The sequence below is a fragment of the Hippopotamus amphibius genome, chromosome 13 (assembly GCF_030028045.1).
Source record: "Hippopotamus amphibius kiboko isolate mHipAmp2 chromosome 13, mHipAmp2.hap2, whole genome shotgun sequence".
Lineage (NCBI taxonomy): Eukaryota > Metazoa > Chordata > Mammalia > Artiodactyla > Hippopotamidae > Hippopotamus > Hippopotamus amphibius.
This window is the reverse complement of record NC_080198.1, coordinates 4,524,521-4,738,025: the sequence shown is the minus strand read 5'-3', so window position 1 is coordinate 4,738,025 and position 213,505 is coordinate 4,524,521. Positions and strand designations below refer to the sequence as shown.

The 213,505-nt window shown below is 44.7% G+C and overlaps 4 protein-coding genes and 1 non-coding gene across 23 annotated transcripts; 3 read left to right on the top strand and 2 right to left on the bottom strand.

Annotated features, from left to right (window-relative positions):
• The first annotated feature begins 31,042 nt into the window (after positions 1–31,042).
• On the top strand, positions 31,043–77,750 carry TSEN2 (tRNA splicing endonuclease subunit 2). Of its 14 annotated transcripts, XM_057705293.1 has the most exons (14): positions 41,476–41,592; positions 41,790–41,942; positions 42,092–42,194; positions 47,473–47,679; positions 49,133–49,214; positions 53,500–53,536; positions 59,182–59,707; positions 60,898–60,975; positions 65,266–65,316; positions 67,621–67,759; positions 73,967–74,003; positions 74,784–74,895; positions 75,978–76,067; positions 76,988–77,750. In XM_057705293.1, exons 4-14 carry the CDS (start codon positions 47,491–47,493, stop codon positions 77,045–77,047), a joined length of 1,401 nt encoding a protein of 466 aa, XP_057561276.1. In that variant the 5' UTR covers positions 41,476–41,592; positions 41,790–41,942; positions 42,092–42,194; positions 47,473–47,490; the 3' UTR covers positions 77,048–77,750. The 14 variants fall into 14 exon arrangements, 13 of the variants coding, with proteins under 13 accessions (XP_057561269.1, XP_057561276.1, XP_057561265.1 ...); XM_057705281.1 differs by lacking the exon at positions 41,476–41,592 and having other exon boundaries at positions 41,599–41,942; positions 47,478–47,679; XM_057705286.1 differs by lacking the exons at positions 41,476–41,592; positions 41,790–41,942; positions 42,092–42,194 and adding an exon at positions 31,043–31,135 and having other exon boundaries at positions 47,478–47,679.
• A 6,725-nt stretch (positions 77,751–84,475) lies between these two features.
• Positions 84,476–91,328, bottom strand: MKRN2OS (MKRN2 opposite strand). Of its 2 annotated transcripts, XM_057706416.1 has the most exons (4): positions 91,030–91,328; positions 86,976–87,025; positions 85,846–86,008; positions 84,476–85,038 (listed from the first exon to the last, which is right to left on the bottom strand). In XM_057706416.1, exons 1-4 carry the CDS (start codon positions 91,326–91,328, stop codon positions 84,810–84,812), a joined length of 741 nt encoding a protein of 246 aa, XP_057562399.1. In that variant the 3' UTR covers positions 84,476–84,809. The 2 variants fall into 2 exon arrangements, with proteins under 2 accessions (XP_057562399.1, XP_057562400.1); XM_057706417.1 differs by lacking the exon at positions 86,976–87,025 and having other exon boundaries at positions 91,030–91,087.
• Positions 91,329–99,605: 8,277 nt separating this feature from the next.
• MKRN2 (makorin ring finger protein 2) lies at positions 99,606–129,986 on the top strand. The gene is made up of 8 exons (XM_057704473.1): positions 99,606–99,969; positions 113,885–114,013; positions 114,933–115,114; positions 117,698–118,002; positions 118,551–118,765; positions 120,728–120,838; positions 128,338–128,482; positions 128,662–129,986. Exons 1-8 carry the CDS (start codon positions 99,944–99,946, stop codon positions 128,797–128,799), a joined length of 1,251 nt encoding a protein of 416 aa, XP_057560456.1. The 5' UTR covers positions 99,606–99,943; the 3' UTR covers positions 128,800–129,986.
• On the bottom strand, positions 129,977–203,310 carry RAF1 (Raf-1 proto-oncogene, serine/threonine kinase). Of its 5 annotated transcripts, none has more exons than XM_057704470.1 (18): positions 202,963–203,310; positions 202,553–202,678; positions 157,709–157,941; positions 151,212–151,324; positions 149,170–149,272; positions 148,721–148,878; positions 146,903–147,001; positions 145,157–145,310; positions 142,064–142,091; positions 141,828–141,955; positions 141,387–141,504; positions 135,480–135,564; positions 134,529–134,705; positions 133,294–133,340; positions 132,001–132,119; positions 131,497–131,628; positions 131,229–131,363; positions 129,977–130,999 (listed from the first exon to the last, which is right to left on the bottom strand). In XM_057704470.1, exons 3-18 carry the CDS (start codon positions 157,913–157,915, stop codon positions 130,856–130,858), a joined length of 1,947 nt encoding a protein of 648 aa, XP_057560453.1. In that variant the 5' UTR covers positions 157,916–157,941; positions 202,553–202,678; positions 202,963–203,310; the 3' UTR covers positions 129,977–130,855. The 5 variants fall into 5 exon arrangements, with proteins under 5 accessions (XP_057560453.1, XP_057560452.1, XP_057560450.1 ...); XM_057704469.1 differs by lacking the exon at positions 202,553–202,678 and adding an exon at positions 163,717–163,860; XM_057704467.1 differs by lacking the exon at positions 202,553–202,678.
• A 5,444-nt stretch (positions 203,311–208,754) lies between these two features.
• Positions 208,755–208,861, top strand: LOC130835420 (U6 spliceosomal RNA). The gene has a single exon (XR_009048904.1). It is a non-coding gene; the product is annotated as a U6 spliceosomal RNA (small nuclear RNA).
• The last annotated feature ends 4,644 nt before the right edge of the window (positions 208,862–213,505 follow it).

The following is a 213,505-nucleotide window of genomic DNA, read 5'->3' as shown; positions in this document are numbered from 1 at the left end:
GTGTTGGACTTGGGATAGGTAGAGAGTGGAAGAGAAGACATTCTAGGAAAGGAAAATCGCAGGAGTAACAACAACAAAAGGAAACAAAACCAAAATAAAACACGAATGAGGGAGAAGGGCCATGTTCTGGTCCTGACGTATGTAGAGCACTTTGGCTATACATACGTATTCCTGCTGGCCTCCTTGAGACCACCTTGCCCAGGGAGCTCTGACTTCTGTGACCTCCAAGGCTAATTATCTGTTTAGGTAATGCATGCCTCCCCTGCAAAATAGGTGATATGTTCCCTAAAAGCAGGGACCTTCTTGGCACAAAGAACAGATTAGTTCATTGAGGTCACCAAGTTCATTGGCATTGCTTAGCCATGAACACGTATGATGACTTTGAAGAACGCCTCTCGGCAAACTACGCTGAGGTCTCTCTTCTCCAGGATGATTGTTTCCAGTGACCTAAAGCATCCCCCTGCACTTCTCCCTTAGTTTATCTTTCCTCGTGGTGTTGATACTGAGGAAGATATAACTGTACATTTGAGGCTTTCAAGCCAAAATATCAGGAAAGACCTTTTCATCCTTTACCCCAAAATAAACAGATGTGCAAAGATGTTTGAAAAGTGAGTCCTCACCCCAGCCCTAAACATGCAAGATCCCTAACACTTTAGAAGAGACAGCTTCTGAGCTCAGACCTTCAGAACCAAAGACACAACCACGTCATTTGGGGACCAGCGGACTGAGCTCGTTGTCTAAGTGACATCAGAACATTGGAAAGGAAAGTGACAACTTCAGTGCATCGTGGGGCTGTTTTTCCCTTCCTTGATGCCAAGCAGCTAGCGGCTTCCCTGCTGTCCTTGTGGGGAGTTATCATCGGGATCCTGAGAAAGAGAGAGTGTGTGGGCAGTGGACAAGGTGAGGATTCCACCTCAGAGGAGATCCCTTGTTTACAGAAGAGCTTGAACAAAGAGTCTTTCAGCGCTGCCACGGCTGGTCCAAGTCCTCTCCATGTTCTCGGGGCTGTCGTTGCCAATGCAGGGAGGAGGGGAGCCGCCCTCAGCTCTTTGGCACTGATGGTTAGCATTAAATAGCTTTTATATCCTGGCAGCTTTCAAATTCCCATCTCTCTGGGTTTTTCCCTGTGGTTTGGACAATCATTTGCTAAATATTTTACGACACATCCTATGCAGCCTCCAGAGCTCCTGCTCCGCTCTCTGGACTCCCTTTCCCTGAGGATGATTCACAAGTTCATCAACAAATGTATCATCAGTTATTCATAGCACTTTCTCTGGACACAAACACACTTAGGGATTTGTGTTAACAAAAATAGGAAGAGAAGTAACTGTGGTCAAGAGCCAAAAAAAAAAGGGAAGAAAGAAATAAAAAGCTTTTCGAGGCTCCCACGAGGGCCCTCCTCCCCCCCTTGCCCCGCACCCGCCTTGGATAGGGCCTGGCTCCTCCCCCATCTCCCTGCTGTCCGTGGAGCACAGGAGCCACAGGGCACCCAGCGCAGAAACCATATCTGCGCATCCTGTTTCTCTAGACACGATCAGAAACGGGGATGGCCCAAGGGCTTCTTTTTTAAATTGTGTGTGAGGAGCAAGAGGACTGGGGCTCTTCAATAAGCACCTGAGCTGGGAAGCATGGCTGGTGCCACCCTGCAAATGCTCCATCGTCAGCTCCGGGGGCAGAAACCAGAGGGTCGGCTGCATCAGCTCGGCTGAGGGCAGCAGGGGTGGCGGATCAGACTGCTGTGTAGGTCTACTTACTTGCTCCTGGATTCCAGGGCCTTTTTCTTGGCCCCTCGAGGCTACCAGGAGAATCTTCCTTTGGGGCAGGCCCCAACTTGCTTGATATCTCCTGTGGTGTGGTGCTGATAAAGCAGGGCAGGGGTGACAAGGGTTGGAAATTGGCCCCCAGATACCTGTTCCCTTGGAAAGAGTCAGGTTACAGAAGTGAGTCCCTAAAAATGTAGGATCTCTGAGCCTTTAGGAGAGACAGCTTCTGAGCTAAAACCTCTAGAACCACAGACACCATCATATCAACTTGCTGGGGACCTTGGTGGGGGGCGCGGGGGCGGTGACTCCTCAAGGAAGTTAATTTCAGTTCTAAATCCCAAGACAAGGAACCAGAGTTCCTTTCCAGGAGGATCATGCTGTTGCATTCTCTTTCCTCCTCTCTTCCGACAAATTTGCTGAAACAGTTTGGGGTTATGAGACAAAGAGACCAAGGGGCCTGTCTTCACTAGGTGGCCACCCCCCTGTTTTCCTCTTCCTTCACTCCATCCTGGTCCTTGGCCCCTGGCTGCCCCCATTTACATAATTATCACTGTTACTCTCTGTATATCCCCAGCCTTCACTCTGTGCTTATATGCGGTGGGCCCTCCATTTAATGCTTATTGGATTGAAGTATGATAGCAGGATTGTAGGCGTTTGAAAGACAGTCGGATGCCATCTAATCCTACCTCATTCATCATGTGCACGTGCGGTTTGTACGCAGGTGGAGTCTGCCACCACGTGAAGATGGCCCCGACGAGGCCCTGCCCTCGAGGGGGCTACAGCGTGCTGATGAGGTCAGATGCGTTGGGATGAACTGCATAGAGACCGGGAAAGGGGGCCACGGGGGATGTGACCATACGGAACGAGTTCAGAAAACAGCAAGAAGTTAGAGGTGGCTGCCCTAGCGCAGGGGATGAGATGGGAGTGTGGCCGGCCAGCGTGGGGTCTGGACAGCCTCAGGCTCCGTGCGGAGGAGCCTCCTGGGACTGTATTTGTAGGCAGTAGGGACACAGTGGGTGTTGTGAGGCAGAAGAGCAACATCATCAAATTTGCATTTGGGAAAATCTCTCTAAAAGTCAGATCCCCTCCACTGTGCTTCCAGTGGCTGTCCGACCGCTGAACAGTTACCTGAAGGGACGGGAAGCTCTCTCCCTTCCAGACCCCTCGGTGATTTCCATCTTGTAGGCCCAGCTCTGCCCCTGGGTCACGCATACCACACGCTTCTTCTTGCGCCCTAGAGGTTCTGACTCACTGCGTTCCCTGGGGTCGGGTTACAACCTTTCAGCTAAAGGACCCTGCCACTTCCCCTGTCACAGGTCCTCACATCCCCCTCACACAGAGTTCCTCCACCTGATGGCAAGGTCATTTCTACCCCAAGTGCACATCCTGCACCCATTTCCTGACAGGCTCTGTGTTTGTCCTGGAATTCTAGAAAATTAGAGCTAAAGGAACCAACCAACTCAAACAACAGATGAAACCCCGAGGGTCAAAGAAGTGAAGCAACATGCCCTAGGATTAATTTACTCAAAGGTGTTGAATTACACAGTTTAACAAGAGAATCTCAAAGGGACAGATATGAAGCTAGTAGGAGTATCTGCGCTGGGGAGCAAGGGAAAAGGATGGAACCAAGTCCCGAGAGGGGTGACTGTGGCGACCCAGAGACTCTTGTGCACGTTTTGTGTAACTTAGGACTATGTCTGGCACGTGGAAAACACAGGTCTTAGGGGAAACAATATCTTCATGTGGCTTTTTTTTTCTTTTGGCCATGCTGTGCGATGTGCGGGATGGTTCCGCGACCAAGGACTGAACCCAGGCCTCTGCAGTGAAAGCGCTGAATCCTAACCACTAGGCTAGCAGGGAACTCCCCCTCGTGTGGACTTTACTGTTAGGCTGATTTGGATTAAAACTCCACTGATTACTCGCTCTATACCCACATGGCTTTTGGCCAATCTCTTAACCTCTTTAGGCCTTAATTACCCTCATATGTAAAATGGGATAATAATACCCATTTTATAGGGTTATCGTGATGATTAAATGTAATAATAGTTGTAAAACACGTCACATGGTTTCTTGGCACATCTTAACCAGTCAGTCTGTGTTGGCTACAGATAACATTATTGCCCTTGTTATTATTAAAATGCCCTTCATTTAAGAAAGCCAACTGTGCCCACATGACACTACTGTGCCTTCCTGTTCAAGTATCTGGGCCTTATCTGAATATCCTATAGATTCAAAGCCAGGCAAAGAGATTGGATTTCTGCATTTGGCAATACAATAAACATAGGTTCTCTCAAAAGCATTCTGCCCCCAATTCATAAGTACTAAGAGAAAATAATGATCTGAAACACAACTGCTGTGTTCTGATTTAGAACAAATGCTGGGATGAGGCTAGGAAAACATTTTCTCCAAAAGTAGTGGGACTTTTCTCTTGTGACTTATGCTCCTAATTTTAGCCTAATATTACATAGTTTGCATTTCCAGAGGGGTTATAAAGAATAAGAAAATTGCTAATCTGGGTCTGCAGGGAGTGGGCTGGGATAGTTCCATCCTCTCTGGAGTTTTGTAAATATGTTCCAGGCCAAACGTTCCCAGGAGACGGTCATTCCTGGGATCTATTTTGTGCCATGGGCTGGGCTCAAGGAGGATCCAAGTGGCTTTCTGCTAGAGTTGGAAAACTGTGATCCTCTGGCTACTTGTCCACAATCCTGGAGGCCCGGAAGTGTGTCTATTAGAGTATCCACTGTCAGTTTGAGGCTCAGCTCTGCCACGTTCTAGGTGTGTAGCCTTGGGCAAGTCACTTTCCTCTCTGGGGACATAGCACCTGGCCTATAGAAGCCCCTCAGCATATTATATCTAATTCACTCGTCATATTACATCTAAATCACTCATGAATAAAGGAACAGGTCTCCGTTGCCCCATCTGTAAAGTGGGAATAGTAGTACCTAGGCTGCACGTCTTACAGAATATCGCAGGAAGGAAGCAGGGCAGGCCTGATCACCATGACTCACAGGTAAGACAGTGAGACCCAGTGAGGTGTAGGAGTTAGCCCAAGGTTACAGGAAAGAAATGGAGGGGCAGAGCTAGGCTAGCCCTTCAGCTTCCTGAGGCCCGCCCCGTCTAGGCTTCTCACATAGGACGGACTGCCATCTCAGGGAGAACCAAAGGCAGTGCTGCCTGGTTGTCAGAGCACAAGCCTACAGCATCAAAGACCAACGTCTGAGTGTTGGCTCTGCCGTTTACTAGCTGTGCAGCTAAGGCAGGTTGCTTCCTGTCTTTGGGCTTCAGCTTCAACATCTAACTTTGAAGATCCCAGTTCCTATATGTTTTGTGAGGATTAGAGGTCGTGTGTGGAGGACTCGGCTAGAGTTTCTAAGCAGTTAGAATCTCCTAAAGACCGTTACCTCCAACCTCGCGCAGCTTGCTGGACGCTGGTCCCCACCGGGGCACATTGGTGACCAGACCGTTTCTTCTCAAGCAGAGGAGAAATCCTGACCCCAGCCTGGGAGGCATATGCAGTGTTGGCCTGGGTCCTGACAGCCGTTTGCCCAGGCCTTTGGGAGGGCGCTTTCCCCGAGCCTCGGTGTCCCCATCTACACAGTCAGAGGCTCTGTTCTGTGCCCTTTCCGGCTCTGCCGCCCCAGGACCTCGGGCCGAGGGAGGGGAGGCGGCCTGGCTGACCCCCGGAGCCCGTCTGTGTTCCCTGCGGCCGGGCGCCTGGACCGCGAGGCAGCCAGCGCTCCTCCTCGGGGGCTGGGGCCGCTCCAGCGGAGGGGGCGCCGGCGAGGGCCGGGGGCCGGGGGGCCGCGGAGGCGCCGGTTCCCACCCGGGGCTGCGTTGTGCTGAGTCAGCGGCTGGCGGCCCCGCGCTGGGCTCCCCTGGCCGCCGGGCCTGCCAGCTGAGCCCCGGCCAGGAGCCCCCGGGAGCCCCGCTGCGATCGATGACGCTGCCGCGCTGCCACGGCGGCGGGAACCGGGCCCCGAAAAGGCGTCTTCCCAGCCAGGCCTCCCGGGGTCCGGGGGACCGGCCCTCGTGCAGGAGCTGCCTCCTTCGGGCAGCGTCCTGGCCAGGCCGGCCTCTGCCCGCCCCGCCTCGTCGCTCCGTGCCCTAATGATGGTCATTATTCCTCTCAAACACACATACAGGCTTCACTTATAAACGGCTTTGCAGCCATTGCATCCTTCCAGAAACCCAGTGAGGTAGTGTATGAGTCAGGGCCCCACAGCAAACAAACGGCTCCCTCAAAAGGGACCCCTGGGAGAACTGAGCGCAGGGCTGTGTACAGAGTTGGGGGGGTGGTTTGAAGGAAACCAGCAAAGGCTGTTGAGACACCCGAAGGCTAGCCGGGGCCGAGGGGGCGGGGGACAGTCACTAGGACCGGAGAGACGCAGCCGAGGGGGGCCTCCCTGCAGGAGCGCAGCCCCAGGGAACCAAGGGGCCCCCTCCCTGTGTCTCCCCATGGCAGAGAGCGGCTGGGGGATAAATACCCCATCCGCTTTCCCCTCCCATCCTCCCCTCTCAGTCTCCCATCGGCCACATCCCACCCGAAGCCAGAGAGCAAAAGAGCCGGCTGATGGGACCCATGATCCCTGATCCCACAAGCTGGGTAGAGAAGGGTGGGGGGTGGGGGTGAATCTGAAGGGCAGGTGGAATCCAACACAGGTAGGAGGTGTCGCTAAGTCCATGATTCTTGAAAAGGAAGCAGAGACTCTTAAATCTGAGGTCACAGAACGGTAACTGTCCATTCTGGGATTCACACTCTGGTGTGTCCAGCTCCAAAGCCCTATTTCTTTCCACTGTATTCGACCAGCTGTAGGAACAGACTGAGGGGACCAGGGCAAGAAGATGGGAGGGCTGATTCACTCAGCACCTCCTAGCCAGGGTGTTCTGGTAGCTGGAAACCCACCCCATCTCACTGGGTCCTTCCTATCCCTTTCCATCATATTCCCTGGGTCCTTCCTATCCCTTTCCATCATATTCCCTGGGTCCTTCCTATCCCTTTCCATCATATTCCCTGGGTCCTTCCTATCCCTTTCCATCATATTCCCTGGGTCCTTCCTATCCCTTTCCATCATATTCCCTGGGTCCTTCCTATCCCTTTCCATCATATTCCCTGGAGACCTGAGGAGTGACGCTTAAAGCAGCCCATGCGTGTTTTATCTTTAAAGTTAACGTAAGCTTTATAGTTTACTCCACCAAATATATATGTTATGTTTTAATCGTTTAATATATCACTTAAAAGTTGCTTTATTTCTACCTACCCCAAAAGTTCAAGGAGAAAGAGACCCTCCAGGGAGGGGTGCTACACTATGTCTATGGCTGCAGGTGCCCCTAAAATAAAGCTGTGTAGGGACTTCCCTGGTGGCGCAGTGGTTAAGAATCCCCCTGCCAATGTAGGGGACATGGGTTCGAGCCCTGGTTGGGGAAGATCCCAAATGCCGAGGAGCAACTAAGCCTGTGTGCCACAACTACTGAGCCTGGACACCACAACTACTAAGCCCACGCACACCTAGAGCCCATGCTCTGTAACAAGCGAAGCCACCGCAATGAGAAGCCCTTGCACTGCAACGAAGAGTAGCCCCCACTCGCCACAACTAGAGAAAGCCCATGCACACAACAAAGATCCAACACAGCCAAAAAAAATTTAATTTAAATTTTAAAATAAATAATAATTAATTTTAAAAATTAATTAATTAAAAAAAAAATAAGGCTGTGTACCCCACTGGGAGAAGCACAAGGAAGTCCTTTAGAGAAAGAAGTTCCTTGGTCAAATTACACAGCTAATAATCCTACTTGGAATCCCACGACCCTGCTCCCTGCATGATTGAGATGAAGGAAATCTGGCCAAAGGGAGCCCAGGAGAGAGTCGCAAAAGGGGAGGTAGTCACCAGTGGTGGGCCTGAGAGGGCAGAGGAGGAAGAGATTTGAGCTGAGTGTCGGCACATGTCCACTGGGTTCTCTGTCCCCAGCTCTGGGGACACTCAGAGAAGCCTGGCGAGGCTGGTGTCCTCAAGGAGCTCACACCTCCCGAGGAGATGGGTGTAGAAGCTGGCAGTGCTGGTCCCACCTGGCAAGTGGCAGGAAGTAGAAGGGCTGGGAGGCAGGCAGGTGGGTTCAGAGTCCCAGCCCTGCCTCTCTTGGCTCTATGCCCTTGGGCAAGTCGTATAGCCTTCCTAGGTTTCTGAGTCCTCTTTTATAACTGGGCAGGCTCCTGCCTACCTCATAAAGCTACTGGGAGGAAGCTGCGGTGCCGCGTGGCAGCACTTGCACTGATAGCACGTGTGAATTGGTCATCTTTTTACGATGATGAACGCTGGGCTGGAGGGCCGTGTGGCCGCGGCTGGATGGGACAGCCACACACTTCCAACCAAAAGTTGCATTTTTGATCTGACGTCAAAAGAAGTTCTCTTGGGACTTCCCTCGTGGCGCAGTGGTTAAGAATCCACCTGCCAGTGCAGGGGACACGGGTTCAAGCCCTGGTCTGGGAATATTCCCACATGCCGCGGAGCAGCTAAGCCCATGTGCCACAACTACTGAGCCTGTGCTCTAGAGCCCATGCCCTGCAACAAGAGAAGCCACTGCAGTGAGAAGCCCGTGCACCTCAATAAAAGAGTAGCCCCCGCTCGCCGCAACTAGAGAAAGACCATGCGCAACAATGAAGCCCCAATGCAGCCAAAAATAAAAATAAATGAATAAATAAATAATAAATTAATTTCTTAAAAAAAGAAAAATGCACCTCCTTTAAAAAAAAAAAGAGGTTCTCTTAAATCTCCTGGATGATCTGAGCTCTGTGGTCTGTTGCTGTGGAACTGCAGGAGAGCTTTAACTCTGCCCAGGGTAGGGGTAGGAAAGGCTTCACAGAGGAGGTGCCGTTTGAGATGAATTGAGAGGATTTATGAGGGTCGTCCGGGCAGGCGGGAGGGTTGTCCAGGCAAAGGTACGTGGTATGTTGGGGAGGGTGAGTGTTTTGGTGTGGCTGGAGCAGAGCAGGGAAGGAGAAATGGCTGGAATCATATTAGGGCAGGGCCTCTACTAACAGATGAAGGGGTTTGGACTTCATCCCAGGGGGAGCGCAGAGCCATGGACCTTTTGAGCAGGGAGGTGGCAGATGGTATATTGACTCTTAACGACCCCTCTGTCCGCCATCGAGGAGATGGAACATGATGGGAAGGTGGGGAGACCTCTGGAGGCTATGACAGACATGCGACAAGAGGGGATGGTGGCCCAAGGTGAGGGGCGCGTGCGTTAGCCACGAGGACAGAAGGAGAGGACAGATCCGGGAGCCAGTCCAGGCTCGGCTTCATGTAAGGGTGATGTAGGGTGATTCTCAGGGTTTCACGTGGGTGACACAGAGAGACGTGCTCTTTATGGGGGTGGGGGCTTGTCTGAGGGAAGGAGCACGGGTTCTGTTTTAGAAATACTCCGGCGGGGGGAACCTGTTAGTCATCCAGGCGAGGAGGGCTCGTTAGCCGTCAGATGGGTCTGCAGCTGAGTGGGGAGGTGGCTGGGGGGGCCACGTGGGCGCGCTGGAGGAGGCTGAGGACAGTCACAGGACATCGACAGGAAAGCAGACCGGCTAATATTCCAAAAGTCCATTTGACTCTCTCAGCCCCGTTTCCCTACCAAGGTCAATAGGAGGTCTGACTTTCTCCATTTTCTTTTTATCTGCTGGCTCCATAATATTTATTGGGTGCCTTCTGTGTGCTCTGGGCTGTTGGAGAAATAGGATTCCGTTCAATGGCCGGTTCTTCAGAGCCTCCCGTGGGCAAAGCCACACGCCATTTCATTTCTCCTAACAGGGACCATCGGGGATGGACAGTACCCCCTCCGTTTCACTCTCGCCTCCAGCAATGGGGGTAGAGGCTGCATGTGTGGGTCCTCATGGGTGTTCCACGGGGCCTCTGCACACAGACAGGCCAGTTAATAGGTGCCTTTCTCGGGCTCCCATGACTCAACAGAAACCTCCCCTGAGCTCCTAGCTCTCCTTCTAGAGAGAGTTTTATTATCAGGGAGCAGTGGCCCAGACAGATGGCGGAGCCTGGGGCCAGACTCCTTTCACTCTTAGATTCCTCGGCCTCCACTTCCCAGCCTGGGAGATCCCCCTGCCCTCCAGCCTCCCCCCAGCCTGTGTCCCTGGACCTCAGCGGGAGCCCCAAACTAGACTTGCCGTGGTTGAGATTCAGCCCCTGCTCTGACTCCCTGGGTATTCTTTCCACCCCATTTTTTTCTAGGCCTGAAACCTTGGGGCCTCAGTTTTCTCATCAATAAAATGGAGGTGATTGCCACTTTATAGACAGAGCAAGGCTGTTTGGAGGATCAAATGAGATAATGGAAGAAGAAAGTGCTTTGCAAACAGTATAAAGTAGAAATCATGGGGCCACCCAGCTACTGTTACTCTTTTTAGAGCCGTGTCCCCACCTGCCTCCCTGAGTCTGGCCTCAGGGCAGGTGCTGTCAAGACTCAAGGCAGACTTGGTCTGAGGTAAGGAAGATAAGCCCAGGGGCTACGGTTCCACCCCAGGGAATCAGCTTTTGTCCGCAGAGCTGTGGGAGCCAAGCCTCTGCCCAGGTTTTATGAGCTCAGAGAGGGTTTACACTATGACTAATATCCCATCTCACTCCCTGGGTCGCCACTACCTGCTGGGCAGGAAGTCTGCGGGACTCGGCCCCCCTAATCACGGCCACCTCCCCGTGACCCGCCTCAATCACGTCTCTTTACAGTCGGGCAGAGCCGGCTGGGCCTCCTCAAACTTCCGTATCTGCGCCGGGAGATCACTGATACGGCTGATGGCGTTTGCACGCCTCCACGCCCTGGGCCCAGCATTCCGGGAGTCACGCAACCCCACAGGCCCCGGGCGGAAGCAGCCGGGCCAGCCCAGAGCCTCCCCGCCCAGCAAAGTACATGAACCTTTCTTCACGGCTACCTGGTCGGCCAGCCTCAAAGTCACCGGGCCGTCTTCCTCCTTCCCAAGGACTGCCCCCCTCCATCCCTCCTGCCCCCCCCCCCCCAACTACCTTCTCTCTGGGCTCCAGGGGTCTCCAGACCCCGCGTTTTTCCTGCCAGGGAGGGAGAAAGTCACTAACCTGATAACCACGCCAGCCATCCGTCATTCACTCACCCACCCATTCATCTTTCAGGGCTCAGAGAGCATCCTCGAGGGCCTGGCCTTGAACGCTGGGGACGGAGATGAATGAGCCCGTCGCTGCCCTCAGAGAGTGCGTAGTCGGGATTGAAAGGGGGCTGGGGAGACCACCTGGGGGCTGTTGAGGAGCAAGTAGAGGAGTCCCACTTCATCCCTCGCCCTCACCCCTGGCCTGCCCCCCGCCGGCTTGGCCTGATGGGATTGGCTGGGGTCTTCACGCTCCCTGGGAGCCGCCTGCAGTCAAGGGCTGGTGGCAGTTGGGGGCAAGCACCCAGCTCCCTGACCCCTCCGGTACTGACTCCCAGAGGTTCCCAGTGGGATTAAGATGACGTCTCTTCCACCTGCTCCTCACGGGTGGTGTTCTCTTCATCTTCCAATAACACACGTCCACACAGCCCTGCTCATGGTCTGCTTGTGGGGAGCCCAGGCTTAGACACCCAGTTAGCAGTAACAGTGGCCGGAGTGAGGACAGTGGCATTCACGCATCCGTCCAGACAGTGAGAACACCTGAGTGCCTACTGAATACCTGACTCTGGGTGCGGGGGACACTGGAGGAATCCAGTCATGGGCCCTGCCTTCAAGAAGCACACTGTCTAGTGAGGGAAGCAGACAAGTAAACCAACGGTTACCAGTCAGAGTGATGCTGGCAGTGATGGAGTGTGGTCCAGGTTGCTGTGGGAACACAGGGGAGAGCCCCTAACTCAGCCTAGGGGTGGGAGAGGCAGCCACTAAGCTGGGTCTTAAAAGTCCCGTAGGAGAAAGCACGGAAGGGCCTTCCAAGTCAGGAAAGGTAGGGGAGAAGGCAGAGGCAAGCATGGCCTGGCTCCTGAAACACTGAGGAGTCCACTGGTGGTGGGACACGGCTCATAAGAAAGAGCAGTGGGAAGAAAAGCCGAATCCAGATCCTAAAAGGCCTCTTATTTTTCCAACATTTGCATTTTTAAAAGGGAATCTGAACAGGGCAATGTTTAAACTCAGGAAATGAAGCTGTGATGGGGGTGTATTTCAGACACCAGAGGAGTAGTTGTGCAAAACAAGGACCTTCACTCCTCCTTGTCCTGCTTCATTACTATCCAGGCCTGGCTGTGAGCAGATGGCCATTTGCAGAGGGACTCAAGGCTTTGGAGGACAGTGTAAAGCAGAAGAAAGCAAGCAGGACGGCGCCTCTCTGGCCAGCCCCCGCCAGCCCTGAAAGCCCCTCCCTCTCAGGCCCAGCTCCCACTCTTCTCAGAGATCCCGTCTACTGGAAATATGAGAAATTCAGATGTTGATGCTAGAATATGTGGGTATTGGAGAGGGGTGATTCAGACATTCCTGGGCCCACCAGGTGAGCCGATGTATGGGAGCCACAGCAAGTCTGTTCTGGGAGCAGGAGCGACAGAGAAGCCTGTGCATGGGGGTCAGGAGCCTGGATGGGTAGCAGAGCCTTCAGTCGGGGGAGGTGCGGTTCTGAGCCCCACAGGGGACAGTCCCTGAAATCGCTCCCTGGCCCAGCTCCACAGACTTACCTCTGGGCCCTAGGAAAGAAGAGGCCTCTGGGTAAAGCCTAAAAGGGTTTCTTTAATAAATCTCTGTTCCCAGTTCTTTTCATGGGTTCTCTGGTTTAGTTTTAAAAGCATCCAATGAAGCTTTTGTAAAATTCCTCTGCCCCGTTTTTTAGAAGAGGTAAATGAAGCTTAATCAAATTGCTGAGTGCTTTGCCCAAGGGCATGTTTTTAAGTTGACAGAGAAGGGGGTGAGCCAATTTCCCACTGCACCTCAGCTCCAGATGAAGCTCTCCGAGAAGCTGACACCCCCCAAGAAGCCCAGCACAGTCAGGCAGCCCCCAGAGCAGAAACAGCCAGTCTTTTCAGGTAGCGCCTGCCAGCTCCTAGAACCGCAACCTGATTGGTCCACCAGAGTCCCATGACACACCACCTACCCAATCCCTGCATCCAGGAAGATGGGCTTATCCCTGTGTCTCATGCCCACCACTGAAGCAGGAGATGGAGCCCCCTTCCAGCACTTTGCAAAGATGAGAACATCTCCAAACAAAACTCGGGGGCTGTTGCTAAAGGAAAAGGAAGTGGATTCTGGAGGAGCAGATACCTGGCAGCAGCCACAGTCATGTGAGGGAAACGTGATAAAGTCCAACCACAGCAAGGCGTGGAGCACACACAGAATTGTGTCAGGGTCCCACCAGGAAACAGCAGGCACACTCAGGTTGGGTAGTTGGAAGACAGGTTAACAAAGGGGTTATTTCCAAAGGGGTGGGCAGCATGTAGAGAGACCACAAGGGGCAGTGCAGACCTTGGGTGAGGCCCAGTGACAGACAGGGGTCACCAGAATCTGGAGGGAGAGTGAGCTGTGGGGAAAGGACAGCCTGGCAGGAGAGTGACTTTAGCCTAGGGAGGTGGCCAGTTCATGAGGCCTGCACAAAACCATCCCCACAGCTGTGGCTGATCAGCAGTGGGCCTGGGATGTTGCATGGGCACCAGGTGCATGTGCATCTGCCAGAGAGCTCTTGTGTGGAGCCCCAAAGCTGTACTGTAGGTGCACATCCCAGGTGCTGAAAGAGATGGTCAGTAAACCACAGTTGGGCAAACTTCCAAGCAGGATAAAACACTGTTTTAGATACTGGGGGCTGTGAGTGAGTGGTTGATTGTGCTGATATATCATTTTGTACCTTGAGTGTATCAGTTATCTACTGCTGCATAACAAATTACCCCAAATATCTGGTGGCCTAAAACAATGATAATCATTTGTTATCTCACACAGTATCTGTGGGTCAGATTTTAAGGCAGCTTAGCTGGGAGGTTTTGACTTGGAGTGTCTCAAGGTTGCATCCAGGTGTCAGCTGGGGCCACATCCTCTGAAGGCTTGACTGTGGCTATGGGATCTTCTTCCAGGTGGCGCACTCACATGGCAATAGGCAGGAGGCCTCAGCTTCTTGCCATGTAGACCTCCCTGCTTGAGTGTCCTCACAGCTTGGCAGCTGGCCTCCCCCAGTGTGAGGGATCCCAAAGAGCAAGGCAGAACCCACAATGCCTTTTATCACCCAGCCTTGGAAGTCACATTCCATCATTTCTGAAAGGTCCTGTTGGTCACACAGGCTAGCCCTATTCACCATGGGAGAGGACTGCACAAGGCATGAACACCAGGAGGCTCAGGTCGCTGGGGGTCACCTTGGAGGCTGGCTACCACCCCAGTGTTTGCCCAGAGCCTGGCATGTGCAGCTACTCAATTAGTGTTGGGCGAGTGTTAACTGAGTCCCAGCATCATGCAAGGCTTGATGGCAGCCGCTACCCGCGAGAGCTTGTATTATTCTTGGAGATTTAAGATAGAGATTGAATAAGGAGAGGCCAGTACAAGCTAGCGCTCAAGAGAACCATAAATGAATAGGCTCAGGGAGCTGAACGTGGCCCAGGAGGTAGTCCAGACACTTCCGTGGCAGGCAGAGAGCCAGCTGAACCCCCATTCTGACCTCAAGGGGAAGTTCCTTACTGCTTGGAAGTTGGGCACAGGAGGCCCTGGGCCTCCAGCCGAGTGGCCGGGTGACGTTGAGCTGTTTCTGCCCCCTGTTTCTGGCCCAGTGGCTGACACCACCCGAAGCAGTTGCTCCAGTTTGGGACAAGCCTGGAGGCTAAGAGCTGGACAGGTCCCAAGAGGCCATCAGTTCTCACGTCCGATGTGAAGAAAGTGAGTCCGGAGAGAAGAAGGGGTTATCTAAGGTCCCTGAGAAACTGACACACACTCGGCACCCACTTTGAGCCTGGCCTTGAGCTGGGACCTTCACCCCTATCATGCCGTTTAGTCTTTACCGCAACCCTGAACTGTAGGAATGATAAACCTTGTTTTACAGAAGAGAATTGAGCTGTCCGGGGTCATAGCTAAGAAGTGGTGGGGCCTACATTTGAACCCTGGTCTCTCTGACCCTGAAGGCCTTGCAGGATAGAAGGTGGACAAACAGAAGGTGGTAGAGTCGGACATCTGAGCTGCGACCAATGGTGGGCTCTGGGGACCGTGTTTACCGCCAGCCCCCTCCAGCCCTGGCATGAGCTCCCTGGATGGTGCCTGGGACATGGGGCGTGTTTGGCAATCCCTGGGTAGAGCCGGCGGCTCTGGGACAGAACACGCGGTGGTGACACCACGGAGCTCTTGGCCGCCTCCACCGGCCCCGTTGCAAGAAGGGCGGCTGCCATGTGAGACAGTTATTGCCACACGCGTGAGGCTCAGCATCTTAGGATAAGGCCAGGGGACTCAGGGGACCTGCGCTCTGGTGCAAAGGCTCATATGATCAGGACCAATGTTGTGCAACGGTTTGGGTCAAGGGTTTGCCAGTCAGAGGCCCCGATAAACAGTGCTGGGCTCCTTAGATACAAACACAACAAGCTTCTATTGGGTAGCCGTTGAGTGGCAGCCACAGGCCAGGACACCGAATATACATTATCTCATGTTTTCACAGCATTCCTGGGATGGGGGAGGTGTCGTCATCTCTCTGATAGATGAGGAAACTGAGGCTGAGGGGGAAATGGCATCCAAAGTCACATTTATTTAGGGCCTGAGTCAGAACTGGACCACGAGGCTCCGTGACTCTCAGACCCCCTTCCCAGGCTGCCTCTTCTGTTCTAAGGATGGGGCTCTCTGCGCTGAGGATGCGTGGTCAGAGGGGAGGCCCTTTCTTTGTATTTACAACAGGATCCCTTATACAGTAACCGTCCAGATTTGCAGTTTCGCCCAGGGGTTAAGTATGGGGCATTAGGTGTCTGACAGACAGGCATTCACATCCTGCCACTTGCAAGTTTTATGGCTTCAGGCAAGCCTCTCGGCCTGTGTGAGTCTCAGTTTCCTCCCACATGGAACAGGCTAAGAGTCTGTGCTGCGGGCTGTCCTGACAGGCAGTTAGGGGGTCAGAAACGCCGTAGCCGGGATCTTGACTTCCACAAGAGCCTGGGCACCCCTTAGCGGGACAGTCACCATCTTCTTAACCTTCGCATCTGCCAAACATGGAGCCTGGCACACTCCAACCCACGGCTCAAAGCCCCACGTAACTGTCACCGCCTCTGAGAAGCCGCTCTTGGTTCCACCGGCCCCTTCCCCATGTTCTCAGTTCTGTGTTCCTTTAATGCCCTGGACAGACCTCTGTGTTGGCATTGATCAGTTTGGAGAAGAATGTAGTTTCATAGCAAAGAGCAGGACAGATCTGGAGTCCACGAGTCCAGTCTGCCTCTGCCTTTCTAGCTGCGCGGCCCTGGGCAGGTGACTCTACCTCTCTGATCTTCAACATCCTCTTCTGAACATTGGAACGGTAACCCTGTCCTCTCCAGGTGATGATGAGAACGCAGTGCTGTTCACGCTCTTAACACAGGGATTGACACAAACTAAACGGGTAGTAAAAGGTATCATCGTTGTCATTGTTGCCGTCATTGTTACTGTTGTTGTGCAAATATTCTTTAGTCCGTCCGTCTCTCGCCTCGGGCGCTGAAGTTGCAGGAAGCCCAGGAGGACAGAGGAGACTGACCTCTGCTGACTGTCTGTTATGTGCCAGTCTCCACGCTGGGGGCTTCGCATATGCTGTGATCCCGTTTGACCCTGCTGGCAGGTGGCATTCTCCTCATTCTTATGGAGAAATGCGCTGAAGCCCAGAGAGGTGAAGTAACTTGCTCGAGGCTGCACACCGGAGAGGGAGAACCGGTCGTCCCTCTAAGCCCAGCTCCTTCCACCAAACCTATCGCGTTCATCTCCGCATCCCAGGGCCCAGCAGGACAGGGACCCGAGAGATGCCTGTTGACGAGACATGCCTGTTGATGAATGATCAGCATCCCGGCTCAGGCCGTGACACATGATGTTTAGGAGGGGTCTGCTTAGGCCTCGGGGTGTGTACCTTGCAGGGGCAGATAAGGGCGCTCTCTCCCAAGTGTGATGCAGACGCTCCTGCCGGGATGGAAGACGGTTGTTGGACACACAGCCTCTGGAATGCGGTCCGTCCCCTCCCAGCCCAACCTTGTCGCCCCACACAGGCTCCCGTGGGGACCGTCCGCCTTAGCCCCGGCCGGGCTCCGCATCACCTGCGGACTTGGACTTCGAGCACCTCCACCCCCGTGTCCTTCTTCTGGGGCTGGAGGGGAAACCCTTCCACTTATTTTTCTTTACTATGCAATTCATTTTATTTTAGAAAAAAATGTAGTTATTAGAGAATGAAATTCTCTATTTATTTCACATATTCATCTCAAAATGAAAACTGAGAAGTTAAGAATCGACCACAACAGGACACGGAGAGACAGGCGCCACTCACACCTCCCAAACTCCTGCTCTAAGGGGACACATGCGTACCTTTACATAAATTTTGGTTTTTTACCAACCTGCTGTTTGGAAACCTGCTTCTTCATCTTAAAAAAATGTTATGACAAAAATAATTCCTGTTCGTGATAGACAAAGCGCAAACTGTGGATGACAGAGGACAGAAGCAGACATCGCCACCGCTGCTGACGTTTGGTGGGGGTCTCCTCTCCATCGACGTTTCTCTGCTGTAGATGATGCGGGCAAGCTGTGCCCTGGTGCTTGAGGAGGAGAGTCAATATGTTTGTTTCTAAATCAGATGAGGATGTTTTCAGGGTGGGCGAACATGGGACGTTGAAGCAGGGCGTCTGGTCTTCAGTCTCTGTGGACGCAGCCCCTTTCTTTCCACCCTGCCCCCTCTATCAGAACCCTCCAGCACCATTACTTCTGGGAGAAGAGGCTTTAGGGGGAGAGAAGGCTGGTAATTTCTTCTCTGGGAGAAGCTGGTGTGGAGTGACGGAGATGTGACCTCTCTTTCTTCCTTGAGTCTCTTACAAGAGCAAGAACAAGTTAGGAGTTAATATGCCCACATGGTATCCTGCCCGAAGCAAATACCCACATCAAACAAATACATAACCACTCTTTTGTAACCTCTTTCCATTCCCTCTCTTCTTAATGTTTTCTTCCTATTCAAGCTCTTCTCCTTCTCATCCCCTTTCCTGGCCACTCCAGCCCTTGGTGGCCTCGCCCTCTTTTGAACTTATAAGGCTGCGGGATCCAGGACCGTAGGGCACCGGGACAGGTGACTTGGTACATTGCTGTGTGCACTGGGCTTGGTGGGTCTTTTTTTTTTTTATAAATGTATGTATGTATTTATTTAATTGGCTGTGCTGGGTCTTTTTTTTGCCATGCACGGGCTTTCTTTTAGTTGTGGTGAGTGGGGGCTACTCTTCGTTGTGGTGCACGGGCTCCTCATTGCTGTGACTTCTCTTGTTGCAGAGCACGGGCTCTAGGCGCATAGGCTTCAGTAGTTGCAGCACATGGGCTCAATAGTTGTGGCACATGGGCTTAGTTGCTCTGCGGCATGTAGGATCTTCCTGGAGCAGAGATCCAACCCACGTCCCCTGCATTGGCAGGCGGATTCTTAACCACTGCGCCACCTAGGAAGCCCCGGCTTGGGGGGTCTTCAAGCGCCGTGGGCTCGGGGGCTGCGTCTGCCCTTGGCAGATCCCAGCAGGCAGCAGCCAGGGGCTTAGCAGGGGCCCCTCTTGACTGAGAGGTATGAAGTTGGACGGAAGACATCTGTCCCCAAACTTTATCTCCATTGGTGCAACATAGAGGTTCCTTCTAGGGTGCATCGGTGGGGCCAGAGCAGCAAGTGTCAGCCTGAGCTTAAGGGCCTACCTGGTGTCTGTGACGGCCATGGAGCTGTGGGGAAAACCTGGAGAAGTTCAGCAGCATCTGGAGCGCGGGCAAGCCCAAGGCCGGCAGCCAGCGGCCAGCCTCCTAGTTAGTGGCAACAACACCTGGGCAAGGTGGCCCAAGACCAGGCGGGACAGAGATGGGAAGTCTTGGAGCGTCTGGAGGACGTGAAGGTGGACAATGGGTGAATGATGGCTAACTCAGGGACCCCAGTGGCAAAAGAGGGGCCTTCTCAGTGCGCCAGCCCCTCCTGTGGCTTCACCCAGTTGATCTGGTTTAGCTGCAGCCTAACTCAGGCGACAGCAGGTCGTCAAGAGGGAGGACCCAGAGGAAGGAACCGCTTCTATCAGCTTTCTTTTCACATGCTCATTGCATATTGATTCACGGTAGCGGTAAAATGAGTGATACCTGCCTTGGCAAACACAGTGTGCAGACCATCGGTGACTTTTCCTCACTGCCAGTGTCGCCAGGATGAAGCCCAATAGAACGGCTACCGCAGAGCTATCTGCGCCTAAACCAAACAGCCCGAGAGTGAACTTTGCCATTCCCCTGACTGTCCTCTGATACTTCTGCTTCTTTCTTTGCCAGAGGCTCTACCTCTCACGAGTGTCGGGTTTCAGCAGTGCTCCCGCTCCCCCAGTTATCATCTGCTCCCTGATACCTGAGTCATCACCTTGTTAAAGCCCTCCGTGTGTTGCAGTCATTTCTAAATCCAGCAGGTGCCCAGCACATCGCAGGTTCTCAGCTTTCATGGAGTCAGGGAGTCCAGGGAAGGGGCCTAAAGGAGACCCATTTTCCTTGTCGACTTCTGGGGAGCTGCCAGCAGATCAAGGCCCTCTGGTCATTCCCTTGCTCACACACTTTCAGTGTCTCCCTGTGACCTACAGGGCAAGATTACAAATCTTAACCATCACGGAAGACCCTCACAGTCCGACGTCAGCTGCCTTTCCTGCCTTACCTCCCGCCCCAGCCACGCGAGGCCACGGAGCTGTCCATCTGTCCCCGGTCCACTCGGCATTCAAGGCCCGACCTCCCAGGGTCTCTGCTTAGCTCTCCCACAGCACTTTTACTCTAATCCTCAGTCAGAATGGAACCTAGATTCCCACAGGGTTTCGTCCATCCACCTGTCACAGAGGCTGGAACTTCCTGGGGTTAGAGGTGTGTCTTAGCTGAGAATACTCCATGCCCTGCACTCAGAGGAGCTCGATAAACACCCAGTCACCACGCCAGATGCTTTTTACAAACAGGAACTCTAATCACCGTGGCAACCTTGCAACCTGGGCAGCGCTTTCCCCAAAATGAAGTCTCAGGTTAAGCAACTCGCCCCAAAGTCGCATCCACTTAGCTTCAAAGGCAGAACTCTTTCCCATGTGTCCAAAATACAAACATCAAATCACTCCGCTTCACAGGAGCCGCGTTACCTGGACCTGACCCCACCTCTCTTGGGACTGTGTGGTTTTCTTTTTTTGGAGCTCCCTACCTGGGCAAACACCCCACTCCTCTGAATTTCAATGTCCTCAACTGTTAAGGGGCATAATATTAATAGCTTCCTTCTCGGGCTGACAGAGATAACGCACACAAGGCATGGGGCCTGGTGATAAGTCCTCTTCCTTCCTGGGTGCCCTGCCCCGTCTCCCCGCGGCGCGGAGGCCTCCGCGATGGCTGAGCCGCGCTGGCCGGGGCAGGGCAGGAGGCGGGGCCTGGTACTTCCTGAGGTCCCCTAGAATCCCACATCTGGACCCTCGGGGGCGGGGGCGGGGGTGGGTGGGAGGGGAGCCAGGCTCCCTGGTCGCTGATGAAATGCGTCTGTTGTGGGCCTGTTGGGAAACGCTGAGACCGGAGAGGAAGGCACAGCAGCCGTTGCGTCTCCCCGCCCGGTCCAGGCGGCTTGAGCAACCCCCCTGGCAGTTGCTCCATCTGCAAAGAGGGCGATGATGCCCCAGGGTGGGTGTTGCACCACGTTCTTAGAAAGCTGCCTCTGTACACGCATTTCCATCTGGGGCCTGGGCTGGTTTTGTTTAATCACTGCCTTTTTCACTTCCAAATTTCTGAGGGCAAATTGGGAGATAGCGAGATGGTGAAATAATCGTCGTTAGCCAAGGTTCTCTGGGTGCTCACCCTGTGCCTGCACTGTGCTGAGGCCTTATGTGCAAGATCTCAGGGGATCCACACTCCAGCCCTCGTGCTAGGTACCATTCTTCCCCTCAGTGGCCAAGGAAGACACTGAGGTCCAGAGGCTTTAGCGTCTTGCCTGTGGTCACACAGCTCGCGGCTGCTGGAGGCAGGGTTTGAGCTCACCCTGCGGGATTCCCGGGCTCTTCCCCGCTGCTCGGTGCTGCCCCCTGCGAGGGCCGAGAACCTGGGCTTTGAGAGTGGGCTGTTCTGGGGTTGAATCTCAGCGATGCTCCTGCCTCATTCCGTGTCCTCAGCAGGCCCTGCCGCTTCTCTGGGCCTCAGTTTCCCCACCTGGAGAATCAGTGGGTGAGAACAGATCACTGGTTCTCAAATGTTCCTTTAGCTTTTTTTTAAAAAATAGAATGCTTCAAGCAGATGTGGACTGCAAACAGGCAGGAGGAAGCTTTGGAGGGTGAGGGAAACATTCTACAAGTGGATTGTGGTGATGTCTTTTCTAAAAGGCCTTGAATTGTACACTTACAATGGGTGAATTTTATGGTATGTAAATTATCCCTCAATCAAGCTGTAAAGAACTAGAATGTTTCATGAAACAGCGACATTCAACCCCCAAGGACCCCACAGGATTGTTTGAAAACCATCGGGCAATGTGGACTCTGGATGGCCTTCAGACTCTGACCTTGTGGAGCTCTGAGATCATTTTAGTTCACTTTGTGCAGCCGGCTGTGGGTTCTGTAGGGACAGTGATGCCGTCTTTTCTGCTGCCGCCCAGCCCCAGCACAGCACATGGCCCACATCCGGTGCCCCGGGCATCGTGAGATGAGCGGGTGCATGGCAGGAGGGACACCTCATACATTCTCACAGTGTTCACCCAACTTGGGACTGCTTGGAGGAGGGAATTATGTTTTCATTTCTTCTTTTTTTTTTTTTTTGCTGTGTTGTGTGGCTTGCAGGATCTTAGTTCCCTGATGATGGATGGAACCTGTGCTCCCTGAAGTGAAAGCACAGAGTCTTAACCACTGGGCCACCAGGGAAGCCCTGTGTTTTTATTTCTGAACCCCAGCTCCCAGCACGGATGTGCAGAGTAGGTACCTGGTAACGGTTGGTTGAGTAAATTAAAAAAGTGAATGAATAAATGGCTCAGTCGCCACTCGTGGGACAAGTTGAGGAGGCAAGACATCAGTGTATACATGCACACTGCGTATGACTTAGGCTGTAACTTCAGGGCAAACAAAATTTACTGGGAAGGCACGGGGCAGGCTCACAACTCATGCCACCGGAAGGATGGGTCAAAAGCAGCTCCCGGGTCTATGCAGCAGACCCGGCTTCTCTCTTTAGGAAGCCTCTATGGCGTGAGGCTGCTGTAACCGCTTTCGTTCCTTGTGTGACTCCCCTCAAGATGCAGACCCCAGGAGAAGGGCACCTGGTTGGCATGGCTGGGGCCAGAAGCCCTCGCTTGGGTACTCCCGTTGACAGACTGCCTTTAGTGAAGGGCGAGGGGGCTCAAAACCCACACTGGGTTCTGATTCTAGACAAAAGGGAGATACATGCTGGGCAGATCAAAACAACCGAAGTCCACTGGAACGTTCCCCTGATTGCAAAAGCTGGAAATGAGAGTTGAAAGAATTAACAGAGAGGCCACCAAGGCAGGCAGGGAAGCTCAGCACCGTGAATGCAGGGCCATCCCTGAGTGCTGGGGGGGAGGCGGGGTGCAGAGGGGAGAGAAGGAAGTGGGAGGTGGGCTAGGGAGTTGAGAACCGGGGCAGCTTACAGCTGCTGCTTCTTTAAAACTCTTGGCCAAGCTACTGACTAATCCTGATAGGCATCTCCCAGCACTCGGGCCATTTCCTCTCTGTTCTGGAAACCTCAGGAGTCCACTGGCTTCGATGAAATGGTCCCAGAAGGACCGTTCTGGTGGGCCAGGTGCACGGATGCCTCTGTGGTCATCGGGCCTCCACCCGAGGCGTTTGCTGTGTAGAGCAGACGTGCTGCCGCTCCAGCTCCGACCTGTATTTCAGAGAAAGTGGGGGAAAGAAAGAATACCTTCCAGACTCCTTCTGTGGCCCCTGCTGGGTATCTGTTTTCTGACTTAATGCTCACCACTGGTCTGCAGGGCGAGTACGAACCCCATGTGGCCGTCCGAGCTGTCGAGAGTGACACAGTGACTTGCCCAGTGACAAGTAGCAAAGTCAGGATTTGAACCCAGGACCAGTGAGCTCCCTGCTGTACCACGTGCCTTCCTGCTCGTTTCAGACAAGTCGTGCGACTTCTCCGGGTTTCCCCATCTGCAGATCAAGGAGCTAAAAGAGAGGGCCGTCTCCAGCCCTAGTGAGACTATTCAGACAGAGAGCCTGGGACAGGTGCAGCCAGTCTGGCCTGAGCCCACGGTGAGGCCGCAGCTGGAGATGACTGATTTAAGTGGCTTTCGCCAAGAGGACACAGGCTGGAGGCGAGACCCAAGCCTGTGAGTCACGCCACCTCTCCCTGCCACCAGAGGCAACTGGGACAACCCGCGTCTCGTCTCTCTGCGCCCCTGCCTCCCACCCCCAGAGGTGTCCTGCCACCGGGGCACAGATGCACAGACTCTGTGGCGATTAGAAGTACGTGCTCAGACACACACACAGACTTCGCAAACAATGCAGGGAAATAAAGTTCTCACAGGAAACATTATCATATTGACTCACGACAGACCCATCCATAAAACAAAATGCGGGTACCTGGGGCCGGCTCGGAGAGCAGCGGCCTGGAAGATAGCAACCAGGCTGCTCTCTCCTGGGCCTGGGAGGAAGTGGGTGCTGCCAGGGGGAAGGGCAACTTCCCCTGGCTGCTCCGATGCTGGCCCGGGATCGGAGTTATTTGTCAAAAAGAGAAAAAATGATGATTTTTCAAAAGAAACACAAGTCCCAGAGTGTTATGGCCTCTTTGCCTTGTCACAAGAGCTCTGTTGCAAAAACCCCTCTCAGTACCATGGTATTTTGCAAGGGATTCGCCACGTTGACGCGGAAAATATTACCGTCTCCAGAGGCCTGTGTCTCCATCAGTCCTTGCTCAGCAAAGCAGGCTTGACCGTTGCCAGTGTGGAAGAGGTTTTGATCCAGTCTGTTTTCAGATCTGGGAAGGCAGCTTGGTACATGGGTGAGGCCTCAGGTGGACAGAGCTCTGGCTATATGTAACATACTTCTTTGGAGCCTCAGTTTCCTCATCTGCAAAATGGAAGCAATCTTGAGACTTCAAGTAGGAAACTGTAGCTTTAACACATATCACAGCATTTGTTTTCCTGACCCTTTGTGAGAGGCACCTTAGAAAAGTGACTTGGGAATCTGAAGACCTTCATCCTAGTCCTGACTCTACCCTTTCTTAATCCTGGGAGTGTGGGCAAGCCCCAGCCCCTCTCTGTCTCTTGATTTCCTCCTCTGGAAAAGCAAGGGTCTAACCAGCCCTGACCTGCCTGCCTCCCAGGGTGTGATGTAGCTGTTAGGGGAGCTGCGTTGTCAACCAGGCTTAGAACACTGGGTCGTGAGGGGTTCAAGTACCAAGGAGGTGGTGCCTGGAGCGCTTAGGTTGCTGCAGTCTCAGCTGAGCTTTGGACATGGTTTCATATCTTGGTGCCACATGTATGCTCTTCTAACTGGTAGGTTGTTTCTTCTCTTATCTTCCAACAAACTCCTATTCATCCTTCAAAGCCCAACTTCAGTGTCTCCTTTTCTGTCTGGCAGCCCTAAACCTCCTCCAAGCAGTTGCTTTCTCCTCTGTGCTTCCACAGTGCCCTGCCTTTCTCTCTGTCATAACAGCTATCATGCTGTCTTATCATTTACTTCTTTATTTATTTGGTTGTACCAGGTCTTAGTTGCGGCTCGCCAGCTCCTTAGTTGTGGCATGTGAACTCTTAGTTGCAGCATGCATGTGGGATCTAGTTCCCTGACCAGGGATCAAACCTGTGCCCCCTGCATTGGGAGCACAGAGTGTTAACCACTGCACCACCAGGAAAGTCCCTGTCATTTACTTCTTTGTAAATTTGTCTCCTGCCTGGGAATACAAGCTTAGCCCATTAGGAACTGATTTCTGAGTATTTTGCTCCAAACTCTTAAAATTTCCTCACCACATTTAGGAAATTTCCTTCCCTAAAATGGTGACTGTGTGGATTGTTGTTCTTTAAGGAATCTCTGAGAGTGCCCGGATTTACAACAAAGTGTCCTTCAAGGAAGCCAACTTTGCCTTCAAGCTTTAGAAGTTTGTTTTTCTACCAAATAGACACCAAACAAGCCTGCACTAAAGGCAACTGGTGTGTGCCTGCATTTTTAAGAGGTTTTAATGTGTAACTGTTTAATTATTCCCCGGAAGATATTTTCTAGGTGATAGATGTATTTTGTAAATAATACACTTCTTTTGTGTTGGAGGTAAAGTTTCAATGGAAAGTCAGAGCACCAAAGTACAAGTGTTTTGCCAGCCTCTCAAGTCAGCTCCAAGGATGAGACAGAGGATGTGTTCCAGCTCTGAGGAATGCACTCCTTGGGATGGATGTCTGTCAGGCAGAGTCGTCTAGAGCACTTCCTAGCAATCTTGACCTGTCGCTGTCAGTGGGGAAGGCTAATTAAAGGAAATAAAAGACTAGTAGCCAGGAGATTCCAATGTGCTGAAAAAACAAAAGCAGCCAACCTGGAAACTGAGAGCTGAGTCAGCTCTCTGCTTCGTTCCGTCCGGCTCCCCCACCCACCCAGACACTCTTTTCTTTGCCTGATTTTTCCACCACCAACACCTACTCCTACTCGCCTCTGTTTACCCCAAGGGATCAGTGGAGACAGCCTTTGGAGCTAAGGCTAATGCAGTCACCCAGGCCCTGACACCAACTGTGGACCCCTCGAGGGCTGGCGCTGCCTCGTCCTCACCCCATGTCCCACGCGGGGCCAGGCATGTGACCGTGTGATTCAGCATGGGGACAGGGAAGTGCAAGTTAAAACTACAGCTCCTGCTCCTCCTCCATCAGAATGACTAAAATTAAAAAGACGGACCATAACAAGTGCTGGTGAGGGTGTGCAGTAGCTGTATCATTCATACACTTCTGATGGAGATGCTGAATGGGACCTTGGGAAGCACTTTGGCTGTTTATTATGAAGTTAAATATACACTTCACCATATGACCCAAACATCCACTCCTGGATACTTTCAAAAGTCAAACGAAAACATGTATCTACACAGAAGCATGTACGTGAATGTTCAGAGCCATATTATTGACAGTAGCCAAGGGGTGGAAACAACCAAAAGGTCCATCAGCAGATGAACAGATCAACAGTGGAATATTTTTGGCCATAAAAAAGGGATGAAGTACTGATAGCTGTTTTGTAACATGGATGAACTTTGAAAACATTATGCCAAGTAAAAAGAAGGTAGTGGGGCTTCCTAGGTGGCGCAGTGGTTGAGAATCTGCCTGCCAATGCAGGGGACACAGGTTTGATCCCTGCTCCAGGAAGATCCCACATGCCATGGAGCGGCTGAGCCTGTGCGCCACAACTACCTGAGCCTGCGCTTTAGAGCCCGTGAGCCACAACTGTTGAGCCCCTGTGCTGCAACTACTGAAGCCCATGCACCTAGAGCCCGTGCTCTGCAACGAGAGGCCACGGCAATGAGGAGCCCGCGCACCAAAATGAAGAGTAGCCCCCACTCACTGCAACTAAAAGAAAAGCCTGCGCACAGCAAAAAAAGACCCAACACAGCCAATAAAATAAATAAATAAATTTATAAAAAAAAAAAAAGGTAGTGACAAAAGACCACATATTTTGTGGGATTCCATTATTATGAAATGTCCAGAATAGGCAAATCTATAAAGACAGAAAGTAAATTAGTGGTTGCCAGGAGTAGGAAGGAGGAAAGAATGAGGAATGATTTTACTAAAGGGTAAGAAGTTTCTCTGGAGGGTGCTGAAAATGTTCTACCATTGATTGTGGTGATGGTTGCATAATTCTGTGAATATATTTAGAAAACAATTGGGATTTCCCTGATGGCCCAGTGGTTAAGAATCCGGTTGCCAATGCAGGGGACATGGGTTCGAGCCCTGGTCCAGAAAGATACCACATGCCGTGGAGAAACTAAGCCCGCGAGCCACAACGATGGCACCCACACGCCCAGAGCCTGTGCTCCACAACAAGAGAAGCCACCGCAATGAGAAGCCCGCGCACCTCAATGAAGAGTAGCTCCTGCTTGCCACAGCTAAAGAAAGCCCACACGCAACAACAAAGAGCCAATGTAGCCAATGAATAAAATAAATAAATAAAATAAATTTTTTAAAAAAGAAAGCAATCACACACTTTGAAAGGGTGAGTTGCATGGTATGTGAATTACATCTCAATAACACAGGCATACACAGCGGCGAGGAGCACCATGACTCCAGCCCAACACAAGCACTCACCCAGGGAGAGGAGCCCCATAATTAGGCCTGCAGATTGGATCGGGCTGTGGAATCTTGTTTGTCTGGCAGCGTTTGAAAACCTTATTTGATCTCTTTGCCTGTAGGCTGGGCATGTGCTCTCCAGTCCCCTGTTAGGCACTCAGGATTGACTTGTTTACTCAACCTGCTTGGCTGGACGTGTCACCCCTGCACCAAGCCTGGGGGACCCCTGGACACCCAGGGTTGTGGGGACACGGCCCTGACCTGGACTGAGCGCCTCTGGAAGCCTCTGCACCTCATCCTTCCATGGGTGTTCAATCCTAAGATGCCCCAAGGCAGGCAAATAGGGGCACCGCGTCTGTGAATGAGCAGGGAGCAGACCCTGGGCCGTGCCCCAGCATCCGTGTGCGATGGCCCTGATGTGCCGGTGTGCCCTCTTTTGCACGATAGCAATAGTAGAGACCATTTGTGGGGCACTCAGTGTGCCGGCACCAGCATAAACCTTAGTCTGTAGCATCTCACTGAATCCCCACTATGCCCCTAAAGGGGACGACCCGGTAGGACCCTCGGGTACCCACTGGTGGTTGCGTACCTTGCTCAAGGCCACCAGCCCTACATGTAGAGTGGGGAAGGGACCCCAGTCGGTCGGACTCCAGACCCACAGGTGGCCCCGCCGGGGTCACAGTGGCAGAGCCGGAAGGGCCAGCGTGTCACCTGCTCCTACCGCACCTGCACCGGGAGAAAGCAGAGGGCGGGAAGGACACAGTGTTGCCCAAGGGCCAGAAAGCCAGAGCTCTTCACCCCGTGACCCTCAGGCCGGTCATGCTGGCTGCAGATCAGGAGCTCAGATGAGCAGGATTTTTGCCCTGTGACAGGCAAGAAGAAGGGGACAGAAACACCATGGGTATTTCTGACCTGAAGAGTTAGGTTTAGAAAGTTACCAGGCAGAAAATTACCACTCTGATAGAGAAGATGGGAGGGAGGGGAGGGGAGGGGAGAAGGAAGGAAGGGAGGGAGGGAGGGAGGGAGGGAGGGAGGGAGGAAGAAAGTCTTCTCAACTCAATGAATATTTGGTAGATGAGTGGTTTTATATCCTGGTTGGTTGGTTGATTTTGGAGACATCAGTCATGGTCCAAGCAGAGGTTCAGTTCTGCTCGAAGTAGTTCCAGAACCTTCATTTTTAGAAAATATTTATTTATTTATTTATTTCCCTGTATCAGGTTTTAGTTGCAGCACGTGGGATCTTTAGTTGTGGCATGTGGGATCTTAGTTCCCTGACCAGGCATCAGATCCGGGCCCCCGGGCATTGGGGGCACGGAGTCTTAGCCACTGGACCACCGGGGAAGTCCCCAGAACCTTCTTATTGAAGAAAACCCCAGCATCCAGGCATTTAGCTCCCCGAGATCCTGCCCTGCTCGATTCTTGGTTGACCCCCCCGCAATGGCATCTTGCACTCTACCTACCATTTAGTAGAGACTCAAAATCAGGGTTTATCCATTTAAGAGGGGTTGGGTTGTGCTTGCTCTTAGGGGTAGATTCAGGCCGCTGTTTTACGTACAAGTCAGTTTGAACTTTATGGAACAAGCCCAAGAAATAAGTTCGTGCGTCACTGCCAAGCAGTGAAGGGCAGAGTAGTGGGCATCTCTGAGCGCCCACTGCCTGCCAGGGGCTGCACGAGGGTCTGCATGTCGATGTCCTCGTGAGGGCAGCTCTGCCGCCCCCGTTTTACAGGTGAGCCACCCGTGGCTTAGGGGGGCAGGTCACACGAGGGCACACAGGTGCCAGCCCTAGGGCTCTCCAGACTTTCCGCGTGGATGCTTTTGCTTTTTAGCTGTTTTGGCCCTCGCTGACAGCGGGCAGTAGAGCTTTCCATATCTGGGCTTCCGGCCCGGCTCCTCAAGAGACATTCCAGGTGGACTTGTCATCTCGTGGGCTCTGTGGGAAGCTCTCATTCCTTTAATTTATATCACAACCTAAAAACCAGAGAAACAGGAAACTGCATTCACTTTGAAAACGAATTCACGTGTACCAATCTAAAGAAGTCTGTAGAAGTTTTGAAAACGTATTTACAGATTCCTGTCTCCTCTTTTCATTACTGCAAAGGACATACTCTTTTCTGGTATCAGGACACGGAGAGTTACCACCCAGCTGCCATTTCTGCCTCCTGACCGGTCCAGAAGTGTTCACCAAAGCCTCTCTGGGGAGGCTGGAGGCTGAGTGCTGGGCCCAGCAGGCACAGAGATGAGTAAGACCCAGGCCACTGGGGACGATAAGGCACAGTCTCTAAACAGCAGCGCATACAGGCTGATGAGGGCTGTGGGGAAGGCTTAGATAAGTGCCGTGAGAGTGGGGAGAAGGGAGAGGGCCCTCCATCCAGGGGAATCGGGCAGGGCTGAAAAATGGCAACAAACTGGATAGAGAGACTCAGTAAGGAAGGACATCCCGGCCCCGGGCCCCCCAGCTTCCTCGCCGGCACCACAGCTGCCACGGGTGGTCCTCTACCAGACCCCGTGCCCTGCACGTTATCCACGCATCGTTTAATCCTCAGAGCAACCCGCAGAGGCAGTTCTGCTCCTGCTCCATCCTTCCAGGTGAGCAAACCGAGAGCCCACGAGGTTAAGCCACCGCCCAGGGTCACCGGATTGTTGCAGAAGCAGGCTGTGAATCCCACTATGTTTGAAGCCAGAGCCCTTGCTCTTCAGTCGCTTTACCATTTTCAAAGCAGTGTCAAGCGCGTTATCCCATCCATCTTCCTGTACCTAAGTTTCTCTATGTCTCAGCAGCCCGCTGGCACAGATGAGTCACCCTGCCCGTAACAGCGTGGATTTTACGAGCTCAGCGCCTCCCCCTCCCCTTCCTCACCCTGGTCCTGGGGCCACCTGCCAAGCCTCACCACCGCTGGCTGGTGTCCCCAGGGGTGTCCACAGTGACCTTTTCCTCCACTACCCCCCCCCCCATTAAAATTCACCGCCCACGAAGGGGGTCTCACCCCCTGCCCAGGTGAGACCCCCTTGGAGAAGCCTCCCCCCCCCCCACAAGGCGAGCGTCCAGCACGTGACCTCAGCTCCCCTGCCATCATAAACCTTTGTAAACCTTCATCTTCTTCTCTGGGAAGGAAGAGGGGTCCATTCACTTCCCCCACGTGTTCCCTGAGCAGCGGCCAAATGTGATGGTGAACCCAGGAATCAAGGGAAACGTGTGAATCAGGCCCGGCCCTCAGTGAGACACACACATAAGCGGGTAGGCCCCGAGCCCCACGTGTGCGGAGGGAGCCACACTGCTGTGGGAAGGGCTGGTCCTGGCCGGGGAGAGGCCCACGGGGCCGCCGTCCACAGAGGCCCTCACGTGCACCGGATCCCGGGTTCAGAGCTGTACTGGCGTCACCCCCATTCATCCTCCCTCCAAGCCAGCTGGGGCAGGGGCCCGTTTTATCCCCATGTTAGAGGGGAACCTCTGAGGCTTGGAGAGGTGACATCGCCTGCCCGAGGTCACACAGCTCGTAAGAGGTGGGATGGCAGAGTTGGGTCTGAGGGCCGGTGCTCTGGGTTGCTGTCTTCACAGGAGTGGGGCCAGTAGATCTCGGCGCTGGAAAACCAGCTCCGTCCCTTCCTGCCTCAGGGCTCCTGGGCAAAGATCGCGTTGTTACTTCCCGAGCTGCACAGTCAGCTGGAGGAGGAATGCCGGGGCGCGAGTCAAAGCCATGGGGATTGTCTCCCAGTTCACAGAAAAAATATCAAGTGGCGGGTCAGACCTGTTTCAGTTTCAAGTCTTTTCTCCCGCACAGTTTTCGAAGCCGTGGGAGCCCGTGTCCCGCGTTCCCTCCAGACGGCAGCGTGCGATGGTATCTGGCCGACCAGGCGCCGTGACCGTGAGTCTAACACCCGGCCTGGCGAGCCCTCTCCACGTGCTGCCTCGTGTAATCCTCACCGCGACAACGTACTTGACAACTCTGTCTGACAGCGGAAGGAACCACGGCCCAGAGAGGGGACGCGTCCTGCCACAGTGACCCAGGCAGTGAGTGGCCGGCCCCGGACCCAGGTCAGAGCTCTGAACGGCGACTTGTATGAGTTCCTTATTTTCCGTTTTCTCAGTGGTTCTCAGCCCAGGCTGCGCATCTGCCATGCCTGGAACATTGCCTGGGCCCATCCCAGAGCAGTTAAATCCGTCTTCGGGAGTGGACGAGGTGGAAGGCTTCGGCTCCAGGAAATGCTCTGTGACCCACCAAGAGCCTGCAGCTGACCTGAAGGAGGGGAGGATTGAGTCGTGGGGTGGGGGGAGGTGGGGGGTAGCTGATTCTTCTGCCCCTCACCTTCCCTTCCATCTCCTCCTCCTCCAGCCCCCCAGGAGCTGGCCTCCGGCCTCCCTCTGGTCTGGGACCCTTTGGCATTTGGGGTAAGAGTTCTGTGTGGCCCCTCCCCCACACGTGTCTCATCAGCCCAGGGCATAATAGGTGCTCAGTAAACACTCGGTGAATGGATTCACAGAGGGGCCCCTCCAGCCACTCCTTCCATTGTGGGATTGATTGCACGGTTCTCTGCTGAAGGAGTTTAAAGAGCGTGACTGGCCCAGCCCAGCAGGTAGCATTACGCTCCTGTCAGCAGCACTTGGGGGAGCCTCTTGCATCACCCCTTTCCCAGCAATATGTATTCACTTAAAAAAAGAAATCCTTTCTCATTTAATAGGTAGAAAACAATCTCGGTTTTGGTTTGAATTTACATTTCTTTGAATACTACTGAAGATGAACATTTTTTTCATGTGCTTCTTACTCATTTGTATTGCTTGTTCTGTGAATTGTCTGTTCCCAATTTACTAATTTACAACAAGAAACATAACTGCCAAAGGGACCGGATACACGTGTCCTCCAGCCAACACCCCAGCTCCCTGTAGGCACACTGCATGGGAGGCCAAATTCTAATCAGAACGATGCTTGGTGAGCACAGAATGAGAGAAAGGAGGGGTTGGTTATGCAACTCCAGGGTTTCAGGGCATCAGAGCAAACTAGACCTGCCGCCGGGGTCCGCCAAATCCTTGGCCGGGACAGACTCCTTCTTTCTCTGTCCTCTGCCTCCCCGGCTGCAGAGCCCTTCTTCAGATGGACACGTCCTCGCTTTAGAAACATTACTACATTTGTTTTGGGCTCCCTCTGGCCTAGGGGCCCTCCTGGGTTGGTGCTTGAACTCTCATTGAGGTCTTCACTCCTAATTCCTTTGCCTCCTTGGACTACCTCCACATTCTTCAGGGATTTACAAAGAGTAGCTGATAACTTTTAAGGTCTCTGCCTCCCTCGTCTTGGAATTTCCCCCTCCTATAGATGAAAGCAGCTTCGGGGGGTCTGTGAGACTCCACACACATTCCACATTTGGGACGGTTCTGTCCTTGTACACTTTTTCAAGCCTTTCCTTAGGCTCTCCTAGAGCTCTCTGACCTCCACAAGGTTAAGGCCCATAGTTAGAGAGGACCCTGAGAGTGCAAAGCAGCTGTCCAAAGAATAAGGAGTCCAGGTACCAGTGAGAGAGGCTTCAGGCAGTCATGTGGTCTGGGAGGGGTGCCTGGAGCAGGAAAGACAGGCGGATTTCATTCGAAGGTGGGAGGAGATGGGGGATTACATGTGGGCAAGGCCTGGGGGTGTCTGGCCTGGCACATGCAGCAGCCTTCTTCCCAGGGGCTCACAGCCTCCAGAGTGGGCTTCCGAACCCGCCTTCAGCCCTTTCTGTGTCCCTGTGGACAGCACCGAAGGCCTATCACAGCCTGGCGCCCACTTCCCTTTCCAGGCCTGCTTCTCTTCCCCAGCAGACTGCTGGATGATTCCTGAATATTCCAGGTGTGTTCACACCTCCAGGCCTTTGCTCAGGCGGGGCCCTCTGCCTGAGATGCCCTTCCCGACTTAGCCAGTTCATCCTCATTCTTTAAGTCCCAGCTCAAACATCCACTCCTCCCTGACGTCTTTCCTGAGCCCCCTACCCCCCTTGAAACCCTTCCTTGTAGCATTTACCATATTTATGAGAGCAACTTTTCCAAGCGTCCTCTCCTGCTGGACCCTGAGAACTCTGACACCAGATACCATGTTTGATTTATCTGAGTGTCCTAACCTCCAGCTTAGGGCCACATGGAGCAGAGGCTAGATGAACGAGGAGGTGGCTGCTGCAGACGTGCTCGTGGGGAAGCACGGAGCGGAGAGAACAGGGAGCTGTGGACCTGGCTCTGGCCTCTGGGGCTGTGGGCAAATCCCTTCTTCTCTCAAGACCTCAGTTCCCTTCTCTGTAGAAGGAGAGCACGGGGACCCAGCTATCTGCAATGCCATTTACTAAGACTTACCCTGCATAAGGCACTATTCTAGAAATAAACGTATTATAATAATTATATAATATATGTAATAATATAATGTACGTAAATATTTCTGGTAGAATGAAAACACAGAAACAAAGTCCTTGAAGTTACTTGCAGTCGAATTATGGAACCAAGGAAGGCAGGACCAAGATCTCTTAGGGGGAGAGAGTTTTAACTTTCAGGGAGTGATGTATTTCATTACAAGAAACATTATGCTGCTCTTGGCCCCAAAGAGGAGGTGTGGTGAAGCAAAATAAATGTGGATGCGGAAGGCAGAGCACAGCTCAAATCCTAGCTCTTCAGCCCTCCAGCTGTGTGACCTTAAGCAAGTCACTTTTCCTCTCTGAGCCTTGAAGACTGGAAATCGTCTAGGTATCTCAGAAAGTTGCTGTGAGGACTCAGTTGGATGTAGGACTCCATGAATACTAGGGCTCCTTTCCTTCTCATCCCAAGGAATGTAAGCTACAAGAAAATAGAGCCTGGACACGAGACTTCACCCTTCTAAGCCTCCATTTCCTCATCTGCCAAGTGAGGGTTGATTTGAGGAGGGCTGACTTGAGGTGAAATGAGGTTGTGGGTGCAGAGAACTGTGCTGAGATGTTCAGTGAATGTTAGCGTCCCTCCCAGCCTGGCAGGGGGTCATCAAGCCCAGCCCCGTCTTCTTGGGCAGAAAGCTTGGAACAAGGGATTCAGAGCTCCGGAGACAGCTAAGAAGGAAGCACAGTCAAGAATAAGAGTCAGAAAAAGGCTCTGGAACACGTGATGCTTTGCCTTCTCCCATCAGAAAATGCCCTTAAACAAACATCAAGTTTCCTCCATTAATAAGGGCTGTGGAATGCAGATGAGATTTTTTTTCCTTCTCCTTTTTTGCTGATTAAGTTCCCCCAAAACCCCCTTAAGAATTTTAATAAGAAATGCAAAAATCAACTAAAGTGCAGCAAACCCTTTCCTGTTATTAAAATAAAGGGAAAGTAAATATTGCAAATTGGACATATTTCATAAGAGGATGTTTTGTTTGGGCGAAAAAAAATGAGAAAGAAAAGAAAAAAGCTATTTGCTTTCTGGCAGCAAATACATGTCTTTGCTGAATTTTGGTTTCAAATTTGATGACTGGGGCATTATTCCTGGTTTGCCTGGAATTCAGGCCTTTTGACATCGGGAGGCGGACGTACCCAGGAGAGCAAGAAAGCCAGCTGTGGGCCATATTGGGCCTCTTCTCCCATCTCTCCTATCAGCAGACCAAAGAGTTCTTCAGCCACCCGGGAAATCACAATCCTGAGTTCAGAGGTGGGACCTGCAGGGGGTCACATACAAGACAAAAGCAACTTGGAACAAAGGAAATTTGTATGAGAAAGAGAAAGAACAGAACAAAACAGCTCCTTTTTAGGGTAAGATATGAGACCGTCAAACATACTGTATCAGTACAGCAGAGTAGTCCTGCAGTCAAGGGGACGCAGGTTTATATCCTACCTCTGCCACTTCTTAGCTGGGTTACCTTGGGATAATTACATAACTTCTCTGACTCCGTTTCCTCATCTTCAAAATGGGGAGAATAAAAGTTTTCACTGATAGAGGTGTTAGGAGGAATAAGTGAGCAGGAAAATGAGCCCATACAAGGAAAACGCTGGGCTCGACCTGTATCTCTTATTATTTTGTGTATCATGACAAATGCAAAGGATGAGGAAAAGAAGGAAAAGTGAGAAGACTCTATTTCTTTGTAGCGATTGATAGTTAGCCCTCATGACCTCCCTTGCTGGTAACTGCAGCCCTGGGAGGTGGACAGAGTGAGAACTGCCTTTAGTTTCTGGTTGCAGCACGTGCTGCTGGAAAGCGGGTGTGACCCCTCCAGGCAACACATTAAATGGTCCATGTAACCGTGAGTTAGGAGAAAATGACCAAAGGAAAGGGAGGGAGGGAGAGAAGCCAGAGGGTGTAGCCACTTCCAGCCACAGAGGAGCCGCATCTTCCGGGGCCCCTGCACCCCCTCCTGGTCTTCTCTGTCCCCCTTCTGGAGTTCCCACAGCCTCATTTGCTGCCCGCTGCTCCCTGGCAGGGACAGCGGTCACAGGGTGGTGGGACCACTTGTGTGATGCCAGGATGGGCTCTTACTCTGGAAATTCTGGCAAACTGGACCCCACCAGCCACATCCCCACAACAGAGCCAGGCCTGTGCATTTCCGGCCGAACCTGTCCGCCACTTCCTCTCATCACCTTCTGCCAGGTTCGTCTCTGGCCCTCCCAGAGTACTGGCAATAGCCATCTTCAAGCTGTTGATCCTAAATGGGGAAATTATTTAGGTTTTGTAATTTTCTACCTTTGTATTTATTTGTTTACCTGAAGCATCTTTTCTATGCAAAAATTAACATAGAGAAGTGAATATAACCAATTAACAAATACCTGTATTCCCACCCCTATATTTGCTTCTAGTTTTATTTTTTTAAGAAATAAACTGTAAAGCTGAATACCCCTTATCTACTATGAAAGTCCCACAGGTAACTGATGACTTTGGTGCGTAACCTTCCTGTCATTTTAGAATAGTTTAGCATACCCATAGATACACTCAGGGCTTGACACTGTTTGGGGTGTGTTTTAATTTATACCAAAGGTATCACAGGATTCATGTTGTGCTGCTTCTGGCCTTCATCAGCAAGCATGTTTGTGAAATCTATCCATGTTGATAAGTGTAGAAGAGCTAGCTTTTCATTGCGGAATACTTTTCCACTTTATAGATCCTTTGTACTACATTTTGTATGTCCATTCTTCTAGGGATGGACATTTAGGTTGTTTCCCTTTTTTTATTATAAACCATCATGCTTTGATTTTAAAAAAAAAACTCTTTGTATGTCTCCCTCTGGGCGTCTCTGCCCAAGTTTCTCTAGATAATTTACCCAGAAGTCGAATGTGTTTGATTGATCACAGGGAGGAGTAGGCATATCTGGGATGCACGTCCCCCTCCAGTGCTTAACCCCAGCGTGACCTTGGGCAAGTCATCTCACCTCTCTGAATCTGTTTTCTTACCTGAGAAGTGGGTGTGTGATAGCTGCTAACTCACTGGGTGGTTGTCAGAGAATTAAGTGAGACTGTCTCTAAAAAGCAGCTGGAATTGAGCAAATGGTAGAAGTTTTAGCGGCTCCCACCATCCATGACATAGGTTTTCCTAGCAGCCAAAGTAGGCTCTAAAGGCAGTGCCCCGCCCTTTGCACTAGGGACCCTGGGCCCAGGAAAGCACTGCCTTGGGGGCTCACCCAGCCCACCCCTTACACCTGTTGCCAGCTCTATCTCCCTGCCTAGCCTGGTGTCAGCTCGGTAAATAATTGAGCACATGTAACCTTCAGGGTCTCAGTTTCCTCCTCTGTAAAATGGGATGATAACACCTACTCTGAAGGGCTGTTGTGAGGCTTAAATGCTAGAGAATGTCTGCAGGGCACTAGTTAACATGGAATGCCCTTTCCTGCACACCCTGGACCCCTTCTCCTTCACGGCAGAGAAATTATCTGAGGTTTCGTCTGGCCGGCAGGGGGAAGCTGAGCTATGTCCCTCGTTTGCTTTTCGTTTCCAGCCCTTGGGTTTTCTGTTGCGGGTGCTGCGGGTAAACGCGTGGAGACCCTGGCCGCGTCCCCGCGTTTGTTTTCCTCGCTGGAAATTGGAGGCGGCGTGGTTTAAATTTGCTAAAATATCGCCATCTAGTGGCCTCGCTGAAACACTGCGGGGCTCGTTCGGGAAAACAATGGAGCGACAGCTGGAGCCGCCCTGCCCAGCTTAGAAACGCCGGTGGCTCCCCATTGTCTGCGGGGTAAAGTCCAAACGCCAAGCCTGGAATTCAAGCGCCTGCACGAACGGGGCCCCGCCCTGCCTATCGGACCTTATCGGCGGCTGCGACCTCCTGCCCTGCCAGGCCCAGCTCCTCCCGCTCCAGAACCTCCAGGCCCACACCTCCTGGCACGTGGGCCTGCCCTGTGCCCCCGACCAATGTCTCCCTCCTCCTCCGCGCTCTCCCGAGGCTCCCCCTTCTCCCAGGCTCAGCGCAAAGGCCACCTCCTCCTGGAAGCCTCCCAGGTCCTTCAGCCCATGTGGGTGTTCCCTAACCTCCCACCAACACTTGCCGTGGGGCATTTTTGTTTTTCCATATTTAAAGCTGTGCTTCGTCCTGCACTCTCTCCGGTATCTACATGATGGATGAAAATGAATGCAAGCCGGGTGGCCCTGTTGATCTGGATCCTCCTCTGGCCTCCGCTGCTTCCTAGCTCTGAGAACTCGGTCAGGGAGGGAACCGCAACTGTGAAACACTGGTGAGAACATCTGTCTCACAGGACTGTGGGGGGAGTCGAGATTGGATGCAAAGTGGCTGGCACATATAAAGGCCCAATAAATTGTTAGGGTGGTCACATAAAATACAGGATACTCAACTGAGTTTGAATTCCCGATAAACGATTTTTTTTTTTTAGTGTAAGTATATGCCAAATAGTACATGCAGGTTCTGTGTTACCTTTTCACAGACACATGATGTTAAGGATTAGTGTTCATTTTGTTAGGTGTGCTAATGATATTGGGAATGTACATATACAGTCAGTCCTCATTACTGGCAGATTCTGCATTTGGACATTCACCTACTCGCTAAAATTCGTCTGTAATGCCAAAACCAATATTCACAGTACTGGGTCACTTACAGACACGCACATGCATAGAGGGGAGAAAAATTTGAGTCTCCCCATATGCATGTTCTCAGCTGAAGTCAACAGGTTTCACCTCTCAGATCATAAACAAGTGTGCTTTTCACCATCTCTTTAGCGCCACGTTTTTCATATTTTTGTGCTTTGTGTTGGTGATTTTAAAATGGACCCCGGGGCTTCCTAGGTGGCGCAGTGGTTAAGAATCCGCCTGCCAATGCAGAGGTCACAGGTTCGATCCCAGCTCCAGGAAGATCCCACATGCCGCGGAGCAACTAAGCCCGTGTGCCCAAAAAAAAATAAATAAATAAATAAAATAAAATAAAATGGACCCCAAGCAGAGTGCTGAAGTGCTGTCTAGTGTTCCTAAGCCAAGAAGGCTGTGATGTGCCTTACAGGGAAAATATACGTGTTAGATGAGTTTTATTCAGGTGTGAGTTATACTGCTGTGGGCCATGAGTTCAGTGTGAGTGAATCTACACTAGACATTGAAGTGTTTTTAAACCGAAGCACACATAAAACAAGGTTGTATATCGATTGGTTGATGAAAATGTTGTGACCAGAGGCTGGCAGGAACCTACCTGTATTTCCCCTAGAAGCAATGGGTCAGTACTCACTAATTCAGCGTTCATGGTGACTCTATAGAACTACTGTGAATAACAAGAATCAACTATACAGATACATCTGTAATAAAATTTAAATTCTTACCTGTTAGAGTTACATACTGAAATATTATGAGCGAAATTATATGATGTCTGGAATTGCTTTAAAATAACCCAGCAGTGGGAAAAAGGTGTGTTTATGGAGAGTGTAAAAGAAACAAGATGCCAAAGGTTGAAGATGCTGGAAGTGATGAGTAATTAGTCTACATTTCTTTTCAAGATTATTTGTTTCCTTGTTTATATAATTATTTTTGGGTGCATTTGGGTCTTCGTTGCTGCACGTGGGCTTTTCTCTGGTTGTGGCGAGCAGGTCTACTCTTAGTGCAGTGGCTTCTCTTGTTGTAGAGCATGGGCTCTAGGTGCACAGACTTCAACAGTTGTAGCACGAGGGCTCAGGAGTTGTGGCACACGAGTTTATTTGCTCCACAGCATGTGGGATCCTCCAGGCCCAGGGACCGAACCCGTGTCCCCTGCATTGGTAGGCGGATTCTTAACCACTGCGCCACCAGGGAAGTCCCTATTCTCTCTACTTCTGTGTATATTTGAAAAGGACCATAACAAAAGGTTTAAAATACACACTGTTGGGAGTTGTTGGGAGTTCCCTGGTGGCCTAATGGTTAGGATTCCATGCTTTCACTGCCACGGCCCGGGTTCAGTCCCTGGTCGGGGAACTGAGATCCCGAAAACTGCATGGCACGGGGGTGGGGGTGAGGGAGACACCAAGGAGAAAATCTTGGGGGAGGAAATCTTGTTAATTAGCTTTTGCTCTGTACCCTCTGTGGGGATAGGACTCCAGATGATGGCCCCTGAGATCCCATTATGTGCGCATCCCAAGCCCAGAGTGCAGAGCACCTGCTGAGGTTGCCGACACCTGGCTCTAGTCTTAGCCCCACCTCAGACTTGCTCTGTTACCTCTGGCAACTCACGGTGCCTTTGAGTCTTTTTTCCTATCAGTTAAATAAGGAAGTTGAACTGGACAACCTCTGAGTTCCCTTTCATTTTTTTTTTAATAAATTAATTTGTTTATTGGCTGCTTTGGGTCTTCGTTGCTGCACACGGGCTTTCTCTATTTGTGGCAAGCAGGGGCTACTCTTCATTGTGGTGCGTGGGTTCCTCATTGCAGTGGCTTCTCTTGTTGCGGAGCACGGACTCTAGGCACATGGACTTCAGTAGTTGTGGCACACGGGCTCCACAGTTGTGGCTCACCGGCTCTAGAGTGCAGGCTCAATAGTTGTGGCACATGGGCTTAGTTGCTCCACGGTATGTGAGATCTTCCTGGAGCAGGGCTTGAACCTGGGTCCCCTGCATTGGCAGGTGGATTCTTAACCACTGCGCCACCTAGGAAGTCCCCCTTTCATTTTTAAAACCCTCTCATTCCTAAATCCAGTATTTCATCCATTGGCATGTTCTGGTGCAGTATAACAGCCTCCCTCCAGCTCTCTCTTCCCAACCCAAACCATCTCGATACCACTATTCCAGTGAATCTTGCTGAAGTTCTCCCTTTCTTGCAACGTTCTAACCAGGAACCTATTCTGATTTTGATTTCTCTAAAGTCTGAACTCCTTAGCTAAGCAGTTAAGGCCCCTGCAGGCAGACCACCCACTGAATGCGAGGTCTTGAGCTCTTTCTACCAGGAGCTCACGGTCCAGTTAAGGGGGACCAGGAATCAGGGACAACACAGGGGGACCAGACTATTGCAGGAGCACAGAGGAGAGTCACCCAGGCCAGCCTCGGGGCAGGCAAGAGGAAGTCTCCTGAGGAAGAGACACCTGAGCTGAGACCTAAAGGGTGACCACGCATCACTGATGCAGACAGGGGAGAGGATGTCCAGATAGACAACAGTGTGCGCGAAGGCCTGGAGACAGGAGAAAGTTGGGAAAGGTCCAGATTTCAAAGCCCATCACACCGAGCCCCATAAATCTCTCTGGCATTACTGGCCACCCTTCCCTGTCACCCGCCTTCCCCACCTGCCCAGCACGTGCAGCATGTGTGCTGGGGACCCTGGGATTCATGTTTACGAAAGTGTTTATCGGACTCCCTCCCAGGCCTTCTTTAAAAAGCCAGGTGGGAGAAACTTTTACCATTCCCCAGGCACGTCTGTTTGGCTCAACCCTCATCCTCCTGACGACGCATTTTTCAATAGAGGAAACGGTGGCTCAGCAAGGCTAAGTCACTCACTGAAGACCACACAGCCAGTGAGGGGGGAGGTGGGGGTGCAAATGCAGGCCTGACTGCCGGCCTGGTGTCCTTGACGCTGCACAGGGCGGCCAGTGCCCCGTGCGAGGGGGCACTTCCTTACAGGGTCCCTGCGTGCTGCACTTACACAAAAGCATCGAGAAAGCTGAGGTCTGCGGGCAGAGCTCAGCGGACCCGCTTCCTCCGGGCTGTGGTCATATCCAGTCCGGTCGTTTCAAGCGTCCCATCTCCCCAGGGGCGAGGACCCCAAGTCCTTAGACCTAAGTTCGAGTCTCGTCCTAGTATTCTAACTCCAGTACCTCCCAACTGGGTGACATTGGATAAGGAACTTAGAGCTCATCTGTAAAATGGATCGCGGGCAATTGTTGTGGGGATTAAACGAGAACAGCATCTGTGCAGGCAGCTGTCAGTACGAGCGCCGGGGGAGGCAGGAAAGTGGACGCGAAGCCCCCGCCGCCGCCGCCGCACCCCCGCCGCCGCCGCACCCCCCGCACACGCGCGCTTCGCCAGCACCCGGCGGGCTCGCCCCCGGGCTCCGCGGCTGCGCAGTCGTCCGGCTTTGCGGCCGCGCTGCTTGACGGCGGCGGTGTCCGCCCTCCGGCCTGCGTTGCTGGGGTAACGGCGAGCGCGCGGGGAGGAGGAAGGTAAGGCTCCGCGGCCCGGGAGCAGGTGGTCTCCTGGAGCGCCGCGCACGGGGGAGGGCTGCGCCGCGGGAGGAGACGTGGCCTTTCCCGAAAGCCCTCCGGGGCGAGAGCGGGCACGGCCCAGAGACGTCCAGCGGGTCGCGGCGCCGGGCCTCCTGGTGCGCCCTTCTCCGTGCGCCCTTTTGTGCTCTTTCCAGGAACGTTAACGCCGCCGCCCGTGCTGGGGGCGGGGGACGTCAGGGTGCGTCTGACCCTAGCCCTGCCGAGAGGAGCCTTCGCGGCCGGTGGGGTGGCCGCGGGCGCCACCCTGGGGACCCAGCCGAGAGAGACGTCGTGAGCAGGCCTTGCGGGTGCGTCGCGCTCTCTGCGCGTCTGGCCGGCGCTTGGCGTGGCGGGCCCGGCACCAGGCGCCTTCGCGCGGTTGCCCGTCCGCGCCCCCCAGCAGCCTTCAAACGTTTGTCGTCCGTTGACGCGTCTAGTCTCTGGTTCTAACCTGCAGGCTCCCCAGAGGCGGGATTGTTCGCCTTCTCCCTTTAATCCTGGCCTCCCCCGGCCCAGGAGGTACGCAGGCGGAGCTTCAAGCGTTGTCTAATTGGGAGAAGGTGAGTTTTGCTGAGGGGGAGGTTTTAAGCAGACTGGTTTGGCAGGGTGGGCCCAGGGGCTTGGAAAATTAAATGAAGCTATTTCCCCACCTTTTTGTTTTACTTCGGTGTTCTTTTTCTTTTTTTGGAATAAACATTTACTGAATACCTAAAGGGTGTTAGCTTGTCTGCTCAAGGGGAGAATTAGGAACGAGCCCTGCTTTTAACGCTGTGGGTGCCTGGAGTCGGTGTGCCCAGGTTTGGAAAAGGAAAAGTAACAGCTCCTTACGGATGCACAGCACTCAATCCCTGAGTCCCTTTCCTGCCTGTACAGTGGGGATGGCTGTTGGCCTTGAGTTTGAATAGACCATCCCGTCACCAATGGTTGGCAGCTTTGGTTACATATTGGAATCACCTGGTTTCCACCCCAGACTTTCTGATGTAATTGTAGGTAAGGCCTGGGCATTGGAAGTTTCAAAATTTCCCCAGGTGATTCTAAGGGCAGCCATTGCTATATGTGACCCCAGGTTAATTTTCTTAATCTTTTCTTTTAAACTTTTTTTTTTTCTTTCCGGCCACTCCAGGTGGTTTGCGGGATCTTAGTTCCCTGACTAGGGATTGAACCAAGGCCCTCAGCGGTGAAAGCATGGAGTCCTAACCACTGGACGGCCAGGGAATTTCCTCTTAATCTTTTCTTTTGTCATTCCCTGCTTAAGAACCTGCACAGGCACCAAGCCTCATATTCCAAACCCCCGACCACTGGCCCAGTCCTTCCTGTATGTTCCTGTGTGCTCTAGGCAAGGGTCCTCTTTTAAGCCATTCTTCTTACTGTGCCCTGTCTCCCTGCCCTACTAGCCTCTCATCTTCCCTAGCAGTGGGGCTGTGGGCAAATGACCTGCCATCTCTAAGCCTCCGTTTCCTTGTCTGTGAAATAAGGGTAGTAGTACTGACAAGTGTAGCGTTGGCACAGTCAGTGCCTGGCATGTACCTTTTGGTGAGGTGATGGTTAGCTCTTGTCATTGCACTCACATGCCACATCTCGCGTCATGCTGGTCTGTCGGCGCTGAAGAAACATTTCTTAAATGCTCACTGCAGGTATGGAGAATAACAAGCTCAGTTTTTTCTCCCCCGCTTTGCCTTCCAAGTTCCACACAAGACAACTCTTCTACAAGACTATGAAACGAGAGATCTTCTGGTCTGTCCTGTTGAATTTCTTCAGCTTTATTGAGAGACGATTCATATACCATAAAATTCACCCTTGTGAAATGTACGATTCAGCGATTTTAGTATATTCAGAGTTATGCAGCCAGCACCATCACTGCAATCTAATTGTAAAGCTTTTTCATCCCTCAGGATAAACCCCATACTTATTGGCAGTCACTCCCCATAGCTCCCTTCCCCCAGCACCTGGCAATCACTAATCTATGGTGGTGTCTCTTTGGATTTGCCTATCCTGGATGTCTCGTGTTAATGGTCTTAGACAATGTGAGGTCTTTTGTGACTGGCTTCTTTCCCTCCACATAGTGCTCTCAAGGTTCACACACATTGTAGCCTGTATCAGTACTTCACTCCTCTGTTAATTGCTGATAATATTCCATCATACGGATACACACATTTTGTTGATCGGTTCATCTGTTGATGGACTTCTAGGTTGTTTCTACCTTTTGACCGTTAAGAACAGTACTGCTGTAAACATTCACGTACAGATGTTTGTATGAACATGTTTTCGATTTTATCTGTGCAGGGTTGGAGTTGCTGGATCATATGGTTACTCGGTGGTTAACATTTGAGTGGCTTCCAGACTTTTCTAGTTCTGCTCAATTTGAAAATGAAGAAACTGGGTTCAGGGAGCTTACGCGGGGTGTTGAAAGTCACGTGATCATAGTGGCAGCTTTGCACGTACAGGAGGCCTACATGTGTGTGCTGTCACGTGCAGAGGTGACACTAGACCTGGGATTTTGATGTTTTGTGAAAAACAGGAAATCTTTTGTGGCAGGGACCTTCTGTCGCACAAACTTGGGTTGGAGTACAGAGTTCTTGCCATCAAGGATCATAGCTCATTTTGCCTTTTTTTTTTTTTTTTTTTAACGACTATAACAGCAATCTGAAAGGGAAGATCCTAAACAAACCAGGCAAATTAAAACAGAACTTTTCCTTTTTCACTTGAGAGAATTTATTTATTTTTGCTGTTTTAAAGTTTTGAATGATTTTTATTTCACATCTTTATTGGAGTATAATTGCTTTACAATGTTGTATTAGTTTCTGCTGTACAACAAAGTGCATCAGCTGTATGTATACATATATCTCCAAATCCCTTCCCTCTTGAGCCTCCCTCCCACCCTCCCTATCCCACCCCTCTAGGTCGTCACAAAGCATTAATTGGAAGTTCTTGAAGTTAGCCATTAAACGTTTTCTCTTCTTTAAAAATTTCAGATGTAATATATGTAAATCAAATACTAACCAGAGGTTAAGTTATAAAAGTGAAATGTCCATAAAAGTCCAAATTATTCCTGGAAATCTCTAGAAAGTTCCTCAGTAGAGACCCGTATCCTGCCTCAAAAAAGCCAACACATCATTTTAATTTTAATTTTTTATTTTTATTTATATTTATTTGCTGTGTTGGGTCTTTGTTGCTGCGTGCGGGCTTTCTCTAGTTGCGGCAAGCGGGAGCTCCTCTTCCTTGCGGTGCGAGGGCTTCTTATTGCGGTGGCTTCTCTTGTTGCAGAGCATGGGCTCTAGGCTCGTGGGTTTCGGGAGTTGTGGCACGTGGGCTCAGTAGTTGTGGCGGTGGGCTTAGCTGCTTCGCAGCATCTGAGACATGGCTCAAACCCATGTCCCCTGCATTGGCAGGCAGATTCTTAACCACTGCGCCACCAGGAAAGTCCCCATTTTAATTTTTAGAATAAATTGCCATTTCTTCAGTTAAATGCTAAATGCAATACAGTTGACCCTTGAACAACACAGGGGGTTAGGGTGCTAACCTTCTCTGCTGTCAAAAATCAGAGTATAATTTGTACTCGGTCCTGCATACCTCTGGTTCCTTCATATCTGAGGTTCTGCATCAGCAGGTTCAACCAACCATGGATGGTATAGTATAGTAGCATTTACTGTTGAAAAAAATCTGGATATAAGTGAACCCATGCATTTAAATCTCATATTATTCAGTAGTCGGCTGTGGTTGGCTTGGGTTCAGTGATAAACTGGCAAGTGAAAACCTACTTAAGATACTCTTAGGAGGAAATCTCTCAGCTGCACATTAACCTGTGGTGTACATAGTCATATAGTTTTGTTATGAATGTTGTATAGCAATGTGTGTGTGTGTATATATACATATACAATCCTATATATGCATACACATATATAAAATGTATACAGTCATGCTCAGTATTTAATTCCATTGAGGGACTCTTATTTAGAAATTAAATTATTTTAGCATTTTGCTGCTTGCAGTATTTTGGCAGTTCTGTGAAGGTTCCAACTTGTTGATTCTTATTTTTTATAGTTACTTTTGTAGTTGATTTATCCGTGTCTCTAACTTCCTTGGTCTTTTTCTTTGTCTCATTTAATTTCTCAATCTCTTTGGGAGGGTGGATAAAGGAATCATTACACATTGGACAAGGCTTTTGATTTCTTTTTAATGGGAATAAACCCTTAAAGCCACTCAGCTTCCTGCCTCAGCTTTCACTGCCTTCATTGGCTGTTTCAACCTTGAAACATCCTTTGCCCAACAGGATGCTGGTATTGAATGCAGGAGGCACCTAAATAATCAGTCATACTTTTTTCCACGTGAGGGTTTGGAGCCGTGGAGGCTAAACACGTGTGTGATACAGCTCCACTGTGTCTTCAAGCACCAGATGTGTTGTCAGTGTAAATCAGGTCCAGACCTGGAACTAAGGGAGCAGCCGATTCAGGTCCCCATCTTATTCCACGGCACCTGCTCAGCGAGTGGAGCGCCTGACGTGATCTCTTGCACCCTCTGCATTTTCCCCTTGCACGTGGTTGAGTCTTCCTGAGTTAAATGCATCTTCTGCGGCCCTCTGTCTTTATCACACAATGCACTCAACTTGACTTCCTTCCTCCGGCCATTATTGAGTTGCAGCCTGTGTGCGTTTTCTCCTTGTTTTGTCTCCTCAGGTTCACGGCAAGGCCTGGAAGGGACAGGCACTGGTTTCACCTTCTTTTCCTCCCTTGCAGTGCTGGGTGTGCAGTAATTCCGTAGTTCCCCACAATTCTCTGCAACCCTTCAGCCCCTAACCTGGGGAAACAGCTTTCAAACAAGAGGGGGCAGCAGCTGCCTGTGCTTGCAGCAGAACCCGGAGGGAAGAGCGTGGGCTTTGGCCTTTAGCAGACCTGGGGTCATCCAGAGCCACCACCCTCTGGGCCTCTGGCAAGATCTCTCTAACCTGACTCTGTTTCCTCATCCGTCACACGGCGTTGGCAGTGCTCACCCCGTAATAATAATCAGAGTGAACACGCAGATTTCAGTGCTGCATGCCAGAACCTCTTCTAAGCACCTTATGGGTCTTAACTATAAGATGGAGTCTGTTTTTATCCTTCTTTTGAAGGTGAGGAAGCCACAGCACGGAGAGATCAAATACTTTTTGCCCCGGATCACACAGCTGGGCAGCAGTGAAGCCCATTCCAGTCCCTGCACTCTGGCTTGACGCTCCCAGCTCTTAGCCGCTCACACTTGGTGCTGAGGAATAGACCCTTAACTGATGGCCGCTGCTGCTGCTGTTGTTATTATTAATTTACCTGGAAAACTGGGAGATGATCGATCAAATGTTTGGGATGTAGTCTAAGGCCCTTTTTTGGAAAATGAAGTGCTTGCTAGATTTATTTCTTTGAGGACAGGGTCCTTTTGGTTTTCTCTTTATGTCCCCAGCACCTCTGAAGATTGGGAGCCCCTGGTGGGTCCTCGGGAAATGTTGGCCGCGTGAGAGGGTGGGAGGGATCCTCGCGGGCAGAAATCCTCTGGCACGCGCTATCAGGAGACCTTCGAATAGCACTGTGACCGTGGGCCCGTCGCTAGGCCTTCGTGTGGCCCGCTGTGACGAGAAGCAGTGCCGTGGACTCCTGGGGCATCGCTGTGGAAAGTAATCGAGATACCCTAGGTGGGTGGGGTTTGTGCTGCCCAAACAAAATCTGCTCTTTAGTCTTTTTGTTCACTGCTTTATGAATATTTTATCTTTCCCACAGACTACGAGGTCTTCTGAGCCTGGGTATAAACGTACCCACGTGTTTGATGAGTACAGTTGCTGACTGACTTGTTTTTCTCTCCTTATCACCATCGTTAAAGAACAGTTACCCTTGGAAAATGGCAGAGGCAGTTTTCCGTCCCCCAAAGAGGAAGAGGAGAGTGTATGAGAGCTATGAGTCTCCACTGCCCATCCCTTTCGGTCAGGACTGTGGTCCTAAGAAGGACTTCAGGATGTTCCGGGCCGAGATGATCAACAACAATGTGATTGTGAGGAACGCAGAAGATATGGAGCAGCTCTATGGGGAGGTATGTGCAGGTGGCCCCGGCTCGGCTGCTTCCTGACAGCCCTGAGCCAGCCCCTCTCTCCCGTCCCCTCCGCAGAAACACCACGCACCTTCTTTGCAGTCTGGTCCAGTGTAGGAACAGAATCAGGTGCCCTGAAGCCACAAGCCCAGAGGACAACCCCCACCCACAAACCCATACTTCAGCAGTGAAGTCGGGTCAGTGCATTGACCTTTCTTGTGTTTTGATTATAAAAGCATTTATAATGTTCATTATAAATAATAATTACAGAAATGTAATGGGTGAAAAGTAAAAGTTCCCTCTCACTCCCGTACCGCCTGCATAGGGAGCTGTAGAGGGGCAGGTTGTTCTGGTTCAGCACAAACCACATGAGCCTCCCGCATGTCCTCTGGCTCCTCAGCTGCTGGCTCTCCTGGGTGAGGACCTCTTCTTAGAGGAGGACAAGTTCCAGTTTTTGCTTTTTCCATCAGTGATAGGTTTGGGTTGAGATTGGAAGCTTGCTCATTTTTCCCCCATAGCCAGTTCAACACTGGGGGCATTTTTAAAACAGCTTTATAGAGGTATAATTTACAGCCATAAAAGTCACCCATTGTAAGTATGCGATGCAATGGTTGTAATAAATTCGTAGAGTTGTGCAGCCACCACCACAGTCCAGTTGTAGAGCATTCACCATGGCCAGGGAAAGTTCCCCGGTGCCCACAGTACTTAAACCCTGCCCCCACTCCCAGCCCAGGCACTCTAAGTCCACTTCCTGTCTCTGTGAATGTGCCTTCTCTAGTCATTTTATATAAAATACATGTTGTAGCCACCTTCCCAACGTGGGCTACAGTGGGTGGCATCGACCCCGGTGAGACGGGGGTCCAGGCCAAGGGCAATCTCCCCCATTCGCGGTATGTAACATTAAGCAGAGGCTTTGTGAAGCGCCGTACACATGATTTATTCTGATTGTTCAGTCTGGGTGGAGGGTATAGGGTGTTCATTTTGTTATTCTTTCAGTTCTCTGTGGGTTTAAATATTTTCTAATTTTAAGAAATGGGGGGAGGAAATCAGTGTTTTTGGAGTCAGCAGGGAAGAGAGGAATAGTACTTCAGTTCTGGGCACAAGAGAACCTGAGAAGCATTCTGTGCCTGGTGGACTCAGCTCCTGCTTTTAGGCTGCTGCTCCTGATCCACGTGTGCAGAGGAAGTCCTGCCTCCGCCTGCCCTTCACCTTCAGGTCGCCAGGCCAGGACTGAAACCACCACTCATGAGACAGCGAAGTGCACTGGAAACTTCCCAGCTCCCTTCAACAGTCAGAGAGGTGAAACACTAAGATCATCACTAGTAACCCTTAGATCAAAGGGAAGATAAGCTATGAAAAATGCAATGACTCTCTTGTTAACTCAGTTATTCTCCCGCAGCTAAAAAAAAATTGATAACTAAACATGAACTAACTCTGTTTTTTTTCTTCCTGGAAGGGTTATTTTGGAAAAGGTATCCTGTCCAGAAGCCGTCCAAACTTCACAGTTTCAGATCCTAAGCTGGTTGCGAAATGGAAAGGTAAACTCATGCAACATTCACTTCTTTTGGCAAATTATCTTTTTCTTCATTTTTAGCTCTAACACCAGATTATACAGTAAAATTCTAGAGGAGAAGTAACATGCTACTGGCAATTTTACTGCTAAAAATAGCAACTAGAATAATTCTAATCAAGGTGAAATGGTTCTTATGATTGGCGAATATCTATTTCATCTAATGTCTTGAATTATCAAAAGTGTTATTCAGGCTTTTCTGTTGTTAAGCATTGCCTAGCAGAGTCCTGTGCATGTCAAAGGTACTGGTAATTAAGTGCCTACTCACCTGTATGCAAGGTTTTATATTTATTTCTAAAATGGTAATTTACAGTAATAACCATGACATCGATGTATGTGTTAAAACATGCTAATGTGTGTAGTTCTCATTTGCTGTTCCTCTTTTTTTTTTTTTTTTTTTCTTTTTAAATTTATTTATTGGCTGACTTGGGTCTTCATTGCTGCACACAGGCTTTCTTTAGTTGCGGCTAGTGGGGGCTACTCTTCATTGTGGTGCTCAGGCTTCGCAGTGTGGGGGCTTCTCTTGTGGAGCACGGGCTGTAGGTGCACAGGCTTCAGTAGTTGTGGCACGAGGGCTCAGTAGTTCTGGCGCATGGGCTTAGTTGCTACGCAGTATGTGGGATCTTCCCAGACCAGGGATCGAACCCATGTCCCTGAATTGGCAGGCGGATCCTTAACTACTGTGCCACCAGGGAAGTCCCTCCTGTTCCTCTTTAATTTATAAAATTTTCATCTTGGTGTATTTTTTAAGGGAGTCTCATGGTAATTACAGAACCAGTACCAGCACGTTAAAACATACTTAGAAAGGATTTTAAAAAACATTTTATTGCAAGAAAAAATACAGATTAAACCTGCTCTGAGATGCTATCTCAGCTATCAGAATGACAGAAATCCAGAAGTTTGACAATGTACCCCATTGATGAGTTGCTGGTGGGAGTGCAGGTGGTATGGCCATTACGGAGGGGACTTTAATGTCTCGAAAAATCTTCCTCTCCCACTAACCCTTGGTAACCTTAATATGCTGTTTGTGCCTTTGATTTTGCCCATTCTAAATACTTCATAGAAGTGGAAACCTTTTGTGTCCTTCACCTAGGGTAATTTTCTTAAGGTCTGTCCATATGGTAGCATGTATCAGAACTTCCTCCTGAATACCAGTCCATTATATGATATACTTTGTTTTATCCATTTATCCAAAGATGGCTATTTGGGTTGTTTCTACTTTTTGGCTGTTACGAGTAGTGCTGCTCTGAGCATTCTCCGTGTGGACATACGTGTTCATTTCTCTTGTATGTATACCTAGGAGCAGACTTGCTGGATCACATGGTAATTCTGTTTTAATTTTTTGAGGAACCACAAACTGATTTCCATACCATGTGCATCATTTTACGTTCCTGCCAGCAACGCATAATAAGGTTTTCCATTTTTTCCACATCCTCACCCACACTTGTTATTTCTGTTCTTATTTTTGATGATAGCCATTTTAATGGGTGTGAAATGGTAAAAGGTTTTCATTTGGATGAAGTCTAATTTATTCTTTTTTTTTTTTTTTTTCTTTTCTTGCATGTAATTTATGTGTCATATTTAGAAAACCATTACCCAATCCAGGCTCCTGTAGATTTTCCCCATGTTTTCTCCTAAGAGGTTAATAGTTTCAGCTCTTAAGTTTAGGTCTTTAATCTATTTCGATTTAATTTTTTATTCATTTTTTTGCCTGTGGATATCTAGTTGTCCAATACATGCATTTACTTTTAACCCAGCAATTCCGCTTCTGGGAATTTATCTTAAAGATATGCTGGCAAAAATATGAAAAGAAAGAGCCCAAGGCTATTCATTGCAACACAGTTTCTAATGTTAAAAGACTGGAAACAATCAAAATGTCAGTGGGGGCTGGGGGTACCGACTGAGTAGAGCGTCCATGTACTGACTGCTGTGGAGCTGAGGTGGGAATAGGGGATCACTAGGGTATATTTCTAAGCAAAGAAAGCAGGTAAAGAAGAGTGTGCTATGGCTTAACTAGGCGAGGGGAATATACATTATTCTTGAAATGCAAGGGAGGATAAACCATAATTGTTTTCATGCCTGTGGGGAGGGATGGAACAGGAGGAGAGAGGGGTTAGGCTTTACAGAGTTGACCTGGGAACCTTGTAAATGTATCACATGAGAACAAAACAAAGTTAAATTTTAAAAAGTAAAGAATCTATATGTCAGGTTGGTGGTGTAGCCCCAGAGGAAGCTATTTTGAGTGACTGTAACACCTGGGAATTTGACTTCAATCCTAATGGGATAGACTTTGTATCTCCTGCCACAGTGCTGTTTAACAGACCACCCCAGCATTCAGTGGCTTTCAGCAGCAGCCAGACTGTGGGTGTGAGTCTCTGGGTTTGCTGGGCACGTCTGCTCATCTTGGCTGGATGTGCTCATCCGTCTGGTTAGTTGTGGGTCTGCTGGCTGCACTCACGGCCCCGTCCACCGATGGTTCTTGCTGGACTTACTGTCTGGTTGTCTATTGGATGGCTGTCAGCTGGTCTAGGACGACCTCAAGTGGGACAAGGGGTGGCGGGCACCATCCATGTCATCCTCCACAGGGCCAGCCCGGGCATGCTCTCACAGTTATTGTGGACTTACTGGACCATTTAGCGGTGAAGTGATGTGAGGGCCAGGGGAATGGGCAGAAGAACAGATGGAGCACGATTGGCCAGCAGTTAATTTAAAGCTGAGTGATGGGAACATGGGAATTTATTATGCTGTTCTCTCTACTTCTGTATATTTGAAATTTTTTTCATAGGGTTTTAAAAAGGAAGAAAAAAAGTAGAGCAGATAGCATAATGACCCTGCCTGTCCCCATCACTCAGCTTCAGCAGTTAAATATATGGCCAAAAAAATTAGAAAGTTTTCAAATAGTGTAATGACCTTACCCACTGAGAATCTTTTCCTGATGTATGTAGTAACTGAGTTTTAAGTAGTGATTGAAATTTGAAGGAAATGAATTTAGGCCCAGGAAACAGAGATTAAGGTTGTGGGCTGCTCTCAGGAAGTAGATCTCAAACGTCTGTTTTAGGGAGTGCTTGAACATTTTGGCTTCCGCCTCATCTTCCAACACGTCTCCATCCACCCTCTTCTGTTGTTGGCATCACGGCCACCTTGGGCTGCTGGCTGTCGTGTGAAACTGCCATGCATTTGCTAACCCCAGCCTTTGTGCCTGGTTTCCTCTGCCTTTCCCCTGGTCCACCTGGCAAACTCTTATTCATCCTTCAGAGCCCACTCGATTACTCCTCCTTCATGTTTTTTCCTAATCCTTCCGGGTAAGGTAAGCCAGTCCCTTTACAATACGTACTTTCCTTGCTCACATATCAACTTGTGTTAGAATCAGTCATGTCTGATCTGTCTCCCCAGCTAAAGTGTGAGTATCTCAAGGAGAGGGGATTTGCTTTAATACTTCTGTATATCTTGTACTTGGCACGTGGAAGGCTGTCAGTAAAACTTGCTAAATTATTGTTTGTTGTTAAATTACCAGAGGAGGGAGGTCTTGACTCTGAGAAAACTGTCAATTCCTAAGGGATAGTAGTCTGTGAACTCACTTCCCTAGAATTTTAAAGCTGAACATTATCAATTCCAGGCCTTTAGGGCACTGTAGAGGAGGCTGAGTCTGGAAAAGGAGAGGTGACTTACCCAAAGGCAGAGTCAAGGAGGACCAGGATGAAAACCCACACCGTTAGGTGACCTGGTCAACATTTTAGGCGAAAAGACCCTTGCAGCCAGTTGCCCAGAGCTGGAACTAGAACCCAGAACTCCCAAACCCACACCCAGAACTAATACCTCTTGAAATCTACTTCAACAACACTTTCCTTAGGCGCGTGTGTGGAGCTGTCACTGAAGATGCTTTACGGAGCATGGAGAACAGGGGTAAAGTGTGTAGCTTTAGGGCCTCGGTACTCCCACCTAGAAGCTGAGGGCCTGAGCATTTGGAAGCAGCAGTTTTCCCTTCCATGCCGCCAATGCTTATCTGGAGTGTTGAGGATTCCAAGATCACACCTGAGCCCAGCAAGAGGCCTGACAGGTCAGCAGTGCCTGCCAGGGGCATGGGTGCAGGGAGTGATGGGTGTATAAAGCACCTGCTTGGCTGTTTGGACAGGATTATTCAACCTTCTAGGTGTGAGATTTTGTGAATCTTGAAATTCTCTTTGCCTTTTCTAGGTTGTCAGTATTTCCCCCTTAAGGAAAATGTGTCTAATAGAACTTCTTTGTTGTTGCAGATATGAAGACAGACATGCCCATAATCACGTCGAAGAAGTAAGTCTTGGTGGACTTTGGCCTTGGGCAAAGTTATGGTTTAAATCAGATCTATTTTCAGGTAGCCTTTTCTGATGTGGTTGTCCACACGTTGTTTTTTTTTCTTGTAGTAGTAGTACGTGTGTCTTTGAAAATTATCTCTGAATTTAATGTGGATCAAATCATATTTGAATTGTACTAAGTAAGTTTATTTTTAAAAATAATCCTAAACCAAAACCTTTGCCAGTTAAATTCCTTCCAAAACATGAACATTAATCCTGTAACGTATATTGTCTATAAGCACTATGGCAGCAGTCCCCAACCTTTTTGGCACCAGGAACCATTTTCGTGGAAGACAACTTTTCCAAGGACCAGGGAAGAGATGGTTTCGGGGTGATTCAAGTGCATTACATTTATTGTGCAGTTTATTTCTATTATTATTACATCAGCTCCGCCTCAGATCATCAGGGATTAGATCCTGAGGGTTGGGGACCCCTGCGCTAAGGTACTTAGATTTGGAGCTGGCCTCCTGCACTGTGTGGGCGTAAACGGCCCTGTCCTCCTTCCTCACTCCACACTTGTGGGGTGAGAGAAAGCAGCTTTCCCAGAGGCTCGTCCTCGTCCACCCACACAGTCGTGATGCTGCCTTCCTCTGGGCTTTTGTTTATGCTGTTCCCGTTTCCCAAAACACTTCTCCCTGACCCACCAGGCACGCACGCTGCTAGCTATTCCTGCACATCCCACCATCCAGCTTATGTGCCACTTTCCTGGACATCTCTCTGCCGCCCTGCCCTCCGCTGCTCCCGCAGAGTCTGCCTCGGCACCCGTCACTGTGCTGTCCATCACACACTGGACTTAGACTGTTAGTTGTCAGAGGGCAGGGACCACGCCTGCTTCCCCTCTGCATCCCCACACCCAGTGTTCCCTTGGTAGGATTTTGTAGAGTAGCTGTTCATTCATCGGAATACACATCACCCCTGAGGGACAGGTAGGCTGCAGCCCTTGCACAAAGCCTTCTGAAACTGCTCAGGTCTTCATCTCGCCTCTGGCACGCACGGGCAGAAGCCGACAGCCCCTTTTCAAGCTCTGTAACCCCCTGGTCAGGGGGTGGCTGGGAGGCGGTAGCACCTGGGAGATCTCGGGCTGCTCTGGCTGTAGCCACAGGCTGGGGTTGGGGTGGGGCCTGAGAGAACCCGTCTGAGCCCCCATCCCAGTGGGGGCTACAGGGTAGACAGGCTGCTGCAACCAACACTGGGACACGGAAACAGCAGAAGCCCGCCCCTCAGAACCGCATCCCAACTGGGCTGGCAGGAAAGATGACATGATGGCAAGCCCGTTTGAATAGGTGAGTTCTGGGTGGGGGAGATTGCCCCCATCTAAAGGCTATCCTTTTAGATAGATAAGCTCTGTAGAATGTGCAGCATTCCAGGAATTTTATTGATCCTTGTATCAGTGTCCTAGGGCTGCCGTAATAAAGTACCACAAACTTGATGGTTTCAAAGAACAGAAATTTATTCTCGTGGTTCTGGAGGCCGGAAGTCCCAAATCAAGGCGTCAGTGGGCTGTGCTCCCTCGGGCGGCTCTGGGGGAGGATCCGTCCCGCCTGTCTCAGCCTCCGGTGGTGGCCAGCAGTCCTTCGCCCTCCTTCGCTTGTGGACACCTCACTCTGATCTCTCCCTCTGTCGTCCCATGGGGGTCTCCCTTGTGTGCCTCTGTGTCTGTGTCCAGATTTCTCTTTTCTTGTAAGGACAACAGTCAGTTTGAGCTTATCTTAACATGATTACATCTGAGAAGACCTGTTTCCAGATAAGGTCACATGTGCAGGTGCCAATAGTTAGGACTTCAGCACATCTGACAGTTCTCTGAAGGAAGCATGCCCTCCCCAGCCCCACCCCCCTCACGACGTGACTCATCATAGGTTCATAATACTTGCAATCACAATCTAAATTTTGTTAAATATTAGAAAAATGAACTCTTTTTTTCATGTTTTTAGGTTAATTTTCCAACTTAAGTGCTTGTTATAATTGTTTGTTTATTCCCTCTGAAATTTGGATCTCTCTTTCAAGTGGATTCACTCTGATCAGCCTTTTCCCAACAGTAGTTGTCCTCGGATGGTGAGAACCTTCCATGTGATCTTTTCTGGAAGTGAGCGTCCAGACCCTCGGGTGATGCTCTTGGGGGCTGAAGTTTGTAGGGTTGTGTCCTGGTTGCCCTCCTCATTTGTGGTCCTCTCTCCAGCCAGCACTTACTGCAGGTTCCCAGGTGTCAGGCACTAGGCAGCTGCTGGAGATACAAGAGGAGGAACGGTCGCGGTCCTCTTCTCTGGGGTTTATCGTTTAGTGGGAGAGGAAGAGGAGTAGACAGCTGAGCTCTCCTGTGATGGATGTTATGATGGGGTGTCACCATCATCGTCTCGTCATGGCCAGCCAGTACCGATTCCCCAACAGTGCCGTTACCAGTCCATGTGCTTTACCTGTATCATCTCAGTTCATCTTCTCGAAACCCTTGAGGTAGGTGTAGTTGTTTTCCATGCCATGCACTGGGAACCTGCAGAGGGCTGCCCAAGAGTACGTGAGCTTGAACTAGGCAGTGCGGCTCTGGAGCCTGGGAAATAATCATGTAGTTGTTCATACTGGCATTTCTTGGGTGTATTCCAAGTAATAGGCACTGTGCTCATAACAGCTTTAAGGGTTAGCTCCTTACATCCTCGCATCACCCCTAGGAGGTCAGTCCTGTTATTATCTCTCAGACAGGTGAGGAAACAGAACCAAAGGAGGTTAATTAACTTGCTCAAGGTTGGTACTTGGACCTAAGCAGACTGACTCAAAACCATTTTGCTGTGAACTTCCAATAATAAATAGGCCTTAATCAGAAAGAGGTGGAGAAGGGTGTTCTCTAGATGCAAGAGGTGTGTTCAAGGGTGGAGGCACCTGAGCAGCTGAGGTGTTCAGATGGCCCCACTCGGTATTCTTGGGGCCCGGGGATGGGTCTGCATCACCAGTCTCATTGCTGCTTCTCATCGCAGCTGCCGCCACCTCCTCCTGCCACTCTCCCCTTATGTTTTCGACTTTTTACTTTGCTCTTCCTGCTGCTTCTCCAGCAGTGTTCTGGCTTGATCACAGCAGGACTGCCCCATTGCCATGTGTCCATCTCAGTCTGACTCAGAGGCTTTCTTCCACACGCTTTAGCAGTCGCTGTTGCATTTTCCATAAACAAACATCTGAGGTCATTAGAGGCAGGAGTGCAGGTGTGATCCTGGCGTTTGGCAGAAGGTGTAGGGTGCTGAGTGGCTTAGCTCAGAATCACAGAAGAGCCAGCTCTGGAACCCAGATCCGGTGCAGTGCTCGACCCACACGGCTGCCCCTGCTCCCAAAGAGCGGTTCATTAAGGCATATGTTTCCATCCATTCAAATGTCGTTTGTGTTTTTAAATGTAGTATGTATTGAGTCAAAATGATTTTATTTTTCAAGTCTCCCTGAAAAATCCCACAGTCATAAAGTAACAAATATTTATTGAACACTTACTGTGTGCTGAGCACTTCACGTCTCGTCTCCTTTCATCTGCGCACAGCCCCCTGAGGCAATACGGTTATGCCTGAGCCTTAGAGGGGAGGGCGCGTAGCTGGTGCAAGACCCTTGTGCTCACAGTGTAGGCTTGGACCCACATCTTCCTTGAGCACTCTCTGTCCCTCTCTCTCGGTTCCAGATCTGCTAAAAGTGGGAACTGTTGATTCTTTTAATTTGGGTAATTTGATGAAAGTTGTGGATCCCTTCCCCAGGAAAATACACATGACGTGGAAAATTTGTGTTCTGACACAGGAGATTCATTGATCCATGAAGGCTTTAGCCAGTGTCACAGGTGACATGAAGGGCACTGATCCTTTTAGATCTCTCGTATGAAAGTCCTTCTCACTGCACAGGAGAGAGGCTGCACCTTTCGTACAGGAAACACCCTGCTGCTCTCTGGGCAGCTATGTTTTACCCTGATTATAGAAAGTAGCGCGTAACGTGATCCTTATGAGGTAATCGTACTATTGTTTCCATCTTAGGGTTGGGGGATATGAGGCACAGAGCAGTTAAGTCACTGGCTTTGTCACCCAGTTACGAGGGACAGAGTCAGGGCTGAACACGAAACGTGCAGAACCAGAGTCCATGTGTGTAACCACTGCACCATCCTGCCTCGTAGGTGCAGAGCAGCCCTGCCGGGTCTTAATCTTTACATCTGGGTACAGTTCACGGTATGTAGGACTGCACGGTCATCCCCGTGTGGGATGAGCAGGGTGTGGACAGCTTGGAGAGTCTTCTGATGAGTCAAGGTTAAGCAGCCACAGATCTCTTTTTTTAAAAACAGCAGAAGCCAGCTTCCTCGCTTCTCAGTGTGTGCAGAGCAGCTTACACACTGTGACACATCCCACCCTCCGCACATAGGCAGGGTACTCGAGGTGAAGAGAAAAATGACGTCTGCCTTCCTGTGAGCGTGTGTCTTCTTTGATACTTTCCAGACTGATTGCTGGAGGTGGAGGTGGAAAGTGCTTGAGTTTCACAGTGTCTTTTGCCGTCCACCAGATTCCGCACACGTGTGGCGTGTTATGTCACATGACACGTCCCAGCAGCCTAGTCAGGTGTTGATGCCACTTGCCTGTAATTTTTTGTAACTTGGGAAATGTTCAGGGCTTGCCTTCAAGTTTAAGAAACTAAGCATGTATTTTCTCATTAAAATGTACTTTGAAAATTATGGAAAAAAAGGACCATTTTTTATTAAGATGCTTGGGTGTATATAACTAATCATTTCTTCCCATATGTGGTGGAGACATTAGTAAGTGCTGTGCTGTGAAAAATGTTTATTAAAATTCTCATTTTGCTTTCCAGTACTAAAGACTTTTTATGAATGGGATGTGTATCTGAAGACGTGGTATCCAAAATTGAACATAATGCAAAACAAAGCCTGGCAAAGGGTGGCCATTTTCTCTCTATATTTACCGAAATCATTTGGTCCGCTGGTTTTAAATTACACAAATTTCCACACTTTGTTAAAATAGGCTCATTTTTTTTTTCAAATTAAGCAAATTAAATGAATCTCTGTAATAAAAATGAATAAAAGGTAATTATTTCAGAGCAGTTAGAAAATGCAGAAAAGTATAAAAACATATACCAATAGCCCATCATTGAGCAGAACTGTAGACATTTTGGCATACTGCCTTTCCATCTTCTTCACATGTTCCACTGTCTTTATATATATATATATATATATTTATTTATTTATTTATTTATTTATTTATTTTATTGGCTGTGTTGGGTCTTCGTTGGTGCAGACGGGCTTTCTCTAGTTGCTGTGAGTGGGGGCTACTCTTCATTGTGGTGCGTGGTCTTCTCAGTGCAGTGGCTTCTCTTGTTGCGGAGCACAGGCTCTAGGCGTGCAGGCTTCCGTAGTTGTGGCACGTGGGCTCAATAGTGGCTCAAGGGCTCTAGAGCACAGGCTCTATAGTTGTGGCAGTTGGGCTTAGTAGCTCCACGGCATGTGGGATCTTCCCAGACCAGGGCTCGAACCCATGTCCCGTGCATTGGCAGGCAGATTCTTAACCACTGCGCCTCCAAGAAAGCCCCAGGCAGGCAGATACTTAACCACTGCACCACCAGGGAAGTCCTGACAGAGTTTCTTCTTTGCAGGTATCAGCGTAGCGTGGAATGGGCCACGAAGCTCATGCGAAGACAAGGCCAGGATGAGAGCACAGTGCGTAGGCTCCTCGAGGATTACACAAGGCCCCTTGAGCATCCTTGTCTAAAACGGAACGAAGAGGTCCAATTGTGTGACGAGCTGAACTCTGAAATGGTTTCCAAAACAGAAGGCACAGCAGATAGAAAGAAACTTTCTGCCCTGAATGGGGTTGCAGGAATGTCGCATGACCTGGAGGATGCCAGCAGGCCATCAGACCACCTGCAGGAGGGCTCCGGGCCTGACGCCCTGACCGCCCACAGCACGGGTGAACACGTGGTGGAGGTCACTGCTCCTCTGCCCCACGTCCACTGCGGCAAACGAGATGCTCTCCTCCCGCCATCTGGCACTCAGCCTGGGGACAGCAGCCAACGGGCGGGTCTGGTCCCGGCCAGAGAGAGAGGGCCTGAGCATGAGTACCTGCTGGTGGAGGAAGTCGTGTGTGACGTGAGTGAGAGGGAAGACACCCCAGGTGGGCACGTAAGTAGAAGGAAGTAGATCACCTCCTCCACAGCCATCTGTTTCTGGCCCAGAGGAGATGCTGGCCAACCAGGATGTCCCTTTCTCAGAACTGGTGTCGGGCCTGTATTCAGCACCCAGAGCATGTGCGAGCTGGTGCAGGATACACACGGCAGACCCTCTCCGGACACCAGCCAGCCCTGGGTCCCAGCCCCTTGAGCTCAGTAGTCGTGAGGGCTGTTTCAACTAAAACCTCAAAGTCAGTGAATAACTTAACTTTAAAAACTATGTAAGTATATATATATATATTAAAGGACTCATATGAAACTTTAAAATAATATGTAACACATAAGATGTAATGTATAATACATAATATAAATTAAAGTCGGTCCAGTAATGTTCTCTCCCCTGCCGGGCAGAAGAAGAAGCACAGTGGTGGTTACGCAGTCTTGAGTGTAGTGGAGCGCAGAGGGCTCAGGTGTGGCGGGCAGCCGTCACAGGAGGACCGTGGGGTGCAGAACTAGAGCCACTTCATTAAAGGACATACAAGATAGTTGCCCCAGAACTACCTGTAGCAGCTAAAAGTGAGAAATAGTCTCACATTTTTAAACAGTATGTGAAACACGCCCACTTGAGGAAATACTATCTTGCATTTAGAATGGAGTTTATGAAGCCTCAGTAAGAACCAAGGCATATGCTTGTGAGGTGCAGTTGGGTGAAAAAAAGGAACACATAAAATTGACCCACAAAATGATCACAACTCCAGGAAGAATTCATGGGGGATGAAAGAAAGGAAATAAGTCAAAAATGTTAATACAGTTGACCCTTGAACAACATGGGTTTGAATGTGGGTCCACTTATAAGAGGATTTTTTTCGGTAGTAAACATGGCACTGCTGCACCATCCGTGGTTGGTTGACTCCGCAGGTACAGAGGAACCCTGGACATGGAGGGCCAGGGCCAGCTGTGAGTTACATGCAGATTTTTCAACTGCCTGGAGGGTCAGCACCCCAACCCCCATGTTCAAGGGTCAGCTGCGGTAGAAGAACAAACATGTATTTTTCTACATAAATAATAAAAAATTATTTTTTAACAGAATTCAACAAATGTGAATCTGGAAAATTTAGAAGAAAAATGTTCATTTTAAAATGCACCTTCTCCGTATAACATGTACTTCCATTTGTTCTTCATGTGTTTTATTTTTCTCTTCAGTTGTCACCCAAAAAGAGACTGATATGCAGAAGAAACCCATTTAGGATCTTTGAGTACCTGCAGCTCAGCCTGGAGGAGGTATGTTTCCAGCATGTTGTCTTTTCAGCTGTTGGTCTCTGGGCCTGGGCAACACCGTGTAGGTGAGTCCACCTCAACATGCCACTGTGTGTGCAGTTCAGTGTCGCAGTCACCACAGGCAGCGTCCACTGTCCGCCTGCCTGCATCCCACTCCTCGGCCTTCATTTCATCAATTCTCAGGTGTGTGTGTGGGGAGCTTCCCCATATCATCCCACAGAGGTTTCAGGGGAGTTGTCTGAAACTTCTTTTCAAACCTAGGTTTCAGGTTGTCCAGGTTGCACGTTACTAATTTTTACCAGCTTCTAAACAAAGTTCCAGGTTTATTGAGGCACAGAGCACATACCATACCATTCACTCATGTAAAGTGTGCAGTGGTCTTCAGCGTATTCGTGGGGTTTCACAGCATTTCATAAGCTGTGATGGGTGCCCCGAGTCATGTATTGACTGATAATTACGTAAGCAGAGTCTAGGTAGTTCCTTCTGCGGAATTACTAACACGTGTTCCCTTTACTGTATTCTCAAAAGTTGCTGCAAGTGGCTTTCTAAACCTGCCCCATATTTTCCCTCTGATTTGGGGTTCCTCTGTCCTGTGTTCATGCAGCCTTCAGTCCCCCCTTTTCTACTTAACGTCTATACCGTTCCCGGATTTGAAGACAATGCTCCTTCCTCCACCTTGTGTCCTTGGCTGTGCCGTTCTCTGGGGCTGCTCCTGCCTGTCTGGAGGCTCCTGCAGTGTCTCGCTCAGTTCTTGGCATATCTGTCAGTCTCAAGCAGTGCTTGTTGAAAGCATCCACACTGGTCATTTCACGGACGTGTTCACAGAGAAGTGATTGTGTCTCTGTATTCTCTTCACCTGCTAGTCTGTGCTTCCTTGCTCGCAGTGAGGCCAGCGGTGCAGAGAACAGGCTCTCAGAGCAGGAAAGGATGTTGGGGTTTATTTACTTCATCTACTCGTTTAACAAACGAGACAGCCTAGTCTACTGTCGAACGCAGTAGCCACTAGCCACATGTGACTATTTAATTAAAATTGCACAAAATTAAAAATTCTTTTCTGCATTATGCCAGCCACATTTCAGACACTCAGCAGGACACATGGCTACTCTATTGGACAACGCCAGGGACACCATCCTCTAGGTCCTTGACCTCTCTGAGCCTCACATTTCTGCTCTGTAAGATGAGGGTGATGTAACACCTTGTTCATAAGATGTTCTGCGTGTCATGGCTTTAGCACAGTGCCTGGTGAATTGTAGATGCTCTGGAAGCGTTGTGCCTGCTGTTCCTGTCATTACTATCATCAAGTCACTTGTAAAAGCTATTTAGTGGCCGGTTAGAACTCTTTATTTTGCAGTCGAAGTTTAGCAAAAATATTCACCGGGTACTTCCTAGGTGCCAGGCTCTGGGCTGAGTACCAGCAGTACGGAGATAAACAGAATGTGGCCCCGGTCCTCAGGTAGCCCAGAACTGCACTTCAGTGTGGCAGGCACAGTGTGGTGTGTGGGCTGTGCCAGTGCCGCTCCTCTTGTACTCAGTGCCTGGCATCTGTGAGGTGCTTGATGATTATTTGTTAAATGGATGTGTACGAGGTCTGGGGTTGGCACAGAATCTGCTGGGGCCCAAAGGGATGCGAGCCAGCTGGAAAGACTTTACAGGGTTGATGACACCTGGAGGTGTTAAAGGGTAAATAGGGGATTGCACGTGGACACAGGACGGCAGGCCCTTGCATGCAGTGCAGTCCTGGAAGTGGCCGCACAGGAGGCGAGATCACGGAGGGCGCGTCTACAAGTAGGAGTCTGACCCGGTGCTCGTGGCACCAGGGCCCTGCAGGCAGCTGTGCAGGGGGGTGGCAGGGACCAGAGCTGGCGTCAGTATGCGGGCGGGCTGGAGGGCTCAGCGGTCAGCAGGCAGCCAGCCTCTCAGCCGTGGTGGCAGCAGCAGTGGGTGGAGGGAGAGGATTTGGTGTCAGAAGCTGGGGGCTCGGCCTCTCTGCTCCAGGTGGGTGACCAGTTGATGCTTTTTTACCTATTTAAAAAAAATCCTTTCTGTCTTGCTCTCTTCCCAAACACCCGCTGAAGAAATGCTAGAGTAATGGGAGACATGAGATGAGGTTGTTCTCATTCTTGGAAGCCGCTTGATTCGTGAGAACATTCCAGAGACGTGTTGCAGAAGTTTCCAGGGAGTGTGCAGTTACACCCAGCTCGACTTCCCGGTTCTGTCCGGGCAGGTTTCCTTGGATGAATCACCCACGTTTGGCGGCACCCCCCGTACAGCTTAACATGTTTCCATAAACATCCATCAGGAACATGGGCAGCCTGCTGTGGAGGTTCAAGCAGTCCTTAGGTTTTGAGAATGGAAGCTGCCTTAGAGGTCTGTCTCTGAGAGCTGTTTTCATTTTAAAGCTTTAGTGATAAGTGGCCAGATGTAGTGATAAGACGTTACATCGTTACACTCACCTATCCATCTTATTCATACTATCAAAGTTCAAATTTACTGAGATTTCAAGAGACTAGTCTTCAGCCTACGCAGACCTCCCCATCTACTGGTGACTTAATTCGCAATAAAGCCAACTTGATTGGATTAAGATCCTTCCCATCTGCAATAAGTGCCTAAGAGCAGTTTGCATAAGTTCATAAGGGCCACTTTAGGCTTTGGTTTCATCAGTTCTTAGGGAAATGCATGTTTGCTGATAACGGGAAGTCTCTGAAGAACTTAGATTCTGACAGACAGGGTGTCTCTTCCTAGGCAACAACTGGATTGAACCTTTCCCAGCTACAGTATCTTTTTAGAAAGGCGGGGAAACTCAAATGAACTGAGCGGTTAGATGCTTTGCATGCCTTTTTTTTGGCCCCGCCGCCTGGCTTGTGGCATCTTAGTTCCCCGACCAGGGATTGAACCTGGGCCCCTGGCAATGAAAGCACGGAGTCACCACTGGACCTTCAGGGAATTCCCAGCATGCTTTTTAAATCTTGATGAAATTTAACCTCATTAAATCTTTAAGAAGGCTTAATTGTCCTCCTTTTCTAGAGGAGGTGAGAGGGTTCAAGTGATACAGGATCCCTAGACCCACCATACTTCAAGGACCCCTCACTGCTGTAAAGAGAAATGTCATCAGGTGGCCAGGAGAAGATGTCAGTGGGGTGGATCGGGGTCATATATGAGGATAGAGAAGGTGTTTCTTTAGCAGGACTGCATCGCTGCTTGAAAGCCCTGCCCGTTCACAGCCTGAGCGCTGAGTCCTGAGGGCTGGATGGGGAGGAGAAAAGCGGTCAGCACGGCATGGTGGAACGGAAGCCTGAGGGCCCAGGGAGGGGACCACCTTTCCACCTTTCCGCTGCCACCTGCACTAGACTGCCCTCCAGGATACCTGAAATCTCATCTTCCATCCTCATGTTTCAAAAGAAAGTAGCATTTAGAGCCACCATTTCATTACTGTCTACTGCAGACTAGTCTCACCAGAACCTGTTCAGGCATAAAAACAAATCCTAATCCCCTTCTACGGGCAGAGTGAACACCGGGGCCTGTTTGCTGGTGTCATTGCTTGGCATTGTCTTGTTTTTGTCAGAAAATTATTTTTATTTCCACGTCAGTGTGGAAGTAAAAATGGGCCCGACTTGCCATTCCCCCTGCCTCCCCGTGTGAGTGAAACATGGTGCTGTGTAATGAAGTTACTGGAAAGATGGGGTTTACTCGATGGGAAATCACTTTACAGCAAGAGGGACCAAGAAACTCATTTGGTTACACAAGCCAAGTGTGCGTTGCCCATCTTCCACAAATTTCTACTTATTTTTTTCTCTAAATTTTTTTCTCAGTTTATTACTGTTACTTTACAGAGGAAAATGCAGTGAACAGAGGTTTCTGTTATTGCTGTTTACATCATTTTTCAGTTTAGCTCTGTGGTTTTTTAAAGAAAAAATACATGGAAAATTTCATAGAAATGTTTTTTACTGATTCTAAACCATTTTGTGACATTCACATTTTAATCCTTGAAATTTGAATGAACCATTTGTGTTTAAAAATAGTGGTCCAGAGGTTAAGACTCCGCTCTCCCAGTGCAGGCGGTCTGGGTTCGATCCCTGGTTGGGGAACTAGATCCCGAGTGCCACAACTAAGAGCCCGTGCGCTGCAACTGAGACCCGGCGCAGCCTAAATAAATAAATAATTTTTTAAATGTGACCATTTAGATGATGATAAGGACATTAATTTGTACTTAAGGCGAAGAGAAAATCTGTAAAATAATTTCTCAAGAATGTGGAACAGTTTCTGATGAGCATTTTCTGCTTGCCTTGTTTGTAGGCCTTCTTCCTGGTCTATGCTCTGGGATGTCTAAATATTTACTATGAGAAGGTAAGGTGTTTCATGCAGACACAATCCACTTAAAATTCCCCTGATGTTAAAAGCAGGTTGTAGTAATTTCTTTATTGCTTTGATCCAAATGTGTCTACTTTCACTGGATAAGATTGGAATTGAATTCTGTCTCTAAGTTTAGGCTTTGGGTCCTGGATAGGGACTGTTCAGGCAGAAGACAGCTTTGACCCTTTCAGACTGAATTTCATTCCCAGAGACTAGGAGGAAAGCAGTATCATATATAATGATCAGGAAATCTGTACAAAAGGTGCTAAAAATTAACAGTAAAAATAAAAACTACCCGTGTTTAGCACCTGCTTTGATAAAGGCTGTGAGTTAGGTACTTTACATGCAATATTTCTAGCCCTTCCTGCTGCCTGTAAAGACTTTTATAGTTAAGGTAACTGAGGCTCAGGAAACAAGTAACTCACCCAGGGTCACACAGCTGGTCTGGTTAGAATTAGTATTTGAATGTATGTCAGGGCAGCTCCAAAGCCCCCATGATTTTGTGCTGTAGCCTGCTACCCTTAGAAGAACGTTAATCCCATTGTTCACCTTCTGGTAGAGGAATTGGGGGGGTAGAAGGCGAGACTTCACTGTACACTTTTGTACTTTTTGAATTTTTGCCCATGTGAATAAAATACCTATTCAGAGTAATTCAAATGAAATTAAAATTAAGGCGAGAAAGGTAAGGACTTCCCTGGTGGCTCAGTGGTTAAGAATCCACCTGCCAATGCAGGGGACATGAGTTCGAGCCCTGCTCCAGGAAGATCGCACATGCCGTGGAGCAGCTAAGCCTGTGCGCCACGACTACTGAGCCTGCACGCCTAGAGCACGTGCTTCACAAGAGAAGCCACTGCAACAAAGAGTAGCCCCCACTCGCTGCAACTAGAAAAAGCCTGCACAAAGCAACAAAGGCCCAAGGCAGCCAATAAATAAATAAAAATAACTTTATTTTTTAAAAGAAGAGAAAGGTAAGCAGAACAGAACAGAGAAAATATATTTTATTCTGTTCTTGGGAGTGCATATTTTATCATTCCTCAGATTCTGATTATATACATCTCTTTCACGAGTATTCCAGTGGTTTGGAAATGGGTGTCTGACTGGTGGGTGGTGGCCATTCTTGCCCACCAGCCTCCTCCTCTGGGCCTTTGCTGACCTTGTCAGAGCGTGCCTGCTGCTGCGTCACACCCTCAGCCTCGGAAGCTCGGGGGCTGGCCGGGTGGGAAGTTGAGCCTTTCCTACAAGACTGTGGCTTGTTTTGGAGGTGGGTGGATTTGAAGACCACACACGCACAGAGTTTCCACCTTAGGAACAATTGTTTGAAAAAGGGAGGGAAAAAAATGAATAAAAAACCAACTCTAGCTCATTATTTATGATGTTAAAATCTCAGGCTGAGACAAATTGAGCAGTTCTCATTGAGTGACCAAACCGTAAACCAGATGAAGAACTGATCATTTTACTCAGCACTGGAATGAAGCGGAAAACTTTCCAAACTTACCTGGTTTTTCCTGTTGTGTTTTTGTGTTGACACATCAGAATGTGTTCTGAACTGAACTGTTCTCTGTGTCTTCAAGTCCAACCTTAGAAACAAAATTCCCTCTTAAGCAGTTGGATTATCAATTTGTGCCTTGAGATAAATTCTCTAGTTTCAAAGATTGAATGAAGCACTCTGTTTAAAAAAACTTTTGCAGAATGACTTGGCTTTTCTGAACGTGGCGTGATGCACTGCAGCTACCCATTAGGGTCTGTGCATGCTGGACCATGTGCCTGCCCTGTTCCTCTGCCTGGACTGTTCTCCCACCCCCGCCCCCTCCAGTGCCCTCCTCCTCCTTCACTTGGCTGCTCCCCATCTCCAGGGTTGCTGTCTCGGGGGGCCTCTCCCAGGTCCTCTGCGGCAGTGAGCCTCAGATAGGAGCCACGTGCATAATTTTAAATTTTCTGGTAGCATTAAACATTAAAAAAGTTTTGGTTTTTCTTTTTTTTTTAAGTCCGCTGAAATTGATTTACATTATTTACATAGTTTATTTAACCCAACATATGTAAAACTGCTGAGATAGTTTACATTCTTTTTTTCATACTAAGTCTTTGAAATTCGGTGTGTTTTTTCCGCTGGCAACACGTCTCCGTTCTGATGAGTGGCTGGCAGCCACCACACTGGACACTGTGGCTGGATCTTGTGGTTAAGCCCTTCGTCATGGGCACCGTGTTTGTTTATCTTCAGCTCACACTTAGTATAGATGTTGTTGAGTCGCCAGCCGGATATATTCATCATAATGCCTTGTTTTCCCCCAACAACTGTAGGAGCCTTTAACGATTGTGAAGCTCTGGAGCGCTTTTGCTGTAGTCCAGCCGGCATTCAGGACCACATACATGGCATACCATCATTTCCGAAGCAAGGGCTGGGTACCCAAAGCAGGACTTAAGTATGGAACAGACTTGCGTAAGTGATTTTCGGCATGGCAGGTGTGAGAACCAGGGTTTGCATCAGATCTTGGGGTGAGAATTGAATCGCTTGTATGTGCTGTTGCTGTTTTTTTTCTGAGTTGCTGTCCTCCTGGCTTAGATAAGAATGTTTGGATTGGGGTGGACAGTTTGTTTTTTCTCTTTTCTGCTCTGAGCTCTTAGAAGAGAGTCCACAGCCCTCACCCCTACCTCTCATTAGTGTGTGATCATGTGATGGAGGGCAGTCCCTTATCTTCTGGGATATTCTCATGGGGCAAACTGTGTCCAGTACCGTTAATAATCATTGTATAACTGCTGTGATAATCGCAGCTGTCGTTTATTGAGCCTTTACGGAGCCAAGTATTGTAGGAAGCATTTGACATTCATGACCTCATTTAATCCTAACAGTACTTCTGTGAGATCAATGATCACAATCCTCCTTTTTCTGATAGGGAGACTGCAGTTTTGAGAGAAAGGTCATTTGCCCCTAAGTTTCCAGGGCCAGTAATTCATAGTGCTGGGCTTTGAAGGCTGGAGCCCAGGCTCTTGGAAACTTCTGCACAGCACTGCCTCCCTGATCTTTACTTAAAGGAGGAAGTCGGGACCCGGTGAGCACCACATTCAGCAGGTAATTGCTGAGGGTCTCGTGAGCCAGATCTTCTTAGGTGCCAGGAACACAGAGGTGAATAAGACAGACAGCTGCCTGGATGGAGCTGCTTGCATGGCAGGGGAGGGAGGCAAATAAGCAAACGCATATATATGCTAAAATATGCACTGTGATTTCAGGGTACTGAGAAAAATAAAGCAGAGCAAAGAGGCAGAGGTTAAAAAGGAAGTTAGGGTGGTTAGGAAAGGACTCTCTGAAAAGATGTGTCCTAAACAACCAACAACAGAAATGTGACCACAGTGAGGGAACAGGTCACTTGACAGTCTGGGAAAGAGCACCCGAGGCACAGAGGAGCAGCATGTGCAAAGGCCCCGAGGCAGGAACGCACCCAGCAGGTCTCAGGAGCAGCACAAAGTGCATCTAGAACTTGGAGGCCCCAGGGGGAGAGTGACATGAGTGATTCTGAGAGTTAGTCTGGAGAAGATCACGTGGGGATGGCACGTGGAGTGTTATTCTGATTATTGGAAGGCTTGGGAGATTTTGAGCAAAGGAGTGATTTATATTTAATGGCTTAATTTAACAGAACCTTTGTCTCCTTTCTTACTAATAGACTTCAGGGGGTGGAGAGGTAGAATGGAAGCAGGGACAGCAGTTAGGGAAGCTGACCTGACCAGCCCTGCGGATGGAATGGATGTAGGGTCTGCGGGTGAGAAGGGAATTCGGGATCACATCTAGGTATTTGGATTCATATTTTGGTCATAGTGAGTCAGTCTGGGGTGTGGGGGTAGATACTGCAAAGATAGACCAAGAGAGCCTTGAGGTGCACGCTTGGGGATGGGGGTCATGTGCGGGCCGGGGGCGAGGGGGCAGGCGTGTGCGGGCCTGGGAGGGTGAGCAAAGGTCCTTGGGATCCCTTCCAGCAGCAGTGCTGCTCCCTTGAGAAGTCCCTGAAACTTTTCCCACATCTGCCCAGTGAGGATGCTTCCTGGGTGCTCTTGAGAGTGGTTTTTGAGGTTCAAACAAAAATTTCAAGGTGTTCAAGAGGCCTTCTAAGAAGTCATGGTCCCCGAGGTCTTCTGAGCTTTGTCACATACTGTTCCATGTGTTTTTGAGCCTTTCTGTTTTAACATCCAAAGAAAGCCAGTTCCGTCTTTTAAATCCTCAAGTGCTCTAAAGTTGAGTGTGCTTAACCTAGAATCATAGGGTGGTCTTAAGGGGCCCCCGGTCCCCCTAAAATCTTATTCAAAGTATTTTGTTTGTAGATGGGTGCCTTTTTCTGTGTCAAAGAGTCTGTAGCTTGCATTAAATTCTTAAAACGGGTCAGCAGTTATAAATAAAGGTTAAGGAATACCCATCCCTCTAAGATATAGAAAGGGTTCCTATAGTTTCTTCCATGCCTGGGTTTCAGGTACAGATATCCTAACTCAGGGTCACCACATGAAGGATCAGAATTAGCTAGAGATTAGTTTGCTAGGTGTCCAGATAATTGTGTTGCCCACAGGTCACAGCATTTAAATAAGTGACGTGCCTGTTGCGTTGCTGTCACTGGCGCTCTGCCCTGTTCTCCTTTTCCTGCCCGTGTAAGAAGAGCTGTTCATTGCGAGCGCTTGGCAGGCCTGGCCGGTGTGCTCCCTGAATAGGTGAAATCTGAGCAGAATTTCCCAGTTGACAAGGCCACCGTGATGCACTAAGAGGCGGGGTGTGGAGGGTAACGGAAAGAGCTCTTTGGCCTCACAGCCGGCTCTACGTCTTACTACCTGTGTGACCTCAGGGAGGTTGCTTCATCTCTCTGAGTTTCCGTTCACTCACCATGTAACATAGATTACAACATGTTTATAAAACAACCTCTTCTTTATAAAATAAAAACAAAAAATTGCAGGGGGAAATTCACATCTTATCAGGGAAACGTCCATTGACTGAGTCTTGTCAGTCATATTTCATTCCAGAAGCAGCACTTGCAACAGGTGATAAGATGTCAAGTCAGCCACAGCTGCCAGGCCAGTTGACCTTGATTGCCCACTGCTGAAAACCAGGCCAGAAACCACTTGGGAGCCTTTCCTTACACACACACACCCACCCGTCCCCGAAAAGCTCCCGTGGCTGCTGGCTCCTGTGGTGACCAGGAGTCTTGCCTTGGTGCTTTTCTTCTCCCATCTTATTTCATCTTCATGCTCCGTGAGTCGTGTGGCACTCACCTCCTTCTATAGCTGAAGAAGTTGAGGTTTCAAAGGGTCAAGGGAGTTGCTGAGGGTCCCACAGCTGGTAAGTACAGAGATTAGGGCTGTTTGGGTCCCAGCTCCATGTACTTCCCACCACACCCAGCTAGCGTTGCCAGCCAGAAAGCCAAAAACCAACTCTGGGTGTATATTTTTGTTTTATGCGTGCAGATAGTGGTTGATTTAACTTGATTTAACCCAAAGTTCTAGTTACTCCTGAGCCTGCTTCCCACCCATTCCAACTTCTCCAAGTCACATTAACTAAGTTTGGTCATGTGATTTCACAGCTCCCTGCAAATTACAAGTTGCAAAACAGGTAGAAGGATGGGAGCCATTAGAAGCCAGTAGAGTTACAGGATGTCCAGAGCGTGAGAAGTCACCGGTCACGGCTTGTCTGGCCCAGAGCTGACGGCTGGCTCTGCCCCCCCGGGGAGAGGCATCGGGGTCCCCTGCTCCTCACCGAGCAGGGAGGTGTGCTCTGTCCCATCTCCATCTTCAGTTCTTCCTAAGTCACCCTCTGATCAGACTTTAAATATGTTTTTGTTAACATTTTCCGCATTTGCACACATAATCCGTACTAATTCATAAGGGGTTTTGCATGCAGCTCCTGGGAGTAGTCTCCTCCGTAATTATAACAGCATGTAATACCTAAGAGACATGAGAATTATCCATTAGTATCATCTGAATATCCAGTCCATATTTCAGTTTTCCCACTTGTCCCCACAGTGTCTTTTGAGGCTGTTTTTTTATTTTTTTGACAGGCTCCACTCAAGGTTCATTGATCACATGAGTGCATTCATGACTTTTAGTTTCCTAGGGAGGCCGTGGGAAATGACCCAAACTGGGGGGACATAAAACAGCCAGAAGGTCCAGAGGCCAGAAGTCTGAAACCTCGGTGTCGGCAAGGCCATACCCCCTCCGTCCCTTCCCTCTTCCAGGGCTGCATCACTCCAACCTCTGCAAAGATCCTTTTTCCAAATAAGGTCACATTCACAGGTTCCTCAGGGCGTGGGACCTGGACATATCTTTTGGGGGCCGCCATTCAACCACTGCAGTCTCAGTCTCTCAATCTAAGAGTCCCTCCACCTGTTTGTTTTCCATGACATGAGCTCTTTGTGAGGAGTCCTGTAGGGTGTCCCACGGTCTAGATATGTCGAGTCACTTCCTCATGGTTAGACTCAGGCTCACCGTTCTCCTGCAAGCACAGGTGATGTGCGTCCTTACTGGCCCACGTCCAGGAGTGTCTGATGTCAGGTTGTCCTGCTGCTGGTGATGCTGTTCGTTTGTCGTTCAGTGGCAGCCATTGCCAGACATCTGCATCTTTCCTTTTGTAGCTCACGAGTGATTTGTAGGGTGATGCTGTATCTGGTTTCCTGGTGGTTACAGTGTTTGCCTGAATTGATTCTTGCCCTGATCACCGTTTTCTGACTCTGTCATTGCTTCCACACGTCACGTCTGGTGTTAGTGTAAGAAAGCACTTTTCCTCTCTTCTCCCTGTTGGTTCAGACTTTGCTTTTAAATACCCACAATTTCTTAGACTTCTGAAGCTTTCATCTTTCTACTCGGGAGGCATTTTTGTAAAACTGTCACATTTTTCCCTCTGAATACACTGTTAGCATCGTAATCGCTATTGGTAACGTTTCAAGCACCTCCACCTGCATTATTACCCCTGCTTTCCACAAGGAGATTGAAACACGGGTGTCATCATGTGGTCTTGGCACTGCTGAGCCTTGAACTGGAATCTGACTGATGCTTTTGACCCTTAAGCTGCACCTCCATCGTAGTCAGGCATCTGAAGGGCCCAAGATGGGGATCGGAGCTGCTTTCAAGCTGTGTCATGTTCCAGATGCATCTTAGGTGAAGGATGTGTAACTGATCGGAGATAATGGCATTTTAATGTCCCCTCATGTCTGCATTTTGTGATTTTTGGAGACTGAGGCTCAGGGAAGTTAATAATGTGTTTAAAGCCACACAACTAGGAGTGGCAGAGATCAGACCAAAACAGGGCCCCGAATTCAGTCTCATCCCAGTATGGGCTCTCCTTCCACCACAGCACAGCCCCAGAAGTGGAGAAATGGGTGTTTAGATATTTACTTAAATTTGGGCCCTTACACAGTGAATTTGAGCTGACCTGCCAAATACTTTAAATGTAATTTGAATAGGAAAGACATTCATAAGAAGGAAAGATGACTGTGGAAAATGTAAGTGAAGAGTTACTGTATCATCCTTGGGGTCCTTCATCGGTTCTGACCTCGTGGTGCCTGAGCTAAAGGGAAACGTGATTAAATACCGGGTTGGTGCCCAAAAGGAGAAGTTCTACCAATTCCTCAAAGGGAACAAAGCTTTTCTGCCTTGGTTTTTGCACAAGCTTATGGATATAATTGTTTGTTAGTTAAGGTAATTCCTGCTACTGTAGTTACATGTAAACCCCAAATTTCAGGGCTTAATTAACACTGGAAGTTAATTCTGTTCATCCAAAGCCAATGTCTGAGTGGTGGACAGACCAACTCCCACAGGGGCTGTAGGAGCCAGACTTCTTCCCATGGCCCCGTGGGCTTCACCTGGCTTCACAAAGAAACAGGCACAGGCTCGGGGCCTGGGAGGGTTTTTTGGACCAGCCTGGAGGTGCCCCGTGACACACAGCTATGCCTGGCTGCGTGGGAGGCTGCGATGGGGTCTCTCACGTGCCCGCAGAGAAAGGGAGCGGGCTCGGTGGGCAGGTTGCCCCTCCCTGCCACAGGCTGTGCGCCCCCGAGGGCTCCCCTGCCCTTCACAGCCCGTGGTAGACCCTGGCCCGGGCTCCTCACGGGCAGGCCACTCTGACCTCCGCAGTCTGAATGAGATGGGCAGGCAGGTCTCCAAGTGGTGTGTGTGCTTCTGTGACTTTCCGCCCACTTGACTTTGAATTTTCTCAAAGTAAGCATGCGCCTCAGTCTGCAGCACCAGCCCTTATTCAGTACCGGCCAGAGGAGCTCACACCCTGAATGACGTCAATTTGAAAGATTTGAAGTGAAAAACTAAATGTTGGTCCACATTATACCAACTTCAAACGCTTGACATGATCTCAGACTCTCTCTCTCTCTGGAGAGTGCAGGATAAGAGACAGGCAAAAAATTGCTTATACTTGAATTTGGAGTTCATTTGTGGGGTGTGGGTGGGACAAGGATGTTAGAGTCTTGGCGACAGATGTGCTTTGCTAATTGCTTTTCATCCCAGGGGAAAACCCAGTTTGGGTTCTAAAAATAGACCGTAGGATGTGTGGCAGATCACCCACATACAGAGCACGGGGTGTTTGGTGCCTTTGGAGAAGAAAACGCTTTATAAGTATAAAATGAGGCTTTGATTTCGAGTGGTTATACGTTTTCTTTCTTTTGCTTTGCAGTGTTGTATCGAAAAGGCCCTCCATTTTACCATGCAAGGTTTGGAGTAATTTTTTTTTTAATTGGAGTATAGTTGGTTTAGAATGTTGTGTTAGTTTCAGGTGTACAGCAAAGTGACTCAGTTATACATATATTCATTCTTTAGTTTCTTTTCTCACATAGATTATCACAGAATGTTGAGTGGAGTTCCCTGTGCTCTACAGTAGGTCCTGGTTGGTTATCTGTCTTATACTTAGTAGTGTGTGTGTGTGTTCATCCCAAGCTCCTGATTTTTTGGCGTGATTTTTAAATAAGTTAATGCCTTAAAGGGACAGGAGGAAATTTCCGAGCTCCAGTTTAATTTTCAGAGGTACATAAATAATTAGAGTCAGATTCCTCCTGGCCTGATAGGGATAGATACTATATGTCTGTGCCTTATATGTTAACATTGTTACATTATCTATAAAATAAATAGGTCACGATAATGTGTTTCAGCATTAGACATTGAGTCTATCTATGTAATAACTACTACATGACAATTGTTCATCTTAATATCAGTGAGTTTTAGTATCTAGATGGTTGAGGGAATTCACAGCTTTCACACTGGGAGAAATATTTCTGTCCCTTTCCTGTAAGTGCTGAAATCAGGCTGACAGTTTGTGATGTAAAGTGTGAGTTTTTCATTAATAATTTTCTCAGTAGTAGTCTATGAGAATCCAGTATCAGATGACTTATGTTTTATTTTCTGTATTTTCATTCTTGGTAGGACAAACAATGTTCTTTTTAAATGGGTTAATGTCATGCTTTTGATTTGTGAAACGCCCTTGCCATGTTTTCCAGTTACTCCGTCATCGTCGAGCTGGTGGACGACCGTTTCGAGGGCTCTCCTCGCAGACCTCTCAGCTGGAGGTCCCTGGCTGCCTTGAGCAGAGTTTCAGTCAGTGTCTCCAAGGTAACACAGCATCAGCCTTGGCACTCATGTGTCAGTTAAATGGTTGGATTTTTCATCTTAATTGTGGTAGAAGCATTAAAGTCATCTGTAGGAACCACAGAGCGTTGCTGCCAGCGAAGGCCTGGAAGCTGGCCCTCCTCCTGTGTATGTTTCCCCCACCCCCCACGCCCATCGGCTGGGACACAGCTCCAGGGACTGAGCTCTGAGGTTTCCCGTGGTGCTGGGCATCGGTGGGCATCCCCTGCCCTCCCGGGGGAAGCCCAGCCAGCATGTGCTCAAAATCCACTCACACTCATTCACAGACGACTCAAAACATTGACAGGTTTCTTTTCTTAGGTAGCAGGGCTCTCGAAGAGAGAGAGGAAGGGAATTAATATTTATCAGTCAACACCTCGTGTCTTTTCTTGCCACCCTGTTGCTATCCTCATCCGAAGGGCGAAGAATCAGAGTCAGAGATGTCGGGTGACAGACCCAAGATCACACAGCTTGTGTGCAGAGCTGGGATTCAAACCCAGAGCCTTGCCACTTCCAGGCTTCTGTTCTCCGATATCCCACTCCCATCAAGATGGGAGGGACATTTCATCTTGTACCAGGACTACAAAGAATGAAAGTTGTATGTGTTCTCTGTTACTCAGTAATTCTCTGAGTTCTCTGTCCCATGGCTGCTGGAGGCATGGAGGGCAGTGAGGCCGGAAGGGCCAGCAGGGGCCAGATGGCAGTTGCTGGGTGCAGGCTAAAAGTTGCTTAGGCTTTAGCCTGTGAAAGTAGCTTTGTCCTAGAGAAGTAGGGGAACTATACTGTTTCCAGTATTGAATATGTTAAATGCTGTGCTTAATCAGCGGTGTGCATATAATCAGTATGTGTGGTCTATTTGCATTCTGCCGTGTCAACGATGACCGAATGGCAGGTCTTTGGTCTCAAACGGGGCCCAGTTACATTCCCAGGAGGAAACAGACGTGCTTTGTGAGTTCTGAGGAGCACACGTTGAGAGGGGGTGGAGACGGCCCACGTTTCCTGCACATACACCCATATTTATATTTCTGTTTTGTGGGATATGGAGGTTGTTTTTCATGTCTCAATAGGAACTTATGCTGTGCTATTTGATTAAACCCTCCACCATGACTGACAAAGAAATGGAGTCACCAGAATGTATGAAACAAATTAAAGTCCAGGTAGGTGAACTAGGAGACAGATTCATGTTGTCCCAAAGGCCCTGCCCAGCGTATTGCGTCCCTTGGAACATGTGGTCCCAAGACAGGATAGGAAAATCTCGCCTCAGCAGTGAGAGTCCTCTCAGGCCCTTCCCATCTGAACCCAGACTCTCTCCCCGTTAAGCCTGAGGCTCCTTGTCCGGCGATGTCCTCTGGTTTCTGTCCCCACCACTCAGCTGAAACCACCCTCACAGCCAGCCTAGGACCAGCCCGGACCTCTCCTGGGTCTCGTCCCCCGAGACAACAAGGGTTGCTGTCAGCTCACTGCCTCCTTGACTTCTTGTCTGGCTGCGGGGGCCTGGGTTGGGCTGTGGCTCCCCCATCTTCCTGGCGGGATTTTTCTCTGCCGGGACTGCCCATCTGTCTCCGGTGGCCCAGTGTTTGTTAATACTCCTGTCCTTCCTCCTTGTTCGCCCCGCCCCGTCCTGCTGCAGGCCAGCCATCGGTCTCCAGGACCCCGGCCTCATCCACCTGTTTGTCCTGCTCACACCCACTGGGTTGGCTTTTCATAAAATGCCAGTCTAGACCCACGTCTCCCTTCCCTATGCTGACCCAGACACACCAGCGCCGTCACGGACCCGGTTCTGTGTTAAACACTGGGTTCGCACCGACGCTTCTGTTCCTGAAGTGTGCTGGTAGAAAACCACAGCAAGGGTAGCTCTTAATATCCCGGGGAGATTACTGTAGGTGCTGTTTCCACGTACTGTTTGCTACATTCACATTTCTCCAAATGTTTACATACAAGGAACGGGGAGCAGGTATCACCCTTGTACAGACAGCTGTCTGCAGAATGTCTCTGCAGTGCTTTGTGCCTAGCATGTTCATGTTCGTTCATTTCTGGTTTTGAAATTCAGCCACCTTTGTATTTTGATTGGTTATAGGAGGTGATTCTAAGCCGTTGGGTTTCTTCACGGGAGAGAAGCGACCAAGACGAACTTTAACAGTTCAGCCTCAGGTTACCGATTTCACCAGCAAATATTACTGAGTCTCCTGTATAAGCCAAGTTCAGGGCGAGGTAAAGAGTCCTTTTATTGTAATTGCCCATTAATGTAAAAGTTTTAAAGAGCATGGCACTCCCAGCATCAGAAAGTGTTAGTGTTTTAAAAGTTAAAATTACACAGGGGAGAAGAGCCCTGTGCGGGGACGACAGATTCTGTCCATGGATCGGTCGCTCACTGACCCCGAGCCTCTCGCCTCGGGGCCTCATCGTTCTGCAAGAAGGCTGGAGTAGCCACGTCCCAAGAGGACTCTGCCGGCAACAGGGAACTTCTATTACTCTCTGATTTTACCCGAAATGATAGTTTCCCTCCAGGCCACCCTGCAGTTTCCGGGGCACCTCTGTGTACCTGCCTCTCTCATTACTCACATCCAGTCTGTCCTGGAAGAGGGTCCTCTGTCCACAGGTCTCAGCTCGCCAGGAACTTCAGCCAGTTACTCAAACGTGGGAAATTCCACTTACTGTCTACCAAGGACTTCTTCATCATGGAAGGCATTTTAAAACAAGTTACCTTGTTATTTAATTCTTAGTGAACTCATTGGTGGGCACATTGTGTAGAGTTCACAATATTGTACAGGATGAGATAAGAATTGTATCTTACTTCACTGAACTTGTCATAAAATAAAAATATGTGGTGAAAAAATGAACAGAGATATATAGTGAATGCAGTTAATACTTGGTAAACCACAGTAAACAAAATTGTTTTTAAATTGTTCCGATGCCAGTGAAGCGTTGCCTGAGGGGCGAGAGGAGGGAGGTGGTGGGGGCGGAGTGAGAGGGAGCCTGTGGGGCTGTGAGGGAAACAGTGTCTGAGGTATATCCAGGGCCCAGGTTCTCATCCCTGGCGGGCGGGCTTCTCCTTGGCACTAAACACCCCAGAAGCAGATGGCTCAGAACCATCTTTGGAAGCTGTGAGGTGAAAAAACCAAAATGGGCCTCTGTTTGCATTCCCTTGACCTTGGTCTTAGAGCTCCTGACAACCGAAGAGTCTGATGGGGTTGTGTGTTTAATGCGTTGCTTCTGTTCTCACGACCCTGCTCTGGCAGCCAGGTTGTTGAATGCGCGTGATCTCCATCTTAAGGATTTGGCTTCCAGATGATGGAGCTCCTCTTCCTCCCTTGCTTCAGACCAGCAGTGCCCATCTGTTTGAAAGAGGCTGTGGTCAGTGCTCTGCTCTTCATCGGTGATGGGAAGGGTTGGTCGGCGTTTTTACCATCCACCTTGCTTACACCAGGCTCCTTACACAGTAAAAGACTTGGCTTTCAATCATTACTTTCTCAAACCCTTGAAAGTCAGCAAAAAATTTCAAGAGCCGTTTCTTTCCTATTTTATTCATCGTTTGTGATGACATTTCTTTCCAAACCACAAAGTGCATCAAACTCTGCCATGAACCCTTCATCAGAGTACCATCCTATCAGCTCTCCAGATACTCTGTCATCAGCTAATACGCCTTGAAGGTTGTGGTGACTCCTTGGAATAAAGGCTACATTAAAGACGTAGAGAGTATGAGAACAGATGATTGAACTTGGTGTACCCCCCAAAAAATAATAAATAAATAAAAAAAAAAAAAAAAAAAAAAAAGACGTAGAGAGACTTCCCAGGTGGTGCAGTGGTTAAGAATCCACTTGCCAATGCAGGGGACATGGGTTCGATTCCTGGTTCAGGAAGATCCCACGTGCCACGGAGCAAATAAGCCTGTGCACCACAACTACTGAGCCTGTGCTCTAGAGCTCGTGAGCTACAACCACTGAGCCCATGTGTCACAACTACTGAAGCCTGCACACCTAGAGCCTGTGCTCCGCAACAAGAGAAGCCACTGCTATGAGAAGCCTGCGCATCGCGATGAAGAGTAGCCTCTGCTCACAGCTAGAGAAAAGTCCAGTGTAGCAACAAAGACCCAACACAGCCGTAAATAAATAAATAAATTTATTTAAAAAAAAAAAAAAGATGTAAAAGAGCAGAAAGACCACAGTTATTATTTGTAATTGAAAGCTTTAGAAGGGTGCCTAGAAGCATTGTCTTCAAAGAAGCCATGTGTGAAAGATTCTCGTGCGTCGTGTGTATGGTTTGAGCGCCAGATAGCAGGCTGGTGCTCAAACCAGCTCTGAGCATCTCGTGAGGGCCCAGGGAACTCCAGAATAGATACACCAGCAAAGGTTTTGGTTTACGTCACCCTCGCAGTTTCCAGCTAAAAGCAGGATTAGCTTATCTTTGGAAGCATTTTTACTTAACACTTTTTTCTTACCTTCTGAAATAAATGGACAACATGGCATTTGTTTTCCCAAAAAAGCTCAGTTTCATCAAAATTGGAAGTTTGCTCTGCAATACAGCCGCCTTCAGGAGTTTCTGGGGTTCACATGGGGAGCTGCAGTCAGGGTTACATGGTTCTTAAATCTCGCCGACCTTCCAGGCTTGCTCCCCAAATCCTCGCTCCCCATCCCTCTTCTAACGCTCCCTCTGTACCAGCACATGCTCAGTAGCATCACGCTGACCGGCCACACGTCCTCCACATGTGCATCTCACCAGTTTGATAAAAATAGCGTGCATGCCCCAGAAAACCACGAGGCTTTCTGGAACCAACACGTTTCACAAGTTTTATTTTGTCACCCAACACAAAAAACCATACACAGGAAAGGGGGGCACATGCTTGGCCAAGACTTTATCTTTTACATGGTCGCCTTTCGCAATGTATTGTCACTCCAGCTTTTTTTCCCTAACAGGGAATTTCTTCAGTCTCTGAAACTCACCTACTTTCTTCATGGACTTTTCCACTTCTAGAGGAGACAGTGTCACCAATAAAGTGGAGAAAATGAGGTGATAACACTACACATCTAAACAGCACAAGCTCCCAGCCATTGGTTGCTAAGATCGCAGCGAGTGCTGCATCCTCTGTTCAGTTCAGACACTCACAAGTTGAGTGATTTTGCTGCAGGCTCTTATATATTTGTTGTTTTTTACAAAGCCAATATGGTTTTTTGCAAACTATTACAGCCAGTACTTGGATAGTGAGAGATGAGACGGGGCAGATGCCTGTGTTCTTGTTATCTCACAGCAGCCTCAGAGTTCAGGTGGCGGGACCCCCCACAGGAGGAATATCGAGGCTCAGTGATAAAGCTGTCGTGTGCCCCCACCAGGATGTCCACGCAGGGGACTTGACTCAGGAGCCCTTGGTACCTTTGTGAGATCACCATAGCTGAAGTGACACCGGCCCAGAACCGTGCAGTCAGCAGAACAGCCCTGCTGGGGCTCGTCCAGTGGAGGTTAGAGGGGAAGGCCGCCCGCCCCTGCAGGCAGGGCCGGCGTGTGCTGGCGACACCAGGCGGTGGTCCCCACCTCAACGTTGGGGTACCGCTTGAGGCCCTGTCACCAGGAACATGCTTGTCCGTGTGCCTTGGCACACAGTGTCAGGTTCGCAGATTCCGTGAGGACCCTCTGTGGATCCAAGGTCGGGAACCTTGGTGCAGAGTGTGGTTCTTAGCTCGTAGTTTCCCCAGAGAGAATTTTATTGAAGTCATTGTAGTGGAATGAGCCTTCTGGAAAGGAACTTTTCAGATGTCAGCTCTGCCTCTTGTATTTTTGTGACCTTGGATGATTTACCTGCCCTTCTGAGCCTCAATTTTCTTATCCCTAAGGTGAGTTGATGATACTATTTATGAATCTCACCTCAATAAAAGAAAGTAAAGATAATAATATAATGTTACTGGGAATTCCCTGGCAGTCCAGTGATTAGGACTCGGCACTTCCACTGCTGTGGGTCCAGGTTCCATCCCTGATCAGGGAACTAAGATCCTGCAAGCTGCACTGCATGGCAAAATAATAATGTTACTCATCCCAGTGGGTTGCTAGAGGATGCGGTGGGTTGATCCTTACAAGGTGCTTTAGCACAGAATCTGGCTCGTAACACCCTTCAGCACTTTGCAGCTGTGAGGGTTCATTTTGGGGGAGAAGGGAGCACCATGTCCTTAGAGCCACACTGCACACTGCCTGTTACAGCTGTACTTACACGGGTGGTTATCATAGGCTGATTCTCTTAGCTTCAGGTTTAGAGGCTGACCTTTTCTGATCTCAGCCCGGCACTGTGAGGGGAAATGGTAATATCTGCCTTTACTATTCTAAAATTCCCTCACAGGTTCAGTTGTATAAAATAGTTTATATGTAACACTTCGCAGGGATTAAACCAATGTGAATGGGACAGTTTTAGGCGGGTTTACCAGGCTGAACCTGGTTAGGTTTCCCAGTATTTTTGAGCATAGTATATAAATCTGAAAGTTCATTTTTACTTACTGATAAAGTTTTTATTTTGTCTTAATTATTTTACCTTTATTGTTAAAGCATTTCCATTTTCTCTTTTTTTTAAAAAGTTGCCCTTTACTTGAATGTGGTTTTTAGTTTTCCCCTATGGGGGAAGTACTTAAGCTAAAAAGAAATTAAATGACTCTCCTTCCCATCACCCACCTTCCCTTTGTGATTTTTCCAACTGAGTTGAATTTTTAAAAACCTGATTACAGACGCAAATAATTATCCCATGAGTGTTAACTTCCTTAAGACTGTAGCTGAGGCCCATTTCTAAAATTGAGAGAGATTTAAGCCCATTAATCTATCTTAAGTCTGCTTTTTTTATATGAAAGCTGAAAATTTGCGGTCTTTTTACCATTTTGTGAAATACAGGGATGTCTCAGTTAAGACCACATGATGTGGAAAAGCAAATTTGTGAAATTGTTACACTAAGGTAGTTTTTACTTCAAAGTTATGATATCGATGTAATTTGCTATCATTTCTTTTAAGTGAAAGTTTTCTAGCATTTAAAAATTTTTAGAATCTTTATATTTTCAGAAGCAGTATTTCAAAGGTAGATAGTCTTCCTAACGTTTAGGTGGCATATTCTGGTAGAGTAGGAAGAGTGGAATCAGAAGAACTTGGGTGCAGCATCCAGGGGTACACCAGGGGAACAGCGGTGACCTTGGCAACACTGCTGAATCCTGAGCCTGCAGACTGAGGTGGTATATGGAAGGATCTGGCGCATTCTAGGGGTGCCTTTTTCCCTTTCAGATGAACCAAAAGTGTGAGCATTGCCATAATTATTTTCTGTAGGAAGTAAAAAGCCTATTTTATGCCCCCGTAGGTAACCCAGTGGAGAAGGAGGTGACAGAAAAAGAGTTTGAGATAAAATAGTGAAGTCAGGTCTGGAGATGGGGGAGGGGTGCTGTGGTAGGAACTTCCTGTACAGAGGGAGTGAGATACAGCCATTGTGGGTTGTTTTGTTTTTGTTTTTTTAAAATGTTTATTGGGATTTCCTGGTTGTAAGAGTAATCCATGCATGCTGTGGAGGCTTTGGAAAAAGAACCTCGTGTGGGTTAGTTTAGTCTTGGGAGTCGGGCACTCGGAGGCCAAGTCTGTGGCCTTGCTGTGAACAGGAGCCCAGCCGTCTGTCATCCCAGGAGCACTGACAGGGACAGGTGTGTGCCCAGGGCCACACTAACCGCTGACGAGGGGTGCACTTGGGGTGCTTGCTGGGACCAGACATCATCTGGGGGTAGAGTTGCTGCCTGTGCTGAATCTCCCCGTCCTTCAGGTAGCATTTAGCTGGTACAATAAAGGAGACCTCAAGACTCTCAGCTCACATTTCTGCAGAACGTTGCTTATCTGTTGGTGGTCTGATGATGCTTGATTTCCTTTACTGGGGTAAAGCCTGTAGGTGCTGTGATTTTGTGAGCAGGGCGTCTGTAGCCCGCTGAAGTGGAAGAAGAAACACAAGGCCGACTGCTGCCAAAGGCATCTCCAGGGTCCGCAGCAGCCCCCAAAATAAGAAGTGGGGGTCGTCAAAGTTTTGTTTGAAAATCAAGGTCATGCGGCAGCAAGAGAAAGTAGCATGAAATTATCATTTCTAATATTGACAATTCTTATTTTTATTGTTTTATGACATGTTTCTTGTCTCCTGTGCATATTTGAATGCTGATGAAAGCAAAATCCATATCTTCTTTATCTTCTCTAACGATGGCAAATTGCTGACCCAGTTGCCTTACCTCCTGCATTACCACTGGTCGCTTTCAGCTTGCTGGGTGCTGGAGGTAACTGCACAGGCTTTGCAGTCAAACCTGATCTGAACCCTGGTTTTGCCACTGGGTGCCTTCGGGCAAGTCAGTTTCCCTTCTCATCTATAAAATGGGCATGATGTCAGTACCTACCTCACAGGATGGTCTTAGGCATTAAAAGGGAGTCAGAAGTGTTTACTCTGGTGTGGAGTCTTTTATAAGTACTCATTACATGCAGCTGTTATGATTACTAATAATAGGGTAAAGAACTGGACCAGAGACGCAGCATCCTAAGACAGGGCGTGAAGAGAATGGGGCAAATTGGAATATCCTCCAAACTCAGTGTTCCTTTCATCTTTACCCGCTGAGGTCTTTATGATTCCTTGAACACACAGAACAGCAGGCACAGTCGTTTAAGGTGGTCTCATTTTCTAGGTAGGGAGTTTTGTGTTTCTTAAAGAACAGTCCTAAAACTTAACAAATGCAGATGTTGATCTGCCTGCCTTTTTTTCCCACTGAAGTCACTGGTGCTGGAGCACTGACCAATGCCTCTTTGGAAACAAGCGTGAAAGATCTGTAGCAAGTTTTATGAATATATTTATTACTAAGTAATTATTGGTACCTTGAAGATGGGTTTGGTTTTTGGAAATTAGACATCATTCGGTGCCCACGCTGGAGAATAAGAGTAGGTGGATAGTATATCACGTTTGATCAAAAACAGAGTTCTGCAAGCAGATTCCAAGGAGAAACTCTGAAATGTTTTGCTCACTGGCTATTTAAAGGCTGATTATTTGGGTATAAAAATTCGAATGTGCTTGGTAACAGTCCTTCTGGTTACTCATCCCAGTCATTCCCTTCCTCCTCTTGAAGATATTAGAGAAAGAAGACAGACTTTCATTGTGTCCTTGCTGAATTCTGCACTTAGAGTGGGCAGAGGAGGTGCTCTGCTGTGGTAACCCCAACGCCGCAGCTCCTCACGTCAGTCCAGGAGATGGGCGGGAAACGGACCGATTGAGGAATTGCCAATCCTGTTTGTGCGCGTAGGCACAGAAAGGCTGATTCAGGAGGAGTGCCCAGGTCCCAGCTCAGACTACTGTGTGCTTTCTATATAAAAACAATGGGGTGTGGGCTTCCTAGGTGGCGCAGTGGTTAAGAATCCGCCTGCCAATGCAGAGGTCACAGGTTCGATACCAGCTTCAGGAAGATCCCACATGCCGTGGAGCAACTAAGCCCGTGTGCCAAAAAAAAAAAAAAAAAAGGTCTACATAAAAAAAAAAAAAAAAAAAAAAAAAAAACAATGGGGTGAAGGCACTTATTACCTTATAAACTGTAAGGGTCTCTTCCTACAAATCCCCGCTTTCTGGATTCACATTGAAAGGTGAATTTGTTCAGCACTAATTAATTTATAGGAAGAGTTCTCATCGCTCTGTGAATGAAAGATGCTGCCACTTTATGCTGTAATGTGGACCCTGAACTACTATGGAAGTTGTATTCCCTACAATTTTGAAAACCCAGGGCAATTTTATTAATTTTGTAAATTCTTATGCTGCAGTAAGCTGAAATATGCATAAAGGAAAGCCGTAACTCTTTTTTATTAACCACAGTTTAAGGCATGTAGAGACCTAGTAGCTGTTCCGGGCAGGAACCCCGCTGGGCATCCCATCCTGGCTGCTCTCAGGCGCGATGCGGGCTCGTCTGGGGACCAGGGGTGTCGGTGATGTAGAAGCCGCACTCTTCTATCGCACGGTAGAGCGTGATGTACTTGGAGGCCTTCCTTGTCCTCGGGATCACAAACTTCTCTGTGAACTCATCCCTGTCCAGCTGCTCCTCGCCCTCTGTGGCCAGGACGCAGTTAATGAACTTGAGGGCGTAGCTGTAGCAGTTGTGGTGGTCCTCTTCATACCTTACAGGGTGAGGATGTCAAGAAGACAAGGCTTAGCCCTGAGCTGCCCAAGGGCTTTCATAATTCTAACCACACCTCGGGCTGGTCCCCCAGGTGTGCTGGCCCCCTTGATGACAGAGCATCCAGAGGTGCAGTTCTGAGGGACACTTGGCATCTGGAGCTATTTCTACTTGCAGCTTAAGTACAGGTAGGACTCACCCTAATATCCAGAATAGTGACTTAAGTTGCATATAAATCCCACTTTGGGGAACTTAATTTCACTGAAATTCTAGATTCTAGAAATGGAATTCCATGCCTGAGTTATGATATCCCACTGTGTCTAAACTTATTTCAAGGGAAGCATCAAAGCAGTTTAAGTCCGCCACTATGCTGTGTATCTTCTACAGTGATGAGGGAGCAAGGAATTGAGAAATTAATTTCAAAATTGCTAAAACTTTGAAAAGGGGGGAGCTTTAGATTGGTTTATATTTTGAACATCATCTAAATTTTTTTTGTTTTAAGGAAATATAAAACTGTGGGTTTTGCTGTACATATTATTGTGTCAAGTATGCAAAAAAAATGCCAAGTCAAATAAGTACAATAACTAGAGTACTAAGTTCTGGTCCTTTCAGCCCTTAGAGTGCTGTGCTTCCGTTGCGTAAGTGTGCACTGGCTCACCTCTGAAGAAACCCCAAGTAACTGAACCCTTCCTTACATTCTGTTATAGACGCTACTATCTCGGTACAGGCTCAGCGTGAAACTCGGTGCAGCCTAGTGTCCTCTGTGAGCCGGAATCACACCTGGTGGTGAATGAGGGCCCCATCCTACCTGTGAGGCAGCCAGGCCCCCGTGGTGGAGAAGTCTTCCAGGTACTTGTCCCACTGGTCCATCAGTCCAAACATGCCAGGCTGCACAAGCGGGATGCTCACACTCTGCTCCCAGCCCGCTTCATCCCGCTGGACACCGCGCACCGTGTAATTATACACGACCCCTGCGCCAAAACCAGAGTCACGCAGAGGCATCAGGGGAAATGCACCCTGGTGAACCTGACAGCAGCCACCCAGTAACTTCACACCACAGAAACCCAGATCGCACTTCCCGATTGCCATCCAAGAGCTCTCGAACCTCCCTCCTCCAGGGAGCCTCTGCCTCCCCAGCTCTCAGCACCTGAGGTCGCCCCAGAGAAACAAGGCAATAATAGGTGTTGGGGTGATCACCTCCAAATATTTTCACTGAAGTTCTGTATTTACAAAGGAGTCCATCTTGTTTCCTTAAGTAAGCAAAAATTTCTCCTGACAAAGACTGCTGTAGGTTTGACTTCTCATGCCAGCCTCTGAGTTCAAAACCCAGTCCTAGGTTTCTGTTCACAGTGTCCGTTGGGCTGTAATCAGACTTCACCTTTTGGGCCTGATCACAGCCACACCTGGCTGGCCTCGCTCACCGTTCCCAGGCCTGCACCTTCCTGCAGGTGGCGCTGCCCAGGCCTTTTCCTGCAGACTGCACCCTCCAGGCTAAATCTGGCCAAAGGAACCATTTTGTTTAAATGTGATGGGTTTTCTTATTTTTTAAAGCAAAACTTCACAAGCCCTACCACATGCTCAGGTGTTGTGTCCCCCCAGTTTATCTCTGGGGTCCCCGCCTGGCCCCTGGAGACCCTGGAGTGTGAGGGCTCAGTGACAATGGACTTGAGTGTAGCATTGGGAGCAGAGGGTCTGCTTCTAACACAAGATGAAGTCTTGGACAGCTCAACCTCTCTGGACATCTGTTTCTTTCTCAAAAACTAACAGCATACAGCTCTGCAATGTTTTTAATGTTTTCTCAGCTCTTGGCTGAAAAAACATTAAAGAGCTCTCAGATACTTAGTAAGGTTCGTAATGTTGCCACAAGACTTTTTCTCTAGAAATACTGTTCTCTTCTGACCGAGTACTGTGGGAACTCTAAGCTATGAAAGTGCTTACCGTTCGTGTTGGTTATTCCCACGTGAAGATCAGACCTTCCGTCATACTCCCTAGAAGAAACAAGAGCGTTTTCGTCCTCTCATGTGCACACATCTGATGTGTAGAGCTGGTATTGAAAGTGGAAGGAGAGTGATAGGCCTCCCCTCTTGGCTGGTGCCAGAGCCCCGCGCCAGTGGCCAGGTGGTTGGAAATGCCAGGAGTACAGGTGAGGTAGAAAATGCCGCCCCATGCCCTCTCTGGATTTTGTTGCCTCCCTTCCCCCCAGTCCTAAAGGCAAGGGTGCTGGAAGGCCAGCCCTGCTGGAGCGTGAGGCCAGCAGGACACCCGGCTCCGCAGCAGAGGGGTCCACCTGGCGGTCAGCTGTTGAGGAAGTTCCTTATTATTTCCTCCTTACATGTTGGGGGGCAGCCTGTTCCTTAGGCCAGTGTTGGTGAGAGGGTCCTGAATGCACCTCCGTGGACTTCTACCTCTGAAATGAATATGGTCTTGAAGCCTGTGGCCACACTCACTTTTCCTGCACAGCCCTTCTTTCCTAGAATTATTCTTTACCCGAGACTGCGTTAGATGTATAACTCCAGGTAATTTAACCTCCATGTATGATCCCAGGCCATTACTTACTTGTCCTGAGATTTTTCTCACCTCTAAGATGGAAATATCATAAGCCTCCTAGCAAGCTGGTTAGAATAAGATACCTACAGAGTGCTACCACATAGAAGTGTCAAGTAAGTCAGATAATTTTTTTTTTTGCATATGATTTTTTTTTTTTTTTTTTTTTTTTTTTTTTTGGCACACGGGCTTAGTTGCTCCGTGGCATGTGGGATCTTCCTGGAGCTGGGATCGAACCCGTGACCTCTGCATTGGCAGGCAGATTCGTAACCATTGCGCCACCTAGGAAGCCCTTTGCATATGATTTTTAAGTGACAAAGCTCCTTTGTCAGACCACAGGTCTGGGTGTTTGGTTCCTCGTTAAAGCAAGCAGTCCCAGGCTTTAAAATGGCCAAGAACGCACATGGCTGCCCCACCTTCTTCAGAGCATTCCCCCTAGGCTATCTTATTGCAGCCACTGTGAGTTTTCTGAGACCCTGCAGGTTCAGAGGTTAAGAATGAAGTTGAGAAAACAGTGAGTCTTGGGTGGCGCATTACGGTGTTGGACTGGAAGTGTGCCATCCCAAGGTCGCCCCCTGCGTGTACGGCCTCCCTGTTTCCTGCCGAAATCCCAGGTGTTCCCTCTCATTCCCTCTCACTCTCACCCTCCTCCCTTTCCTTCAGTTATTTCTCAATCATGTATGCCAACTCTGGGCCTGTCATTTGAAGTGAAGGGCTAGTGACACAACGGAGAATGAGGTCCCTGCCTCACAGAGTTTGCTTGCTTCCAGAGAAGACTTTTTTAGCTTTAGTTTGACAAGTTTTTAATAGATTGAGAAGTGTTACAGAAGCATGTGATAGGGCCAGGGCCAGGGTCATGTATCACATATGACACTTTTGTACAAATTAAGAAAACAGGCCCCCCTGAGGGGGGGGGAGAGGTTGCTTAAACTACATGATCAGAATTATAAAAAATGGTATTTTTTATAGCCTTGAAAGCCACTTTATGGTTACAACGATTGGACATGGAGACCTGACCTCTAAAATTTCCCATTCAGGCAAATTTCAGTATAATTAGATCCCCTCTGACCAGAAATCAGTATGCTTGAAACAATTTCCTTATGTTCATCTGAGATAAGTGCATTTAAATTCAACCCTTTTTTATGTTGGGGTGTATTATTCATATATTTCATTTTAAACAAAGTATTATAAATGCATTTTGGACGTTGGCATTTATAGTAAATATTCACCAAAATTTGGTTTTTAAAAAAAAACATGCCCCTTCTTCCTGCGGATGCAGCTCTGCCCAGGGTGCTGCCCAGGGTGAGTGGAACACAGGCAAGTTTCAGTAGCCACCACCACCTTGACCAGGTGCCTTTGTGCAGTCCACGACATGCACAACCGTATGTGGCAGCCCTGAGGGATCCTCACCAAGTTAGATCAGAGCCTCAGTGATTCCTTTGAGTCACTGCTGGTTCTGTTTTATGAAGTAGATGAAATTGTCTCAAGGTGAGTTGTGGGTGTCAGTCCTGAGGGTTTAGGAATAGGATGAGAGGGAAGGAAATATTCTGGAACTTGGGCTTAAAGGATCTGGTGGGCAGGGGGCTGGCTGCTAGGGTTCTGCAGATCCTGGCCTGAGAGTATGGAAAGATGCCTAAGCATAGCACGTGTTTCAACACAACCGCCTCCTTTCTGCCGCTGCCAAGGGAGGCCAGGCCTGTCACCACCACCGCCACATCATGGAAGGGATGAACGCTTTTTAGGCGCCAGCCTGAAAGCCTATTGTGTGTTGTGTCATTTCTGGAGAGCAGGGCTGTGGGTGGTTCACTGTGACATCCCTAGCATTTCCCACACAGAGCTGCTTAGTGAGGACCTATTGAATGAACCAACGTTATAGGAAGTGAATTTGAATTTTAACCTCTGTTCAAAAGCTTTTGGAATCCAACCAGTTACTGTCTCCAGGTTAGCATGAATGAGGGGCCTTATAAAACGGTTTGGGCTTCATGATTGTGGCTAAGGTGGAAATGAAGGTTCTGCCAGTCATGTTCCAAGCTGAGTATGGAAAGATTGGGATGGGAAGTAGCATGCTGGTTCAACATTGTGCCTGGCACCTAGGCCAGCTTTCCAGGCCTTACTGCTGACCCTCACAACTCTGCAAGGTCAGCACATCCTCAAATGAGGAACCAGAGACTGGGAGAGGGTCCTGGAGCTGGTCTAAATCAGAGTATGAATGGGGGGCTTCTTGGCATCAGAGCCTGCACAATCCCCTCTGTATCCTGCAGCCTCCCCAAGGAAGGGTCAGGGGTGTGGTCTGTTCTGCCCTTAATGTTTGACCAATGCCTTTTACACTCCTCGGTTCATTTCATCCCCAGAGGGGCTGGAAGGAAATTGATTAATGAAGTTACTGAGCAGAGAAGTAGTCAGCTCCAATTTTCTTATCCCAGACCAGCACTGGAGGGCATGAGGGACTTAGGAGGGCGTGTTTCAAGGAGGCAGGAAGGTCTGGGCATTAGACTGCGATGGCATGCATGACACACTTCCTAAAGCTCGCACCATTACCCAGTAGCATCCCTGTTTTCTTGAAACCTGGCTTGTGTAGGGCCAGTTCCAATTCGACCTGTAAACTCAGGACTCTAAGAAGGCACCATCCTTTCTTTTGATTTCTGAAATGTTTCTTAAAGTCAGGAGTGGCATCTACAATTGAAACAGACCAGCTCTAGTCTCAATTTCTTGCACTGCCATACAAAATGGTCTGTAAGTGGCATTCTTCAGGCTCTGTGCAGGGTACCTGTTTGTCACAAATGTTACAAACTAGCTCAAAGTAAAGGTATTACTTTGATGAGATTAGCTGCTGGGTAATTTTCCCAGTTAGCCTCTTAGCACAAAATCTATGGGTAAAAAAAAATCTCCAGGCTATCGATTCATCTCTCTTAAAATTGTATAAACAGGTTTGATCTTCCTATATTCTTGCACTTATCATTCCAGGAAAGTATGCACCCATCTATTTTTATGAAACAAATAAGCCTACATTTTAGGATTTAATACCAAAACACTGAAAAGATTATTCACCAAATCTCACACTGTATATAGCACGTGTCAGAAAAAGACAGCTTCGGGGGCGGGGGGTGAAGGGGAAACTGAGACGAAGCGAGAGAGTAGCACAGACATATATATACTACCAACTGTAAAATAGTCAGTGGGAAGTTGTATAACAAAGGGAGTCCAGCTCGAGGATGGAAGATGCCTTGGAGGACTGGGGCAGGGAGGGTGGGGGGGACTCGAGGGGGGGGGTCGGGGAAGGGAGGGAGTACGGGGATGTGTGTATGGAAACAGATGATTGAACCTGGTGTACCCCCCAAAAAAAATAAAAAATAAAATGTAAAAAAAAAAAAAGAAAAAGACAGCTTCAGTGACTAAAACAAAGAAGGAGAAGTTTGCACAATCCAATGCAACACATAAAACACTGTACCTAAGAAACGTCCCTTGAGTTGGTCTGAGGAGGAATGAACACTTTTCTTGATGCCCATCGGTAAACGGATTAGAGATGCTGACAGGTGCTTCCTCCAGCTTCCTGGAGCCCACGTCCTGACGGCAGAGAGGGCAGCACCGCGGCATGCTGAAGCTGTAGATGTACTTCTGACAGTGGTTGAATTTGATTATAGGCTTCCCGGCCTCTGGGCACTGCATGGCTTTCCCCTCCTGGGCAAGCAGGGGCGAGTTCCCTAGGACTTCCTTTTCCTCATTACACGGCCAGCAAATGTCCTCCATCCAAGTAACCTGATAACAGTGATGTCATTCTGACTGGCGGCTTGGGAAGCCAAACCAGCTAGGGTTAACCTGTAACCAGGCTGCCCCATAAACGGGTGTCTTAAAGAGCTAGTTTCATTTGTGATCACAAAGTTTCTTTCTAGCCTTTGTACATTTTGCAGCAGTCAATAGCCAGCTCCTACTCATCCCTTCACTTTTCTGTGAAACCTTCCTCAGCTTCCCTCAGCGTTCCCTTACTCTTGCAGTGCTGTGTTTGTTTTCACCAGAGCTGTTATTGAATTCCTCCGTGAGCTTCTTGGGGTTAGGGACCGACCTTTACTTTTGGTTTCATAGAATAGGTTATATCGTTTGGGTTTGGGATAAATAAATGGAATCCTTACTCTGAGGCTGTCTTTTGCTATTTTATATTGTAGAAGGAATCTTGCTCATAAAAAATTTACAGCACAGGAATAGGGATGGTGATTACCCGAGGTGGTGGGTGCTCACTGGGAGAGGGCTTGAGGGGGTCTGGGGTTGTGCTGATTCATTATCTAGGTGTTGATTATATGAGAGTATTCAATTTGTGAGAATTCATCAAGCTGTACATTTTACTATATGTACTTTATTATTCTTCAGTTATTTTAAGTAGCTACACAAAAATATGTGAGGAAAGAAAGGTAATGACCCCCGTTTCTCATAACATTTTTCCACCCACCATATTTTTACTCCTGGGAGAAAACTAAAAGGTAAAATAAGTGAATATTTCCACATACTTGTTTCAGACCCTAATGTTGTTACACTGTATACTGCTTTGATATTTGTGGTTTTCTCTCATCTTGGAAACTTTTTCACAATATCAGTTATATAGATCCAGCTCAGCCTTTCAGATGACTGCAGAAGAATCCAAAGTTTGATTGCAACACAGCTTACCTAGCCAATCCCTCCTGATGCCTGATGCCAGAGAAAAGCGATCACAGAGGGAAGACCCACAGAGGAGGTGTCATGGCGGGAAAAGCACTTCGGAAAAGTGTTTCCTAATGTGCATTTAAATAAATTACAGTATGCCGAAGTGCAGAAAAGCACATATTCGGTAATAATATGGAGTGATCATCAGACTCATAGAAATAAAAAAGACCTTAGAAATCATGGTAACCAACCTTCTCTCGTCACAGCAAAGGCAGACAGGTTATATCTAGACACCAGCTCAGGCGACAAGGATCTGAGACTTCGTTATTAATATAAACCACCGCTATTGTTTGGTTTGTTTGCATGACCCAAGTTACTTTCAACTGAGAATCTGTTCGTCTTCATGACACCAATACTGAGATATTTTTAATCCTATGAAAAGAAACGGAGGAACCATGCCTTAATAAACATTTTTAATACACTAGCATTCTTTTTTTTTAATCATTTCTTGACCTTTTCAGTGAACAGAGCAGGGTAAAAAAAGGTAAATACTCACATGCATACACATAAAGATTAAATGCTATTTCTAATTCAAGTTCAGGACTAGTGTTTTACTGAATCTCTTCTATATTGCATTTGTATCTCTTTTCCTCCACACAGAAAATCTCAGTTCCCAAGGATACAGGGGATGCTTTATCCCACTTTACACAATCTCCGAGTAACAATAGTAATACCACCACCTCTAATTGTAATTAGGGGTTAGTTTGTTTTTTTTAATTTTAGCACATACTCTCCCCATCTTCCTCTCATGTACTTAAATGGTTGTCCTGCATCTTCATTGTCAGAGAAACGGCTGTTGTAAACAGTGACTTCTCCCCCTAACCCTCCCTAAGGCTTAGTTTTACGCACCAACAGTACGCCGAAATGCAGTCTCTTCATGCTCACTGTTAGGCTTTGCGTCGCTCGCTAGTAATTGTGATTGTCTGAAGTTCATTCTCTACAAGATTCCTTGGGAAGGGCTCACAGGAAGAATATTCTCTGAGTTTTCGTATGTCGATAATTTATCTCTGTTCTTTAGGCCAGTTTTGCTGGATATAAAATCCTTGGCTCACATTTTCTTTAATATGTTATTCCATTTTCTTCTGGAATAAAGTGCTGCTGTCAAAAGTCTGATGACAAACTAATTTTCTTTCTCCTGTAAGTCATGTGTTCCTTTTTGCTGATATGACCAAAAGATATTCTTTTTTCTTGAATATCAATAATTTTATTATAATATGTCTTGATGTGGTCTTTTTAGGTTGATTTATTCAGGCTTGTGGTATGTTCTTTGTATTTTTAAAAAAATATTTATGTATGTATGTATTTGGTTGCACCAGCTCTTAGTTGTGGCAGAGGGGGCTCCTTAGTTGTGGCATGCATGAGGGATCTAGTTCCCTGACCAGGGATTGAACCTGGGTCCCCTGCATTGGGAGTGCAGAGTCTTAACCACTGCTCCACCAAGGTAGTCCCTTGTCTGTATTTTTTGTTTTAACCATCCTAGTGGTTTTGAAGTAGTATCTCATTGTGGTTTTGATTTCCATTTCTCTAATGACTAATGATGTCGAATATCTTTTCATGTGCCTATTTGCTGTTTGTATATCTTCTTTGGAGAAATATCTATTCAAATGCTTTGCTCATTTTTTAATTGGGTTATTTGTTTTTTTATTGTTGCATTTGTAAGTGTTCTTTATATATTTTATCTTTTTTTGGTAATTTTTTTGGTTGTCATTCTTTATATATTCTGGATATATATATACACATATATATATTCTAAATGCTGTCTTTTTACTTTCTTGATGGTACTATTTGAAGGGCAAAATTTTAAAATTTTGATGAAGTCAAATTTATCCATTTTTTTCTTTTGTTTCTAATGCTTAGGTGTCCTATTTAAGAATCTAATGATTAGGATAGGCCATAATGATAATGATGTGAAAATTTATGACTGTGCTTTCTTCTAAGAGTTTTATACAGGATGATATCATTTGCAAGTAAAGATAATTTTACTTCTTCCTTTACAATCTAAATAACTTTTCTTTCTTCTTCTTGCCTAATTACCCTGGCTAGAAACTTCAGTGGAATGTTGAATAGAAGTGTTAGAGTGAACATCCTTATTTTGTTACTGATCTTATAGGGAAAACGTCCACCGTTAAGACTGGTGTTGACTCTGGGGTTTCCGTAGGTGATGTTATCAGGTTGAAGAAGTTCCTTTCTCTTCTAGTTTTTTTTAGTGCTTTTGTGATGAAAAGGGTATTGGATTTCGTCAAATGTTTTTTCTACACGTATTGAAATGACCACGTTATTTTTTTTCTATTCATATGGTGAATTACATTGATTGATTTACAAATATTGAACCAGTCTTGCACTCCTGGGATATGTCTCACATGGTCATGGTGTATAACCCTTTTTATATGCTGCTGCATTCCGTTTGCTAGTATTTTGTTGAGGGTTTTTATATTTATAAGGTATATTGGTCTAAAGTTTTCTTGTGATGTATTTGGTTTTTTGTATCAAGGTGTAGTACTGGCCTCATAGAATGAGAAGTATTCCCTCCTCTTCCGTCTTTTGTAAGAATCTGTAAAGCATTGGTGTTAATTCTTCTTTGAATATTTGATAGAATTCACCAGAGAAGCCGTTGGTTTGAGGATTTTCTTTGTGAGAAGTTTTTTGATTACTAATTCAATCTCTTGTTGGAGATCTATTAATATTTTCTACTTCTTGAGTCAGCATCAGTAGTTTGTGTGTCTAATCCTTATATGATGTGATGAGAATGGCACTTCAGATCCAGGTTCTTCACCTTGAAACCCATAATCCCAGTCTAATCATGAGGGAAACATCAGATAAATCCCAGTTGAGGGATATTCTGCACAATATCTCACCAGAACTGTCATGGTCATCAAAAATTAGGAGAATCTCAGAAACTGCCATGCCAAGAGGAGCCAAGGAGACATAATGACTAGATGCAACGTGGTGTCCTGGATGGGATCCCGGAACAGAAAAAGGTATAAACTAATGAAATCTGATGAAAGTATGGACTTAGGTTTATAATAAGGCGTTAGTGTTTCACTAATGATGACATATATGCCATGTTGATATAAGATGTTAATAAGAGGAGAAACTGGATGTGGAGTGTATGGAAAGTCTATACTATATTCACAACTTTTCTGCAAATCTAAGACTATTCTAAATTAAAAGCACGTTTTAAAAAGGGAGCAAATACTTCCTCATATAATAAAAGCTGAGAAAATTAATTGTTGGAAGATCTTCAGTATAAGAAATACTAAAAGAGTTCTTCTGGCTGAATAAAAATGATCCTAGATGGAAACATGGAATGGTTGAAAGGAATGAAGAATACCACATTTTAAAACAACATTCATTACAATATGTTGTTGAGTTTAAACACATGCAGAGGGCTTCCTAGGTTGCGCAGTGGTTAAGAATCTGCCTGCCAATGCAGGGGACAGTAGGTTTGATCCCTGCTCCAGGAAGATCCCACATGCCACGGAGCAACTAAGCCCGTGTGCCACACACACACACACACACACACAAAACATATGCAGAAATAAAATATATGATAACAATATTACAAAATGGGGGAGGAGAGTTAATGGAGTTAAGCTATCATAGGTTTTTTGCATTGTTGAGGAAGTGGTACTAGTAGTACTAAAGTTACTAGTACCTTAGTAAATTCACAGATGTACATTGTAGTCTCTAGGGTAAAGAATAATTTTTAAATGTACAATTAAAAGTGTATAATCAATAAAGAAAAATATGGTATAAATGAAAATACTTAATCCAAAGGAATACAAGAAAGGAGAAATAAATAACATTATATGAATGGAAAATTAATAGCAAGATGGTAAATTTAAATCCAACTGTATTGCATTTAATATAAATGGACAAAATAATCCAATTCAAAAACAAAGATTATCAGACAGGATTTTAAAATTAATCAACTATATGCCATTTACAAGAAATACTTTTTAGATATAAAAATACCAGGTAAATTGAAAATAAAAGGATGGAAGATACACCATATAAAGACTATCTGAAGGAAAGCTGATATGATTATATTAATATCAGACAAAATACACTTTTAAATTAGCATAATTTCTAAACACATTCTAATACATTCTTTCACTGATATAACACTGCCCTGATTAACAAGTGCAACTAAGCACAAAGAGGGACATTTCTTAGTGATGTGTTGAAACAAAGAAAAGATAAAGTAATCTTAAATTTGAACCTAAAAACAGAGCTTCAAAATATATAAATCAAATGTTGACCAAACCAAAAGGAGAATAGACAGTTCCACAGTGGGATTACACTAGAAATTAGTAAGAAAAAGATAACTAGAAAGTCCTCAGTTGTTTGGAAATTAAACAGAACACTTCTAAATAACTTACGGGTCAAAGAATGGAAATTAGAAAATATTTGAAGTGAATGGTAAGGAAAATGTGACATAAAAACTTGTGGAACATAATTAAAATGTGCTTAGAGGGAAAAGTATAGCTTTAAATACTTTAAAAAAGGAGAACATTTGAAAATTGGTGATCTAAGTTTCCACCTCAAGAAGCCAGAAACAACGTGAATTCAAAGAACATAGAAAAAGAAAATAGTAAAGATATGAGCAGACTGCTATATATAATTACTAGTAAGAAAAAAAAAATCAAATTGTACACTTTAAATATATGCAGTTTATTGTATGTCAATTATACCTCAAAAGTTCTTTAAAAAAATTAGCAGAAATCACTGAAATAGAAAAAAAAACATGTACAATAGAGAAAATGAACAAAGCCAAAAGCTTGTCCATTGAAAAGATAAACAAAATTGATAAATTTCTAGTAAAATGGATTTTAAAAAGAGATAAAACACCAATTACTAATATCAGTAATGAAAGGATACACCAATACAGATCTTTTTTTTTTTTTTAATTTATTTATTTATTGGCTGTGTTGGGTCTTCGATGCTGCACACGGGCTTTCTCTAGTTGAGGCAAGTGGGGACTATTCTTCGTTTTCGTGTGCGGGCTTCTCATTGTGGTGGCTTCTCTTGTTGTGGAGCATGGGCTCTAGGCACTTGGGCTTCAGTAGTTGTGGCACATAGGCTCAATGGTTGTGGCTCACGGGCTTAGTTGCTCTGATGCGGCACGTGGGATCTTCCTGGAGCAGGGATGGAACCTGTGTCCCCTGCACTGGCAGGTAGATTCTTAACCACTGTGCCACCTAGGAAGTCCCATAGATCATTTTTTTAAAGAAGATATTATTAACTCCATGACAATAAATATAATAATTTAGATGAAATGGACTAATTTACTTGGGAAAAAGCTTTCCAAACCTGACAGAAGATAAAATCTGAATAGCTCTATGTGTAAAACAGCAATTAAACCTTTAATTAAAAATCTTATTATGACATAAACTTCAGGCTAAGATGGCTTAAGTGGTAAATTCTTCGAAATATTTAAGGAAAAAATTAATACCTATATTACAGACTTTTCCAAGGAATAAGAAAAGAGAGAAGCCTTCCAAAGTCATTTTATGAGGCCAGCATATGTCAGGTACAAAACCTGACATGGACATTACAAAAAGGGAACACTATAGGCCAATATCTCTTATGAATAAGGATGCAGAACTCCTAAGCACAATATTAACAAATAGAATCTGACAATTTATAGAAAGAATAATATATCATGGCCAAGTAGGGGTATAGCTGAGGAATCTGAGGTTGGTTTAACATTCAAAAATCAATCATTAACCGAATAGAGGATAAGACAGTATGGTTTTCTCAGTATATGGGGAAAAAATGGATTTGATTTAAAAAACCAAGACATGTTCATGATTAAAAACTCGAAAATAGAATGATAAAGAAACTGCCTTAATTTGATAACTGATAGCTTCAAAAACTCTAGGGCTAACATTTTAATTAATGAAATATTAAATACTTTCTCTGAACTCAAGAACAAGACAAGGTGTCCACTATTATCACTTCTGTTTACAGCTGCACTGAAGATTCTCAGCAGTGCAATAGGCAAGAGAAAGAAATAAAGGATATGAAGATTGCAAATAAAGTAAAACTGTCATTATTTGTTGATAGCATGATTGTGTGTGTAGAAAATCCAAAACAAACCATTAGAATTAATACATGAATGTAGTATGAAGCAAGCAACAAACAATTAGGACATTTTTAAAAATATCATTTAAAATAGCATCAAAAAAAAAAAAAAACTCATCTAGGTACCTGGGAATAAAGCTAATAAAAGTTGTTGAAGATCTGTACACTGAAAACTACAGATTTTCCAATATTCTTCCTGTTTCTGAGAGAAATTTCGAAAGGTCTAAGTAATCGGAAGTATATACCATGCTCATTCATCAGAAGACAATATTTTTACAGCAAAGTAAAAGAAAACATATAGCTGTATATAACAATATGGGTAGATTTCACGGAATGTTGGTCAAAAGAAGAAAGACAAGCGAGTACATACTGAATTATTTAATTTATATGAAGGTCAAGAACAATTGAAACTAATTTCTCTGCGGTAGAGGTGAGAATAAGCAGTTACCTTTGGGAGGTGTTGACTGGGCGGTGGCATAAAGGAGCCCTCTGGGGTGTTGATAAAGTTTTTGTTTTTACTTTTTTAAAAATCTTATTTGATTACAGTTGATTTACAATGTTGTTAGTTTGATAAAGTTCTTTATATTGATCTAATGGTTTCGTGAGTGTATACATACATAAAAATTTATGTATTTGGTGCACTTCCGTGTAGTTTGTTGTATCTCAATATTTTACAATTTAAAAAAGAAATATTGAAAAAAGCAGTGGGAAACCACTGAAGGGTTAACGGGGGTGAATGACATGATCCAATGTGTGTTTTGAAAACCGGTGTTGTGTGACAGACCAGAAAAGAGCAGGAACAGAAGCCAGAAGCCCAGGGAAGAGGCCACAGCAGGGGCCCAGGTGAGGAGCAGCGTTTGCTCACAGGAGCCATGACGGTGGAAATGGAGAGAGGAGGCCGCCCCGGAGACGGCGGTGGAAGCAGGGCCTGCAGGACGTCGACCACCCGAGGAAAGCGTCCCGGGTGTCTTTTGGGGTTTCCACCGCAGGAAATGGGAGATGAACAATTGAGGAATGCCGGGAAAGAAAGTGAGGTCCAAAACCTGGGGTGGCAATAGAGATTCTGGAAAAGAGCAGCTGGAAGAGGGCTGAGAAATGCCGTGAGCGGGAGGCGACGCTTGGCGGGAACCCGGCGGCCGGGTCTGAGAAAGGGGCTGAGGGAGCGCGCGTGTGCGTGGGTAGGGGTACTCGGGATGAAGGAGCGCAGGGGAGAGCCGGGAGCTTGGCCTCGGCAGGGTGAGGTAATTCTAAGCCGCGGGAAGTCGCTGAGGAATGCAGCTGGGGAAAGGGGCAGACCCACCGGGGATGACACCGGCGGGACTGGGAGGCTAGCCGGGCCCCGCCCGGGAGGCTTGAAAATGCCGGAGTGGGAGTGCGGAGATTGGGGGTTTGCCCCGCCTCGCCCCTGGCGCGGAACCAATTGTGACGGCGGCGAGGTTTCCTGCCGGCGCTACAAAGGTGCCGCACGGGGACGGCGGCGTGCGCCGGCGTGACGCGGCCGCGCGGCATGGGCAGGGCCGAGGCCGAGGCGGCGACGGGAGCGAGCGGCGGCGGGGCGACGACGACCCTCCGCCCCGACCGCCATGAGCACCAAGCAGGTCACTTGCAGGTCAGTGCGCGGCGCCGTTCCCCCCCCCCCCCCCCCCGCAGATGTGCCCCAGTCCAGTGCCAGGGAAACAGGCCGGTGTGGGTTCCTGGAAAGTGGCTCCCGGTTCGGGGTCCGGCTTCCTCAGGCGGAGCGGGCGCGGCGGCCGGAGCCCGGGGCCCGGCGGTGCCTGGCCGAGCCTCGTGGCGACACCGGGACGAGGCCAGCGCGGCGGCGCCGTGCCGCGAGTTGCAGGTGCGGCCCGTGCGGGCGGGGGGCGGGCCCCGGCCTTCGGGCTTAGCTGGAGAGGGTGACTTGCAGTTGAGTAAAGGGGCACAGGAGGTGGCTTACGAAGGGGGAGACCACGCGTGTGGGCTGTGAATCGTCGGTGGAGCTGAGGCCCCGAGAGCGGCGTTCGTTTCTGGAGTTTGGAGAACTCGGACGCAGCCTAAACTTGCAGAGTTAGCCAGCTGAGAATCGCTGTGTGGAAAATAGCATTGAAAGTTTGTTCGCTGCCCCGCGTGTTCCCAAGTCCTTTATACTCCGTCACCAGCCGTGGCGGTAACACTGCTAGGCAGACGTGATTCCTGTTTTGCGGTGCGGGAGACTCAGGCTGACGGAGGCCGAGACACCCTTGTTACTGAGAGACCCATTTCCGTGGAGGAATACAACAATAACGGATGGGTGGTTGTAGAAAAATCAAAGCCTGCTCCTGTTAAATGCGAATAACTTGGCGTATAACACCCTCATTCCTTGGTAAGCGTGTGGCTGGAAGGCATTGGGATCCTAGTCTTTTCGAACCTGGAAGGTACAGTTTTTATTTTAATAATTGGTTTCAGTTAAATCTGTGTGGGAAACATTGATTAGGGAAAAAGAAAACAAAAAACAAAAAACGCAGACCACAGCTGTATGGTTTAATTATGCAATGAGCAGTTTAAGTATCATCTGTGTTGTTACTTCTCTTCATTAGTATGGATAGCGGAGAAAGTGTAGTGTAAAGTTTCCTGTTAGTATTAGTCTGTATTAACTGTTCAACCAGGTTATCCAAGATCTAGGTGACTTAAATTTAGCATTTGTCAGAAATTTGCACTTAGTGTCTATAGAAAGGGATTTTGCTAGGTTATTTGTAATAGAAGGTCTTTATGAAGACTTGTGCGTATGTTTATTTTTATTTGTATAAAGTTTCCCTTCTTGGAGCAATATTCTTAGTCATTGTGGACTTTATAGCAAATTCTGGTTACTGCTCCTAAGATGCGTCCACATAACGGGCACATTTATATGATGCTTTGTAATTGAATCTCAACTCTGTGTGGTGTCTAATTTTACCGATAAGGAAACCTTATGCTCAGGTTTGAAGCTTGCCTCTAATTCACATCTAACCGCAGGAACAGAAATGCAAATCAGGATCATCCTGGGTTTTTTCCTTCTGTACAAGGAGATGGCCTGACTTAAACGCTTTAATTTTTCCCACGTAGGGGTGTCCTGCAGGAAGTTGGTGCAGAGAAACTAGAGTTGGTTGGGATGTTGGGAAAGGATGGGTTCACTTTAAGAACTAACTAATATTCTTGGGGGTGGGGGTGTTGCATTGTGCTGGGTGCTCTTTGAGGTTCTTTACCAGCTGTGTCACATGTAATCCAGCAACATGCACCATTCCACAGATCATGAAACCAAGCCTTAGCATTGAAGTGACTTGCCAAGGCTATTCAGCTTCCAGGTGGCAGATATGTGGAATCAGAGTTCTTGCTCTTGTAGACCCTACGGCCCCCAGATAAGTTTGGGAAATGCTAAATTAAAGTTTCTTTACTGCAGGAATTTTAATATGCTCAAATGAAAGGAAAACTCAACCAAAACATAAAGAAAGTAAAGGTTACTTGCAGAGGAATGTGAAGGAGTCAGGCCTCACAAGGACTGTCTCACCAAATAAAAAACAGAACACATATTTAAATAGGAAAAATGGCAATATTAGCAAGAGTACCAGGCTTGCATTAGTGTGCTCGTGATGGAAAAGCTTTTCTCACTTGATTATCTTATTCACTGAAGTCTTATCTCCAGACATTGGTAATTTACACGAAATGATCCAGGTATGATTTATTTGGGAGACCAGACCTAAATCGGGTGGTCTACTGTTTTTGGTTTATGTCAGGGTGCAAACTGTTTTTTGGTTTGTTTTCCTGGCTGTGGGATGTGATATACATGCTTATGCTGAATGTCAACAGGACAGAGTTTGTTTTGCTTCCATTCTAATACAAATTATTTCTCTCTGAGAGGTAGTTGTGAATGCTAGGATTCCCAGACTTAATGACAGAGACACTCCATGTTTGTTGCCTGGAATGTAAGAATGGCGGCTCATGCAGTTGTGCTCTCAGTCAGCTCCCCTGATTCCTTGACATTCCACTCTATCCAGAATCTCAGTCTGGGGATCCTTTTTTGCTGATTCTTTTTCCAAACCATCTCCCATGTCTTTCAGTCTGTTTCCAAAGCCCTGGTGCAGGCCTTTATTATTGCTTGGTAACCAGTTTGTTTGTCCTCTTCCTCTGTGTGATAGAGGTCCCTTTGTTTTATAATCACTAGTAGAAGACCTAGAATTAAGTTTCCTGAGAGTCAGGCTTAGCGCTTTTAACTCATTGGAAGTCACAAAATATGGGGCATCTTGTGGCTAGTGAGTGGTAGAAAGAGCTTGAGCTCCAGACTTGGGCAGTTCTGGATTCTGATTCTGGTATTACCTGTGCCACAGTTTCTTTATCTGTAAAATGGGGTTAGTACTGCCTAACCAGCAGGGTTGGTTAAGAGGTTAGATAATAACAACAAACCATCTTAAGAGCATTTATGATGTGTTAGACTGACATGGAAGCCTGAGTAAACAGTGACATGCACTCTATGAAGTACAATTATAATCATATTACAGATGGGGAAACAGGTGTGGAGATTTAAATAATTGGCTCGAGGTCACATAGGAAGCTGTCTGACTTCAGACTCTTCCTTTAACCACTATACGTACTTTATTTCATTCCCCACCTCCAATCATTTATTTCAGCCCTGTCACCATGCCTCCAGTCAGCTGTGTTCCCCCTTGATGGGTCTGTTGTCATTGGCAGTGCAGCCATAAAATTTAAGTCTGAAAATATGTGGGAAACGTAAAGGAAGGTGACACTGAGAATGCAAATTACCCATATACTTGGAAATGATTTGCAAAACGGTTTTGCTAGAGGCAGGCACCATTGAAAGACCTGCAAGAAACCAGACTGACTCTGTTTGGCTCAGCCCTCAGCCACACCAGAGCTGCTGGTGGTTCTGTGGCTAGTAGTGAACCTGAAATCCTTTGCAACATATAATAGCCACACCATGTGAAACAGTCTTTGGGGTCACCCAGGATAACAGGTGACTTCAGAGTGTGCCCTAGAAAGAATCTCCCTACTCTGAGTCTCCAGCCGTGCACTTCCCCCCTCATACTACCAACACCCCACCGCCCTCCCCAGCTCATGTCTCAGTCTTCTCTCTAGGAAGATATAAGGGATTGTTCGGCCATTGGGAAGGGTGAGCAGTTGGAAATTCATTACAGGGTGTAACATGAAAGAGGGCTGGATTAAGCTTAGTATAACCTACATGGTGAGGAATCACTGTGAGCGGATGGCAAAGATACCCCGAAGGACAGGCGGGATGCCTCAAGGAGGTTTTGTGTTTGTCCCTGAGGAGTGGAAACGGTGGCATATGCTACAGAAATAGGGCTGGGCTGCCTCCCCCTCTTATAACACTTGTTTCCCCCTCACCTCTCTTGAAGGCAGTGATGGAAGCCTACAAGTCATTTTTGAATATGTTTAAATTTCAGCTCAGTCGCCTACAGAAGTGAATTGGCTTGCACGCAGTCACCAGCTTACAAGTGACAAAACTAGAGGCTTTGGGTGGTGGTTAAATAGCTTGGATTTTTGATAGGAAATATAATTAGAAATTATAATTAGGAAGGCAAGTTTTCTGAATAGGACTTATGGGAGGTGGTGGTAGAATTATAAAGGCATCTGCAGGACCACCACTGAACATCTTTCCTCTTGTGTGCCTAGTTAACAGACAGTATCTGGTAGTCTCATACCCTGATTTTCTTTCAAGAAATCTTGTCTCGTTTCTCCAAAAGAGACAATAAAGTATTCGTTTGATCTCACTTCTGTGAAACTGTTTATGTAGCCAATTTGAACCTGTTCTCTTCCACTCTTTATTATGAGTTTACTAATCCTGATAATCGCATTTGGCTCTTGGCACTGAGTTTTTACTTTTATACCTTCAAAGATTACCATACTTGAGGATGATTGGGATAATGTCACAGTGTTGAGTAGCATTTCTCAAGAAGAATTACCAAACTGTTCAGAAGTGTAATATACTTTTGTGTCCAGGATCCCAAGACCACCCCTACAACTGGTGATGGCTAGAATGACCCATGGGACTCAGTGTATAGTTGTACTCAAGGCTGAGATTTATCACAATGAGTAGTGAGGAGTCACAGCTGGATCACAAGGGAGAAGCACTCAGGTGGCATCTGGAGGAACCCATCTGCGGGCTTCCTACCCTCACTTTCTCCCATAAAGGGTCACTGCACACTCTTCCTCCCACAGCAGAAATGCAGCAGCATGTGCCCAGGGAAGCCCATTAGAGATTCAGTGCCCACGCCAGTCACCCTCTGCCTAGCATGTACCCAAACCAGACTCCCAGAAGGAAAGCAGATGTTCAGCATAAACCACATTGTACACAGCATAGGCACAGTGAGCCACTTTCATCACTAAGAGAGAGTTTATATCAGTGCAGGGAACTGTTTACCAGCCAAGTCCCAGGTGCTGTAGGCAGGGGCCTGCTTGTAAGCAGGCTCAGACCTGCTGTATTAACTCTTCTACACAGTTTTAAAAATCAGTATTGTGAATAACAAGATTCCTTTCATATGGGCTTTTTTTTTTTTAAGTTTCTAACAAGAATACCTGTAGTTTGCGAGGTTCTGAGGCTTTTTTCTTTCTTTTCAGGTTAACCTACAGCAGCATTATAGCAGGCTGCTACAGTCTCTGATCTAGTGGAAGACCCCCCCAGGGGGTGTTGCCTGGGGAAAACCTAGCTGACCACCTAGAAAAGACCCTATAGGACGCCACCTCATTATAGTCACTTACATCACAGGTTCAGTTGTCTTTGTAGGCTCAGAAATTTGATTCTGTTGGTATATTTAGAGGTGGCTCACGCTACCGCATTTCAGTAGACACTGGCATATAAAGTAGAATACCCTTTTAGCATTTCCTGGGAGGAAAGAAACTCTCAAGTGGGCCTGGTCAGCACTTCTGCTTTTGGGGAGATATACAGGTAGAGAAAATTAGAAGTATGCTTGGGGAGCAAGGAGGGGTAGAGGTCTTCAAAACTTAGCCTCCAGCTGAGAGGCCTCCCAGGCCCATTGTAGGGCTGAGGTGCAGCATGAATTGCCACCTGTGTTCTCTGGTACTCTTTCTCTGGAAAGGACAGGCTGGGCCATCTGACCTTCCTTAGAAACCACTCCCCTCTGTTGCCAAACGTTCTCCAGTTCAGGCAGAACCACGTGATTGGTTAGGTTTAGGCTTTCTGTGTTCAGTTCCCGTTTAGTGATGTTCCAGCTTTGCTTTCCTCAGGTTATTCCCAGGCTTTTTTTTTTCCTTGACGTATACTTGATGTACAATATTATGTACGTTACAGGTGTGTGATATAGTGATTTATAGTTTTTAAAGATTATACTCCACTTACATTTATTACAAAATATTAGCTCTATTCCCCATGTTACACGATATATCCTTGTAGCTTATTTTGTACCTAGAAGTTTCTTATCCTTAGTCCCCTACCCCTGTATTGCCCCTCTCCCCTTCCCTCTCCCTGCTGGTAACCACTAGTTTGTTCTCTGTATCTGTGAGTCTGCTTCTTGGTTATATTCATTAGTTTGTTATATTTTTTAGATTCCACATATAAATGATAACATACAGTATTTATCTTTCCCTGTCTGATTTATTTCACTTAGGATAATACCCTTCAAGTTCATCCATGTTGCTGCAAATGGCAAAATTTCATTCTTTTTTTATGGCTGAGTAGTATCCAATTGTATATACGCATACCACATCTTTATCCATTGATTTGTGGATGGACACTTAGGTTGCTTCCATATCTTGGCAACTGTAAATAATACTGCTGTGAACATTGGGTTGCATGTATCTTTTCAAATTAATATTTTGGGGGTTTTATGTTTTGAGTGTTTTGTTTGTTTCTAATATACCCAGGAATGGTTCTATTTTTAGTTAGTTGGGAAGCCTCCATACTGTTTTCCACAGTGGCTACACCAATTTACATTCCCACCAATAGTGTAGGAGGGTTCCCTTTTTTCCACACCCTCTCCAGCATTTGTAATTTGTGTTCTTTTTTATGGTGGCTCTTCTGACCAGTGTGGGGTGATCTCTCACTGTGGTTTTGATTTGCATTTCCCTGATGATTAGTGATGTTGAGCATCTTTTCATGTGCCTGTTGGCCACCTGCATGTCCTCTTTGGAAAAATGTCTATTAAGGTTTTCTGCCCATCTTTTTAAATCAGGTTGTTTGGGGGTTTTTTTTGATGTTGAGTTGTATGAGCTGTTTATATATTTTGGATATTAACCCCTTATCAGTCAAATCATTTACAGATATTTTCTCCCCTTCAGTAGGTTGTCTTTTCATCTTGTTGATGGTTTCCTTTGCCGTGCAAAAGCTTTTATGTTTACTTAGCTCCCATTTGTTTTTTTGTTTATTTACCTATTTATTAATTTGCTGCATTGGGTCTTTGTTGCTGCACACGGGCTTCCTCTAGTTGCTGTGAGTGGGGGCTACTGTTCCTTGTGGTGTGTGGCCTTCTCATTGCGGTGGCTTCTCTTGTTGCAGGGCTCGGGCTCTAGGTGCGTGGGCTCAGTAGTTGTGGCGCATGGGCTTAGTTGCTCTGCGACCTGTGGGATCTTCCTGGAGCAGGGATCGAACCCATGTCCCTGCATTGGCAAGCAGATTCTTAACCACTGCGCCACCTAGGAAGTCCCCCATTTGTTTATTTTTACTTTTATTTCCTTTGCTTTAGGAGACAGATACAAAAAAATATTGCTGCGATTTATGTCAAAGAGTGGTGTATGTTTTCCTCCAGGAGTTTCATGGTTTTCAGTCTTACATTTAGGTCTTTAACCCATTTTGTGTTTATTTTTGTGTATGGTGTTAACCGGATGTTCCCAACCATGTGTTCAAGAGCTGCAGCTCTCTTGGGTGAGGGGCCCCAGGTTGGGAAGCACTGTGCGGTGGAGCTGACTGGAATGCACAGTGTGGGCTGGAGGGCTGGGAAGGTTTCTTCGTCCAGCCAGGACTCATGCAGGTCATGAAGGAAGGTGGATTATCACACTTCAGTGCAGTGAAAGATGGGGTACAGTGTTGTAGGCAGGGACCACAGTGTGGACAGAGGCAGAGTGACAGGAAAATCAGTTTTGGTGGGTAGAGGTCAGGGCTGTCTGGGAAGACCAGAGTTGGGGTTCCCTACCCAGCAATTAGATCTTCTCTAAGTCATCACACCTCTCTGAGCCTCAGCTTTCCTGTCTGCATCATGGGCGTAGCGCTAAGACTCCTCAGAGTAGTGTCAGGATTAAGTGAGATAAAGAAGTAAAAGTGCTGGAGTATTGACGGTATTACTTGTTGGATCTGTTGTATTTTTCCTCATTTCACATGTTTCCAGTAACGTACTTGTTCAGAGGGAGGGAAGGCCCCCCTTGCACCACAGTCTTCATTCAAGAGGTATGTGTTATGCCTCTTTAACAAAGATAAACTGTCACGGCCCTACAGGAGAGGGGAGGAATGGGTAAAACCAGAGTGCTCAGGAGCTGATAAGGTGAAGGCTGGTGTGGAGCATCTTGGGAGTAATCCTGCCACTCTGTCTGCTTTTATATATGTTTGAGATTTTCCATAGTGTGTTTTTCAAGTGAGTTAAAACATGGGTTCATAGATAAAGCCCCTTTACAGAGCAGCTTCCTGACGGGCTCCTCACCTACACTTCCAGGCTCTCCACTTTGTCTTCGCCTTGAAGCTCCAGTGGCCTTTCCGGAGGAGGCTTAGGAATGGGTTTAGTGTCTCTCAGGACTTGACTTGGGCCCCTCATCCCTTATTGGGAGGCGCGCTCGTCAATATTCCAGCACTGCAGTCAAGCGTGCTCCTCCATCTGTCTCAGCAGGCCTGCCGCACCCTCATTGCGGCCTCCCTTCCCTGCCTTCCTGTTTCTTTCTGGCCCATACTCGTCCTGCCCATGGGCACCCGTGCACTCTGCAGACTGCTTGGCATGGCGTCCCCTGGGCTGGCGCCCCCTAGTCCCTGCCTCCGTCCATGGGCTGTCTCTCCTCAGCCCTGTGCATGCTTTGTGATAAGGCAGAGGTCCCACTTGTAACTGTCAGCTTAATCTGCAGAGTTTTTTACTAAACTTTAATAAGAGCTTAACTTTGGGGGACCCACTGTGAGGTAGATATCATACTGAGCATTTACGTATTTTTTAACCATGCTCTCTCCAGTATTTGATACTTTTTATAATTTTTTAAAACTAAAGCAACCATTACTACAACCAAAGCAGTATATTTTCATGGTAGAAATATTAGAAAGTACAGATAAGCAAAAATAAAATACCGTATGCTTACCCTCAATGATTGCCACTCTAAAAACGCAATTGTATATCTTTACACATTTTTAAAAATACAGGGGTGTGTGTGTGTATATAATCTTTACCAAAATGAGAGCCTACTGTACATGCTGTAAAATTTTTAATTGTGGTAAAATGTACATAACATGAATTTACCATCTTAACCATTTTTAAGCGTGCAGCTCAGTAGTAGTAAGTACATTCACACTGCTGTGCAACCATCACCACCATCCACCTCCAGAACTCTTTTCATCTTGCTAAACTGAAACTGTGTCCACTTTAAACACTAGCTCCTTATTCGGCCTCCCCCAGCCCCTGGCAACAACCACTCTACTTCCTCTCTCTGAATTTGACTGTTCTAAGCACCTCATGTAAGTGGAATCATACAGTGTTTGTCTTTTTGTGTCTGGCTGCTATCAATTGGCATAACATCCTTAAGGTTCATCCATGTTGTAGCACAAGTCAGACTTTCCTTCCTTTTTAAGGCTGAATAATATTCCGTTGTATGTGTAGACCACATTTTGTTTATCCATCCTTTGATGGACACTTCGATTGCTTTCACCTTTTGGCTATAGTGAATAATGCACTATGAACAGGGGTGTGCAAATACTTGAGTTTTGTTTTTTTAATATTTATTTATTTGGTTGCGCTGGGTCTTAGTTGCAAGAGGCGGTCTCCTTAGTATCGACTTGCCAGCTTCTTAGTTGCAGCAGGCAGGCTCCTTAGTTGCAGCATTCAAACTCTCAGTTACGGCATGCAAGTGGGATCTAGTTCCCTGACCAGGGATTAAACCCTGGCCCCCTGCATTGGAACACGGAGTCTTATCCGCTGCACTACCAGGGAAGACCCAGTACTTGAGTTCTTGCTTTCAGTTCTTTTGTGTATATATCCAAGAATGGAATTCCTGAATCACATGATTCTATTTTTAATTTTTTGAGGAACCACTGTACTGTTTTACACAGCAGCCGCACCATTTTACTGTACATTCTGTTTTATAATATGCTTTTTTCAGTTAATCATCTTCAACTTTCCATGTCAATAAATTATCTAATACCTAGTCTATACTCAGATTTTCCCATTTGTCCCACAAATGTTTTTTATAGCTGGTTCGTCCAAACCAGAATATAATCCAGGACCAAATATTACACTGGTTGTTACATACCTTATATTCTGCCTGCTAATCTAGTGCAGTTTCCTCCTTTTTAAGTTTTCTTCTTTTAACAGCTTTCTTGAAGTATAATTTACATACCATATATAGGGACTGTGTCTATATGTAGCCTATATAGGCTGTATAATAGTCTATATAAGGGCCATTCTGTTCCTATAGATTTGCCCCCTTTTTGACACGATGTATAAATGTATTCATGCAACACGTGGTCTTTTGTATCTAACTTACTTCACTTACTATAATGTGTTTGCACTTCATCCTTGTAGCATATATCATTATTCATTCCTTTTTATTGCCAAATAATATCGCATTGTATGGATATATTAATTGCGTTTATCCATTTACCAGTTGATGGAATTGTCAAAGTTTTCACTTTTTGACTATTTTGAATGATGTTGCTATGAGCATTCATGCATTTTACACGTATTTGTGTGAACGTATGTTTTCATTTCTCTTGGGTAAACACTTAGGAGTGGAATTGTTGCGTCATATGGTAAATTTATGTATAAGTTTTTAAGAAACCAAATCATTTTCCAAACTGAGGCCCCCTCCCCTTCTTTTTTTCCATGACATTTCCTTGGTAAAGAAACCTGACACACATACTACCTCTTCTTTTGTATTTATCTGGTTGCTTCCTCATGAGGTCTTTTAGCTTGTTCCCAGTCCCCCTGTATTCCCTGTGGACCACAAGTTAGATCTGCAGTTTTGTTGGATTCAAGTTAAATGTTTTTGGCTAGGTTACATGGCAGGTTATGTTGTATACTTCATTCATATTGGGTAACATCAGCAGACATGTAGTGTTTGAGGGTTTTTTCCATGTAAATACTGGGTGCAGCATCATTTGTTGGATTACCTTGACACTTTATCAAAAGTCAATTAATCATGCATGTGTGATTCTATTTAAAGGCTTTTTAAAGAGCCTCCCTCAACCACCCTGAACTCCAATTTCTGTCTCTTCACCTCAGCAAGACAGCAGTGCTCTGCTTGGGGTTCCTCTCCCTGCACCAAGGTCCAAAATATGCCTCAAGGCAGAAAGGAGGCTCACCTCCCTTGCTTTCCTTCTCTTCAGGGGCCAGTCTTCTGTTGCCTTTTGTCCATGTCTGAAAGCAGTTGTTTAATATGTTTTGTTCTGTTTTCTAGTTTTTCACCGTGGAAGGGCAAGTTCCGTGCTCCTCCATAGCTGGAAGCAAAATTCTGTTCTTTCTCTTTCTTTTTCTTGTACTTTAGTTTGGATAGCTTCAATTGCTTTGTCTTCAAGTTTTCTGAGGTTTTCTTATGTGGGGTCTAATCTGCTGTTACAGTGTAATTCTCATTTCATATATTGTAGTTTTCATTTCTAGAAGTTCCATTTGGTTCTTTTTTATATCATCCATTTCTTCCCATGTTACTTTTGTGTTTTCCTTAAAATCTTCAGCATATTGGATATATCTGTAATAGCTGGGGTTTTTTGTTGTTCTGTTTTTAACTTTTTATTTTACATTGGTGTATAGCCAGTTAACAATGTTGTGATAGTTTCAAGTACACAGCAAAGCAACTCAGCTATACATATATATGTATCCATTCTCCTCCAGACTCGCCTCCCATCCAGGCTGCCACATAACATTGAGTACAGTTCCCTGTGCTATGCAGTAGGCCCTTGTTGGTTATCCTTTTTAAATATAGCAGTGTGTACATGTCAATCCCAAACTCCCTAACTATCCCTTCCCTCTGCCCTTCCCCCCACCCCCGTAACCATACATTCGTTCCCTAAGTCTGTGAATCTGTTCCTGTTTTGTAGATACTTTCATTTGTATCTTTCCTTTTTAGATTCCACATATAAGCAATATCATGTGATATTTCTCTTTCTTTGTTATGGATGAGTAATATTCCATTGTATATATGTACTATATCTTCTTTATCCATTCATCTGTCAATGGACATTTAGGTTGCTTCCATGCCTTGGCTTTTGTAAACAGTGCTGCTGTGAACATTGGGGTGCATGTATCCTTTCGAACCATATTTTCCTCCAGATATATACCCAGGAGCAGGATTGCTGGGTCAAATGGTAGCCCTAGTTTTAGTTTTTTAAGGAACCTCCATACTGTTTTCCATAGTGACTGTTACCAATTTACATTCCCACCAACAGTGTAGGAGGGTTCCCTTCTCTCTACACCCTCTCCAGCATTTGTTGTTTTTGAATTTTTTGATGATAACCTGTAATAGCTGTTTTTAAAATCCTTGTCTGCTGAGTCCATCATCTGTCATTCTGTTATTGACTCATTTTTCTCCTGATTATGGGTCAGATTTTCCTGCTTTTTGGTATGTCTAGTAATTTTTGATTGGATGCCAAACATTTGAGTGTTTTTGAGCATTTGAATTTTATTGCCTTCCTTCAAAGAAAGTTTGTTTTAGCTGACAATAATTTGTTTGCTATCGGCTAGATCATTTTGAAGCTTTTTTTAAACAAACAAACTTTATTAGGGCAGGTCAAAAATCTCTTTATTTTGGGACTTGTTTGCCTTTAATGCCAAGGCATGTCCCTCTACAGTTTCCTCTGAGTATTCAGCCAGGTCTCTCTGCTCTGGCTGGATAGAACTAGAATGCTTCCCAGTTGTTCCTTCAGGGCCAGAATTGGACAACTTAGTGGATCCTTCTTGCATGTAAATCTCTTGGTGCTACACTATCTCATTTCATCCTCAACACAGTTTAGTAGACAGGTAGTGTGTTTTTTGTTTTATAAGTAAAGGTAGCAAGGCCCAGGGAAGTTGGGTTTGTGACTTGCTTATAGGTGACACAGGTAGATCTTGAGCCCAGGTCTCTGTGACTCCTTTACAACCATTCCCATTAAACTGCAGAACAAAGCAGTTTTTCAGTGTGTATTTTCTCAGTTATTAGGCTCACATTTTACATATGTAACATATCTTAAATCAAGAGGATATATCTTAAGATAGAAATGTATGGGATCATTTTTCTTCCAGAAAAGCTGTCATTGAAATTGTGGTCTAAAATCACTCTGTCTTACATTTCTCCAAAGAAGACATACAGACGGCCAACAAACACATGAAAAGATGCTCAGCATCACTAATCGTTCGAGAAATGCAAATCAAAACCACAATGAGGTATCACCTCACGCTGGTCAGAATGGCCATCATCAGAAAATCTACAAACAATAAATGCTGGAGAGGGTATGGAGAAAAGGGAACCCTCCTGCACTGTTGGTAGTAATGTAAATTGATACAGCCACTATGGAAAACAGTATGGAGTTTCCTTAAAAAAACTAAAAATAGAACTATCATATGACCCAGCAATCCCACTCCTGGGTATATACCCTGAGAAAACTCTAATTCAAAAAGATACACATACCACGATGTTCATTGCAGCACTGTTTACAGCAACCAGGACACGGAAGCAACCCAAATGTCCATCGACAGATGAATGAAGAAGATGTGGCACATATATACAATGGAATATTACTCGGCCACACAAAGGGACAAAATTGAGTTATTTGTAGTGAGGTGGATGGACCTAGAGTCTGTCATACAGAGTGAAGTAAGTCAGAAGGAGAAAAACAAATACCATATGCTAGCGCAAATATATGGAATCTAAAAAAACGGTACTGATGAACCTAGCTGCAGGGCAGGAATAAAGATGCAGATGTAGAGAATGGACTTGAGGACACAGGAGGGGAAGGGGAAGCTGGGACGTAGTGAGAGAGTAGTAGTGACATACACACGACCAAATGTAAAATACTTGGCTAGTGGGAAGCTGCTGCATAGCACAGGGAGATCGGCTCAGTGCGTTGTGATGACCTAGAGGGGTGGGATAGGGAGGGTGGAAGGGAGGCTCGAGGGAGGGGATATGGGGATACAGTACACATACAGCTGATTCACTTTGTTGTACAGCAGAAACTAACACAACATTGTAAAGCAATTATACTGCAATAAAGATGTTAAAAAAATCGCTCTGTCTTGGAGTCAAGGGCATAAGTGTATCTCCATTGCCTGGTAGAGCCTTGATACACAGTATGTGCATAGCGTGTGTCTGTATGCTGGGTTCAAGAATATGGTGACTTCATAAAGCAAAGTGTGCGTCTAAAAGTTTTATGCCTCTGCTTGTCTCGTCAGGTATTTTATGCATGGTGTGTGTCGGGAAGGAAACCAGTGCCTGTTCTCACATGACTTGGCAAACAGCAAGCCCTCTACCATCTGCAAATACTACCAGAAGGGCCGTTGCGCCTATGGAACTCGTTGCAGGCAAGAACCCGCTTCTGTCGCCAGCTCTTACGCTGCGTTCACTACTTTCGGGGATTTAAATCCTTCATTTAGAGCGTGGGTCTTGAGGGGAAAACTTTAATTTAAAAGTAATAGCACAGAAATAATTTTGAAACCTCAAATTTAGTACCCTAAAAATAATTTTAATTTTTCAAAGTCACTTTTCAGGCCTATTCTTATAAGTCAAAAATAGCTTGCTTTTTTTTTTAACGTGTCATAGCTCTTTCCAGTGCTGCTACTTTATGTCCTAACCATAATTTTATAATTCTTCATAACGTTGTCGTACCATCGTTTTGTTAACTATTCCTGTATTGGGTACTTGTGCCTTCCAGTTTTTTGCTATGATTACCCATGCAGTAAACATTTATGTGCATACAGAATCTTCCTTTTTTACTGACTTCTGTAGGCAAGTTTTAACAACCTGTAGACGAGAACATTCCAAAACCTGCTCCTGTGCTGTTGTAGTGAAGGGCTGACGTGCTTTCCTGGGCTGCAGAGCTCATTTCAGTCCTCTGTCTGTGCTGCCTGGGACATGGGAAATTGGCCCCCTCTGCCTTCCCCCTGCCAGTGGGCGCCCCCGAGAGACAGTCCAAGAGAGGCCAGTCAGTCAGCATCTTTGGAACCGTCAGGCTCTCTTGGTGTGGTCTGGGCAGTACATCTGTCCCACTCGAGTCCCCAAGGACACTTAAGTGGAGGTGATAGACAGCAATTTACCACTCACTCTGAATTGCCAGGCAATTCTTACTAATTGAGAAGATTTGTATCAATTAAAACATGGGGAAGGATTGTCTGATTGTCCACATTCACAGGTGGAGCAGAAGGAGGGATGTTCCAGGTCTGGGAAGTGTGGGAGGCATGTGTGTGTGGTGTGTCCGTAATGCATCTTCTGTGTTTTGTTCAGATATGATCACACGAGGCCCTCTGCTGCGGCTGGTGGGGCCATGGGCACCGTGCCCCACGGGGTGCCGTCCCCGGGTTTCCACAGTCCTCACCCACCTTCTGACCTCACTGCATCAATTGTGAAAACTAACTTACACGAGCCGGGGAAACGTGAAAAGAGGACATTGGTACTTAGAGACCGAAGTGAGTGAGCAGAATCCTTCTGCTGCCTTTCTGAATAGAACTGTCGCTTTTCTTGGCCTTCTCTTGTCAAGGGGGCTCCGGACCTCATGCCCAGAACCGTCCTGGGGACAGGCTTCATCTGGCTGCAGCGCGTTCAGATGATGCGTTTGGCCTTGTCCCCTTGTGGGGGCAAAGCACCAGCTTTGTGTGGCAAAACATTAAAAGTGACCTTTTTGTCACCATGTAACTGTCACCTGCATAGGGTGGTTGCCCAACTCTGAGAAGCACCAGGCTGCTCATTTCAAAGCTACATATTTTGATGAAGAGCATGTTTCACTGTTGTCTTCTCGATCAGTTCATAGTCTTAGTTCTTATACTGAGCCAGCTGCACCTTTGGAAATAAAATAGGGTTTTTGGGTTTGGGGAGTGGTCTTTACCCTGGAGCAGAGTTTGCATGGGTAGAAGGCTACAAATCGTAGTTGTTTTTGTTGGCTGGTCCTCACCAGGTAAAGGGGTTTGTACATCTAGGAATTATTCAGCATAATATAGACAGATTCCATCCTAAGCAAACAAGAAATCCATCCTGTCAGATGTATCCCCTCTCGAAAGGCTGGAAGCGTGTGATGGGGAGGCAGCAGCTCCTGTGTGAGAAGTAGGTGGGCGGTCACAGGGCAATTTGACTCTGGCCGCAGGATCCAGAGACTTGGTCCAGATTTTCATTCTGCTTCACTTTAAAACGATTGGTAACTTTACTGCTAAAAAGGAAACCACTGTATTCTGTTGACCTCATTCTGAATTCCCTTTGATTTATACTTTGTTTTCTTTTTTTTATATAAATTTATTTATTTATTATTTTATTGGCTGTGTTGGGTCTTTTTTTGCTGTGCACGGGCTTTCTTTTTAGTTGTGGTGAGTGGGGGCTACTCTTCGTTGCGGTGTGCAGGCTCCTCATTGCCATGGCTTCTCTTGTTGCAGAGCACGGGCTCTAGGCACGTGGGCTTCAGTAGTTGCAGCACGTGGGCTCAATAGTTGTGGCTCACGGGCTCTAAAGCGCAGGCTCAATAGTTGTGGCACACGGGCTTAGTTGCTCCGCGGCATGTGGGATCTTCCTGGAGCAGGGCTCGAACCCGTGTCCCCTGCATTGGCAGGTGGATTCTCAACCACTGTGCCACCTAGGAAGCCCCTACTTTGTTTTCTTTTAATTTTTTTTTTTTAAGTGTAAGTGGTCCATGCATTGACATTTCCATACTTGTCGTTTTTAAAAAGTCAAGGGAGGGAGGGAATACGGGGATATGTGTATAAAAACAGATGATTGAACTTGGTGTCCCCCCCCCCCCCAAATAATAAATAAATAAATAAAATTTAAAAAAAAAACAACTTCAGTATTCTTTTATATAAATATACGAGGTGAGTCAAAAATTATCCGCACTCTGGCTGTAGAATTTAATTAACTTTTAGAAAAGATAGATACATCATTTTTTGATGTAATTTCCTTGCTTTCCAATACATGTTGTCCATCTGTCAGCAGGCTTTTGTATCCCTCATTAAAAAAGGTTTTAGGCTAAGCTGCGAGCCATGCATGCACCACTGTCTTCATCTCTTCATCAGAAGTGAATCTTCATCCTCATAGGGCTGCTTTCAGGGGACCAAACAGGTGAAAGTCTGATGGAGCAAGATCAGGACTATGGGGAGGATGCTCTAACACCTCAGAACACCAGCAGAGTGTTGACAGTGTGGGCAGAAGTGTGCGGACATGCATTGTCATGTAAGGTCACAACGCCCTTGGATGGCGGTCCTCTGCGTTTAATCCGAAATTTAGGCTTCAGCACAAACTTTTCGAAACCTAAGTCTGTCGTGGATTATTTCATAGGCAGAGCCATGGCTGATATGCACATGACTTGCCACATAATCCACTGTCACTCGTCTATTCGACAGAATCATTTCACGTGTACACTCAATGTTGTCATCAGCCGTGGATGTGGACGGGTGTCCGGCTCCTTCTTGATGGCTGACATTTGTGTGACCTTCCTTGAATGTCTCTATCCATTCATATACACTTCTTCATGGCAAAACACTTTCTCCATACTGCGCACAAAAGTCTTCGATAAATAACGGCACCAGCTACACCCTCAGACCACAAAAAACAAATCCCTGCACGCTGCTCTTCTTTCATGCAAATCACAAGTGGGGCATCCCTTTTTGCTCACACCGCAGTTACAGATGAACTGATGTAACACGTTCACACCTGCACAGCAGTGACTGGGGAGAAAGTAGCCTTGAACGGAAAGTGCTGATAAGACAGTTGCAGCCAACAGAAGTTTTAGTGTAACTGGAGTGCGCGTAATTTTTGACTCACCCACGTATCATGTTCTGTTTTGCTGTTCCCCTATGTTGCCAATTATAGCTATTTGGTTTATATTATGATTCTGAGTAATATCACTCTGAACATTTCTTCCTTTTATTTTCCCCTCTTGGCCTGTTTTTTTCTGTACATTCCCAAGAGTGAAATTCCCAAAGTCAGGGTTAATTTGTCAAGTTTTGACTGTTTACCACAAAGGTTGGGCCAGTTTTCATGTGTGTGCGCGCTGTGTGTTTTGTCTTAAGATCTCTCTGGCATGGCTGAAGAAAAGACTTGCCCAGGTGTGGTGAGTAATCCTGGAGGCTGCAGGGACCCACAGAACAGCCCAGAGATGAAGCCTCATTCCTACCTAGACGCGATCAGGAGTGGTCTCGACGACTTAGAAGCCAGCAGCTCCTACAGCGGCGAGCAGCAGCTTTGCCCCTACGCGGCTGCTGGGGAGTGCCGATTTGGGGATGCTTGTGTCTACCTGCATGGGGAAGTGTGTGAAATCTGTAGGTTACAAGTCCTGCACCCCTTCGACCCAGAGCAGAGGAAAGCTCACGAGAAGGTACAGTTGCAAGCCTTTACGTGAACTCCTTTTAAGGAATTTGAAGTACACTAAGTGACAAAACCGTTGGTATTTGTGTAAGCATTTTTCTGCTAATAACACCTGCATTCTGTACCTGGCCAGCCAGGCTGAGTTCTGGAGAATTTGAGGAGTCCAGTGTTGGAAGGGACCTTGCAGGTCATTAGGCTCCAGTGTTTTTAACACCAGCATTTCTGGTGTTGGTGTGGGGAAAGGTGGTGCCCAGAGGGGCAAGGAGACCAGAGTCCCGGTCCTTATGACCTCCTTGACGTCACAGCAGCCCTCTAACCTTCTTGGGTCTCTGGTCTTGGCTTTAATTTGGAGGTGACCATGGAGCAGTGCTGGCAAGCAGAGGGCCGAGCCAGTGACGTTCTGAGAGAGCTTTGTGTCCCGAATGCAGGGCCTGCCTGAAGCCGCCCTGGTCCCCGTTCCTTCCCCATTCTTGTACCGTGTGGCCAGCAGCCACTCAGGCCTCTCGCCGCTCCCCAACCCAGAACCTAAGGTTTCCCTCCTCCCTCCCTGTACTTCAGATCTGCATGTCAACATTTGAACACGAGATGGAGAAGGCTTTTGCCTTCCAGGCGAGTCAGGACAAGGTGTGCAGCATCTGCATGGAGGTGATCCTCGAGAAGGCGTCAGCCTCAGAGCGGAGGTTCGGGATCCTGTCCAGCTGCAACCACACGTACTGCCTGTCCTGCATCCGGCAGTGGAGGTGTGCCAAGCAGTTTGAGAACCCAATCATCAAGTAAGTGCAGCAAGGGTCTTAGCTATAGACACTGGGAGAAGGTTTGATTTGGGACCTTCTTCCATCCACTCTGACGCCTTCCCTTGTCCTCCAGAGGTGAATGGTGCGTCCTGACCCCCGGCTTCAGGGACTTGAGCACGTCAGAGACCCTCCCTGAGCCCAAGTGCCTTTCCCTTTAAAATGTCGGTGACAGTTCCTGCCAGGCATTTAGGGTGTTGGGGGGTCACTCGGCAGGGATCCTCTGTGTGAGAACGCCCATTTGACTCTGGTGCTCACAGGTACTGGTGGTCCACCCTTAGACTGATCGCCCTTTTTAATCTGTAAAAGAGGGGTTGAGGACTACATGGAATAGTGCATGTAACACACCTCACATGATGTCTGATACATGGGATGCGCTCCGTGAGACAGCACAGGGTTTTGTCCCCCAGCTTTACTGAGAGACAACGGACACATAACAACGTAGGATTCTTAAATTCCGCACCGGGGTGAGAGAAGAGCTAACGCGTAGTGAGGAGTTAGCGCGTGCTGTGTGCTCTCGGAAACTTCATGCACCTTCAGTCATAATTTTCTCAGAGACCCTCATTTTATGTGTAGGGAGACTCGGGTATGATAAGGTCAAGTAACTTGCCTAAAGTCACTGCTTTATTGAGGTAAAAATGCACAATTCAGGGGTTTTTTTTAATATGTTCAGAGCTGCACAGCTGTCACTGCCGTCTAATTTGAGAACATTTTCATCCTCTTAAAAAGAGACCTCCGGGCTTTCTAGGTGGCGCAGTGGTTGAGAATCTGCCTGCCAGTGCAGGGGACATGGGTTCAATCCCTGCTCCAGGAAGATCCCACATGCCATGGAGCTGCTGGGCCCATGTGCCACAACTATTGAGCCTGTGCTTTAGAGCCCGTGAGCCACACCTGTTGAGCCCATGTGCCACAATTACTGAGGCCCACGCGCCTGGAGCCTGTGCTCCGCAACAGGAGGGGCCGCGGCAATGAAGAGCCCACGCACCACAGCTAGAGAGAGCCTGCGTGCAGCGGCAAAGACCCAACACAGCCAATAAAAATAAATAAATAAATTAAAAAAAAAAAAGAGAGAGAGACCTCTGCCTGCAGTCACTGGCTCCTCATCCCTCCTTCTGGCCCCGGCAAGCACTCACCTCCCCTCCACTTCTCTCTCTCTGAATTTACCTGTTCTGGACATTTCATATAAGTGGAATCATACAATATGTGGTCTTTTGTGTCTGGCTCCTTTCACTAGGAGTGTTTTCAGAGTTCACCCGTAGTGTAGCGTGAATGAGCACTCCGTTCCCTTCCAGTGACTGCAAATCACACCACTGTGTGACCAGACCACATTCTGCGCGTGCAGTCATCCGCTGGTGCACATTTGGGTTGTTTCCACCTTTTGGCTGTTATAGCTAGTGCTCCTGTGAACATTTGCGTATTTGTTTGAATACCTATTTTCAATCCTTTTGGGTATATACTTAGGAGTGGCGTTGCTGGGCATATGGAAAGTCTGTGCTTAACATTTTGAGACACTGTCAGATCGCCATCCAGAGTGGCTGAACGTGTCCCCCACCCCCGCCCCCAGCAACATAGGGGGATCCCAGTTTCTCCACATTCTTGCCAACACTTAATTGTCTTGACTTCTATTGTTAGCCATCCTAGCAGGTATGAAGTCATTTCCCTGGTAGCTAATGGTACTAAACATCTTTTTATGTACTTACTGGCCATTTTGGAGACGTGCCTACTCAGATCCTTTCTCCATTTTAAAATTAGGTTGTCTTTTTATTGTTGAGAAGCACATGTTTTAACAGTAAATTAGGTTTAGAGGATTGTGTTTGTACCTTTTAGAATTTAGGGGTGGGAGACACCTGCAGTGGTCCTGCGTTCCAGCACAAGGTTTAGTGGTGGAGTGTGAACAGGATTTGTAACTGGATCTCTCCCTTACTAACCTGATTCTTATTTCAGGTCTTGTCCAGAATGCCGTGTGATATCAGAGTTTGTAATTCCAAGTGTGTATTGGGTAGAAGATCAGAATAAAAAGAACGAGTTAATTGAAGCTTTCAAACAAGGAATGGGGTAAGTGCTCTGCGCTCAAGCACTATCTGGTGCTGGCCTGGCTCTTGTTACTGTCTTTGCGTCATGAGTGGGGGCCTGGAGGCCACTCGGTGCCTTTTTCCTCTCGGGCAGCATGCTGGGCCCGGGGACGCCGAGATGAGCAAGGCCATGCTGAAGTGGACTTGCTTATTGGTTCTTTTTTTTTTTTTTTTTTAAATAATTGTTACAACAGCTGTCATTTATTTATTATTTTATTGTGTGTGTGTGTGTGGCACACGGGCTTAGTTGCTCCGTGGCATGTGGAATCTTCCCAGGGCAGGGCTCGAACCCGTGTCCCCTGCATTGGCAGGCGGATTCTTTACCACTGCGCCACCTAGGAAGTCCTGCTTATTGGTTCTTAAGCCGAGCAGTAGCCTCTCGGAATCCTGCTTGTAGTGCTGAGGTAGACTTTTCGTCTCTGATCATTCATTCAACAGATAGCAATGAAAGATCTCATAGGCCTTTTCTAGTTGCCAGAGATACAGCACTAAACAAATTAACAAGATAAATAGGAAAATATTTATTAGATGGTGGGGCTAAGGAGTGAAATAAGCCTGGGAATGGGAATGGGAAAAGAAGGGCTTGCAGTTTCCACGTCGGATCCCAGAGAACACCTCAGGCAACCTGTGCACAGAGACCTCAAGGAAGCGAGGCGGCGAGCCGCGTCCATGTGTTTGAGGAGAGCACTCTCGAGGGGCAGAGAAAGACTCTGAGGCTGGAATGGCAAGGAGGAGCTGGATGGAGACAGCAGGTCCGGGAGGACACTGGAGACGAGGGCAGGGGGCGTGGGCCGAGTTGTGTAGGGCTGTGTAGGTCATTGGATAGACTAGGCTTTTTATTCTGGCTGAGGTGGGCAGCCATCATAGGATTTTGACCAGAGGAGTGATGTGATCTGATGTATACTTTGAAAGGATCACTGTGGCTGAACCATTGAGAATATATTGAAAGAGGAGGCAAAAGTGGAAATGGGGAGACCAGTCAGGCTGTTGTGCCGAGATGCGGCAGTGGTTTGGACCAGGGTAGGAGGCACAGAGGTGATGGTAAGAGGTCAGATTCTGAATCTGTTTAGAAGAACTGGGATGGATTTGCTGATGCGTTGAATATGGTGGAGGAGTTGAGGATTCAGATTTCACTTCCAGTGTTACCACTTTTCATTTCTTTGCTGCACTTCTATCTTTGTTGGCCAGTTTCCTCTTTCAGTTACCAGTTTTTGTAAAATGTCTTGTGGATTTATCACTCGGAAACAAGGAGGCAACACACCTCCTCTGAATAGCAAATGCACAGGGACTAGTCACCGACAGACTTGAAAAGAGAGTTAGACTGTCATCACTGACCATGGTGCACACGAGTTATTCATGTGGTGGTTTGGAGTAAGGAGCTGACAGTGTGTGCTTCACGTGGTCACTCACAGTTGTTTGGAAATTTGAATCATGTTGTGGGGGGACCAGTGGTAGTAAACCATGATGGGTTCTTTCCTGTGGCTGCTGTAACACTGTAACATTACCACAAACTGGGTGGCTTAAAACAACAGACATTTATCCTCTCACAGTTGTGGAGGCTGAAAGTCCAAAATCCAAGTATGGGCAAGGTTGGCTCCTCCTGGCCTGTTGCAGGCCCCTCTCCTGGCTTCGGGGCTGGTGGCAGCATATAACTCTAGCCTCTGCCTTTGTCTTCTCCTCTATGGCTCTTTCTCTCCCTTCTGACTCAGTAAGGGTCTCTTGTAAGGCCCTCCCATTAATCCAGGATGATCTCATCTCGAGATCCATCAGCAAAGATCCTTTCTCCGAATAATGTCACATTCGCAGGTACCAGAGTTAGGATTTTGACCTGTTTTTTGGGGGCCACTATTCAACTCCCTCTACATAGTGTATCAGTCTGTTCTGGATGCTCTAACAAAATACCACAGACTGGGTGGCTTATAAACAACAGGCATTAATTTCTCACAGTTCTAAAGGCTGGGAAGTCCAAGATCAAGATGCCAGCATGGTCAGGTTCTCGTGAGGGCCAGCACCCTCTCACTGCGGCCTCACCTGGTGGAAGGGCTAAAGGAGCGCTCCAGGTTTCTTTTATAAGAGCACTAATCCCATTCATGAGGGCTCCACCCACATGATTTAATCACCTGTCTCCTAATCCTTTCCCATTGGACGTTAGAATTTCAGCATATGAATTTCAGGGGGATACAAACATTCAGACCATAGCACATGATAACTGAAATTTATACGTAACAGAACCGTGCAGAAGCAAGGGCTGCCTGTGCACCAGCTGATCTTTTCCCCTGTTGATGGATACTGCTGCTGTTTCCAACCGTTAGCTATTTTGAATAGTTAGAATTCCACTTCAATTTACAGCTTTTTAGCTTCTCTTTTTTTTTAATGGCTTTTTCTTGGGATTACAATATACTCCCAATTTTTTAGTCGGGATTAATATTCCTGCTGCCTTATATAATATGCAGTTACTTCCTCATTACCATCTCTGTGCTATAGAGGTAATGCGTATATATACATTAGAACTGCACAAGGTAATAGAATTTTTTAAATTTCAGCTTTATTGAGGTATAATTGACAAATAAAATTATGAGATACTTAAAGTGTACATCATGGTAATTTGATCCATTGTGAAAGGAGTCCCCCATCTAGCTAATTGATATCCATTGCCTCACAAATTAATCTTTTTTTAATGAGAATATTTAAGTTCTGCTGTCTTAGCAACTTTCAATACAGAATTGTCAACAGTAGTCACTATGTTTTATCCTTATTCATCCTACAGCTGAAAGTTTGTACCCTTTCACCAACCTCTCCCTGTTGTCCCTGTACCCTTGCCCCTGGCAACCACTTTTCTACTCTGTGAGTTTAACTTTTTTAAGATTCCCACATATATATGATGTTGTGCAGTATTTGTCTTTCTCTGACTTTATCCACTTAGCATAATGCCCTCAGGGTTGTCACAAGTGGCAGGATTTCCTTCTTTCTCATGGCTGAATAATATTCCATTGTATATATGTACCACATATTCTTTATCCATTCATCTGTTGAACGACTTGTTTTCGTATCTTGGCTATTGTGAATAGTGCTGCAGTGAACATGGGGGTGCAGGTGTGTCTTCTAACAGGTGTGAGGTGATCTCTCATTGTGGTTTTGATTTGCATTTCCCTGATGATTAGTGATATTGAGCATCTTTTCATGTGCCTGATGGCCGTTTGTATGTCTTTGAAAAAATGTCTCTTTAGTTCCTCTGCCCATTTTTAAATCTGATTGGGTTTTTTTGCTACAGAGTTGTATAAGTTCTTTATATATTTTGGATATCCACCCTTTATCAGATATGTGATTTACAAATATTTTCTCCCATTCAGTAGGTTGTCTTTTCTTTTTGTGATGGTTTCCTTTGCTCTGCAGAAGCTTTTTGGTTTCATGTGGTCCCTCTTGTTTACTTGTGCTTTTGTTGCCTTTGCTCTTGGTGTTAAATTCAAAAAATCATCTCTAAGACAGATGTCAAGGAGGTTGTTGCCTATGGTTTCCTGTCTTACGTTCAAACCCTTAATCCATTTTAAGTGTGGTACAGGATAGCAGTTTAGTTTCATTCTTTTGCACGTGGCTGTCCAGTTTTCTCAGCACCATTTTTTGAAGAGACTTTCCTTTCCCCATTGCATATTCTTGGCTTATTTGTTGTAAGTTAACTGACCATATATGAATGGGTTTATGTATGGGCTTTCTGTTGTGCTCCATTGATCTGTGTGTCTGGTTTTGTGTCAGTACCATACTGTTTTGATCACTTTGTAATATAATTTAAAATTAGGAAGTGTGGTGCCTCCAGCTCTGTTGTTCTTAGTATTGCTTTAGCTATTCCAGGTTTTTGTGAGTCTGTACACATTTTAGGGTTGTTTTTTCTGTATCTGTGAAAAATGTCATTGGAATTTTGATAGAGATTGCATTGATGCGTAGCTTGCTTTGGGTGGTATGGTATTTAACAGAATTCTTCTAATCTGTAAGCATGGAATATCTTCCCATTTATATGTCATCTTTGATTTCATCCATCACTGTCTTACAGTTTTCAAGTATATGTATCTTTCACCTTCTTGGTATTTCTAGATATTTTATTCTTTTTGATGCAGTTGTAAATGGTATTTTCTAAATTTCTCTTTCTGATGATACGTCATTGTTAGTATATGGAAAAAAACTGATTTTTGCATATTGATTTTGTATCCTGAAACATTAATGTATGGATGTAATATTTACATACATTAGAATCTCACAAGGTAGTATTATAATTTTTGCCTTAAAATTTGTATATTTTTTGAGGAAAAAAGTTATTTATATTCACTCAGATATATAATATTTCCAATGGTCTTTTGTTTGCTATGTAATTCCTTCCAATTGATATAATTTCCCTTCAGCCTGATCTGCTGGTGATGAATTCTTAGGTTTTCTTTTTATCAGAACCCCCCCCACACACACACACACGATTCTTGAAGGATATTTTCATTGGTTTTTATTGGTCTGATCTCGTTTCCATTTTTGCCTCCTTTTTCAATGAGTAGAATTCTGAGAATAATAGTTTGGGATTCCCCCTCCCCCCCTTTTCTTTCAGCACTTTTTTCTGGGTCTTTATCCTTGTTTTCAGCAGTTTGATATTTTGCATAGGAGTGATTTTCTTCAAAATTTCAAATCATTCTCCAAATTTAGGGAAATTCTGGACATTGTTTCATCACATTTTTTTCTACCTTGTTTTTTCTTCTGCGACTCTAGTTACAGGTGATAGACTCTGGTTTCAGGCTCTGTTTTTTTTTTTTTTCTCCAATCTTTTTTCCTCTCTGTTCATCTTATTTAACACATGCACAGTAGCTGCTTTGAAATCCTTGTCATCTTAAAATTAACCTCTGTTGATTGGCTTTTCTCTTTAAAAATGGGTCATTTTACTGAGTCTTCATTATGTTGAGTCATTTGGATAACATTCACCTAGACGTAAATATTACCCTGTAGATTCTGAATTCTGTTAGGTTCATTCATAAAGCATTAATGTTTTTAATAGGCAGGTAAGTTGTTTAGACTCAGACTCTTGGGCAGCAGTTCAAATCTCAGTTCTGTTTTCTTAATCCCTAGCTGAGTCACCTTGCACCTGCTGCGGTGATGTGTGGGTCAGGGATTTGGGCGGAGTTAGTATGCAGCATTTGGATGGGTCCCTCAGGCCCTTTTCTTTGGGGGACTGTTTCCTCACTTCCAGTGGTTGATTTCCCAGCAACTCCGCTCTGTCTTTTCGTTCTTCAGGCCAGAAAGACTTCACTTTTCCACTGGAGTTTTAGCTGCCCTGCATAGGTACTTTCCTGGGGCCTGCTCTAAGCTAAGTGCTGATTTTTCCCCCTTAAAAAGATAACTGAATCTCTTGCCATTCCATTCTTCCAGGTGTCTAATCTCTTGAAGAATCTTGCTTTTGTTCACTGTCCAGTGCCCTCAGGTCTTTTAATATTATCTGTATTTCTAGTTCACCTGCAGGAAAGGTACTAAAAGCAAATATTTTAAAATGGTTCCTTTAGGTTGCATATTGATTACTAAAGGCTTGATATCTTGTGATGCTCTTGTGTGTCCACCAGAGGGCAGGAGTGGCAAGGCAGAGGGGTCCAGCCTGTAGAAAGCAGCTCTGCTGCAGCTGTCGAGAAAGTCATGTTATTGCTGTTTGGGTCTTCCTGGACTTGCTTTCTGTTGATAGTAGTGTTTTTATGCATTCCACAGACATTTACTGAGCTGCAGGCCAGGCACTTCAAGCTGAACACAATTGTGGGATACAGAGTAAAAATCAGTAAGAAATTTCATAGGAAATTACAAAAGGGCAATCATGATACAGGTTTTCTGGTGACAGGTTGATCGTGAGAGGCCCGAGCCAGATGTCACAACAGAGAAGGCAGTCGGATCCACCTGGGAGTGTCAGGGGAGGCAGGATGGGGATGGGACCCTGAGCCCTGAAGCATGGAGAGCCTATCTGTGTGCGTTGGGCAGGGGTGACATGGGTGCAGAATGGAGCACATTTTGTGTTTGGGGAGCAGTGGGAGTGGTCCCTGGAGTGGAAAGAGGTGTGTAGAAGGATGTGGGACACAGCCACAAGCCTGAAGGGGCTTTGACCACAGGGACCTGACTGTGGTCTTTAAGAACAAGACGACAAGGGATGCACTGTGTGGGGAAGCTCCTCTGTGCTGTGTCAAGAGGGTAGAACCTGGTGGGAGGGAGGCCAGGTGAGACAGGACTATGGCAGATGGGCAACAGAGGATGGTGCCCAGGACGCTTCAACAGTGTGGGAACTGAGGATGGTGTTAACAAAGAGAGTCGCAGGGAACTGAAGGCTTATGTCCTTGGTGACCAGATAAGGCTGGGGGAAAAAATCATTTTGGAGTGAGGACTAGAGAATAATGTTTTGAACCTGACGAGTTTGTTAAAGCCCACAAGAACTCGCCACTGGAGCGGTCATTTGAAGGTCTGCTCAGAACCTTGGGGACAGGGGGCCACATACAGCATCTGGTCCACAGATCTCGGCTTGAATCCACTCCCCAGTCACCTGTGCTTGAGCGAGACCTGGTGGGAGTGGACAGCTGCTGGGGAGCTTTTCTTTGTGCTGCTCTGAGGCCTGACTACAGAGGCTTTTACTACCATCTGTGCCGTCCCCTCATCTGAGAAAACAGGAAAACATTGGAGTCGAGGACATCCCTGCCTTGTCACCTGCTGCTGTCCCATAACCAGCCTCCGGCAGCAGCCTGCCCTTTCTGCTTTATTTCTGCACCTACCCCTCCCTTCCTGCTTCTTGGGCATCTCTTCCTGTTCAGCTTGGGATCACTTACGATTACGTAAGCCGAATTTCATTTCAGCAAGAAGGAATGGGGATTATCTGATTGGTTCTGTATTTGGTTGTTTCCTCAGGAGCAGGGGTTCTTAATAAAGGGGTGTGTAGCTAGAAACTGAAGATAGGGGGAAACTTTTTGATAACTGTTATCTCGTAGACTGGTGCGTCTTATTTCATGCATTTAAAAACACTGTTCTAAGAAGGGTTCTGTAGTAGTACATAGAGTTAGGAAGCCATGCTCTGGAGGGTGGGGACCAAGGAAAATTGGAATGAGACCTGTAACTTTAGGCAGCTACTAAAATCCACTGCTTTCCTTGTGACTCCTAAGTCAAGGCTTCCTGTGGTCACCTTGACATCATTGCTGGCCAGGAGGAAGGGAAACGTTCCTGGGTGGAGCTCCAGCTGCACTTTGAGCTGAGGCAAGTAGCCCAGCTTCAGAGCCCAGACAGCCGGCCCAGAGGAGTGGTCAGCCCTACCTGCCCCTGGAGGCCTTCGGAGCACTGTGTAGGCTCAAAACACAGTGGGTCCCTGTGCACGTTAAATTCCGTGTGAGGCTGCGTATCGTGGGGAGGTTACCGTCCAGCTTAGAAATCAGCATCTGAGCCTCTGCACCCCAGATTTTCCCCAGTATCTTCTTGATCTTTCTTTCTGCTCTTCAGAAAAAAAGCTTGTAAGTACTTCGAACAAGGCAAAGGGACCTGCCCATTTGGAAGCAAATGCCTTTACCGCCATGCTTACCCTGATGGGCGGCTAGCAGAGCCTGAGAAACCTCGGAAACAGCTCAGTTCTGAAGGCACCGTGAGGGTAAGGACTTTGCCATCTCCGTCAGGAACACCCACCTGTGGGCATTTCCGGGGACCACTCCTGGCCCCTTCTTGTAGCTTTGGCAGCAGGACACGAGGTGGGCAAACGAAATAGAAGCTGCTCAGCTTTCACGTTGCCTTTAGCAATAACCAGGCACGTTTGCTGGCTGTTTTTTGCAGTTCTTTAATTCAGTGAGGCTCTGGGATTTCATCGAGAACCGAGAGAGCCAGCATGTCCCCAACACTGAAGATGTCGACATGACCGAGCTTGGGGACCTCTTCATGCACCTGTCAGGAGTGGAGTCGTCAGAACCCTGAGGAGTAGGTGGTTGCCCTGCATCTCGGGCCAGCTGAGCCCCCTCCACGGCAGCCTTGGGTGGCGTGTCACTGGGATTTGAGTGGGGTTGTATTTAACCTTGGTCTCATCCACTCCGTTACAGCCATGGGAAGAGTGAGGATATAAAGTAACCTAACACACATGGAATCACTACTTCTCTAGTTGCTATTTAGCTTAGTTGCACCTCAAGCTCCTCAGGGGGACCAGCTGACCAGCCAGAGTTTTCATTCTTTCAGGCCAGCCTGGCTTCCTTCTTGAGCACAGTCCTAAGAACAGTCACCGTGCAGCTGCCCCTAAAACAGCAGATTCATTTTTCTTACCAAAGGATTCTTCAGTCCTTGTAAAGGATTCCTGCGTGGTGATTCTCCCTAGTGTACTGCAACAGTGTGTGGGCAACACTGGATTTTGTACACTGCTTTCCAAAAAAACAGAGTGGGTGCCTGCACCTTAGTATAGAACTTGACTTAGGGCTCCCCTGTGTCCCAAATCAGGGCAGGAGTCTTGTTGCCAGATGGTCAGTAGACAAGTTAAAGTATAAACCTTCTTCCCTTGGGTGGGGGGGGAGGGGGGCACACTCCTGAAGGAGCAGGAAGTACAGAGCTATGGCCCCTCTTTTAGGGTTTGTGTTAGGGTCACAATCGAAGTAATCTTGCACACGTGCCTCCAGGGAAACCTTACCTGCTGGCTTATGCCCCGAGAGTCATTGTACTCGTGCATTCTCATCTGTAAAATCTGGCTTTGATTTGAAATTTTATAAGAATTTCACAGCACCCAAGAATAGTCTCTGGTTTTGACCCAGCAGTGGTCCTGAAGGGAACCAAGTACAAGTCTTCTGTCATGAGCTGGTTTTAATTAAAGGAGCATATGAATCAGAACTCACCCCAAGCCTGAATAATATATTTTTATAGACAGCTGTAGATACCAAATATTTTATAAAATGCATTAAAGTATGGGTAGAAACTCTACTCTTACCTGAGTTTAGAGTGCTTTTTTGCATAATTTTTATAGTTAACTCTTTAGTGAAGGGTGACAAAGGCTGAATTCATTTCATCCCCAACAGAAGCTCTGGGTCCATTTCCTGCTCCAGAAGGGATAAACAAATGGAGCTCAAGCTGTGAGCTCAGGATTACTTTAAAAGGAGGAAATAGCCATTAAACCTGCATTTAATTTATTTTATTAAAATAACATAATTGAATAACTGTATTTTGTCAGGCGCAATAAAAACAAAATTAAAATCCAGATTATCAAGAGAAACCTGTGTTCCTGGCTTCCTTGCATACACGGTGTGACGTTAGAGACAAGGCTGGCCTGGGGCCCCGCCCCACAGGGGCAGCTCCTGGAAGAAGACTTCAGCACGATGGAAGACTGCTCCCTGAGAGGGCGGAGGCTGGGAGGGGCAGGCCAAGCGCCTCTTCTGGAAAACCATCCCAAAGCACTGGAGACCTTCAAGAAAAGGAAGTGTCCCCAGAGTCAAGTCCATATAGTACCAAAGCAGGCTCTTCCAGGCCGTCACGGTCTCGACAGTCCTGGGCTGTTTGGTGCATTATGTGCAAAACTACCTGTTTGGTGCCACACCACGAATCTCTGAAGAGAAGTCCTTTTGTGATAAGCATTCCTCATAGGAGCTGATTTCAAAAATCCACATGTCCCCATGTCACGGCCGGTTTGCCTGCGACCTTCATTTCCCCTCTGAGTGCTTTTTCTCACCCTAAGAACACTCACTTAGCCAACAGCTGGGGCCCCAGATCATGTACTGCCATGAGCAGCCAGCCCCCAGTGCAGCTGGAGGAGGCTCGGCTCATGAGCACAGGGGACGCGGTGGGAGCAGGACAAACCAGCGTTGCAAACGGCTTCCTCCTCCCAGGGCCAGAAGGGGTAGAAAAGGCAACATGAAATTAAGGCCCTGTGAGTGGTCTAGAAGGTCCTTAGCAGCAGCTTCTCTGAAGACAAGCTCTGTCCCTACAGAAAGGGAGCAGAAAGGTGGTGCCTGCTGACTTCCCTTCCCACCTGGCAGCCTGAGTGCAGGTGCAGAGTCAGCTAGAAGACAGGCAGTCTTGGGGACGTGGTCAGTGTGCAGGCATTGATGTCCTCGGTGTGGGCCGCCCGGTGCAGGGATGGCTCAGAAGCGCTCCGGTTGATTTTCGGTAGAGAGTGTTGGAGCAGCTCAATGGAAGACAGGATCTGAAAGAAGACCACAAAATGGTCTCGTTGCAGGGGGCGGGGGTAGCAGCAGCTTTCAACCCGCGCCCAAAGACACAGGTCAGTCTCCCCACCCCATCTGCACCATCTTGTGGAGGACACAAGTCCCTCCCTGAAGAATGAAAAACAAGAAACCTTCCCTCCTTATTTGTATCATTCAGAACTCCTGCTTTAATTTTAATCATTTCTAGCACCTTGACTCAAGTCTTACCTGGGGAAAAAGAGGCCTCTCTTCCTTAACTTTCTTCACACAGTCAGCTACCAGCCTCTTCATTGCTTTGGGGCAGTTCTTGTATAGCTTACTAAGGTCTGGGGAGGCGTACCCTCGGCCCACCATGAAAATGATCTAAGGGAAAGAAAGCAGTTGAGGGAACAGGTGGATGGACAACAGCGAAAGCAGCGCCTTTTAACCCCTCTGCTGCTTACACAGAGCCCAGGGGCATCCATGGAGAGCAGGGCATTGAGCGCCAGTGACGTACCTGATCGCGGTTGTTGATGTGGGAGTAAGGGAGCTCCCCTGTCATGAGCTCGTACAGCACGATGCCATAGGAGTAGACATCAGACTGGAAGCTGAATGGGTTGTTATCCTGCATTCGGATCACCTCTGGGGCCTATGGGGACAAAGGGCATTTGTCACCATCTAGGCCCCACAGACATCCAGGAGCCAGGCTGTCCCCTGGGCTAGGTATGAAGGTCCTCTCTTCAGCCCCCACTGCAGCTCCTCCCCAAAGGGCTCCCACTCTCAGGCTCAAAGGAGCTCAGGAATCCTCCTCTCTGGGCTCCAGCACTTCCTATCACCTAACTCTCCCAAGCTATGCTTCAGCATGTCCTCACTGCCAGCATCCTCCAGGAAACCCAAATTTGCCCCAGGGCTGACAACACTAAAGGTGTCACTGAGGTGGTCTGGACTTCGGGAGAGATGTAGCAGCCCTCCCGGCAGCCCTCCCGGCCCTGCACCCTGCTGGGGCGCCCAGCTGCCTCACCATCCACAGGATGGAGCCGGTGGGTTGTTCAACCTGCTGAGAACCGCTCCAGCGCGACTTCACTGTTGCCAAACCAAAATCTCCAATTTTCACCGTCAGGCCTTCATGGAGAAATATATCTCAATGCTTGTTAAGGACTCCGGTCTTAAAAGAATGGTCAATTTTGAATTTGAAAACTTCCCAAAGTTCTTACTAGCACGGCATCTCTCGGCCTCCCATCTACCCCAGCCTTCTCCACACTGGCCTTGCTAGTGCTTCAGAATGCTGCTCCTTCCAGGAGGTGTGCTCGGGGTACCAGATTATTTGGCTCCAGCCACAAACAAGGCACTCTGCCCCCCTGCTGCTGCTTCCTCCATTTACACACCTAGGAGTGGGTCTCTGGCCTTGTGACCTTCCCACATAACACAGGTGCCTTAGACCCCAAGACTCTGAGCGCGGCCTGTTGACTGCTTATATCCATTTCTGCCTGCATTCTGCCCTCCAATGACTCATGGAAACACCCTGTGTCCTGAATGCTGTCTGCCTGAAGGCATTTCTGGCGAGAATAGGTACCACTTTGGTGACTTCAAAATAAAACCAAACTTACCTCAGTTCTGGGTAAAGAAGTCAGGCAAACGGCTGACCTGTGTGATCTGCTCATGCTCTGTAATTCATACCTCCTTAAACTCAGTGGTGGCTGCTCTCATGGTCTAATGTATTGGTCCCCAAAACCCACCACTGAAAGGGATTCTAGTCTCAGACACATGCCCCAAATAGGCCACATCCCATAATCTGACTCAACACAACTGCTGTGACTCTCACTGGCCAAGAAGCAATGCCATCCATGCTCCTCTCAAAGAGAAAGGCTTGGGGAGGGAGGCAGATGTATAATTGCTACATTTCGTGCCCTACAGCACAAAAAACACCTTTATTCATTCCCCTTCTGTAAAAGCACATTAAGTCTTGGAAAGGGTTGATTCCAATAGTAATCTCTACGGAAACCACTTATGTTCATTCAAGAAAGGTAATTTTAAGTAGTAGTTTCTAAAATCTTGCAGCTTTTGGACGGCAGCTACTTCTGACCAGATATACAGTCCACAAGCTAGAAATAAACATAAAAGACAAAAGGCCCATTCGCCCAAGTTAAATTTAGTAATAAACAGCATTTAAAACTTAGGCCTGTTTCAAGCATAACCCAAACAGGTATCTCAACCTTTGTGGAACTCTTTCCAAAGTCACTTTTGCTGAGGTAAACTTTAAAAGACTCCTAAATTTAGAACTGTGCAGTCAGATGAAACAACCACCAAAGGATACTGTTGGATTTCATGTCTCTGTGGATGATGTTCTTTGCATGCAAATAGCTGTGAAGGGAAAATAAATCTATTAAAACCAGCCTGAGGGACAGTGGACACAGCAGCTTCAAATTACACCTAAGAAGGAAACCACTGGAAGGCCTGACTCCTAGCTGAGTTACTTTCAGGGACTGGCCCTGTACTGGTTCAGCGTGGGCCACATCAGGACTTGTACTTGAAAGTGAGGCCACAGCACAGACAGGGAGGGTCTTCTTTAAGCATCAGTTTTATTCAAAAAGTAATCCTGACAACACAAATGTCCATCAACTGATCAACAAATAAAATGCATATTCTATACAATGGGATACTCTTCAGCCATAGAAAGGAATGGAGGACTGACACACGCTACAACATGGATGAACCTCTCAAAAACATGCCAAGTGAAAAAAGCCAGACACAAGAGACTTCACCTGATATCTTGAAAATGTTCTAAAATTAGATAATGGTGATGGCTTACACCTCTGTGAATATACTAAAAAAACAGAATTGTACACTTTAAAGCAGTGAATTTTATAAGTGAATTTCATCTCAAAAAATAATTGACTAGTCATTTCTTAAAATGTATACAATGCAAATTTCTATGAATTTCAAAAGTACAACATGAGATTTTATAAACCAGTTGCAAGCACAGCTTTAGTTAAGTTCCTAGACATCTGGGGGTAATGAGGAGTTCCCTCTGCTCCACAACACGGGTACTTCAAAGGAAAAGTTTGAGAAGCACTGCCCTGGGCTAGCCAAGAATGAGACACACACACACCCCTTTCACAGGAAAATGTGTCAGGCAAAGACCCAAGTGAAGTACCTACTGAAGGTGCTGTGGATCACCTCTAAACATTCTCCAAAAGGAAAACAAATTATCCAGAAAGTGACATCTGATCAAACCCTTACATGGAATAGGGCACCCTTGACGGGCTACACCTCAGACACATGATGACCCACACTGTGTTCTTGGGTGTCTGGCTGAATTTTAAGGGCAGTGGCTGGAACCTGAATCTGAGCCTCAAGCCGGTAGCCTCAGCTTGGGCAAGAAACCTGAATTTCTCGTTCCTTCAGCCCACCCCACAGATTCATTTCTAGCTGTGCAAGACGATCACAGAAGTCACTTAACAGACTTGGCTTTTCCTAATCTTGCTTCTGATTTAGGGACAAGTTGATGTTTGGACCCCAGACTTTCTACCCGTCAGGCCATTCACTCACTCCATTCCCTGAGCCGTCTGCCGGGCAATGTCAATCAACTGGAACATCTGGAACTTGGTCTCCTGGACATGCAAGTGTTTGTAGAGGCTGCTGCCCTCGCACCACTGGGTCACGATTGCCAGGTTGTCCTTCGTCATGTACCCCATGAAGAGCAGGATGTTCACGTGCCGGGTTTTACTGGGGCGAGAAGGAGGGAAGAAGAGCCTCTGAACCTTCCACTGACGCAGAACAGAGACCGAGCCTGCTTTCCCATGGTCTCTGACCAGATCCTCTGTGTTCCTGACACCACCCGTGCTTACAATCTGGGGGTTGGCAAAGCAAACAGCAGATCACAGACGATCCAGCTGGTGTTCTGAGCTGACAGAGGGGCTGCCATCACTGCCCTCAGTGCTGACCTTGATCATACAGAGGACGCTCTCTCATCCGCATATGTTCACGAATCTCCCCACAGGGATCACAGGGACCCCTCATCTGTAGAATTCATCATTATTCAATTTATTCCTACAAGTCTAAAATAGTGACTCAAAGATTTAAAAGCTGATGGTTTTGCAGTCCAAATTAAGGCAACTTGCCTATAAAGAGTTTGGAAACAAATGTGACAAGAGAACCTATTTCTCCCTACATCAAACGAAAACCCAGAGACAGACCCTGGGCTGTTGAGTGTAGTGAGCCGAGAGACCTGAGGCAGTGGAAAGGGCTGTGCCCATCAAAGGGGGCTCTTCTAAAGGCTTAACAAGCACATAAGCTGGAAGAAACCTTCCACTCCTTTTCACTCAAAAGGGAGTTGTTTCAACCACAGGATTCCACAGTGAACACTCACCACCAGTCCCAGCCGTCGGCCCTCAGAGACAGGTCATGCCATGCAGCCTACTTCCTCTTAGTGCCTATACCACCATCCACACCCCGGCCCTGTCACACCAAGAGGGCTGGACAGGCCAGCTTTCTACTCACCGAAGGACAGCCACCTCATTCCTGAAGGCCTGCAACTGCTCTGGTGTGGGGTCAACAACCTTTAGAATCTTAACTGCAACGTCTCCTGCAAATTATAGTCATTGTAGTTGAATGATCTTACTAGTTCTGAGAAAGATACAGTGAATCACTTACTCAAAAATCATATAGCTACACAGATGGAACAAATACTATGCAAATTTCTGAATTATTCAAGTGGCTGAAAAAATTAAATAGGTTACACTACTATCCTTAAAACCGCCCTACAGGCCTTGAACCAGCTTGGTTTAAACGATTCCTATCAAACCTGGCATCTCCAGCAGTGAGGTCACACATGACAGGTCACAACCTAAGCCTGTGGGGATGACAAAAGCAGGTGGATACGAACGACCCAGCAGATACTGAGTCTTTGGACGAGACAGTTGGTGCCTGGTAGCAGGCCAGTTAGCAAGCAGTTGATGCTAAACTCAGCAGCCACGTTTCACTGAGACCTGAGATGCTCCCTTGTACAAATTCAGAGAGATATATATCTATCGATATATATATAGACACATATATATATATATCGATAGATACAGAAATTAAGCGTCTTTGCCTTCAATACCATTAAAAAGTAATCCTAATGATTAATAGTGATGGCTTATTATACCTGGCACTGTCTGCTTTCACAGGTATTATTACCTCCTTTAATCCTTATAGCTGCTCTATGACATCAGTACTGTTGTCCTCAACTTACAAGCAACAAAGAGAAGTTTAGTCACTTGGCCAAAGTCACATAGCCAAAAAAAAGTGCTGGAGCCAGGATCAGAACCCCAGTCTGACTCCAATAGCTGTACTTCTAACTTAAAATACTGACTACTAACTGACTGTCAATCACTGTGTATAAAACCAGCCTCTTCATATAACTTTAGAAACATCCAGAGATCAGTTTTACTTTATAGGTGCTACTGATTTAGAAGTCACTTTCAGAAGCGTTATGTCATACTTATAATAAATTACCTGAAGCCCTACAGGACCTCAGCTTTTCATGACAAGTGACTACTAAACACAGTGATCAAGCAAACTAGGAGTTAAGTTCAGCGGCACCTTGGAGGTGACTAAGTTCCTCCACAACTGAGCACGTGCCCTTGGCAGCACTCCCTGCAGCCTCTGTTGGAGCACTCATTTCACTTTTGGGGAGCACTATATGGTTCTTATGATAGGTCCCTAACAGTTGCCCTGTGATCTCTGTATCATCTAAAGCTAAAATCCCCACTTAACAGCAGCTCCCAAACTGGTTCTCATCCAATTCACTGGCACATGAATTTACTGAGGGCCCAGGCCTGCCTGGAAGGTGCTGCTGACTTTAGATGGCAGAGCTGCACGCTATATTCAGAGCTGGAACTGCTAAACTATGCACCCCAACCTCAAGTTCCTTATGACTGAGTAGAGGGCCAAGAGTCTTTTGCATAATTGCCCATTCTGGAGCATCTGAGTCAAGACAGGACTGGGGGGAGATGGTGGGATGACAGAGGAGGGGAGTAAATATCTTGGCAGAAAGGATGTAGAAAAATTTTCTGAAGGAAATGCGATATAAGCCAAGGGAAGAGGCTGTTCTAGATTCGGTGCACCAGGGGCAAAGGTGAGGTAAGGAGAATGAGAGAACGCAGGTTGTGTCTGGGAAACTCTAGTGGGTGATTTGACACCTGTAGGAGGGAGGCCAGGCAAGAGGAGTCTGCTGCAAGAACTCAGGTGCAATGCAGGCACAGTGGTGACAGTAGGGATAAAAAGGGGATGGAGGCAAGAAACTCTATGAAGGTGAACGGACTCAATGTGGCAGTCAACTGAGAGGCAGGGCCAGAAGATGGCCAGGCACTGGACAGGGGTTTACAGGGACAGGCTGGGGACAGGGATGCAGGAGGAAGACTTGGGGAGATGCTGGACGGCCCCTCAGGAGGGGCTGCTTCCTCGTTTATGAGCCTGGTTTTCGCAGGCCCTTCCCTTTCTCATAGCTCCTCCTTGGGCATGCTCCAGTCGCTGAACTCACTCACCCTCAGTGTCACCCGTTCTGGACCTGATCAATAATGCAACCTCAGAGCTCGCAGGACTCAGCGGCAGCCAAAGCCAGTTCACAGTGACTTACTCTGACCTGCAGTCAGCTGACCATCCTCCACCTCTAGCCTCTACTTTCTGAACTCGTGAACAAGACATATTCCTGTTAAAAGTTCATCTTCTCTTTGTTCTGTCATCATAGCCACTTCAAATCCTCCCATCTTTCTAAATCCAAATCCTATTATCCAAATCTGCATGACACCACTGTGTACATCACCCACAGTAACTGACTCATGCAAGTCACTGATGGGAAGACTGAACAGGGTCAAACTAAACACAGAGCCCAACGGCACCGCAGGGATCCAGAGGCCAGCCAGCTCACGGTTAACAGGTACCATAACAGACTATGTGCACTTTCTTACTGAAACCCAGAGACTACATACTCTACCTCACAGCACTCCCTCATTTGGACGTGTACGCTCCAAGCACTGCCATAAAAGGGCGTCAGTCTGCTAGGAACAATGGGCAAACATCATTGGAAAATGGATTTCAACTCCTATACAAAACAGTCTCTACTGGTAGGAACTGCCCAGAGCTAGAATGCGTCTGCAGGTAACTCATGAGCTCCCTGTCACTCTGGTTTTCAGGCCAAGGGTGGCCAAACCTCCTGAAGGTCTTGCACAATCTGAGACCCCCATTTCACCCAAATGCTATCCCAAGTCTTTAAGGGACCCTATAACCCACACCCTGAGGCCTCATTTCTATTAGCCTCTCCATCGCTCATCCTACTAAAGCCATTCAGACCTCCCTGAGTTCTCAGACAGGCAGGTGAGCGGCCCACTCTGCATCTGCTGTTGCTGCTTCCACTTCCTCAGCAGACTCCTCCCTAACCAACCTACTAAAAACTGTGAACCAAGCCTGCCACTCTGTCCCTGCTCTCCTCCATTTTTCTCCTGAACACGTGGAACACACCATCTACTTTGCTTTTCTTGGTTATTACCCCCACCAGAATACCAACCCACGAGAGAAAGAATTTTCATCTGTTTTGCTCAGAGCTTCATTCCCAGCCCCTAGAAAAATGCTCGGTATTAGAAGAATGCTCAGGAAACACTGGCTGAAGAAATGAGTGAATTCTAAGATGCAACCGTCAGCAAGGCAAGTTATGAATTGAAAAGCAGTTTGTCTGAAGCTCTGGAGATGGAAGTGGGCACAGCCTCTGGCGGGGAACACCGGGGACTTAGTTGCTCGGCAGTCCTCAGGGCCAAGCTCATCATGACCACGTCCACCTCTCCAGCCTTCCGTGCAAAAGGCGTTCAGTAACACTGCTTAATGACTATATGAAGTAGCTGTCATTCATCAAATCAGAACTTACTTTCCCTTCACAGTAAAGTCAGAGGCAAACGTAGTACCAGCAAGTTCAGATACACTGCTGCTGGTTACCATGTTTTTAATGAGATATGAAGTTGACAGTATTCATCTACCACTGAAGAAGAAAGAGCTACCATCTCTGGTGAATTTGGGAGGTTTTTACCTTTTTAGAAACCAATTAATTTCCCTGCTTTAATCATCTGGGATTGTCTAAAACTTATTATACATACCCCTGCTTTCTAGAACATAAGCAGAACGAACACCATTCTTCCACTTCTTATTGACTCAGTCAAAATGATAAACTTATCCTTAGGCTGGGCTGGGGGTCCCCAGACATGGTTACACCAGGCTGCTGACTTCACACTGTGGCCCAAGAGTGTTCTCAGGTTTGGGGATCTGCTCTTGAGGGGTTTGCTGCCTTCTTCTCATGCTGTAAAGTGACTGACCCCGCTGCTCACAGTCTGACAGCTTCAACTGCTGTCTTCATCTCTTTTCATGTGTTGTTTGTAATTAGCAGAGGAAGACAAATCAGACCCCAAATTCATGTTCAAGAGGAGACTTTGCACTTGGGCCCAAAAAGTCTCTTCTGTACATAAAGTAATTGAGCTTAGTTCACTGAGGCCTCCACCTTGGATGCTTTAAGACCGTTTCTGTTCACAGCCACTGGGCAGAATTGGGGTGGGGGTGGGGGGAGACACAGACAGCACCCACCAAAAGAGCTGTAACTTTTAAGAAACTGAATAAAACATATTATATACAGGAATCAGAAAAGCAACGGGGGGAAAAGGAAGAAAATATAGCACAAAACAATCTAGAAATTATGGTTTCCTTGACCCTCTCATTTTCCTCTTCATTCATAGACCATGGCTTGCTCTCAGAGGGGCGGACATCAAAGTCCATTGCTCCTCCCTCCTCTTACTTTTGAGACCCTTAACTTAGAAAAGCTAGAGTCTTAAAGCATTAGATGTCATCTATATTCCAACAGTTGTCTTTATGGAAGTAACACTATAGCAAATATATCTCCTTACCATGATCTAAAAGCTTGAGACTGCGAGCAAACACAAGCTCAAAGGCAGTACTGTGGCAAATCTAATGCTTTGAAAAACCATGAATCCCCAAATAAAAGTGTTCAATCAGAGGAAGCTTAAATTTGGGCACAATTTCAACAGCATATATTGGCTTTTAGCTGAGGCTTTAAGATAGATAAAAATGATCAAATGCTCCTAATGGAAGCATTAAAAGCAGTATTTTCTGCCCCACTTCCTGCAGTTACTTATAGCCTTGTTGTCTCAGATACAAGCATGCTCACAAAATTGTGTCTTTCTTTTCTAAGGGATCACCAAGACATTTACGGTATCTATTTAGAAAATATTTGCAATAGCATAATTTCTCAGTGACCCAGGAGGCAGGCCAGTAGTATATTAGATGCAGTTTTCAAAAGAAAAGGAATCATCCTACATGTAATTTACAAACGTTCAGTCCTTTGCCAGTTCCCACAAAGAACCAGAAATTTGTCAGATTAGTTGTAAGTGGAAAACTCATCTGTGTTTCTCAGTTTTTAACAACTTGAACTTTAATGTTCTAATGCATTTTATGCTCATAACTTCTCTCAGTCTCTGTCCCTTTATGTATAAATACGATGGCATCCAAAACAGAAACACAGGCAACCTAGGCATTTTAGGTTTTGTGTGTAGTTTTGTTTTTGTTGTTTGTGTTTTTGTTTGTTTTATTAAAATCTGAATTTAGAAGAGAGGTCTTTCGGGGAACATGTAGCATTTTCAAGAAAATATTCTCTATCTGCTGACATCCTAAAACCAGAGGCATTAAAAACCTGACTGAGAAATGTTAAGTATGTTGCCAAAATACAGAAGCTGTGGCTACAAGACCTTAAAATAGAAAGTTTCTTCCAAGTGACAAAGAGTTTCCATTAAATAAGAACATCAACTCCACACAGATTCAAGAATTAAGTCTGTGCATTCCTGTTGACAGAGATTCCCACAACCAATCCCAGGGCAGAGCAAAGAAAATCTGTTTTAGGAGGTTCCTGACTTTCCTGTGCCCAACTGTCAAGACCATGGGCATGTTAGTTCCGCCCCCTTGGGACCTTGGTTTTCTTGCATGTAAAAAATCTCTAAGGTCCTTTCCAGTTTTAACTTTCTAGAATCCATGCCCCTCCTAGTAGCAGCAGATTCTTAAACACATTTAAGGAGCTTCAAAGCATGTCCCTCCCAGGTGCACACTGTAATCAGTTTATAAGAAGAGACTGTGACATTTGACTATAGTGCTCAACTCTTGTTCACCAATTTCTAATTATCCTGAAAACTTTTTCATACCAATTACAGCCTTGTTGAGTCTTAAAAAGAACAGTATGAAATGTCACTGAGATACCATTACGTTCAATCTTCAGATGCAATCAACTAGCCTTGGAGAGTGCTGCTGTGAGCCTGCCTGGCCCTCTCTGGACTGAAACCTGACTTTACCCTGGTAGTAAAGGGAGGCCCCCAAACTTACCATGCCACTTGCCCTTATACACAGTTCCAAAGGAGCCTGACCCAATCCGAGTGGAGAGCATCACTTCACTGGCTTCTATTTCCCAATAATAGCTTGAATCTCTCTGTCCACGAGGCCTCTAAAACAGGCAGAGATCATTAATATACTTCACGGACTGTTTAACGAAGGTGTCAAAGATCAACCCAACTCCATGTATTCCTGTATCTTTTAAAGATAGACATATTAACTGTAATTCCAGTTTTTGTCTTTTGAGGCCATTTTAGCTGTACCCTGCCTTGCAACAAACCAGCAAGTTTTCCAAGGCAAGCATGCCCAAAATGGCGCTGACATTTATAATACATTCATTTAATTAGAGTCTCCCACCCCTAAAACTAAAGGCATTCTGACTACGCTTTTCTTACTGGATGCTAACATGCAGGAGGTACTGCTGGCCATACTCACAATTTTGTTTTTCTCCTGGGTGCTGGATCCCGGTGCCCGCTCTCTCTGTGCCGGCGCAGGGGTTTTGGGCTGTGGCCAGCCTGTTGGGCTCAGATTGTTGGGACTGCTGGACAAGGCTGAAGGTGAGGCTTAATAGACAAGACAAACAGAATTCACACATGGATAAGCCTACAGAAGATAGCACAGCGTAAAGAGAAAAAGCCCATTACTATTTGCTAAATGACTTAAACAGGTACCTGATTCACTGTGACTTCGAATTGCATCCTGAAACAGAAAAGGAAAGCTGGTCAATTTCTGCACTAGAAAAGATGTTCTCTTGGGGAAGGAAAGAGAGGAGAAGGATTTACAGGGGCAAAGTCGATTATAAAATCTTTTAAAATACAAAAGGTCTAATTACATACTCTAACTTTTCTGTGATTAAATTCATCAAATGTCTGTGGCCAATATCTCCAAGATAATCCTCATCAAACATTAGGAGGACTGATGCTAATTCCTTACATACACAAGAGACGGGACATTCTTTTTTCTCGGAAGAAAGCAATGCACACAGCAGGATGATGCTCTTTAAAGGAAGGCTAGCAAAGTTACTATCAAGCTGAGATCTTTCCAATGGTTGGGGATCTTGCTCCACTGAAGCTCAAAAAAATAATAATAATAAAATATTTTTAATGAGGAATTCAGTGGCAAGTTCGCTCTTACTCCTCTAGGAGTTGGATTTGCTAAGGGTAAGCACCATGGCTACATATTTTATCCAAGTCTAAAATCATGGAAAGCTGGAAGGACCGTAAATCCCCTGATCTAAAACCTACATTTTACTTATAAGAAAACATATGTGAACAGGTAAAGGAACATGGTGAGGGTCACACAACCAGTAGGTGGCAGAAACAGAACTAAAAATCACCACCCATGGATCTCAGCCATGAGCTCATTCACCACAAAATTCTCCTCAGATCTTATGGGTAAGCTCTGAAATTAGTTACATTCTACTCAGATGAGAGGTCAAAGGCTACCTTGAGAATTTATTAGAAACTGTTTAGTTGGAATAGTTTAAATCACAGGGCCCTCCATGAGACCTAAATCCTCATTTTATAAATCCTCACTTGGAGTATATAAATATAGAAAACCCCATATCCTCAAAAAGGATATTTTTCTTGAAAGTCCTACTCTGTTTTCTTTGTGTAACCACAGTAAAGCCAAGATACATTTTTTCACACAACTACTACCAGAATGCTCACACTCTGTGACATCTTCACAAGAGATAAGAAAAATCATAGGCCAAGCTGCCCCTCCCCCACTTCAACAACCCCCACCCAAGCATCTTCAGAGTTTACCATTAAAGCCTGATTCTGGGGTTGCAGTGTTCAGAATCACCTGCAAAGGTGTTTAAGAATAGATTCCCAAGCCCCTCCACCCTACTAGGAGTGATTTCTGTGTGTCTGGGAGGGAAAGTGGGAAACCCAGGCATCTGCATGCTTTTGGACAAAACTCTGTCCAAAAATAACTTGACTTTCAGTGGAATATTTAGCAGCTATAGCTTTATTATTCAACCCATCTATTCTTTGTTTTTAGTCAAAGTGTGGCACGAAGTATTTTTACTGACCAGAATTATATTTCCATGCATTAGGATTTTTTCTTACTGTCACAGTAATTTTCTTTCCTGTATCTACTTACATACCTAATACTTTAATTCTGTGCTAATTTCTACAGCTGGACTGATTTATCGTCATCTTGAAATCTAAATATTGGTTAAAGAGAATTAAAATGGTTTAAACAAAGCAAGAAAGTGTACTTTTAAAATGCTGAATCATATGTGATTTTTAAAAAACAGGAATCGAAATTTGCTCTGCTTCTAAAGTACAGAGAGGATTACGCACAACAGATGTGCTAGTGATTCTATAATAAAAATTCAAGAATTTTCACTTTTAATGTGCCCTCTGAATATCAGTGTCTACACGGGAATAAATCATATATCAGAAGAAAAGTAACTGGTATATTATTGTATTATTATCAGGGCTAATCACAATAAAACAGAAATAATAAAATTCATAGCATGCATACACCTGACCGCCTCACAATAAACTTGTAATAACCAAAGTGCCCCCAAATGACTAGTTTAGTCCCCACATTCAAAAGCCAACTCTTTTGTTGAGTCCCTCCCACCTCTGATTGGTAGGACAAGTATGTCAAAAATGATTTGAAGTCTGACTGAGGTAAGCTGTGTCTGAGGTAGCAGGTGGCCCTGAGGTTTTTCAAGGAACAATTCATAATGTAGATTGAGCACAGCTGTCTCTGAAAAAAAAGTTTATCAAAGGATTTTCAGGGCATACCAACCAAACTCACACATTTTGTTTCTAAGCAAAATATAAATAGAATAGTGATGCTGTTGAGTACCAAATAAATAAACCTAGCATTAGTCTTTGGTTGAAAATGATTTAAAAAAAATTTTTTAATACCCTTGGCCTTAAAATCTACTTGAGAAACTGATTCCACCTATCAGCAATACCACATACAGTATTTTTTTACTTCTAAATATGCTATTGCCAGAAAACATGAAAACAAATCTGACAAGAAATATAAAATTTAGAGATTGTTTCATTTTTGATAGTCTACTAACAGTCTTAGCAATCCTGTTAATTTACAAGAAAGCAAAGGCATGAAGAAGAATACCTACTCTTCCCCTCAAACAAAATCGTCTGGACCACGCCCTGGGAGAAGCATTCAGGCTGTTATTCTAGTCCAAAGCAATGAGAAATAAGAACAATAAAGAACAAAGGAAGTATTTTAAGTGTATTCAGTTGTTAATAAAGATGAACTAGAAAACAAACCAAATAGAACACACAATAAAGCCAAGAAAAGAAAAAGTAGTCTGAAAACACTAGCTTCGGGCACTCATGTATCTCCCTAAATACCTGCTTATTAAAATTCTATAACTCCACCCTTTTCTTTCTAAATAAAATCATGTAAAGTCTTTTCAGAGAGTTTGTAGTCCTCTATCACTATTATTTTCTTTCACGCATGAAAAAGAAACTACTCTTTATGTATGTTATTCACTAGCTCACCAAAATCCTACTCAAATCTAACATGGAAAGAATCAGTTCAAATGTTAACATTTCTTCAGGAAATTTCAGTTCTCCACTTGAATGATATACCAACTGGATTATTAAGCTAGTCTCAAGATGTAGTGAATAAGAAATTCAAAAAGTCCAGGACCTGAGAAAGAGCTACAACATTCCTTATCAGGTTTGAAACCCAAAACCCTCTGACACATCAGTCAACCCCACCCAAATAACTGACTGATACTGTTCACCACCCGCAGAGGGCCCTATTACCTCAATCATCCTGCTGTCCACGGGCAGGGTGGTGCTGACCATGTGGACATTAGGTGTGGATGTCGACCTCTGCCTCTGGGAGAGGGAACCTTCAGAGGAGGGGCTGGAGGTGTTGAATGTGAAAGCGTGGGGTGTGGAGTATCTGTGCTGGGAACTAGGTGAGAAGAAAGAAAATTCCATGGTTGACACTCTGACCTCAGTCTTGGTAGTCTTTCAACTACCTACTCCATTAAGACACTAGGGGGCAAACCCTACTTACACTACAACCTTTGACAAAAATGTTCCTTTCTTTCAATATGCACCATATAAAATTTTTCTTCTGTTTAGGTGCCTTTGTATGTAAATTTTTAAAAAGGAAATAATACATGTGCTCGGAATTCATGTGAAAAGAAATGGTACGTTATAAGTTTTCTATTTAATAAATCATTACAGAATACTCCAAATTTTTAGACCATCTCTGGGAAAGAAGAGATTACTATTTGTCAACCGTTACTACCCCCTATTAAGCTGGTTAGAACTTGCCCAGGTTAATTTAGAGACTAAATTAGAAAACTTTAAGAAAGATTTTTCTAAAATCTTTAGACCTGCCAAGCATGTCTGCAAACAGGCCAGCATTTTATCCACTGTGCATCCTCTGTCCCCATAAACAGCTCACAAAATCCATTAATGTGAATTCAGTTTTTAGGTTTCAACACCTAACTGTGAAATTTATCACTGGCTTCTTTTACTCAACGCCACTCTCCCACCAACCAAATGGGAACATGCATTAAGTACAACATTTTCACTATTTGCTCCAAAGAATACTCTGAGTTTTGTTCAGATTCAAGTAGCACCATGCATGAATTCAAGAGATAAAAGACTTTTTTTCTAAGAGAAATTGCTCTTATTGCCTTGAAAAATTGCCTTTCCAGGCAATTCAACATTAATGCCTTCAGAGGCCTGGTTTTTTCTATCTAAATCTTCAGAAGCAAGTAGTTTTTCAGTCAGACTGGCTTTTCAAATAATTAAGAAAAATAAAAGTCATACACAAATATATCCAGATATCATTTCAATACAAATTCTCTATTCTGAGATATGCTGCCTTCAACAATTTCCATGATAGTTTTACAAAGGCCATTAAATATGATGATTATATACAGAGTCAGATATTTTAAACAAAGATGTAGATTTTAGGTTCCAAATACACGTGTAACACTGAATGAGGCATGTGGACTCAACAAAACTCTGATTTTAAAGCTGGAAAACAGTAAAGACAAATTATGTGCAAGCTCACAGGCACATTAACATGGATATTTATATTAAAAATCTAATTAGATTCTTTTCTAGATAGCAGTTTATTAAATACCATGGTTTTAGCAATGTAAGGCCATAATAATCATTTCAAAGTTGAGGGTTTTATTTTTATTGAATCACTGTATATCGTCTGGGGACTCTTTCCCTGAGGCTCACTGCATACTGAGGAAAACAAAATCTCAAACTCTTTAAAATGTAATGAGGTATAAGGGATGTGCTAGGATAATACACAAAATTGCAATCAGAGTCACTTCCAGAATTTAAGAACTAAAGGACCACAAAGAGGAAGTTCTACATTGTGCATCAACACCAATGCTGAGTTCCACAGAAGCAGCAAAGGCTTTACACAGAGAGAGGAGGGAACACAAGGGAACTCTTGTCTTTTGTATTCATGCTTTCAATCCCACCGCCCCAATACAACTCTCCAAAAGAAAAGCAGTACGTAAAAAATACCTAACAGGCATCCGGGAAACAGACTCTCGCATCCGACGCATTGTCAAAGACGGCAGTGCTGGGACCCCACTATCACCACCAGTGGAATTTGGGAACAATCTACATGGAATCAGAGAAAGACTGGTTTATAGACTTGCAGTAGTAACTTTACAGTCAGACTGCCTGGCCTTCCAAACTCACAGCTACTCAAACTCAGCTTTTCCTAGTCACGTTTTCCTGCACCATTTCAGGCTACCCAGGGTAAAGGAACTACCAACCCAAGTGACTGGGCTGAATGACTACAGAATGCGAACAATTCTGACCTGCTGATGAACACAGAGTCTCTAGTGTGCATTTCTAGGAAATACTGGCCTAATGTCCAGCTATATCAAAATAATGTTTTTTGGTGTTTTTTCTTTTTTTTTAAGCTATAGTAGGCACTTTATAACCTAAATCACATAGAGCTTTTCTGGAAACATTCTGTCTTGGAAACGTGCAAATGAAAAGACTGAAATATGAAGAATAGATCACATTCAGCACCAGAACTCATAAATAAGAGGAAAAGTGACATTAACATTAATTGAGCATCTTCCCTCCATGAGATGAGCACTTGGTGCTCACTAAGTTCACACGTTATCTCAGTTAAGCCTCATAAGAACACTGCAGCCATGGTAACACCCCCGTTTTTCAGATGAGTGAGCTGAGGCTCAGAAGTGATTACAGATAGTTAAGGACAACACTGAAATTTTGACCACTATCTGCTGAACTCCAAAGTTTGTGCTATTTATGCTACCCAAGCTCTATCTGCAAAAGCAACATATTAACTACCACGAGAGCAAAAAAGATGTTCCTGTGGTGGGGTTTTTTTGTTTTTTTAGTTCATTTTTGGTTGTGTTGGGTCCTCATTGCTGCCTGCGGGCTTTCTCTAGTTGTGGCGAGCTCATTGAGGTGGCTTCTCTTGCTGTGGAGCATGGGCTCTAGGCACGTGGGCTTCAGCAGTTGCAGCATATCAGCTCACAGGTTGTGGCTCGCAGGCTCTAGAGCACAGTCTCAGTAATTGTGGCACACAGGCTTAGCTGCTCCATGGGCACGTGGAATCCTCCCAGACCAGGGATTGAACCCATGTCCCCTGCACCGGCAGGCAGATTCTTAACAACTGAGCCACCAGGGAAGTCCCCTGTGGTGGTTTAATGATAACACTCTCTTAGTTTTTCGAGTACCCTTAAAAAAGGATAAAAGTTCAGCTTTGACTTTTCATACCCCTGTTAATAGTTTTTAAGAGGCACTCTGGAATATGTAACTTTTAATTTAAATCTTAATAAAAAAAAAAAGTTTGTCTATATGGAATATATTTTAGTAACTGGTTTGTCTCCTGAGGAATACGTGTGTTTTTAAGGCTTACCGTAAAATCATTTTAAGACTAATGTTTTTCCCTAGTTTGAGGTGAAGAAAATAGCACCAACCACACTTTCTGCTCCTTCTCAGTGTCATAAGTCTGTTCAGTGTTATTTAAGAAAATACAGAGCAATGTCCACTAGCAACCTAGTAAAAAGTCTGGGGTGTTTTCATATCCCTCTGCTCTTTGCCTTACTGAAGCACAGTATATCAACCTCTGTTTGACAGGTAACAGTCCTACTAGCTCGTTTTAGAGAGTTACATGCCACACTGAAACTTGCTAGTTTCAGCACGATCGTGTTTCTTCAGCAGGTCATTTCCAGACCATGATAAGTCATTTCCTAAGTGAAAACACAGACCTGTCTGTCAGACACATGATATGCAGCTCAAAGGGGTTACACCTCCCTGCCCCTTATAGTCTTTGAAAAAAGAACAACGCCTTACAAGAGTTGTCTGATATTACTCCAGTCCACACACATAGTAGGTACTTTGGTGCTACAATGCTCATGAAACTTGTAGCCACAAGTCTGACACCTAAACCCATTTAGCAAGAATTTCTGACAGATGTCACAGAAGGCAAGCTTCAGGAAGGTCTTCCGAGCCTGGAACAAGAACACAGGTGTAAATTATGCTGCATAAAAGACAAGATGATTTCTTTCTTGGCCCCAGGAGGTTTTATTAGAATGATGAATCATACTCCCAACATTTGTAATATTCATACATAGAAATTAAAGTACATCTGTGATCTGATGAAACCTAAATTGCTTAACTGTAAACAATGGCATAGCTTTAACCAATCCAACAACACAACTACTTATTACCTCTGAGAAACTCCTATTGTGCCAGCTGAAACACCCGACATACCACAAAGAGAGAAGAGATCTGCAACTTACAAAGTTGTGTGTTGTGAGGGGGACATGATCCAGGAAATCTACTTGAAGTTCCTCTCCAATCAACGAGGCAGCATCAGTATTCCAATCTAAACGTGCTTTTTTACTAAAGAGGATTTTAAAAAACATAATACGAAAGGGAAATATTTAAACTAGGTGAAAGAGTTGAATACCAATAATAACAACAGCTACCATTTAGCTCATGCTACATAAACGTAAAACTTAAATCCCATAAAACACTAACAATTAATTCATACAACAAACCTATAAAGTGGACATTATTATCCCCATCTTAAAAATGAAAGAACTAGGGTTCTTAGAGTGTAACTCGCTCAAGGCCACACAGAGAGTGTAAGGGTCAATTTGGAATCCAGGTCAGTCGGACTCCAAAGCTTGTACTCTTAGAATAAAGTTTTCTTCAAACAATGAAATAAAACAATCTCATGATAAAGGAAATATGCAATAAATTGGACTTTATAACACTAAAATCCTATAAAAAATCCTAAAATCCTATAAAATGGGTTATAAATATTGCTACACTAGCAAAATTTCATCTTCACTAGCCTACTTCAGCCTAGGAAATACATAAACAAAAAGGAATCACAAATGAAACGCACTTTTCTATGAATAATGGGCTCAAATCTGTAGAACTATTTGCAGAATCTATAAACTGAAGAAAGACTTAACAGCCTTAAAATTTACTTTGAAACCACTCTTTCTGTGCCAAGAGTAAACAAGACAGAAAAATAGGTACATTTAAGTAAAAATTAATGCCCAGTTCCTTTCTCATGTCTTATTTAGTTATCTGGCCCATCTCCTGAAGGAAGAATATTCTCAGGTAGGGAAAGAACGCCACATATACAGCACCATTCAAACCTCCCTTCACCTATGAGAAGCCTATTAGAGCCATTTTTCTGATAATCTAACAGGAAAAAATCTATCCCTTAATATAATTCCCTATACACAGCATGGGACACCCAAAATTATTCCAAAGTCCTGTTGTACACACTAATGAAAAGCGAAAGGGTCAGTCCTGTTTTCTGATCAGACTTCAGGTGCTATCCATCCAAGAGAGAACCTAGCGTAGCTCCAAACAAATGCAGCCTTGGACGAGAGTGGATCACGCCTCTCACTGTCTCAGAGTCTCTCTAGTCTTTAAGGAGCACTATGGACTGGCTTGGGGACCAACCTGGGACCGTACCCAGATAAAGCCGGCATCTGTTTCAAAGATTTGCACTTCAGCAAAAAGCCTCCTAAGCTGAGAGGAGTAACATAAATAGATAAATTTATGCACAACCTTCTGAGTGGACTCATTCCCTAGATTAGTCTCTCAAACTGGGGAGTCCCTTGAAATATAAAAGATGTCAGCTAAAGATCAATAACAGAACTAGCACTTTCCAAGAAGAACATAATGTTTAGGTTATTATGTCAGATGGGGGGTGGGGGTAATAACAGTAACAGATAGTCATAGATAGCTCTGAGGCTATGGAGTATTACTCCGAGACTGAGGCGATGCCTCTATCTTGCCACCACCATTAGAAACAGGATGAACTATGGATCCTCCTTGAAGCAGAAATTCTCCTGCATCTTTCAGCCCTGTATCTGTCAAACTACTGAGATTCATTAAATATTAACTGAATAAAAATTAGTGAATTATAAAAGTTTATCTCTTGAAGATAGCATTCTTTCACTATAAATAATAATGCAGACACTTTCTGAGTACCCACTCTGTTAACTGCATTACAGCAAACACAAAAATCTTGCTCTCAAGAAACATGCCATCTGATATTAATGGTTCCTTCTATGGAAACACTATCCAACACCTAATGTGTTTTATTTTACAATGCAGTGTTCAAGCAAAATTTCCAAGTTCTTGGTGTATTATTTTTCTGAATTATCTCTTTATAAACAAGGGTATTCAAATATTTCACTATTCTACAGGAAGCTAGTACAATTTTTTTTTTTTAAATGGAAACAGTTATTATTTGAAGCTAGGAGATCCTTACTGATATGAAGGAAGACCTGGCTCACTTTTGAGTTCTTACCCCTTGTGTTCGTGGAGAAGTCTGAAAACTGCACAGCACTCTGGTTGCAGGCCCCTCACCTTGAGAGCTTTCATGAGGCAGTCATGCAAGCTCATTCCATTCCGCACATTGACCTACAAACAAAGGACCACCTTTAGAATCAAAACAGACTGCACAGGCACACCCCTTGGAAAGGTAAGCACAGATATAAATGCACGGGTCTGTAAGGGTATATGTAGAAGATTTATGACAGCACTGCTTGTATAGTTGATCCTTGAACAACATGGCTCTGAACTGCACAGGTCCACTTATATGTGGGTTGTTTTTCAATAATAAATACTACAGGTACTACTTGATTTGTGGTTTTTTGAATCCAAGGACATGGAACAGCAGGTGCAGAGCACATATACCAAGGGCTGACTCTAACTTACACTCGGATTTTCAACTGCACACAGGGTTGGTGCCTATGACCCCCGAGTTTTTCAAGGGTCAAGTACAATAGCAAACACACACAGAGGACACAACCAGAATGTCCAGAAATAGGTGAGTGCTTGAATAAAGTACAGAACATCTGTATGTGTCATACTGTGCCACTAATATATTACTTATAATGACTTGTCAGAGGGTGCTCATGTTAATTGGGGGAAAATATTTTCCAGAATAATACAAAGAGTAACATTACTTAAAGGGTGGGGAACCTATATGTTTATATATGTTGTATGAGTATGAAAAGATAGACACTCAGCTGTTACCCCTATGAGAAAGTGGTTGGGAGAGAGAAAATGATCAACTTTCCCTTTCTAAATCTCTAATTTGTTTGACTCAATGAAATGTTCATGCAAGCATAAATGTCCACCAGAAAGGCAAATAAGCCAATCCAATCCATAAACAAACAGGAGTTTTTCTGATCAAAAATTTGTATTTCAACCTCTTTTCAAAAAATGGTTGATCTTCCTAACAAAAATTCCATCTCATGGGACTTCCCTGACAGTCCAGTGGTTAAGACTTCGCCTTCCAGTGCAGGGGATGTGGGTTCAATCCCTAGTCGGGGAGCTAAGATCCCACATGCCTCGTGGCCAAAAAACCAAAATATAAAACAAAAACAATATTGTAACAAATAAAGACTTCAAAAATCGTCCGCATCAAAAAAAAAAATCAAATTGTACACTTTATAGCAGTTTACTGTATGTCAATTGTATCTCAATAAAAGTTCTTCAAGGAAAAAAAAAATCCATCTCACATGCACTTCACACTAGGGAGGGCAAGCAGGAAGTGGAGGAAATAAAGCTTCTACCCTGCTGTCAGGACAAACATCACTGCTAGTTTAAATACATGTGCACACCCATTCCAGGCAGCCTTAGCAGTATACACCTCTTCATGTCCCCCTGGTACCCAATCCTCAAAAGCTCAGCAGGCACTCAGAAGCCTAACAGAAAGTGTGAGTGTCCAGGGTGCTAATAATAGCAGCTGTATAAAAATTTCAACTAAAAAAAAAAAAAATGTCAACTAAGATCTTAAGCATTTCAATAAATGCTTTATTGGCTTTGTTTTTAAAGCCAATATAGTTAATCAAAAGTAAGGCAACCAGACTAAGTATGGGCAGGAGGGAGAGCAGAATGTAGATTTGCAGTGCCTGCAAAGTGCCCAGAGTGGAGTCCCTCCACTGGGTCAAAGTGTGACACCTTACAGTGGCCAACCCAGCCCCTTCCCAGAGGGAGGTGAGTGATGTGTTTATGTACTTTTAAAGGTTTAAAATATTTTTAAATATTCATTTTCAATGTTTCACAAGTTTATTTTAAAGATTTCTTGAAGCAGTGATACGCTAGAAACATCCCACTAACTTCCAGCTTTTCAGAAACAAAACCACTAAGTAAAGGGAGAGAGAATGATCTAATAAGACACCAAGAATGAGGACAATGAAAAGTAATAAACACACAGTAACAGAACCATGACCTGTATAAAATAATGTGCAGTAGTACTTTGAGACTGTAAAGTGATATCTGTGTTATTTAATCTTCATCAAAAGTCACAGCTCCAAGAGCCAGACATTTCTTTAAATATCCTCTAATCCAGTGGGGTTCCTAAATGTGGCTGGTATTAGAATCATATCAGGAGCCTGTGAAAATACACATTTTCCCAGCCTGCCCCCTCTAACGTATGTGTCTGATTCAGTTCATCTCGAATGAACCTCAGGAATCTGTATTTTCCAATAATAATAAGTAGCAGCAGTTAAGGAGAGACATGTTTACAAAACAAATGACAAGAAATATTCAAAAAACAAGCAACCACTAACTATTCTAAAATTATTTAAATCAGACATAGATCCTCTCTAACACTCTTCTCTCCACAACTCCCCATGGACACATGCTGTAATCAGTTAAATATGACTAATCTCTGGAGCCCACTAAGTGATTATGACAGTCATTCTCCAGCAGTGGAGCAACCTGGGGATGATTATAAACAGCTGACTGATGGTGCTGGCCAGCAAATGACTCCCTCCTCCTTCAAGGCTTGCCTGAAGCTGGGTGCCTGGTTTAAGAAGCTTGTTCTTCCAGAGACACACAGTCCATCTCTGGTCAAAGAAACAGGAGAAACTAAGTTTCTCTGATAGAACCTTCTCAAAAGCTGTCAGAAAGGTCAAGCTTCCAAATTAGTGGTCCCCAACCACCAGCTGTGCTCAAATGAAGCCTGTCAAGGATACACAGATATAGAAAACACTCAGAAATAATCATAGCTACCACTTTACTTGTGAACTAGCCAGTGTAGTCAACAGGAGCCTCCTTTCATAAAGGTTAGGAAACAAAGGCTCGAAATATTATGTAACTTGTCTAGGTGATACAGCTTATAAAAGGTAATACAGGGATTTAAATTTGGGTCTTGGGACTCCCTAGGTGGTGCAGTGGTTAAGAATCTGCCTGCCAATGCAGGAGACACAGGTTCAGTCCCTGATCCAGGAAGATCCTACATGCCGTGGAGCAACTAAGCCCATGTGCCACAACTATTGAGCCCTTGTGCCACAATTACTGAAGCCCACACACCTAGAGCCCATGCTCCGCAACAGAAGCCACCACAATGAGGAGCCCACGCACCACAATGAAGAGTAGCCCCCGCTCACCACAACTAGAGAAAGCCCGTGTGCAGCAACGAAGACCCAATGCAGCCAATAAATAAATAATAAAAATTAAAATTAAAAATAAGTTTGGGTCTTGTTGCCTTAAAGGCCCATACACTTAATTATTATGCCAAACTAAGTTTCCCACTCTTCCAGACAAACTAGTAGGTGGGGGTGGCAAAGATAATGGTAGTAACGCCCAGAAGCGGCACCAGATGATCTTCAGCTTCCCATCACGTTCACACTTGCAACCTGGGCTCTCCACTTAGGGTTAGAAAGAAAATTAATGAGAAAATGGTAAAAATCACTTTGCAAATGAAAGATTACTGTTGAAATATCAGGGGATTATTATTATTATTTATTTTGCCAGCCATTAAACTTTCATTTTTAGGAGAGGGAACAAAAATAAATTTACTCACACTTTAAATGCCTTTGAATTTTGCCTTTAGTTCAAAATGTGCCTAAATGTACAACGCTGTAACTGAGAGGCTCTTTAGGTTCACAAAAGAAGTGTAAAGGAAGCTTTAGTAAAATGGAGAGAGTTGAACTGTCAGAAACAAACTGAGAAAACTTTGGACTGTACTTGCCAACCCTGGAACCTTGCCTTGCCCAGGTACACAGAATAAACACAATGCACTGATTTTACACAAAGAATAAAGGGTGAGAAAGGAGGAGGTGTGGATGTTTTGAATGAAGGTTTTCTCAAATGTCCCACACCAAGCAAAATTAGCACAACTTCACTTTTCTGTTTCAACCAGGTGTTCCCCCCACCACCCCAGAATAGTAGGAAACTTTCTGAGCAGTAATTTCTTAGAAAAGTTAGGATTTTGTGTCAGAAACTATGCAGGAATAACTGCTAGTCCAGTGCCCTGGAAAAGAGCTGTGATTTCTAAGCTGCCTCTAGCTTTTGCCCCAGGCCATAGGAAATTTACCAAAATAATTTTTTCTGCGTAATTTCATTTTCTTCAATAAACTTGATTGTAATATCAAAAAAAATTAAACAGTTTGCTTTAATAGTTGGAAAAAAAATTTAATCAGCCAGAAATGTCTAAGGAAATTTTTCAAAGAACCCTTTGAAATATATCCCCATAAGAATGTACTATTTTCACCTCACACCAGTCAGAATGGCCATCATCAAAAAATCTACAAACAATACTGGCTTCACTGGTGGCGCAGTGGTTAGGAATCAGCCTGCCAATGCAGGGGACACAGGTTTGAGCCCTGGTCTGGGAAGATCCCACATGCCGTGGAACAACTAAGCCTGCATGCCACAGCTACTGAACCTGCGCTCTGGAGCCCAAGAGCCACAACTACTGAGCCCACATGCCACAACTACTGAAGCCCACATGCCTGGAGCCCATGCTCCACAACAAGAGAAGCCATCACAATGAGAAACCTATGAACCACAATGAAGAGTAGCGCCTGCTCACCACAACTAGAGAAAGCCCGTCTGCAGCAACAAAGACACAATGCAGCCAAAAAGAAATAAATCTTTAAAAAAAAAAGAATGTTTAAAAAAAAAATCTACACACAATAAATGGATGTAGAGAAAAGGGAACCCTCCTACTCTGTTGGGGGTAGTATAAATTGGTAGAGCCACTATGGAAAACAGTATGGAGATTCCTTTAAAAACTAAAAATAGAGCTACTATCACATGATCCAGCAATTCCACTCCTGGGCATATACCTGGAGAAAACCATAATTCAAAAAGATGCATGCATCCCAATGTCACCACAGCACAATTTACAATAGCCAGGACATGGAAGCAACCTAAATGTCCATCAACAGAGGAATGGATAAGGATGTAGTACATATATACAATGGAATATTACACAGCCATAAAAAAGAACGAAATAACACCATTTGCAGCAACATGGATGGACCTAGAGGTTATCATACTGAGTGAAGTCAGAAAAAAGACAAATATCATGTTATTGCCTATATGTGGCATGTAAAAAAAGGATACAAATGAACTTATGTACAAAACAGAAAGTTACAGATGTAGAAAACAAATATGCTTATCGGGGGTGAGGGGGTTATCAGAGATAAACTGGGAGATAGGGACAGACATATACACACTACTATATATAAAACTGACAACTAATAAGGACCTACTATATATATATAGCACAGGGGACTCTACTCAATACTCTGTAATGGCCTATATGGGAAAAGAATCTAAAAAAGTGTGGGTCTCTGTATAACTGATTCACTTTGCTGTACACCTGAAACTCACACAACTTATAAATCAACTATACTACAACAAAAAAAAAGTACTATTTGTTTAGATGAAATGGCAGAAAAGACAACATTCCAGGAAAGATTAGCAACAGAAGGAAGGCCAAGAGAGGGGGAAAAAGCAAGGGGTGTGAAAGGAACATAAAGCAATAAAATATGCAACTGGAAAGCCAATTAACAAAGACCCTAAGTGGAACCCTCTTACACTGTTGGTGGGAATGTAAATTAATGTACACATTATGGAAAACAGTATGGAGCTTCCTTAAAAAACTAAAACTAGAGTTACCATATGATCCAGCAATCCCACTCCTGGGCATATATCCAGAAAAGACAAGAACTCTAATTCGAAAAGATACATGCACCCCAGTTCATAGCAGCACCATTTACAATAGGCAAGACATGGAAACAACCCCAGTGCCCACCATTACTAAACTATAAAAAAGAATGAAATACCGCCATTTAAGAATATCATACTGGGGGGACTTCCCTGGTGGCACAGTGGTTAAGACTCTGTGCTCCCAATGCACGGGGCCTGGGTTTGATTCCTGGTCAGGGCACTAGATCCCACATACCTCAACTAAGACCTGGCACAACCGAATAAATAAATAAATACTTTAAAAAAAAAGAATATCATACTAAGTGAAGTCAGTCAGACAGAGAAAAACAAATATTATATGATTATCACTTAAATGTGGAATCTAAAAATAATACAGATGAATCTATATACAAAATCAAAACAGACTCACTGACATAGAAAACAAACTTATTGTTACCAAAGGAGAAAGGTGGGCTACATGAGGATTATGGGATTAGCAGACATGAACTATTATAAATAAAATAGGTAAGTAACAATGATTTACTGTATAACACAGAGAACTACTCAATATCTTCTAATAACCTATAATGGAAAATAATCTGAAATTATATACATATATATAAAATATCTGAATCACTTTGCAGTACACCTGAAACTAACACATTGTAAATCAACTATACCTCAAAAAACAAAACAAAAACAGGTGCAACTACAAAACACTAAAATAAAATTTTAAAATAAAGACTAAGTGACGGTGAACCTTTTGCCTGTCTATAAGATGGGTAACATGATCTATAATGTTTTCTATAGGGTGATGGATAGCTACATTTTCTGAGAGGAATGTTCACGTACCACTGTTCTTTGCTTGTTTGGCAAAAAAACACGGATAGTGTTGCTTGTCTTGGAGGGGTCCGTAAGTTTGCCATCATCCGACGCCCGACGCTGATAGCCAAACTGCTGAACTAGTGTAGGGGAGATGCAGCTGGGGCCATCAAACACCGCGTCTTTGAATCCAAACCCGTTGCTGATCGTCTTCCAGGCCCCCTGTATGTGCTCCATTGATGCTGCTTACACAACACTTAAATCTGGTTAAGAGAGAGAGAAATAATTATAATTCTTGAACAAAAGTAATTAACAACACAATATATAGAGAGTAATTGTGAAAACTGTAGCATGTGGGCTTTCTTGTAGGTGACATCTTCTGCTTAAATAAATTGCTCACAAAACTTCTATTTTAGTATATTTCCACAGAATATTTCACAGACAACTCAAAAATTAGCAAAATGGGGACTAGAGATCAGAAGACTCATCAAGGGTTATACTACCAGTTAAAAGCCAACCTGGAACCATGAGACCAAGTCTCTTGACTTCTAGTCTAACACTTTTTTGATTCCACTTCTCTTCTTTTGTTACTGTATATTAAGTATGAGCAACTACACTGGTACTATGAGAAACAGAAAAAAAAGCCATAATTTTCTGCTTTTGAGCAAGGAAAAGACAACTAGTATTTCTAGGATGTGTGTTAGACACTTCACATATAAATTATCTAATTTAATCTCTGTAAGGACCCCAAAAAATTTTAGATCCCTTTCTCTAACCACTCTTTATTTTTAAAACAAATAAGGCACAGAAAAACCATGCTACTTACCCAAGAACACCCAGGTGATAGGTAAAATAACCAGATTCTGTATCTGTTTACATTTAAAGTACATTAACTTTCCTACATAACATTCGGAGTTCGGTTTTAGTGCAGAAACAAAGCTTATAAACAGAAGCAAGTAGAGACAGTCACCTAACAGAAAATAATCAAATATTTTAATCAGGCAACAAGAAAACTGCAATCAAAGCCCGTAGATAGTCACACAAGGACAGTAAGTCAGATACTATGCGGTGAGGATGTACAATGCCCTAGCGCTGACTGGGAGTCAGCAACCATGCAGAAGTGAGAGCTGTTTCCTCCTTTAGAAAACAGGTTGACAGGGAATCCCATCCTTCTCAGGCCTTCTTCCTTCAGAAACTTGTTTTATCTTATTATTAGCATATCAGTGATAGTTACCATTTACTAGGTGCCTACTATTATGAAACACTATATAGTGCATACGTCCCACTCGTATTACCTAACCTGATCTTCAGAGGATACTCTAGGTAGGAATTACATCCCCATTTTTACAGTCGAGCTTTACCTGGCAGAGGTGGGATTCAGAATTGGACAGCTCTATGTGACTCCAGAGCCCTTACCTTCTAATATATAACCCTGACACTTGAAATCATTTAGTCAGAGCTAAAATGGCCTGGAGTTAAAGACCATTTAATCCAAACGTCTTGTTCTTAACCAGAAACTTCTGTCTGAATACCCACTACGTGCTAAGCTCTTTTTCACATCACATGCCTGAAGCAAGAGGGGATGATAGATATTAACTATTCTTAGCTGACAGCTGAGGAAACTAGAGAAGTTTAGAGACTTAAGATTATACTACCTGGCATTATTCTCACACAGTCCTGGCACAACTTTTTTTGGAGAAGAATATGGTAAAAACTATTAAAATTTTGAAATGTTCTTAGAGACTGATCTGTTAATTCAGTATCACTCTAGGAATTTATCCTACAGAAGTATAAGACAAGTGTATAAGGATATACGTATAAGCATCTTCATTACTGCACTGTTCATATCCTTGATAAACTGGCAAAAAGACCAAATACTTAACAATAGGGAATTAAACAAATTATGTTAATTCCCATGTGATAAAGTAGATCTGTATGTGCAGAGATGGAAAAAGCTACCAAAGACAAAACAAAAAATGAAAAGTGTAGTTTGAACCTCTTTCATACTCATCTAGAAAGAGGGAGGGAAATCTAGAATCATAAAGAAGTGAGAAAATCTAGAATAATAAAGTACCAATATTTCAGCAAGATGGTTAGGAATTTTTTAGTTTTTATATATCTATTTACTTTTTGCTTTTTATATTTCACTATTCACTACAAACATCTATAAGCCTGTTTTATTCATGTAATGGGGAGGAACAGGACAAGATCCTACAGCCTTCAAGTGGCAGGGCTATGACGCACTGCCTCCCATTTCTGGCACCTATACCCAAGCCCCAACACACTCCTAACTCTATCCCTTGGCTACCATGAGGTCACTTTTTAGGGGCATCTACAAGCTTCTCTTTTCCCTAGACCTTTTTTCCCAACTAAAGTGGGAAATCTTAAAAACGCAGTCTTAAAAATGCAACTTATTTCCCTCCCCTGTTTAAGACTTAGAATGAAAGCTAAACTCCTTTCTGAACATGCCAAACTTCACACCTCAGCACTTTTGAACTTCCTGTTCCTTTCATCTAGAAGGCCAAAACCTCCAGAAACAAGTAAGCTGGCTTTTTCACATCATTAAGGTCTTCACCTAAAAGATCCCTTTAGAGACACTTCCTCTCTCCACCTCAGTCAGAAGACCCCACTCCCCTACCCCCATCAAATAACCGTCTTATTTTCTTCATGCCACTTACCACTATGCAAACTGCTTACAGATTTTGGTCAGTACCTCCCACCTCCTTTCTGCTCCATGCCAATCTTGCTAGTACCTCCTGCCTATCTTGTTCACTACTGTATTCTTAGTCCTTAATACAGTACCTGGAACATAAAGGCACTCAAATAATTTATTAAATGAATTCAGTTAGGAACCAGAATAATGCTGCAAAAATATATAATTTTTTAATAGAAAAGACCTGACAAGAACTAGTAAATGTGAATTAAATCTCCATTTGGTAGTACACCTTTAAAAATACCTATTATTCAGCAAAAGACAAACTGCAATAAACAGCATTCTGTATTTAATTGTGGGGGAAGACTGTATTATAATCTATTGGCTAAAGAACCCACTTTCAAGACTTAACTGTAGCCTAAGTCCAAGATCATAGTTATTTTATGACAAATTCTAAGTCTTAAAGGCATTTAGAAAATAACACTGCTGGTGCTTAGTAAAGAACATACTATAATAACTGTTAATAAAAGCTGACAAAATAAATGCAAATCCACTTTAATTCTCAAGTTTTTGATTATATATCATTCATAATTTTTAATTTTCCATGTCTATATCAAGACCACTTACAGGCTGAGAAGCACCAACCTTTTCCATGTCACTCTTAGAAAATGGTGGATCCTATTTGTAAGGCATGCCTAGATAAGCAGACAAGCCCAGAGAGGCCAAGGGCCCTACCAGTTGCCCCAGGGCTGACCTGTTTATCATAGGAAGCTCCAAGCCAAGGTAATCCATAATCAATTAATGAGAAAGGGTACACATGTAAAAACAAGAAAGAAGCATCTTCTAAAAACCATACAGCAGCAACACACTTCAATCTTAAATGGAGACACTCAGAAAGCCCACTGATACTACTCCCAAATGTAAATGTATGCATAACGTAAATATAAATCTAGCTTCTAATACTGTGATTTCTCCCTCTGATCTGCTGACACACCCACACATACCCACCTAGAGACATAATAAAATTAGACAGTCCAAAGTAGAAATCCACTTCTGATAATAAAAAGTCTTTCACAGTTCCCAAGAAAAATTTCAAAACAAATGCATTCTCTTATGAGCAGAGAATTTCACTACGTTGGAAGAAATCATTTAAAACAAGACATATATACCTCCCCATAATAGGACAAAGATATAATAGGATTATTATTCCTAACATACAAAGAAGTCCTGAAAATTAATAAGAAAACTTTTAAGCTTTAAATAGGGAGTATTTCATACTTTCACATTTAAGTAGAAAAACTACTGAATTTTATTGCTGAAATTGTAAATTATTCATCCATAAGATGCAGCCACTGCCATCATCTGTCACCAACACATTTTTAAAACAGTTTAAAGGACTATATGTGCTGCGTAATATCAAAAGTAAACCAAACATTTTTTAAAAGAAATTTTAAATGTTCATAAAATATTTCTTGGTATTTATGCAACCTTTTAAACTCTTACATAAAAGTGTATTGTTTAAAAGAAGATTGTTCAGTATGCCATTTGAAGATAACCTTGGTAACAAAAAGTTTATATGGAATCTAATTTTAAAAGCTCATTTCTGTCCAATGATTAGAAAATTATTTTTAGATAAGTCTCTTCATACATAAAAAACAGTAGCTTTATTATGACAAAAGTTTCCTGACCCTAAACACTTATATGTTTATATATATATATATATTTATATATATATATGGTGAGACAGCCTGAGATCTGTATTCAACAGACTAAACATTTGCCTTTTACCATAAAAGACAGCATATTCATAATTTCACTTTTTATGATAGTGAAATTCTACAAATTCAGGAAGCCTACAATTTACTTACCATGAATTCTTCTAGCCTATTCTAGAAGAGGATATTCTAGAACATTCTAGAATAGGCCAGGCTCAACTGGTTTCAAGCTGCTTCCTTCTGCATTCAGACCCCCTCTCTACCAACCACCCCCATTACAGGGCACTTCAGAAATCAAAAAGCCTACGTGCTACTCTACTCTGCTTCCTTCACTTCTCTTCCATTAAAGACTTGCCATGATGGGCTTAACCCCAAAGTCAGTCTCTGAAAGACACACCAGGGGAATGGATATTTTATGACAGAAAAAGGGACAACTCATTAATTGCTAGATGTCTTAGCTTTCTCAAGTCACCTACTTTATACTTGTCAATAATGAGTTGATCAAAATTTCTCCAAATCTATTATTTTTAGCATAATTTCTGAAGCTGGTAGTTTCCATAGGTTCACCAAAGTTTGCCTTTTATTGACTTCATGCTTCATTCTGTCCCACTGGAGTCTGAAGATACATTCACTTCAGTCATGTAATTCATGATTTTTATAGTCTAAACTCTTTTCAAAGCTACATCTTTCTGTATCTATTTTTATTATCATAGTTTACCCGTCTTTTCAAAGCTACATCTTTCTGTATCTGTTTTTATTACCATAGTTTATCCGTCTTTTCAAAGCTACATCTTTCTGTATCTGTTTTTATTACCATAGTTTACCCATCATAATCATTCAACTTCATTTATTCTCTACATGAATATTCCTTTTTAGAAAGTTAGAGAATGATACCCTTTCTATATCTAAGTTTAAAAGTAGTTTATAAATTCTAAGCAGCACTGAGTTTGGGAGCAAACAAAATAACCATAGTAGAAAGACACATAGCCCTGAATTATGCAGCAAGGGGACTCAAGAAAGAGTCAAAGGCCAAACCCCAGAATAATCTGACAGGCTCTATCTTGAGATCTATTTCAGCTGCCTTCTTTGGGCCCTTTTGGTTGGTACAGTAGATGCCCCACCTTAGAATTAGAAAATTTTGCTTTCTGCAGTTTCAGTTACCAGTGGTCAACCACGGCCCAAAAACATTAAATGGAAAACTGCACAGTGAACAATTTCAAAGTTTTAAATTGCATGCTTTTCTAAGCTTTTTGATTTCTGAATAGTGTAATGAAATCTCACACCAACCCGCTCCCTCCTGCCTGGAATGTGAATCATCCCTTTGTCCAGCACATCCACCTTTTAGTCATTTAGCACCCTTCTGGTTATCAGATAGGCTGTCTCAGTAAGGCAGTACATGTGTTTAAGTAGCCCTTATTTTACTTAACAATGGCCCAAAAGTGCAAGAGTAATGATGCTGGCAGTTTGGATATTCTCTCACTGTGCCTAATTTATAAATTAAACTTTACCATAGGTATATATGTATAGAATAAAACAGTACAGAGTTCAGTATTATCTGCAGTTTCAGACATCCACTGGGGGTCTTGGAAAGTATCACTCACAGATAAAGGGGGACTACTGTATAACTAAAATGGCACCCAACGTGTTTCAAACAAGGACAGGATAAGTACCTTCTTAATAGCCAGCTTCTTCAAGGAAGACTTCAAAAACTCAAGTCTCTTTCTTTCCTAGACTGTAACTCAGCACTTTTTCAAACTGTGGAGTATGACCCATAAGTGTTCAGAAAATCATTTTGGTGAGTCATGACCAGCTTCCTTAAAAAAATAAGGTAGAACAGAATGTATCCACGTAGTACAGGTAAATACTATTTTGAGAAATCTTTGATTCAGGTATACACACATTATAAAATGTATTCCTTAGTGTGGATCACTACTAAGTTTGAAAGCTATTGGTGTAATTCTAAAGCCCAGACCCCCTACCAGAGCTTCTACTGATTTCCCAAATGCATTTACCCACACAAAATACACCTCCTTGCACCTGAATGATCAATTCTTTTTAAGGATCCATTTAGTCTTAAATTGTCGTTCTTAGTTCTACCAATGAACTCTCTCCATGTGTGTGCTAATTCCACCTTATGTTACACTTTAAAATAGTCATTTCTGCTACTTCATGTGATTCTTCCAGTTTTCACGTATTTCACTGCCAAGCAGACTCAAAGACTCAGCATACTAAGTTTTCATTCTTTTCTCAGGTACCGTTATTTTGTGACCTTATTTATCATTCAAATTTACTGTGAAGATACCTACCTTAATTAATTCACTGACAGTAACCTAAAACCATTCTCTAATGCTGATTAGGTTACATGGTTCACTAACTTTTAAATAATACAACATTTTTAAGGCACGGAACTTATATACCCATGGTTCTCACACTATGAAGTCTCATTTACTAAATTGTTTTACCCTATGTTGAAGTTCCAATATTTTGTTCTCTCTCAAAATAGCCCTTCCTCTTTACCTTCTCATTTATCACTTCTTATAATAATCTTTGTTGCTATAAGGTCTTCTATTTCCCGTTCTTTTCTGCTTTTAAAAGAAAATACAAAATAAGAGTGTGGTGTTAAATCTATTTCACTGAACTTAATGTAGATTCCACTCCCAATTTAAATCCTTCTCCAAAGTGCACAAAAAACTTGTAACTTTTTTTTAACCTCTTCTGGATAGTTTCAGTCTCTGTAGAGCATGAGAACCTTAAAAGGTACAAAGTAGGTACCTTTTGGAAGTCTTTCTCTGAGGGCAGCCCCTGAGTAGAATTCTGTATGTCTCTATTGAGGCTTTGGGTCCTCCATGATGTTCTTCAGGTAAAATTCTCCCCATAAAGCCTCCTTTCTTTGCTCCCTATTCATAAAGAATTTACCGCTCCCTCCAGTTTTTTATATTTATATTACTCATATGTATGTTATTAATAGCCCTTCCCACCCTGTAATTATTTATTTACATGTCTGCCTCCCTACCTGACTATAAGCTCCTTGAGGATAGAGTACATGCATGCCTTTTTGTTCTCCTTTGTTTCCCCAGAACTTATGACATCTGACTCAGGAATTATTCAACCGAGACTTCAATGTGATGGTAGTTGCAGAATTCTCAATATATTATTTAAAATTATGTAAATTATTAAGGAAAATGGCTATTTTAATATGTAATATAAAATTATAACCACAAGCAAGCATCCATGAAAAATACAAATACTAACAAATACTAGCTATCTGAACAATAACAATATTGAACTGTTCTCTATTTTGACACTTGCCAAACTCACAAGATATATTCACCAAAAAATTCATTTCTTAAAACTCTATACCAACTGAATAGCAAAAATGATAGTAATATTAGCTAATAGCTACTGAGTTCCTGACATTTCAGTATATACAATACTACTGAGTACATACTACAGTATGAATAATAATATTGAGTTTTTCACATCTCATTATGTAAGTATCAATTCTTTAAATATAATATCTCATTTAAGCCTCCCAAGAACTCTACGAGAGATACTATTACCCTGATTTTGGAGATGAGGAAACTGAAGACCAAAAAAGTTAAATAAAACTGTCCAAGGTTACACAGTAAGACAGTGCGCCAAGATTACTGACAGAATATCTAAGATCAAAAGCACTCACAATTTTACCAGAGCTTTATCACACCATCATTCTTATTCTTAAGGCAGATAAGATCAGTGCATTTGTGGGACAGGCTGTTGCAGAGATGAGGTGCCAGATTTCAACCTCAGGGCTGCCTGCTCTAGCTTCCTGATACTGGCTCTTTCCTTCCACTCTGGTCACTTGTTTTTATTATACTTTTATTTAAAATGATATAATTAACTTTGGGCAGGGGAATAAAGGAGAAAAGTTACCCGTAATCTTATTCATCCTAACAAAATATTTTTTGGATATCATTTTCTAATATTAGAAGCACAATACATGGATATCTGTTCAAAATCTACTTCCACCTTTTATTAGCTGTGTGACCTTTTGCCAACTTGCTTAACCTCCCCACCCCCACACACTCACTCAATCTCTCATGCAGTAAACATTACTGAGCAACCATTATGTACCAGACACTGTTTTATTCTAGATGCTTGGGTTAACTCAGTGAATTAGAGACAAAGACCCCTGATCTCAGGAGAAGCATATCTTCCAGTGAAGGGACACACAGTGAAGTAAACTATATAACATGATAGTGAGTGATAAGTGCTGGGGGAAGGGAGAAAAGTTACAATTTATATAATGAGGTCAGACTAGGCTTCACTGAGGAGGTAAAAGCTGAGACAACAAGTCAGGGAGTTTGACTTGCAAGTAGCTAGGGAGACAGTCAAGGCAGAAAGAAGAGCCAGTGAAAACTCTAAAGCAGGAGTGTCCTGTCATGCAGTTCAGTGAAGTGAGAGTACAGTTGGGGGATGGGGAACAATGCGGTTAGCATACTGTTTTATAGGTCACCACTGTAAGGATTCTGCCTTTCACTGAGTGAAATGGGAAGCCACTGAAAAGTTTTAAGCAGAGTAGACACACAAACTGTCTTACGTCTTAAAAGGACTTGTCTAGCTGCTATATTGCAAATAAACTACACAGGCAGTAGACACACAATTACGGAGTTCAGAAGATGTCTGCGCTGAAGGATTAACGGTAAAAAGGGATACTAATACTCATTGAGTTGTCCTGAAAATTGTTTAACAATGTTTGTAAAGCATTTAGCACTGTGCCTGACACTGACATTGTTTATAGCTTCTGCCTTAGACAAGGACACAGCATAGGAAATGAGAGTAGAAAATAAGCCTATATCTCAGTGTACCTTGTACACAGACAGCATCAGCCTAAAAGAAGGGGATCCGCCTAAATCACATGAAGGGAGCAGTCCTGCTAGCTGAGCTGTGGACCGTTTGCTATTTAGCAATGGTGTCTCTGGGGCTAACTGCGGCCTTAATCCTTGTCCACACATGTACATATGCCCAACTGCAGTCTCAATCCAAATCCTATGTTACATTATTCTCCTTCCAATTGTAAATATTTGATAATTATTTGTCTAATCATACCATTGTGCTGGATATAATTCATCCTTAACTTATTTTTAAGTCAAATATTTTTTCGGATTTAAAAATCTCTGAAATCAGAACACATCTTAAAAACAATGCTGTGCCTTATTTGTCCTAACAGAGTACCTGAACTGAACACCTCAGGTACATAGGTATTTTGCTTAACAACCTAAGTGTGAGATTACTGGGTCAAAAGGTAAGAATTACAGATGAGTGCTGCTACTGTCATGTTTTCAATATTTTAAAATTGGTCTGGGGTGAATTTTTGTTTTTAAGATAGCTAATTTTCTGAAGCAATTGGTTGCTATCTATTTTCTCTGATCTTTTGTGTGTGTGCACGTGTGGGGCAGGGAGAGGGGGGGCCCGGGGGGGAGTAGGGTAGGTTTAACCTGGAAAAGGGGGGTTGTTCTATTTCATTTTCTTAGAAGTGACAAAGGCTTCTAAAAGTTTAGAGAGGCTAAAGATACAGACTGATAAAAGCAACACCAGTGGGTGTAACTTTCTTAAGAATTTTACGTTAGGTCAGCTTTCCATCAGCAGCTTAGGTGTTGAGTGAAATTATTTTGTGTTTTTTATACTCCATTGAAGAAAAGTAGAACTCAATTTCCAAACAGCTCTCTGAAACCCTTCTAAAAAAGGTGGCCCCGGTCTTTATTCCTGGAAAAGGTAAAATGGAGGGTCTCTAGACTGGGGGATTTCAGGTACAGTTGAGAGCATGCTATTCTGAAAACTATGCTTATTGAATGCTTAGATACAGAGGCCAAACAGCATCTTCCATAGCTGGGCAACCACGTTCAGAGAAACTGACATTAGTTCCCCTACCTTATAATGAAGCTCAAAGACAACAAACCTAACCCAAGCATTCAAAGATTCCAACCAGCTGTTTAATCCTATCCTTTTAAAAAACAGACTGCCAAGGATTACGAGACATTTTAGGAACTCTTCTAACATAGATGATAAAACACACAGGAAACACACACACACACGAATGACTTGAGCTATCAGATTGACTGGAATGATCAGAACAGAGCCCATCAAATGCCTATCACATTAAATTTTACAATAATGGGGTAAGATTCTTCAAACCTCTAGAGAAAAAGAAATTACAAGGGATCAGGAAACAGAATGGCTTCAAGTTTCTCAACACAGGATTAGAAGACATAATGAAGCAAAGTCTTCTAAATTCTGAAGGAAAATTATTTCCAATTTGGAATAATCAGCAAAACTACTGTAGAAGAAAGATATATTCTGACATTCATTACCAAAAATACTTTACCCTTCACTCTCCCTTCACTGTCTCAAGGGATTTGTTACATGAATAAGAGTAAATCAAGAAAAATATGGGATATAGGAAAAAAGGCATCCAACAGAAGAAAGAGACTAAGAAAATACGCAAGAGGCCAGTGGAGGGAAATCTCTGGATGACAACTGTGCACCAGGGACAAGAAGCCATAATTTTGTACACGATGGCTTTTTCTTTTCTTCAGAGACCAGGGGCGGGGGAGAGAAGCGGGGGAAGGAAATAGCTCACATTTTTAAAGTTTTACATGATATAACCCCTTTTTAAACTAAAGTATGGCTGATTTACAATGTTGGTTAATTTCTGCTATAAAGTGATTCAGTTTTACATAAACATACACTTTTTTGTATTCTTTTCCATTACAGTTTATCACAGGATGGTTAATCTAGTTCCCTATGCTATATAATAGGACCTTGTTTATCCATTCTATATATAATAGTTTGCATCTGCTAAACCCAAACTCCTACTCCATCCCTCCCCCACCTTCCCACCCCCAGGTCTGTTCTCTCTGTGAGTCTGTTTCTGTTTCACAGAATAGGTTCATCTGTGCCATATTCTAGACTCCACATATAAGTGATATTATATCATATTTGTCTTTCACTTTCTGACTTACTTCACTTAGTATGATCATCTCTAAGTCCATCCATGTTGCTGAAAATGGCATTATTTCATTCTTTTTTATTACTGCAAAGTATTCCTGTGTGTGTGTGTGTGTGTGTGTGTGTGTGTGTGTGTGTGTGTGTGTGTATCTTCTTTATCCATTCACCTGTCAATAGACACTTAGGTTGTTTCTGTGTCTTGGCTATTGTGAATAGTGCTATCAACATAGGGGTGCATGTATCTTTTTGAATTATAGTTTTGTCCAGATACCTGCCCAGGAGTGGGATTGCTGGATCATATGGCAACTCTATTTTTAGTTTTTTGAGGAACCTCCATACTATACTCCATAGCGGCTGCATCAACTTACATTCCCACCAACAGTGTAGGAGGGTTCCCTTTTCTCCACACCCTCGCCAGCATTTGTTATTTGTAGACTTTTTGAAGACAGCCATTCTGACTGGTGTGAGGTGTTACCTCGTTGTAGTTTTGATTTGCATTTCTCTAATAAGTAGCGATGTTGAGCATCTTTTCATGTGCCTTTTGGCCATCTGTATGTCTTCTTTGGAGGAATGTCTGTTTAGGTCTTCTGCCCATTTTTCAATTGGGTTGTTTTTTTGTTGTTGAGTTGTATGAGATGTTTCTATGTTTTGGAAATTAAGCCCTTGTCAGTCACATCATTTGCAAATATTTTCTCCCATTCTGTAGATTACCTTTTCATTTGTGGTTTCCCTTGCTGTACAAAAGCCTGTAAGTTTGATTAGGTCCCGTTTGTTTATTTTTGCTTTTATTTCTAATGCCTTGGGAGACTGACCTAAGAAAACACCAGTACAATTTATGACATGATCCTATACCCCTTTAAGTACACTCTTCCTTATAGAGGAGTTAGTAAGACCTGTGCTGGGTCTTGAGATACTGTGAGTGGTTGATCACCATGAATGGAACAGTCAGTCTAGCAGCAGAGCGTTTCCCAAAGCATGGGCCGCACATTGCTCATGGTTTACAAAAATGATTTTAGAGGATCTGTGGACATGACATAAAATAACACTGAATCAATCAGATAAAGATTATGATAAGGAAGAATTGTAAGTTTGGTATCTTTAACATCTCTTTAACACTTCTTAATCTCCTTTTTAATTAAAAAAAACCAATTTCAAACTGAAAGCCACTGACACACCCTAACATCTAACTAAAAATTAATACAGTTGTTTTTATTTTATTAAAATAGCAGCAAAGGAATCTAGTACTATATGTGATTCCTATTCTCCTGGCAGCTTCTTCTGGGTTCAATGTGACTGTATTTTGGAAGTGCTTATAACACAGTTCCCTCCACTTTTGTGCAAAAGAAGTCAACACAAGAGAGTCACAACCATCCAACCTTGATACATCACTTCATTTCCAGCAAAGAAGCTTGTACCTGATGTGCTCCTACAATTTAGGATGATGCTATCACCTAGCCTTTACCTCTGTAATTCAACAGCCTCAAACTACTTTACCTTTTTTAAAGTTAAAGTTCTAGGGAATTCCCTGGCAGTCTGTCCAGTGGTTAGCACTCCCACAGGGGGCACAAGTTGGATCCCTGGTCAGGGAACTAAGATCCTGCAAGCTGCGGTGCCCCCTGCCCTCCAAAAAAAGGTAAGCTATTTAAGAGAAAATATTAAATAAGCACTACTATAGGTGGTTCTCTGTTCTAATAAAAGTCAGGATGATGGTACTTGAAAAGACTGAAACTGGTGAAACACTAGTCTAGCAGAGGCAATACATTCTTTAAATAAAGGATCTTGTACTTTGCCATTACTTATCTGTCAGGCTTTTAAGCAAGTCTGATCAACAAAATCCTGGTAATCACATCTATAGTGTTTCTCAGCCTAATGTTCCTTCTCTCTTCCTCCTAAAGACATTTTCAATATACTGCACTTCCAGGGGTTTCTTCAGAACATATACAAAAATTAACCCAATGGATGAAAACCTAAATAATGTAAGAGCTAAAAATCATAAAACTATAAAACACTTAGAAGAAAACAAAGGAGTGATTCTTGATGACCTTGAATTTGGCAGTGGTTTTTAAGATATAACACTAGGGACTTCCCTCATGGTGCACAAAAATAAAAACTTTTGTGCTTCAAAGAACACTATCAAGAAAGTAAAAAGACAACCCAAAGAATGGGAAAAAAATATTTGCAAATCATGTATCTGATAAGGGACCTGTATCTGGAATATAAATATTCTACAGAATACAGAATAAAGAACTCTTCGAACTCTATAATAAAAAAAGACAACCCAATTTAAAAACAGGCAAAGGATCTGCACAGACATTTTTTCAAAAAAAGATACAGAAAGAGCCAAGAAAAACATGAAAAGGTGCTCAACATCACTAATCATTAGGGAAATGAAAATTAAAAACACAATGAGATAGCACTTCACATGACTATTATCAAAAAGAAAGAGAGTCCACATCTGGACATAGACCCAAAAGAAATGAAAGCAGGAACTCAAAATATTTACACACCCATGTTCACAGTATTATTCACAACAGCCAAAAAGGTGGACACAACCCAAGAGCCCACTGACCAACAAATTGATAACAAAATATGCTATACACATGCAAGGAAGTATCATTCAGCCTCAAAAAGCAAGGAGAGGGCTTCCCTGGTATTACAGTGGTTAAGAATCCGCCTGCCAATGCAGGGGACACAGGTTCGATCCCTGGGCCAGGGTGATCCCACATGCCACAAAGCAACTAGGCCTGTGCACCACAACTACTGAGCCTGGGCTCTGCAGCCCGTGAGCCACAACTATTGAGCCCATGTGCCACAGTTACTGAAGCCCGTGCACCTAGAGCCCGTGCTCCGCAACAAGAAAGGCCGCCGCACTGAGAAGCCTGCACACCGCAGCAAAGAGTGGCCCTACTCGCTGCAACTGGAGAAAGGCCATGTGCAGCAACAAAGACCCAATGCAACCAACAAATTAATTACTTAATTAATTTTTTAAAAAAGGCAAGGAGATTCTGATATATGCTACAACATGGATGAACCTTGAGGACATTACGCGAAGTGAACTAAGCCAGTCATAATGGGACAAATATCGTATGATTCCACTTACATGACATACCTACAGTAGTCAAATTCATAAAGAAAGAAAGTAGGGGGAGAGCACCAGAATCACAACTAACTGCTGAACAATCACCAACAGGAAGACACTGGACCTCACCAAAAAAGATATCCCACATCCAAAGACAAAGGAGAAGCTACAATGAGATGGCAGGAGGGGCACAATCATGATAAAATCAAATCCCATAACCACTGGCTGGGTGACTCACAAACTGGAGAACAATTATACCAAAGAAGTCCACCCACTGCACTGGAGTGAAGGTTCTGAGTCCCACATCAGGCTTCCCAACCTGGGGGTCCAGCAACAGGAGGAGGAATTCCCAGAGAATCAGACACTGAAGGCCAGCAGGATTTGACTGCAGGACTTCGAAAGGACTGGGGGAAACAGAGACTCCACTCTCGAAGGGCAAACACAAAGCAGTGTGCACACCAGGACCCGGGGGAAGGGGCAGTGACCCCATAGGACTCTGAACCAGACCTACCTGCTAGTGTTGGAGAGTCTCCTGCAGAGGGGTGTGGGGGGGGGGGGGAGGCTGTGACTCACCACAGGGACAAGCACACTGGCAGCAGAAGTTCTGGGAAGTACTCACTGATGTAAGCCCTCCTGGACTCCGCCATTAGTCCCAACAAAAAGCCTATAAGCTCCAGTGCTGGGACACTCAAGCCAAGCAACCAACAGGGAGGGAACTCAGCCCCACCCATCAGCAGATAGATTAAAGTTTTACTGAGCTCTGCCCACCAGAGCAACACCAGCTCTACCCACCACCAGTCTCTTTCATCAGAAGCATAAGCCTCTGATGCACAAGCCTCTTAGATAGCCTCATCCACCATAGGGCAGACAGCAGAAGCAAGAAGAACTACAATCCTGCAGCCTGTGGAACGAAAACCACAATTACAGAAAGATAGAATGAAAAGACAGAGGACTTTGTATCAGATGAAGGAACAAGATAAAATTCCAGAAAAACAACTAAATGAAGTGGAGATAGGCAACCTTCCAGAAAAAGAATTCAAAATAATGATACTGAAGATGATCTAGGACCTTGGAAAAAGACTGGATGCAAAGATTGAAAAAGTGCAAGAAATGTTTAACAAAGACTTACAAGAATTAAAGAACAAACAAACAGATAACCAACACAATAACGGGATGAAAAATACACTAGAAGGAATCAATAGCAGAATAACTGAGACAGAAGAACAGATAAGTGACCTGGAAGACAGAATGGTGGAAACCACTGCTGAGGAACAGAACAAAGTGAAAAGAATGAAAAGAAATGAAGACAGCCTAAGAGACCTCTGGCACAACATTAAATGCACCAACACTCGCATTATAGGGGTCCCAGAAGGACAAGAGAGAGAGAAATGACCTGAGAAAATATTGGAAGAGATTATAGTTGAAAATTTCCCTAATGTGGGAAAGGAAATAGCCACCCAAGTCCAGGAAGCACAGAAGAGTCCCAGGCAGGATAAACCGAAGGAGAAACACACCAAGACACATGGTAATCAAACTGACAAAAAATTAAAGACAAAGAAAAATTATTAAAAGCAACAAGGGAAAAAGTGGCAAATAACATACAAGGGAACTCCCATAAGGGTTAACAGCTGATTTCTCAGCAGAAACTCTGCAAGCCAGAAGGGAGTGGCATGATATAGTTCAAGTGATGACAGGGAAGAACCTATAACCAAGAATACTCTACCCAGCAAGGATCTCATTCAGATTTGATGGAGAAATCAAAAGCTTTACAGACAAGCAACAGCTAAGAGAATTCAGCACCACCAAACCAGCCCTACAACAAATGCTGAAGGAACTTCTCTCAGTGGGAAACATAAGAGAAGAAAAGGACCTACAAAAACAAAAACAAAACAATTAAGAAAATGGTAATAGGAACATACATATCGATAATCACCTTGAATGTAAATGGACTAAATGCACCAACCAGAAGTCACAGACTGGCTGAATGGATACAAAAACAAGACCCATATATATGCTGTCTACAAGAGACCTACTTCAGACCTAGGGACACATACAGACCGAAAGTGAGGGGATGGAAAAAGATATTCCATGCAAATGGAAATCAGAAGAAAGCTGGAGTAGCAATACTCATAACAGATAAAATAGACTTTAAAATAAAAAATGTTACAAGAGACAAGAAAGGACATTACATAAAGATCAAGGGATCAGTCCAAGAAGAAGCGATAACAATTATGCACCCAATATAGGAGCACCTCAATACATAAGGCAAATACTAACAACTATGAAAGAGGAAATTGACAGTAACACAATAATAGTGGGTGACTTTAACACCCCAGTTACACCAATGGATAGATCATGCACACAGAAAATTAATAAGGAAACACAAGCTTTAAATGACACAATAAATCAGCTTGATTTAAGAGATATCTATAGGACATTACATCCAAAAACAGCAGATTACACGTTCTTCTCAAGTGCACATGGAACACTCTCCAGGACAGATCACATTTTGGGTCATAAATCAAGCGTTGGTAAATTCAAGAAAACTGAAATCGTATCAAGCACGTTTTCCAACCACAATGCTACGATATTAGAAATCAATTACAGGAAAAATACTGGAAAATAGAAACACATGGAGGCTAAACAATATGCTACTAGACAACCAAGAGATCACTGAAGAAATCAAAGAGGAAATCAAAAAATACCTAGAGACAAATGACAATGAAAACACAATGATCCAAAACCTATGGGATGCAGCAAAGGCAGTTCTAAGAGGGAAGTTTATAGCAATACAATCCTACCTAAAGAAACAAGAAAAATCCCAAATAAACAATCTAAACTTACACCTAAAGAAACTAGAGAAAGAAGAGCAAACAAAACCCAAAGTTAGTAGACAAACTGGGACATTTGTAAAGACATGGATGGACCCAGAGACTGTCATACAGAGTGAAATGAGTCAGAAAGAGAAAAACAAATATCGTATATTAACACATATATGTGGACTATAGAAAAATGGTACAAATCAACCAGTCTGCAAGGCAGAAATAGAGACACAGATGTAGAGAACAAACATATGGACACCAAGTGGGGAAAGCTGGGAGGGTTGGAGGGGAATGAACTGGGAGATTGGGGTACCAAATTGTACACACTAAATATATGCTGTTTATCGTCTGTTAACTGTATCTCAATAAAAGTTCTTAAAAAAAAAAAAAACCCTTTACAGACAAGCAAATCAGCCCTACGACAAATGCTAAAGGAACTTCTCTAAGTGGGAAACATAAGAGAAGTAAAGGACCTACAAAAACAAACATAAAACAATTAAGAAAATGGTAATAGGGGGTGTTCCTGGTGGCACAGTGGTGAAGAATCTGCCTGCCAATGCAGGGAACAAGGATTTGATCCCTGGGCTGGGAAAATCCCACATGCCACGGAGCAACTAAGCCCATGCGCCACAATTACTGAGCCTGTACTCTAGAGCCCTCAAGTCACAACTACTGAGCCCATGCGCCGCAACTACTGAGGCCCACACATCTAGAGTCCGTGCTCTGCAACAAGAGAAGCCACTGCAATAAGAAATCCAGGCACTGCAACAAAGAGGGGCCCCCACTCGCCACAACTAGAGGAAGAACGCGTGCAGCAACGAAGACTCAATGCAGCCAGAAAAAATAAATAAAATAAATCTTAAAAAAAAAAAAAAAAAGAAAATGGTAAGAGGAACATACATGTCAATAATTACCTTGAATGTAAATGGATTAAATGCTCCAACCAAAAGACACAGACTGGCTGAAAAGATACAAAAACAAAACCCATATATATGCTGTCTACAAGAGACCCACTTCAGACCTAGGGACACATACAGACGGAAAGTGAGGGGATGGAAAAAGATATTCCATGCAAATAGAAATCAAAAGAATGCTGGAGTAGCAATACTCATATCAGGTAAAATAGACTTTAAAATAAAGAATGTTGCAAGAGATAAGGAAAGACACTACATAATGAGCAAGGGATCAATCCAAGAAGATACACCTCAATACATAAGGCAAATGCTAACAACTATGAAAGAGGAAATTGACAGTAACACAATAATAGCTGGGCACTTTAACACCCCAGTTACACCAATGGATAGATCATGCACACAGAAAATTAATAAGGAAACACAAGCTTTAAATGACACAACAGACCAGACAGATTTAATTGATACTTATAGGACATTACATCCAAAAACAGCAAATTACACTTCCTTCTCAAGTGCACATGGAACATTCTCCAGGACAGACCACATCTTGGGTCATAAATCAAGCCTCGGCAAAGTTAAGAAAACTGAAATCATGTCAAGCATCTTTTCTGACCACAACACTATGAGATTAGAAATAAATTACAGAGAAAAAAAATGTAAAAAACACAAACACATGGAGGCTGACCAATACACTACTAAATAACCAAGAGATCACAGTAGAAACCAAACAGGAAATCAAAAAACAACTAGAGACAAATGACAACGAAAACACGACAATCCAAAACCTATGTAACTGGCACAACAGTGTAAAACAATTATACTCCAATAAAGAGCTGAAAAAAACAAAAAGCAAAAACAAAAACCTATCGGATGCAGCAAAAGCAGTTCTAAGAGGGACGTTTATAGCAATACAATCCTACCTCAAGAAACAAGAAAAACCCCAAGTAAACAATCTAGCCTTACACCTAAAGGAACTAGAGAAAGAGGAACGAATAAAACCCAAAGTTAGTAGAAGGAAAAAAATCATAAAGATTAGAGCAGAAATAAATGAAATAGAAACAAAGAAAACAACAGCAAAGATCAATAAAACCAGAAGCTGGTTCTTTGAGAAGATAAATAAAATTGATAAACCTTTAGCCAGACTCATTAAGAGGGAAAGGACTCAAATCAATAAAACTAGAAATGAAATAGAAGTTAAAACAGCACCGCAGAAATATAAAGCATCATAAGAGACTACTATAAGCAACTACATGTCAATTAAAAGGACAACCTGGAAGAAATGGACAAATTCTTAGAAAGGTACAACGTTCCAAGACTGAACCAAGAAGAAACAGAAAATAGGAACAGACCACAAGCAATGAAATTGAAACTGTGATTAAAAATCCTTCAACAAACAAAAGTCCAGGATCAGATGGCTTCACAGGTGAATTCTATCAAACATTTAGAGAAGACTTAACACCCATCCTTCTCAAACTCTTCCAAAAAATTGCAGAGGAAGGAACACTCCCAAACTCATTCTACAAGGCCGCCATCACCCTGATACCAAAACCAAAGATATTACAAAAAAAGAAAATTACAGACCAACATCACTGATGAATTTAGATGCAAAAATCCTCAACAAAATACTAGCAAACAGAATCCAACAACACATTAAAAGGATCATACACCATGATCAAGTGGGGTTTATCCCAGGGATGCAAGGATTCTTCAATATATGCAAATCAATGTGATACATCATATTAAGAAATTGAACAATAAAAACCATATGATCATCTCAATAGATGCAGATAAAGCTTTTGACAAAATTCAACACCCATTTATGATAAAAACTCTCCAGAAAGTGGGCACAGAGGGAACCTACCTCAACGTAAGAAAGGTGATATACGACAAACCAACAGCAAACGTCACTCTCAATGGTGAAAAACTGAAAGCATTCTCTCTAAGATCAGGAATAAGACAAGGAAGTCCACTCTCACCACTACTATTCAACATAATTTTGGAAGTGCTTGCCACAGCAATCAAAGAAGAAAAAGAAATAAAAGGAATCCAAATTGGAAAAGTTAAAGTGTCACTGTTTGCAGATACCATACAAAGAAAATCCTGAAGATGCCACCAGAAAACTACTAGAGCTAATCAATGAATTTGGTAAAGTTGCAGGATACAAAATTAACACAGAAATCTCTTGCATTCCTATACACTAACAACAAAAGATCAGAAAGAGAAATTAAGGAAACAACCCCAATCACCACTGCAACAAAAAGAATAAAATACCTAGGAATATACCTACCTAAGGAGGTAAAAGACCTGTGCTCAGAAAACTGTAAGACACTAATGAAAGAAATCAAAGACGACACAAACAGATGGAGAGATACACCATGTTCTTGGACTAGAAGAATTAATATTGTGAAAATGACTATACTACCCAAAGCAATCTACAGATTCCATGCAATCTGTCAAATTATCAATGAGATTTTTTACAGAACTAGAACAAAAAAAAAAATCCTAAAATTTGTACAAAGACACAAAAGACCCCAAATAGCCACAGCAATCTTGGGGGGGGGGGGGGGTGGAGCTGGGGGAATCAGACTTCCTGACTCTAGACTATACTACAAAGCTACAGTAATCAAGACAACATGGTACTGGCACAAAAACAGAAATACAGATCAATGGAATGGGATAGAAAGCCCAGAGATAAACCCACACACCTATGGTCAACTAATTTATGACAAAGGAGGCAAGGACACAGAATAGAGAAAAGACAGCCTCTTCAATAAGTGGTGCTGGGAAAGCTGGACAGCTTCATGTAAAAGAATGAAATTAGAACACTCCATAACACTATACACAAAAATAAACTCAAAATGGACTAAAGACCTAACTGTAAGGCCAGACACTTATTAAAACTCTTAGAGGAAAACACAGAAAGGACACTCTTGGACATAAATCACAGCAAGATCTTTTTTGACTTACTTCCTAGAGTGATGGAAATAAAAACAAAAATAAACAAGTGGGACCTAATGAAACTTAAAAGCTTTTGCACAGCAAAGCAAACTATGCACAAGACAAAAAGACAATCCTCAGAATGGGAGAAAATATTTGCAAGTGAATCGACAAAGAATTAATCTTCAAAACATATAAACAGTTCATGCAGCTCAATATCAAACAAGGGGGGGGGTAGAAGAGCTAAATAGGCATTTCTCCAGTGAAGACATACCAATGGCCAAGAGGCACACGAAAAGCTGCTCAACATCACTAATTAGAGAAATGCACATCAAAACTATAATGAGGTATCACCTCACACCAGTCAGAAGCAGCATCACCAGAAAATCTACAAACAATAAATGCTGGAGAGGGTGTGGAGAAAAGGGAACCCTCCTGCACCATCGGTGGGAATATAAATTGATACAGCCATTATGGAGAACAGTATAGAGGTTCCTTAAAAAAACTAAAAATAGAATTACCCTATGACCCAGCAATCCCACTACTGGGCATATACCCAGAGAAAACTGTAATTCAAAAAGGCACATGTACCCCAGTGTTCAATGCAGCACTATTTACAATAGCCAGGTCATGGAAGCAACCTAAATGTCCATCAACAGGTGAATGGATAAAGAAGATGTGGTATATATATACAATGGAATATTACTCAACCATAAAAAGGAATGAAATTGGGTCATTTGTAGAGACAAGGATGGATGTAGAGACTGTTATACAGAGTGAAGTGAGTCAGAAAGAGAAAAATAAATGTATATTAATGCATATATGTGGAATCTAGAAAAATGGTACAGATTAACTGGTTTGCAAGGCAGAATTAGACACAGATGCAGAGAACAAACATATGGACACCAAGCGGGGGAAAGTGGGGGGCAGGGGGATGAACTGGGAGATTGGGATTGCCATATATACATTAATATGTATAAAATAGATGACTAATAAGAAAAAAATCAAATTGTACACTTTAAATATATGCAGTCTATTGTATGTCAATTATATCTCAATAAAATTATTTTTAAAAGGAAAACAAATAAATAAATAAGAAAGTAGGGAACTTGCGCAGTGGCGCAGTGGTTAAGAATCCATCTGCCAATGCCGGGGACACGGATTTGATCCCTGGGCTGAGAAGATCCCACATGCTGCAGAGCAACTAAGCCCATGCACCATGACTACTGATCCTGCGCTCTAGAACCCGTGAGCCACAACTAATGAGCCCACACTCTGCAACTAATGAAGCCCACGTGCCTAGAGCGTGTGCTCTGCAACACGAGAAGCCACCACACTATGCACCACAATGAAGAGTAACCCCTGCTCGTGGCAACTAGAGGAAGCCTGCACGCAGCAACAAAGACTCAATGCAGCCAAAAACAAATAAATAAATAAACAAACAAACTTATTTAAAAAACAAGAAAGTAGGATGGCAGTTGGCAAGGACAGGAGCAGGGAGTAGGGTGGGGAGTTTAAGGGTACAGAGTGTCCATATGGGATGACGAAAAAGTTCTGGAGATGGATGGTGGTGATGGTTGCAACATATTTTATATGCACTTAGTAACACTGAACTGCACGATAATTTACATTATGTATATGGTACATGGTGGTAAATTTATGTCACGTATATTTCACCACAATAAATTTTTTTAAAAGAATGTTCACAGTTGCCTAAACCTACCATGCCATTTACAAAAATATATAGCATGCTGATCATGGCTGGTCAAAACACCATTAAAGTCACTGATACTAAATTTGGAGGTACTGGGAAAGCCTATACATCTCCCTGGACCTCATGGCTTCATCTTAAAAATGAGGTACAAAGGACTAAATCAGACCAACTTCTAGCTTGGAGTCTCAAGACCCTGTGAACTCCAAATGTTATTAAAAAAAAGAAAAAATCCTCCCAGGAATTCCGTGGTGGTCCAGTCGTTAGGACTTCACGCTTCCACTGCCAGGGGCCTGAGCTCAATCTCTGGTGGGGGAACTAAGATCTTGCAAGCCACGCTGCATGGCCAAAAAACAAACAAACAAAAACTCTGGTTATTTCAATATTTCCAAATAAAACCTAATAAATTATTTTTTAACCCTCCAAAAGTCTGCCCAGAGCAACAAAAATCATCAGGCTTCTCTCTCTCCTGAAGACTGAAATCACAGGACTTCAGGGTAGACTTGCAGGTTATTAGAACCTTAGGACATAAGAATCTTCACAGCAGCATTACTCCTAATAGCCAAAAAGGTAGATATAGTCCAAATGCCCATCAACTGATGAATGAATAGCTAAAACATGGTGTAGTATCCCTAGGTATCTGTGAGGCATTGGTTCCAGGACCCCCCTGGATAACAAAGTCCAAGGATACTCAAGTACGTTATATAATAAAATGGCATAGCATTTGCATATATCCTACACACATCCTCTCACACATCATCTCTAGATTACTTACGACACCTAATACAATGTAAATGCTACGTGAATAGTTGCCGACAGGTAACAAACTCAAGTTCTGCTTTTTGGAACTTTCTGGTAATGCCTTCAGGTAAACAGCATTTCCCAGGGAAGCTCTTTAGAGAAAGGAGCCCCAAAAATGACTTCATATCTCACTGGCCTCCAGTGAGTCACTGTGAACAAATCATTATGTCCAAATGATTAGACTTTACTGACTGACTTAAGCTAATCAGGCTCTTCACTAGAGCTAAAGATGGGGTCAGTCTCATTAAAATGGCTCAAATGAATGGCTATGTAATAAGGAATAAGAGCTGACAGTTCCTCACAGAAAAATATGGGTTACAATTACAATGAAAGGGAGAAATGGAAACAAACAACAGGTGTCCACTTCACTGGTTTACAGGTGACCATCACCAAGACCAAGGGACTAAAGAAAGAAGCTTAGAGAAATAGCCTTAAATTGACCTATTGTGCATATTCTTAAAGGTACCATCAAAACTCAGGTGATACATTTAAATTCAAGCTTCTCAGACATTGCCACTGGTTATAAAACACACACACATGACAAATTAAGCAAGCAACATGGGTCTTCTTAAGCCCTTGCAGGTCTGTTCTTCAGCAAATCTGAGGGGAAGATCCTTGAGCAGGCAGGGGACAAGATACCAGACATTTTCTTGCTCCACTGCTTCTCTGGAACACATCTATCGCTAGGACCAGGAAAATAAAATTTCCAGAAAGTGAAATATGAGAAAATATAAAAGGAACAGACTTGACAGATAAAGAAAAACAAAACATAGCATCTTGTAGGCATCTACTATGAGCTAGGCCCTGAGCACATACAGGCTTACATGCTATTTCATTTAATCCACATAACCTCAAGTTACCTGCCTCCTCTGCAAAATATGGAGTTGGAAGAGATGACCTATAATGATCCTTCTAGCTCTAACACCTTATGATGATTCTAGTGCCATGAAAATCTAACATATACTAAAATTTCCTGACATAGAATATCCCTCCCTAACTTTCCAAATAGACTATACTGCAACCTTCTCTTAATGATTTACAAGTTACTATAATGAGTAACTTCTGGTTATCTACAGAATATAAATATAGCATATTTTCCTAAAACAACAATTTTACTCAGACTTGAGTGAGAGAGGTTATTAAGGTAAATATTTTTTAATATTTTTATAAAATACCTATTATGAAGTAAAATTCAAAAATCAAAGATTTAAGATAAAACATGACTTCAAAGAACTTTCAGGTTTAAAGAGCAGGCATTTACTCTAGTATTAGTGGTAGTTTGATGGAAAAGTTTCAAAACAATAACGATAATGAGTGTAACAGACAGCGTTCTGCATCCCCTTCAATCCTTCAGATATTTCTTGCACGCTGGTTGCCAGTGCCACTTCCCACTTGATAATCAGTATTTACCTCTACTGACTCCCCTACTCCTCAGCATTTGCTATTGACAACCTGATTTGAGAAAGAGAGATTAATCAAGCCTGTGTATTAAGAAACACAACAGGAAGAGAAAGAACCTAGCCTACTGAGTAATGAAAAGGCTTTAGTATAGGCTTATTTGCAAGGTCAAAGCTATATTCCAGAAGATTAAAGCTACCAAAAACCCAACATTCAAGGTCCTCCTACACACTTGGTCCACAAAACTGTATAGACTCTTACAGTAAAAAATTTTAACACCCAAATTATAAATTCTTAAACTCCGTAAGAACAGTGACTCAGCTTTGATAACTTCTGTATACTTAACTCCTAAAAGAGTACTTGCTGAATGACTAAATAAACTGAGCTTGCGCTTTGAAGTCAGAGACCTGTAGATGAATAACCTTTTTGGCTGTGTGGACCTGGGCAAAAAACATTTATGACTTAATTTCTTCATCTATAAAATAAGTACAACTATATTTTAAGAGGTGGTTATGAGAAGTAAACGAAAAACTACAAAGAATGCAAAATTCACTGTCTGGTACATAGTGGGCATTTAATATCCGTGATAGCTATTACTACATGACAGCTATATTACTAGTAATGGTAATAGTGCTTATCCAAACAAAGTAACCTCTATATGATCCTTGATTCCTTTACTATTTTCCTCACCCACCACATTTAATCATCCATCACATAGTGTCAGACACTCCAAAATCCAACCACTGTAACCTAACCCAACCAATCTAACCTAAAGCAACAACATTTCTTGCCTAGATTACACCAGGTGTCACTATGTCCACTCCCAAAGCCTCTAAATCTATTCTCTACCGAGTGACCTTATAATACAAATCTGGTCACACTATTCCTCTACTAAAATCCCTACTGTGAGTGTGACTGCTTCCCTATCACACTCAAAACACAAATTATTTAACTATGACCTACAAGGCCTTAGATGATGACCTGCCTTTATCTTCCTTCTCCACCTTATCTCCTACCCTTCTCTCTCCTTCACTTTATTTCTGTCATACTGGCCTTCTTGTTGCTAGCTTACTTCTTGTCAATCATGTTTCCACTCAAATGTCACTCCTCAAAGGGGACCTCCTTGACCATCCTGTTTAAGTGTATCCTGCCCCTCTCCATCATTCTTCTCTCTTTACCCAGCTTTGCTGTTTTCATAATACTTTATACTAATACAATACTTTGAAATTAGATATCTGCCTACCCAATGATTGTCTGCCTACCCTACTAGATAGTATGCTCCAAGAAGCGACGTTCAGTTCACCCTGAAAAACGCCATCACCTTTACCATTGTCTAGTATACAACTGGCCATTAAGATACTTCCTGACTGAGTAACAAATGTTGGCTTCTAGGTCCAATGGAGTGCTGAGTTCTGACAGAAATCGTCAGTGCAGTCATTTATGAGCCACACTATGCTGAGGGGCTACATTCTAAGACTAGAACACTGACAATTGTGAAATTCTGCAACTATCGAATCGGCAGAGTATAACTGTTGGCTGTGGTCAGTTAAAGTCATTAAAACAGCTCCATTAGACAAATCCCAAACAGACAAAAACCAGCTGATAAGAGCCAGTTCAAGCCATTATGGAATTCTACTATGCTTGAGTTATTTCCAAAATTTGATTTACTAGTGTTGTTTGGCATTTTTCTTCATAGTTGTTTTATTTTAAAAATAAAACCAAGCACCATTCTTTTCACCTGCTCTGTCACACTAAACTGTAAACATGTTCCACCTACACACACATCCATTTGTCCTAAATATACAAAGCTGAAAATAAAAAGTGGTTTTAAACCACAGTGCCCCTACTAAAGAAATGTAGAAATGTGTTTTTAAACATGACTAAGATCATGCAGAATGCAAAAGAAAGTGTAGAAAGAGGATTTCAGATAGAAGGATAACCATAACCAAGCATAACCAAATAATGCTAGTTATAGTTTAGATTCTTGGATATTAATCTAAAATATTCTTCATATACATAAGTTCTCATCCATGAAACCAATCAGCAAAATTAAAGAGAAAGAACAAACAAAATTTTGTCACTGTTTTCAGCAATTTCAGAACATGCAAAAGCTAAAATGTGGGAAAAGTGCTACACTGCCACATCAGCGCTGCCAATGATTCTAGAATCAGACAATAGTCACCACTTTCTCTGTATGTGCTATGGGCCAAATATCATAGGCCATAATGTAGCCCTAAAAATAAGTCTTCACCTTAGTAAAATGATGAAGCCAATTTCTCAATGAATAAAAAGAAAGGACTGTAGAATGTCAAGAAGTTTTATATGCCACAGCTAGTTAGATGATTAAAATGAGAAATTTCTGAAGAAGGATGAGCTGGAACGCGTAGCCAAGTCCAACCATTGATTGCCTGGCCACAGCCACAATAAACCTGTTTGCCCTTTGGGGGTGGCCCCACCAAAAAAAAAAAAAAAAAAAGATTAATTTCTCAAACTCTTTTTTAAATAATTCAAATATAGTAATGTCAAGAAAAACTCAACCTTTACAGCAAATTCCTATTTTTTTAAATCAAGAACACATTTCTGGGGGCTTCCATGAACAACACGCGCCAAGACAGCCAAGATGAAAGCTCTGAAGAAAGAGAACAGAAGCAAGAGGCCAGTGATTTTCATCTTACACTTTCAAGAAATAAGATTATCTTTTTAAAAGGCTAAACAGTGGTAAGGCAAGGTACAAATCCTCCCCATAATACTGCACTTCTGTCATCAGGCAACAAATCAATCGTCCAGTAAGAGCTCAGTACCTACCACTCAACTCCCAGGCATTAGTAGAAAAGTCACAAATATTCTCTCGGCTAAGGCAAAAAGCTTTACTGTATTTCCAAAGTCTTCAGAGTTCTGAGCCCTCTTTCCACAATCCTCAGCCCCAATCTACACAAAACACCATGTGACTGAGAAACTGGTTATAGCAGAAAGGAACACTCTTGGATAAGCAAACAAAGTAAGAGGGCAGTAAATACAGGGGCCATACTAAGCTTGTGAAAACTGACTTGCTTAAAAATTTTAGAGAAATCAAGTTATTTCCTAGTACAATTCCTAACAAGCTGTTGAGAAGTGATGTTACGAAGGACACTTGAATAATTTATTCTGAAACTCAGAATCCAGAATACCAGGTTGTGATAAAGGCATTTTAAATTCAAAACATTCATTTCAGCATTCTCAACCTGTGACCCAGCTTCAGCAATAATTTCAATGAATTGGTGCATTCAGAGGCATTTCTAAAAACAAATAAATAGTGCCAGATTAAGACAGTAATTAATAAGAAATTAATCACTCCAGGAGAGTCTTGTTTTTTGCTTTTTTAGTTTACCAGATGCTATAAAAAAATGTTTTGGAATCAAAACTGTTTCACGTGCAAGATTATTAGGGAGCAGCACACATACAAAGTACTATTAAACAGCCTCAGGACAAGTCAAATCTGATAAGACAACAATTATGAAAATGTAACTACCAGTACTTAGGGTATAATTTTAAGCTATGTAAGCCCTGTACTTAAGGTCCATTTTCCACCTTAAAGTCTAATCTGAGGTATAAATGTTTGACTGGAAATGTTATTCTATCAGTTTCTAGAGATACAAACCTCAGCAGAGCACTCTCTGAACATTCCTCATCGTCTCTTCACAGTTACTCTGCTGAAAGGTTAGATGCCTTTGGACCATGGTAAGAAAAACTGATTATAACCCTGATTAATTCAGGAAGCCTGTCAGGAGTTCAGTGTACAAGAACCAAAAAGCCCTAAAACTTCTTCCTAAAAGAGTCAAGAAAGCAGTTGGGCAAACTTGGGGCTAAGGCTAACTTTGTTTCACCCTCTCCCTACCTCCGCCAAGCTCAGCAGTCAAATAAATTTTACTATCCCTTCCTGAGTAGCAAAAAATACACACCCACATATACACACAAAACAATGTAAATATTTCACACAGAGAGTATTTAAAATCAGTCTTAAAACCTCACTTTTGAGTTTTTACTCAAATATTACTATCTTTTATTTCACTTAAAAATATTAAAGTGTGGGGACTTCCCTGGTGGTCCAGTGAGTAAGACTCCTTGCTCCCAATGCAGGGCACCGAGGTTCAACCCCTGATAGAGGAACTAGATCCCACATGCATGCCGCAACTAAAAGATCCTGCATGCAGCAACTAAGATCCGGCGCAGCCAAAATAAATTAATTTTTAAGAAAATATTAAAGTGGTAGAGCAAAAATGGCAGCCAGAACTTTGGTGTTAAAGGAGACTTTAAAGAAGTTCTTAATCTACCTAAAATCTAGTTTCTGAGAATGCAGCAATGTATTCTGTGGTTGAGATTGATTGTGGAAAGTTTACTTCAAACAGAAGAACTTAAAATTTTACAGAACTTTACCGTTTATTCCTCTCCACTATCTCACAGTTCTGTTAGAACTAAACAGGCTAAAAGCAGGTATTATTTGTAACTCTTGTGGATAAAGAAAATGTGAAGTTCAAAAGGTTTCATGACAATAAGGGAAGCAAAACAAAACATTCAGGGCCTCAGACTCTAAATTACTGCTCTATTTTAACCCACTGATTAAAAAAAACAAAAAACAATTATTTAACATTGTTACTATTATACTACTTTGAAATAATTATTGTTTATAAGTAATGCATCAGACCTGTATGTGGAGGAAAGGAAAGTATTTGTTTTACATACCATAAGCAATGTAAATTTTCTTCATATTTAAGAGATTTTTACTTCATTTCTAAATAATAAATGATTTAATTCAAATTCATTATCTCAGAGCAGTTGTATTCCTAATGCTTTTTCTCACATGGCCTTTCTTCTTATCCATTAAATGATACAGACTAGAGGATGTATCAAAAATATAATCTTTTACTCAGAAAGCTAACTCTTATAATCCATAGCAAATGGATAAGGATTTACGACAAATATAATGAAGTCTAAACTGCTTTTAAGGGCTCTGAAGCTAAGGGGTTAGAGCACTGGTTTTGTAAATTGCTTTCAAGTCATTTGTTTTTATCTTTACTTCAAAATTTTTCTCCCCAAAGTTGGTAATAAATACAAGTTAGATATAATAAAAATCTCCATGTAATTAGAAGACTGCTAAACTACAAACCATGACTCATTAATTTCGAATATTAGTCAACACAAAAGAATTCCTATACATCAAAATAACCTGAGCACTGCCCTAGAGTTAAAATTCTGTTGTAATATTACCTAGCTGCTGTGAGTTTCTCCTTGGTTTGAAAGCAGAGAAAGGAGAAGGAACTGGCAGCAAGAGCTTTAAAAGACTACGACTGGTATAAATGACCTGAATACATTAAGGTGCCTATAATTTTCAACAGCCTTTTACTTATGACATCTAAACTTGAGATTTACTTGTATTTCATTCTCCTCAGCATGTTTTATAAAATGTGAGGATTAAATAATGTATGTGACGCACACAGTGTTGGCCTAAGACAGTAAATGTTACCTATTATCATGATATACAACAATTAGGAACTCTTCTAGATAGCCCTTAAACCTCCAGCCTGGGTTTTTCTGAGTTCAAAGCCTAACGCTCTTAACCACTACCATTACTGTGTTCCAAAATGAAGTCCCAGGTTCCAAAATACAGATCAACTGTTTAGCTCTCACATTACTTGAGGGAATAACACTGGCTATATGCTATCTTGTTCATTTGATCTTTGCAAATTGTCTCTATATTCCTAGAGATCCTGTGCAGAGCCTCCTGCATGGAGTAGTAATTCTAGATGCTTTACCCGTTAGTCTATAACTTGGAACCTGTGAATAACATCAGCACACTCCTAAACTACCTACAAGTAACCAATGCAACTTTCTGGAAAATATCTCTCTGCTTGGATTTATCATTTCCTCAAAAAGCTTCTTATTTTTATTTTTCCATGATAGGAGATTTACTATCAAAGAGAAATAAACCAAATGCTATATATAATTTATAATGACAATGCTTTAAGGAAATGTAAAATACCCTCTTTCACTGTTCTGTAAGTAAAATACAGTTAAAAATAGCTCTATTGGGCTTCCTAGGTGGCGCAGTGGTTAAGAATCTGCCTGCCAATGCAGAGGTCACAGGTTCGATCCCAGCTCCAGGAAGATCCCACATGCTGCGGAGCAACTAAGCCCGTGTGCCAAAAAAAAATAAAAAATTAAAAAAAAAAAAAAAAAAAATAGCTCTATTAACTATATATGGTATACAACTTTATTTGAAATATATGTCGATTTATATTTTAATCAGTTAACTAATTAAAATATTCTAACTCTATATCTTCCTGGTAAATCCGAAAATTAGAAAATAGGTTGAGAGTACAGAGTAGGCGAAATGGTAGCAATGAAATAAACTTAGTACTTTAATTTTTAATAACTCCAACAGCCATTCTGATCAGAACACTGACACTATTCCAAAGACTTGTGTCTAGTCAGTTTTGATTATTTGACTGTATAATGAACCTTCAAAATTACAAAAGCCAATAAATCATTTTAGAAATCTTTCCATTAAGCTCACCTTTCAAAGTATTACCTATCATATAAAATGCTAAGCATCTTTGGACTTCCTAGGTGGCGCAGCGGTTAAGAATCCGCCTGCCAGTGCAGGGGACACGAGTTCGAGCCCTGCTCTGGGAAGGTTCCACATGCTGCGGAGCAACTAAGCCCATGCGCCACAACTACTGAGCCTGTGCTCTAGAGCCTGTGAGCCACAACTACTGAGCCCATGTGCCACAACTACTGAAGCCCACGCACCTAGAGCCCGTGCTCCACAACAAGAGAAGCCACTACAATGAGGAGCCCACCACAATGAAGAGCAGCCCCCACTTGCAGCAACTAGAGAAAGCCCGTGTGCAGCAATAAGGACCCATCACAGCCAATAAATAAATTAAATAAATTAATAAAAAAAAAAACAGTAAGTTTGCACTGTAAGTTTCCATCACATCTAGGGTTTAAATTCTAAGGGGCAGATAGGATGTAGGATGAAGTCAAAAGGAACTCAGAAAATCCCTTTAATTGCTCCTTAAGTAGATGGCCTATATTTAGGGCATTTACTCCATCTTTCTCTGTGTTTCTTCCTCTTTAAAATAAGGATCACAATGTATCTGTATCAACAGGCTGATGGGAAGATTAAATGAATTAAAGTCTTAAAAGAACCTGGCATGTAGTAGTTAAGTCAATAAAGATAAGTTATTATCTTTAGGGACCTTTTTTAAAAAATATCTCTAGACAAAAGAATCACACTCAATTATGAGATGGTCAAACTATAAGGCTTGGGTGAATTCAAAATAACAAAAGAATAGATTCACTTTCTTCAACTGCAATCAAAATCTCACAAGAACATATATATTCAGTATCAGGAATGGTGGCTAAAATTGCCTGCATTATTAAAACACTTTTTTGTGTCAGGGCAAAAACATAGTTGAATACTTGTTTTTTGTTTGGTTGGTTGGGTTTTTTTGTTCGTTTTTGCCACATCACATGGCTTGTGGGATCTTGGTTCCCTGACCAGGGATTGAACCGTCGGCCCTCGGCAGTGAGAGCACAGAGTCCTAATCACTGGACCGCCACGGAATTCCCTACTTGTATTTTAATGTTCCTATAATGCAACTTCACTCTTCATTTCTCCTTTAAGCTCATTCCTTTATTCAATTCAGCCTTGGTCCATCTGAGAGACTGGGTGAACAATTTTTCAAGATTACTCCAAGCTTCCTTTAAGGAGTAACTGTTTCATTCTTTTTTCTTTCTTTTTTTTTTAATTCAATTGGTCACACAACAGTGGAAAAAACCCACCCTCACACTTTCTGTTGAACAGACATGCTCAAACACTTAAAAATAAAATGTCATCTCATCCAAGCTAGGAAACAATAATATGTCTAGTTTGGAAATGGCTTAGCTACAGTTTCCCAACCAGTCCAAAAGGGCAAGGTGGTGTGTGTGTGTCAATATTTTGAGTTTCCTCACCCTTCTTTCTCAATTTCTGACCACAAACTGGTAACTTCATCAGATGACTGGCCAGCATACACGCACATGAAGAAATGTGATACTCTACCCTAATAGTTAGCAAGCAGGTCTGTCCGAGTTTAGAAAAGAGTCTAACTTTTTAAAAGGATAATTAATTTTAAAACAAGTTAATCAGCTAGTTCAAACAATTATGTTAAAGCAGTAAGTTCCACAATAAAAGACATCTGGAGCCAATTTTATTTTTAACTCAGTTTTTCATTATTTTCATTTTAAGTCACTTTGTCTACAAGAACTCCTTTCTAACCCAAGTTTTACTTTTCATCTTTAGTCATTGCTTCTTTATTTAGGCAGCAACTGCTCATTTTTAAATGAACAGAGCCATTTACAAAGCATAATCATTAACACAAGTACAAAAATATACCGGTACAATGCACAAATAAAATATGGTTTGGGTGTGATCATACTGATGGCCAGATAATACTGAACTAAAAAACAGCTACTTAGTGGAAGAGGAAATAAAAACCAGCCAGACATCTCATCCTGCTAAGTTAATGCCTGGAAACACTGACTTAACCTGGTACCAATAATTTCTGTTCCACATAAAAGGCATCAATTTTAGTGGCAAGTCCTGCATAATCAACAAGTGATTTAAAAAACAGCATTAGCTTTCCTCAAAAACAGACATGAAATATAAAATAAGTGACTCCACTATTTTGCACACTGGCATCTCTCACTTGGGCAGACAGGTTTATCTTCAAGATAGGAGGTACTCCTCCAGGTTTACAATCTTGACAAAGCTATTTCAAGAAGTAACCATCTGATTTGGCCATTTCTCCTATAATGCCTTCTGGGGTCAATGACTTTCATACAGAAAGATTCCCTAGCTTTCAGTGATACCCCCAAAGGTAATCACCTTGCTTTGTTTTTAAGAACTTGTAAGAATTACAATCAGGTATACCTGTAAAACTGATAGTACCATTTGTTTCCCAGAAAATATTTTAATCAACTTTTCAAGAATAATCTTCTTAAAACAGGACATGTGCATAAGTCTTCTCTGTAAATTAGACCATTAATTTATTAAAGCTCTAAGTTAGGCCTTTCTCACCTTCTGAGATGGCCCACACTCTGCGGAGTGTTTCTCTCTAAATAAATCTCTATATAAACTTCTTACCTATATATTATATAAAAAAAAAAGCTCTAAATTATACCCAGCTATCTGCCACAGGAGTAAAAACAACAAAATATGAAAATGTAACCTATGTAACTATACACCAAAGTATGATGAATGCCTTAAGGAAAAGAACTATATGCATTTCCTACATCTTGTTATACTCCAACATCCAGTAGAGTACTTCCCACAAAATTAGATTCTTAAATATCTGAATAAAATATTGAGAAAAGATAATTACAATATACATCCTAATCCTTTTTCATGGATTCTGAATCACTATCTATCATATAAAAGTACTGACATATATAATCCAAAAAGCCAGAATGCCTCTCTATATACTGCAACCTGGAACACAACTGAGTGGAATAGTATATAAGGAGCACTATCATTTAACAATTTCTAAGAATCTATTTCAACTGCCAGCTGCTTCAAAGATTATAAAGTTCAGAAAGAGAGCCTTTGGGGGATTCCCTGGCAGCACAGTGGTTAAGAATCCACCTGCCAATGCAGGGAACACGGGTTCGAGCCCTGGTCCAGGAAGATCCCACATGCCACACAGCAACTAAGCTCATGAGCCATGACTACTAAGCCTGCACTCTAGAGCCCACGAGCCACAACTGCTGAGCCCACGCTCCACAACTACTGAAGCCCCCCAGCATGCCTAGAGCCCATGCTGTGCAACAAAAGAAGCCACCGCACCGCAACAAAGAGTAGCCCCCACTCACCACAACTAGAGAAAGCCCGAACGCAGCAAGACCCAAAAACGCAGCCAAAAATATATTTACATAAAAAAAAAAAAACAAATAACAAGTGTTAGCAAGGATGCAGATAAACTGAAACCCTCATGCATTGCTGGTGGGAATATAAAACCGTGCGGCTGCTGTGGAAAATAATTTGGCGGTTCCTCAAAAAGTTAAACAGAATTACCATATGATCCAGCAATTCCACTCTTGGGTATATACTAAAAAGAAATGCAAGCAGAGACTCAAACAGATACTTGTAAGCCCATGTTCATAGTATCACTAGTCACGATAGCCAGAAGGTGTAAATAAAATATTTTAAGCGCACATATGCCCACGCACACACACACAACAGAATATTATTCAACCATAAAAAGGAATAAAATTCTGACATACAGTGTAATATGGATGAACCTTGAAAACACAGTAAGTGAAATAAACCAGGCACAAAATTATAAATATTGTATGATTCCCCTTATATGAGATACCTGGACTAGGCAAATTCACAGAGAGAAAAAGTATTAGGGTGAGTCAAAAATTACCCACACTCTGGCTGTAGAATGTACTTTAATTAACTTTTAGAAAAGACAAATACATCATTTTTTGACATAATCTCCTTGCTTTTCAGTGCACTTTGTCAATCTGTCAACAAGCTTTTGTATTCCCTCATGAAAAACATGTTTTAGGCTGAGCCTCGAGCCACGAGTGCACCACTGTCTTCACATCTTCATTAGAAGTCAATCTTCGTCCTCGTAGGGCTGCTTTCAGGGGACCAAACAGGTAAAAGTCCAATGGAGCAAGATCAGGACTATAGGCGGGATGCTTCAACACCCCAAAACAAAAAGTTTGTGTGAGATGGGTACCAAAACAACTCACGGAAGAGCATAACCAAAAGTATCTGGATATCTGCAAAGAAAATGTGGACCGATACTCTAAGGAAGGTGAAAGTTTCTTAAAGAGAATCATTATGAGACATGGATTCATCACTACGAGCCTGAGAGTAAAAAGCAGAATATGGAATGGAAATAATCTCAATCACCAACCAAGAAAAAGTTCAAAAGTCAACCACCAGCTGCAAAACTGATGCTTACAGTTATCTGGGATCCTCAAGGGCCAGTACTGGAACATTATCAGGAAAAATGATCAATAATCAAGTGCTCATTACAGTGAGACGTTTATTGAAGAGCTGAAGCCCAAATTTTGGATTAAACGCAGAGGACTGCTATCCAACGGCGTTGTGATCTTGCATGACAATGCATGTCTGCACACTTCTGCCCACACTGTCAACACTCTGCAAAAACTTTATTCTGAGGTGTTAAAGCATCCTCCCTATAGTCCTGATCTTGCTCCATAGGACTTTCAACTGTTTGAGTCCCCAAAAGCAGCCCTACAAGTAAAAAGATTCACTTCTGATGAAGACAGAGGTGCATTCGTGGCTCGCAGCTCAGCCTAAAACATTTTTTAATGAGGGAACAGGAAAGCATGTTGACAGATGGGCAAAGTATATTGAAAAGCAAGGAAGGGGACTTCCCTGGTGGCACAGTGGTTAAGAATCCGCCTGCCAATGCAGAGGACACAGGTTCGAGCCCTGGTCCAGGAAGATTCCACATGCCACGGAGGAACTAACCCCGTGCACCACAACTACTGAGCCTGCGCTCTAGAGCACTCGAGCCACAACTACTGAGCCCACGTGCCTAGAGTCAGTGCTCCACAAGTGAAGCCACTGCAATGAGAAGCCCATGCACAGCAACGAAGAGTAGCCCCGCTCGCCACAACTAGAGGAAGCCTGTGCACAGCAATGAAGACCCAACATGGCCAATAAAAATAAATACAAATTTTTTTTAAAAAGCAAGGAGATTATGGCAATAAATGATGTACAGTAAAACCTTGGTTTGTGAGCATAATTCGCTCCAGAAACATGTTTGTAATCCAAAGCACTTGTATATGAAAGCTAATTTTCCCATAAGAAATAATGGAAACTCAGATGATTCGTTCCACAACCCAAAAATATTCATATAAAAATGATTGCAATACTGTAATATAATACAAAATAATAAAGAAAATACAAAATATGAAGAAAAATAAACAAACTAATCTGCACTTACCTTTGAAAACCTTCGTGGCCGGTGTGAGGGAGACAAGAGAGAGGAGGGTTATTGTGTAGGATGACTTTCACTATCACTAATGGAATCACTGCTATCTACTGGCTCAATGGAATCTTCTTTTCATGCAACTTTAACAAGGAACCTATCCAATGACACTTGCTTTTGCCTCCTTTTGAGGATTTCACAGAAATGTGACATTGCATTGTCGTTAAACAGATTCATCGCTCGCACTGCTACAGACTTATTTGGGAGGTGCTTTTCTACAAAATTTTGCACTGTTTCCCGCATTTTACACATCTCCCTAATCTCATTTGAAGTGAGGGATTCCTCCACTTTTTTCTCCTCCTCCTCTGCAGACAAGATCTCCTCCATAACCTCTTGCTGTTGTTCGCGATACAGATCCATCAGTTCGTCAGTGCTCAGCTCCACTGGCTCAGTTGTGATCATGTGACCTTTGGCGTCATGTAACACTCGTCTTGCAAGACATCACTCGTTTATCAAGTTAAAATTATTAGAAATGTTTGCTCATCTTGCAGAACACTCACAGAACAAGTTACTCGCAATCCAAGGTTTTATTGTATTTGTCTTTTCTAAAAGTTAATTAAAATAAATTCTACAGCCAGAGTGCAGATAATTTTTGACTCGCCCTCACAGAATGGAGTTTACCAGAGACTGGAGGTAGGGAGGAATGGGGAGTTATTGTATAATTACTACAGGGTTCTATTTGGGATGATGAAAAAGTTCTGGAAATAGATTTGTGGTCATGGTTGCACAATACTATAAATGCACTTAATGCCACTTAATAATACACTTAAATATGGTTAAAATAGTAAATTTTATGTTACGTATAGTTTACTACCACCACCACCCCAAAAAAGCCTAAAGGGCCTATTTTGCATTGTCAGACAGCTAGATGAATACTAGTCATGAAGGACATGGTATCTATTCTCACATTCACACTTCACTAATTCCAGTCCAGACTAAGATCAAGGAAGGCAGAAGAGTATCATTTATCCGCTCATTCTCTCTGGTTAAAACTTTCCTCCATGTATAGACTACGAATGCAGAAGAAAATAGCCAGTATGGCAAGAGCAGCTTGAACCAATGAGTCAGCGAGCTGCCAAAGCAAGCAAATGTTCTAAAGGAGCTGGCAGTGAGAACCCAGAGCACTCCACTGATAATGCAAAATAGAAGGGGAAGCTAAGCAAGGTAATTCCTTCAACAGATGCCCTAAGTTACAAAGTTCTGAGTATGAGTTTAGTAAGTAGCATATCCTTTTAATTGTAAGCAATTGTGTGTGGTGGGCAGTAGGAAGGAACTGAATCCACAGGTGATTAACCTCTGAATCTCTATTCATGCAATTAATGTTTATTACATAATCAAGACAAAGTTTTAAGAACTAGAGATTATTTATAAACAAGACATGGCTCAGCTCTAAGGACCTTAAGTCTAGCCAGAGATGTAAGACATCTATACAAAAAATTCAATTCAATAAACATCAATTAGCACCTTACAGTCAACAAACTGAACCAAAATCAGGGTGACCAGCCACTGTGCTAAACTCTAGGTATTCAAAGATGATTAAGATACAGTCCCTCTGAGAAAAGACGAGAGGTAAACAAATACTTTAATAAATTATCAATAAATGTCACAATAAATACATATAAAGTCTACAGTGCATAGTACCAAAAAAGTACATACACAAACCATTTAAGTTTAAACAAAAGCTCTTATTATAAAACCTAGTATTAAATGTGGTCATTTAGATTCAATGGTTTCACCAAAGCACCCAGACCTGGTCCTTCAGCCTCTCAAATTTTTTTACAAATATCAATAAAGAAGGACTTGCACATTGAGCAGAAAGCATTCATTTGAGTTTATAATCTAATGGGATGACAAGCTCACAAATGACTATATGATAAAGGCCATAAGAAAAATAAACACAAGGGTTTTAACGTAGGGTTCAAAGAGGGAAACATACTGAGTGAGAAGAGGAGAAAAAGATCAGGAAATGACATTTAAAAGATGGTGTTCAAAATGGCTCTTAAAAGAGGAACACATAAAAGTGAGGAAACGTGTGAATCTCTCATTAGATAAGGTCACTGAAAGCAGAAACTTGCCTAATTCACCCTCCACCACACTAGCCTGCTGCACCTACTTAGGTGTTTTAAAAGGAAAAAAAAAAAAAAGCTTTCTGAATTCCACTGACGATAGTAAGAGGAATCCACATTAGCAAGACACAGAAGCAAGAACTGTGTGCTTAGTCTGAAAAGTAATGGAGACTCTTGGACGATTTGCCAAAGGAAGTAAGGCCAACACAACTACACTAGAATATTCCTGTATCATCACAAAACAGGATACATAAGAACCCCATAACACATTTCCCTCCATGAAAGAAAGCTGGGTATCTGGGAAACAAAAGGGGAAAGTAGAACTACTCTGCACAACATAGCTTTCTGTATCCTTTGAATTTTGTAGCACGTGATTGTATTATCTATATGAAAAAAATTAATAGAACTTAATTTTTAAAATTCTACTCATTTAAAAAGTGAATCTGGGACTTCCTAGGTGGTGCAGTGGGTAAGAATCCGCCTGCCAATGCAGGGGACTCAGGTTCGAGCCCTGCCCCTGGAAGATACCACACGCCGCGGAGCAACTAAGCCTGTGCACCCCAACTATTGAGCCTGCGCTCTAGAGCCCATGAGCCACAACTACTGAGCCCATGTGCCGCAACTACTGAAGCCCACACACCTAGAGCCCGTGCTCTGTAACAAGAAAGGCCACTGCAATGAGAAGCCCACGCACCACAACGAAGAGTAGCCCCCGCTCGCCACAACTAGACAAAGCCTGTGACCAGCAACAAAGACCCAACACAGCCAATAAAATAAATTAATTTTAAAAAAAAGTGAATCTGGCAGTAGTGTGAAAAATGCACAGGCATGGGAAGAAATAAGAAAAAGGAGATCAATTCAGAGGTTCTAACAACAGTCAAGGCAAATATAGTAATAAAAGCCTGAACTAATCTGGAAGAAGTAGAAAGGATTTGAAAGAAGCTCAAAAATATAGTTGGCAATGTAATCTGAGAGTGACAATGTTTGGAGGGACATAAAGGCCCACACCATGAATAGAATTTAACTTCATCACATGTATTTTTCTATTATATAACAATATATTCAGAGAATATGAAAAGTATAAAGAGGAACATTATCCATATTGCTACTGTTTAACAATCACTGTTAATATCTACATGTGTTTTCTTTCTATGTGTAGGTTTTGAGTTTTTTTTTAAAGCTTGAGATATACTTTACATACCATACAACTCACCCATTTAAAGTGTACAATTCAGTGGCTTTCATTACACTCAGAGTTGTGCATTCACCTCCATAATTTTAGAATATTTTCAATACTTCAAAAAGAAACTCCTATCACAGTCACTACCTATTCCCCGCTCCCTCCAGCTACTGGCAACCACTAATCTACTTTGCATCGCTTCAGATTTGCCTATTCTGGATACTTCATATAAAAAGAATCATACGGACTTCCCTGGTAGCTCAGTGGTTAAGAAACCACCTGGCAATGCAGGAGACACAGGTTGCATCCCTGGGCTGGGAAGATCCCACATGCTGCAGAGCAGCTAAGCCTGTAAGCCACAACTACTGAGCCTGCGCTGTAGAGCCCGAGAGCCACAACTACTAGCCCCTGTGCCACAACTACCAAAGCCCGTGCACCTAGAGCCCGTGCTCCGCAATAAGAGAAGCCACCACAATGAGAAGCCCAAGGACCGCAACAAAGAGTACCCCCTGCTAGCCGCAGCTAGAGAAAGCCTACATGCAGCAACAAAGACCCAAAGAAGCCAATAAATTAATTTTTAAAAAAGAGGTAGATTTATTTTTTAAAAATCATACAATATGTGGCCTTTTCTGACTGGCTTCTTTCATTTAACACAATGTTTGCAAGGTTTATACATATTGGAGAATGTATCAGTACATCATTTCTTTTCATTACTGAATAATATTCCATTGTATTACATTTTGTGTTTTTTTAACACAACTGTAATCATTCAGATATAGCACTTCCCGTGTCATAAATGCTTCATATACGCCCTGGTTAATGAAAAGCATAGTGCCCCATAAGTGGCTGTACAATTTACTTAATCATTTTATTATCGTTGTACATTTGAACTTTTTCCAGTTTTTTCCTACTGTAAACAAATTTTCTTAAATGCAAATGGGAGTTCCTTTCTGAATGACCTATCTGGACCCAGGGAAATGCCTCTCCCCCAAACTCTGAGCTTCCCAATGAGATCTGCCACAGAGTACAAGAGTCATGTTCTTCTAGGGAAAACTCAGGATTTCATCTACCCCAAACCTCGGTAAAGGACAGATGTTAAAAGCTACCTGAGATTGAAAAGTATGCCTCTATAAAACTCAGATTAAGAATGAAAACTGGTAATTTTAAAGACATTAACATATTTAAATATTAACTAGCCTGACTATTCCATCAGAAATGTTCGTGTATGGAGAAAGGTAAATACTTTGTCCAAATGTGATGCCTAGAATTAAGCAGCTTCAAAGAAATCAGACCACTTTTGCCTTCCCTAGCAGGGTGGAAGAAAATAAATAGCAGAACATCTTGACTAAAACAGTAAAGATGTACTTACTCTTGCTACTAGATGATCATAAATGAAACGCAACAGGTAGAAAGATGTCACCATTATAATCCACAAGGGTCCTCAGAAGCAGACATACTTGGTTCCCCAAAAACACTGTCATTGCCTGTGGCTTCCCATTCATTAACCAAAAATGTGAATAATTTCTAAATCACAAAGGTTTTAATTCCAAACTAGTTTTAGGATTGTTAATCCCCACCCAGTAAAATCCCTTAGAATTTGATCTAAAAATAAAACTATGTGTCAAGTGTTCCTCAAGAAAAACTATGTACACTGATTGGAATGTGAAGCAATTAACGCACTTCTTGAGTGATTTGCCAAAGAGACTTGAGATAGCCTGGGCCAAAACCAGTAACAAAGCAACACCACCCACTTGACATTTTCCTTGGTTAAAGTGACATTCTAAGAGTAATTTTAGAAGAAAGGCTAACAGATCTGGTTAACTACTAAAATCACTGCAAGCAACACAAGTATTCTGGGAGAAAAGGAGGAACAGAATGACTCAACCACTGTGAAATTAAAGATGAAAACTTTGATGTGTAATTAAGGAATTTTGACTCACAACTTTAAGGCAAGAATAAAATACCCAGCCATTACTATCCTCAGGATTACAGGCAAGGTAGTTAAGCCCTATACCAGAAATACTAACTGAATTACAACACAAATATCTAGTATCACATTTTCAATCTGGTCAGTTTAGCAAATAAGAATTCGTATATATCCATACACATACATAAACACACACACACACAATCTAAATCCTAAACAACCTCATCCTAAGTGAACCCAAGTGTTCCCTGATTTCCCAATTAATTTAGTCAAGGTGAGCAATTTTCCAACTACAGTCATTTGTTTTGAAGAACTGACTTCCATGACACACATAATTTAAAAAACAAAAGATCTTTTAAGTCAAAGCTCAATTTTGTGGTTTCATAACCCCCCCCCCCCCCCCCCCCCCCCCCCCCCCCCCCGGCTGTCACATTAGTCCACTGCCTCTCAAAGGCAATATTTAAAATTCTCTTCTGCAAGTCAACATTAAGGCATGCTGTTTGGCTAACAAGCTCCTCCCAAGACCAGGATTATTATGTATGGCCTATTACCTTAACACGCAAACAAAAGCACTCCCCCATGTAACATTTTTCTACTTTTAGGCAATAGTTATTAACAAAGTTTTATGTGGAATTAAAATGTGATAGAATCCTGCACCTACTACTAACAGGCTACCTGAAATAGTAATTTGAAGTTATTAATTACATTTTCCATTTAATAAGTAATCTAGCGCTTTTGGAAAAGTCAAATTTAACTTCCAAGAAGTTGTTTAAACTTCAAAGCAAACTCCTACTTTGGATTTCACAAATGGGCGTTTTAAACTAAAAGCAACTAGTCTCAGAGCAGTTTTAATACAATACTGAATGTTTAACCATTCTCCATTTCATCTTTTAGATACTTTTCATCATAAATGACCAGCTTAATCTGCTTCTCACTGTTTTTTTCTGCTAAACCAAATTCCAAAAATATGTTCTAATGTATTTCATTCAAGCCTTCTACTTTGAAGGCATACACATCTTTTAAACTATTGACAAGAGTTTAACAAGACTAAGCAATTCCACTGCAACCTATAATCATAAACACCGCATACCTAAAAGATAAGCTTTTACAACAGAAAGAGTAACAGGTTAATTTTCCCAAGTATATCCAGTGTTGAACTGGGTCAAATGTTTCTGTTGCATTCTAAACAGCTTAGCCTTGAAGTGATAAGGGTGAAAACAAGCCAAAAGGTTCCTCAGCAGTATATAATCATGGCAACCCAAGAAAAATTTAGTAACTGCTAGATGAAGTATGTTAATACCATAATAATCACTTTAGCATAAACATTAATCACAATAATACAGGTCTTTGGGGAAAATTATGTTCATAGACCTAAAGAGAGAACTGGAATCCACGGAATCAACCCAAAGAAACAGTTTCCTATATAAAACATTTACTACACTAAAAATACTCATTTGCATTCTACAATTTTTCAGATGTTTCATATAATCTGCCAATTCCTAAATAACTGGGGAGCATGGTTTATATTGTCAGCAGCCATTTAAAATGTAGTATTTGTAGAGTGTATTACATTTATAAAGTCAACATTTTTGTGAGCAAGTATAACTTTAAAAGACGCTTTTGCAAGAAATACCTAGTAATATGAGTTCAGGTCATTTACCACCGCCCAAGTGCAAAACATTTGACACAAAGCACATATGTTCTTCACTGGGTTTAACAAAGTCAATCTGTGCAATTACTATCAGCTTTAACATCAAGAGAAGGAGGAAAATTAGTTATCAACAAGAGAATTAGCAACGCTCGTTTAAAATAATCCCAATTAAATCAACTAGGTCACTATCTTCAACAAAGAAAGATCCTTCACAAGCTAGCCAACTTTTGTTTCAGACCCCCATCTCTCACCACGTCCTTCCTGCACCCCAGACTGCTTGCTGCTCCACAAATTCATCCCAACTCCTAGATGTCTCCGTGCCTTTGCACCCGTTGTTCCCTCAACTTAGCATGCTCTCCCCTCCTCCTCACCTGATGAGCACTTACTCATCCGTCCAAACCTCGGCACAAAAGTCCCCTCCAGTCTACAAGCTTCCTCAACTCCCCCAGGCAAAACTAGCTGTTCCAAATTGCCACGGCAGTTGGTAAGCCCATCCTAATCACAGCGCATTGTTTTCACGCCTTGGGAGCGAACAGAGGCAGACTCCCTCCACTCAGCCCGGAGAGAACGAAGCAGGCAGAAATAATGAACGTGCGCTGAATCCACTCCCTGCTTAGACTGAGCGATCCTCTAGAACCCTGTCACATCTCGAGGACACACAGGAGATCCTATCATTCTTCCCCCACAAAAGGAATACCAGGGGGCACACCCAGAGCTCTTGAAAGGGCACAATGAATGAACACAGCCGTCTCCCCTCTCCTGACGTCCAAACTCCCCTCTCTGGGCTCTGCAGACTAGCTCTGCAGAGCCTCTGCAGCTGCAGAACTGAAGCGTCCTGGAGGCTCTCACTTCACACAAAAGAGCATCCCAAACGTCTCATTTGTAACCCGCAGAGTCCTGAGACCCAAGGGGAGGCCCCTATGCCTTTGTGGTGGGGCACCGGCTTATTTCCTCCTCTCGTGCCCGACTGCTCTCACCTTCCTGAAAAGGGTGTCACTCGAGAAAAGATGCAAGCCCGGGTTCCCCGCTCCGCGGTCAGAAAGAAAAGCCATCAGCCCCTCTGAGTGACAACACAGATCCGAGGCAACTCTGGGCGGATTTTCCTGTGTCCAAAATATAAGGAATGTGCATCGGGTACAGGGGTGGCGCCTGCACGCTTCCCCGAAACACAAGCAAATCTGAGTGGGGATGTGGGAACTCGGCTCGCCGGCCATGACACCGGGCCCCGGGGCCCCCGCCCGCCCAGCGCCACCCGGGGTGACAGCGGCCTGGCCAGGGCCCTCCGCCCGGCAGCCGCGGGGCCGCTCCGTCAGCGCCGCCCCGACCCGGCCCCCCCAGCCCCGCCGCCCGGTTCCCCCGGCATCCCGGGCCCGGCCCTGCAACCTACCTGAGGGAGCCCGGCCGCCTCCGTGTCCAGCGGTCCGGCGGCGGCGTCTGGTCCGCTCCTCCTCCCCGCGGCGGGTGAGGGAGCGGGAGGCGGTCACATTCGGCGCGTCCCCAGCCCAGGGGACGGGGCCCCGGGCAGCCCTCGCATCGTCGCACCCGCGCTCCGCGCCTCAGGGCACACACCCCAAAGCCCGGCCAGCTGGCCCTCTTCGGGGCCCAAGAAGAGCGGCAGAGAATCCTTCCCGTCTCACGCTCTTTCTCGTCTTACTCCCGCCATCTAAGATGGCGGCCCCAGCACCCGCACTGAAGAGACTCTTGGGCGGCCCCGGCAAGCGAGCCTTCCACTCGGTGCTCCTCCTCCCGACCTGCGACGCCACCAGCCCTCTGCTTCTGCGCGAGCCCGCCTGGCAGCGGACTTCAAACTTGGCTCGGGCATCCATCGCTCTGGCCTGGGCTCAGGCCCCGCCTCCCAGGAGGCGGGGCCTGGCGATCTCGCCGGTCGCCATTTCGGAGCCGTGAAGTCCGCAGGGTCGGTGTTGGCTGGCTCCCGCGGTGGCAATCCGGAAGGGCTGGAATTTGGCTGCCCCGAAGGGGTCTGAGACTTAGAGGGGGGAGGAAGGGCCGCGTGCCGACATCACAAGGCCCAGAGATGACAGGACGTGCCCGAGGATTCATAGGATAGAGGGCAGTGTCCAGCTTTGGCGCGTCCTCGCTGAAGTGGGACACAGGTGGCAAATCGTGACTCCGCCGTTTACCCATCATGTGGGAAAGCCCCTAAGCTTTTCTGAGTCTCAGTTTCCTCATCTGTAAATTGGGGGTTTCTTTCCCCCCCATCAAACTGGCAAAAAGTTTAAAAGACTGATAATATCCAGTCTGGTGCAAAGAGGTGTGAAAATCTGTGCACCTTCACCCAGCGCTGACAGGAATGGATATCGGGAGGGCGATTTGGCGTTATCCATGGACATTTTAATACATACAGCCTCTCTCCCAGCACCTCCACTTCTAGGCACTAATTCTAGAGAAATAGGTACACATACGCACAAAAAGGCACGTGCTAAGATGTTTATTGCCATGTCGTTTGCGTTAGAGATAAAACTGGGAAAAATGTGGATTAATTAAATAGGTAACTGGTTAAATAGAGGCTGCTATCTCCACAGTACAGGATATCCATCTGTTAAAAAGAATGAGCTAGATCTACGTACTGATTTTTTTTTTTTAATGCAGGACATTAAATTCTAAAAAGAGCATGTGCAGAAAGATTTTATTCATTCAAACACAAGCACGCAAAACTACTCAATACCATGTACAACATTCATTCATCTAAATTTTTATTGTGAGCCTGTTATGTACCACACATTGTTCTGGGTATTGAAAAGTCAACCATAATCAAAAGCTCTGTCTTGCAGTGGTGAGAAACCCAAAGAAAATATAAATAATAAATTCAGGTAGTAATATGTACAGTATAAAGGGAAATGAAGATGCAGAAAGAGATAATGACAGGAGTATGTGGCCCTATATATAAATACATAAATATATAAATGCATAATAATAAAAAAATATAAATACATGAATACATATAAATATACCTAGTTATAAATAAACGCAGGGGAAAGACTGGAAGGCATTGAATATGGAGGGGCCGTGAGGGGATTTTTTTTTTTTTTCCCCCTTAGGAATAATTATGCTACCAGCCAGCGTTCTTGGCCTCCTTAATCAGTAGAAATCCATGAGAGGCCAGACGAAAAATTCAGGCAAGGCTTTATCGGAGCCCCTGCTGCAGCAGGAGGGAGTGAAAACAAGTTCGCTCCCCAGGGTGGGTGGTGAGCTGGTTCCTTATGTGGGATGAGGGTAGGCGTGGGTCCAGGGTCAGGCTGGAGGGGTGGCTTGGGTGGTTAGCCCACCCCTTGGGTGGTGCTGTATGCAGGGGGCATGTGAAGTATCCTGCTTTTGCTCCCAACACCTCAAAAGTGGCAGTGGGGTTTTTGGTCTTTTTGTATTTGTCTTGTTATCTATAATTTGCCCCCAAATGCATGCACACAGTTATTACTAGTCCCTTGTAGTTTCTTTGTATTTTGCCCAGGTGTAAGCACTGCAGCAAAGGGTAGCAGGTCCCAAGTCCCAGCCTGTCTCAATAACAATAATAATACCTCACAGGGTTTAATGAGATGAAACATGAAAAGCTCTTAGCACAGAGCCTGGGAGTTGAGGCTGACTGCCAAGGTTCAAATTTGGAATCTGCCACTTGCTCATCTGTGACTTGGACAAGTCATTTAAACCTCAGTCCCTCAGTTTCCTCACCTGTAATGACAAAGTGATAGCACCCACCTCTCAGAGTTGTAAGGATTTAGTGAGTTTAAGATGTAAAGCACTTGGAACAGTGCCTGGCTCACATTAAACATTGTAGAAGTGTTAGCTGTATTATTACAGTTATCTCTTATCATCCTATCATTACTGCTTAGGGCAGAGCAGCAAGGCCAGGCTTGCTGACCCCGAAGCCATTCCTTTCTTCAGCAGCCCCCAGCTGGTATTTGCCCAGCACTTCACAGCTTAGAAAGTTGAAGGTTCCTGTGCCTCATTCAAACCTCTCAGCTGACCAGCAGGAGTGGCTACTTCATTTTTTCAAAAATAATTTATTGAGATGAAGTACACATAACATGAAATTAGCGCCATTTTCAAGTGAACAATTCACCGGCATTTAGTACATTCGCAATGTTATACAACCACCACCTCTAGTTCCAAAATATTTCCATCACTCCAAAGTGAAGCCCCTTACCCTTTAAGCAGTTTCTCCCCATCCCACCCCGACCCAGCCCCTGACAACCACCAATATGTGTTCTATCACTATGGATTTATCTGTTCTGGACATTTCATATAAGTGGAATCATATAAGGTCTTCCTAGGTGGCGCAGTGGTTAAGAATCCACCTACCAATGCAGGAGACACAGGTTCGATCCCTGCTCCAGGAAGATCCCACATGCCGCGGAGCATCTAAGCCTGTGAGCCACAACTGTTGAGCCCATGTGCTGCAACTACTGAAGCCCACGTGCCTAGAGCCCATGCTCTGCAACAAGAGAAGCCACGGCAATGAGGAGCCCGCGCACCACAACAAAGAGTAGCCCCCACTCACCACAACTAAAGAAAGCCCGCACACAGCAAAAAAGACCCAACACAGCCAATAAAATTAATTAATTATTTAAAAAATGGAATTATATAATATGTGACCTTTTTTTTCTGGCTTCCCTCACTGAGCATAATCTTTTCAAAGTTCATCCACATGGTTGCGTGTAGCAGTACCCCATTCCTTTCTATGGCCCAGTATGTAAGTATATACCACAATTTGTTTATCCATTATCTGTTGATGGGCATTTGGGCTGTTTCTATCTTTTGGCTGTTGTGCATAGTGCTGCTATGAGCATGTGTGTACATGTACTTGTTTGAAAACAAGTTTCATGGATTTACTGTTTCCAGTTTTTTCAGACATATACCTAGGAGTGGAACTGCTGGACCATCTTGCAGTCCACTAGGCTGCATGTCCCCTACTTTAGAGACCTCCGGCTTGGCGGTAGGAGAAGTCAGGAGAGCTGGAGTTATTAGGAAAGGTCTCAGAAAAGGAACGGAAGTGGGGAAAGGAATGAGTCAGAAATGGCTTTAAGGAAGAATGGACGTGCCACGAGCTCAGGTCAAACAGAAGCGTGAAAGAATGGGAGGGGTCCATTGGTGGGGGGAAGGGATGAGAGGAGGCTAACCTTGAAACTTTCCTAGCTGTTGGAGTGTTCTACTTCTTCATTTGGGTGGGGGTTACGTGGTTGTGTAGATATGCATATATATGTAGAAATTGTGTATAGTTTTCTGTATATTTATTACACCTCAGCAAAGAATTCTTTTGAAAGATGGGCAGTAAGGTCTTTAAAGCTGGCCAAAAATGGTGCACTTTTCAGGTGAAAGAAAGAAAAACTTCACAAATAATAGCTACCATTTATGAAGCCTCGTCATGTAATCAGACATTTTTCACAATCTTTAATACACATCACAACTTGAAAGGCCTGATCTTCAAGTGAGGAGCCCCTCAGAGAAGATACGTAATCCACGGACACAGCTGGGAAGTGGTGGAGCGTGGATCTGCACCCACTCCTCTGTTCATTCCTCATCCAGTTGCTAAAGAGTTCCGTTGTGCCTAGAATGTGCCAGGCCCATGTTAGCCCTGGGCCCAGAGCAGAGAACAAGCCACAGTCTCTGCCCTCAAGGACCCTAGGGTCACAACGAGGCAGACAAGCAGCGAACAAGTAAACCAACACATCGACATGAGACTCAGGATTGTGGTAAATCCATGAGCGAATGACCAGAGAACGAAGGGCTGGGGGGTCGTGTGCCTTTAGACTCAGGAGCCAAGGAAGTCCTCTCTCAGGTGATAGTTAAGCTGGGCACTGGAGATGAGGAAGAGCTGGGGGAAGAGCATTCCAAGAAGTTGGAAGAGCACGTGAAGGGCTATGAGTGGGAGAGGAGCACATGCCAGTGTGGTCAGAGCACGAAGAGGCAGTGGGGAGCTGGGGCTGGCACGGTGGGGAGGGGCAGAGGATGGTGCCATCCCAGCCTGACTCCCACGCCCGTTCCCTTTCCATGCCATCCTGCCTCTCCAGCGAGTTTAATTTTAGTCACAGATGAGTTTGAAGTGTGGGCCCAGCCTGGGCTGGGTGCTGGAGAGACAGAGCCATGTAAACAAACAGTTACCCCACTGGCTGGCCCAAATGTGCTCTAATGGCGCGAGCTGTCCGCGTCCTGTAGGAGGGCGCCCAGGGGAGGGGGGCAGTGACCAGTTCTGCCTGGGAGGGTCAGCGAGGACTCTGCAGAGGCAACCTTGAAGCTGAGTCTTAAAGGAGGAGTCAAAATTTTCCAGACTGAGAAGGGAGGGCAGGCAGGGGAGGAGGTGGAAACAATGCAGGCAGAAGCACAGAGGTGTGGCTTCTGTTTGGGAAATAGGGAGCATCCCTCTGATGGGAGATGACCTCGCTGGGGCAGGGCACCAGGAGAGGATGCTGAAGGGGAGGCCTGGAGGGCAAAGGATATCTGGCCAGAGTCCACCTCCCTCAAGCCATAATGGGGCAGTCTGTAATGGGGGGGGGGGGCTGCTTCCTGGGGGGTCAACCACAACAGCTCTCTGTGGAGTCACATGCATGAAAGCCTACAGCAGTCATCTGCGAAACCAGCAACAATTAAGGCCTGGGCGCTCTCAGAGATTACTTGGGGTTTATAAGCTGGAACAATCTCTATGGAAGTCGATTTGGCAATATTGAAATTATAAATGTGTAAACCTTTTGCCCCAGAAATTCTGGGAATTTATCTTACAGATGGACTTGTAAATGTGTGAGATGATGTGTGTACAGAAGATGTCCAAGAAATACTGTTGAACAAAAGTAAAAAAAGAACCAAGGGACAAAACAGCATGAACTGTATGCCACTTTTTGTGAAAAGGAAGGAAAACATTCGCTGCGAAAGGCTTAAATTAACTCTGAAGGACACACAAAATGCTACCAATAGATGATCACAGGCCACAGGGAGGGTGAGATCCTGATGAAGTACCAGAGTGGAAAAATAGTTTTCACTGCCCAACTTTTTATAATTTTTATTTCCTTATTTTTCTTTTTTCTGTTTTTCCTTTTAAATTTAATTTTTGGTTTCTTTTGTATATCTTAGTTTTATTCGTTTAGTTTTCTTTTTTCTTAAACGTTTTATAATTTTAAATTGTTGAACCACATTAGAGCATTACCCACTCAAAATTTTAATTAAAAAAAAAAAGTGCTCACTTCGACAGTACACATACCAAAATTGGAATGATACAGAGAAGATTAGCATGGCCCCTGCACAAGGATGACACGCAAATACGTGAAGCGTTCCATATTTTTTGGATCCCAAGAAAATCAAATTAACAACAAGCAGATGATCATTAAAAAAAAAAAAAAAAAACCAGGTCTAGAGGTGAAATGGAATGGTCGACACTTGCACACTGGAAATGGCAGTTGGGAACAGGGCAATAAGAGAAGGAGCAGGGTCAACAGTGTGTCCAGCAGCCCCACCAGCTTCTCCATTGTTCACACGCTCCCCCTGCCCCCCCACACACAAATTCAACGTCACCCTGACCAGGACACCAACCACCCAGGACTCCAGGGCTAGGCCTCAGGCAGTGCCCTCTGGGATGCCTGGGCCCCTGGGTGCTTCTCCACACTTCCCAGGACCACATCCCTTTCTACTCTAGCTCCTCAGCCACAGGGCCTTGAGATAAAAGGTACCCTGACTACACGAACCCACCTACAATGTCTGCTGAGGGGTCCACCTGCCTTTGGAGTATGGCCAACACACAGCCTCCAAGAGCCTCCCCCAGCACCTCTGAGGCTCACATCTGCCTTCTTCCTCCCAGCCCTGGACCACATCTTGGGGTTGAACTCGCCTCCAAAAGGAGGCCCTGTTCACCACCTGCTTTCCACCATATTCCTATTTCAGCAGCCAATGGGGAGAACGCATATTTTCTCCCTGGTAAACCCAACCCCTCCTCTCTCTGTACAGAGAGTAGGCATGGGCTCTGAAATCACACAAAAATTGAGATCAAATCCCAGCCCTGCCCTCACTGCTGTGATTCTTGACCTCTCCCTCTGGTGATGTAGGAGAAGAAAAACACTTGCCTTCAAGGGTTATTGGGAAGAAAGGAAACGGGAAGGTGCAGGCCCTGGCACGCAGTAGGTGCCCTAGCACACAGTGGGTGCTCATCCCCCCTCCCGCACCTCTTCCTGACTTCCTGCTTTCTGCCCTCAACTGACAAGTCTACCGGGTCTTGAAAAAGAAAAACACCCGCACTTTCAAATGTCCCTTTCCCCCTTCTAGTTACCACCCTAATTCTTCCTTCCCTTTTAGGTCAAATTTATCCAAAAATGGTCTAGACTCAGGCTCAATTTTCTCACCCATCCTTCTACGCAGCCCCATCAGTCTCCTCCTCACGGAGCTCTCCCTCCAGGAGGCTTTCCCAAGCCCAGGCCTCAGTGCCCTTATGATGTTTGGTAAAGGGCATCCTCTTCCTGTTGAAATTCTGCCTCTGCCTGAGGCTTCCTGTCCCAGGACTGGTGACCATTCTCCTCTCAGGCCTGCGGAACCCAGAGCACCTAGTGAAGCAGCTCACATTATTCCCTCTGCTGGAAATGCTCTTCCATACTCTCCATCCCAGCTTGAGGGCCCCGTCTCCACAGAGCCTCCTCTGGCACCTGTAACCTTCAGTGTTCTGTCCTTTCTCTGCATTTTCGTGCATTTCCCACTTCAGCCCACACCTCATCAGGCTGCCTTTTCTCAGGCTCTCACTGCTTCAACTGGCAGAAAAGGCATGAGGTCTGGAACCAGATTGAATTTCCATCTCCCTGTCCTTTTAGCTGTGTGACTCTGGGCCAGGCAAAGAAGCCAATACACCTACCTGAGGTTTTCTTATCTGTGCATGGGGATAAAAAGGCCCACCTCACAGGGTTTGAGCAAGGCTGACATCCTTATTAAGGAATTTCATCTTGAGTTCATGAGGGACAGGGTGGGTGGCATGGGCATGAGATCAGGGCAGTCACACAGGGCCCCCTGCACTCAGGAGGCCCAGCACGTGGGGTTTAATGCTCTATGGTCTCTATCGCAAAATTCCTTTTTTTTTTCTTTTAATATCGAAATTCTTGATAATCTCATCTCTGAATTTGTGTTTCGGTAAGTGAATCTGAGGGGACAATGGAGCCTGCACCCGGGGCGTGGAGCCTCTGCTCACCCATGGTGGTGCCTTCTGCCTTCCGGGGGTTCTAGGCTGTCTGTTCTCCTTCCTTTCTGGCACTTCCCTCCCGCCCAGCCTCCTGATTTTCACCCCCACCCAGCGACCTTTGCCGGCCTTGTCTTCCAGGCCTGGGAGGGACTCCAGCAGCCAGGAGGCACACGTGAGCCCCTTTGGGGGTCTGCACTCATGCTGTGAGCATTCCTGCACCTCAGGGAGCCTGTCATTAAATAGCAGATACAAAACACCGTGACAGGTCTAGAGGAAGGAAAAAGTTCTACACTTTAGTACCTTTAATGGCAACTTCTCCTGCTTCATGAACAAGAGGCCCCACACTTTCACTTTGCACTGGGCCCCAGAAATCACGTAGATGACCCTGGAGAGAGACCAACAGGCTTAAATGCCTCTGGAAGATCTTAAAAATTGCCAGTGCTCCCCAAACAAGGTTATAGAGGTACACTGATGAGAATAAAAAGAGAAACCACTCATCATGCAGTTTTGCTTTTTTAATAAGTTTATCTATTTACTTATTTATTTACTGGCTGCACTGGGTCTTCATTGCTGTACGCGGGCTTTCTCTAGCTGCAGTGAGCGGGGCTACCCTTCATTGTTGTGGTGCGCAGGCTCCTTATTGCCGTGGCTTCTCTTGTTGCAGAGCAGGAGCATGGGGCTCTAGGTGCGTGGGCTTCAGTAGTTGTGGTGCGCAGGCTTCGTTGCTCTGCAGCATGTGGGATCTTCCTGGCCCAGGGATCGAACCCATGTCCCCTGCATTGGCAGGCAGATTCTTAACCACTGCGCCACCAGGGAAGTCTCCATCATGCAGTTTTGCGACAGGAGGCAGGCAGGGCACAACCTTTGAAAGAATGACGTAGCCGGAGGACATGACATAAACTGATGAGAACCAAATGGGTCCAAGACAGTGGACAAGTCAACTTCCAGGCGCCATGACAGTTCCAAAGCTGACCATGAGGCTCAAAAAGTGGGCGGTGGCCCAATTCCTAGAAATCCCTGCCCCTTCCTGAAATAGCTGGAATACTCTTCCCACTCATTAGCCTATGAAATCACCCACCCCTATAAAAACTGACAACCCCATACCCTGGTGCTTTCTCACCTTCTGAGATGGCCCACGCTCTGTCTGTGGAGAGTGTTTCTCTTAATAAATCTACTTCTTACCTATCACTTGAGACATCAAGAACCTAAGCTTCCTTAAGTTGTGAGACCAGGTGTGTGATCTCAGTTGGAAGACATTGAGTTTTAGGTGGGTTCAAGTCCCAGTCAGGGTTTTGGCCAGGTTTGAGTCCTGGCCACATGGGTGTGAGTCCCAGTCTGAGTTTTGGCCGGGTTAGAGTCCTGGCACGTGGGTTCAAGTCCCAATCTGAGGTGCACAGTTTCAGTTTTAATCAGGAATCTTGTCACCAGACCCCACCTTCTGTGACAGACTATCATTCCAGCCCACGGTATAACAAGCTACTGCGAACTTGGAGGTGTAAACATGATCTACTTTACTATGCTTACAGATTCTGTGGGTTAGGAATGCAGACAGGGCCTAGCAGGGATGACTTGTCCCATGATGTCTGGGACCTCGGGAAGAAGGACTCCAATGGCTAGAGGTGACCTGAACGGCTGGGGGCTGGACCAGCTGGGGCTGGAGGGTCCACTTAGTTTCCTTATTGCTATGTCTGGTTTGTCCATGGGGATGGCTGGAAGGTGCGTGCGTGCGTGCGTGCGTGCGTGTGCGTGTGTGGTGGGGGCCCAGGGTTGGCCAGGACTGTCTGCCCAAGCCCTTCCTGGCCCTTCCAGCATGGCAGCCTGAGGGTAGTCGGAATTCCTACATGGCAGCTCAGAATGCCAGCAAACCATGCAGAAGCTGCACCGTCTTTTATGACCTGGTCACCCACGGTCACGTATGGTGTACCTCACTGGTTGAAGCAGTCACAAGCCTGCCCAGATTCAAGGGCAGCAAACACAGACTCCATCCCTTGAAGGCAGACTGACAAGGTTACAGAAACTCACATGGGATGGGAGATACTGTTGCAGCCATCTTTGAAACCTACAATCAGCTACAACTATGATTTATTTATTTTAAGATAAATTCTACTATCTTGTGAAGAACATCATTAGTTGCATTATGCTTGTAACGGGATTATGATTTAAAAGCATTATATTCATTATATTTAACCAAGCAATTTGTTAAATATAAGTATTTAAAACACATCATTGCCATTTTTTAGTATCTGCGTTGGCATTTCTACATTTAAAAATATATATACCAGGAGCTTCAAAAAGTGGAAGTGTCTCAGGTCTCTCTCAATCTCTGGAACAAAGACCTTATTATTTGTTTGGTGATATTCTACTACCCTGATCCCCCAGCATGTAGCACGGAGCACATAGCTGGTGCTTAGCATTCACTTATTTCACTACTCATTACGACAAAAGAGAAACTGTGGCTCCAGCTTTGAGGTGAATCTAAAGGAACAAGACTTACTGGATGACTAAAACTTCAATTTCAGGTTGTTTCATTGTCACCATTATCCAGAGTCTAAAATGGGTACCATTTCCGTCATTGGCTTGAATGAAAGCCAGGGAATCAGGGCCAAAGGTGTGCTTGTGCTGCTTTGTTTTGCATAAATCATGTGGACAATCATCTCCGTTCTCCAGTTCACTCTCCGTTACCTACAGTTCAGTTTGTTTCAATGAACGTTTACTGAGCATGCTGGGGGCCACGCCATGTGCTAGCCACTGGAGATGCAGAGATGCCCAGCAG

Bases quoted from the DNA above. Each gene is read 5' to 3' on its own strand.
- RAF1 (XM_057704470.1), bottom strand. From the start codon at position 157,915: ATGGAGCACATACAGGGGGCCTGGAAGACGATCAGCAACGGGTTTGGA. The intron at 132,120-133,293 runs GTATCCTTTGGT...ACAAGCATTGAG, and splicing joins CAGAGACATGAAATCCAACA to ATATATTTCTCCATGAAGGC. The intron at 131,364-131,496 runs GTACGTCACTGG...TCTTTCCCTTAG, and splicing joins ACATCAACAACCGCGATCAG to ATCATTTTCATGGTGGGCCG.
- TSEN2 (XM_057705286.1), top strand. From the start codon at position 47,491: ATGGCAGAGGCAGTTTTCCGTCCCCCAAAGAGGAAGAGGAGAGTGTAT. The intron at 47,680-49,132 runs GTATGTGCAGGT...TCTTCCTGGAAG, and splicing joins TGGAGCAGCTCTATGGGGAG to GGTTATTTTGGAAAAGGTAT. The intron at 49,215-53,499 runs GTAAACTCATGC...TTGTTGTTGCAG, and splicing joins GCTGGTTGCGAAATGGAAAG to ATATGAAGACAGACATGCCC.
- MKRN2 (XM_057704473.1), top strand. From the start codon at position 99,944: ATGAGCACCAAGCAGGTCACTTGCAG. The intron at 118,766-120,727 runs GTAAGTGCAGCA...TTCTTATTTCAG, and splicing joins TTTGAGAACCCAATCATCAA to GTCTTGTCCAGAATGCCGTG. The intron at 120,839-128,337 runs GTAAGTGCTCTG...TCTGCTCTTCAG, and splicing joins GCTTTCAAACAAGGAATGGG to AAAAAAAGCTTGTAAGTACT.
- MKRN2OS (XM_057706416.1), bottom strand. From the start codon at position 91,328: ATGGAGGACATTTGCTGGCCGTGTAATGAGGAAAAGGAAGTCCTAGGG. The intron at 87,026-91,029 runs GTACAGTGTTTT...TGTTTCTTCTAG, and splicing joins ACTCAAGGGACGTTTCTTAG to GGAGTATGACGGAAGGTCTG. The intron at 86,009-86,975 runs GTAAGCACTTTC...GTTTTGGCGCAG, and splicing joins GGGAATAACCAACACGAACG to GGGTCGTGTATAATTACACG.